The 288,358-nt window shown below is 35.1% G+C and overlaps 2 protein-coding genes across 14 annotated transcripts in view; both read left to right on the forward strand.

The window, feature by feature from the left end:
- Positions 1-39,526: 39,526 nt before the first annotated feature.
- On the forward strand, positions 39,527-176,852 carry ClC-c (chloride channel protein 3). Of its 12 annotated transcripts, none has more exons than XM_069844933.1 (17): positions 39,527-39,664; positions 79,662-79,785; positions 89,767-89,864; positions 101,859-101,979; positions 116,851-116,883; positions 129,275-129,301; positions 142,999-143,348; positions 145,162-145,323; positions 150,215-150,362; positions 150,949-151,088; positions 153,267-153,449; positions 153,595-153,809; positions 156,660-157,009; positions 159,126-159,336; positions 159,416-159,579; positions 164,056-164,269; positions 166,488-176,852. In XM_069844933.1, exons 3-17 carry the CDS (start codon positions 89,787-89,789, stop codon positions 166,576-166,578), a joined length of 2,487 nt encoding a protein of 828 aa, XP_069701034.1. In that variant the 5' UTR covers positions 39,527-39,664; positions 79,662-79,785; positions 89,767-89,786; the 3' UTR covers positions 166,579-176,852. The 12 variants fall into 12 exon arrangements, with proteins under 12 accessions (XP_069701034.1, XP_069701036.1, XP_069701035.1 ...); XM_069844935.1 differs by lacking the exon at positions 39,527-39,664 and adding an exon at positions 45,450-45,465; XM_069844934.1 differs by lacking the exon at positions 39,527-39,664 and adding an exon at positions 51,133-51,275.
- Positions 176,853-196,268: 19,416 nt separating this feature from the next.
- cu (NADP/NADPH phosphatase nocturnin) overlaps positions 196,269-288,358 on the forward strand; it is a 271,415-nt gene continuing 179,325 nt past the window's right edge. For both annotated transcript variants that reach the window (XM_069844946.1, XM_069844952.1), the window contains exon 1: positions 196,269-196,727. The gene's annotated coding sequence lies outside the window, so the exon portion shown is untranslated. The remainder of the gene's footprint in view (positions 196,728-288,358) is intronic.

Genomic DNA, 288,358 nt, shown 5'->3' on the forward strand with positions numbered 1-288,358 from the left:
CATATGTATATGTTAAACCAAAACCATATGTAGCATGGAAATTGTGATTAAATATTTCATTTAAACTGACTATTACACTTTTACTATGTCATACTACTTTTGATCAATAAAACTATCACCTTTACTTTTTAACTTTGCTCTAGAGTATGCCATTAGGAAAGTCCAGGATAACAGAGAGGGTTTGGAATTGAACGGGTTACATCAGCTGTTTATCTATGCGGATGACGTGAATGTGTTAAGAGAAAATCCACAAACGATTAGGGAAAATACGGGAATTTTACTTGAAGCAAGTAAAGAGATAGGTTTGGAAGTAAATCCCGAAAAGACGAAGTATATGATTATGTCTCGTGACGAAAATATTGTACGAAATGGAAATATAAAAATTGGAAATTTATCCTCTGAAGAGGTGGAAAAATTTAAATACCTGGGAGCAACAGTAACAAATATAAATGATACTCGGGAGGAAATTAAACACAGAATAAATATGGGAAATGCGTGTTATTATTCGGTTGAGAAGCTTTTATCATTCAGTCTGCTGTCAAAAAATCTGAAAGTTAGAATTTATAAAACAGTTATATTACCGGTTGTTCTTTATGGTTGTGAAACTTGGACTCTCACTTTGAGAGAGGAACATAGGTTAAGGGTGTTCGAGAATAAGATGCTTAGGAAAATATTTGGGTCTAAGAGGGATGAAGTTACAGGAGAATGGAGAAAGTTACACAACACAGAACTGTACGCATTGTATTCTTCACCTGACATAATTAGGAACATTAAATCCAGACGTTTGATATCGGCAGGGCATGTAGCACGTATGGACGAATTCAGAAATGCATATAGAGTATTAGTTGGGAGGCCGAAGGGAAAAATACCTTTGGGGAGGCCGAGACTTAGATGGGAAGATAATATTAAAATAGATTTGAGGGAGGTGGGATATGATGATAGAGACTGGATTGATCTTGCTCAGGATAGGGACCAATGGCGGGCTTATGTGAGGGCGGCAATGAACCTCCGGGTTCCTTAAAAGCCAGTAAGTAAGTAAGTAAAACTGTACGAAAGGACGTCTTTCTAACAATCATGGCTGTTAGTCGCACAATTGTATCCCTTCACTAGCATTTGTTTAATTTTGTCGCTTCCCTAGCATTTGTTTGTTTTTATGACTATCCTAGCATTTGCTTCTCTGTTTGCCAACATTTCAAACTGCAAATTCTTTACAGTACTATAAAACATGCTTTGCGAGCGTCACTTGTTTCGCGTATAGAGAGTCGACTGAAAATGGCGGCTCCGTTCAAACGTTTTGGTGAAGCAAAATAGAATTTCAGCAAGTCAATTAATATTTTATTGTATTAGAGTACTTTATTTCTTCTAATCATTATTTACTTTCTTCTGATTGTGTAATAGTCATAGTCAATTATATCGCACTCGAGTTTTGATTTTCTCTAGATAAATCAAAATCTCTAGTGAGATTAATGTTGATTATTCATTACGCTCTCCCTTAGTGAGTAATATAAAAGTTACTATTGTTGGTGCAATGGATATCTGTAATATAAATCAGGCTGTGCAACATTAAATGTAGTTCCGATTTTTGCTACCGTTCGTTGCAACATTCGCTTATAAATTTCAATAGTCTCTCGAAAGTATAGGCCTTCATTGAGTTGGGGGTCTTTTTATGCATATTACCTGCAAATGTCATGACTTGCTTCATATGTGTGTGACACCTTTGTTTCGTACCTTTCGCTTTGAGAGAGAATTGTGCAAAAAGGCTATATATTTTGTTATGACCTGATTTCGTGGTCGACATAGGGAAGCTATATATATATATATATATATATATATATATATACATATATATATATATATATATATATACTTACTTACTTACAAATGGCTTTTAAGGAACCCGAAGGTTCATTGCCGCCCTCACATAAGCCCGCCAGCGGTCCCTATCCTGTGCAAGATTAATCCAGTCTCTATCATCATACCCCACCTCCCTCAAATCCATTTTAATATTATCCTCCCATCTACGTCTCGGCCTCCCTAAAGGTCTTTTTCCCTCCGGTCTCCCAACTAACACTCTATATGCATTTCTGGATTCGCCCATACGTGCTACATGCCCTCCCCATCTCAAACGTCTGGATTTAATGTTCCTAATTATGTCAGGTGAAGAATACAATGCGTGCAGTTCTGTGTTGTGTAACTTTCTCCATTCTCCTGTAACTTCATCCCGCTTAGCCCCAAATATTTTCCTTAGCACCTTATTCTCAAACACCCTGAACCTATGTTCCTCTCTCAGAGTGAGAGTCCAAGTTTCACAACCATACAGAAGAACCGGTAATATAACTGTTTTATAAATTCTAACTTTCAGATTTTTCGACAGCAGACTGGATGATAAGAGCTTCTCAACCGAATAATAACACGCATTTCCCACATTTATTCTGCGTTTAATTTCCTCCCGAGTGTCATTTATATTTGTTACTGTTGCTCCAAGATATTTGAATTTTTCCACTTCTTCGAAGGATAAATCTCCAATTTTTATATTTCCATTTCGTACAATATTCTGGTCACGAGACATAACCATATACTTTGTCTTTTCGGGATTTACTTCCAAACCGATCGCTCTACTTGCTTCAAGTAAAATTTCCGTGTTTTCCCTAATCGTTTGTGTATTTACTCCTAACATATTCACGTCATCCGCATAGACAAGAAGCTGATGTAACCCGTTCAATTCCAAACCCTGCCTGTTATCCTGAACTTTCCTAACGGCATATTCTAGCGCGAAGTTAAAAAGTAAAGGTGATAGTGCATCTCCCTGCTTTAGCCCGCAGTGAATTGGAAAAGCATCAGATAGAAACTGACCTATACGGACTCTGCTGTATGTTTCACTGAGACACATTTTAATTAATCGAACTAGTTTCTTGGGATTACCAAATTCAATAAGAATATCATATAATACTTCCCTCTTAACCGAGTCATACGCTTTTTTGAAATCTATGAATAACTGATGTACTGTACCCTTATACTCTCATTTTTTCTCCAACATTTGTCGAATATAAAAAATCTGATCAATAGTCGATCTATTACGCCGAAAACCGCACTGATGATCCCCAATAATTTCATCTACGTACGGAGTTAATCTTCTCAAAAGAATATTGGACAAAATTTTGTACGACGTCAACAAAAGTGATATTCCTCGAAAGTTACCACAGTTGGTTTTGTCCCCCTTTTTAAAAATAGGTACAATTATGGACTCCTTCCATTGTTCTGGTACAATTTCCTTTTCCCAAATAGCAAGTACAAGTTTATAAATTTCGCTATATAATGCACTCCCACCCTCTTGTATTAATTCTGCTGGAATTTGATCGATACCTGGAGACTTGTACTTTTTCAGATTTTCTATCGCAATTTCGACTTCTGAAAGCGTGGGTTCGGGTATAAATGGCTCAGCAGTTTGTATTTCAATTTCGTCCCGATCATTTCTATTTGGCCTATGTACATTTAGTAGTTGCGCAAAATAGTTTTTCCATCTGTTTAGGATTGATGGAGAGTCTGCTAGCAAGTCACCATTCTCATCCTTGATCACGTTTACCCTTGGCTGATATCCGTTCTTAAATTCCTTTATACCCTTATATAAATCTCGAATGTTTTTATTCTTACTATTTGTTTCTACCTCATTCAGTTTTTCCTTCAAGTAACCTCTCTTTTTATTCCTAAGTGTACGACTTGCTTCCCGTCTTTCATTGAAATAATTATCTCTCTTCTCCTCAACTGGATCCTGTAAGAATTTCAATTTTGCCTGTTTCCTTCTTTCTACTACCATGCAACAATCTTCATCAAACCACGGTTTCTTTTTCTTAGTTTCATAATAACCTATGCTCTGCTCAGCTGCAATTTTTATACTATCTCTGATATTTTCCCACACGCTATTAACATCTAATTCTTTCTCATATATATATATATATATATATATATATATATATATATATATATATATTTTATCCAATGCCACTAGGTTGTCTTTTCGACATTTCTGGTCTTCTCTCCTGGCCATGGCTTAGTTGTAACCCACTTCTGAGATTGGGGCGCCTGGAAGGCGGAGTTACATTACCCCGATGATGTGATAGGATGATTATGATAATGTGGTGCCAGGAGAGGTCTTAAATCTAAACTTAACCTAAATTATAGACCATGGACGAACACAGGAATAATCCCCTTTAAGGAAAAATTCCTGTGCTCTAATCGGGACCTCATGAACTACAGCCAGAAGCTCTGACCACTAGACCCTGAGGCTGGTCATTCATTAAAATATTGGCGAGTGGGAAGGGCCCTGACAAATGTCCACAATTCCCATGGGTGGCTCTTGATGTAACAGTCTTATATTCGAGTAAATATGACACTTAACTAGTAACAGGTAGCTGTAACAAGAAACAAGACAACAATCCTGAATGTTTGGCTTCCAATTCCATCAAATATAAAGGGCACATGGGAAAAGGAGTTCACTGCATTTTTTTCGAGATATTGCGATATTGGTACCATATGGACATTATCATGAGATCTTTCATTTGAGCAAGACAAACTAGAAAGAAGGAGCTCCTTGTGAGAAATAAATCACATCTGAAATTTTCCCATATAGGCAAAGAATAGGTTTTAACACTGATTAAAAAGCTTTTTCCTAAAATTGAGAAAATGTTGATATGAGCCTCTTTTTCCCGTGAACCCTTCATATATTTTTTCAATGCCATCAGATTGTCTTTCGGTATTTCTGGTCTTCTCTCCTAATAGTGATTTATGTGTAACTAACTCCTGAGGTTAGGGCACCTGGAAAGCAGAGTTATATTATCTTGATATGACAGAATGACCATGTTACTATTATGCACCAAAATATACAGTACTGGAACAATATGTTACTGTTATTTGCTATATATAATTCAAGGGACTTTCCCAGAAGTACGAGGAAAAATAAAGTGTTCTTCCCTAGCCGGTAAATGAAACCAGTGCCACCGGTTTTTATCACATGTGAGCCACTGTGCACAGCGATGAACCTCAAATGATCATTAATTTTCGTTATTCGTGGTCAACACGAAGAAGCTTAAGGCTAGTGCTTGTGTACTTGATTATGTATGTAAAATCTGCTTAATGGGTGTTTTGCTGACATCAGCAAGAGGGATTCTGATGTTCGCCATAACGAACAGGTTTTTCTCTTGTCCTACAATTCATCAACTTTGACCTATTGCTAATGTCTCCTTGTATGAGAATCTGCTGCCCATCATAATCTCAGATATAACAAGTACAGTGTGTTCCGAAAGCATATCCTATTTAGACGAACTATAAAAATATGGTAGCTTTCCAAGTTTTAAAATGTGAATAGAACCTAAGTTCAATAAGCATACATACAGACACACACACTCACACATACATCGCAATATATTAGCTATAAAAGAATAAGGAAACAGGCTACCACAAGCTATTTGTCAAAAAATTAATGGAAATTGTATACAAAGTAAACTATAAGTATGAAATATTGCTAATAACTTCTTAAATTTTAATTTTACAAAAAAAAAAAAGTTCTGTGCAAAAGCTGTTGAAGAATAACCATACAATATCATACCACTGGTCCAAAAAAGTGAGTTATTCAGGTATACAGGGTGTGACAGTAAACTTTATTTTTTTAAGTGGCACCCTATAAGTTATTTTATTTTAATAGAATACTTTATTTCTTTTAATATTTATTACTTTCTTCTAATCGTGTAATAGTCAATTAAATCCCACTCGAGTTTTGATTTTCTCTAGATAAATCGAAACCTCTAGTGAGATTACTGTAGATAAAAAAGAGAGATTCAAGTCAAGAACAGAATACAAGATTGACAATAATGGAGATAATTACTACAGTTGTCTGAACACTATTTATTGATAAAATAAATAAAATAATAAAAGTGGTTAGAAACCATACATGTTTCGGGGGGAGCATAGCCCCCGAAACATGTATGGTTTCTAACCACTTTTATTATTTTATTTATTTTATCAATAAATAGTGTTCAGACAACTGTAGTAATTATCTCCATTATTGTCAATCTTCACTTATGAACACTGTTGTATTTTGACCTTTTAAGTATTTAAACAGAATACAAATTTGAATGAATGAATTTGCCGGTATTTATAAGAAGAAAAACTGGGACATAAATACTAAACAATTTGCTCCATTTTATTCTTAAATTTATAAAAATTAAAATTAGGTACCTATGGATTTAATATCTATATGCAGTTCTGTAACTTCAAGAGCTCAAGAGAAACTCTTCTGTTGATCTTACAGACCTTCACGAGAATCGAGCTTGTGTTTCTTTACGGAGATACAGCTGAGTATATGTCTTCAAATACTTGGATAAAACATTCCGTGTAACCTCCCTGTCCATAATAAATCTGAAACATCTGTCGGAGCTTGAACTTCTGTCCATTTTGGCGAAAACCTTCAACTAACTAGCTGACCTATGACTCTTCTGGTCTTTTCGTAAATTGTAAGATAACATCATAACGACACTAACATACATCACAGTGGTACCGGAAGTGAGGTAACTGAAGATCAACGATCAGAGTATTGATGTCAAGGAGGTCTAGTATATGAAACAAAAATCGCCTTCTTTTGTCTCACTTCCTGTTATCTTGTTGTTCAGGACAGGTGATAAGTGACGTTTGCACAATCATGTTTACTTGGGAGATTTATTCTGTTTGAGTTACTTTATCACGCAAAATCGCTCTGTTTTATATTACAAGCCCATGAGCAAGCAATGTCACGAGAGATAAAGATTTTAATCAAGTACACTTTATCGATTGGCAATCCTAAAACCATGATTTGCACAGACTTTTTATGTATCGAAGATATGAAAAAACTTGTGTCAGCAATATATCCCAGTCTGTCAAGAAAATAGTCCATTGTCTTTCTCACAGTTATAAGACTGATTTTTTCCATCACTCACTTATCTACAATGGACTGTTTTCGTGATAGACTGAGATATTGTCTAGCTGTGAATGGTTCTCATTCTGTGATAGGAAACAGAAAGTTGAAATCAATACAACTATGAAATCTACATCGACATGGGGAACTATTAATAATGGAATTCCTCAAGGATCAATATTAGGTCCTCTACTTTTCCTAGTGTTTATAAATGATCTTGCCCCCCTTATAAAAGATGTAGGTCATCCCATATTATTTGCAGATGACACAAGTATAGTAATTGCAGTCAATAACTCCAACACATTCCAATCTTCAACAGAGGAAATTCTCTTCAAAATATGTGGCTGGTTCTCAGTCAATAAATTGGTATTAAATTGTAACAAAACTAACATAATTCAATTTAAATCCTGTCCAAATTCAACGTCGCAAATTTCTAGTGCAATAATTAACAATAGATCCCTATTAGAAACAACAACAACCAAATTTCTTGGCTTAAAAATCGATAATTTGTTAAATTGGAAAAATCATATTAAAGAAATTACCCCCAAACTAAATTCAGCTTGTTTTGCTATCAGATCTATGTAAAAGATAGTAAATATCAATACCTTAAAAACAATATACTTTGCATACTTCCACTCGGTAATGAGTTTTGGAATAATATTCTGGGGAAATTCCACAGATAGTAACAATATATTTCTATTACAAAAAAGAGTATAATTAGAATAATAGTAGGTGCCAAATCTAGGGAATCGTGTAGGACTATTTTCAAAAAACTACAAATAATGCCTATGGCTTGTCAGTATATCTTTTCATTAATAGACTTCCTCGTATGTAATCGTGAAAACTTTGTAACTAATTCAACAGTTCATAGCATAAATACACGTAAAAAAAATGACTTTCATACTCTATCGGCAAGTCTATCGTGCTATCAAAAAGGAGTGCGTTATATGGCAGTAAAAATTTTTAACAGCCTCCCTATCGATATAAAAAATGAAACTCAAAACATAAAATTATTTAGGACCAAATTAAAGAAGTACCTAATTTCTCACGCCTTCTATTCTGTAGGTGAATTCATGACACTCAATAACGCTTCATGAAACTGATACTAAAACTTTGTATTGCACTAGTAGATTATATTGTAAATCTCGTCTGTATATATTTCATCTAGACTGTGACTATAAATTAAGATTTTATAATAGTATTAAGTTTTTTGACTTGTTCCATATTCTAGCTGTAAGCATGTATGAATACCATGGAATGTTAATAAATACAATACAATACAATACAAATAAAGTTTTGTTAGTAATAGTGTTTTGTTTAGTTTTATGGCCTACTCAACATGAGTTTATATACTTATTTGTCTCAAGTTTGAAGTTCACGAAAAAAGTTTAATAAATAGTTAAGTGACATGAAACTGATCAATGCATAAAATTTCTACATATACATACGTAAAATTTAATGAAGATTCGCAACATGTAAATTTTAATAATCTTATTAACTGACTTACTAAAATTCTGTTTCACTAAGTTAGCTTCACCAAAACGTTTGGAGCCACCGGCGTGGCTCAGTCGGTTAATGCGCTTGCCTACCGGTCTGAAGTTACGGTGGGGCGCGGGTTCGATCCCCGCTTGGGCTGATTACCTGGTTGGGTCTTTCCGAGTTTTTCCCCAACCGTAAGGTGAATGCCAGGTAATCTATGGCGAATCCTCGGCCTCATCTCGCCAAATACCATCTCGATATCACCAATCTCATCGACGCTAAATGACCTCGTAGTTGATACAGCGTCGTTAAGTAACCAACTAAAAAAAAGTTTGAACGGACCCACAATTTTCAGTCCACTATCTATGCGGGAAACAAATGACGATCGCAAAGCATGTTTTAAAGTACAGTAAAGAATTTGCAGTTTGAAATGTTGGCAAACAAAGAAATAAATGCTAGGGTAGTGATAAAAACAAACAAATGCTAGGTAAGCGATAAAAATATACAACTGCTAGAGAAGTGATACAATTGTGCGATAAGCAGCCATGATTGGTCGAAAGACGTCCTTTCATACCGTTTAATTAGTCAAAAGTAGTATGACGTAGTAAAAGTGTAGTAGCCAACAGTAATCTCACTAGAGATTTTGATTTATCTAGAGAAAATCAAAACTTGAGTGGGATTTAATTGACTATTACACGATTAGAAGAAAGTATGTAAATGTTAGAAGAAATAAAGTACTCTAATGCAATAAAATATTAATTGACTTACTAAAATTCCATTTCACTAATGTTCCCTTCACCAAAACGTTTGAACGGAGCCTCCATTTTCAGTCGACTATCTATGCGGGAAGCAAATGACGATCGCAAAGCATGTTTTACAGTACCGTAAAGAATTTTCAGTTTGAAAAGTTGGCAAACAAAGAAACTAATGCTAGGGAAGTGATAAAAACAAACAAATGCTAGGGAAGCGATAAAAATATACAAATGCTAGGGAATTGATACAATTGTGCAATAAGCAGCCATGATTGGTCAAAAGACGTCCTTTCATACCGTTTTATTAGTCAAAAGTAGTATGACCTAGTAAAAGTGTAATAGCCAACAGTAGTCTCACTAGAGATTTTGATTTATCTGGAGAAAATCAAAACTCGAGTGGGATTTAATCGACTATTACACGATTAGAAGAAAGTATGTAAATATTAGAATAAATAAAGTACTATAATACAATAAAATATTAATTGACTTACTAAAATTCTATTTCACTAATGTTAGCTTCACACAACAGATTTTAGGCTATGCGGATGATGTCATCATCACCGGAAGAAGGATACAAGATGTTGAAGAAGCCTTGATAGCATTGGATAAGGAAACTCAGAAGCTGGGATTTAAAATAAATACAAAGAAATCTAAATTTATGTCAGTCACCAAAAGACAAAATGATCAAGTGAAGGAAGTTAAAATGGGAACATATAAGTTTGAAAAAGTAAATGAATTTACATATCTCGGATCAATATTGACAGCAAATAATGACCTAAGGAATGAGGTACAAAGAAGAATGAATCTGGCTAACAGGGCATATTATAAGACCCATTATAACATATGGTACAGAAACATGGGTTCTGAATAAAAATACATGCAAACAACTAGCAGTATTTGAGAGGAAAATCTTAAGAAGGATATTCGGAGCAATTGAAACAGTGGATGGATGGAGAGCCAGATATAATAATGAGATATACGAACTGTACAAGGAATCGGATTTGGAGGCGCACATAAGATGTCAAAGACTGAGATGGTTGGGACACGTCACAAGGATGGAAACAACAAGGAAAGTGAAGATTGTCTTCAATAACAATCCAGATGGAACCAGATTAAGAGGAAGACCGAGAACAAGATGGTGGAACTGTGTACAAGTGGATGTGAATAGATTAGGAATAAGGAATTGGAGGGAGTTGGCGATGGATAGAGAAGGATGGAAGAGAGCCATAGAGGAGGTTAAGGCCCACCTGGGCTGTAATACCAAATAAGAAGAAGAAGAAGAATGTTAGCTTCACTAAAAAGTTTGAACGCAGCGCCATTTTCAGTTAACTATATATGCGGGAAACAAATTACGATCGCAAAGCATGTTTTACAGTACCGTAAAGAATTTGCAGTTTCAAATGTTGGTAAACAAAGAAACAAATGCTAGGGAAGTGATAAAAACAAAAAATGCTAGGAAAGTGATAAATACAAACAAATGCTAGGGAAGTGATAAAATTGTAGCGATAAACAGTCGTGATTGGTTGAAAAACGTCCTTTCGTACCTTTTTATTGGTTAAAAGTAGTATGACGTAGTAAAAGTGTAATAGTCTTAATAATTCCTGTCTTGTAATAATAGTATTAAATTTTGTATTTTGTTGAACTTTTGCTACATTGTAGGCTATATTAGTACATTATTGTCAGTGTCTATGTCAGGCCTGCACAAACAGCGCTCAACGAGCGCGCGAGCTCTTTCGGAGCGGGAGAGCGGTCTTTACCGCTCGCCGAAACGGGGAGGAAAATACGTCAGAATGACATAGACTTGCTATAGGTAGAGGAAAGGGAAACGACCACTCAGCTACCTAGTGTGGTGCAGTGTGTAGACCTATTCTCAGTAACTGTTTCACGTTGCTTACCTACTGCTACAGTATAGTATGGAGGAATCTAAAAGACGGAACATACATTTAACATTTAACGATTTACAGCTCGAACTTATTGATCTTCAATGTGACCTAAGGGCTAAAGATCGTTTGAATAATACTACTAGCCTGGTTGAGTTTTACAAGACTAAACATTACCAATAATATCCACGACTACACAGGCTGGCCGTGAAAATGATTGCTATGTTTGGCTCAACATTTAAATTTGTAATCATTGCAATAAGTGAATGTCTCAGGAATCTTCTATGCCACATCAGTAAATTTAAAAATGCAGTTATATTGTCAGACTCCAAAGCAGCTATTCTATCAATAGTCTCTAAACACACACCTTCATTCAAACAGCAGAAATAACTAAAATGCTCTCTCAATTAATATCACTCAATAAAAGAATTGTATTCCAATGGATACCATCCCATTGTGGAATCCTGGGAAACGAGAATGCGGATGCTTTAGCAAAGAAGGGCAGCACTGCTACTTACAGACCTGTTACTAAATCTACGTATTACTCTGTGAAAAGATTTATTAAATCTACATACTTAGACTTCAACAAACAAAATTTGATAACACAATCCCAAGGGAAAAAATGGAACTCTCTGCATCAAAATCCACAGTTAATTCCCGATTTACCACGAAAATCGTCTGTGGCTGCATTTAGGTTGACAACAGGCCATGATTGTTTGGCCAAACACCTGCATAGAATTGGAATATATCAGTCCCCTAACTGTCCATTGTGCAACTCAAACCAAGAAATGGATTCGGAACACCTCAAAATCTGTGCTTCAGTGGCTGGTCACGATAATATCTTTGAAAAATATTGGAGTGCAAGAGGTCAAATGACTTTATTGTCAAACGCCTGGCATTAGAAAACAACAACAACAACATTTAAATTTGTGAGCAACTGTTTTCTATAATCAGCTTTAATAAAGGCAGACATCGAACATCCGTAACTGATGTTTCATTACGATCAGTAGGCTACTGTTCCTTTCAGCTGCCAACAGCATAAAACCTCGTTTTGATGTACTGGTAAATAAAAATATAACAAAACGATATTGTACATTTAAGTAGCTATAGAATTTCTATTACTTCTGTAAAATAAATATTTCTTTATTAATTAATAATAGTCCAAGATAGTTTTGCAAACACTGAACGGGAATTCATTTCATAAGCACGCTTACTAGTACTTCCTTTTGTGTGTATTTTATACGAGATCACCCCTTCTTCCAGTCCACCCTATACAGAGCGCAGCTAATATCTGCATTGCGCTCGTGAGCTGTGAGCCGGCTCGGAGAGCACAAAACTTGTGCAGGCCTGGTCTATGTCAAACTGAATACAGAAAAACCTGTGATAAACTTTTGCATTATATACGATACATTTTAGGTGAGAGCTGCTTTTTCCTTTAAATATCGTCATTTATCTTAACAGTAACATCCTTATAGAACTCCTTCGTGCTCTACCTTGACATATGCCACTGGATATACATCCGCAAGAAAATCTTCTGAAGCGTAAAAAGCGTGCACGAGGAGTCTCTCCTGAGATAAGTATCAATAATAATTACTTTCAATATAAGGTGAATCGTAAGTAATGTCATTAATTCCAGGGGATTATTCTTTGCGATAATTCAAACAAAAACGTTTCCTTTCTTTTCGATATAAAAGTTGCTTTATACGAAATATTTCATAGCGTATTTTTGGAAAGCCATTGATTTAATTCCCAATATGCTCGTCAACTTAAGAGAGCAGTGTATTATGACAATAAATTATTGAAATAATTTTAGTTTTGTCTTTTAAGTGTGCAGAAATTTCATCGGAACAAATGTAATTTTTTGTTCTGAAATGGAATTTTACATTTATTCGGATTTCTGCACAATTAAAGGATAAAACTATTTTTTTTTTCAATTATTTATTTTCATAATACACTGCTCCCTTAAATTGACTGGATATGCTAGGAATTAAATGAATGACTTTTCCAAAACACGCTATGAAATGTTTCATATAAATCAATTTTTATTTCGGAATATAAAGTTGTGTAATCAAGATGTACAATTTTTATCTCCAAAAGAAAGCAAAACCGAGAAAAATTGTATTAAACTTTTTTTGTTCGAAATGTCTCAAAGAACAACCCTCTGAAATTAATGACACTACTTAGGTTCACTCTGTATATAACAATTTAGCGACTTTTCATACAATGTGACATTAAATTTATAGGTTTAAATAGGCTGTGGTGGAAGAAGAACACCTCTGATCCCATTATGTTATTAGGCCTACTACCGTACCAGTAATTATTGAATATTGTAATCTTAAACAAAAAATAAATAAAATTAAATATGAAATAATCCTATATTATAACGGAACTGTTAATGAACTCATGTCGAAATCTCACCTCAAACTGCAAATATACCAGACAAAATATATACACTCCTTTAAACGTGCAACTGTAATGGTGTGAAAACTTACATGGAATGTCGTATCAAGTAAATGGGCGTCTACTGGAGATAGTAGTTGAGTTATCCTTGGTGAATGCCTGCACTGTCACGTGACATGCGAGATCTTGTGCATACTCAACGCCAGCTGAGTTAGTACTGTCTATACATGGTCAGGTCTACTCAATTTTTCGATATTTTATTCAAGCTTTATTTTCTTAATCTTATAGTTACTATGGAGAGCTATTTTTTGTATTTCTATCTGTCATGATATCTAAATATGTCCACAGTTTGACAGTAGCTTTGACATGAGTTATTTAACAGTTTCGTTAGAAATTTAATAGAAAAGGATGGCAAAGTTAAGAAAAAAATTCAACTTTGAGACATGAAATACAAAGCAGTTTCTTTACTGTTATTATACCCCTAATGTTTTCAGGCAATGAACCATGGAGCGTTACTGGTGCCACTGTTCCAGAAACTTTGAATAAAAACAATAACAAAAAAATTAAAAACGCAATCATACTCTATACGTGTGCACATAGCCTCAAAATATCTCATATTTATTGCATTAAAAAACCAATTGCCATGTCACTGTTGTCTACTAAATATTTGTCCTTAAATTTACGCCACTGAAAGAAATCCGCAAACCTTGCATCACTTTTTAATTTAAACTCGAAATATATAAATGTAATTTATATGAAGTTCTTAATAACGGATCCGACAGATAGGTTCCCCTTTCGTTGCCTGCAATGATGTTGGGGTGGATTCATAGCTCTGGGATGTAAACGACATTGCATCTATGGCATGGTACAGAAATTTAAAAATCTTGCGTTACATTTAACACATTTATGGCCAGTTTGTCTAAGTAATGTTTAATTTTGCTTAACGAATGTTAAATTAACAGTCTGTTTATTTTTAACGCTTTGTTAATGTATTTTCCATTTGTTCTACATAATTTTGTTTAAGATAACCAACACTTAACTATAACGTCTGTTAGCACTATTTTAACTACTCAACAGCATTTGGTAATGATTCTACACATGTAAGACAATTTTTGATTGGCTAAAATTAATCTTTAAATTCTATATTATAGAGTGAGTCATGAAACTTGCATAAAATGACAACCTGTTGTAGTAGGCAACGCTCCATAAACAAACAGTTGACAAATGAAAGTTGTAGGTGACGTGCTGAATAATTACAAAGTAAGGTTATATTTCCTCATTGCTATTATGGATACGAAATACGAAAGAAATAAAATAACACTGATGTATTTAAACAGTCCAAAGTATTTTTTAAATGTTATATTACCAGTCATATGCTAAGCATTCCCTACAGAGAGACACAAAATATTAATTTCGCAACTTCTGTTCGAACAGCTGTGGAGACATCGGCCATATTTAATTAACTGTTAAACGAGTTAACTGCCCGAAATCCTACATTTAAAATTAACGAACTGTTAACAATCTGTTAAACCAAACTGGTGTTGAAAACATACAATTTTATTAATTAACAAACTGTTTAGAGTTTAACAGTCGTTAAATTTTCTAACAATACTTGGAAAAACCGGCCATTAAAGTTTAAAAACATATTTAAATGGCTATTTACTCAAAATATAGTATAAATAAAAGTGAAATATTAATAATTTAAGAGCTAAATGAATCACTAATGGCGTATTATTCTTAGTACACTTGTGTCCTAAATACCCACTTCACAGTTTATAAGTAATCCTCTCTTCCGACACAGTTTTATGAACTTATTAAAATATAGTCACTGGCTTAAATATTTAAGAAAGAGTGCGTAATTTGTATCACATAGTGTTTTAATCTTTGGACATTCCTGTCCCCACTGTTCAAAACTTGAATTTCTTCGAACTCTTGACCAATGGTTTCTCCACTGATTTCGGAGTCGTCACATTGGTATAGCACCCTTCCACGAACGTAGCGACCCTTTCTGCGCTGGAACAATGAGATGCGTACACTTCGTAATTTTTCGTTGTGAAAAGAAATTTTTACAACGTTATATTTATTTCCACGTCATTGTTCTCTACTAAAGGTTTGTCCTTAATTTTACGCCACTGAAAGAAATCCGCAAACATTGCATCACTTTTTAATTTAAACTCGAAATATAAATATGTAATTTATATGAAGTTCTTAATAACGGATCAGACAGATAGGTTCCCCTTTCGTTGCCTACAATGATGTTGGGGCAGATTCATTGCACTGGGATGTGGGCGGCATTGCATGTATGGCATGGTACAGAAACCTAAAAATCTTGCGTTACATTTAACACATTTAAAGTTTAAAAACATATTTAAATGGGTTTTATTCGAAATATAGTATAAATAAAAGTAAAATATTAATCATTTAAGAATTAAATGAGTCACTAATGGCGAATTGTTCTAAGTACACTTATGTCGTAAATACCCACTTCACAGTTTATAAGGAATCCTCTCTTCCGACACAGTTTTATGAACTTATTAAAACATAGTCACTGGCTTAAATATTTAAGAAAGAGTGCGTTATTTTTTATCACATAGTGTCTTAATCTTTCGATATTGCTGTCCCCACTGTTCAAAACTTTAATTTCTTCGGACTCTTGACCAACTCATTACTGACCAACGGCTCCTCCACTGATTTCGGAGTCGTCACGTTGGTATAGCACCCTTCCACGAACGTAGCGACCCTTTCTGCGCTGGAACAATGAGAAGCGTATACTGCCCAGGCTGAGAACCCATTGCCCGAAAGTTTCTGGTGTTGACGATAGATTCTTTTGGCACAGACAACGTCATCTGTGATGTCATCATCCTCCAGTTCTGCACATGTGATACCGCAGGCCCAACCCTTACCAGGAGGCGAACACCAAAAGAGGTCGCTTATCTGGAAGAGGCCGTGGTCTCCACTCCCGTCGCCGTTGACGTGCCCGACGGCAGATGTGTTGAATTCGGATTCATAACGAGCAATGCACACCCAAGTTGCGATCTGATCTTCAGGCAGCCTGTGGACATCCTTCAGCTCTCTTGCAAGCTCACATTTCTCATAAACTTTGCTGTAACCTCCTCGAGGCCACAAGGAGATTATGAAAATCGCAGGAAAAAAAAGCAGGCAAAATGTCTCCCTCGTCAGCATGATGAGAAGTTTGTTGATGTTCACTTGTTTGTTCGCGTGCAGAAACTGCGAGACCAGTCTGCAGCTCATCTTTATATATCCCGGAGGCCCTCCTTTCGAACAAAAGAAGGCCTAAAGACCCTGGATTTAAAAACCGGGTGTGTTTCAGGTTAACTGACCTGCCACCTCGTTGCCTGGATACCTGACAGTAATTTTCGCAGTTCGCAAAAAAAAAAAAAAAAAAAGACAAGAAGAAAACAAAAGAACAACTGTTGCAAATTATTTATACCGGTTTAAGTGTGACATCTTGTTTATCTGGTAGCTTCATTCATAAACATTTGCCGAACGTGTGTTCTTTGCATAATTTATTGCAATGCCGATCCTTTCTCACGATGATTTCGAAACTTTTTTATTAGCAGACTGGACGACCTCCATGTCTAGTGTGTACTTCACGTTCCTAGATGCATGTGAAGTGATGAGTTCTTGAATTTAATCTGTGCCTGGAGGATTTCCAACAGACTGAGCCAAAATGCAGTTGCTTTGCGTCACGTGCAATGCATAAAGCACAGGTTGACGGATATTTGGTATATTTCACTTCCGAAGGAAGAAGTAAACTCTGTCCTACGAAAGATTAATTTGCTCTTATTTTGTTTTACACTATAAGATCTCAACTACAGTTTAATTAGAACATCGAACCGGAAACTCAGCATTATGAATCATGTCGTTGATTCTCGTACGTTATGACGCCTAGTTACAGGAATGTTGGCGCTGTAAGTAGTTCAGTTGGTGTTTTGTTTTTTTTTTTTTATTTATTGGGTTACTTTACGACGCTGTATCAACATCTCACGTTATTTAGCGTCTGAATGATATGAAGGTGATAATGCCGGTGAAATGAGTCCGGGGTCCAGCACCTAAAGTTACCCAGCATTTGCTCGTATTGGGTTGAGGAAAAACCCTGGAAAAAACCTCAACCAGGTAACTTGCCCCGACCAGGAATCGAACCCGGGCTACCTGGTTTCGCAGCCAGACGCGCTGACCGCAGTTGGTGTTTCTTATAACATTTATTTCAAATTTTGAGTTAATTTTTGCAAGTAACTTATCAGCCAGCACCTTGTTAAGGATACATTTAAGAGTAGAGGATGGTATTTTTTGGTGAAAAATGAGTAAATTTAAAAACAAATTCTTTAAAATACTCTGTGATATGTGTGGAATGCATAGCATAACATTTTGTGGGTATTTGTGCCCTTATCGGATGTTGAATCGCCATTTTAAAACTTCCTGCGCTATGGATTTTTAAATCACACGCCCGCTTTTATTGTTGTTTCCGGTAAATTAAATTTTCAAAAAATAATTTTTTTCTTTAAAATACCCTTTGATATGTGTGGAATACATAGCATAACATTTTGTGGGTATTTGTGCCCTTATCGGATGTTGAATCGCCATTTTTAAACTTCCTGGATTTTTAGATCACTCGCTCATTTTTTTGTTGTTTCCGGTAAATTAAATTAAATTTTTTTTTCTTTAAAATACCCTTTGGCATGTGTGGAATGCATTGCATAAAATTTTGTGGGTATTTGTGCCCTTATCGGATGTTGAGACGTCATTTTTAAACTTCCTGCGCTATGGATTTTTAAATCACTCGCCCACTTTTATTGTTGTTTCCGGTAAATTAAATTTTCAAAAAATAATCTTTCTCTTTAAAATAACCTTTGATATGTATGGAATGCATTGCACAACATTTTGTGGGTATTTGTGCCCTTATTGGATGTTCAGTCGCCATTTTTAAACTTCCTGCGTTATGGATTTTTAAATCACTCGCCCACTTTTATTGTTGTTTCCGGTAAATTAAATTTTCAAAAAATAATTTTTTTCCTTAAAATACCCTTTGATATGTGTGGAATGCATTGCATAACATTTTGTGGGTATTTGTGCCCTTATCGGATGTTGAGACGTCATTTTTGAACTTCCTGCGTTATGGATTTTTAAATCACTTGCCCACTTTTATTGTTGTTTCCGGTAAATTAAATTTTCAAAAAATAATTTTTTTCTTTAAAATACCCTTTGATATGTGTGGAATGCATTGCATAACATTTTGTGGGTATTTGTGCCCCTATCGGATGTTGAGACGTCATTTTTAAACTCCCTGCGCTTTGGACTTTTAAATCACACGCCCGCTTTTATCGGTTTCCAGTAACTTCATTTTTTTTGCTACATTGCCAGACAAAAATGGATATAATTTCTGAACTATTGAAGATACATGCATGAAATTTAGAACACACATTCTTTAGACTATTAGGAAACTTTTCTCTGTAACAGAATTCTGTTAATTGATTTCATTTTAAAAATACGTTCGTTTGTTTGCAAGAAAGGAAATCAGAAAATTGTTATTAAATTTTAATTGTTTATTTTACAAACGTAGGGACTAATATCAAAATTCTGTTACAGACAGTTTGTATAACATGCTTCTGCAAAACACTGTTTGAATCTATCTTTAACAACGGTTTAGATATATCGGTTTTAGTACAATCCTGCATTGGGTATTAAATTTGGGCCCCCAAATAATTTTTTTTTTCAAAATATTTATATTTGGTTGAGTTGCCATAGCTATGAGCTCTCTACATACAAAAAAAATAATATTTTACACCAAATAGGAAAAAAGTTTTAAAAAATACCATCCTCTCCCCTTAAGTGAAATTTTGTCAATTTTACTAAAAAATTTACTTTTAGTTCTTAAGGGGAGTGGATAGTGATGCTCGTGAGGTTAAAGAATTTGCGTACAAAAGTTTAGTTCAATATTTTTAGGTTGTTAGTGTTCAGAGTGGAATAAAACTTGCCATGGTTATACAATGAATCATTCTGAATTCAGTGGCATAATAGACAACTAATTACTTTTTTTTTTATCCAAGTACAAAAAAGGTCCTAACAGATAACCTGTTTTTCCACTTTGCTAAATGTACCTCAATCTTCAGGTGCATATTCCTTTCTGCAATCTTCACTCATATACCTTGTATTTTTTTAAATTTATGAAGTAGTGTTTATTGTAAAATCTAAAGTAAAATTTAGTTAAATATTTCACCCTTAGTGAAACAGAAAAAAAAGTTGAACCCTGATTAACGATATTTGCTATTTTTTCAATGCATATATTTTTTTCCTCATGTTATGTATGTTATATTCATAAACTAGTAGGTCTACTTTGTAGAACACTGGGTGCAGAAAACACTGTAAAAATTCTACGTTAACATATTCAGTAGTTTCAGAGAAAAATGCATTTAAGTTTGAAAAATAATAAACTTAGGGAAAACTGCATGAAAAAAGGATATATAAATTGCATGCGCGGTCAAATTTAATTAAAGAAGTCATTTGAAGGGTTTATCTGCAGAAAAACCCCCAAGTTTTGTGCTTTTTTTAAACACAAAATATCAGGATTTTCATTAACCCTAAATTTTTTGGGAACAAATTTTGTTCCGCTAGACAACAGAATTTTACCTGTTTTCTTTATTTGATTATATAATAGTTATTTATGGCACTTGTGAGGTAAGTGCATCTTTATTACACGAGTGCAATAAAGATCACGCTCACAAGTATCATACGTAATTTTATCCATGACCATAACGAAAAATTACGTTTTATAAAAGAAAATATGTTGAAAATAAGTCCTCATGTAATCACATACCATGGCATGGATTTTAGAATCAATACGTGTACTAGGTAGGTCATGATGTAGGAGGCCATGATTAGTAAAGAATGGTATCTAAGGCGTTGGATAAATAACAAATTATAATTAATTATATAATTTTAATATATATTTTTTTCATTTTAAACGTGTATTTTCGTCTTTTTGAAGTTTCAGGGATTATTTAGAAGTGTTCACGGGACTCTTGTGATTAAAATAATTTCACATTTTACTTCTGTAAACTTAAGAGGAATATTAAAACTTAATTAATCATCGTGTCTGTTTAGCTCAGTTGGCTAACGCGTGTTGTTTTAAAATCCTATAAACCCAACTTCGCAGGTTCAAGTCTCCTCGCATCCCAAAAGCTAAATTATTACAAAATTTTACAAAGATGCATATTAGATATGGATGTAATGTACAAATTACGACGTAGCAGATAGAGAAAAGAGAAGGAGATTGAGTGCATGTATATTTAAGAAATGGTAATAAAGAAGTAGAGGTAGTGACATCTAGTAACTAATATATTAACTTCTTGAGTAATAGTTGAATGTAAAAGTATACGTGTGTGCCCGGGTACTAGGGAAATACTAATGAACTGTGAGATAAAGTTCAAACTGTGAGGTAAAGTCTTTATCTCGCTAGTGAAATAAAGTAATGTTGAATAAAACCCTACTTTACAAACGCAAAAGTATTTAGTAAAGGCATGTTTTTCGTTATGGTCATGGATAAAATGATTTTTTTTTTTTTAGCTCTTGAAGAATAATCCCAAGAAGATATGCAAAAAAGGAAATTAGCCCTTAAATTGGCAAAACTTCATTTCTCACACTAATTTATTAAACCGTGTCGGACTGTAAATAAAACAGCTATCGCAATGTCCATATTTTACATGTCGTACAATATTATATTATTGTGAAATTTTAATTTTCCTACCAATTCTATTGTTATATTAAAATTATACCATTAAAGCCTATTAACCTGTTATATGCTATAGGATACTTTGCGAATTTAAGGGTTAGGCTATGTTTCAGGGAGTTTGAACATAGTGGACAAGAATTGTTAAATTTGACTATTACACTCTTACAACGTCATACTACTTTTGACCAATAAAACGGTACGAAAGGGCGTCTTTCATCCAATCATGGCTGCTTATCGCACAATTTTATCGCTTCCCTGGCATTTGTTTAATTTTATTGCTTCTCTAGCATTTGTTTGTTTTTATCACTACCCTAGCATTTGCTTCTTTGTTTGCCAACATTTCAAACTGCAAATTCTTTACAGGACTATAAAACACAATTTACGATCGTAATTTGTTTCTCGCATAGATATTCGACTGAAAATGGCGACTCCGTCCAAACATTTTGGTGAAGATAACATTAGTGAAATAGAATTTCAGTAAGCAAAAATTAAATGAATGCTTTTCTTGTTTATATACGCGCATCAAGAGCTTTACAGAATAGCAAATAAAGTTGCAAGTCGGACGACAAATATTTGTTTCCATATATGCAGAACATCACAAAAAAATACCATAATGTGTAAGATTTATGGCAAGTAAAGCACTTAGCCATATAGTCAGTTGACGTAATCCTGTGTTTTATATTACATAGCTTTTAACACCTGCCTCCTCTAGAAAAGGAATAACGAAAAGACCAAAGTCTGCTAGAATATTTGCACTTCAGAAGATCTCTACATTTTATAGCTTTCTCGCCTCCATAATCACTTATAAAATAATAATAAACTTGAGCATATCTAAGTTTAGTTAATGTACAGGGTTGAAGTGAAATAACCCTGCAGAATTTCAGAGCGAAAAGCAGCTCATGTGGTATGTAACAAAAAGTATAATACCCATTGGTGGAAATTCCACAGTATTCTCAGAAAAAAAAAATTTTCAAAATGTTTAACACCTTTTTATTCGGTAATTGTTGTGAGTAGGATCGTGAATTTTAATTTTGATAGAAAATCTAAGAAAGAATAATTTATCCCTCTGGCGTATTTCAATAGAATGGAGAGTTTTCATGTAAATTTTATAATTTAAATACCACTAATTTGAAGCCACAGTACCGGATCGAATCCCTCTCCTCTAGTGATTTTCCCTAACTCCAAGTTCGACATATGCAGGGTGTCCCATTTAGCTTGTGCACCTACATTATTATAACTTTTTTGTTTGGATAGGTATTGGAACTTTTGTTTTTGAGCGTTATCTTAGAACGAGGGGCTAACATGAATGTGGAGATTTGGTGCATGTATCTACATTATGGTACAAGATACACGTGACGTCATCAATTTTTCAAATAGCACTACATAATTTAATCATGTTACATTGATTACACAAATTAAGACGAGTTCAAAAATGTATCACAATGTCACCTTCCTAATCAAAAAAAAAAAAAAAATAAGAATTGCAGAAAAAAACAGTAAAAAGTATCATCCTGAATTTTATGCTGAAAGTAGCCCAATATGCAAGGTTAATATTGCACAAATTGAAGATACCCAAGCATTCAGTTTAGGTGAAAAATTATTTTATGTCTCTCTATAAAATTTACTTTTCTGGGCTGATGTTGTTTAAGGGGAGAGGATGGTATTTTTTGGTGAAAAATGAGTAAATTTTCAAAAAAAATTCTTTAAAATACCCTGTGATATGTGTGGAATGCATAGCATAACATTTTTTTTGGGGTATTTGTGCCCTTATCGGATGTTGAGCTGCCATATTTAAACTTCCTGCGTTATGGATTTTTAAATCACTCGCCCACTTTTATTGTTGTTTCCGGTAAATTAAATTTTCAATTTTTTTTTCTTTAAAATCCCCTTTGATATGTATGGAATGCATAGCATAACATTTTGTGGGTATTTGTGCCCTTATCGGATGTTGAGACGTCATTTTTAAACTTCCTGCGCTATGGATTTTTAAATCACACGCCCGCTTTTATCGGTTTCCAGTAACTTCATTTTTTTTTGCTACATTGCCAGAAAAAAATGGATATAATTTCTCAACTATTAAAGATACATGCATGATATTTAGAACACACATTCTTTAGACTATTAGGAAACGTTTCTCTGTAATAGAATTTTGTTAATTTATTTCATTCTAAAAATACGTTCGTTTGTTTGCAAGAAAGGAAATCAGAGAATTGTTATAAAATTTTAATTGTTTATTTTACAAACGTAGAGACTAATATCAAAATTCTGTTACAGACAGTTTGTAGAACATGCTTTTGCAAATATATTGCAAAAATCTGTTTGAATCTATCTTTAAAAACGGTTTAGATATATCGGTTTTAGTACAATCCTGCATTGGGTATATTTTTTTCAAATTTGGGCCCCCAAATAATTTTTTTTCAAAATAGTTTTATTTGGTTGAGTTGCCACAGCTATGAGCTCTCTACATACAAAGAATTAATATTTTACACCAAATAGGAAAAACGTTTTAAAAAATACCATCCTCTCCCCTTAAGCAACTACCGATTCATTTGCAAATTAGACCTGTTATTTCCAACGAATATGAAATGCGTCTAAATTTTCGTTATTGCCTTGTTTTGGTTGTTATGGAAGTAATAACATGGCGTCGCAAGGCCACAGGTTTGCTGTTACTCTCCAAGAGTGCAGGGGCGGTAATTGGTTGCCGAGGCTGTAACCCGTGATTTGCAGCGAGGCTTTCTCTGTTAAGTGGCTTCTTATTTTACTGAAGACAACTTGGAATTGATTATTTTCGCGCCTTGCCTCTCCTCTCATTTTAATTTTCTTTAAGTACACCATAACACAGGGTCTCCGAGAATAAATAGTGTGGTTTCCGTCTATTTGTATGGATAACACAAACACAATGTTTGTCGAAATTTTTTTAATCAGTAACTCAATTTTCATTATCCATTTATTAAATAGTAAAATGTTAAAGACAGAAAACTTAACGATATTGAATTTATTATGTGAAGAAAATTAAAGGAAGAATATGAAATATGGGGATTGGAGATGACATGGAAAAATCAAAATATATGGTGGAAATGAAATAATAGGAACGATAGTTTACTTAAATGGACAGAAAACCTATTATTCGCTCGTTTTCATACTCTCTCTCGCTATCATAATATTAATACTCGATCACAACGCGATAACACGCTAGAAATTCCACTTCACACATCATCTCTGTATTCCTCATCTTTCACTGTTGCTACCTCCCGTCACTGGAACTCTCTGCCGCCTGAAGTCAGGGGCTGCCGAACATTGAAATCTTTCAAATCCAAGTTAGAAAATTATCTTATGACGAGTTGCCAAACTAACTTACTATTATGACAAGTGTTGTATTGCATGTTTCCACGTATTCACATTTTTTTATGTTCTAGTGATATTTAACTTATTTTATAGTTTTGTTTTCATATTTTCCGATAATGGTATATCTATAATGTGATAACTTGAGCTATATATAATCATAATTTTCCTTACTGTGTGTACTTAAAAATATTGTATTCATTGTATGCTTTGTACTGCACTATTTTATTATTAGTACTAGCCGTACCCGTGCGCTCCGCTGCACCTGTTAGAAATAAATATAAAGTAATTACATAATTAAAATAGGACGTTTGATCCAGGGAACAACTTTTACAACAGTGCAAGATAATCTGCTTCGCTCATTACCCAATTTTTTTTGCATTGCATTTATTGCATATATATTTTATGTATTTTAACACGATTCAATTGAGCATAGTTAAAATTTGAATTATAAAATAATGGATTGCTAAGCTAACGTACTATTACTGCATACTAAATCAATACACTCTCGTTGTTCGTTAATTCTCTGAGATTAAAATGAGTGTACATAAATATTATTTTAAGAAATGCAGAAAACGAATTACAAAATAGCCTATCAAATTTTCTGTGCATAAGAAGCTATTTTAATCTTACCTGTCCTCGATTTACTCAGACGTTACTGTAATAACATTATAGCATTATGTCCATCTAGAGAAACTACACTTTCCAATGGTGAAATAATAATAATTAATTATACAAATCGGTTAATTTAGCTTCTGATATTACTTCATACAAACACAGAAATATTCTCTGTAGGCTATGTTTAATAGCTTTCGATTGTTAATGTCCAAGGCTCGTGGTTCGAAGTCATTTGTTCTTAATTCATTGCACAGTCTTAGATGGCGTTATTTTAATTTTAAAACTCATTTATATCATTACATATCAGTCCTATCAAAATTTTGCAAAGAATAAAACTTATCGGAAATCATTTTTAAAGAAACCTTTGTTATGTAACATTTTTCACAAAAATCAATAATAAGCGAGATATTTCGATTTATTTAATTCTGCCCCCCTTATAACTCCCCTTTTCAATAAAGTATTTTGAATGCCATATAGCCTAAAATCTAAGTTACAACGAACTTAATTTATATTCCAATTTTCATATAAATCGCTTCAGCCATTATCGCGTGAAAAGGTAACAAACATACAGACAGACATACAAACAAAAATTTCAAAAAAAGCGATTTTCGGTTTCAGGGTGGTTGATTATATATGTTAGGACCAATTACTTTTGGAAAATCGGAAATTAGCAGAAAAATTTCGGCTACAGATTTATTATTAGTATAGATTATTATTATTATTATTATTATTATTATTATTATTATTATTATTATTATTATTATTATTATTACGTTTTGTGATTAAATGCACGGTTAATTATAAAATTAATTTGGAAGTTTCAGCAGTCTGGCAACATCGCCCCTAACACACTACCCTTTATTCTAGTAATACAGATGTAAAAGGTCAACGAACTCAGGTATGCCTGCCTGAGTGAACTACCTCCCATCTCCCTTTCTAGCTACAATGTTGCAAGCTGGTCGCATGCTCAGTGGCTTCAAATTAGTGGTTTTTAAATTAAATTTACACGAAAACCGTCCACGCTATTGAAATACGCCAGATAATTGATTCTTTATTAGATTTTCTATCCATATGGACAAAAATCACGATTCAACTAGCAATAGTTACCGAATAAGAGGGTGTTAACTTAAAAAAAAAAAACTACTGGCTTTCCACCAATATGATATTACACTTTTTCGATACATAGAACATGAAATATTCACTCTGAAAATCTGGAGGGTTATTTCACTTCCAGACTGTATATGGCAAAAGATTTAGTTTTGGAACATGGACGTACTTACTTACTTACTTACTGGCTTTTAAGGAACTCGGAGGTTCATTGCCGCCCTCACATAAGCCCGCCATTGGTCCCTATCCTGAGCAAGATTAATCCAGTCTCTATCACCATATCCCACCTCCCTCAAGTCCATTTTAATATTATCCTCCCATCTACGTCTCGGCCTCCCTAAAGGTCTTTTTCCCTCCGGCCTCCCAACTAACACTCTAAATGCATTTCTGGATTCGCCCATACGTGCTACATGCCCTGTCCATCTCAAACGTCTGGATTTAATGTTCCTAATTATGTCAGGTGAAGAATACAATGCGTGCAGTTCTGTGTTGTGTAACTTTCTCCATTCTTCAAACTTCATCCCTCTTAGCCCCAAATATTTTCCTAAGCACCTTATTCTCAAACACCCTTAACCTATGATCCTCCCTCAAAGTGAGAGTCCAAGTTTCACAACCATAAAGAACAACCGGTAATATAACTGTTTTATAAATTCTAACTTTCATATTTTTCGACAGCAGACTGGATGATAAAAGTTTCTCAACCGAATAATAACAGGCATTTCCCATATTTATTCTGCGTTTAATTTCCTCCCGAGTATCATTTATATTTGTTACTGTTGCTCCAAGTTATTTGCACTTCTCCACCTCTTCAAAAGATAAATTTACAATTTTTATATTTCCATTTCGTACAATATTCTCATCACGAGACATAATGATATACTTTGTCTTTTCGGGATTTAGTTCCAAACCTATCTCTTTACTTGCTTCCAGTAAAATTCCCGTGTTTTCCCTAATCGTTTGTGGATTTTCTCCTAACATATTCACGTCATCCGCATAGAGAAGCAGCTGATGTAACCCGTTCAGTTCCAAACCCTCTCTGTTATCCTGGACTTTCCTAATGAAATGGAAAAATAAAATAATACAATGTGAGCATATATCTGGAAATAAAAATTAGTAAAGATGCAAGTCATGATATGAAAGTAGCCTAAGCGAGGAGTGAATAAAGGGAGAGTTGTAATATTAAAATTAAAATGAGTTTTTTTGGGGGGGGGGGGATAGAAATATAAATTCTAAAACAAAAACTAAAACTATATATAAAACTCCTAGCGGCGGAATTGGGAATTGAAGCACATAGCTACCAAAACTGTAAGAGTGCTCCATCTCACGTACAAAGAAAAATCAGAAATCAGTGGAAAGCAATAACAGTCTGAAATCAGGGTAATAATTTCGGGACACTCTGTATGTTATTTAGTATATTAATTTATGCTGTTGCAGATAAAATACGGTTGGGCCAGCGTATGAGGTCAAATAATATAGTTAACCGCATTCAGATCTTCAGCCTGTCACCCAGACGTCCTGGTTCGAGTCCCGGTTAGACCTGGGTTGTTCATTGAAAAATCTAGTGACGTGGCGGATAAGGCCACAGTTGGGGGTTTTCTCGGGGTTGTCCCGTTTCCCCATATTAGACATGGACATCATATCCACATCTGTGGAGTAATGGTCAGCGCGTCTGGCCGCGAAACCAGGTGGCCCGGGTTCGAATCCCGGTTGGGGCAAGTTACCTGGTTGAGGTTTTACCGGGGTTTTCCCTCAACCCAACACGAGCAAATGCTGGGTAACTTTCGGTGCTGGACCCCGGACCTTATCACCTTCATTTCATTCAGACGCTTAATAACCTGAGATGTTGATACAGCGTCGTAAAATAACCCAATAAAATAAAATCGACATCATTTCGTTAACATTTCTCCATTTCGTCATCATTTCATAGCATTCCACGATCGCCGGCTGGCGATGCACGGAGGGGGCTGGCCTAGGGATGAGTGGGATTGCCTGGGTACGCAGGGAACCTGAGTTCAGTTAGCCGGCGTGGTTTTGGGAATGCCTCTAGCTTGAGGCATTCCATTCCATACTGCACACCTCAGATCTGTGAAAGTTTCTCCTGCCTGGCGTACAGTACTAGACTTTGCGATGCAAACACGACAGACCTTGAAAAAATAGCTGCAAGAAATGTTTGAGTACAGTCCTTGAAGTGGAAGCAGGAAACAGTTTATACTCGTACACATTCACTAACGAAGTTACCAACGAACGCCTTAACAAGAATATGCAAGTCCATAACAATAGACTTGTGCTAAACTGGATGCTTGAAAAAACGAAACTGTGTAATCTATACTAAAAATAAATCTATAGCCGAAATTTGTCTATAATTTTCGATTTTCCAAAAATAATTGGTCCTAACATATATAATTAACCGCCCTGAAACCGAAAATCACTTTTTTTGAAATTTTTGTTTTGTATATCTGTATGTTTGTTACCTTTTCACGCGATAATCGCTGAACCGATTTATATGAAAATTGGAATATAAATCAAGTTCATTGTAACTTAGAATTTAGGCTATATGGCATTCAAAATATTTTATTTAAAAGGAGGGTTATAAGGGGGCTTGAATTAAATAAATCGAAATATCTCCCTTATCATTAATTCTCATGAAAAATATTAAATAACAAAAGTTTCTTTAAAAATAATTTCCGATAAGTTTTATCCCATGCAAAATTTTGATAGGACTAATGAGATAAATGAGTTTCAAAATTATAATAACAACGCCATCTAAGGCGGTGTAATGAAATAAAAAAACAAATGACTTCCTCTATAAGGGGCCTTGGACACAACAATCGAAAGCTATTAAACATACGGTAGCCTACAGAGAATGTTTCTGTGTTTGTATGAAGTAATATCGGAAGCTAAATTAACCGATTTGTATAATTAATTATTAATTCACCATTGGAAAGTGTAGTTTCTCTAGATGGACATAATGCTATAATGTTATTACAGTAACTTCTGAGTGAATTGAGGACAGGTAAGATTAAAATAGCTTCTTATACACAGAAAACTTGACAGGCATTCGTTTCCTGTATTTCCTAAAATAATTTTTATGACCAAATGAGTGGTCTTTGGACCAAAATGATCGCATTTTAATTTTTTAAATACAATTTAAATTAAGTAACATAATAAACGATTTCTCCTTCTATGAAACAGGAATGTTCCCTGGATCAAATGTCCTATTTTAATTATGTAATTACTTTATATTTATTTCTAACGGGTGCAGCGGAGCGCACGGGTGCGGCTAGTCTGTAATATGAAAAGTAGTCCTACATCTGCGTGGCTGGATGAACCTCCTTTGCACAAGAGTATTACCAGAAACATTTGCAACGTTGCAATCTTCTAGCCGCCACTGAAAACAAAAAAACACAAAATAATCCAAGTTTGTGGCTACAATCGTGGGTTCGAATCCCATCTAGAATACGAATATTTATCAATTGTTAATGTGATGTATTTGTTTTGCCAATGTGTGGGGAGGTCGTGTGAAGAGCTGAGAGAGTTCGCGAGGTGTTAGATAGGTTATGGTTGATTTATATACAGGGTGATTCACGAGGATTTACTGCCACTTACGGAGCTTATTTCTGAAGACATTTTGAGCACTAATTAAAACTGTTCGTAAAATACATTTTTTTCTGTACCGGTAGTTTTAAAGTAAAAGAATAATACAAATAGAGAATGGACCATTCAGAAGTATCATTTCTTTAATTGGTAAGTATTATGAAGCTTAGTTGCTTCGTACAGACATCTTTTTCTTATTCTTACGCACTTATCACAACAATTATTACAAATCACACCACTTCCACCGACTTAATTATTTGCAGTTCAATTTCGCATCCTAATTTACAGTCTTGGAGAGTTTACAACACATTAAAAAAAATGTCGCCGTCCGCTTGAGTACACTTGGCCGCACGCTTGTAAATCCTCGAGAATCACCCTGTATACTATTTCATATTTGTCTTGGTACCCCAGAATAATTACAGGGATGGATAGTTGAGTAGGCTTATATGTTTAGATATTCGAAGGAAATGTGTAACCTATAAAGCTGTATGCAAAGGGGAACATTCATCTCAGTGTATCTCAAGTTGCAAATTTTGGATTTACTTCCTTTTGGTTTCTGAGGTAAGGAATTATGTCATCTTGCTGATACTGTTATATTATTCTTCAACTTTTTGCCTTAATGCTGTGTTATATACCCCAGATCACATATAACAGATTATCTGATTATCAGATTGAAGGCAACAACTTTTATCAATGATTGGTTGATTGGCAAACTTACACGTGTTAAATTACATAAGCAACTGTGGCTTACAGCTATTTCGGTGCTTCTTCACACCATCCTCAGAGCCTACTAGATCTCGGCGCCATCTCGAACTTCGCTGCCTGTTGTGGGGGTGCGTTTGCGTGTTGAAAAGTGGAGTCAAATAGTGTGTGTGTGTTCTGAAATTGATCTGTGTGTTGAGAATTTGATCGGGGTGTGTTTTAGTGTGTGTGTATATTTCTAGTGTGTTGGGTTTTTGGTTTTTGGGTTGTATGTGTAGGATTTCCATGTCTGTATTTATGTTATTGTATGTGTGGTTAGCATTAGTTATGTGTTCGGCATATGTAGATGTATTGTGTCCTCTGGTTATTGCTTTCATGTGTTCTTTGTATCGAGTTTGGAATGATCTGCCTATCTGTCCAATGTAGAAACTGTCGCAACTATGACATGTGAGTATGTATACGCCTGTGTGGTTGTATTTATTTATTTGTGTTGTTTGAATGTTGAGGTGTCTTTGTAGTGTGTTTTCTGTTCTGTATGCTATGATGTATTTCTGCTTTCTGAATGAAGATGCGATCTTATGTGTGCTTTTATTTTCATATGTTAGTGTGATGTATTTCTTGTGTTCTTGTGATTGTGTTGTGTTTTGCGTGTTTTTGTGTTTGAAACGTTGTAAGCCACAGTTGCTTATGTAATTTAACACGTGTAAGTTTGCCAATCAACCAATCATTTATATTTAAGTGTTAAACGTAGTGTACGCAAAATTCAAGATGGGAAATTTTATCAATTTCACTATGCTGCCACCTAGCGACTGCTCAAGAAATCAGGTTATAACTCTCATTTGAATTGTATGTACTTCCATCTAGCGGTCGTTACAGTCGACAGTGGCGATCCTGGTGGTTGTTCATGTTACCGTTTTTAAAATGGCGGTGGCCAATCTGTTATATAATATGTTATATAACGTGTGATTTGGTGAGAACTGATTATTTACAAGAAAATGTTAATGCTCTCGTGACAAAAATGTAGTGAATTAGTGTTCCTGTTATCATCTTCGATACATTATTTAGGACAAACCAGAGAGTAGGGTTATTATTTGGGTTATCTTGCCAAGTTATCATTTCCTGAAACTTCCTGCTTTATCGACAAGTATGTGACGTCACAGGATTTCCCAGTCTAACCGGACTAAGATTACAGGGAAAACAGCTGCACAACAGGAAGTTTGCAGTCTGCGGTTGTCCTATCGAGGTGCTGACCACTACACGACGTTCGATAGAAGTCATTAATTGTCGAGGCTCAGCCGTAGTTCAGTAGACAGTTGACGGCATCTCGCTAAGGCCCAGCACTCGCTTAAAAAATATTCGTTGTGTTTATAATAATAATAATAATAATAATAATAATAATAATAATAATAATAATAATAATGGTTTATTTTAACTGGTAGAGTTAAGGCCATTCGGCCTTCTCTTCCACTCAACCAGTATGATAGAAAATTACTACAATGCTATGAATATAACATAATTAATACAATACAATACGATACAATTCAAAGCAATACAATACTACAATACAAGACAATATAATACGTAATTAATATAATACAATGACAATTCTTTTCATCTTCACAACACCAATAAAATAATTATGTAATAATAATAATAATAGTAGTGGTAGTAATGTTAGTCATACCTGAATTAAATTAAGTTATTAAACTCGATCACAATTATAACTTCAATTTGACTGCGCTCGTAAGAAATCGTTTAGCCTTTTCTTGAAAGTGATTATTGTCTGGCAGCCCCTTATCTTCTGAGGTAGAGAATTATTCACGGGGGACAGACAGTAAAAGAGGATGAATAGTGGGATGTTCTGTGGGCAGGAATTGCTAGGATTTGGCTCTCCTGTGACCTGGTGTTTAGATTGTGATTGGAGGATAAGTAGTTAAACCGGGAACGAAGATAATTTGGAGTAGAAGTGTGGAGAACTCGAAACAGAAGAGACAGCGAATGAAGTGATCTACGGTTACTAAGTTGCAGCCAGGATAAAGATTTGAACGAGGGTGTGATGTGGTCAAATTTATGAGCACATTTAGACCAGCACAAGGAACGAAAACATGTGAACAGCTTTAGACATCTATAAACAAGCTAAATATTTCAATAAAAATCATTGTAATTTTAAATTAATTTTCAATAAATGAATTTTCATTTTACATATTCACTTGCAAGAACAAATCTGATACGATGTACAGAGTGTATGACGCAAGCCGTTCATAAATTGTTTTAGGCATCACGCACAACGCGACTATGTGGGGATACTTTTTGTCGTTGAAATTCTCTAATTCGCAGCGCTTGCATTTTACTTTTAATAATGATTGAAAACAGCTAAAATAATCAATAGATATAAACGAGTTGACTGATTAATATATTAATTCATACGATGCGTTTGAGGGAAGAAACATTCATTTTCTAATACGAGGTTCTCTGAAGGTAGTTAATGGCTCTCAGCTAGAGTAATGGGTTCTATGAATATTTCGACTTCCTGTGCGGGATCGACCCCCCGTTTCTTTTTTTCATACTCTTTAATGCCGATCTTCGATTCCAGGTTATTCTAGAACGTTCTAGTTAAAACTACTTTAAAACGGTAAGTATCTATAAAAGCTCGAATTCTGCCTTCGACAATAATTCACGTTTCGAATCTCTGAAAGTGAAAGGTAACGAGGGGAGAATTGAATATAACATGTTCCAGCAATAGAATACGTCAATATGGGGGTTTAGTTGGACGAAGGGCGTAACTCAGAAAACATAGTCCTTATTGTTGGCAGTTGTTTTCGAAATTTTGTTTTAGTCTCTGAAAATGCAGTAGGCCTACACATTAAATCAACGTCTCTTCCTTGTGAAGCAGTATTGGATTACGAATTTGATGTTCGTAATCCCCCACAAAGAAACATAATACTGGAATTGGTGAACAAATTGGAAACAACTGAATCTCTAAAAGGATAATAATTTTGATGACAATAAACATACAGAATAAAGAATAAACATCTGCGCATCTCGAGACAGGGAATCAAAACTCCTGCTTAATTTGACGTTAAAAACTGGTCATTAAGTGAATTTCCAGCCGAATAAATAAAGAATTTTCAACATTTGCTATAGAGGTTAGTAATCTCCCAAAGATACTCTACATTTGAGGTATAACAAATTGTGGCTAGCATCATTCGTTAATAAATAAATAAAGAAAGAAATTTGTTGGTTCTATATAAATCACTGTATATTTCCATACATCAATGCCAATATACTTACTTACTTACTGACTTTTAAGGAACCCGGAGGTTCATTGCCGCCCTCACATAAGCCCGCCATTGGTCCCTATCCTGAGCAAAATTAATCCATTCTCTATCATCCCTCAAATCCATTTTAATATTATCCTCCCATCTACGTCTCGGCCTCCCTAAAGGTCTTTTTCCCTCCGGCCTCCCAACTAACACTCTATATGAATTTCTGGATTCGCCCATACGTGCTACATGCCTTGCCCATCTCAAACGTCTGGATTTAATGTTCCTAATTATGTCAGGTGAAGAATACAATGCGTGCAGTTCTGTGTTGTATAACTTTCTCCATTCTCCTGTAACTTCATCCCTTATAGCCCCAATATTTTCCTAAGCACCTTATTCTCAAACACCCTTAACCTATGTTCCTCTCTCAAAGTGAGAGTTCAAGTTTCACAACCACAAAGAACAACCGGTAATATAACTGTTTTATAAATTCTAACTTTGAGATTTTTTGACAGCAGACTAGATGATAAAAGCTTCTCAACCGAATAATAACACGCATTTCCCATATTTATTCTGTGTTTAATTTCCTCCCGAGTATCATTTATATTTGTTACTGTTGCTCCAAGATATTTGAACTTCTCCACCTCTTCAAAAGAAAAATTTCCAATTTTTATATTTCCATTTCGTACACTATTCTGGTCACGAGACATAATCATATACTTTGTCTTTTCGGGATTTACTTCCAAACCTATCTCTTTACTTGCTTCCAGTAAAATTCCCGTGTTTTCCCTAATAGTTTCTGGATTTTCTCCTAACATATTCACGTCATCCGCATAGACAAGCAGCTGATGTAACCCTTTCAATTCCAAACCCTGTCTGTTATCCTGGACTTTCCTAATGGCATACTCTAGAGCAAAGTTAAAAAGTAAAGGTGATAGTGCATCTTCTTGCTTCAGCCCACAGTGAATTGGAAACACATCTGAAAGAAACTAACCAATACGAACTCTGCTGTACGTTTCACTGAGACACATTTTAATTAATCGAACTAGTTTCTTGGGAATACCAAATTTAAAAAGAATATCATATAAAACATCTCTCTTAACCTAGTCATATGCCTTTTTGAAATCTATGAATAACTGATGCACTGTACCCTTAAGCTCCCATTTTTTCTCCATTATCTGTCGAATACAAAATATCTGATCAATAGTTGATCTATTACGCCTAAAACCGCACTGATGATCCCCAATAATTTGATCTACATATGGAGTTAATCTTCTCAAAAGAATATTGCTAATAATGCTAATATAAGCAGTGCATAAACACAGGAAAGACAAAACACTACACAGAAACTGCAATCAGCGTTACCTTGGCAACGATAGAACGACATACAACGTCTTTAACAAATTAATGAATCGAGACGGAATTACGGAGAACTGCCTGAAGGTGGCTCCACTCACAGCGCGTGACCTAGTTGCATGTTGTCGGGGTCAGTTCGCCGGGTGCGTTGCTCGTCTGTCACAGCAGGTGGCGCCGCGCTGTGAGCCTGCAAGTAGCACGGCGCGCCTCTTATTCAGGACAGACTCCATCGCGCTCCACTTTGCATAATTGTGTCGCTCGTACCTTCCTTGACCACGATTCAACTTGTCATATCGTGCTTCTATCAGCGATGCTTTCAGCGATATTTTCACACCGTTTCCTCCGAGGAGAAGGGAAATGAATGGAATTTTTATTTTTTATTTTATTGGGTTATTTTACGACGATGTATCAACATCTAGGTTATTTAGCGTCTGAATGATATGAAGGTGATAATGCCGGTGAAATGAGTCCGGGGTCCAGCACCGAAAGTTACCCAGCATTCGCTCGTATTGGGTTGAGGGAAAACCCCGGAAAAACCTCAACCAGGTAACTTGTCCCGACCGGGATTCGAACCCGGGCCACCTGGTTTCACAGCCAGACGCGCTGACCGTTACTCCACAGGTGTGGACTGAATGGAATTAATACACTGCAGCATATTTTTAAATATAGTAATTATATTAATAGATTTCAAAAAGGCATATGACTCGGTTAAGAGAGAAGTTTTATATGATATTCTTATTGAATTTGGTATTCGCAAGAAACTAATTCGATTAATTAAAATGCGTCTCAGTGAAACGTACAGCAGAGTTCGTATAGGTCAGTTTCTGTCAGATGCGTTCCCAATTCACTGCGGGCTAAAGCAAGGAGATGCACTATCACCTTTACTTTTTAACTTCGCTCTAGAATATGCCATTAGGAAAGTCCAGGATAACAGACAGGGTTTGGAATTGAAAGGGTTACATCAGCTGCTTGTCTATGCGGATGACGTGAATATATTAGGAGAAAATCCAGAAACTATTAGGGAAAACACGGGAATTTTACTGGAAGCAAGTAAAGAGATAGGTTTGGAAGTAAATCCCGAAAAGACAAAGTATATGATTATGTCTCGTGACCAGAATATTGTACGAAATGGAAATATGAAAATTGGAAATTTATCTTTTGAAGAGGTGGAGAAGTTCAAATATCTTGGAGCAACAGTAAAAAATATAAATGATACTCGGGAGGAAATTAAACACAGAATAAATATGGGAAATGCCTGTTATTATTCGGTTGAGAAGCTTTTGTCATCTAGTCTGCTGTCAAAAAATGTGAAAGTTAGAATTTATAAAACAGTTATATTACCGGTTGTTCTTTATGGTTGTGAAACTTGGACTCTCAATTTGAGAGAGAAACAGTGGTTAAGGGTGTTTGAGAATAAGGTTCTTAGGAAAATATTTGGGGCTAAGAGTGATGAAGTTACAGGAGAATGGAGAAAGTTACACAACACAGAACTGCACGCATTGTATTCTTCACCTCACATAATTAGGAACATTAAATCCAGATGTTTGAGATGGGCAGGGCATGTAGCACGTATGGGCGAATCCAGAAAAGCCATAAGGCCTTCTCTTCCACTCAACCAGCCTTAATCAATACAATACATAAATTTAAATTACAAATATTTACACTACACTTAAAAGGTTCTCCGGCAATATTCTTCACTACACATTTATTTAAATTTGATAAATCTATAAGGTAAAGTAGTAACTTAATTTATGAGCTAATTTAATTCAATGAATTATAATTAATTTAATATTTGAGATAGCTAGTAAAATGATGAAAATTAATTTAATATAAGCTTACTAGGACTGTGTTACAGGGAGAATATATATATTTCTATTTCTATAATGAGAATATTAATGTAATTGCCATTAGAGGTTCATACATACATACATACATACATACATACATACATACATACATACATACTCGTACGTACATACACACACACACATACATACATACATACATACATACATACATACATACATACATACATACACACATACATACATACATACATAATACATGCTCGTACGTACATACACACATACATACATACACACACATACATACATACATACATACATACATACATACATACATACATACATACATACATACATACATACATACATACATACATACATAGCATACAAAAGTCAATTGTCGAAAAGACTACTTTTCGTCTCTAGGGGCCGTATTCATAGACATTCTTAGCGCGGGCTTCCGGTGGACGATCAGCGAACTAACGTTTTTCGTATTCATAAACCAGTGTTAGCGATATGATAAGATATGAATCCTGTACAAGTAACCAGTCGATAGCCGGGGCTAGTTTAGCACGCTCGTAGCGCGGGCTAGCGAAATGTCTATGCATAGCACCCTAGAATATCTTTCTTCAAATATAATTTCTGTAGAATAATATTTTTATTTTTAGTATATCAATTTTCCTACATTATGAAATATCATTTCTTTGTTACAAAATTAATAAAATAATCCAAAGCCTCCTCAAATTGATGTAGAGAAGCATTAAAATTTCCCTTTGTTCAGTGCACATACATTGTCATCAAAAGAGGTAATTTTTACAAGGTAACAGTTTATAATTGGCAAAACAAAATTTGATTTTGTACGCACTGAGACCTGAAGAACCCAAAAATGGGGAAAGAAGTACATGGTGCCATTTAAAGAAAACAGACTCATTGCACAGCCTTTATAAATAAAAAGCATAGTATTTGAAAAAAAAAAAATGTTCAAAATGTTCCTTCTTTGATACCCTTCAACTTCTGTATAAATAATTTCTTTATAAAATTATAAATAAGAAAGTTACAAGCATTGTTCCATATTTTTTACTCAGCCCGTATTTCTGTAGTAAAAAAAAAAGCGAGAGAAATACAATCGGATAATCCGCCAATCGGTTAATAGGGTGATGGATGATCGGGGTTCTACTGTATATGGAAATTTGACCCTGGGGGAACAAAGCTGCTGTCACATCAAGGAAGATGTGACTGGAAGATCTTTGAAGACGAAACAGACAGACAGCTTCCTATATGACAGAGCGTAGAAAATAGTAATATGCGTTACAAGAGCGGTATGTTGAAGTTTTCATGTTCGAGGAAAAGTTTGAAAAAGCGAAACGTAGTTGAGCTTTTTTAATTTCCGAGAATTGAAAGAAAACATACCGCTCGTGTATCGTACATTATTTTGTGCGAAGATCGTTTATTACATACCTGAAAGACGAATTCCTAATTAGTTGCAATGAAATCTCCATCTTGGTTTCTGTTCAATGACGGTAAATTTGCAAACCAAAAATATCTATCGTCAACATTGTTGCTTTAAAATGTTTTCTGTGTTTACTATACTCCAGCAGGCCGTGATATACGTCTCTTTTTTCCCCCCAGTCTATAAATGCGTTATGTAATGATTTATTTTTCATTTTAATATTTTAACAATATTATTTATATAACATATTGCAGCAATAACATCGGCAAGTTTAATTTTTCCGATCAAGGAGATGTTTAGAAATGGAAAATATACAGTAACTTTAGTGGAATTGTAGAGTTTACTTAATTTTTGCAAATATTTAAAAACAATAATTAACAGTGCAATTTAGGTGAAATTGCAGTGGTAAGTTTCCAATTTATAATTATTACTATATTGAACGTCTCTAAAAATAATATGTTAAAAGCCTAAAGCAGTAAAATCAATATGTCACTTAAGCTGTAAGAAGAGGGAAATTGTTATGTGTGTTAGGTTGGGCATACTGAATGTGGAATTTCACACTTTCCGCGGATTGGTTTTGTGCGGAAACCAAGCAAATACGCACGATCTCGCACAAACAGTACTTAACCACTATTAATCCGAACTCGTATCCTAGCAACCACATGCAGTTAAGAAAGATCGTAGCAGCACAGTCTAATATATACAGTCACGAAGCTTGAGTTTTGAGGGGTACTAGGAACAATAGACTGTGCCGGTACTATTTCACATTGTCTGTAATGAGGCGATAGTAGCGATCCTAGTGGTTAGCAACTGTCTATGGATGCATATTTACTACGTATTGAGCTTCGTGACTGTAGGCCTATATACTAGACTGTGGTAGCAGCGCGACATAAGAAATCTGACTGTAAGGTTCAGTTAGTGCATTTTTGTGACGTCGAAGTATTTCTGCCTTGCACGTGGACTCGCACCTGTCTATTAGCGGCTGATAGATTCGATTTCCACTCCCTTCCCTCAGCGTTCCAGAGAGTGGATACGAGTAGTATTGCTTTCACTTTGCTGCCAGTCCGTTCTCTGTAACAACTTCCTTTTTTCATGCCGTGCCACGGTTGTTACGGGACGGAAGTGCATCTGTCCTTTAAACAGTGAATTCGAAGTTTATTTGGAAATCAAGAGGACCCTGGGTGTATAATACAGTATTCCAGATATCTCCAGTTTCCGAACATGTGAGTATAAAGTGAAAACACCTGTTTCAAGGTTTATTATTATTATTATTATTATTATTATTATTATTATTATTATTATTATTATTATTATTATTCTACAATTCAGTAATTATCCTTCACCCGAAGATATTTTCCCCCTCCATAAAATTCTATTCTCAGCATCTTCTTAAGTAAGATCTCTTCTAGTCATACTTCTGACGTCATCCATCCATTGTTCTCTTTGCCTTTTTCTTCTCCTCTTTTCCTCCGCAGACTACTCCAGTATCATCTTCAGTATTCTTCCATTTTTAACCTCTACACGTGTCCTTTTCATTGACAGTTTCTCCTTTCTCTCTGTAATTAATTAATTCGTTGTTTTAAAGCTTTCGACAGACACAAATTCAATCTCGCAAATTTCTAGCGCAATAATTAAAAATAGGTCCCTAATAGAAACAGCAACAACCAATTTTCTTGGCTTAAAAATCGATAATGTGTTAAATTGGAAAAATCATATTAAAGAAATTACCCCCAAACTGAATTCAGCTTGTTTTGCTATTAGATCTATGCAAAAGATAGTAAATATCAATACCTTAAAAACAATATACTTCGCATACTTCCACTCGGTAATGAGTTTTGGAATAATATTCTGGGGAAATTCCACAGACAGTAACAGTATATTTCTATTACAAAAAAGAGTAATTAGAATAATAGTAGGTGCCAAATCTAGGGAATCGTGTAGGACTATTTAAAAAAAAAACTACAAATAATGCCCATGGCTTGTCAGTATATCTTTTCATTAATAATCTTCCTCGTATGTAATCGTGAAAACTTTGTAACTAATTCAACAGTTCATAGCATAAATACACGTCAAAAAAATGACTTTCATACTCCATCGACAAGTCTATCGTGCTATCAAAAAGGAGTGCGTTATATGACAGTAAATATTTTAATAGCCTCCCTATGAATATCAAAAATCAAACTCAAAACAATAAATTATTTAGGGCCAAATTAAAGCAGTACCTAATTTCTCACGCCTTCTATTCTGTAGATGAATTCATGACATTCAATAACACTTCATGAAATTGATACTAAAACTTTGTGTTGTACTAGTAGACACTATATTGTAAATCTCATCTGTATATATTTCATCTAGACTGTGACTATAAATTAAGACTTTATAGTACTGGGTGTTCAGTTCAAAATGTGTCATGGCTCGCTGTATGCCGTCATGTGGCTAGCCGATGAGCCTAGAGAATTCAATCTTCCTACATTTCCGCAGAGGTGTATAACCTAAGAGGCAGAGAAGTTGCCTAGCAAGTACGGCGTTCATTCTGAAGAGTACGTACCGATACGTACGGTAACGCCGGTAGTGGCAGGAATGTGAACTGTTTGGAAATACGTACTGTCGGGATATGGGGAGAGGGTTAAGACGATTAGTTACGTATTTGTTGACATTAACTTCGACGGTCAACATGGACACGGAGCATTTGATTTGTGTTGTGGAATGTTACCGTACGCAACCGATGATAACAAATACCCTGCGTACGACTTGCCGGCGCAAAACACAGTTCGAAAGAGGTTATGGTAGCACACAGACCGTACAGACCGCCATCTGTTGCTACGACGTTCAAGTTATACCGTACCGTACACGTCCTCAAGTTCAGATTGAAGAACGCCTTAAATAATAGGCAACTTCTCTAACATATAAGCTGAAACTCGCTTCAAATCGGTGACCCAACAACCGTGACGTCATGACACACTTTGAAATGAACAGCCAGTAGTACCACAGTCCAGTATATACAGTCACGAAACTTGAGTTGTGAGGGTAATATGAACAAAAGACTGTGCCGCATTGTCTATGTTGAGGCGATAGCAGCGATCCTAGTAGTCAGCAACTATCTATGGATGCATATTTACTACGTATTGACCTTCATGAGTGTATACAGGGTGTTCATTTCAAAGTGTGTCATGACGTCACTGTTGGTGAGTCAGCGATTTTAAGCGAGTTTCAGCTTTTGTGTCAGAGAAGTTGCCTATTAATCAAGGCGTTCAATCTGAACTTGAGGACCTGTACGGTATAACTTGAACGTCGTAGCAACAGATGGCGGTCTCTACGGTCTGTGTGCTACCATAACCTCTTTCGAACTGTGTTTTGCGCCGGCAAGTCATACGCAGGGTATTTGTTATCATCGGTTGCGTACGGAAACATTCCACAACTCAAATCAAATGCTCCGTGTCTATGTTGACCGTCGAAATTAATGTCAACAAATACGTAAATAGTCGTCTTAACTCTCTCCACATATCCCGACAGTAAGAAAAAAACTCACCTCAGTACATGTTTCGAAACAGTTCACATTTCTGCCACTACCGGCGTTACCGTACGTATCAGTAAGTACTCTTCTGAATGAACGCCGTACTTCCTAGGAAACTTCTCTGGCACATAAGTAATACACGTCTGCGGAAGTGTAGGAAGATTGAATTTTCTAGGCTCATCGATTAGCCACATGACGGCATACAGCGAGCCATGACACACTTTGAACTGAACTCCCAGTATACTAGACTGTGGTAGTATTAAGTTTTTTGACTTGTTCCATATTCTAGCTGTGAAGTAATGTGCGAATACCATGGAATGTTAATAAATACAATACAATACAATATAATACAATACAATATAATACAATACAATATAACACACACATTAGCCTACCTAAGAAGTTTCAATTTAAAATATATGAGAAGTTACAATCATTAATAAATCAGAAATGTTAACACGCTTTTTAAAGTGTTCATATGCATTAACATTTTCAACTCGTGCAAGGACAGTTATGATCATTTTGAAATCCTAAATTTATGTAATTGTAAATTACTTATTTTATCGTTTGCATAATTCCCAAGAAAGACTGGAAATTTGTCTCAGTCTCACATAGCCAGGACATGCACCTCTTGTTACTTGTTATCACCAGGCTGATACACGCCTAGCCCTACCGCTAATTTTAACTGTTTAGCGTTGTTCTGTGCTTGTCACCTAACGGAATAGTAACGGACCAAATTGCCTCACCATCTACACTCCGACCAAGGACGACGCATGTGCTGACAATTATCTAAAAATGCTATCATTGTAAATGAAATCTATGTGTAACTAATATCTTTGTGGAACAGAATTCTACTAATAACTATAAAGACGTCTTCACAATTACCCGGAAACGGCAACTAGAACGAGAACGAGAAAAATCTTCCTTAAATACGAAGTGAAATATTAATATGCGTTACAAGAGCGGTATGTTGAAGTTTTCATGTTCGAGGAAAAGTTTAAAAAAGCGAAACGTAGTTGAGCTTTTTTAATTTCCGAGAATTGAAAGAAAACATACCGCTCGTGTATCGTACATTATTTTGTGCGAAGATCGTTTATTACATACCTGAAAGAGGAATTTCTAATTAGTTGCAATGAAATCTCCATCTTGGTTTCTGTTCAATGACGGCAAATTTGCAAAACAAAAATATCTATCTTCAACATTGTTATATATACGTCTGTCTTTTTTTTTCCCCAGTCTATGATGAGTCTGGAATCTTGTTGATTTTTTCACGGCTTCCTTAATGTTACTTGCATCACGAATGTAGTAACTTTAGTGGAGTTGTTGAGTTTACTTAATTTTTGCAAATATTTAAAAACAATAATTAACAGTGCAATTTAGGTGAAATTGCAGTGGTAAGTTTCCAATTTATAATTATTACTATATTGAACGTCTCTAAAAATAATATGTTAAGAGTCTAAAGCAGTAAAATCAATATGTCACTTAAGCGGTAAGAAGAGGGAAATTGTTATGTGTGTTAGGTTGGGAATACTGAATGTGGAATTTTAGACTTTCCGCGGATTGGTTTTGTGCGGAAACCAAGCAAATACGTACGATCTCGCACAAAGAAACATATTTATAACTAATTTATTATAAAAGAAATAATATTAATAAACAAACTTTGAAAACCAACGAAATGAGTGTATGCATTTACAAATTATAGATAGTTCTGACGTATAGTACGCATTCCGAATCTTCAACAAAATTTCAACATTTATGGGATCACAAAACAGCTGTTTACAATGGACTTGAAAATCAACTGCGTAACTTTATTGATACAGCAGGCAAGACCCAACAATTTGGCCAGAATTCTGATACACACAAACCACAAGTAAGACTATAAAAATGTAGTTTATACAATATTTAATATTTAGAAGAATTGTCAATCACTTTGTCATTATTAATAACCGTAAAAGCTAAAGACTGCAGCCATATTTTCATTTATTGTCTTGTTTTTATCGCCAACACGCACTTAGTTTATAATACATCAACAATTAACGTTTGATATGACCGAGAATGTAATTCCATCGACACACACTAAAATATTAATTTACATTGACTATTACACTTTTACTACGTCACACTACTTTCGACCAATAAAACGGTACGAATGGACGTCTTTCAACCAATCATGGCTGCTTATCGCACAATTTTATTGCGTCCCTAGCATTTGTTTAATTTTATCGCGTCCCTAGCATTTGTTTAATTTTATCGCGTCCCTAGCATTTGTTTCTTTGTTTGCCAACATTAAAACTGCGCTGGTCTGGACGTAAAAAAAAATTGAAAATTACAAACCACTCCAGTCGATGCACAGCAGTTTCAAATATGACTCGCATTGGCATTCAAGAACAAGAATTAATAAAAATCACTGATCATACCTATGCATCTTCTGAAATCCGATTTACAAATAAATGAAGAGCATCATTCGGAAATCCTGAATAAGTTGGATACACCATGTAGGCCTACATCAAAGAGTTCCACTTCTATTACGCACACGTCCAATATAACATCAATTGAACCACCAACCACATTTGAAAACTGTACATTCAATAATTATCCCTTTTAAAATTATTAATGTGTACTTTTTTATGTCATCGTCGTTAATTAAAACTTTTCTAACACTTGTGTATATTAGTTACGTTATGGTATAGCTCCTGCTATATGATGTTATGGATAGTCACGTATCATAGATTGTTTAATATTAAGATTTATCGAAAATAATCTGTCAAGTGACGTTGATTACTGGGATTCGGATAATTGAAGTGGAATGCAACTGTTTTAATAAAAATGAAACTGAATCAACAAAGCCTTCTTGACTAGTAACACTGCCATCGTGATATAGATCGAGAACTTCTCGACGAGAAGGCATTGCTAGTAATCATAACTCACTACTGCCATCTAGCATACATCTAGCGTAATATTTGTAATGTTGAGATGGTACAATAATACATTTGAAGACAGTTGTATTTTTGTAAGTCAATTAATATTTTATTGTATTGGAGTACTTCGTTACTTCTAATCTTTATATACTTTCTTCTAATCGTGTAATAGTCAATTAAATCCCACTCGAGTTTTGATTTTCTCTAGATAAATCAAAACCTCTAGTGAGATTACTGTTGAAAATCGGCATTAGCCCAACACATGTTATGGATCGTAGGCCTCCGTTTGACAGTTGATTACAGTGTTGCCGACGAATGGCTCCGGCTTGTAACTGAAGAAGGCTCTGGTAAATAATCATACCAATCTTTTGAAGACAAGTTGAATTCTTCTGTTCATGGCAGCGAATTTATCAGTAAATCGCGTTTGGTTCTCAGATAGATGCAAACAAGCATAAAAAACTCCTCTAATGAAAAATATTACTCCTACATAGATTGTTTTCTATGTCTTTACAGCTTACTAGAGTAACATGGTTCAGCTTCCATCTCGGCAGTCACGGTGACGATCGCCACTCCAGTATGCGGCTATGCATTGGTAAGAGAAGTGAAAATCGCTTTGTTAAAAGTGCAGTGAACTTTCTCGTCACGTTAACCCAGTTTCAGTGTATCGATGCTGGATAACTATACCGTTCAAAACTATATAGATAAAACTGATTATTAGTGACCATATTCTCTCCCAGGGCGTACGGAGATAAGATTAGGTGTTCATAGACTACGTTGGCGTGTAGTCGTATTTGGCGCGTGGCACAGGTACTATCAGGGAACATTTCACTTGCATTTTTTTGTGCTGCAGTTGACGTTGTATTCATGATTCAAAACTAGACTTCGAAGATTGTTGAAAATACATTCTAGTGACTATTACGCTTTTACTACGTCACACTACTTTTGACCAATAAAACGGTACGAAAGGACGTCTTTCAACCAATCATGGCTGCTTATCGCACAATTTTATCGCGTCCCTAGCATTTGTTTAATTTTATCGCGTTCCTAGCATTTGTTTATTTTTGTCACTACCCTAGCATTTGTTTCTTTGTTTGCCAACATTTCAGACTGCACTGGTCTGGATGTCAAAAAACAGAAAATTACAAACCACTCCAGTCGATGCACAGCACTTTCAAATAGGACTCGCATTTTGGCATTCAAGAACAAGAATTAATAAAGATCACTGGCCATATATGAAGAGCACCATTCGGAAATCCTGAATAAGTTGAGGGGTACACCATGTATATCAATGAGTTCACTTCTTTTACGCACACGTCCAATATAATATCAACTGAACCACCAACCACTAAAACATTCAAATTTGAAAATTGTACTTTCAATAATTGTTTCTTTTAAAATTATTCATGTTTATTTTTTATTTCATTATCGTTAATTAAAGCGTTTCTTGTTTATTTCATCATCCCTAATTAAAACTTTTCTAACACTTGTTTATATTATTTAGGTTATGTTTGTTATAGCTTCTGCTATATGATATTATGGATAGTCACGTATCAGAGATTGTTTAATACTAAGATTTATTGAAAATCGTCTGTCAAGTGACGTTGATTACTGGGATCCGGATGATTGAAGTGGAATGCAAATGTTTTAATAAAAATGAAACTGAATCAACAAAGCCTTCTTGACTAGTAACCGTCCACAGAGTTCAATGAAGATTCCATAGTTGGCACAACTGATAACAAGAAAACATAATCATAAAACACTACTGCCATCTAGCGTAATGTTGAGATGGTACAATAATACATTTGAAGACAGTTGTATTTTCGTAAGTTAATTAATATTTGATTGTATTGCAGTACTCTATTTCTTCTAATCTTTATATACTTTCTTCTAATCGTGTAATAGTCAATTAAATCCAACTCGAGTTTTGATTTTCTCTAGATAAATCGAAACCTCTAGTGAGATTACTATTGATAAAGACCGATACTACGATAACTTTGCCTACAATTTAAACTATTTGTTCATTTCTTTACGTTATTTCATTTATTTTTATTGGTACTATAGAGTTATGGCCGTAAGTCAAGGCCTTCTCTTCCACTCAACCTATATTCTAAACTGTTTCCTGGGAATACTCAAAAGCAATCATTATGTCGCCATGGATACCTATTCGTTCCTTGTTCATTTGTCTTCCTTGCGCCTACTTCTGTCGTTTTCTATTATTTACAAGCGGGTTTTGATTAATAATGTTTGGATTCCAGTTGTGAGACACCTCGTGAAATATTTCTTCTTCATCAGACTTGCTGCACTAATGGTAGGTATATATAGCCTCTATGAAAAATATTTTCACACCCGCACCTGTTAGTTTTGTCTGTAGGTTATCAATAGTGTTGCAAATTATACACACAAAAAAACTTTAAAATATGCACTGCAATGCCAAAAAATATGCATGCGTACATGCACTAAAATAACGAAAGATCTGCCACACTAGTTATGATATAGACTCTAGCTAACATCAAAATATTGGCCACATGATGGGAAATGTTCCAATTATAAGGTTTTAAAAAGAAAAAAATTAGTGTAATTTCTTAGTACCAGTTTAAGGAGTCAGGTACAGCTTACAGCAGTAAAAGTTTTGGAAATGTAAAACATTTTTTTCGTCCATTACTGTATCTTTTACAATAATGAAAATTGTTATGTGTAAAACACTGTCCTTCTGCTATATGAAAAAAATATTTTTACGATTAAAAAATTATTTATATATATTTTTTTTTCAAAATTCAAAATGGTGGCAGTTTACTATGCAGTGATGAAGCGTTTCCCTCATGACTCATAAACTTGTTAATTTTTTCATGTTCTCTCTCTTTCATTTCATTGCTGAAACGCATGTTTACAATATCATGCTCTTTAAACTACATTCCTTAATAAATAATATTTTTTTTATTTCGTGTTAGGAAAAGATGATTTTTAAAATGAATTCATTTTTTATCAAACAATCTGTCAAAGATAGAGAAGTGATCTTGCATCATATTGTAGATATGACATGCATAAATACACACAAAAAATTTCATCACAGAATGTTGGATAATTTTTGAGTTATGTGGGAAAGGCTTCATCACTGCACAGTGAACTGAATTTTGGGGGGGGGGGGAAATATTTTTTTTTAAATTGTAAAAATATTTTTTTTAATATAGCAGAAGGACAATGTTTTACACATACTAATTTTCATTATTGTACATTATACAGTAATGGAGGAAAAAAATATTGAATGTTTCCAAAATTTTACTGCTGTAAGCTGTACCTAATCCCTTAATTAAAATCAGACGATGTTCCTACAGAGTCTAGACCTAAAATATGATCCTCTGTATACATCGTCGCCTTATGGTACAGTTTTCCTTTCAAAGAATTCCACTTACAACAAGGTATTTACGCAAAAATGAACGGAAATCATATTTCAGTTAGTTCCACAGTTATTTTAAAACAAATAAAATATAGTTGTGTATGTTAAACACAACGAATTAGATTTTTATAAGTTCCAACAAGTGAAATAAGTAATTTTTGGTCCTAATATTTGAATTAGTTCTTATTATGTAGGCTACTATAAAATTTAAGTGTGTTATTCGTTGGTACAATTACGACGAAAGTCATGGTTGTCGGAAAAAATAAAGAAGGTAAACGTGAGAATACTAAATGAGGCAGTAGAGCAAGTGGACAGCTTCAAATACTTGGGATATGCTATAAGCAATAACATAAGCTGGTCCACACCTGTCGAGTAACGGTCAGCGCGTCTGGCCGCGAAAGCAGGTGGCTCGGGTTCGAATCTCGTCGGGGCAAGTTACCTGGTTGAGGTTTTTTCCGGGGTTTTCCCTCAACCCAATACGCGCAATAGCTGGGTAACTTTCGATCTGCACCTCGGACTCATTTCACCGGAATTATCACCTTTATTTCATTCAGACGCTAAATAACCTGAGATGTTGATACAGCGTCGTAAAATAACCCAATAAAATAAAAAAAACATGAGCTGTAGCCAGGAAGTCAAAAGGGGGATAGCAATGACAAAGGAAGGTTTTTAATAGTCTTCTGCGGACTTCTGAAAAAATAACTAAGGAAGAGATTAGAGAAGTGCTTTGTGTGGAATGTGGCATTGCATGGAGAAGAAATATGGACATTATGACGAAGAGAAATGACTAGAAGTATATCAAATGTGTATATGGAGAAGTATGGAGCGTGTGAAATGGACAGAGTAAGAAATGAAACTGTGTTGAAAACAGTGGGCGAAGAAAGAATGATGCTGAAACTGATCAGGAAGAGAAAAAGGAATTGATTGGGTCACTGGCTGAGAAGAAACTGCCTAATGAAATATGCACTTTAAGAATAGTGAACGGGAGAAAAGTTCGGGACAAAGAAGATATCAAATAATAGACAACATTAAGGTATATAGATCATATGCGGAGACTAAGAGGAAGGCAGAAAATAGGAAAGGTTGGAGAAAGCTGGGTTTGCAGTGAAAGACATGCCATTTGGCAGAACACTATGTACAGTAGCCTATGTATGCATAAAACGAAAAAGAAAAAGTGATATTTCGAGAGTAATGACAATGAGATAGCAAGAGAATAGGTTCGAACCTAGGAATCCGGACCTTGGTCATTAGTATCATGTAACTCGCTTCAGCACTGTGCTCCAACCACGAGAAAGTCTGTGCCGGATGAGACGAAGGAGGGTAATGGTGTGAATGAATGTTGATGTCATAAGGTCACACACGTGGGTACTCTTATCTCTATTGGCTAGCTCTCAGAGCACAAACCATAACATTGATACAGACATATTGATACTACCATAGTTACAAAATTAGTTCACAGTTAATCTCCTGGAGTGCTATTCATAGACATTTCGCTAGCCCGCGCTACGAGCGTGCTAAACTAGCCCCGGCTATCGGCTGGTTACTTGTACAGGATTCATATCATATCATATCGCTAATACTGGTTTATGAATACGAAACACGTTAGTTCGCTGATCATCCACCGTAAGCCCGCGCTAAGAATGTCTATGAATACGGCCCTTGGTCTTTTAATCTCTTCATACAGGAAATAACATATGCAGGAGAGTGCATGGTTTTTAAACTGGCATTATAACGGTAATATTATTTTGTGCGAGATCGTGCGTATTTGCTTGTTTTCCGCACAGAACCAATACGCGGTAAGTGTGAAATACCACATTCAGTATTCCCAACGTAACACACATAACAATTTCCCTCTTCTTACCGCTTAAGCGCGACATTCATTTTACTGCTTTTGGCTTTTAACATATTATTTTTAGAGACGTTTAACATAGTAATAATTATAAATTGGAAACTTACCACTGCAATTTCACCTAAATTGCAATGTTAAATATTGTTTTTAAATATTTGCAAAAATTAAGTAAAGTCTACTACTCCACGAAACTTATTGCATTCCTGATACAAGTAACATTAAGGAAGCCGTGAAAAAATCAACGAGATTCCAGATGCCGATGTTATTACTGCAATATGTTATATAAATAATATTGTTAAAATATTAAAATGAAAAATAAATCATTACATAACCTTACCGTTTGTTTTAAGTTCGCATTTATAGACTGGGGGAAAAAAAAGACAGACGTATATGACGGCCTGCTGGAGTATAGTAAACACAGAAAACATTTTCCAGCAACAATGTTGAAGAAAGATATTTTGGTGTTCCGAAGTTGGCGTCATTAAACAGAAACCAACATGGAGATTTCATTGCAACTAATTAGAAATTCGTCTTTCAGGTATGTAATAAACTATCTTCGCACAAAATAACGTACGATACACGAGCGGTATGTTTGTTTTCATGTTCTCGGAAATTAAAAAAGCTCAACTACGTTTCGCTTTTTCAATCTTTTCCTCGAACATGAAGACGTCAACATATCGCTCTTGTAACGTATATTACTATATCTACTTCTTTCCAATAGATGAGGCAATAGTAAGCACATTCCTTTCACGGTTGATCTCCTGGTTGGAGAACAGTAGCTCCATTCGGATTTTAAATCTACCCCCATGAGGAGTGCAGCAATCCGTTAGCATTTCTCATATGTGGGCCCAGTCGTCACGCGAAGCAAATGGAGTGAGCAATGCACTCTGCAGTTAGTTACACTTTCTGTTTGGTTGCTGCAATCGCCACTTCCTGTTCATGACAGACAAATGAAAACATTTGATGCGCAACTGTCAACTACATAAGACATCCTACACGTGCTGTGCGTGCAAGTGTGAGTGGCACGGATGTAGCCTCTTGTTTATTTAACTTCATTACTTGTTTAACAGTGTTGTATCAGCTGGCGGTATCGTTCCGAATTTGTTCAACTCGTCGAGGCAGAGTGGCAATTTTTATGATCCGATCTTCAATTCCTGAGGTAATGAAATTATGTTATTTTATATATTTAAGTCACTGATTAGCTTATTTAACGACATTTACTCAGTTACAGCTATTGTTTAGAACCGTTGAAATTACGTACTTTATGCTGCGATTAAATTTGGAGAGAAGTTTATTTTGATCATTAGCTTTACCAACTTTGCATATCACTGAACAACTAATTTTTACTTTTTGTCTTGCTCCGAAATAAAAATGAGTGAATATTACTAATATGTGTGCCCTAAATCTGAATTTAAAACCCAAATTGTCTCATCACGCACTATTTTCTGGGGAAAGTGAATTAAAATTATTTATGAAAAAAAAACTTTTTTTATTGTTTTTCATTGCTACTAATAAAATTACAACAAACTATGGATTAAAAATGCCTCATAATAGGCTACTTGAAAAATGGGTACTGGATACAAAAATGATGTTACAATACATTTAAAATACAAAAAAAAAAAAAAAAAAAAAAAAAAAAAAACACAACAACAATAAAAATATTTCATGCGTGTAATGAGGAAAATCTCAGAATGTAAATTTACCATTTAAAAGGATTTTCTGGATGACTTTCGTCTATAACTAGACACAGGACTGTCTTTTACAAGGAACTAACAATAGTCTGCAAGCATGCTGGATGACGATCTTCCTTTATATGATCTTTCCATTTCAGATATTTCTTGATGAAATCTTTCCCCAGGATCCAAGGTTAGGAGGAAAGAAATCCAAGTGAGAATATAAAAAGTGTATTTTGAGAGATAAGTTACACTCCATATGCACTTAACATGGTTTCCATAAGTTCGATGTAGTTTTCTGCCCTAGAATTTCCAAGAAAATTTAAGCAAACTTCTTTGAAAGCGCGCCATGCCATTTTTTTGTAACGGAAAATTTTTCATAAAATAAAGGGTCAGCCATAACTTTGTGAATTTGTGGACCGATGAAAATGCCCTCTTTTAATTTTCCTTCACTCAAACTGGTAACCTTTCTTTTAAATACTGAAAAACACACCCTTGATTGTTCATTGCATAGACCTGACTTTGAACTGTAATGAAATTTACTGAATAGAAGGGACCAATAACTGTTTATTTATTAGAAGTACAAAAGAAGATGCCAACAACCATAAGAAACCTGAAATAGATCATAAACTCATAAAATGCATTAGCTTTTGTTTTGGTTTACAACCCTCAACCCTCGCCAGAGCGCTTATCGAAAAGCGAAATCATAGTATATCTTGAAAACCTTAAGTGATACGAAGAAAAGAGATGCATTTACGGATTCAGCGCACACAAAATCATAAGGACACATTGTTCTAAGTCGGAGCAAAATTCTTGTTGTTCAGTGAATTAATTTCATTGGTTTATTGCTTACTACTCAAACTTCAATTTGAAGTCCTGATTTTGAATCATGAGTACAGAAATACACTGTTATTGGCTAAACTAGCGCTGGGGAAGTCCAGGTGATTTTGGAAGTGACAATCGTCGAATTTGCACGGGGCTTTTGTGAGGAGATTTAGATTAAAATTTAAAGCGCTATATTTCAGTCAGCCACGGCAGTATTTTCCTAAGAGACGAATATTTTTCCTGGACTAAATATACAATAAAATCACCAGAACTTCCCGTACGCTAGTTTCTCATCGTTTATTAGTTGGTTATTTAACAAAGCTGTATCAACTACCAGGTTATTTAGCGTCAACGGGATAGTTGTAAGCAAGATGAGGCCGAATATTCGACATAGATTACCTGACATTCGCCTTAGGTTGGGGAAAACCTCGGAAAAACCCAACTACGTGATCAGCCCAAGCGGGAATTGAACCCGCGCCCGAGCGCAATTTCGAATCGGGAGACAAGCGCCTTAACCGACTGAGCTATGCCGCTGGCTAGTTTCTCATCTTCACTAGACTATTGGTCATCATTCACCTGGGTGTTGTATGCGACGTATTTGGTGAGAGAATAGGGAATAGTCTGCATAAGATTACAAAAAATTACATAAAACCAGGACTACTGTTGGCTTATATCAAGTTCAGGATTGGCTACTTGTCTGGCACAGTGCTATCCTCTGATTGGTCATCATTCACCTGGGTGTCGTCTGCGATGTATTTGGTGAGAGAAAAGGGAATGGTCTACATAAGATTATAAAAAATTGTATAAAACCAGGACTACTGTTGGCTTATACCACGTTCAGGATTGGCTACTTGTCTAGCACAGTGCTATCCTCTGATTGGTCATCATTCACCTGGGTGTTGTGTGCGATGTATTTGGTGAGAGAAAAGGGAATGGTCTACATAAGATTATAAAAAATTGTATAAAACCAGGACTACTGTTGGCTTATACCACGTTCAGGATTGGCTACTTGTCTAGCACAGTGCTATCCTCTGATTGGTCATCATTCACCTGGGTGTTGTGTGCGATGTATTTGGTGAGAGAAAAGGGAATGGTCTACATAAGATTATAAAAAATTGTATAAAACCAGGACTACTGTTGGCTTATACCACGTTCAGGATTGGCTACTTGTCTGGCACAGTGCTATCCTCTGATTGGTCATCATTCACCTGGGTGTTGTATGCGATGTATTTGGTGAGAGAATAGGGAATAGTCTGCATAAGATTACAAAATATTACATAAAACCAGGACTACTGTTGGCTTATATCAAGTTCAGGATTGGCTACTTGTCTGGCACAGTGCTATCCTCTGATTGGTCATCATTCACCTGGGTGTCGTCTGCGATGTATTTAGTGAGAGAAAAGGGAATGGTCTACATAAGATTATAAAAAATTGTATAAAACCAGGACTACTGTTGGCTTATACCACGTTCAGGATTGGCTACTTGTCTAGCACAGTGCTATCTCTGATTGGTCATCATTCACCTGGGTGTTGTGTGCGATGTATTTGGTGAGAGAAAAGGGAATGGTCTACATAAGATTATAAAAAATTGTATAAAACCAGGACTACTGTTGGCTTATACCACGTTCAGGATTGGCTACTTGTCTAGCACAGTCCTATCCTCTGATTGGTCATCATTCACCTGGGTGTTGTGTGCGATGTATTTGGTGAGAGAAAAGGGAATGGTCTACATAAGATTATAAAAAATTGTATAAAACCAGGACTACTGTTGGCTTATACCACGTTCAGGATTGGCTACTTGTCTGGCACAGTGCTATCCTCTGATTGGTCATCATTCACCTGGGTGTTGTATGCGATGTATTTGGTGAGAGAATAGGGAATAGTCTGCATAAGATTACAAAAAATTACATAAAACCAGGACTACTGTTGGCTTATATCAAGTTCAGGATTGGCTACTTGTCTGGCACAGTGCTATCCTCTGATTGGTCATCATTCACCTGGGTGTCGTCTGCGATGCATTTGGTGAGAGAAAAGGGAATGGTCTACATAAGATTATAAAAAATTGTATAAAACCAGGACTACTGTTGGCTTATACCACGTTCAGGATTGGCTACTTGTCTAGCACAGTGCTATCCTCTGATTGGTCATCATTCACCTGGGTGTTGTGTGCGATGTATTTGGTGAGAGAAAAGGGAATGGTCTACATAAGATTATAAAAAATTGTATAAAACCAGGACTACTGTTGGCTTATACCACGTTCAGGATTGGCTACTTGTCTAGCACAGTGCTATCCTCTGATTGGTCATCATTCACCTGGGTGTCGTCTGCGATGTATTTGGTGAGAGAAAAGGGAATGGTCTACATAAGATTATAAAAAATTGCATAAAACCAGGACTACTGTTGGCTTATACCACGTTCAGGATTGGCTACTTGTCTAGCACAGTGCTATCCTCTGATTGGTCATCATTCACCTGGGTGTTGTGTGCGATGTATTTGGTGAGAGAAAAGGGAATGGTCTACATAAGATTATAAAAAATTGTATAAAACCAGGACTACTGTTGGCTTATACCACGTTCAGGATTGGCTACTTGTCTAGCACAGTGCTATCCTCTGATTGGTCATCATTCACCTGGGTGTTGTGTGCGATGTATTTGGTGAGAGAAAAGGGAATGGTCTACATAAGATTATAAAAAATTGTATAAAACCAGGACTACTGTTGGCTTATACCACGTTCAGGATTGGCTACTTGTCTGGCACAGTGCTATCCTCTGATTGGTCATCATTCACCTGGGTGTTGTATGCGATGTATTTGGTGAGAGAATAGGGAATAGTCTGCATAAGATTACAAAAAATTACATAAAACCAGGACTACTGTTGGCTTATATCAAGTTCAGGATTGGCTACTTGTCTGGCACAGTGCTATCCTCTGATTGGTCATCATTCACCTGGGTGTCGTCTGCGATGCATTTGGTGAGAGAAAAGGGAATGGTCTACATAAGATTATAAAAAATTGTATAAAACCAGGACTACTGTTGGCTTATACCACGTTCAGGATTGGCTACTTGTCTGGCACAGTGCTATCCTCTGATTGGTCATCATTCACCTGGGTGTTGTATGCGATGTATTTGGTGAGAGAATAGGGAATAGTCTGCATAAGATTACAAAAAATTACATAAAACCAGGACTACTGTTGGCTTATATCAAGTTCAGGATTGGCTACTTGTCTGGCACAGTGCTATCCTCTGATTGGTCATCATTCACCTGGGTGTCGTCTGCGATGCATTTGGTGAGAGAAAAGGGAATGGTCTACATAAGATTATAAAAAATTGTATAAAACCAGGACTACTGTTGGCTTATACCACGTTCAGGATTGGCTACTTGTCTAGCACAGTGCTATCCTCTGATTGGTCATCATTCACCTGGGTGTCGTCTGCGATGTATTTGGTGAGAGAAAAGGGAATGGTCTACATAAGATTATAAAAAATTGCATAAAACCAGGACTACTGTTGGCTTATATCACGTTCAGGATTGGCTACTTGTCTAGCACAGTGCTATCCTCTGATTGGTCATCATTCACCTGGGTGTCGTCTGCGATGTATTTGGTGAGAGAAAAGGGAATGGTCTGCATAAGAGTATAAAAAAAGTCATATAAACCAGCACCAAATTCATGATTGGCTACTTTTCTGACACAGGGTGCGAATGAAGATTTCTGATGAGGGGGGATAGAATCCTAGATAGAGAATAGCATACATAAAATTATTATCATCCTCATTCGATAGGGCTCAACAGTTGGTCACACTGAGTTGCTTGTCTTGCATCTTGATCATAATAATAATTATATCCATGAGCTGGCTTAAGATAAGATGTGTGATTCCTAAGTTATTGATTGTTGTCAGCTTGCCGGTGATGATAATACATCAGTATTATTTTCTTTGCTTACTTTGTACTTTATAAAGTACATACACTCATATTAAAACAATTATATTTTGTGAGGGGGGATAGAAGCTATCCCTGGCAGGGATGTTAATATGAATTTATGAGAGGGGATAACTTTCCAACAGAGGGAAACCCCTCATCCCCCCGTTAATTCGCACCCTGATATATTGTATATAGAGTATGTACATTTAAAGTGTATCATGTTTAGTATTATGTTCTATTATATATATATATATATATATATATATATATATATATATATTCTATATACTAGTTCAGTATTATTATCTAATAAAATTATATTGTCTGTAATATGTAGCACTAATATTTTGTAGAGCGCTAGTTTCGAAGTTTTATCACAGTCTACTAGAGAGAGATATATATATATATATATATATATATATATATATATTACTTACAACTTACTTACAAATGGCTTTTAAGGAACCCGAAGGTTCATTGCCGCCCTCACATAAGCCCGCCAGCGGTCCCTATCCTGTGCAAGATTAATCCAGTCTCTATCATCATACCCCACCTCCCTCAAATCCATTTTAATATTATCCTCCCATCTACGTCTCGGCCTCCCTAAAGGTCTTTTTCCCTCCGGTCTCCCAACTAACACTCTATATGCATTTCTGGATTCGCCCATACGTGCTACATGCCCTGCCCATCTCAAACGTCTGGATTTAATGTTCCTAATTATGTCACGTGAAGAATACAATGCGTGCAGTTCTGTGTTGTGTAACTTTCTCCATTCTCCTGTAACTTCATCCCGCTTAGCCCCAAATATTTTCCTTAGCACCTTATTCTCAAACACCCTGAACCTATGTTCCTCTCTCAGAGTGAGAGTCCAAGTTTCACAACCATACAGAAGAACCGGTAATATAACTGTTTTATAAATTCTAACTTTCAGATTTTTCGACAGCAGACTGGATGATAAGAGCTTCTCAACCGAATAATAACACGCATTTCCCATATTTATTCTGCGTTTAATTTCCTCCCGAGTGTCATTTATATTTGTTACTGTTGCTCCAAGATATTTGAATTTTTCCACCTCTTCGAAGGATAAATCTCCAGTTTTTATATTTCCATTTCGTACAATATTCTGGTCACGAGACATAATCATATACTTTGTCTTTTCGGGATTTACTTCCAAACCGATCGCTCTACTTGCTTCAAGTAAAATTTCCGTGTTTTCCCTAATCGTTTGTGTATTTTCTCCTAACATATTCACGTCATCCGCATAGACAAGAAGCTGATGTAACCCGTTCAATTCCAAACCCTGCCTGTTATCCTGAACTTTCCTAATGGCATATTCTAGAGCGAAGTTAAAAAGTAAAGGTGATAGTGCATCTCCCTGCTTTAGCCCGCAGTGAATTGGAAAAGCATCAGATAGAAACTGACCTATACGGACTCTGCTGTATGTTTCACTGAGACACATTTTAATTAATCGAACTAGTTTCTTGGGATTACCAAATTCAATAAGAATATCATATAATACTTCCCTCTTAACCGAGTCATACGCTTTTTTGAAATCTATGAATAACTGATGTACTGTACCCTTATACTCCCATTTTTTCTCCAACATCTGTCGAATATAAAAAATCTGATCAATAGTCGATCTATTACGCCGAAAACCGCACTGATGATCCCCAATAATTTCATCTACGTACGGAGTTAATCTTCTCAAAAGAATATTGGACAAAATTTTGTACGACGTCAACAAAAGTGATATTCCTCGAGAGTTACCACAGTTGGTTTTGTCCCCCTTTTTAAAAATAGGTACAATTATGGACTCCTTCCATTGTTCTGGTACAATTTCCTTTTCCCAAATAGCAAGTACAAGTTTATAAATTTCGCTATATAATGCACTCCCACCCTCTTGTATTAATTCTGCTGGAATTTGATCGATACCTGGAGACTTGTACTTTTTCAGATTTTCTATCGCAATTTCGACTTCTGAAAGCGTGGGTTCGGGTATAAATGGCTCAGCAGTTTGTATTTCAGTTTCGTCCCGATCATTTCTATTTGGCCTATGTACATTTGGTAGTTGCGCAAAATAGTTTTTCCATCTGTTTAGGATTGATGGAGCATCTGCAAGCAAGTCACCATTCTCATCCTTGATCACGTTTACCCTTGGCTGATATCCGTTCTTAAATTCCTTTATACCCTTATATAAATCTCGAATGTTTTTATTCTTACTATTTGTTTCTACCTCATTCAGTTTTTCCTTCAAGTAACCTCTCTTTTTATTCCTAAGTGTACGACTTGCTTCCCGTCTTTCATTGAAATAATTATCTCTCTTCTCCTCAACTGGATCCTGTAAGAATTTCAATTTTGCCTCTTTCCTTCTTTCTACTACCATGCAACAATCTTCATCAAACCACGGTTTCTTTTTCTTAGTTTCATAATAACCTATGCTCTGCTCAGCTGCAATTTTGATACTATCTCTGATATTTTCCCACACGCTATTAACATCTAATTCTTTCTCAACTTCGTCGGAACTTTCTAAAGTGGCAAACCTATTCGAAATTTCGACCTGATAAATATATATATATATATATATATATATATATATATATATATATAGTCACGAAGCTTGAGTTTTGAGGGTGCTAGAAACAGTACACTGTGACGGTACTATTTTGCATTGCCTGTAATGAGGCGATATTAGCGATCCTAGTGGTGAGCAACTATCTAATGTTTGCATATTTACTACATATTGAGCTTCGCGACTGTATATAGTAGACTGTGGTTTTAGTGCGTTTATGTGGTTAAAAAGTAGCTGAACAGGCGATTTCAATTTAGTAGCAATCTCACTTACAGTTGTTATGCTCTATTATTATTATTATTATTATTATTATTATTATTATTATTATTATTATTATCATTATTAATATTATTATTGTTATTATTATTGTTATTATTATTATTATTATTATTATTATTATTATTATTATTATTATTATTATTATTATTATTATTATTATTATTTACTGAACTATACCTTTCGTAGCGTCCTGACGTAAGCATTTAGCGTCAGAATTTGAAATCTGAACGGCCACGATGTACTAACCGATAACTTCCCTAACTTGTCTGGGAGCCACCGGCGTGACTCAGTCGGTTAAGGAGCTTGCTTGCCGATCTCAAGTTGCGTTCGGGCGCGGGTTCGATCCCTGCTTGGGCTGATTATCTAGTTGGGTTTTTCCGAGGTTTTCCCCAACCGTAAGGTGAATGCCAGTTAATCCATGGCGAATCCTCGGCCTCATCTCGCCAAATACCATCTCGCTATCACCAATCTCAGCGACTCTGAATAACCTAGTAGTTGATACAGCGTCGTTAAATAACCAAGTAAAAAAAAAAACTTGTTTGGGAACGAAAATGCGCTGTCTGATTATTATACAGGGACATCACTTTATTTTTACCAACATTTTTAACATTAACCTGGCTATACTCGGAAACACTGTTGCCCCCTTCCATTACAGGAGTTTGATGTTACTAGTGCAATATGTAAACAAATCATTTTACTAGGTATAGGAGGAGAGAAAAGTAGTGTATCCATTTATGTTGTAGGGAAATACGATATCACGATTTTCAGTTTGATCATCACTCTTACGGAATTTATCAAAATACAGTAGAGTAGTAACATTTTTTTTTCAAAAACTCAACTTTTCAGGCGGCTATGTTCGTTATGTAATGTCTACTTTATTTAGCATATTAATTATTGATGTTATCATACAATATAGAGAGTGCATTTAAATTGAGGGGGTCATAAGTAAAGGGCTGTGAGTGCACTTAAGTTACTTTTGAGAAAATGGGGTTTAAATAGTTAAGCTTTCGTAAAATCGGTGAAATTTGTTATTTAAATTTTAATGTGTGATGCGATTAAAATATCCCTTTGCCACTAAAATTTTAAATACTTTTGCTTACACTGGATGCACTTAACTCATGTTAATACAAATGTCACTAGCATTCCTTTGCTTCTAGTCACCTCAATTCAAAATAAGCTAATCTGAATTTTTAAACAAGTTGCTGAAAATGGTTGCCGTTCATTACAATGCAGGCTTCAATTCAGTACGCACATTATTAAAATCATTTTGAAGCATATTCTCTGAAATTTAATTTATCGTTTCTTGAATATAATTTTTAGTACGATATTATTAATATAGGTTCTTTCTTCTATGGAAAACGCAATCATATTTATGAAACACACTATACACTGCAGTGTTTACTTCACTGCTTGAAGACTTCGAATGCAACAGTAAGTTTGTGTGTCTGACGGGAGCAAGGACATTAGTGAAGGGGTGAGAGTGAAGTACATTCAGAAATGCAGGTACAATAAAAATGCAAGTAAAAATAAAATGATGTCCCTGTACAAATGAAAAGTTTTTCGAAGAAATGGCAAATAAATCTTTTTGGCTCGTTCTTCGCGTTGATAACTTAATACTCATACGTCTCACTACCCAATAGTTCTGCCATAAATGAGATTAAAATTTCAGACACTTTTTTTTTTTTTTTTTTGGCTCAACAGTTAATAAAACACCAAAATCACATTTGACTCTTCGGTTACTTACAACCTAAACTTTCTGTTCTTAAAATTAATACAGTTATACTCCTTTTACGCACTGGTTTGAGTCCTCATGCGAGAAGAAATTTTCTCATGAAATTTCGGCCAGTGAATGGGACCGGTGCCCACCCATCATCGTGATGCATTTGAGGAGCTGCGATAGGTAGCGAAATCCGGTTGCGTAAGCTAGCTATAATGGCTGGGAGGATCATCGTGCTAACCACACGATACCTCCATTCTGGTTGGATGATCGTCCACCTCTTCTTCGGAATGTGGGAGTGAGGCCAGCAGCCGGCTGGTCGGTCTAGGCCCTTCACGGGCTGTAGCGTCACGGATTATTATTATTATTATTATTATTATTATTATTATTATTATTATTATTATTATTATTATTATTATACTCCTTTTACTCTATATAGGACGTAGAATATGTGCGTCAGATACGTATGCAACATACGACGATATGACCACATATCACCGTCCTTCGCAACTCTCTCGTGGTTCCGACTTAAAGAACGTAGAACTTTACACTCTTTGTCTTTACTCTTTCGAATTCTGCACACTTCAACACCAAATTACCTTTCTTCTCGTTTCTCTTATCTATACTCTAACCACGATGTAAATACCAGATCACTTATCTGTGGCACGCTAAATATACCTCTTCATAGAACATCTTGTTATTCCTCATCTTTTACAATATCCACCTCGCGTCAATGGAATTCCTTGTCACAAAGTATTAGGGGCTGCAAGACAACAAACACCTTTAAGAACAGCTTAAAAGATAACCTTATTAGCATTTCACTCCAATCATACTGATTTAAAATATTACTGACTACATTGTTACTTTTTTCTTTAGACATCATCCTGATTGTGCTGCGTTTTCAAAATTGTCTCATAATAATCTCTTTCTATTATCTAATATTATTTGAAATATATTAACATTCTATGTATTTTAGTTTAATTCTGCTACACAGTTTATTTCAGTGTTTAATTAATAGCTCATAGTATTTTGTTGTTTAATTCGTAAATAACTCTTGTATACATGTAACTCTCATCTAAATCAAATTGTTGAATTCTTTGTAAGTTCATGCATATGTATATACACTTTTTGCTGGTTTAGTGGAAGAGAAGGCCTTACGGCCTTAACTCTGCCAGCTAAAATAAATTATTATTATTATTATTATTATTATTATTATTATTATTATTATTATTATTATTATTATTACAAAGGGCCAAATCGACCCAGATCGGGCCAGATCCATATCTCGTAAAGCCAGCCAAGCCATTCAGACCTACTGTGGCAGTGCCTACCTTTTTGCAGTCAATAAAAATCTTCGTAACAGTAGTTTCAAATAAAACTGTTGGATAAATACACTGAAGTTAATATAATACGATCATAGGCCTATGCAAATTTTTGGACGCATGTATTATCTGAATTTAAATATGGCAACCTTATCTCCGAATGACCTCTATAGTTTGAATGGGAAGTTGAATAATTACATTCCAAAAAATTCCGGGAACATGTTAACAAAACGTGATAGCACTGTGTGGCGTTACACAACTAATGATATAGAGTGTGACTCAAACATACGTGAATAGCTGACGATCCGCCTGTGTGAAGGAAATATGAGCTGGTGAATTTGTAAAACACGTGCTGAAGTTCGTGTGTTTTCGTCATCTCTTCCTTGATTTTGCATCGATAAGTTTATATGTACCACAAATCACCTGAATTTCAGCAAATAGACAGTTTTATATCTCTGTTTTGTTTATTTTCTCAGTTTATGTTATCTTCACTGATTCAATTATGTTCTGTCAGCTGATGGTAATTTACCAAAGATATCACTTTTGAGCCTTAAAAATATCCAGTGACATATATAATACAAGGGCTTTGCGAGGCGGGCTTCTCGAAAAAAAAATATATATACAGAGTATTTCAGAAATGCTTTGACAAACCTTGGGGGCATGTTCCTCACACCAAAACAAGAAAAAAAGTTCATATAAACATATGTCCGAAAATCATTAGTTTTTTAGTTATTAATGAAAGAACATAATGAAACATCTGTTAGATATTGTCAGCTTGGTAACAAATGTTGCAACTTTAATCAATTCAGAGCAGTGCTTCGAAATGGAAGGGGGGGGGGGCAGATTGAACTGTGCTGAATATTGTACATAGACTTTTGACAAATAACATATGTAACAATCATTAATGTCGGACCATGCTTTCAACAAAATGAATTGAGATTTTTGGACCACCTGGTATTATATTATATTATATTCATTCATAGTTTCTGCACAAGGGCAGGTCTTTTACTGCAAACCCAGCATTCTCCAGTCTTTCCTATTTTCTGCCTTCCTCTTAGTCTCCGCTATATTATATTATATTATATTATATTATATTATATGCTCGACCATGCCGAAATGTAGTAATTATTATACACCTGGTAGCAGCCCTTTAATGGACCTCATAAAGTACACCTATTCATTAAAGTTCAGGTGTTCCACCAATCAGAAAACACCATTGTAGCAATATGAAAGCGCAAGTATAGATTTTTCTCGGATATGCAATCGAAACTAGCGAAACGTCACGGAGGCTGGAAATCCAATATTGTCGCAGAAGGTTATGTTCTGTTACTATAATAATTAGCGTTAATTGTAAATAATATTCAAATAAATTCAATTTGTCATCTCGTTTTTCAATGTCTAAATCAATTTCAAGGTTGTATCAAGATTAATCTTTATTTTATTCTCTATATTATATCAAGGTCAATGACATTTGTTTCTATGAAAAAATCAATACTTTCGCGTCTGCGCACATCTCACAATTGACAAGATGTTGCACAAGGTCAGTTCCGCTCCCCAGTCAGATATGAATAACATGAATACTTATGAATAATTTCAAGTTAGAAATATGGTCGAGCATAAAAAGTCGTATGAAACTTGCCTATAATGGTAATTAAGACGCTCGTATGAAAATTATGAAACTCTCTTGCGCTCGTTTCATAAACATACTCGCGTCTTAATTACTACCATTATAGGTTCGTTGCATAATGTACTAATATTATATTATATTATATTATATTATATTATATTATATTATATTATATTTCCACACCTGCGTCTGACCGCGAAACCAGGTGGCCGGGTTCGATTCCCGGTTGGGGAAAGTTACCTGGTTGAGGTTTTTTCCGGGGTTTTCCCTCAATCCAATATAAGCAAATGCTGGGTAACTTTCGCTGTTGGATCCCGGACTCATTTCACCTGCACTATCACCTTCATCTCGTTCAGACGCTAAATAACCTAGATGTTGATAAAGCGTCGTAAAATAACCTACTATATTATAATTATTATACTAGTGACTTGTGCAGCAAATGCTGCAAACTAAGTTCATTAGACGTTCAAATAAACATTTTTCAGATTTATTTTCAATGAAGAACACCAGACATTCGGAAAGTTATTTGCTTCCATAATAATGAAAGATACTCTCTCTCGAGCCAATACTGAAGAGAACCACGCATATAAATATCTACACCACACCGCCATTAAATATATGAAAACGACCCAACCCCACTTGATTAATAACTATAAAAATATTTGATTTTTAATAATATTATTATCTTACGTAAGTTTTATAGCTTTCAGTAACATATACTATATATACTATATAGCCGCCACTCAGTAAAATATAGAAATCAAAATCTAATTTAAGTTATTCTCTACATCTACTTATATAACCCCAAAACGTTTCACTTTCATATCATCAATATAGCATTAATATGTATAATTAATGAAAAATAGTCACATCATGGCATTAACTATAATAATATTTCATTTATAATGGTAATAATGTCATCAAACCACCTCAAGTTTTGTAGTTGTTAATATCCAATACACAGCTGTACCCAGAAAATTACACACCACAGAATCGAACCTGTAAATTATTTTTAGTAAGTTAAGTGTTTAATAACCAATTTAATTTGAGCTCTAAATATGTCAGCATTCTTGCAGATCATGGCCTTCGTGTAATATTGTTTACTGTAGTGTGTGTTTTGTTTTATTCTGAAATGCAATTACAGTAGAACCCGGAATATCCGTCACCCTATTAACCGATTGGTGAATTATCCGACTGCCATTATCTCTCTCTCTCTCTCTTTTTTTTTTTTGCTGAAAAAATACTAGAGTGTTTTCCTTTTACAAACCTTCACCCTCACACAGTATGGTCTACTATTCGAGTGGACATACTGTATAACTTCTATGCAAAATGTCTTCCACAGGTGTCGAAAGAAAACTTGTTATTCTACGGGAAAAATTGCAAGTAATTGGGCGATTGAGGGAAAGGGAAACTGTGGTTCATATCGTATTAGAATACTAGATTGGAATTACAACTCCGCGCGATTTAATGAAAAACAAATATAAAGTGTATGAAGTATGTAAATCTACAACCTGGGACCTCTACTATTCCTGTCTTTCCACAGGCAGCCGTCATAAGGAGTCTTCTTGGCCATTAAAAACTCGTCGTTCAAAACCAGACTTAAATTAGCGAACTTTTGATCCACTATCTAGAGTGTTAAAACAAAAGACCACGGAGAAAATTAGGAAACTGCATTTAGCATTTAATTTATGAAAACCTTTTATGGTACGGATTATCCGATTTCTTCGATTAACCGTTCACTTCACCCCCTACATTACCACGGTTAATAGAGGTTCTACTGTAGCTAGTTCTCAAAACTGACGACAGATGGATTTTGGAAAATAGGAAAATTATGTTGAAAAATTGACATTTTACTGAAAACTACTATTTTTCTGAAAAACTTTGAGTTCCAAGCTTTAAAATGAGGGGTTATTTATTAAAATCCGTTCAGCCGTTTTCCCGTAATTTACATTACCAGTTCCAATTATATATATATAGATTATATTATATTATATTATATTATATTATATTATATTATATTATATTATATTATATTATATTATATTATATTATATTGTAGATACTTCATATACAATACCGTACTACACCACACCATACTTGCCTGTATTATATGAAGAAATGCGGAATATATATTATGCAATGAAAGTTAATGTAGGTGCAAACTGGATTGATCTAGCTGAAATCTTACTTGGCTGAAGGGAGATTAAGCATAGCTGGGGGCTGTGTCCACGCAAGGACAGGGTCTGCACCTCGTGACACGTTCTTGTTCAGTATTCGCTACTTCGGAATGGGCATGCGTGTGGCGATATTATCATCGCTACAAATATTTGTAGTAACAGAAGGCCTTGGCTGTACCAGGGAAAACAAATGCCCAACAGCCATGCAACGATGTAACAGTCAAGCTACGAGTATATAAGGAAAAAACACGACTTCAAAGCCGTGCTTACAAAATTAGTTAAAACCACGATTAAAGTTTTAAAACGACAAACTTGGCCCTATTTGACATATTGAATACTTGTTAATTTAATTATATATTAAGTTATTTAAAGGTGTTTTTTTTTTTAATTTTTTACTTGGTTTTTAACGGCGCCTGTAACAACTACGAGGTTATTTAACGTCGATGGGATTGGTGATAGTGAGATGATATTCGGCGAGATAAAACCGAGAATTCGCCAGGAATTACCTGACATTTGCCTTACGGTTGGGGAAAACCTTTGAAAACACTCAATCAGTAATCAATCAAAGCGGGAATCGAACCCGCGCCCTAGAACAACTCGGGATCGGCAGGCAAGCGCTCTAGCCGACTGAGCTACGCCGGTGGCTGTGTTTTATTAACTACTGAGTTAACTACTTTTTTAAATGTGACAATATCGAAGTTAATTTTTGTTTCATTAAACATAATTGGTAATATTGAAAAAAGTAAGTTCAAATTTCAATCTCAAAATTAAGATACACCACTCTTATTATTCATGTCCTACAAATTTTAATTATCCATGTTTGGAAGAAACTTCACAAGTTAAATATTTAGGTATTATAATTTATTAATATACAGGAAAGAAATAGACATTTTCAGTGTTACATAAAATAAATATGTCGCACTCCCAGTAAAATACTGCCGTATGTCAAAAATCATATTATATTACTTTCAACGCTATTTTACTAGTTAGAGATACGAAATTATAGTAATAAAATGGTAAATTGTCAAAGATTTTCATACCTATTTATTAAAATATTTTACATCAGTATTTTACTACAAAATAGCATATCTTTACAAATAATTTTTGAGTTACAACACTATTTTACTGACAGTACGAGGTGTGATATCGATATTCATTTTGCTCTGTTAGATTGAGGAACTGTAGAAGTTTTGGTAAGACCACAGTTGGTATTACTGCGCTGATTGTTGCTCTGGCGCAAGCATACTAGCTGAGATGGCTATCTGTGATATCGACATGCATTTTGCGCTGTTGGATTGAACAACTGTCTCAATTCACGGCCGCATGGCCCACCACATTCTCTGTGAATGCGAAGGTTTAGCAAATCTGAGAGGTTGCTATTTTGGAAATCACTTTCGAAAATTAAATGATATTTCACAAGTCTCCTTCAAGGGCCAGTATTGTTGGGAAATTAATGCAGCACAAAGGATCCGAGCAAACTCGGAATTTCAACGAAAAAGTATTTTTCAGAAATATTTGTTTATTATTATTGTAAGACATAGATAGGGCTATAAAATTAAATAATCGAATGTTTTATTTTCAAAGGAAAATATTTTACAAGTTTTATGGGCATTGAATCTAAGTGGCCTTGGATGGGTAATAGGTACTGTTTTGTTTCCCTAAAGTTTGCAGCACTTACTGATAAGGAGATCAGCTGCTAATGTATGTTTTTCACGGAGCTATTGTTGAAGAAATATTTTAAGAGTCTGCACTGTTAATTCCAGAGCTCCGGGATCGAGGAACGTTTTACTTTGTGCTATATTCTTTCTGCCATTTATTTTCAGTAGTTCGGGTTAATAACAATCTTACAGTTCAAGTGAATATTTTGACTTAGAAATGTCACAGTTATTTTGAAACTGGAAAAATGAACATGAACTCATATGTAACATCCGTGACACGGAAGAAACAGCTATAAAATATTTACTGATTATGTGCTTGTGAACTGATTGAATGACATGAGATTTGCATAGCTTTCACATGGACATAGTGAGGAATGAATCTCTTTTTTGCTTGAGGCAGAAATCTGAATTTTACACTTTTTGTTAATAAGGTGTGAAGTGAGTTCACAAATCTTGTGACATCCGTGACGGAACCTTTTATTTATTTTATGCTCGACCATGCCGAAATGTAGTAATTATACACCTGGTAGCAGTCCTTTAATGCATGTCATTAAAGTACACCTATTCATTAAAGTTCAGGTTTTCGATTATTCTCGGATATGCAATCGAAAGACAACGAGGGAAACGTCACGGAGGCTGGAAATCCAATACTGTCGCAGAAGGTTATGTTCTGTTACTATAATAATTAGCGTTAATTGTAAATAATATTCAAATAAATTCAATTTCTCATCTCGTTTTTCAATTCTAAATAAATTTCCAGGTTACATCAAAATTAGTTCATGTTATTCTCTAAATTATATCAAGGTCAATGACATTATTGTTCCTCGGAAAAAATCAATACTTTCGCGTCTGCGCATATCTCACAATTTACGAGCTTGCACAAGGTGACTTATGCTCTTCAGTGAGATGCGAATAAAATGAATACTTCTGAATAATTTCAAGTTAGAAATATGGTCGAGCATAAAAAGTCTTATGAAACTTGCCTATAATGGTAATTAAGACGCTCGTATGAAAATTATGAAACGAGTGCAAGCGAGTTTCATAAACAAACATACTCGCGTCTTAATTACTGTCATTATAGGCTCGTTGCATAATATACTATTCTGAAATAATAATAATACATTTTATTCTACTGTTTTATGTAAAATGATACTGAGTTTCTAAATTGATTATAATGATAAAAGTTGGTGAAAGTCACTGCATTTTCAATATATAGACTTTGAAAATCGTAAAAATGTAACATCCCTGACAACTGGAATGGCTGGAAATACAACACAGTATAATAATACAATAGCCATGTACTTGTTCATTGTCTCAGAATTGAATTTTTCATGATTTTGATTTAGATTTCAAATTGGAAACTGTTTGAAACTCAAATTTTAGGAATTTTGGACCCAGAACTTATATAAAATAATCTCAGAATTAAAAAGAATTACCTGCTAATTTTGTAGCTACCATCTGTACAAGCTGTTCGTGTTTTCTTTACAAAACAAACGCGAAAACATGTAGCCTATTGTAAGGACATGGTAATCGTGAGTTAGTGAAGAGGAAATGATAGGCTATCTTATCTTGACGCCACGACGTAGTTGGAAATCGTCTGAATTCACCTTCCAGAGCCTTGCTGACAGCGATAGAGCTCTATCGTGTGTTCGACGCCAGACGCAAAAATGTATCCATGTGAGTATGACATAATACAAGAACAACAGTCTTCTTTGTATTGCAACAATGGTCTTTTTTTCAAGTGAAAACAAATTCAATTCTGAAATCGAGAATGAAGAAAACCTGCTAGATAGTTTGAAGTGAACTGAGGTGACGAAAGTAATATAATATATGACCAGGCGTAGCGTCAACCAATGTTATAGTTTAGCACGGCCAACAGGAAAGCTGTAAAAATAGCCATTGTTGTTACTCGCTTTAAGAGCAACTAATCAGGATTGCCAACTTAGCTTGTATTTCAAGCTAGATTCAGCCTATTTGGATAGCTGGTATAGATGCCGACTTCGGGGGGAGGGAAAGACACTTTCTGCCCCCTCAATTTATAAAACCAGGGGCACAGACTCCAATAAAATAAAATTAATAGAGGGGTCAATTTTAATTATCTATGATGTAGTTAAAATCATTCTGAAATATTCCCCCAAGCTTGCACGAAACTACCAGAAACCAAAACAAAAATGTTGTATTTAGTAGCTTATTTTTACAACGCTATATCAACATCTTAGGTTATTTAGCGTCTGAATGAGATGAAGATGATAATGCCGATGAAATGAATCCGAGGTCCAGCACCGATAGTTACCAAGTATTTGCTCATATTGGGTTGAGGGAAAACCCCCCAAAAAAACCTCAACCAAGTAACTTGCTCCGACCGGGATTCGAACCTGGGCCACCTGGTTTCGCGGTCAGACGCGCTAACCGGTACTCCACAAGTGTGGACAAAATGTTGTATCAACTTTGCGAAATATAAAACATTAAAAAGAGGTATATTTCATTGGCGTGTACTTTCGTACAATATCTAGTAGTTTTTAAACAATTTTAGTGTTCAAGCACGTTCATTAAATAATCTAGTACATTCTTAACCAGTATTAATTTCAAATTTATGTTGAAACATAATGCAACTTATAACCTTTAGTCCACACCTGTGGAGTAACGGTTAGCACGTCTGGCCGCGAAACCAGGTGGCCCGGGTTCGATTCCTGGTCGGGGCAAGTTACCTGGTTGAGGTTTTTTCCGGGGTTTTCCCTCAACCCAATATGAGCAAATGCTGGGTAACTTTCGGTGCTGGACCCCGGACTCATTTCACCGGCATTATCACCTTCCCTTCATTCAGACGCTAATAACCTAAGCTGTTGATAAAGCGTCGTAAAATAACCTACTATAACCTTTATCTCTCACTCCTCCATTTCCCCCTCCCTAACCTCTTTCCACTCTCATCCTAACCCTTTCTGACTCCCTTACCCTTCTATCTTCTCTTTTCTCCTTCTACTCTCAACATATGGCATGATTGAAAGCAAGTTAGATCAAAAATAATTTTGTTTTAATTAATACACGCCCTCTACACAATTTGAGTTACAATAGTGACTTCTGTTTTGTGATTGTGTTATAAAACAAAAGAAAAAAGAAACTGTTGAATTCATTTTATCACGTGCTAGATGGACTCCTACTTTTGGTTTATTATATTTTCATAATGAAATTTACATGTAAGTGTTAACTGTATTCATTTGGAATCTTTATCTCATTTTAAAGAAGTAATTACTGCGTAATGTGTCAGGTTAGGTACTGATGTCATGAATTTGGAATGAAAACGGGAAGAAAAAATAATTAGTACGTTTTGTCCTGTTCTAGTACTTATACGTTCATGAAGATAATACCAAATAATTCTGTTTGTTGGTTCTCCTGATTAGCAGCTCATCACACATCCAGTCCGTTAGTATTCGTGTATTATATTATGACAATTACTGCGTTTACACAGTGTTGCCAAGTCAGCGGTTTCCTAGCTAAATCTGGTGTTTTCAGGACTGTGGTCAGCTACAGAATTTTACCGTCAGCGGCTAGCTATTTATTTGGCGTTTTTTATGATTCCGGGAGAGGGAGACGATATTTTCTGTAAATATGCTATAATTGTTTTCATATGTACTTGCGGACAATAATATTAGTTAATCATAAACCATAGATTAATATGGTATTATCACAATTTTTCATTGTGCGAGTATAAAATGTCAATGTTTTATGTTAACTCGTTTTGGTACAACCACATCCATTTCCTGCCTCATCCATTGTTGTTGTACAAATAAGGTATACCACATTCTTTAAACTCTTATTCTAATCATTAGGGCTAGGATTTTGATGACCTATAAATCATGAAAAAATGTCCTAAAAACAATGCATTTATGACCTAAAAATATTTCAAAAATGCCCTTCGCTCTAAAAATTCTTACATAATTGGCTTAGTAGGAAAAGAGGTTTTGTACTACTTAATATTTAGACTAGTAATTAAATTAAATTCTGCGAGTAGTACCAACATTTAAGTTTATTTAATTTTACATATTTTTTTCTAAGTGGTACACTTTCATTAATTATTTTACCTGATGTAATTTCCATGCAGCTCACCACAAGGCCACTCTTACCCGGAATTAGCAGGTATAGAGGAGTCTATATTGAAGGGGTGGTTGGAGTGTACTACGTTAAAATGGCGATATTTGTGTAGAAAAACATTAAAATATTATACAAAATAATGGGTATTAGCCATCGCCGTAGCTTTATCGGTTAAGGCGCTTGCCTGCCGATCCGGAGTTTCACTCGGTCGCGGGTTCGACTCTCGCTTGGGCTGATTATCTGGTTGGATTTTTTTCCGAGGTTTTTCCCAACTATAAGACAAATGTCAGGTAATCTAGGCGAATCCTCGGCCTCATCTCACCAAATATCATATCGCTATCACCAACTCCATCGACACTAAATAACCTCGTAGTTGATACAGCGTCGTTAAATAACCAAGTAAAAAAATAATGGGTATTAATGGACAAAATATGTAGACAAATATCAAAGGAAATAAACGTTATTTTATATTAATAATGGGGATTTGTGGCCAAAATTAAATGAAAATGCCTAAAAAATGTCCGAATAAAACAAAAGATGCTCTTATGAGTTGAAACAGGCAAAAAATGCAAAAAAAAATGCCGTAACAAATATGTCTTAAAGCACTCAGTTTATCACATAACATATAAATACTAAAGCGGCTATGTTTCTGGCTTACTAGAAAAAAGATGCAATTTAATCAAAATCCTAGCCCTACTAATCATGTATGCATTATTTTGGTAAATGAATTGATATGTTTAATCATGAAGAGTAGATAATGAACTGAATTATTATTTTCATTTATGATAACTTATGATTCATTCGTTCATTCATAGTGTTCTGCTCAATAGCAGGTCTTTCACTGCAAATTCAGCATTCTCCAGTCGTACCTAAGTTCTGCCTTCCTCTTTGTTCCCTCATATGATCCGGTATATCTTAATGTCGTTTTATATTATATATTATTTAATTTATCATTCCACATTATAGTTTATGTAACACAGACATACTTAATACTTAAAACCAGACTCATTGTTAGCAGGCACGTCTCCAGCTCAGTGTGAAATCAGATTTCGAACCGACTGGTGTGATTGTAAATATGATTGTTTCCGAAGTGTCCAGTATATTATTCTTGATCTACTTCATTCAATTTTGAAGAAATATGCCGCGTAAAACTCCATATGTACAAACGTTTAGAGATGTTTGAAAAAAAAATATGTGTTGAAAGATTGGGTGGGAGAAGTTGCCAGTGATAGTTGGAAAGCTTGATGTAAATGGTATAAGGTGATATTGAATGCAAAATATTCAGGTTTAATTGTCTGTACGATTTTGCATAGAACATAGAGCCAAGAAGTGATACACACTTTCCATAATTTAGTCTATATTTTTATAAAATTCTCCAGTTCCTAAAACTGTATAGTTTGTATTTCAAATTTGGAAGTGATGTGCTAAGAAAAATCTGGAGTTTTTCAACTACAGTTCAGCGGTTTTTTTAAGCTTGTGCAGCGGTAAATGGAATTCTGAGTTGGCAACACTGCGTTTACAATTAAAATTACTACAATATTATCTTACTAGCTAGATATCTCGTGTAGGTTAATTCCACTTGTCAAATAAAAATCCGCTAAAATAGGGAATTTAGGTCACAAACGACTAATTGGAACCAACTGAAACAGTTGACAAAAATGTGAATAAAGAAGTGGAGAAGTGGGGGAGCTTCTCCATACAAACACTCCCAACAACTTTAGTATTGGCAAGGCATTTTGACCAAAGCTTACTTACGCAAAATGCAACACCAACACATTATTAATGTTTACAAAATACAGAGAATCATCCGTTAATGTAATGTTTGTTCTCGTGTTTGCACAGCTTGTCAATACGTGACATTACGCATGACAAACTCACACGTAAATCACCTTCAGGATGTAACAGCCTCTCCTTCTGTTTACATTGCAATATTGTTTTCATACAGAAAAGTGCTGAGTCACACAACTATGGCGTTCAAAGAGGAACAGAACTTTTACAGCTCTAGTTGCAAATAGAGAAACTCAAATTGCACGTGAATACAAAAGGAAGTTATGGAGATGTCAGCTGTTTCTTTTCATTTCCCTGATAGTTAAAATTGTGTCGTAGTTTAACATGGATACGTTATCAGTTGTCCAAAATCTAATTGTGTGGGCCAGGGGTTCCCAACCGGTGTGTTGCAGAGCCCCAGGAGTGCGTCACGAAATTTTGGAATTGAAAAATAAATTGTATGCCATACATAAAGTCTCTTTACAACCATTTTTTATTTACAACGAAGTCTTTGATAAGGTGCATTTTATTTTATTATAATTCGAATGAAAGTGAACAATGCAACAATGTTCAGTTTAATTTTTCTGCGTGGCGATAATTCGAATGAAAGTGAACACCGCAACAATGCTTAGTAATTAGTTTACTCTTTTCTCTTAGTAATAAACAGAGTTTAGAATCGTTAGAACCAGTGGCGGTTCCTCGGGGGAGGGAAGGGAGGAACGTCCTCCTCACATTTTTCTTCTTTTGAAAGTAAATACCAAATAAAATATGTGCCTTGATATTCAAGGAAGTTTTGATAATTTTTAAGTTCACAGCTATAAGAAAACCTCGGTTGATCGAGTTTTAAACGATGCGCGCTCATGTGCTGCTAGAAAACTGTGAGAAAGATGCGAGATTGTCTGTGTGGAGGAAAGGCACTCCATTCCTCCTCTACTGCAGTTAACACACATAGACAACAGCGCACTAGCGGCCAGAGAAAGAAGCAGAGTTTTAAAGCAAGTAAATGAATGGATAGGGAGGAGATCCTCCTCTGAATCAGCGCATGGGCGGGAAATAGAAACCAACTGGTCGTGCAACGATTTTGCATTCAACCAGACTATAACACATCTAGGAGGAGGCACAATAAAAACAGTTTTAACGCAACGCTATGAAAGACACCATATAAACTTTTGTTTAAATTATAAATAAAAAAAATATTATTCATTGCACTTTATATAGGCTACTATTCATGGTTTGAAACTTTCAAGTATATTTGAAAGTTAAAGTCGGGTTTATATAAAACAAAGAGGAAATAGTTCTACGTTAGTATCGCAGATCTTTTTGGCTCCTGAAATTCACTAGACAGGGCAACAGCCAAGTTGTCAGTTTTGTACAAATATATTTGAAATTGAAAGTAGGTGCTCCAAACTACATTATTTTTAACATAAAAAATTAATTGGCCACCGGCAACTTTGAACAATAATGGTAGTATGACTTTACAAGAACTGATATTCTTCAAAATCATGTGATACTGAACTTGTAAAATGTACATGTGGCAACACAGACCACGTGGAAGGGTGCAGTGTTCTCGCTTTCCTCAGATTATTTCCCATTCCCATTTCCACGGTTCCGATTACGTGTTAGTAGCTATAGTCTCTTCCAACACGTGTTATGCTGTAGTGTGCTCGAAAAATGCTGCGAGGTGAATTTCCTTGTAATTGTTAATTTGTGCAATTATTCAACAATGAATGGAAGTGAAAAGATTATATATTTTGGACAATTTAGGAAACTCGGTTTACAAAAACAGATTATTGCTATACAGAAGGGAAGACCAACTCCAACACAACCTGGTCTTACATGTATGCATGTAGGCTAATTTGTAGCATGTTTCATTCAAAAAGGTGTCGTTCGTCCTGTTACCTTCTTTCCTCCTCTTAAGAAATACTCAGGAGCCGCCACTGGTTAGAACATATTGATGAGTTTCGGTATATACGTGTGAGCGGGTGATAGTGCGACCATTTTATCAAAAGTGCTTTATTTAGATTTTATCATGGACAAATTTTTAATTCGCGAAAAAGACAATCCGAATCAAGTTCTGGGTTAGATGACAGCAGTGCTAATTCAAATAATGTGAGCGAAAATTCCCTTCAAGGTTCACAAAAATGTACTGCGTTTCGTAAATATAGTGATGAATACTTGCAATATAGTTTGGTGAAGTTTCAGTCATGTATTGCCAGTATTGGGAATTGAAAAAAAAACACTGAAAACATCTTAGTTTTGTAGTGTGGAGTAGTAGAAACTCGATGTGATCACTGGGAGAGCTGTGGTCCCACCCAACCCGCCCTAAATAGGTTCCTTACTTATATAGGAAAATCGTCGTACTCGAAGGAAGAAGGCGGCCATATTCCGTCGTTGTGACGTTATTTGAGGTGAAATGGGAGAATAATTGCAGTGTCGCCAACAGTGGTAACCATTCATATTATCTTGCACACCTAACAAAACCTAACCTAACCTAACCTAACGTGCTACACACCTATTGTAACATTCCTAACTTTTAGCACATCTGTCGTAACATTCCTCACAGTTTCATTTCGTTTGCCGATATTGGCATCCCTGCTACGCCAATAGGCTGGAACTCAAGAGTCATCTAGTGGAAGTGAAGTGAAACTGCGACTGTTAATTACGTTTCTGTGTTATCTGCAAGAATTATTGTGTCATTGTAGTGATAATTGCATTTATATTGTACAATAAAAATTGAAATGTGTTCTAAATTGATTTCCAGCGCCACAATCCCAGTGATAAACGTGTGAATATTCGTTAGGAGTCCGTTGGAAGTGGCCGTAGGGGATCAAAACATGACCTATAGTTTTACGTGGCGTGGAGAAGAATATAAACAAAATCCCGAGTGTCTTATAGGCGGAAATGTTTTGTCAAATCAGTCGATGATGCCGAATAAACTAAAAAGGCATATAGAACTGCCGTTCTCAACGTCATACTTATGTGAATCAGCATTTTATACCAGTTATATAGGAAAATCGTCGTACTTGAAGGAAGAAGGCGGCCATATTCCGTCGTTGTGGCGTTATTTGAGGTGGAGTGGGAGAATGATTGCAGTGTCGCCAACTGTGGTAACCATTCATATTATCTTTCACACCTAACAAAACCTAACCTAACCTAACCTAACCTAACCTAACGTGCTACACACCTATTGTAACATTCCTAACGTTTAGCACACCTGTTGTAACATTCCTCACGGTTTAATTTCGTTTGCCGATATTGGCATCCCTGCTACACCTATAGGCTTGAACTCAAGAGTCATCTAGTGGAAGTGAAGTGAAACTGCGACTGTTAATTACGTTTCTGTGTTATCTACAAGAATTATTGTGTCATTGTAGTGATAATTGCATTTATATTGTACAATAAAAATTGAAATGTGTTCTAAATTGATTTCCAGCGCCACAATCCCAGTGATAAACGTGTGAATATTCGTTAGGAGTCCGTTGGAAGTGGCCGTAGGGGATCAAAACATGACCTATAGTTTTACGTGGCGTGGAGAAGAATATAAACAAAATCCCGAGTGTCTTATAGGCGGAAATGTTTTGTCAAATCAGTCGATGATGCCGAATAAACTAAAAAGGCATACTTATGTGAATCAGCATTTTATACCGTGAAAATAGTGAAATCTAAACTAAAGAACAGACCGCTGCATCTTGAACATGACTTACGTGTTGGCCACGTATATAGAAGCTCCGTCCAACCCACCAAGCGCAGACTTTACATTAATTTAAATAGGTGAGTTGTCAAAAAAGATAATAAAAATCTTTTATCGGACATCCAGCATAGATAGGTTGGGATTTTTGACACATACCTTTGTTTTTTCCTGATGCCACTCAAGTTGCTGCTTGTTTTTGTTTGTGTGTGTGTATGTGTGTGTTTTTTTTTTTGAGTGTTAACATCGACCTATCTACAACACTGGATATCCGACACTTCATACTGTAGAAGTTGTTGCCAGTGCACACATTCGTATACAGTGATGTACGACCTCGCAAAAACATTTCCAACGGTAACTTCGAAACGACGCGTCAAAAGACAAGTTGTTTAACAAAAAGGGTTCCTTATTGTTGGATCTATCATCCCTCAGAGTTTGTCGCACAGATTTTAAATCACCCTGTATATGAAGTGAAATTATAATCTTAGGCACATTCACTGTTTATTATTTTGTTCAGCTTGGAACATATGAGCTATCCCATCTCAAATCGACCGAAATATAGAGAAAATTGACCTTACAATTTCTAAATACAATGACATTTTTTTGTACGTAGAGAACTGTGATACAATGCTTTGTGCAAAGTTTGAGGCATCAGAACTTCATAGTGTTTAAATTAAACATATTTAAATTTATCGTATTTTCATAAAATTAGCAACTTTAAACTGTTGTAGCTCCGAAACCCTTTCATCCAATGATCAAAATCATGGTTTATTTTGATGCTGAGAAATTAAAGTTTATATTGACATATAAACAGATTTTCTTACTTTCTATGGAAATGGAGAAATTTAGATTTTTCCTCATTAAGACGCCTTTGTCAAGGAAAAAAATATTTTAAAAATATATAATTGGATTCCGCATTGAAAGTACAAATAAACATATATTTTTTACTGATGGCACGTTGATGAGAAAATATTGAAAATATCAAATAAAGAAAATAAATGGTACGCGCGTGAACTAACCAGCTGACTGTGAGGAGGGAGCTAGCCGAGACAAGCAAGGCCAGGAGACATAAATACGTAATGTGTCGTCTAGCAATCTATGGCTATGCTAGCTTTATCACAGGTTTTCATAAACACAGGAGTAAAATGATGCCCAGCGCTCGCTTATCTTCATCTCTCGGCCAGTGCGTGCTGTTTTGCGCCTTTCAAGTCTAGGCGTGTGAAAATAATCTATTTAATACCCTCGAAACTTATTGCCGTGACACTAAGCAAACAATGCCGAATCCCTCTTAATAATGCAAGGTTTTTTCTCAATATTTTTTTTTTACATTTTTACAAATGAGCAAAAAGCCTAAAATCAGATTATCTGTCTCTCTGTGTATAGTAAAAATAAGGATTACTTCTTAACATAACCTACCAAATGTCAGCTTTAAAATGAGCTCTTGTTCAATGTTCTCCAGTAAATGGTTCCAGAGTTCTGAGCGCTGAAAGAGGCTTGTTTTTATAAAATACGCTAAATTTGTCGCTCAACAATACGAAAACCGTTTGACTTTCGATAGTATATTTTTTTAATGCACTCTCCTCGGCACCTTGTATAAGTAGGGAAAAAATTAGAGAATTAAAAAAAATGCGAGCTTTTTTACTAATCGATTTCATATGGAATAGCCCATAAGTTGTTTAACAAAAAGGGTTCCTTATTGTTAGATCCATCACCCCTCAGAGTTTGTCGCACAGGTTTTGAACCACCCCGTATATAAAGTGAAATTATAATCTTAGGCACATTCACTGTTTACTATTTCGTTCAGCTTGGAACATACATTCAATCGTACTAAATACCTTTTATTTATTTATTTATTTTTTGTGGCATTCGAACCGATTAAAAGTTATCGTGTGGTGAAAGAAACACGACTGCCTTGTGAAGTCTGTGTAGTATGAAATCTGGATCGGTAAAAAAGCCTAAATTTTGGTTAGGGTGAGACGTAGGTCTGTGGCACATTTCTTCTACAGCTCAAAGACCAACATCAACTGCTGATTCGGGCATTGCTTAGCTATAGTGATTGATGCTTTCCATAATGCTGACACAAAACTCCTCTATCTCGGAAGGCCTGAGTTCCCGCATTATCTTGACGTAATGTAATGATAAAGGTTTCACAGAGATGTGACGTCTTAATACGTCACAGCGCCTCCGACATCGCATGACAACGGTTAAAGCCGCTTACAGAATGTTACGTTTGCAGGTTGCAGACGTCCCAGTTAAATCACCAGCTTATGCAGATGGCGAGGCATGTGATCCCCGCACGAGCTGATCGTTGAGTGCTGCAGAGCTCCAGGATATTGCACCGTGACTCCCAGCAGACACAGGTAGGTCCACACTATCACGTAACAAACGTGTGCAACCTGTTCACAAGGTCTTGCCTTCAACTAGTGGTAATTTGTTTGTATTTGACATTAAATAGGCTATTTGCACAGTGTGTGAAGTTTGCGCTTACAAAACCTGTGGTCAGAAACGTGACAATCAGGTGATTTTTTTTTAATTATGGTTTATTTAACGACGCTCGGAACTGTAGAGGTTATATCTGCGTCGCCGGTGTGCCGGAATTTTGTCCCGCAGGAGTTCTTTTACAAATGCCAGTAAATCTACTGACATGAGCCTGTCGCATCTAAACACACTTGGATCGGTGTCGGGTAGAGTTCCTGGGTAGCTCAGTTGGGAGAGCGTTGGTACGTTTAACCAAAGGTCCCGGGTTCGATACCCGGCCCCGGAACAATTTTTCCCTCGAAATTATTCAAATTAACTTTACAGGGAGTTAGACCTGAAAGCTTGATTTGCATAATACACGTCACTGTACGTAACAGAAAACCACAATTTAAGTCATACAGAGTTAGTGTGCACTCAATGTTGGTTGCTTGACGGTTGTCAGCCCACTTTGAGGTCTGTGGATATAGAGGGAAAAATTGGATCGGTGTCTGGTAGAGTTCCCGGGTAGCTAAGTTGGGAGAGCGTTGCTACGTTTAACCAAAGGTCCCGGGTTCGATACCCGGCCCCGGAACATTTTTCCCTCGAAATTATTCACTTAAATGCCATCGACCTGGGCCGGGATCGAACCCGCAACCTCGAGCACAGAAGGCCAGCGCTATACCGACTACGCTACCGAGGTCAACACAATCAGGTGAATGTTACTAAAATATGTTCGGGACTCGCAATGAGTGCAACTGAAATTTGTAGCGCATAAGAACGATCTTCGAAAAGGTTTTCTAACAAGAGAATTGGTAATGAATTCACAGACAAATATAAAAAGAAATAGCTCCATGCTTGCTACAGTTCCGCGCTGTGGCCTCGTGAGCGAAGGCGACATACCTTGCAGTAGCAACACGAGTCCTTTTTTTTTTTACTTGGTTATTTAACGGCGCTGTATCAACTACGAGGTTATTTAGCGTCGATGGAATTGGTGATAGCGAGATGACATTTGGCGAGATGAGGCCGAGGATTTGCCATAGAGTACCTGATATTTGTCTTATGGTTGGGAAAAAACCTCGGAAAAAACCCAACCAGGTAATCAGCCAAAGCGGGAATCGAACCCGCGCCCGACCGCAACTCCCGATCGGCAGGCAAGCGCCTTAGCCGACAGAGCTACGCCGGTGGCTAACACGAGTCCTCATGAGAAAGAAATTTTCTCTTCAAATTTCGGCCAGTGTCTGGGACCGGTGTCCATTCATCATCGACTCATCGTGATGAATTTGGGGAGCTAAAGTGAGTAGCGTACGCCAAATAGAACGGTTGCGAGATCATGTTTACCACTTATTACCGTTATATTAGTTGGATGATAGTTATTTACCGTCGATGGGATTTGTGACGGCGAGATGAGGCCGGGAATTTGTCATAGATTACCTGACATTCGCTTTACAGTTGGGGAAAACCTCGGAAAAAACAGGACCAGGTAATCAGCCCAAACGGGAATCGAATCCACGTCCGAGTGCAAATTTGGGTCAGCACGCACACGCTCTACCACCTGAGATAACGCTGGTTGCTCTGTGAGGTTTAAAACAACGACTAAATTCCTACATCAACAATACAAATTTGATAAACTTGACCTCTAAACTAACACGAAGGATCCTAGAACTAACGGAAAAACTTCTGCATTTGCGACACTGAAGAAATGTGTAGTCCGGGTTACCTTACTACCGTAAAGGCTGATTCACACGGAGATAGTTTACGGGAGTCAAGTGCTTTGAGCAAGTCGACTTTCCTTCAACTTTCCCCGTGTGATATGGTCGAGACAGTCAAGTTGTGACTTGGCGGTCAAGCAGAATTTGAGTTGACGACCCGTCAACTTTTGTGTCCACTTTCCCGTCACGTGACCAACTTGACTCCACCACTTCCCGCGTGTGAATGCGAACTTGTAGCAACTTGACAAGTAGAAAGTTTGTAGTTTTAAGGTATGGTCACACGTCGCTACTTTTGCAGCGCTGCAGTACAAAAAACTGCGCAACTCTCGTACTGTGACGTGTGAACAACGGTGCAACCCGAAAAGTAGCGGCTGCCGAACCTGCTGCCCGCTACTTTTCCATGCTGCGCGCAACTTAAAAGTAGCGACGTGTGAACAGGGTTCTCAGGGTTGCAGCCGCAGCATTTTTGATATCGGTTTTGTTGAAACTTTTGCTGCGGTTGCAACCAGTGTTACCACCCAAATGTGCCAATGATACTTTTATTGTTTGGATATATTTTAATGTTAAATGTGATGGAAATAAATTATTTGTAACAGTTATTAAATGCACAACACAGTCTGAGCGTAATTGCTGACGATATAATTCATTTTTTAAATTTTCCGTAGCGTAGTTCCAAACAGGAGGGTTGCCAACATTGATTATGTGAATATACTGTTGGTTATCATTTAAGTATGTAGGCGTTTTTAAAAGCTTTATAGTAAAAATAATGTAAATTTCTGAATACTAGATACGAAAGAAAAGCAAATAATAGATAAGTAAGCTTTCGCATGAGTTTATTAATAATGCGAACATAACCACAATAGTAATATACGTTACAAGAGCGGTATGTTGACGTTTTCATGTTCGAGGAAAAGATTGAAAAAGCGAAACGTAGTTGAGCTTTTTTTAATTTCCGAGAACATGAAAACAAACATACCGCTCGTGTATCGTACATTATTTTGTGCGAAGATCGTTTATTACATACCTGAAAGACGAATTTCTAATTAGTTGCAATGAAATCTCCATGTTGGTTTCTGTTTAATGACGCCAACTTCGGAGCACCAACATTCTTCAACATTGTTGCTGTAAAATGTTTTCTGTGTTTACTATACCCCAGCAGGCCGTGATTTACGTCTGTCTTTTTTTTCCCCCAGTCTATAAATGCGAAGATAATTGTGAACCATATACAGTAGCTAATCAACTAAAAATTTTAATTCCGGTTTAATAATGAGTATTTTATCTATAGGGTTTTCTGTTTTAGCTTTTTTTCATTTATTAACACATGCATTATTTAAGGCATTATTATTTATGTGTGCTGGTATAAATAAACAAAAAAATAAATCTAATAAAACAAATTGATATATATATATATATATATATATATATATATATATATATATATATATATACATCATAACCTAAGATAGATAAATTATATCACTGCTTAAAACAAACGGTAAGGTTATGTAATGATTTATTTTTCATTTTAATATTTTAACAATATTATTTCTATAACATATTGCAGTAATAACATCGGCATCTGGAATCTCGTTGATTTTTTCACGGCTTCCTTAATGTTACTTGTATCAGGAATGCAATAAGTTTCGTGGAGTAGTAGACTTTACTTAATTTTTGCAAATATTTAAAAACAATAATTAACATTGCAATTTAGGTGAAATTGCAGTGGTAAGTTTCCAATTTATAATTATTACTATGTTAAACGTCTCTAAAAATAATATGTTAAAAGCCTAAAGCAGTAAAATGAATGTCGCGCTTAAGCGGTAAGAAGAGGGAAATTGTTATGTGTGTTACATTGGGAATACTGAATGTGGTATTTCACACAGCGCGCTACTTTTGGCTTACGTGTGAACTAACTAAAACTATGTGTTGTACTAGTAGACTATATTGTAAATCTCGTCTGTATATATTTCATCTAGACTGTGACTATAAATTAAGATTTTATAATAGTATTAAGTTTTTTGACTTCTTCCATATTCTAGCTGTAAGCATGTATGAATACCATGGAATGTTAATAAATACAATACAATACAATACAACACGACACGCAACTTTTGCAGCTGCAGTACAAAAGTTGCGCTGCAAAAGTAGCGACGTGTGACCGTACCTTTAGGCCTATTGTCGAAGTAAATTAATAATAATTAATAATGAGTGCCCCTAAGTGGAATTCCAACGATATCATAAAGTTTTTGGAAGTGTATGAGAAGTATGAACTTGTAAGGAATATACGTGACAAAGAATACCTCAATAAAAACAAGCGGGAATTATTTTTCCAGAAACTAGTCAATGAACTCATGGAACAAGGTTTCGAAAACATAGACGTAGAAGTGGTTCGAAAAAGTTAAAAAAAAAACCCTTAAAACAGGACTCATTCTGAGATGCTTCCTGTATTCTGCAGGATCTTCTTCAGCTAATTCTTTCAACAAGGTATTAGATGCGCCGTGCATAATTCTTCTACGAATCCATTTCTTAACCCATGTTCTCTTTTCCTTTTTTTCAAGAATATTTTGTAATTCATACAATAACAAGGCGCCAATTAGCTGCACACATGATTGAATATGTGCTGGTGGCATCTTCAGTTTCACCAAACTAAAAATGCCAGTTCACTACTGATTTTTATTAACTGTAACAGAATACAAGAATTCAAACACCACTATGAATACAACACTTTCAGCGCGCGCTTTTTTTCAAGCATGGTTTCAAGTTTATTGTCTCCGTGTGATCACACATATAGCATCAAGTTTAGAGGCTGCAAGTACTTGACTCCTGTAAACTATCCCCGTGTGACTCGGGTTTAAGGGTGAAACCTAACAATTTTTCCACGGCTACTAAATATGCTATCGGATTATAGTGATTTTCTAATTCTCAGGTTGAATTTTCTTTTAACAACTTCGTTTCGAATTTCGGGTACTGACAAATATTACAACTGGCAGTTATTTTCTAACTGTTATGTTGGCAGCAGTGATTTCGGTTTACAGTAAAGCAAACTGATGAAAATGCAAGTAAGTAAATAGATTTTTAGGTTAGATCTCGTGAATCGTAAACTCTTTACTCAAAGCAATAAATTTCATGTTGCCTGATAATAGTACGTTATGCAACGAACCTATAATGGTAGTAATTAAGACGCAAGTATGATTGTTTATGAAACGAGCGCAAGCGAGTTTCATAATTTTCATACGAGCGTCTTAATTACCATTATAGGCAAGTTTCATACGACTTTTTATGGTCGACCATATTTCTAACTTGAAAGTATTCAAAATTATGGTTATGTGCGAACTGACCTGAATTGTCAGATGTGCGCAGACGCGAAAGTATTGATTTTTTCCCAGGCCGAATGTCATTGACCTTGGCAGAGAATAAGATGAAGATTACTCTGATATAACCTGGAAATTGATTTAGAATTGAAAAACGAGATGACAAATTGAATTTATTTGAATTTACAATTAACGCTAATTATTATAGTAACAGAACATAACCTTCTGCGACAGTATTGGATTTCCAGCCTCCGTCACTTTTCGTTAATTGTCTTTCGATTGCATATCCGAGAATAATCGATATAACGGTAGAAAGCTGACTTGTCATTGGCTGAACACCTGAACTTTAATGAGTAGGTGTACTTTAATGACATGCATTAAAGGACTGCTACCAGGTGTATAATTACTACATTTTGGCATGGTCGAGCATAAAATAAATTATAATATTAGATCATACTAATCCTAATTACTAACATAATATGCGAGAAGTCCAGGAGAAAAATATATTATTTCATAAATAAATTATTAAACCAATTAGGAAACATGTCGCAACATAAAGATGAGATGTGGTAAATAAGGAAGACTATTTTCTTATTGTTAACACTTTATTATTATTATTATTATTATTATTATTATTATTATTATTATTATTATTTCAGTACGTAGCATTGTGATTTTACCCTCTTTGGTGATATCTGGCAACACTGAAGAGACGGCCAAATTAGACTTTTAGGAACTACTCTTACGTGATCCTCACTATACAGAGACACCAGCGAATAGGGATTATAAAAAATGGACACTTCGCGTCGGTACCTTTGATGTAGCCGGACTGATTTCAATGACCTTCAAGCCAGCTAAAGCGTGAGATTCTGCTTTCTCCCTAGAGTTGGCGCTGACATCACACCAGCTAGCAGTCGACACAGCGGAAATATAACACATATAATTAATACATATAGGTACATTATGTACTCAAATAAAATAAATTGAATCCATAAAATAATAAATCCGTCATTAACTGTAATGTCTAGACTCTAGAGTTCCTTTATAATGAGAGTTGAGACGTTGACTCCAACAACAATTAAAATATGTAATGATTTGATAGCGCTGAAAATGGAAAAACAAAACTCTTACGAGAAGTAAAACCATATTATATACAAATATTAAACGAATTCGATACTTAATTTTATAACGTATTATATTATTTTATAATATAATTTGATATCTAAAATATAAAATATTATTATTACAACAAGTTTGTCACTGAGAAATAAGGAAAAGCTGTTAACTTGAATTTATTTGAAGCAAAGCGTTACTGGATTATGCAATAAGGTAGGCGATGTTTGGATCCTGTGTCTCAATTCTATTCTCAATTATTATCTTAGCGTATGCTCGATTACACTAACCTCTAGCGCTTGAAAGTGGAACTATACGCTGGCGCACAGAGAAACAAAACACAGGAAAATTCGCTCAGTGTCCATTCTGTATAATACCTATTCGCTGGAGACACCGTCCAATGTAGCCTAGCAACACAATGCAGTAACAAAAGACTGTTTCTTTTTGCGAGACAGGTCAGATAACTTTCTCAATTAATCACTTTGTTATTTCTACAAATTTTTAAGTGAGCTGCATACGGCAATGAAATTCTTTCTTGGAATCTCTAATGCCCCTGTCCTGGCCTGCTACGCGGAAGGCGCTCGTATACCAGACTGGTGTGAAGGCACTGTTTTCTTCGAATTTACTGGCCTCGGGTAGTGGCACGTCACTCGCTCAGCATTTTCCTCTTATTCAACCCGGTTGGGCATCACACAACGTCTCTCCTCATTTTGAAATAAGGATAATATTGAAACGATTACGAGAATCTAGAGGTTCCTTCGACTTGCATTATACATTCAGAGAATCCCAACACTTAGATTTCAAGAGGAAGAAACTTGGAGAAACTTTCGGTCTCACAGACGATTTTTTTACCAATGCCACCAGGTTGTCATTTGACATTTCTGGTCTTCTCTCCTGGCCCACTTCTGAGGAAAGAAGAGTTACTCTGTCCCGATGATGATGATGATGATGATGATGATGATGATGATGATGATGATTATGGAGTGCCAGGAGAGGTCATGATGATGATGATGATGATGATGATGATGATGATGATGATTATGATGATGATGTGCCAGGAGAGGTCTTAAATCTAAGCCTAATCTAATTTCCATGAACGAAGACAGGAACATTCCCCTTTAAGGAAAAATTCCTGTGTTCTAACCGGGAATCGAACTCGGGACCTCGTGAACTGTAGTCAGAACCTCCATGTTCAGCTCTTAACGTTTACATCGTGTCAGTATAGCAGTAGTTCAAATAATTTTTCCTGAGTGTTGATTCATCTGGAATAGCCTACTGAAGTTGCAGTATTTGCGTAGGAATGGTTGAAATTTCGGCACTACAAGTTTATAACATGGTATGTTTACTGCAACTTTGTCATGCACAAATCATTATTAAATTCACTGGTAGGAGACGAAGAAGGTTCCAGCACCACTTGTATAAGAATTTTCTTTTACGACGGAGCACGTTTTCTTATTTCTCAAATGAAGTTCAGTTTTTAAATGCTGTTCTAATTGTGATTTCATGGAGCACCCAATGCTTTTGTCACACATTTTGCACAGCACGATTTTACCATCACTAGTAAAGGCAACGTCAATTGAAATCCAATCTTTTAACTTGGGTGGGTGAGATGGCGCCGTAGCAGTAGACTAGCTAGCTGTATCACCTGATGTCAGAATAAGCTCCTAAAGAAAACTGAAAGAACTACCGTTTTATTTCAGAGCAACTGATTGGGGGTGTTTGTCCCAAACGGTCATACCCTCTGTCCTTCACCGCAGTAGCAGTACAATGACCCACCCTTCACATTAGCACTTCTTCCTACTTTAGCGTTACTTCTTAAGGGATACACAAACTGTTAGTATGACCCTAGATCATATATGTTACATATATGATCTAGGGTATGACAAAGAGATGTCCATTTTTTTACAATAAGTTATTTTCATTTATTAAATTATTTTTATGCATTAAAGACGAAGGGACAAACTTTATAAACAATATTCAAACGTAAGAGTATAACTTATGAATTAAATGGAGGCAAAATTGGTAAAAAAAAGTGTCAAAATATGTAATACCCTTCAAAATATGTAAAATATGTAATATATGCAAAAATATTTATTATGCAACATAATGTGTAAACATATGTAACTTAAAATTTCGGAATAATGATCCCTTTGAAGTAATTCGCCGACGTTTTAGCTTTTCTTATAGATACATATATAGAAACAGAATATGTAATTACATAAAATCCTGACTCGGAATCAAAGAAGCCTCATTCTTGATTCCACTGTCCGTTTTGAGGATGATCAACAAGCCAATAACAATAGCTCAACGGGCAGAGAGGAGATAAAAATTGATGCCATGCCTTGACTTTAATGTCCTTTATATTGAATTGAATCAAAGAAGTTCTTCATAGAGACCTACTTTTGGAAAGCGCATTACGGAGTCATTTCAGTCATTATTACGCACTATTTTAAACTATTACTGTTTCGTGAAATTGATCAACAATACACAATAATTTTGATGATGATGATGATGATTATTATTATTATTATTATTATTATTATTATTATTATTATTATTATTATTATTATAAAATTGAATAATAATAAATACGCATTAAAATCTAGAGATTTTTGTTAGAAAATCGAGGATTTTCGAAAGTCATCTAGCGAGATTATAATATGAACAGCTGTTGGCAACACTGGTGACAATGAAAAACGAACTGCAGTGACTTGATTTCTTTGAAACAGAAACACGAACACATTGTTGCTCGTTCTTCCGTTTGTAAATTTAAACAGTTATCAAGATGACCAACTGTAGAATTTTAAAGAAAAAGAAAATAGATATTACTAACATTATTATAAATATTATTTGACGTAAAACCTTAAGAAGACTCAGTTTGTAACCTAAAAACAGAAAAGTAAGGACATTTGGGCGTCCCGTCATATAGGGACAGGTACAAAAGTGTAGGGCCGATCACGACAAAATTGGGGCAGTTGGCAACCCTATGTTGGAGGGGCTGAAGGGTGGGTAAATAACTCGTTGGGTGGGTTCCAGCCAGTGAGCTCTGTATTTTGAGATCACTAGCTCCAGCCGACCAAAACTCCGCGCTGGTGTCGTCACTGGAAATACCAATATTCATACCACAACGAAATTGCGTCATATTACCGCCATACTAAGCCGTATAGTGCGAAGTCTGGCGGCAGAAATGTCTATTAACTTTGGAATGTTCCTAAACCATAGATGACAGCTACGGAAACACCTTGCTTGCACTCTCTGCGTGTCTCCGGCTACGTCATTCTATTGACTGTGTTAATATTTACTAATTTTTTGTGGTCTAACGTTAAAATGACCATATATGTGTTACATATTATTTGTGTTTAACTAATTATATGTTTATGAGTGCCTAATGAACATTTTGTGGTGTGTGTTGTTTTCATAATACCTGCTTTGACTCTAATAAGGAACATATGATCAGTTTCATTCGGGTATCGTATCGGGTAGGGAAATAAAAATAATTAAGTCAAAAGTGATATTTCATTATCGTATTAGTCACTGCATTGATTTGCAGACGCCATAAAGTTTCGTTTTTCTTCTTTATAGAACAATAATTCGTCAAAAATGGTGAGTTTGTTTGAATATTAATTACTGGTGTAACTAAAGAGGACTTGACATGTCGTCTGCAACAAAATGAGACGCCATATCTGTCCGCGATGTCACTTTGCTTTCTTTTTTGTTATTACATATTGTGAATGAATTTTTTACTTTTTAGATTTTCCTGTGCTTAAAATCATGGAAAAGGATCCTCTGAGAGGCCATGCATCGATTCCAATGAGTTATCCTGCATCCTATCAAGCAGTTGGTGATCAGGTAATAGCCCTTTATAATGCCTAGTGTAGCACAATTCCGAAGTACAATGGGCGTTTATTGAATCATGTGACAATCTTGTCTGTCACAATTTAATGTTTGTTATGCCTAATGTAGATCAAAACTGCATTCATTTTTATTATTTGTAATAATTCGTAGGCCTAACTCTTACAATCCGTAATTTTCTGTAGACCAATGAAACATTTTTACAGAACAGATTATTTTGTTACAGTTAAACTTATTTAAAGAATATACACATTAACTACAGCACAAGTATTTAATTTATAAATTATTGTAAATATTTATTACATATAGGCATAGGCCAATATCCTGGTTTGATTGAAATATCGGTACGTACTAAAAACAAGACATAAGCGTATTATCATTTTCCTATAGAAGTTAAAATAGGCCTTGTAATATGACTGGAGTAGTTTTGCCAATTCTTCTTCAATTAAAAGAATTGCACTACATCAACACTATTTTTTTAAAGCTAGTTAAAATCCCATACACAGTTGTCTCGGAAGTAATGTTTGCCATACCATGTCATTAATATGTTAAATCTTGAAACTGGTAGGCCTAAATTATGTTCATGTGTATAGGAAAACTAATGCTTGATGTTTTTCTAAATATGCCACTGGTCTTGCAAAAAAAAAAAAAATTCAAAGAGGCCTATTTTACTGAAAAATTGAGCGACACATTTCATTTTGAAATATGCAAATTTTGCAAAATAATTTTGCTAACTCAGAAACTAATCGACTTACAGAAATGAAAGTTCACCACATTATTATCTATCACACCATGATTATGTATACAAAAAATCAAGGTTGTAGCTTGAAGAAATGTAGAAAATAGAAATTTCACCCATCACCCTCCCTAACAGAGGGCTCGGGACAAACACAAAGGGCTCGCGAGTCTCCTCTAGCACACACCTGTATAGATCTAGCCTTTGTTCTTTGTATGAGAGTTATGATATAACTGAGGTGGTCGCATTATTAAAAAAATTCAAGGAATTAGTACTTCTGTTTTATTTGAATAAGTAATATTTCCATTAAGTAGTGTCGGATTGCCTTCTCGAAATTCGTAACATCACTGAAATGATAAAGGCAGTAAAACCTCATTAATATGCTCCAGGGGCCTGTTTCTCAAAACTTACGGACTAGTAATACCAGTGTGTACAGTAGTAATATTAGTTTATTTTACAAGTCTGTGTTTCTAGAAACTACAAGGGTAAAGTAGTAGTTACCAGTTCACAGACTAGTAATATTGGTCGATTTCACCAGTTCATAAGAGATTCTGTTTCTCAAAATGCTAATCTAGTTGATTATACTAGTATTCAACAGGAATATTCCTACAAGACTCTAAAGACTGGTGATTTCTATATTATCAGTTACCAGTGGCAATCTTTCTCAGAGAATCAAAACAAAATATTGTAGTTATTTTTTTTAAATATATGTGGTTTAGTGATTCCGATTGAAGTAGTGAAGAAGTTGTTGTGAGAAGAGCTAAAACTATATCGAGAAGGAACAATTATTATTCCTTTACGGGAGCATTGTTTAAATATAATGAATGGTTTAAATAAAGTGCTGAAAAGCTTGGAGAGTTGTTAAATATAGTGGGACCTGCCATGACAAGACAAACAAATAGGTCATGCATTATCAGCAAAGCTTCAAATACAAATTGCTCTACAAATCGGGATGTTGATTATTTTCCAATGTCATCTGGTTTTTCTGCCCTAGACCAGCAACACATACAGAATTTTTTTCCTAATAATCTGATACCAATTCATCAACTGCAGTAATTTTTGCTGGCTTTCCTCCTCCACTGCCAGTTCTTCTGACATTGTCAACTTTAGCCTACAAATTAAATACAAAACGACACTAATTTATGAATAGATCAAACGTAAAACTGAAAAAAAAAAATTGGCGAATTTTTCAAGTCATAAGTGGCATTCATGTCGCCAGTAGACCCACTAGCTACATAATGTGTTTATATTATGATACTGTGAACTTGAATTGGTACTCGTCAAAGTTGCTTTCTTAATGTTGGGCCAATAAGTGTCCCTAACGTATGCATAATCTTTGTTCTTAAGTATCAGTTCCATAGCCTCACATATTACAAATTTTTTTGTCCATACGTTTACTTTATCATTTTTGTTATTATGCTTGAAAACGCACCGAATGATATATCCTTTGAGTCATTAATCATACTGAGTATAGTTAATTTGCTTTCAATTGGTGGAATTTCAAGAGAAGAGAGAAGTAAGAACCAAAACACAAACAACTTAGCCTCCTAACCTCAAATAACAATACCTACCAATGACTATAAACAAATGAACTCAATCAGTTGCCTAATGAAAGAGATCATGTGACTAGTGAAAAATTGTCACAAGTTACTAGACGGGTGAAATAGTTTGAGAAACAGAATCTACTAGAGCTGGTGAAATATACTCTGGTAACTAGTAACTGGTGAACTACTGAACTAGTATTTTTGAGAAACAGGCCCCTGCTTATAACACTGTATCTTTCATTATGCTCGTTTTATATGGTCCTAGAACATTTCATACATAATCCTGCATAATTTTACCCTTTTGTAACACTTCCAACTCCCGCTTGTAGTGCCTTTTTGGGGGTTGGAAATGAGTAAAAAATTCCGTATAAATTGAGAAACTTGTAATGTTTTAAAGCATGGTAAAAAATGTTACTGTAATGAAGATCATTGTACCACGAGTGCAAGAAGAAACCTTCCGATGGGCGCTGTCGGAAATTGTACTTACCAGTACTTTCCTTTGTATCAAAGTCTCTCTATCAATACATTCCTGTTCTTTCTGTAAAATTTAGTTATCCTTTGAATTCTGTGGAATGTGCAGTAAGTTTGTAGTGCAAAATGACAGAGCGGAAATCTCTGTTTAAAGTGAAAAAGTACATTAGTGTTGCTCCTAGCTTGGTGAATGTAGAGTATCTAATGCCCACTGAACGAATATTTCACTTTTATCACTGCCAATGTTGCGCTATAATCGTATATGCAAGGTAGGCTATAACAAAAACCTAAACTAACCAAACCTAACCTGTCAAAGAAGCAACAAGTTATACTAAATATACAGTAGAACTTGGTTATAATGACATCCAAGGGACCTTAAAAATTACGTTGTTATAAACGAGTGTCGTAGTAACAGAGATTCATATTATCAGTGTAGTGAGGTGGAAAATAAAAAATAACAAACTTAATTAGGCTTATTTTAGATTTTTGTGTTCACTTTTAATCCTATACTTGTGTGTTATACACGTATAACTATAAATACAGTATTCTGCATTAAAACAGTCTGTCCATTACTCACCAAACTTCTTTACTTACGAAGTAATCAATCAGTCATTTTACTCTATTGTCTCCTACTTGTCCAATACACACTTTCTAAATTACGTTTTATGTTCATTATTTCAGTTGCAATTTAACTGCTCCCTCCCCTAGCTTCATAGAACATGTTCGAAATTCTAATGGCCTTTAAAGCGCCACTCACTTCTTTTAGTGACCATACTGCGTTAAAATGCGTGCAGTTAGTGAAAACTTCCTGTTGAAACTGACTGCATGCAGGTACCATTAATATTGCATGAATTTGGGCGGGTTCTAATGGGATGGGGAATCTGCCTGCATTCCAGAGGTCTGTGACAGCATTTGCCAGGTTGCAGATTTCAACAAAATATTTCTTAAAATACTTTGGTTCTTAGAATATCGTATTCCAAACTGAGGTTGAAAATGACGTTATAAGCGAGGTAGACGCATATACGTTTGTTGTATTAAGCAAGGTAGAAAAGCATACGTCTTATGGGGAATTAGTTGGGACCACAGAGTATTTTACGTTATAGGCGAGATGTTGCACAAAACGAGGTTGCTATAACCAAGTTCTACTGTATGTGTAAAATTGGCCTATGTCTCTATAGTGGGCGGGACATAAGTAACATTGACCCCTAGCTGTGTATCAAGTTAAGTTTTCTGTACTTTCTTGAACCCCATAGAAAATATCATTCATAATAGCAGCACAAGCACATGGCAAACAATTTTTTTTTTTTCGTATGAAATTTTGCACTGCAAGTAATGCACAGTATAATATGTTTCTTATGAAATGGTGTCTAAATTGTTTTCCACATAAATCACTTCTCGTTTATAGTGTTGTCCCACTTATTACGCTTTAAGGTCACATACCCGTAATGAGCGTATTAATAGGGTTGTACAGTATTCATTCATTCATTCATAATGTTCTGCCCAAGGGCAGGTCTTTCACTGCAAACCCAGCATTCTCCAGTCTTACTTCTGCTCTTCACTTTTCTTAACAGACCTTCCAGATGGGGAGTGTAAATGACAAAACAAATTGTGGGCGCAGCGTGCATTCTTGCAGTCTTTGTGTTAAAAATATTTTCTACTATAGTACATCCCTTCCGAACCATAATGGAGACACAACGTCCTATTGTCCAGGAAATTATGAAAATTTGCCCCCTTCCAAACATAAATTCTATAGACACCCTTGTACCAAAAAAGAACAATAACTTAGCGGTCAAAGCCCCCACTTAAACTAAGCTGTTGTCAAGCATTTTATATTACTTCTGTTGTGTGAAGTGAAGCCTTCAGTGGAATGAGGGATGGACTTTAGAGTTTGTTCCGAACTGTAAAACTCAAACTTCACTGTTACCGTTCATTTATTCATTAGGTAATTACTGGTAGTGCCTACTACTGATCTGTTTGCTTAGAAAAGATTTAACAGGCCTATATGTAAAGAAGGAAGTAAAATGTATTCAAAATGATCTAAAAGTTATTCAAAACATTAAAAATGACCAAAAATTCCGAAAAAATGTAAAAATGACCTTTTAGTTCAGGAACGTAAAAAAATGGAATATAAGAAATTAATTTTTTCTATTGATATTAACATAGAAAGGATTTATATATTAATAGGCATCATCTTAATGTGAAAAATAAGATGACTTTTCATCAATATCCGCCCCCTACTGATAATAGTTGTACATATCAGCCAGCAATATTGTTGTTATTATTATTGTTATTATTATTATTATTATTATTATTATTAGTAATTGTATTTTTTATTAATTGTGTTTTGGCCGCGAAACCAGGTGGCCCGGGTTCGATTCCAGGTCGGGGCAAGTTACCTGGTTGAGGTTTTTTCCGGGGTTTTCCCTCAACCCAATATGAGCAAATGCTGGGTAACTTTCGGTGCTGGACCCCGGACTCATTTCACCGGCATTATCACCTCCATCTCATTCAGATGCTAAATAACCGAAGATGTTGATAAAGCATCGTAAAATACCCTACTAAAAAAAATAGTTGTGTTTATTATTAATTGTCATTATTGATTGTAATTAGTTACCACTGCCACCAGGTATATAACTTACTCATTTGCAGTGTGGATAAATGCAAACATTATTATTATTATTATTATTATTATTATTATTATTATTATTATTATTAGTATAATGAGAATGAGATGAATAATGCAAAGGTGGAAACCGAAGAAAACTAAATCTAGTTGGTCTAAAATCGAGAAAGCAGTCATTAATAGGGACCGGATTTTTATGTAATATCAAGGTGTGAAATATGTACATATTTATGTAAGAAAAATAAGCTGAATATGTACCAAAATATGTAAAATCATTAAAATATTTTATATATCAATATCTGGCAGGAATAGGATAGGTAAAACTCTCCAGTTGTGATTCCATAGAGCACACGACTTTTTTACTGCACACTTGACACATTACTATTTTTCCATCTGTAGTGAAAGCTTCGTCCATCGCAGTCCATGATTTTGTTTTTGTCGTTAGGGTTGAAGATACAGGGGCCATTTTAGTTAGTTAAAAGCAGTAGATAAACTCACTTGCACTTTATACTGTAAGTACTAAAACTAGAGAACTGAGTGAAATGAATGACATAACAGTACTGCAAGTACTGTTTCGCTTTACTGGATTAGGAGAAAATAAGAGGAGATGCAGACATATGCATTTTAGCTGCTCCCTGTAAGAAACAAAGTACCTACTAAAACCTCAAACAATAGGCATTTACATAATGTGTTTGAAAAGTGACATTCTTGTCTCATTCAGAAGGTTAGGATTATTCCAGCCGAGAACCATACTTTCTAATTGCTTGGAAAATCCCATTTCCGTATAGGTCTACTAAATTGAAAGTAAAGAGGTCAGGCAATAACCTGAAAAGCTATTTATTTTAATCTTTCAATATCTTTCCAATTTGTTCCTTTACTCAGCTTCTTTTCAAAAGTCGGCTACTTTATTGCGGCTCATGTCAGACTTGACACGGGTTTTCCCTGGCAGGATTAGGAAGAGGATGGGTAAGGTTGCAAATTGCATGGGAACGGCTTGATAAGACGTGTGCAGAACAATTATAGTTCGAGACAAATCACATCGTCCTCGTCCCACTCCATCGCATGAAAGCAACGCTACTTTCTGAGTGATTTTACAATACAAGGTAGTTATATGAGAAAGGTTGCCTTTTGTTCACTCATATTTACAGTGACGGTATGGGGTGAGTGCCTCTATTACTTCCTGGAACTAAGGACGTTATGTTTCATCCCGAAATATATCCTTTCTTGGGGAGGTAAACAAGGCTTTTTAAATCTGTGTATTTCAAATTGTAAACTTTCCCAGCAGATTTTTTTTTTTTTTTTTTTTTTTCCTTTTAGAGAAGTAAAAATGAATAAAACCCCTAAATATGTAGATTTATGTAATACCAAGTCATAATATGTAATGTGGGCTAAATATGTAAGAATATGTAGTATGAAATTTTAATATATTAATTGTAATTACAAGATTCACAAAGATTCATTATTTATATACGGTTAGGTTGAAAGGAATATAATATGTAATTACAAAAAAATCTGGTCCCTAGTCATTAACATCTGTTAGTATAGGGGCAAACCTAGCTTTAGATAGACTTGCAACTCTAGATAAAAGACGACCTTCTAGTAAATATTGAAACATTATTTCAAATAAGCCTCCAGATAAGATTGTAGTCTTGACTACACGGAGGCTTACTGATAAATTGAAAAGATATAAATACAGGATTATCATTCTTATGGTTGTCCTTTGAAGGAAAAATGGGGAAAGCCAGTACTAGTGATATCACCGGTGAGGGCGCAGTGAACTGCAGTGTTACGTGTCTGTGCTCATGAATTTGTGTTATATTTCCGCTTATTGTTGTCTCCTGATAAATTATCGTACGTAGATTTTGTGGTTAATCCATTTGTGGGTACAAGTGATATGCGCCTTCATGAATTATAAATATACCAAGTTGCCAGCTCTTGAAATTGAACTAGAAAGGGTAAAGTATCTTTTTATATCCTTAAGTGGGCATCAAGCCAACAGAACGTATTAGCAAAACAAGTTTACATTAGAGCCATATAAATATGGAATGATTTTTCCTATCCTCGTCTACTCTTAACAAAGTACTTTCGTTTGATTCTTTCTCATGTCCATTGTAATCTTCAAATGTTTTCAAATGTAAATTGATTCGATTGAAATATTGTAATAACGCAAAATTTATTGATACATCCTTCTGATATACCATTCCTTTTCAAAGTTAATATGTTACAGTCTGTTAGCCATTCACTGTTGATCTGTAATAACTTTAGAATTAAATTACAAAAGAATTGATAAGAAATAGTCAGCAATCAATGTAGTTGACAATGACACAATATAGGGTGTCTATAAAATATGATTTTAAAGAAATACATAGCCTACTTTAATAAATAACTCTTTTTTTAAATCACGGACATGTATGCAAAAGATAGTAAATATCAATATCTTAAAAACAATATACTTAGCATACTTCCACTCGGTAATGAGTTTTGGAATAATATTCTGGGGAAATTCCACAGATAGTAACAGTATATTTCTATTACAAAAAAGAGTAATTAGAATAATAGTAGGTGCCATATCTAGAGAATTGTGTAGAACCATTTAAAAAAAACACAAATAATGCCCATGGCTTGTCAGTATATTTTTTCATTAATAAACTTCCACTATGTGATCATGAAAGCTCATTAAATAGTTCGTAGTATAAATACTCGTCAGAACAATTATTTTCATACTCCATCGGAAAGTCTGTCATGCTATCAAAAAGTAGTGCGTTAGGCCTATATGGCAATAAACATTTCTTATAGCCTCCCTATGAATGTAAAAAATCAAAGTAGATTATTTAATGCCAAATTAAAGAAGTACCTAATTTCTCACGCCTTCTATTCTTTAAGTGAATTTATGACATTCAATAATGCTGCATGAATATTTCTGTCTTGTATTAAGTATCAATACTAACCCGTGCCACTCAATTTAGCCACTCCAATCTGCCACCGAATTCAGCCGTTTCAGCCTGCCACTGAATCCAAACCATTCCAGTCTGCCACTGAATTCAACCATTCCAGCCTGCCACTGAATCCAAACCGTTCCAGTCTGCCACCGAATTCAACCGTTCCAGCCTGCCACTCAATTCAACCATTCCAGTCTGCCACTGAATTCAACCATCCTGCCTGCGACTCAATGCAACCATTGCAGTCCGCCATTCAATTCAACTATTCCAGTCTGCCACTGAATTCAACCATTCTAGTCTGCCATGAATTCAACCATTCCAGCCTGCCACTGAATCCAAACCGTTCCAGTCTGCCACTGAATCCAATTGTTCCAGTCTGCCATTCAATTCAACCATTCCAGTCTGCCACTCAATTCAATCATTCCAGTCTGCCACTGAATTCAACCATCCTGCCTGCGACTCAATTCAACCATTGCAGTCCGCCACTCAATTCAACCATTCTAGTCTGGCACTGAATTCAGCCATTCCTGCCTGCCACTCAATTCAGGAATTCCAGTCTGCCATTCAATTCATCCATTCCAGTCTGCCACTCATTTCAACTATTCCTGCCTGCCACTCAGTTCAACTATTCCTGCCTGCCACTCAATCCATCTATTACAGTCTGCCACTGAATTCAACCATTCCTGCCTGCCACTGAATCCAACCATTCCAGTCTGCCACTCAATTCAACAATTCCTGCCTGCCACTCAATTCAACCATTCCTGCCTACCACTGAATTCAACCATTTCTGGCTGCCACTAAATTCAACCATTCTAGTCTGCCACTGAATTCAACCATTCCATTCTGCCACTGAATTCAACCATTCCAATCTGCCACTCAATTCAACAATTCCTGCCTGCCACTCAATTCAACCATTCCAGTCTGCCACTCAATTCAAACATTCCAATCTGCCACTTAATTCAACCATTCCAGTCTGCCACTGAATTCAACCATTCCAGTCTGCCACTGAATTCAACCATTCCAGTCTGCCACTGAATTCAACCATTCCAGTCTTCCCCTCAATTCAAGCATTCCTGCCTGCCACTGAATTCAACCATTCCAGTCTGCCACTGAATTCAACCATTCCAGTCTGCCACTGAATTCAACCATTCCAGTCTGCCACTGAATTCAACCATTCCAGTCTGCCACTGAATTCAACCATTTATATCTGCCACTCAATACAACCATTCCAGTCTGCCATTCAATTCTGCGATTCCAGCCTGCCACTCCATTCATTCCAGTCTGCCACTGAATTCAACTTTCGCTGCCTGCCCTGAATTCAACCATTTCAGTCTGCCAATTATTTCATCCATTCTAGCCTGCCACTGAATTCAAACATTCCAGTCTTCCCCTCAATTCAAGCATTCCTGCCTGCCACTCAATTCAGCCATTCCAGTCTGCCACTGAATTCAACCATTCCAGTCTGCCACTGAATTCAACCATTTATACCTGCCACTCAATACAACCATTCCAGTCTGCCATTCAATTCTGCGATTCCAGCCTGCCACTCCATTCATTCCAGTCTGCCACTGAATTCAACTGTCGCTGCCTGCCCTGAATTCAACCATTTCAGTCTGCCAATTATTTCATCCATTCCTGCCTGCCACTCAATTCAGCTATTCCAGTGTGTCGCCTATTAAATTATATCTATTACTGAATCTGTTATGCCATTAATTATAAATTAATTCATTCGTATAACCATAACAGTCCATCACTCATGCAGACGTTCCATTGGTCACTCAGCTTACGCCAGTGTCCTTCACAGAATTGTTCTAGTTGGCCAGTCATTAAATCATATCAGTCGCTCATTCAGGCAATGATTTCAAAATTATGTTTCATTGACGGTGTGTAGATAAATAAAATGTAATGTAAAATTAGCAAAAACCATACAAGTTTCGTGAGAAATATTATTTTGTTTGGAAAAGTTTTGTGTATTCCTGACATTCAAATACTGTATTTGTTTTTTACGTGATTCTAACCTTTTATGTTCGTGCACGAATACTTTATGGTCTGAAACAAAGCAGTGATTCATAGATTTGTAACATAACAATGGAATCTTGATAAAGTTCAGTTTATTACTCTTTATTGTAATGCATTGAAATTTACGAAATATTTCTTCAGATAATGCTTCAAGAGTGAATGCTGTACTATTTCTTATGGTAGGAAAGTTACTTTGTGAAAATTGCTGCATTACAACAACAAAACTTGATGTGGAGCAAGGAGTAACACCAAGGAAACTGCATAGAAAGCCCTTGGCGTGATTTGAACCTGCGAACCTCTGATTAATGGCAATAATGACAACCACTAGACCACTATTCTTTAAGTAATTGATTAACTAGTGGACTTACTCGTGTTAATTATGTAAGTCTGTGTGGCTTACAGCTGTTTCGGTGCATCGTCAACCATCTTCAGAGCCTACTAGATCTCGGCGTCACCTCGAACTTCTCTGCCTGTTATGTGGGTGCACACAAACTACGCCAATACATAAACAAATTACATCCAAAACTCCAATACACATTGGAACTTGAAAACAACTACTCCATAAATTTCCTAGACATCACCATAACAAAAATTGACAACAAACACACCTTCAAAATATACAGAAAACCAACAACCACCACCACCACACACATACACAACACATCTAACCACCGCATACAACACAAACATGCTGCATTCAGGACAATGGTACACAGATTACTGAACATACCCATGAGCCAACAACACTACAATGAAGAAGTGAACACAATCAAATACATAGCACAAGAAAACGGATACAATCCAAACATAATAGACAACATCATAAGAAAGACAAAACAAAAACTTAAGAAACACAAAAACACGCAAAATACAACACAAACACAAGAACACAAGAAATACATCACACTAACATATGAAAACAAAAGCACACATAAGATCGCATCTTCATTCAGAAAGCAGAAATACATTCAACACACAAAAAACACAAACAAATAAATACGACCACACAGGTGTATACAAACTCACATGTAATAGTTGCGACAAGTTGTACATTGGACAGACAGGCAGATCATTCCAAACACGCTACAAAGAACACATTAAAGCAATAACCAGAGGACACAATACATCTACATACGCCGATCACATAACCAATGCTAACCATACATACAATAACATAAATGCTGACATGGAAATCCTACACATACAATCCAAGAACCAAAAACTCAACACACTAGAACAATATGAAATATACAAACACACTAAAACACACCCTGATCAAATTCTCAACATACAGATCAATTTCAGAACACACACACTATTTGACACCATCTTTCAACAATCAAACGCACCCACATACAGTAACAGGCAGAGAAGTTCGAGATGACGCCGAGATCTAGTAGGCTCTGAAGTTGGTGTGATGATGCACCGAAACAGCTGTAAGCCGCACAGACTTACATAATTAACACGAGTAAGTCCGCTAGTTAATCAATTACTTATATTCAAGTGTTAAAAGTAGTGTACGCAAGATTTAAAATGGACTATTCTTTAATTAAAAAACTGATTCTTAGAAATCTAGTAAAGGAATATAATGTTAATAAATAATAAAATGAGGTATCCATGTTTAATGCATTCTTGTAATAGACAATTTTTTGTTCTCAGCTCGAAAATGGGCAGCAGATTCGCACTGTGTCATTGAGTTCAGACGACGACATGATCGACATAACCACCACAGGAACAACCACAGAACGCTCCATCCATGGGGAGGAGCAGGGATCACATTGTAAGTTCAGTTTCTGTTCTCTGTGATTGCAAAAACCATAGCTTTAAGTGTTTGCAAGGCCAAGATTTCCCAGATTGTCTTCATAAGAGAGAAATTTCAGCAATTAGGTACCGTTACTGAATTGTTCATTCAGAATTTTGCGACTTCTTGTTTCTTCTTAAAACTTGTTAACTTCATGTCGCATTTCTGAAATATTCCTTTCTTTTATTCAGTAGAGTGAAATGTTTGAATCAGTGCTAAAATCAAACTGTATAATTAGTAAATCGCATTTTATAACCCCACAATCAATTCCACGTTTCTATATATTCGTATAATGAATGACTGTTAATTCTATTTTTATGCATTTGCATGATCATATAAAGAATACGATGAAAGAGTAATGGAATGGAAAAAACTCTCTCCGGCACCGGGATTTGAACCCGGGTTTTCAGCTCTACGTGCTGATGCTTTATCCACTAAGCCACACCGGATACCCACCCCAGCGTCGGACAGAATTGTCTGAGATTAAGTTCCAACTCTTGGGTTCCCTCTAGTGGCCGCCCTCTACACTACATCATAGATGTCTATGAACGTAGGACTAAAGTCCACACATGTGCTGAGGTGCACTCGTTATGAGTGACTAGTGTAGAGGGCGGCCACTAGAGGGAACCCAAGAGTTGGAACTTAATCTGAGACAATTCTGTCCGACGCCGGGGTGGGTATCCGGTGTGGCTTAGTGGATAAAGCATCAGCACGTAGAGCTGAAAACCCAGCTTCAAATCCCGGTGCTGGAGAGAATTTTTCTCCGTTCCATTACTCTTTCATCGTATGATGACGCAGAATATTTGCATAGAAATATCATATGTACTTCGGTACATTAAAATAATATATATGAGATATGCGTAAATCACTTTGTGATTTAAGATGGCGCTTATTCCGTCGGATCCCGGCCAACTAGTCACTCATAACGAGAGCGTTAACTTAAAAATGTAAACATTACAGTAAAATCAAGAAGTCATACCATCATTCACGATGGGAACATAAACACAACCGCAAAGATACTTGGTAACCATGGAAACATAACAATGACGCCATTTCCTCATATTCTGTTGTATACTTCAGCGCTCCACGATTGTGTTCTGTTTGCAAATCACGTAAGCATAAGCATGAAAGTTTGGAGCTTGCAAACTTCATGTTAACGTCTAACGGCAATGTTAATGTCAGTGTTTATGTGAATCATTGTGAATGATCCCATTTGGTAAGCTGGCCGCAAACTTCTGTGTTTATGTTACGGTTATGTTTAATTTTTATTGTGAATGGGAATTAACATTCAAGACTGAAAATTCAGATGGTTTAAATTTCAACCAATCAAAATCGGCCAACAGACCACTGCCCCAAAAAAAAAATACAAAACAATACACTTATAAATAAAATACTAGCATACTCGGCTAAAAAAATTGAAGCAAAACCATCTCGTATTCAACATTAAAACCAAAAACCAACTCGGATTCACCCTAAACAAAATGAAAAGGAGTAGCTTGAAGGAAACGACTACTGATACCTGAAAACCTCCATAACAGAATTTATTTTAGTTACTGCAAAGTCATATCAAATTGAAATATAATATTATATAAATTATACCTTTGGTAAAAAAAAAAAGTCTAATTTTTGGGGGGGGGGGAGAATCTTGAAATCTTTAATAAAGTAAAATCAGTCCTGTGAGGGATAAAATTCCAAGATTAGCAGTGGCGGCTCATGGGCATTGAATTAAGGGGGGCTGCGTACAAAAATAAACCAAGCAACTTACTTTATTTAAAGATTATTTCCATGCGCCTTATCTTGTAAGTTGTGTTTGAATGAGACAGGATCATGTTAGAAGATTTAATGGCATTTAAAAGAATCCTGCGGACAAAATTCCAGCACACCGGCGACGCTGATATAATCCCTGCAGTTGTGAGTGTCGTTAAATAAATCATAATTTAATTTTTATTTGCAGATTTGAACCTTAGAAATATCTAACTGGCGATGTTGTATTTGGTTGTATGATACATCAATAAATGAAAAAATAACTGAGCCAGAAATTGAATTCAGGATATTCAAGAGTACGCACTAGGGCGCTTGCCTCATTTATTGTGATGTTAGATGTTTCAGATTCCATTATGGTTTGAAAACATACTAGCAATGGCTCCTTCTCATGAACAACATTTACTGTTCTTATTTTAAATCCATCTTGTTGCCCCAGCTGATGGAATTGTCTTTGAAATACATTAATCTAATACAGACTGTGTGAAGATCGAGAGAAGAAAGCAGGGATACTGGATAAATTATCAAAAAATATGCGAGCCTTTGTATTTTGTTTGGCGGCTCTTTCCATTATGAGATTCAACTGATGGGCACTTAATTTCACATTTCTCCTGAATTGTTAAGGTACTGAACTGAATAAACTGTAAATATTGTACAGAATTAAACATTTTTGCACTTGTTATATTCACAACATTAAAGAAAATGTATTTAAAACTGCGCGCTACTGACAAACTGCTGCAAATTCTGCAGCGCCTGGAAACTCTGGATTCATGGCAAGGGGCAGCAGGGAGGAGGAGTAAAACTAACGCGCAAAGCATCCGAGACGAGACTGGCAGCTCCAGAGGAGGAAGTGGCTTCACCCTATAGTCCTTGTCTCTGGTTTCGGTGTGGCAGCACCAGGGGAGGAAGTGACTTCACTAACGATTGCGTGCATGTTATTGAGAGCGAAATTTAAAAAAAAAATTTGAGCCGCTAAATAGAGACTGTAAATTAAATGTTTTTCACAACATAAAACGAGACAAGAGCCACAAATGTCTGGGGGTGCTGCAGCTCCGCAGCCCCTCTTCGAAAGCCGCCCCTGAAGATTAGATAAGGCTAGGTTCTAGAATCTGGAAGTGACTAGTTCAGCAAGCAATTGTTCATAACTCATTTTAAGTGAAACATGGGTTAATGCAGGAAGAATGCACGTCAACACATGATTACAATGACATAGATGTTTACAAGACGTTGCATTGCAGGCGTGACTCATCCATTGTGATGACGATATGTGTACAGTTGTGATGGCTATTGAACTGTTTTATCACCAGAGTAGCATGGCAACTGTAGGACGACTGATGACATACTTCAAGCTTGGTGAGATAAATTTCTTATCTGTCAGTTCTTGGCGTGGAGCTGCTGTCTTTCCAAGGGCTCGAAGAATCTAACTGAGAAGTGTGACTTTGTGTAATGATAATTGGTGCACGACTTTGATTACCTTTTTTGCCAGAAATGTACCAAAATTATGTCTCAAGAAAGGTTCATCTTCTTTTTATGTATCTTTCAGAATTTTTGCAGTAATTTCTAATTTATGAATCGAAGTAGGCCTATAGGTCTATTGCGATATTGTACAAATTTTGCTTACAGATTTTGGGGACAATTAACTAGGGCTAGGATTTTGATGAAATTGCATTTTTTTTTCTAGTAAGCCAGAAACATAGCCGCTTTAGTATTTATATGTTATGTGATAAACTGAGTGTTTTAAGACGTATTTGTTACGGCATTTTTTGCCTGTTTCGGCTCATAAGAGCATTTTTTGTTTTATTCGGTCATTTTTGAGGCATTTTCATTTAATTTTGGCCATAAATGCCCATTATTAATGTAAAATAATATTTATATCCTTTGATATTTTCTCTACATATTTTGTCCATTAATAGCCATTATTTTGTATAATATTTTAATCGTTTTTCTACACAAATATTGCCATTTTAACGTAGTACACCCCATGTAATGGGTCAGTCCAACCACCCCTTCAATACAGACTCCTCTATACCTGCTAATTCCGTATAAGAGTGGCCTTGTGGTGGACTACATGGAATTATACCAGGTAAAATAATTAATTAAAGTGTACTACTTATAAAAAATTATTTAAAATTAAATAAACTTAAATGTTGGTACTATAATTTAATTTAATTACTAGTCTAAATATTAAGTAGTACAAAACCTCTTTTCCTACTAAGCCAATTAAGTAAGATCAATTTTTAGGGAATTTTTGAAAGAGTTTTAGGTCATAAATGCGTTGTTTTTAGGACATTTTTTTCATGATTTATAGGTCATCAAAATCCTAGCCCTAATTATTACAGTTTTTTTCAATATTTCTGATTTCGAAAATGTGGTTTTAGTTTCTCGATTTGTGCATCTGTCTGTTTGTTGGTGTACTGATATTTGTTATTTCACTTACTGATCTGCCCGTCTGTGTTTAGGTTTTGTCCTAATTCGTGCTATTTTTGCAGTAATGATAAAATATTTTGGAGATTAATTTGATGTATGTATTCCCTTGATATTTTAGATTTTTTGATAAACATATTGTAATTGCTAAAGTTAAGTTTGCTGCTGTGTTGAGAAGTCTACGAAAACGCACAAAATATTTTTGTTACAGTCTGTGTCTTTGTGTATGTAGCCTCATTTCAGTTGGAGTTTATGAATTTAATTTTTTTATTTTGAAAATTACTCGTTATTCACCGTTGTTCGAAACTTATGTCATATTGTGCGACTTTCGTTCTGTAAAATTTCAATGAACAATCAGGATTAGTAGCCTATGTTACCACAACATTTTATTTTAAGAATTTACATTAGCGACTTCATTTTAGGTGGATTTTATGAATTTAGTTTTTTTTTTTATTTGAGAAATATATTCACTATTGTCTTAAACTTCTGCGTCATATCATAATGGCTTTCAGTGTGTTAAATTTCATTGAACAATCAGGGTTAGCATGTTTCACAACATTTTATTTTAAGAGTTTACATTAACATCCTTATTTAAATTGGATTTTAGGAATGTAGTTTTTTGATTAGGGAAATATATTACGCATTATTCACTGTTGTCCGATACTTATTAAATTCGGGAATGTGAATACATATTCATTTGTGGAAATATTCTCTACAATGAGTGCATAAACATTCGAGTTTATATTGGTATTACTAATTAGGCGTAATTGTAAGATGATATTATAAAACATTAAAAAAGAGTACCCAATCACTCAGTCAGAAGATATTATGGAGCATATTGACTCCATGTCAATTTAAAAAAACACATACATAAAGAGCAATGTTCATATAATAATTCATGCTTTAAATCAATATGGAAGTATTTTTTTTAAAAACATGTCGTAAAAAAGGGGAAGCTTCAGCCCAGTGAGGCCCTCCTTGCCTACGCCACTGTTACTAAAGAATTTTATATTATATGAAGGGATTATTTTAATAGTGGTACAATTCATAAATTCACAAATGTCCATTCTTTTTATTATGAAAGTGGTACAACTCCAACTTCCTTCTACTGCCAACAGAGTGTACCATAAAGCAGGCATCTCAGATAACCCTACAAGAAAATTATTTTAATAATGCTATAACTCAACTGTATTTCATACTAAGCCAAAATGAGGGATTCTAAAAAGATTTAGAGTGACTCCGATGATATTGGTGATCAAGATCTTGGTCCAAATTATAAAATATCCATTTTTATACTGAAATCCAACTTCTTTTCAATAAAAAGCATTATTCTGGTACACCTCCAAAGAGTTGTCTTGCATTTATCAATCATAGACTGAAATCTTTTATTTGAATAGTGGTATACCTCCATTGTTAAATAGTAAAAAGACAGATAAAGTTATAATAAATAATAATAATAGTAATAATAATAATAATAATAATAACATTGATACTTTCAAGAATTTAAATATTTGGGTAGTATAATTGACAAGGATGGTGGAGCCTTTGAGGATGTAAAGAACCGAATAAAAAATGCAAATAGTGCATTTGTCCAGTTGTACCCAATATGGAAATCTTATATTATATCTAGATCTACAAAAATTAAAATCTTTAACAGTAATGTGAAATCAGTCTTATTATATGGCTGTGAGACATGGAAAATAAGTAAAATTATACAAAATAAACTGCAAACATTTGTTAATAGATGTTTACAAAGAATTTTAAAAATTAGATGGCCAGATATAATCACAAACTCAGAACTATGGAAGATAACAAATCAGAAAGAAATCACAATAGAAATCAAAAGACGAAAGTGGAATAATTGGATAGGGCACACAATCAGGAAAGAAGATGGAGCAGTAGAAAGAATGGCTTTGGATTGGAACCCCTAGGGTAGTAGAACAAGAGGAAGGCCAAAAAATACATGGAAGAGAACAGTTTTGGAGGAAATTGCTAGGGAGGGGAAAACATGGAGCGAAGTGAAGAAGTTGGCTACAAATAGGGTCCGATGGAGGCACTTTGTGAATGCCCTATGCTCCTCATGAGGAGATACAGGAGTTTGATTGATTGATTGGTTGATTGATTGATACCTCCATTGTCCCCCCTTTATTAGACATGTCCCACACAGTATTCATAAACCCCAAGCATAGGAAGAAAGCATGAACTATAACTAAAATATTTCAAATCCTGAATTTTCTGTACACATTTAACTTTAAGACTCTATATCTCAAAATCAATGTAAATGGAGGTATACCTTTATTAAAATAACGCCTTCATGTATGAATATAAGTATATGTGTCAATAATAATGGAAATTTTGTACAGATATATTCAATAATGAATCTTGAAATTATTAAAAATATCACTCTCAAATCATGTTTTCTTTAGTACTTATTATAATATAGGTTAACTTAATGCAATAAAGTTCTGTTTGAAGATGTATCGGCAAAACATACTGTAGCATTCTTACACAGGTTAGAAAGGACATTGTGTTTGGCTTCGTTTGTGTGTTACAAATCAACTGGGAAATCTTGTTCAAGCTTTCAGAAATATAATTTAGTAGAGCAATTGTGCTTCGTAGTAAATGGATAAATGCATGATTACAATTTTGGTATCGACATCTTGTTTGGAAACAGCTGACAGGAAATGTGGAGGCACATCATGAATTTATCTCCAGGAGGAATGCACACATGACAGATAAGTTGTTCATTCTTGTAAGCGCTGTGAATGTTTGCAGCTGAAATACCAGTTAGTCACTATATTGAATCATCTTTTAGTTATGAGACTGATTCAGGAAGTCCTTTGCTTCCTGATGACTGGATATGCAGACCATATTTCCTCTTGAATCCTTTGAGTAAAATGATTTTACTGCCAAGAAATACAGAGGCAGACATAATGTAGTGGGTTTCTTGTGAATGATAAAACTGTTGTGGTTTCCTGACTTTCAGTGAGAAATAGTAAGTTATGAATTGTCAACGTGAAAGGATGTGGTTCTGGTCTATTGGTGGTTTCCGTGAAAGGAAAAGTGGCAGTCAATGATGAACAGAACCTTGCAGGCAGATTAAAAAATGATAATCTTTATAATGTGAGATACAACTCTCTTATGGAAGTGGTTTTGCTCGTACACAAAGTAGTTGAAATTAAATTTATATGTATGGCGTACATTTTCAGTGACAGATTATTCGTAATTTCTTCAGACTTGGCGCATAAATTTCATAATAATTTCTTAAAACTTTAACATGACCGATGTCTACTGAATTCTGCCCTGTCTGTTCAGATTATACAGGGACATCATTTTATTTTTACTTCAGCTTTTCTTGTACCTGAGTTTTTGATTGTACTTCACTCCCACCCCTTCTACTAACGAAGTTCCAACTGTCCCCCACACAGAACCGAGGCCGCAGTACTGAGTTAGTGATTATAGTAGCCTATGTTTCAGAAATATGTATGCGTTTTCCAGTGACGAAAATTTCCAATATTGAATCATATTTTCGCACAGGTACTGTCGTCCGTTTGCCTACGTCTCATCCCAATTTCCCCCACCTGCTTCTGCTCGCTCCACTGTAAAGACTAGTGGCTGGGCTTTCTTACCTTTTTTCTGAAAACATTAATTTCTGTTAGGAATTAATTGGACGTCTGTGTAATATGCAACTGTTTAAAATAACTTTAAAAGGGCCTCGTTAAGTAATTAACGATCACGTGATTCCCCCCCCCCCTTTCTGCGATCCTGCGACATAACCACTTGGCCGGACAGTAGATAGCATGTCTGAGTAATTTTATCTGTGTGGGTCGGGCAGAAGTGAAGACTGAATTTACTCTTTTATAGAGTAGGTACAGAATTATTTCAACATGAGTTACTAAGATGAAGGACGAAACTGGTAATTGGAATTAGATGCAATAGTCTATAGTGCGATAATAGGCACAAAAGAACTGAAGCCTGTATCGAAATGAACGGCCACCATTTTCAAAAATGTGTTTAAATATCCATATTATAATTATTTTTCATTTTAACTTCATTCTTTATATCGTACGCTAATATGCTGTAAACAGTATAATATACACTGCATAATGAATACGTCCGAATGGATAACTCAGTTCGTGAGTAAAAACACTTATTGTTAATAATGGACTGTATTTTGATTAAACAAAACCTAATGAAAGTTATCAAACTCAAAATGGCGATATTTCGTACTTTACGTAAATGGATAAACTACTTTTCTTCCCTCCTATACCTAGTAAAGTGATTTGTTTGTATATTACGCCAGTATCATCGAACTCCAGTCGTGGAAGGGTGTAGCAATCGGTGTTTCCGGGTCTCAATCATTAAACCAAAGGTATAGCCAGGTTAATATTAAAAATGTTAGTAAAAATAAAATGATGTCCCTGTAGTATTCAAGCATTGTTATATACAGCATTACATGAAAGTAATATAATGAAACCCAGGGGGTATAGTTTTACAGAACTAACTTTTAGGTTCGTAAGTTATCTATTTTCATGCTGCCCATGCCTGACCTGTGAAATTGATAATGTGTCAGTAAACTTTCAATAAACATATGTTATGAACATATGCAGCCAAGATCAGCAGGTTATCTCTGAAGTCATGTGTCGGTCGACCTATAACACAGTGGCTTAGTCACTTGCAGACATATCACGTGTTTGCACTTTTACCTCTACAAAGATGATTTACGATAACAACTACGAAAATACACACACCACCTCTCTTTCTTTCTTTCACGTTATATTAATTCGTCTCTGTCTGTTTCTTAGTTTTCTTCCATTTCCTCCAATTTTCTTTATCTCTCTATTTATTTTTCGTTTCCTCCTATATTTTGTTTTTGTAGTCTTCAACAAGAAAAAGTAACAAATGAAAGTACTACCTTGTTAAGCGGAGAGGACGGTATTTTTTAAAACTTTTTTCCTATTTAATGTAAAATATTAATTTTTTGTATGTAGAGAGCTCATACCTGTAGTAACTCAACCAAAAATAAATATTTTGAAAAAAAAATTATTTGGGGGCCCAGATTTGAAAAAAAATATACCCAATGTAGGATTTTACTAAACTCGATATATCTAAACCATTTCTAAAGGTAGATTCATCCCGTTTTTTGCAAAGTTCTTGCAAAAGCATGCTCTAGAAACTGGCTGTAACAGAATTTTGATATTAGTCCCTAGTTTGTAAAATAAACAATTAAAATTTAATAACACTTTTCTGAATTCCTTCCTTAAAATGAAATCAATTAACAAAATCCTGTTACAGAGAAAAGTTTCCTAATAGTCTAAAGAATGTGTGTTCTAAATTTCATGCATGTATCTTTAATAGTTCAGAAATTATACCCATATTTGTCTGACAATGTAGCAAAAAATGAAGTTACCATAAACCGATAAGATAGCGCTGGATGTTTAAAAATGGCGTCTCAACATCCGATAAGGGAACAAATACCCACGAAATGTTATGCAATGCATTTCACAGTATTTTAAAGAAAAAAAAAAAAAACATTTTTTTTTTTTTAAATTCAATTTACCAGAAACAACAATAAAGGGGTCGAGTGATTTAAAAATTCATAGCGCAGGAAGTTCAAAAATGGCGTCTCAACATCTGACAAGAGCACAAATACCCACAAAATATTATGCTATGCATTCCACACATATCACAGAGCATTTTAAAGATTTTTTTTTTAATGTACTCATTTTTCACCAAAAAATATCATCCTCTCCCCTTAAGCTCATTCTGTTGCGAGAGAATAGAGTTAATTTCTTGAGCAGAATTGTCATACAAGAATCTCCACTCCTACTCTGAATTAGGGCATTCTAATACACATTTGCATTTTTCTACACTGTTTTTATCAATGTCGATTGATCAATATATTCTCTTTTATCTAAGGTGATGAATTATAAACGACTTTCTAATTTAAACGTTTCTCCTGGTATCCATATGAAAGTAAATCTATGTTACGTCAACAATGATGAGTATGCTGACTGTAATTAATCCTCTGTAGACCGAATTTTATGCGACATCTGCTATTTTTTATGTCTTTAGCTCTGTGTTGTAAGTATACCTATCAAAAAGGAAAAACAGCTTTGGGTTTTGATAGCAATACAGTCTAATGCATGCCAGTCAGGGGCGATTTCTCCGGGCATGCTATGCTTGCTGCGCAAGCCCAATATTTTCGTAGAATGTGTATTTCTCAAAATGGGATTACGTACATTAAAATTTATTTTGATTTTTGTAATAATGTCTAGGCATAATACCATCCGCAGGTTGCGCACCGCAAGATCGCAACGCTTGCTCGTTTCTCAGAGCTACAGGAAAGACGTAGAAACGGCGAGAATATGATGCGCGCGCAAGTGCCTTCCTCCTAGAACGTCCCAGTCTCACATGCTTCTGTTATATGCTGTATGAAGCTCTGGTCCGAGAGCTACACCAGCGACTATATTTAACTTTACACAGATAGCAGCAGTGTTGCCACCAATTCAGCGGTCTTCCCGCTAGATCCAGCGTTTTTCGGCGTTAGTTTAACGGGTAAAATTTATGAAACTTGTATTGCTGATCTAGGGATTTAGCGGGTATTTTTAGCACTCACAGCGGCAAAATAATATAATTTGACATTGACAATATAGCAATTTAGCGGTTTTTGCAAGGCTTCACAGTGGATGTTTAAGAATCGAGTTGGCAACACTGATTGGCAACAGTTTTTACCAGTGAATGTGCTGTGATTTGCGAGTGTTATGTAATTTTATGAGCGGAATGCATATGTTAGCTGCTGCATGTATTATTCATTCTTAAACGTTAATTTGAAGTGTTGCAATGAGTTCGGAAATGCGTGTTATTGAAACTTTATTATCAAATCCATTTTCCCGGAGGACTATTCAAGAGAAGACCGACATTATAAAGAACGGCAGACCATGTCCAGGGCTCCCAGGTTTAAAAAGACAGCATAAGGAGAAAAATAGAGAATATGTGCGCTCGTTCAGTACATCTCAATACAACAATACACATTGGTTGGCAGGATCGAAAAAACTGAATATACTGTTTTGTTGGCCGTGTTTGTTATTTTCTACAGATAACGGTGTATGGTGTAAAAGTGGCTTTGACAGTTTAAATACTTTAACATTGTCTATTACAAGACACGAAAAGTCTGCAAGCCAGATGAATTATATCCTTCCATCTTCCCCCATCAATAAAAGAGCAAGCCTAACTTTCGTGACCAGCATTCGCCCCTGATGCCAGTTATAAATGACCAAGCATAACTAGCCTAAGGTCGCATGTTCAAAACCCTGCTATTCTGCTTCACCTTTCTATAGGAGAGGGCCCATGTAAAATAAATTATTTATGACACTTGTGGGAGCTGACTCCATTCATTTGACTGCAGTAGAAGCATTTAGCTCCTTTCTTATAAAAAATATATACTACAGAGTGATCTGTTTAGGTATGGATAAAATAAAAACCCCGTAAAACATTTACTACTGAACTTTACTTGTTGAAACTTTGTGCATGCAACACTGAAAGATGGGAGATTCCTCAGAGCTCAACATGACCCCCATTGCGCACCCTGCACAACTCATAACGATGATGCAATTCAGCCCATGTCCGTTGTAACTTAAGAGGGGTGATTTGTTGAAAAGCTTGAGTAATTTTTACTCTCAGATCATCAATGTTCCTGGGTTTCTGTGAATAGACAATGTCTTTAACAAAACATCACACGGAGAAGTCAGGAGGGGTTAGATCTGGGGAGTTTGGGGACCAAGCCAAGAGATAGCTGCTTCTCATATTGGGTTTCGCCTGTGACCTCCTGGTTTTATTAACACAGAACCTGTTTCTACAAATGTTCGATATCACAACATTATGGAATTGTATTTAGATACATTACGCACACCGTACTCATGTCGAAATTCCCTTTGAACTCTTTTAACACTCTCAAATTTAGCATACCAAAGAACACATTGTGCCCGCTGTTGATTTGTAGTAGCCATTTTAATCATTACGATTTTCATTTATCCTTTCAGATTATACGTTGTTGATTGTCATATGGAAACTCCCATCTTTTAATCATATAACCAACAAGAAATGTTTCCTACTATCATAATAGCTTTATAATAATTAATATTATCCATACCCAAACGAATCAGACTGTATATTAAAAAAGTTTAATGATTTCAATATCATATAAATTATCATGTAAAATTAAATGCATCAAATAAGTGATATGATCATACAGAAGAAATTAAGAGAAATTGAAGTGTTTGCTTTGAGGCAGCACTGGTCAATAAAGGATTAATAGAGAAACTGCACATTATTGACTAATCTAATAGCAATTCAGATATAATTAATTACAGAAAAATTAATGAAATTAACAATCCATAAACTTTAACGATTATTACATTTGTTACATCACATCGAATTTCATTTACTAATCTGCTAAAATCTACCCAAACTCAGTTTTTGTGCATTACAAATTACATTTGGACGCATCAGAATTGCAACCTGGGTCTTTTCAGCATGGAAAGCCCCTTCTAACTATTCTGTTAATATTGCGATCTAATGCTCTTTTGATATAATCAAACCGCAAGTCTCAAGTTTTTATTTGCCCAATGGATAGCAAAAATTGAGATTTTTCTTGGAACAACAACTTAACGTATGTTAAGATCATTTTTCCATTTTCAGCATATTGAATCCTTAATATATAACACATCTCCCTCCTGACAAAATCTTATTTACTTCAAACATAGCACCCTTTAGAAGCATTTGAATGTTGTTCTGTCCTAAGCGATTATACTAGATCTAAAATGTTCGATGTTCTGTATATAATAGTACATTATGCAACGAGCCTATAATGGTAGTAATTAAGACGCGAGGATGTTTATGAAACGAGCGCAAGCGAGTTTCTTAATTTTCATACGAGCGTCTTAATTACCATTATAGGCAAGTTTCATACGACTTTTTATGCTCGACCGTATTTATAACTTGGAATTATTCATAAATATTCATGTTATTGTTATGTGAGTGAGTGCAATAGCCTACCTCATGAATTGTGAGATGTGCGCAGACGCGAAAGTATTGATTTTTTCCGGGAAACGAATGTCGACGACCTTGATATAATCTAGAGAGTAAGATAAACATGTCTTGATATAACCTTGAAATTGAATTCGACATTGAAAAACGAGATGACAAATTGAATTTATTTGAATATTATTTACAATTAACGCTAATTATTATGGTAACAGAACATAACCTTCTGCGACAGTATTGGATTTCCAGCCTCCGTGACATTTACCTCTTTGTCTTTCGATTGCATATCCGAGAATAATCGAAAACCTGAACTTTAATGAATAGGTGTACTTTAATGACATGCATTAAAGGACTGCTACCAGGTGTATAATTACTACATTTCGGCATGGTCGAGCATAAAATTCGATATTTTGTAGTTAAGTTCTTGTTCCAGAGAATGCCGCAGTTATTAAAAAGAGCTACTTGTATGTATATACAGAGTGTTTCAGAAATACCTTGACAAACCTAGGGGGCATGTTCCTCACATCAAAACAAGAAAAAAAAGTTCATATAAACATATGTTCGAAAATCCTTAGATTTTTAGTTATTAACGAAAGAACATAATGAAAAATCTGTTAGACATTGTCAGCTTGGTGGCAAGTGTGCAACTTTAATCAATTCAGAAACTCATAACAATGATAGCTTATGTTCAACGCGTTTCGAGGTACAAACCAACAACTTAACTTAAGTTTGTAACAGATAATAATGCATTTTGTTAGATAATCGAATGATGTTATGGATACAAGTCTGCTGATACACCCATTGTATCCTAGATGGCTATGTGTTGCCAAGGAGACTTTTTTACTAGTCATTTGTCATTTAAACATTTGTTGTGGGTTTCTGAATTGATTAACACTTGCTACCAAGCTGACAATATCTAACATGTTTCATTATGTTCTTTCATTAATAACTAAAAAACTAAGAATTTTCGGACATACGTTTATATGAACTTTTTTTCTTGTTTTGGTGTGAGGAACATGCCCCCAAGGTTTGTCCAAGTATTTCTGAAACACCCTGTATATTTCACTTTCAGAGTTGGCAGTCACTTCTCTCGTAGCTTAATTCTATAACTTTCTTGATCTGTCCCTGTTAAACTTACCCATTAGTACCCAAATATAAATTCGTTTCGAACATTTTCCGTCCTTATAACAAACTTAAACTATGTCCAACCTTCTGAATTCGTTTATTCACAGAAGAAGTTCCTTTCCACGTAAAAGTAAGTGACAGTTCACTGATGTTAGGTAACCACAACAGCTAGTGAAGAGTCGGACATCTCAGAAGTTGACATGACTGTGTTCTCATAATTCTTCTGGCTGTTTCAGTAATTCAGTTAGTTCTAGATCTTTCTGATTGCACATTGCTATGGTTGAGCGCAGCCCATGGATCTATTCTGTGTTGGCATGCAGCACTTGGTGCTTGTCTGTGGGCACAGACTGTGTTTTGATACTGTATCACACTGTTTATTTTGCATGTGACTTTTGTTGGGATTTTTTTAGCATGTAATAATTTGTGCACGATTTATTCTTTTGGCTTATTTCATTATTTTAATATTTTCGTTTATGTGGTCTTTTTCCTTTCAAGTAACATCTATTAAGTACTCGGGACATCTTGGGGGTAAGTGTGAGTCATACCTTTTAATTAATTTATTAGGTTGTAAGTCATTTTTTAAAATAGTGCTTGAAGTAGGGCAGGATAGGGAGCGAGGTTTTTGTCTCTTGAATTATACATAACCTCCAAAGTAAATGCATTTGATTTTGAATCTCAGAGTTCTTTCATATTGAGATTATATCTTTCTTAGCAGTGAACATAGTTGTTCTATCATTGTGATGTACCGAAGTACGTATGATATTTCTATGTAGGAATTCTGCATAACTATATGATGAAGGATGGGTGGAGAGAGAAAAATTCTCTCTGGCATCAGGTCTCGAACCCGGGTTTTCAGCTCTACGCGCTGACGCTTTATCCACTAAGCCACACCGGATTCCAGTTCTGATGCCAGATTGAATCATTATTATTATTATTATTATTATTATTATTATTATTATTATTATTATTATTATTATTATTATTATTAAATTGAACTTTTGTAGTTTCCATTATAAAACAGTCCGCTGTTATAAATTTACAGACACTATATTGGAATTCACAATTGTAACATATCTGTTTTCAAGTTATTATCTTAATTTAGTTATATAACAAATCCATTGAATAATATCAAACTAAATAAATAAAATAATATGAATCGTCTTATTTATAATGATTCTCAAGTCTTCAGGCTTCTGGAATTCATGACTAGTTTTGTCAGTGTGCTATCAGTTATATGTTGAATATGGCTGTACAAAGTTACAGGTTTCCTTTCAACTTAATGTGCGTTTAAGCAGTTCAGGCCCATATTTCAGACCCAGAGTGCCAAAATTTTGGGGAAAAGAAAATATGTAACTGAAAATAAATTTTCGATATTTTCCTGCTTCAGATAGTACTATAGTAGCATAGGCTATGTGAAATTGTTGTTATATGCTACTTTTTTTACAGTTTAACTGTTAAATGTCTAACAAGCAAATATTGTTATTGGGGCTGATAACAATTTTTTTTTCTTCTGCCATATTAATAATCTCAAAACAAGTGTTTATACTAATTTTGACCATTCAAGCCCAATTACAAAGACCGTAAAAAAATAAGTTTCCCTGAAAAAAAAGATAACACAATTTCATGGAAAGATTTATTGCAACAGATACAGCAATTGGTGATCTATTTTTCAACATATTCCCCATTGGAATTGAGACATTTGTCATACCGTGGGATCAACTATTGTATCCCTGTGTCGAAGTCTACTGCATGGGATCTGAACCAATGTGTGACAGCTGTCTGCACCTCTCTGTCGATTCCATGCTATGACATGTCTCAATTCCAGTGGAGAATATGTTGAAAAACAGCTCAGTAGTTGTTGTATCTGTTGCAATAAATTTTTCCAACTAAATTGTGTTTTCTTTCTGTAAACGGCCCCAGGGAAACTTATTTTTTACGGCTCTCGTAATTGCGTTCGAGTGGTCAAAATTTATACAAGCACTTGTTTTGACATTATTAATTGGTGGAAGGAAAAAAAAAAAACTTTTTACCTGCCCCCATGAGAATGTTTGCTTTTAAGATTTGCTTAAGTTAGTTGTGGGGAGCGCAAAATTTTGTTCAGGCCCATGGGCGTAGCAATACCTAAATATGGAACTGCATATAGTACTTCTTTCAAGTTAATTTTAAACTTGAGAAATATATTAGTTTATATAGGCCTAGTGCTACGTATTATAGATTTTAATTTTGTCATCTTGAGCATTACTTATTATGAAAGGGTTCCTTGCAAATTCAGTAAAGACGTTGTGCACTTCATAAATGATTGATATATTAGCCATGTGCCTGTATGAACCATCCAATAAAATTCTAGATAATCTGTTGTACTGATATGTAAAGAACAGTAGTGAATTGGCAGGTACCAAAAGATAGTATTTATTTACTTATAAATCCAACCTTTATCCGTTAATTTTACTACAGAAAAAAGTATTAAAAATTTGTTTAAAAAAAAAAACAGAAAGATTACCCAACTGAATTGTTGTTTAAATATTTCAAAGTTTTCAATATTAAGCAAATGTATTATTTTATTTTATTAAAATATTTTCATAGAAATTTTAATAACTTTGAAAGGTATATACATAAATATAGAACTAAAAATATGAATTCTCTGCGTTTGTCTGAACCAAAATGTAAAACCAATGCAGCTTTTTATCATAGCATGAGTCAAGGTCCCAGATTATTAAACAAATTTTATTCCAATAATATTTCAACCATGAATCCTCTCCAAATTAATAAAAAAATAAAAAAAATTGTTTTGAATTTATAGTTTGGACTTAAACATATTAAACACTATTTAATCTGTATTCACTCTCAATTTTAATTTTATTTTTGTCTGTATTGGAATCCCCTCCTGAGCACGAGTCTTACTCATTCAGGAGTGGGCTAGTTTATCTTTCATTGTATTTGTATTCATTTCAAACTTATTAGTAATAAAAATAAATAAATAAATAGGCCCTAAATAAATAATTGTGGTTACTGGGGTTTTTGTTAAAATACCACATCAAGTCTGTAAAAACAGCAGTTTCTGTTTTGTGTGTAATGCTTCAGGGAGGTGACTGATAATCCTATCAATTTCTTTGTGCCCTTGTCCTGCTTCAAGCACTTTCGTAACTGTTTCATTATCTGCTGGAATATATTATATATGTAGTGTACATTGGAAGTCCATTGATGAGGAAACGTGCATGAGGCTTAACTCTCTTTTATTTTCTTGTATAGAGCCTAGTTCTCAACTGCAATTGGCAGACAATTGTTTTCCTCATTAAAGGTCTTCCCTATGTAAGGATTTGTGTAATAATGGCAAACTTGAACTGTATCAAAATATGTTTGAAGAATGATTTTTTTTTTAATGTAAGAGGTCTTTCCGTGAAGTTTTAGAAATTATAAAACTTAAGTGATCTTACAACTTATTCATACTTGTACCCTTTAAATTACTCTCCTAAAATTCTCATACTCCTCATATAGGCCTACTGAACCATAATTTCTTCTAGTTTTTAAAACATTGCTGGAACTCTCTTTATGGGATCCTGTACAACCAGTGGCGCAACAAAGTAATTTGTTTGTAGGGAGATAAGAATTTTGTCGTGCGCAATTTTTATGACAAGTCCTATTGTTTATGATAGGTGATTAGAGCAAATTTAAATTAAGGAAAATAAAAAAAAGTTAAATGCATATTATAAAGTTTAATTGAAATAAACATGTTTGTTAAATGTTAATTTTTATAAAGTTGTTTGTTTACAATACAGTAATTAGAAAAAATATTTGAAACATTATGTTAAGCTCTTATTTCTACCACTTTCGCACTTCTGATAATAGCTTTAGTAATTATAACTATAAATGTATAATCAGTAATCGATTACAAAATGCCCATCTCTGATGAGAAAGAAGTGAAGGATGTGTATACATATTTACATTGTTGTGGTTATTTTCAGTTTGTCTTTTTCTTTTGAAAATATATGTAATCTTGGAATTAGTGACGGACCTCTTTAGGGCTATACACAAGAGTTCGGGGGGGTTCAAACCCAAGCATGTAAAAAAAAAATACTATCTGCAAAAGAGTTAGCAGGATGTTAGTCCATTACGTTTTCGTCCATTCGTAATTTTGTCCTAATTTTACGTTTGCCCAGTTATATATTTGTCCTGCGTCAAATTTTGTCCACAAATCTTTCGTCCATGTCATTTTAATATTATGTGAAATTTCGTCCTATAGCCTATATATCTTTTGTCCTTACCTGATTTAATCCAAATTTATTTACTTGAAATTTTCGTAGCTGTGTTTATTACAAAAAAAAAAAGAATCACTGATATAATTTCCATCTTCGGGGTTCGGTGTGGTGCTGTGTAATTTCAATACAGGTTGACCGATTCTCACATCACCAATATATCCTGGTTCGATCCTTATTATAACAGTGGTGTTGATAACAGTAGCCGTCTTTTATGAGCAGTGGTTTGTTTCTTTTTGAAGTAATTACTTTTGCGTCCATACCTGATAATTTTAAGTAAAACTAATGCATGCATTTCCCTAGCAACAGCTGTCCATTTTTGAGTTCTCCATCATTTGGTATTCTATTGTTGGCATCTGTTTAAAATGTGCTTCTAGTATCTGAATAGCCAAAATCTAAATTTTTCTGACCTAAAAAATTTCTGGATGAAATTTACTCTTGGACGAAAATGGTGTGGACTGGACTTAAATGTGTTGGTCATAGAAATTTGAACGAAATGTTATATTGGACAAAAATGTTTGGATAAACATTCTTGAAAGCTGCAAAAGAAGTAGTTGTAAATGGTGTTTCATAAGTTGTGTATGCCACATTTTTTCTACTGAAATATTGCACAAATCTAAAACTTCGATCCTCAATGATCATTGTTTCTCATTAATTACGTACAAATCAACGTGAAGTTTTTCAGAAGATGCTGATTATAACATAGTTTATATCATAAAATTCGATGAAATAAGGAAGATATTGCGTTAAATGTGTAGTGAGAATGTACCATGTTATAATTAATTTGTTTTCTATTTATTTAGAAATGGAAGACCATAATATGATCTTAATAATAATAATAATAATAATAATAATAATAATAATTGCCATCTTCATAGCTGAAGGCAGCTAAGATGGTGGCTGAATTTTTCTTGTTGCTGAAACTTCCAGAAAGATTGCAGAGTTCATTCAGCCTCCTATCAAATTCAGTACAGGGTCTTTCTCAGGGGTAAAAGGTGGTTGAAGCATGGTGCCTATCACACCATTTCATTATAGAGCTGAGGCCATAAAAGCATGCAGCTCTCCTCCATGACGTGTAAAGCAGAATATTTACTCCCATCATAGCTAGAATTGAAGATGCTGTTGTCTTCACTACCTGGTTGTTGTGGACATTTTAACAATCCTTTCTGTTATTTATTTATTTTTTGAGGTGCTGGCTGATATGTTCATCCATTATCAGGCAGTGCATCTCACTTGACGATATGTGTCAGAGGAAGAACAATTGAAGTGGTGGATTCCAAACTGGCCTAAGTCCAAGTGACAAGTTATAAGAAAAGTGACAAAAACTGATAAAATAAATTTGAATCCCTTAGATCTGTGGACAACTTAACAATCCTTGCTGTCATTTATTTATTTTTTGAGGTGCTGCCTGATATGTTCATCCAGTATCAGGCAGTGCATTTCACTTGACGATATGTGTCAGAGGAAGAACAATTGAAGAGATGGATTCCAAACTCGCCTAAGTCCAAGTTATAAGAAAAGTGACAAAAACTGATGAAATAAATTTGAATCCCTTAGATCCGTTTGAAAAAAAAAACATATGCAGACACGAAATCAAGACTTAGGAGAGTCTTAAATAAACTTACACAGTCTTATATATAGGCTTGAAAAGGATAAATTAAAACCCAAATAAAGCAAGTTAAAATCTTAAAGGACTTAGAACATTTTGGAATCCACCTCTTCAATTGTTTGTATACATCTGAAGTCTGATTAGTGTAATATGTATCTAGTCAGCAATGTATGCAATGGAGGGGGAAAGGAACTCACCACCCTACCCCATTACCTCTCGGCCTAGTTGCCTCATGAGTGATGCCTTGTTGGTGTCACTTGTGGGGTCCAGACCTGTCTTTGGACAGTTGACTAATCAGCACCACCACTTTCAGAAATAACACTATGGTGGTTTAGAAATAGGTTTTGAGTTTTCTGTTTGAAACTTTGTGTCATTGAGGTTATTTATTTTGATATCTTGACCAATTCACATTTCACATCTTCTGTAAAGATAATCCAAATAATTTCATAACACTTGATTAATATATTACACAAACATTATCACTGAAAAGTTTTCCATTGAGTTGATAATTGTGAAAGCTCCAGGTCTTGTTTGATAATTTGGATTTCTTCTGTAAGATTGACTTTTCTCAATGTTCTTCGACTGTTGGAATACAGGTTGTTATGTTGTTATGTCACTGTATACACAATATAAAAGACAAATTTAACTTTTTCAAAAAAGGAGAAGTGGATACTAAGCAGGGGTAGACAAGCTTTTGTGCTAGATCATACACTTCTAATGTGATGCAGCTGAATTTTGAAAGTATGTATTTCATAAAACTGTGTCTCGTCTAATTTTATTGAAAATTACATAATAACTCTTAAACAACCTTGTGTGTGAGAATTGCCGTTTTTATTGAGAGTTCCTCTTCTGCATGAATATTATAGGGATCAGGATCCATGAAATTCAACAGTAATGAGATGTGCGATAACAGATTCAAGTTTTGCCATATTATGCGAGCAGTTTTGTGTATTAAAGAATATCACTTTTCCTAATATTCTAATTTAACTCGGATTTAAACATATCTCTGCTTCTGATTGTGTCTTTATTAATATTGCTTAATTTTCTAAAGTTTAAATTATATTAATTCGTAGTTTGTATCATAGTTTCCTGGGCTAGCCTTACAGAATAACTTGCTTACTATAATAATATGCTCTAGCTTTCGTTAGGAAATTGAGATTGGGAACCTTGTACATTTAGGAAATCAATTTTATCTTGCAGAACCTACACGTTATTTCACTGTTATTCAATTTAAATTAAATCAATAAATAAATTTAAAAGAAGGTATTAATTCTTTCAAGTTGAGTATTCCTCAAATTTCGCACTAAAATTCTCATAGTTAATTCACAATTTATCTTGTAGGGGCCTATAGTTCTTTAAATTTTATTTTAAGAAATAAAAATTTTAAGAAATAAAATAAATTAGTGTGTAACCTCTGCACACAGCAGAAGTGACACTTCTTAAGGCTATGAATCTGTGAAATTTCTAACTTCTACATTTTTACACCAATTAATCTGGTCCACACCTGTGGAGTAACGGTCAGCACATCTGGCCGCGAAACCAGGTGGCCCGGGTTCGAATCCTGATCGGGGCAAGTTACCTGGTTGAGGTTTTTTCCGGGGTTTTCCCTCAACCCAATACGAGCAAATGCTGGGTAACTTTCGGTGCTGGACCCCGGACTCATTTCACCGGCATTATCACCTTCATATCATTCAGATGCTAAATAACAGCGTCGTAAAATAACCCAATAAAAAAAACCCAATTAATCTGAAATTTTTACAACATATTTCTTATGTTGTGGACATGCAGTATACAAATTTTCACTTTGATATTCCAATTAGTTTACTTACAATTATTAATTTTTTATTTATTTTATTGGGTTATTTTACGACGCTGTATCAACATCTAGGTTATTTAGCGTCTGAATGATATGAAGGTGATAATGCCGGTGAAATGAGTCCGGGGTCCAGCACCGAAAGTTACCCAGCATTTGCTCGTATTGGGTTGAGGGAAAACCCCGGAAAAAAACCTCAACCAGGTAACTTGCCCCGACCGGGATTCGAACCCGGGCCACCTGGTTTCGAGGCCAGACGCGCTGACCGTTACTCCACAGGTGTGGACTACAATTATTAATTTTTGTTGTTTTTTTAAATACATAATTATAATCGTCTCAATTTTTAAAGTCTACATAATTTTTCTTTAAATTATTATTTAATTTATTCCTAATAGATGTATGTAAAATATGACACATGATTTTCATATTTATACATTTACTTGTTGAGAAAAAAAATATTTATCCATTTATTTGTAATTTTTTAAAATACCAGTATTTTAAAACTTGTAATGTTCTCATCACTTGGTGATTGGAATACTTTCAATAGCAGAAGAAATGTCAGTTTACTTCCCATGCTTTTGTGGACTTCTGTGCAAAATTTCATTGAGATTGGAGGAAAACTGCATTCCTTAGAGGATTTTGAATGTTACAAAATGTTGAAAATTGGAAAATCGAGAAAACTAGTATCGAAGTACAGCACGTATATGATATAGTGTATACTATTGATATCATTCCTTCCTATACAGGTCTGCCACACACATTTTTCTCCTACATAACAGCGCGAAATGAGAAGTGAATGAAAAGTAAAATTAGTTAGAATGAAGAACGAAGTCTGTCAGAATGACAACTGACTGTCAGTTTAAAGGGCTGCAGCTCCACGCACGTGCTGTCCCTTTAAATTCGTCCTGAGGGACTTCAAATTGTCATAGAGCCAAAATAAGAACAGTTTTAGAAAACTGAAACATTATATTTTTTAGAGTTAAAAACAAAATTTCCATTTTTTAATGTTTTCTTCATTATTTTCACCGATCCATAGCCTGAAGCTATAAATGTGTAGTAATGTTCTTATATGTTAATACAATGAGAGACGATGAATTAGGGTTAATTGTAACACTTCTACATATACAATACTCTTGAGAATTTCAAAATTAAATAATTGATTGTTTATAAATTTATTTTAAAAAATTTGATGAGTACTTCTATTTGATTTAAAAAGTCTATATGGTGAACTACGACTGAATTCTAAATCACTGACACTAGCTGGATTAGGCATTGCAGTCCTTGATTGTTGGCAGTATAGCAACATCACTAAATCGTTGCCACTTTGTAACTGAACTGTAGGAGAGATGTAACGAAATATCTTTTCCTTGCTGTGCATTCTCCTATTCATTTCAGTTTACTGTTTCGTTTTTGACTCAGTTTTCGCAAACAACATTAACTTTATTTACCTGATAACTTAGCAACGTACACCAGTCCCTTAGCAACAACGTGGAAGGTCTTATGGTGCCCTTGATAAAATTTTGTTTCACATCATTCAACTCATACCCTGTGTAAAGAAGTTTCACTTCAATAAAATATATCGTCATTTTACAAGCAAAACCCATTAAATAAAAAATATTACTTCAGAGAAAAAGACGTTTAAAAGATCTTGACAAAACTGAATCTTCAAAATATTATTTTTAGTAAGTTGTTTCTTTTTATGTGTATTTCATTTTCCAGTTTTAACTTTATACATATAAAGTTAAAACTGGAACATGCATATACACATATATTTGGGGCTAAGAGGGATGAAGTTACAGGAGAATGGAGAAAGTTACACAACACAGAACTGCATGCATTGTATTCTTCACCTGATATAATTAGGAACATTAAATCCAGACGTTTGAGATGGGCAGGGCATGTAGCACGTATGGGCGAATGCAGAAATGCATATAGAGTGTTAGTTGGGAGGCCGGAGGGAAAAAGACCTTTGGGGAGGCCAAGACGTAGATGGGAGGATAATATTAAAATGGATTTGAGGGAGGTGGGATATGATGATAGAGACTGGATTAATCTTGCTCAGGATAGGGACCAATGGCGGGCTTATGTGAGGGCGGCAATGAACCTCCGGGTTCCTTAAAAGTAAGTAAGTAAGTAACTTTATACACATACATTATGTACATTATATACGCCTTTTTCTCAGAATCAAATATTTTTTACTTAATGTGTTTTGCTTGTAAACCGACAATATTTTATGAATGGTGTCAAAATATTTTTGACATCACTGAAACTTTATTGTAATGTTATACCATTCACATAAGGAAGGAGTTTATTTATGTAATAATTCATTAATAGAAACCTAGAACCTCCAATTTCTATTTCAGTCATTCATAGCATTCAGAATGAAGAAATCATTGGGCCCACACTTCACACTAATCAGAGTTGTAAATCATCTCAGGATGTTGTCAAATTCTCTGTTACATAATTATATAAAAAAACACTGAATAAGGTAATGTAGTTTCTGCAGAGACAAAATCATTATATAGTTAAATAATTTTGCAAAAAAAAAATCCATCCAAGAGTAAAATGAATTGACTTGTTGTTTTTGTAGATAAATGTTGTCTAAACAACTGGAATGAAATAATAATAATAATAATAATAATAATAATAATAATAATAATAATAATAATAATAATAAAGTATCGTGATGTTAAATCACATTTTTGTGAATGAAATGGTATTTTTTTATGTAGGATTATTTGTAACAAAGTTTCATCAATTTAAAATATATTCTCACTTTTGAACAACGCCATGTATTGTGTGTTACTCATCAGACATGAAGGAGCATTTAATTTTTTTTACATCTGTTCAGTTATCAGACCAATGTCTTTAGCATTAATTTTTCGCATTGGAGACAAGTTAGCCACCGGTGTGGCTCAGTTAAGGCGCTTGCCTGTCGGTCTGAAGTTGCACTCGGGCGCGGGTTCGATCCCCGCTTGGGCTGATTACCTGGTTGGGTTTTTTCCGAGGTTTTTCCCAACTGTAAGGTGAATGCCAGGTAATCTATGGCGAATGCTCAGCCTCATCTCGCCAAAATACCATCTCACTATCACCAATCTCATGGACGCTAAATAACGTCGTAGTTGATACAGCGTCGTTAAATAACGAACTAAAAAAAATAGATCTAAATTCAAATTCTGTGAATACATGTATACTTTGTGACTGACAAAGACAGTATTAGATATTCCAGAGTACTCCCGTTTTTCTTGCTATTATTCCGCCATTACTGTATTTGTTACAATGAGTGTGAAATGACATGTACTCTGATATGTCTACCAATTGGTGGCGGACATAATAGTTAACTGTGGTTTGGTCCAGTGGACCAAAACAGAAACACATAATTGACTTTCATATTATTAAAGTGAGACAATTGCACAGATAGGAAAATAAAGGAAGAATTCAAACTTTAACCAAAAAGATTTTTTCTTATATTCATTGTATAACCGCGGATGCTGGCACAAATTTTACCAATTATAAATCAAAATTACCAAATCAAATTTCCATAAATTTACAAAACTTATTACTGCGAATGAACAAAAAATTAAATAATCATTAAGACAAAAATAATTAAATCACACAAAAACTTGCATATAAAATAATTTAAAAGCAAACAAACTAGCAAGAATAAAACCTATTAAACAAATTATAAAACAAAAATCGGACCTAAATAAAAAACTAAAGACAATATATAATACTTACTTACTGGCTTTTAAGGAACCCGGAGGTTCATTGCCATCCTCACATAAGCCCGCCATTGGTCCCTATCCTGAGCAAGATTAATCCAGTCCCTATCATCATATCCCACCTCCCTCAAATCCATTTTAATATTATCTTCCTATCTACGTCTCGGCCTCCCTAAAGGACTTTTTCCCTCTGGCCTCCCAACTAACTCTCTATATGCATTTCTGGATTCGCCCATACGTGCTACATGCCCTGCCCATCTCAAACGTCTGGATTTAATGTTCCTAATTATGTCAGGTGAAGAATACAATGCGTGCAGTTCTGTGTTGTGTAACTTTCTCCATTCTCCTGTAACTTCATTCCACTTAGCCCCAAATATTTTCCTAAGCACCTTATTCTCAAACACTCTTAATCTCTGTTCCTCTCTCAAAGTGACAGTCTAAAGTTTCACAACCATACAGAACAACCGGTAATATAACTGTTTTATAAATTCTAACTTTCAGATTTTTCGACAGCAGACTAGATGATAAATAATGAAAATATATAATAATAAAAAAATAATATAATAATAAAAAAAGAAGTAAAAGTCGAATTTCTCCATACATTTCAACCAACTCACAACGTATTTTCGTCACAACTCTATTCATCAACTCAACTCTTAAAATAAACATTTAAAATCACGGAGCAAAAAAAAAAAAAAAAAAAAAAAAAAAAAAAAAGCAACTGAAGCAACTGATGAGTCAGCTACCAGTGTGTAATAAAATTATAACAGTATAACTACAGATCTCATTTTTTGTAATTATTAAAATGAGATCTAGTTATACTGTTACTATTATTTATATGTAAAGGTTTAATATTACTATCAATAATAATTGCGTACCATTAATTATTTTTTTTATATTAGTATAGGTCCTATATTGAATAATCAATTATTGATAAATAGATTTAACATAAATATATTTTTATATAAGTGATATATATTTAAATAACTTATTAATTTTCTTCATGTACCATATCTGAGGTTCCCAATCTTTTATATAGCTTTACTAATACATGTAGAAGAACTGTAAAACCTCCTTTGAAAGCAAGTTACCAGTACTTACCTTTTACCTCTATTTAATCATATGTTACAGAAAGCTTTTTGCATTAAGTTAGCTGTATTAATATTCTTTTGGTTACATGTTTATACCATTTGACATCTCAACTATACCGGTAGTTAATTTAAAGAGCCAGGTTGGTTTCTATCTATACTTAATTTTATATCTTAGTACGAGAGGACTAGATAATAAACATTATTTTTATTTTGTGACTATTATTAATGATTTACTATTTTGGCAGATAAATGCAATAGATTTAGAATATTTCTTTTCGTTATAGTTCATATTAGAGCTTTATTTCAAACATCTTATCAGAATGTCAACAAACCAAGAGAGTATTAATAGACTAATTTATAGTAATAGATGTAATATGGAAATGCTGCACATGAACTGTTTTAGCTGTTAGTTTTTCTGTTATTTTTTTAAGGTGGTGTTAAATTCATTGGTCTACAAGGTAAGTGAGCTGTATATGATTTATTAATGTTTGGTGTTTTGCATGGTCAGGTGTGCATTCAGCCTTGGCTGCACGAAGTGTGTCTTGTGTGTGGATTCTTTGTTTGTGATTTTGAGCTTTACTGTTGTATGTGTTGATGTATGAACAAAGAATGTGGTGTATGTCTATTGCTATTTGATATTTACTCATGTTAAATGTCTTAAGTAAACACGGTAAGAAATAACATGAACAGAATGGGAGTAATAATTGTGAAGAATGTCAAGTTGTTTGTTCTTAGGCTTTTACTATGGTTACATAACATGTTATGTGGCAGGCAGTGGTGATGGTAGTAGTGAAAGAAGATTCCATTGTGGGTGTAACACGTGTACTCTCTTATAAAATAAAGCATGTATAAATAATGCATGCCACGAATGTGAAGTTTCTGATAATTTATTCTTAATAATAATTTATTTATTGATATTTATGTGCTGGACAACAGCCATTAGCCAATAGAAGTCCAGCACAGTGATACAATTAATACATTAAAATGAACAACTATGGTACAAATTAAATACTTGAGTTATCGTAAACTGGGGTTACTTAGAAAACAGAGGGAACTTTGAACATTTTTTCAGAAAATCATATTTAGGTTTCTACATGCTGCACTTGTTATAGATGGAGGTAAATTATAATAAAGATCATTCTCATACCAAATTTACCTCCATCTAACAAGTGTAGCATCTACAAACCTAAATATGATTTTCTGAAAAAATGTTCAAAGTAACCCCAGTTTACGGTAACAACAAAATGAAGAACATAGATTACAATAATTAATTTACAAGAATTAATACTGTAAAGTATTAGGGAAAGGAGTTGATTCTTACTACCAATTTGTGTATAAGGATTATGCAAATAATATTAGCAAAGAGTCGACCTGGTTGGCGAGTTCGTATAGCGCTGGCCTTCTATGCTGAAGGTTGCGGGTTCGATCCCCGGCCAGGTCGATGGCATTTAAGTGTGCTTAAATGCGACAGGCTCATGTCAGTAGATTTACTGGCGTATAAAGGAACTCCTGCAGGACAAAATTCCAGTGACGCTGATATAACCTCTGCAGTTGCGAGCGTCATTAAATAAAAAACAAACAAAAAAAAATTAGCAAAGACATTGCCATATTCTATTCATTGAATGGATCGAAATCGCCTATATGTAAGTTAGCATGTTTAATACATCTGGAGACCGGCGAGGAAGATTTAGAATTTCTAATATAGAAGAGTTTGTGATGTCTCATGTCCTTCATAGGAATACGAAGGCTGACACTGTTTAAGAAAGATTGACAATTAATGTCACCTTTAAGGACCTTACATAAGAATAAGTAATCGAGATCATGACGTCTGGCATACAGGCTTCGACAAAGTACTCGCATTTTTTATCATAGTTATACCCAGAGTTATTAGGCAGGAATCTGTACGAACATAATGAAATAAATTTCCTTTGATTATTTTCCAGTTTTGCCGAATCAGAACTAGTAATAGAGTTCCAAACTACAGATGCATATTCGAGTTTAATAATAATAATAATAATAATAATAATAATAATATAATAATTATTTCATTATGTTCAGGTGTATATTTTTATGGAATTTTCAGGTATGTTGTTTATGTGAAAAGGAAATTACTTAAAATGTAGTATTAATTCAGAAAAGTATCAGAAAAGTTGTTAAAAATGTGAAATTCAGTCATTTAAACGGAATGGGGCTTCAACTGCCAATGTCTTAGTAATCGTCGAAATTCTATTATTAATCTTTTCTGTCGGATAATTTACTAGTACATTTATCTTGAATGAGTAATAAGCACTATCTCTAACATTGTCATGCATACGAATATGAGTCATGCTACCAGGCCTGTATTTCGGGGATTCACCAGTTTTTATAATTTATTCTTAGAGAGTTCTATTACAGCTATCTTCACTTTACAGATAGAGTGGCTATTTTCTTTTAAGCACAATAGTTCTAAAAATTAGTACATTCACTCACTCATTCATAGTTTTTTAAAGGCAGGTCTTTCACTGCAACCTAACATTCTCCAATCTTGTTCAGGCACTTGTTCATTGTTAAACAAGGTCCAGTTATTTATTTTATTTATTTATTTGTTATTGAACATAACAGGCAAAGCCCAATTACAATGTTCAAGACTGACAAACTAATTTATGAAACATAAACAAGGAAAAGGAAACATTCACTTATTAAAAACTAAAACAAAATAGAAAAAAAGAGAAAGAAAAAAAAAAGAAGAGAGAAATTGAAATAAGGTGTGAAAGTAGCTTCAAATTAACTAACAACAATATTCTGTAAAATATGATAACAAATAATTCTGTATCTAGAGAAATTCATATTGAAAATATCAACAATCAGATGAGGATGTAATTTATTCTATAACTGTAACATTTGGAAAATTGGGGAATTTTTGTGGGATTGAGTATTTGCCCTTGGTATGTCAAATAAATTTCGAAATTTCGTTTTAAGCTTAGGTGCATATAATGTTATAAGTATAATAAAATAAACCAAGACAGTCCAACTTATTGTTAATAATTTTATAAAGAAAGTTTAAAGATTGACAGTTTCGTCTAATCTGCAAACTAGTAAAATGGAAATGTTGAAGCATTGTAGCATAACTCTCATAAGTACTTACTTACTGGCTTTTAAGGAACCCGGAGGTTCATTGCCACCCTCACATAAGCCCGCCATTGGTCCCTATCCTGAGCAAGATTAATCCATTCTCTATCATCATATCCCACCTCCCTCAAATCCATTTTAATATTATCTTCCCATCTACGTCTCGGCCTCCCCAAAGGTCTTTTTCCCTCTGGTCTCCCAACTAACACTCTATATGCATTTCTGGATTCGCCCATATGTGCTACATGCCCTGCCCATCTCAAACGTCTGGATTTAATGTTCCTAATTATGTCAGGTGAAGAATACAATGCGTGCAGGTCTGCGTTGTGTAACTTTCTTCATTCTCCTGTAACTTCATCCCGCTTAGCCCCAAATATTTTCCTAAGAACCTTATTCTCAAACACCCTTAACCTATGTTCCTCTCTCAGAGTGAGAGTCCAAGTTTCACAACCATACAGAACAACCAGCAATATAACTGTTTTATAAATTCTAACTTTCAGATTTTTTGACAGCAGACTAGATGACAAAAGCTTCTCAACCGAATAATAACACGCATTTCCCATATTTATTCTGCGTTTAATTTCCTCCCGAGTGTCATTTATATTTGTTACTGTTGCTTCAAGATATTTGAATTTTTCCACCCCTTCGAAGGATAAATCTCCAATTTTTATATTTCCATTTCGTACAATGTTATAATAATGTTATATAATAAAATAAAATAAAAATAAAATAATAATGAAAATAAAAAATAAAATAAAATAAACCAACACAGTTCAACTTATTGTTAATAATTTTATAAAGAAAGTTTAAAGATTGACAATTTCGTCTAATCTGCAAACTAGTAAAATGAAAATGTAGCATAACTCTCATAGGTAGGGTAATTATTATAAAGTCTGTAACCATTTTAGAAATCTATTTTGAATTTTTTCTAGTAACAGAATATATTTGTTAGTAACTGGGTTCCAGATAATCACAGCATACTCTAATTTAGATCGAACAATGGAATTATACAAAATTATTATAGTTTTATCCACCATAAGTAAATTCCTGCTATCTGCATTTGGTCAATAGCAATTAATGTACCATTCCCGCAACTGTTGTAATCCCATTTTACTAGATTTTGATGCATTAGTAGATGAACAAATGCGAACAACAGCAGCTCCACTGGGAAGTCAGTGGAAGTCCGATAAATTCCAAAAGAACTATCGGTATGATTCAACCATTGGACGTATTCCTTTTCAGACAGTACAAAGTATATTTGACTATCGGATTATGCAATCAAGGACGACAATTTTCGTCTAAAACTTCATGACAGAGATACCATTGTCACTCTGCATTCATTTCTCTACAATCAATTACAGTCACCACGATTCAAAGACATGATTCAATATACATTTTATAAATCAGGATACATTAATGATTCCATTGAATGGTTTGAAGTGCTGAAGCAGTACGCTTTTCACATACCAGGAGTTAACTTTTGCGACATTTGTGGAGGTTCTTTCTATATCAGGTGCTCATGTAGCACTGCAAAGTTCTATTTTGATCACTTTATGAATGCTTTGCCCACTGCTGCAGTTTTGTCCATTAAGACTGATAATTAGCAAATATATTAATATATATTGATGTATATTGATGTCTTTGAAGTTCAAACTTCGAATTTGTACCTAAATTTCCCATGACCTTTAGCAGCTAAAAGGTACAGTATATCAATAAACTCTACCAATGGATACTATGTGTTTCATTCTGAAAACGCACAGGCAAACTGGAGAGGTCTACTTATAAGTATATTTTCTAGAAATGCCCCATAATAATACCTACCCATTACAATATTTAAGTAAAATCTGTTAGACATGCAGTGCTTGGTTCAGAATAAGAGTGTTCTGTATCTCTCTAAGCGTCAAGTTGCAAAAGGAAACAAAAAGTTCCTTTTCACGCTATGGCACAAAAGACAATATACCTGTATCTTGATAAGTGATGTTACCATTACATAAGAGAGAACAGATGTGGGAACAAACTTAGTAGCTTGACTAATTTCTTTACAACCAGTGAAAAGAAAGAATGGTTACAATGATTAAGCACTTTGCTCTATCACGTCAGAGATATTTGAAGTGCTGATGTACAAGTGTAATGTAGTATTTGCTCCACATTCTTCGCAGTTTCATAAACCAAACAAACAACTACTTGCATCCTGGTTACTAACATATTACTGTATATTCACAAGTTAGTGATTACATCACAAAGACACATTTGTAAAAGTTAGGTTAGATGAATATATTGAGAAATGTTTCAATTTCTGTCTGTTCCTAATGAGGTTTGTTAGACTTATTTTGTACTCGAAATTGAAAACTGTACTTGCTTATCAGTTTCTCTGATTGAAATAATAATTGATATGATTACAAATTTTGACACATTTTATTTTGTTTCACTAATAAAATTAATTATGTCGGTTGTTATTCAAGTAGTATTATATGTGCAGTTAGATGAAAGAAACTTTAAGGTATTCAAAAATAATAGAAACCAAGTCCCATTTTTCATGTTTATTAACCATTTGAGGGCCTTTGAAACATTTTTTAAGTATTGATAAATAAAATTCCTGGTATGGAAGTTAGATGTTTGGGAACATTGAGCATATTCCGAATCTCACCGGTGAGCAATCCAATGGCATCACGGTGTTCCGAATTCCACCGATGACGTCATTGATGCTCCACCGGTGCCATCAACTTGCAGAGGTGGTGGCAGTCTCCATCAGCCGCCATCAGTGAATCTGATTGGTTCTTGTATAGGGCGGGAATTAGCAGACGAATGACATCGTGCACTGTTGTGTCATGGCGATGTGTTCTGCTGTATTGTTTGTAATGAGCACAACGTAAAAACAATATGTTAATGTTATGCAAATCTAGTCTTTCAGGTGAAGCTCCCTGTAAAGCAGATTTGAATATTGAAATTGTGGTTTTCTGTTAACGAACACAGTAATGTATATATTATGCAAATCTAGTCTTTCAGGTGAAGCTCCCTGTAAAGCAGATTTGAATATTGAAATTGTGGTTTTCTGTTAACGAACACAGTAACGTATATATTATGCAAATCTAGTCTTTCAGGTGAAGCTCCCTGTAAAGCAGATTTGAATATTGAAATTGTGGTTTTCTGTTAACGAACACAGTAACGTATATATTATGCAAATCTAGTCTTTCAGGTGAAGCTCCCTGTAAGCTTTACAGGGAGCTTCACCTAAAAGACTAGATTTGCATAATATATACGTTACTGTGTTCGTTAACAGAAAACCACAATTTCAAGTCACACAGCGATTGTGTGCACTCGTTGTGGGTCTCTGGCGTTTCGTCAGCCCACGCGAGTTGTGTGGATATAAAGGGAAAAGTTGAGACGGTGTCGGGTGGAGTTCCCGGGTAGCAGAGCGCTGGTACGTTCAACCAAAGGTCCCGGGATCGATACCCGGCGCCGGAACAATTTTTCCCTTAAAATTATTCAATATGTTAATGGCTTATGAGCGAACATGTCAACGGACCAGTTATTACTACCGGTTCAAGAAATAAATTGTTTATGCTCTCTTTTCTTTGAATGAGATGGGTGTACGAAAATTTCGCAAAATTTTGCAAGTGTAGCACAGACAACAACTTGTACAGTCGCCATGACAGCCATCGATCCTTCCAGCAGTTTTGTTCCTTATTTCGCTGCAACGTGACGTCATTGATGCCACTGGACTGGTGAGATTCGGAATACGCTGATTGATTGAACTAACGGGAGTTTCACATACTCAAACAAATTGAAATATATGTAGTGATATGTTCTGTTTGGAAAAGTCGTTCTCTGCAGTCAAATGGTTACCATTCATGTTGTTGGAACAGGAGTTCGTGGATTCAAATCTAGCTGAAGTTGGTGGATACTTGATAGCAAAGTTCTTAGTGTGGCTTTTTCATAAGAGAAGTGAAGATGGGAGACCTTTATTAAAATTTAAGATACATAAAAAATCCAGTCCGAGCATAACAAGGCTCCAAGTAAAATTTACAGACATTCTCACCCACTTCAAAATTCGACCATCCAGGTAAATTAGTCAAATGAACCCATATGGATTTGCATTTGTCCTATCTTTCTCCTGGAGACCAACCATTCATCTAATAGACGGTGATAAATTTTATATGTTATATAACTGTTCATTTTATATTAATACTTTTGTAATAATTTTATTGTTCTGCTAGTATTCTCTTCAAAATTCAGAACTATCATTTAAGAAATAACATGGTTACGTATAGTGTCACAAACTCTGGACGTCCCTATTCAGTGCTTTATAAATGAGTCTTTGTGAAGTATTATTATTTTGTGGTATTCTTTACACGATAGTTCTAAATGGTATATCTAACTTTTAACTTACCTTTTTAATAAAAAAAATTTCTTATGATAAAATTATTGGTGCTAGGACACAGAAATGGCTTTGCATTGTGATTTATAAATGAAACCTGAGTTTTTGAGCACATTTCGAGAAATGAGCACTTCATTACATTCGTAACTTGAAAAGTGTACTGGAAATGTTTAAGATGTACATTGTAGAATATTGTGCAAAGAATACCTGATATGTTAAAAGCTTATAACATCTGTCTTTGTTAACCTAAGCAGCCTACACTTTTCACTTAAATTCACCTCTGCTGGCTTGTTAGTAGGACAGAATACAAATGTAGACAGAGGAGTATGATTTGGAGTTGAGTATCTTCGTAAAATTTTTGGCCCATGATTGGAATTTAAACACTATTTATAATATAAAAGTTTTTTATATATAAATAATAGATTTGTTATATAACATGACAGTCTCCTTAATGCAAGGTCTTTTAGTGCAACAGTAATAAAGATTTTCTCCAAAGTAAATTTCTGCTGTAAATATGTTAGTATATATATCTTAACTTGTTTTGTGTTAAGTCCTGTATTCTGGAATAAAACAGTTGTACTATCATTTTCATGTCAGTGTGGCGGAGAAAATAATTATCTTCTGATGATAAAAATACTGCTCATTGATTTAAAAATACTGCTCATTGATTTTAAGTCAAAGACTCCAATGGGTATTAGAAGTTTTTTTTTTTTGTAAGGAAAGTACTGTTTTTAAGATTTTATACAAAGAAAATTTTTTTTTGTCATACTTACTTACTTACTTACTTACAAATGGCTTTTAAGGAACCCGAAGGTTCATTGCCGCCCTCACATAAGCCCGCCATTGGTCCCTATCCTGTGCAAGATTAATCCAGTCTCTATCATCACACCCCACCTCCCTCAAATCCATTTTAATATTATCCTCCCATCTACGTCTCGGCCTCCCTAAAGGTCTTTTTCCCTCCGGTCTCCCAACTAACACTCTATATGCATTTCTGGATTCGCCCATACGTGCTACATGCCCTGCCCATCTCAAACGTCTGGATTTTAAGTTCCTAATTATGTTAGGTGAAGAATACAATGCGTGCAGTTCTGTGTTGTGCAACTTTCTCCATTCTCCTGTAACTTCATCCCGCTTACTCCCAAATATTTTCCTAAGCACCTTATTCTCAAACACCCTTAACCTATGTTCCTCTCTCAGAGTGAGAGTCCAAGTTTCACAACCGGTAATATAACTGTTTTATAAATTCTAACTTTCAGATTTTTTGACAGCAAACTGGATGATAAGAGCTTCTCAACCGAATAATAGCACGCATTTCCCATAATTATTCTGCGTTTAATTTCCTCCCGAGTGTCATTTATATTTGTTACTGTTGCTCCAAGATATTTGAATTTTTCCATCTCTTCGAAGGATACAGAATTCTTATTTTGTATCATTTTAATTCTAAAATACATAAGAGTAAATTCAACAGAATGTTACTTAACACTGCATTTTATGACATAATTTAGCTTGAATTATGTGATTTTGATCGCATGTAAGGAAGCTAAGAGTTTTCTTCGTCATATTATTATTCAAAACTATTTTTGAGTTATGTGCTCAACTATTAAAATATACGAATTTATATTTAATAGTTATAGATTTCTTATAACAGACCTTGTATCAGGGAGAAGGTTGTATTTTTAATCAGTTCTTCATTCCTTGTATTGAGATTAGATATGAGGAGCTCTGAAATGAAACCTGTTAAGTCTACCTCCAATCGTAAATGAGTTTGAAACATTATTATTAGTATCAGGAGATTCTTACATTGGGATACAAACTCTTTTCTTGTAACTTAAGTTATTTCCCTTTGAATGGAGTTTGTAGAAATGTAGGGTCCTTCCAGGAGTATGAATGAATCCATTTCAAACTAATAGTCCCGACGCTGTTATTTCCGGCGTGACTCCGCCTCTTTGCTTACGTCTTAGAAAGTGAAGGCTCTATAAAGTCTAGGTAGGTAGTATCATTCGCCATTTTTGTTCTTACGTTGCCGAGCTACCATACGAGGAATCTATTTGCAACACCGTTAAACATTATCATGTCGTAACTCCTATGATAATAAATCAAACTCACTGTAATTCAGCAAATAATTGAGCGTCAAATAACGTCTTCGTGTGCTTTCTGCAAACGCCAACTAAAGAGCTAAAATGGCGGGCGATTATATTAAGTATTTATCGAGCCTTAAGAAATGAATCAGTGAATCACAATACGCACACGTTTAAATGTAGCCGACCTGCAACGCGATTGGCTGCTGGAAATTAGAGTGATAGGACTATAGTTACGACTAGAGGTGGACTTATCATGTTTTGTTTCACAGTTCCTCATATGTAATATTAGAAACTGCTTTCATTTCTGAGTTTCCAAATCTAAGCAACATAAATAATGTTTGTTGCATTGTTAATCTTACAGTTAATTAAGTACAATTTCATAAACATGTTCTGTATTTCGTAACTAAGTTAGAAACTTTATTCAAATTGCTCATGTTTATTATCATGATGAACAGAATTTCATATACATTTTAATAATGTGAAATGATCAGCTTAAATTTAGCAAAATTCTGATATGACAGATTTGTTATCACATGATCTCCTAAGTGGATTGAATTACTTTTGGGATTTGCAAATTGAAAGCCCTTGGAAGAATATTGATTTTTAAGTGCAATATAAATTCCAAGTATGGCTTCCCTTCAGGAGGCGGATAATATTGATTACCCAATGTTATAGTTTTGTCACAAAATAATTTTTTTTCCTAATTGCGACTACTTCAACCAAATTTGAATACCATTTATTAATTCAATTCTCTTGAACATTATAATATTATTAGGGTAATGAATTTCGACTAATAGGTTCTTTCATGTTATAAATACAGTTTAATGTCCTCAGAGAATATCCATGAAAATCTTGACCATATCTAAAGCATTGAAAACCAATTAGCAGTTTTCCACATAACCATCTGATAGTTTTGATTTTATGGATTTACTATAAAAGTAACAATTTTTCACTGATTCCTGCACCATTAATAGAACTAATTACGAGTAGTGGACATAATGCTGCTGGTCTATGACGCCATGCCTTGGACAAATGTTGCAGAATAAGTGCTGGTTTGGATCTTCATAGAGAAGAAATTTCCTCACGAAATTTCGGCCAGTGTATGGACCAGAATCCACACAGCATTCTGATGAATTTTGAGGAGCTACGTATAGCTCAGTTGGTAGAGCAACTGACTACGGGCTGGAAGATCCTGGGTTCAATTTGCCAAAACTTCCAGAACAGCTCCGAGGTTTACTCAACCTCCTATCAAATTGAGTACTGGGTCTTTCCCAGGGATAAAAAGATGGTCAGAGCTACCATATCACCTCATTCTACTCTCTTTCCAGCTAAAGATTGAAGTAAATGTAAATAAATGCACGTGACTTAATGGTTCCTGATTGGCTATTGGACACACAACGCCTCCAAACTCATTTTTGTCATCTTCTTCCTCATATTAAAATAGTTCCTTCTAAAATAATAAAATGTATAATATACATGGAATACGAGTGAATTAAACATGCTTATAAGAACACTTTCTTACGATTTAAACAACATGTTTATATTAGTAGTTTCAGACATTGCGTGTTAAATCATTGTAACGTGTATTATGGCAACGCGCATGCGCAATAGGCATTAAATCCCTCCCAAGGTGACTTCCAGCTTCACAGAGCACATCAGCACAGCTGGTATAACACAGTGCGAGATCCAGTGTTGTCAACCTCAAATAAATTTCTGTAGAATTAAAGAAATTCTCCACTCTTCAAAGAATAACATTTAATCACGAATCTACAGAAAATTAAAATCCACTATTCCTAGTAGATAAATAATAAATATTAACCCTCTGTGAGCATTTTACGGGTTAGTTCAACGAATGGTGTTGAAATATCTGCAATATATCAGACGGTGGCTGCCCTGCGTGGCCACTTGCCGAAAATAATGTGCCCTGGTGGCTGCTTTGGTAGCTAGCTTGCGATTGCGGAGTAATACATTTCGGTTTTGTTTACGTCTACTTCAATCTTTAGTTGGAAATAGTTTAGTGCCTAGGTCAAAGCATGCAGTTTACCTCAGTGCCCCCCCCCCCAAGTACCTTCATGGCATATATAGGAAATACCGTTATCTTTACCTTACAATAGCAAAATCTGGGTTTTCAAGTTGGTAATTGCTGTGGGAGATCTCTTAACTAACCACACAATACCACGTATTGGTTGGATGATTGTTTACCTCTGCTGAGGTATGTGGACATGTGGAAATGAGGCCCGCAGTTGGCTGGTAGCCTTGGCCGTCCATGGGCTGTCCAGCAGCTTTTTTTGTACGAGGGGGATCCAGGAAATAACGACCGTTTGCGCATACCCGCCGCGCAGCTGACTCCCCTTCCTTGTTTGAAGGTCAACTGGCTTTCTCAACATGTGTTCTCATAATGTTGTGAGTACTGGTTGCAACAAGTCGCCATTGTGCATTTTGTGTTACTTCAAAATGAACGACGTGATTGATAATCCCGCCGACTGTGAGGTGAGGAGTGTGATTCGATTTTTGAATGCCCGACATTTGAAACCTGCAGAAATTTACCGGCAATTGAAAGAAGTGTATGGTGATACTGTAATGAATGAAAGAAATGTGAGAAAATGATGCGAAGTGTTCAACAATGGGCGAACAAATGTCCACGATGAAACTCGACCCGGACACCCATCACTTATCACAGAAGACCTGAAGACTAAAGTGAACGACAGAATCTTGCAAGACAGGCGCACATCACTCGACGAATTGCATATTGCCTTCCCTGACATTTCTCGTTCTTTGCTTGGTGAAATTGTGTCACAACATCTTGGCTACCACAAAATCTGTGCACGATGGGTTCCACGGCAACTGAGTGACCAACACAAAACTCAGAGAATGGCCTCAGCATTGACATTCTTGATGCGATATCACACAGATGGAGACGCCTTTCTTGATCAAATTGTGACTGGTGATGAGACCTGGGTGTCTCACAACACCCCAGAGACCAAGCGCCAATCACGTCAGTGGCATCATCCCTCGTCACCCAAGAAACCGAGAAAATTCAAACAGACTCTCTCAACACAAAAAGTCATGGCTACTGTCTTTTGGGATCGCAAAGGTGTTCTTTTGCTGGATTTCATGCCAAAAGGCACTACGATCAATGCAAATCGTTATTGTGAGACTTTACGAAAACTACGGCGAGCCATCAAAAACAAGAGGCGAGGAATGCTTTCGAGAGGAGTTGTGCTTCTTCACGACAACGCCCGCCCGCACACTGCTGCTTCAACTCGAGAATTGCTGGATCAATTCGGTTGGGAAATCTTTGATCATCCGCCCTATAGTCCAGACCTTGCTCCTAGCGATTTTCACCTTTTCACTAAGCTGAAAGACTTTCTGGGTGGTACGCGTTTTGGAAGTGATGAAGAGTTGAAGAAGACAGTGAACACCTGGCTTAATGAACTGGCGGCAGAGGAGTATAACACGGGAATTCTAAAGCTAGTGAACAGATACGACAAATGTTTAAATGTAGGTGGTGATTATGTAGAGAAGTAAAGGAAGCTTCAGTTATGTAACAGACTTTGTTTTTTCAAATAAATATATTTTTTTAATTATTACAACAAAACGGTCGTTATTTCCTGGATCCCCCTCGTACATATGCTATAATGAAGACAGAGAATATTTAAGATAACTTGATTATACATCCTTTTTAAAGCACAAATTTCTTCTTAAAATCACAAAGGTTTTTGACGTTGATGCTTCTTGTATATACTAATAATGAGTAGGGCTCGGATTTTTAGGTGGTAGAAATTGGGGAAATATTTATTTTTTGTGTGCTAAACATCGGGAAAATGTGACAAAAATGGGAAAATATTTAATTATATTCCAATTTATGTGAATATTATAAATTATGCTGTCTCGGCAACTGCTGAATTACAGTACACAATGAGATTCGTTCTCAAGTTGTCCCTCACAAATGACTGACAATTATCGTGGAACACTGCCTTGTACTGGGAAAGGAGTGCAACATGTTGAGAAACAACATGCACTCCCTAGAGACATGTTTAAGATTGGAAACGAAAACAGGGGCAGCTAATGTTTATGAAATTATAATTGCTTTCTGAATCTCTCCTAAATGACACATCAGTATTTATGTGTGTAGCTCTTATCTTGTGTGAGAACAGACTGAAGTTCCACAGGTCCACAGATAGGCAATTTCGAGAATCAGTGACCTGCTGTCAAGTCAAAGCAATTGCACTGAACATTCGGGTGATGAGTAATCTAAAAAGGGGTTTTTGTCGAAAGTTATTTGATGAAAACTTAATTTTTATGTGAATATTTGAAAATATGTATTTACATAAAAAAATTCAAAATATGTGTTTTTATGTGAAATAAAATAAAAAAAATATATATGCTTAGGTGGCCTAGTCAATTACGAGCTTCTATTACAGTACAAATAAAATATTTATTTACCTAAGAATCATAGCCCTAATAATGGGTGTAGGAGCTAGATCTATAATTTTAATCTACTTTTGGAAGCTCGGAAGACATGAAAGCATTGTTTTTTCATGCTTTTTGGAAGTTGTGGTTTAACAGAATTCGATCTCCTCAGTTTCAGGGGACTCGGACGACATCCCTGGAATTGGTCAGTATGATGACTTCCACACGATTGACTGGCAACGTGACATCGCTCGTGACCGCATGCGTCACCGCTATATCATCAAAAAGAAGCAAGACTCGATCTGCGACCTGATCAAGGGTGCCCACGATGCGTGGTCAGGCTGGGTGTGTGTGCTGTTTGTGGGACTCGTCACGGGTGTGGTGGCCGGTGTTATTGACATCGGTGCCAGTTGGATGTCAGATCTTAAGTACGGAATCTGTCCCCAAGCTTTCTGGCTCAACAGGGAACAGTGTTGCTGGTCATCCAATGAAACTACATTCGATAATGGCAATTGTTCACAGGCAAGCTATTTATTTATTTATTTATTTATTTATTTATTTATGTATTTATTTGTGTATTTATTTATTTATTTACTTATTTATTTATTTATTACTTACGTACTTATTTATTATTTATTTACTTATTTATTTAGTTATTTACTTATTTATTTAGTTATTTACTTATTTATTTATTTATTTGTTTATTTATTTATTCTGGTAGAGTTAAGGCCATGAGGCCTTCTCTTCCACACTACCAGAAGTGAAATACACAATGAAACAATGACAAAAATAGTAAAGTGTAGTTTTAAATTTAAGTAATTTATTTGTTTATTTATGTATTTATTTATTTATTTACTTATTTATTTATTTATTTATTTATTATTTAGCCTATTTACTTATTTATTTAGTTATTTACTTATTTATTTATTTATTCTGGTAGAGTTAAGGCCATGAGGCCTTCTCTTCCACACTACCAGAAGTGAAATACACAATGAAACAATGACAAAAATAGTAAAGTGTAGTTTTAAATTTAAGTAATTTATTTGTTTATTTGCGTATTTATTTATGTATTTATTTATTTACTTATTTATTTATTTATTACTTACGTACTTATTTATTACTTATTTATTTAGTTATTTACTTATTTATTTATTTAATTATTTATTTATTTATTCTGGTAGAGTTAAGGCCATGAGGCCTTCTCTTCCACACTACCAGATGTGAAATACACAATGAAACAATGACAAAAATAGTAAAGTGTAATTTTAAATTTAAGTAATTTATTTGTTTATTTGTGTATTTATTTATGTATGTATTTATTTATTTATTTATTTATTTACTTATTTATTTATTACTTACATACTTATTTATTATTTATTTACTTATTTATTTAGTTATTTACTTATTTATTTACTTATTTATTTAGTTATTTACTTATTTATTTATTTATTCTGGTAGAGTTAAGGCCAAGAGGCCTTCTCTTCCACACTACCAGAAGTGAAATACACAATGAAACAATGACAAAAATAGTAAAGTGTAGTTTTAAATTTAAGTAATTTATTTGTTTATTTGTGTATTTATTTATTTACTTATTTATTTATTACGTACTTATTTATTATTTATTTACTTATTTATTATTTATTAGTTATTTACTTATTTATTAGTTATTTACTTATTTATTTACTTATTTATTTAGTTATTTACTTATTTACTTACTTATTTACTTATTTATTTACTTATTTATTTACTTATTTATGTATTTATTTAATTATTTATTTATTCTTGTAGAGTTAAGGCCACGAGGCCTTCTCTTCCACACTACCAGAAGTGAAATACACAATGAAACAATGACAAAAATAGTAAAGTGTAGTTTTAAATTTTTTAAGTAATTTATTTGTTTATTTATTTATTTATTTATTTATTACTTACATACTTATTTATAATTGATTTACTTATTTATTATCTATTAGTTATTTACTTATTTATTTACTTACTTAATTACTTATTTACTTACTTATTTATTTACTTATTTATTTAATTATTTATTTATTTATTCTCTTCCACACTGCCAGAAGTGAAATACAGATTGAAACAATGGCAAAAATAGTAAAGTGTAGTTTTAAATTTTTTAAGTAATTTATTTATTTGTTTAAAGATTTTTAGGTCTATAAAACAATACGAGTTGTCTTTGTATTTTTAGTATTTATAAGAAATTCTTCGTTGTCTGAAAGCTATACAGATTGTTTCTGGATCTTGGTATCACTGACTCAAACTCAGCTAGATTTGTGACATGCAAGAAATTATTTGATGTTACATGATATTGTTTAATTTTCAGTGGTGGACGTGGCCTGAAGTATTCAGTCAATCACGAGAAGGGGTGGGGCCATACATAATCTCATATCTGTTCTACATCGTGTGGGCATTGATATTTGCAGCGTTGGCAGCTGCTCTGGTGCGGATGTTTGCACCATATGCTTGTGGCTCAGGTATTCCTGAGGTAAGTGCAACAAAATGAACAGCAGGAGTGTCTGTTTCTTGCTAAATTGATTAGTAATTGTATTTTCTGCTGTATTTTAAATTTTTTAATGTAAGTTCATACATGAAATGTGATGTTAAGTTTTATTGTCGTTTGGATTTTTCAGAATTGCATGAATTATCCGTTTTATGGATTAACCGTGCATGATGTTTGGCTCAATAATGAATTAAAAAATATATAATAGAACTTAATAGTCGTACTTATGCTCTGCTGATCTGCTCCTGGACATGTCTTCAGAAGAGAGAATGACAATTGAAGGGTTCAGAGCCATTGCAGGCCAAGTGCCATTTATTAAAAACGGAGAAAACAAGTGTTAAAGTTAAGTAAATACCATAATTTAATGAAGATTGACATATCATTTAATTTCAGTATGCATACTTTATCTTACTTGCTATATGTTTCGTTAAATTATGGTAATCGCTTAATTTTAACTCTTGTTTTCTCCGTTTTTAATAAATGGCACTTGGCCCACTATGGCTCTGAATCCTTCAATTATTGTGAGTTGTGGAAATGCTTTAGTGACCACAAACTGAAGCTGCTTATAATTAGCCAAGAAGCCTCGTTCATTCCAACGACACGAAAAATAAAAACTTATCTGTATGTTACTACAACCAGAAAGGAGGGAGATAATTTTTTCTGCTGGTCCCAGGAGCATTTTGTTCCATATGTAGTAAAGTTTCTGTGAGAAAAGGGATTGCCGTTGAATTCACTCTTGCATCCAAACTGTTGACTTGCCTATATTCTGGAAACAGTTTTCATTGTATGATGTGTCAGGAGTGTGGTCAAAAGTTAAAGCATCGTTGATCATAAATAAGATTAATAATAACAGGAACTTACACATAGAACATTGTAATAACCGAGACTACACACAATACTTGTACGTTCTAAACACAAATACATATTTGCTACATTTCTTGCAACTGAACCTCGTAGATCTGTTCTTTTCTCTGTCACAGTACACACAATGACCTCTCTCCCTGTTGGCGTTTTCAGTAGGTCGTTCCCTTGCTTCAGATCTGAATATTTCATAGATCCTTTACAGAATATTGTTCGGTAAGCTACTTATGGTGGCTCAACAGCAACATTGAACTTTTCCTAATGCCAGTGTTCACACATGTCTGCAGTTGCTAGTTGCTGCAATACCACTGCACTGATCACAGTGAAATGAAAGAATGACTCATAACAGTTAATTAATATTTAATATTTGAGGAGAAAAATTCGCTCCGGCACCAGGGATCGAACCCGGGTCCTTGGTTCTACGTACCAAGCGCTCTGACCACTGAGCTACGCCGAATTCAATCCACAGCACTGGACCGAACCCTCCTCCTTCAATGTTTCTCTTTGTAGCCTGACTCCAAGTTAGGCACTTGGTACATAGAACCAAGGACCCGGGTTCGATCCCCGGTGCCGGAGCGAATTTTTCTCCTCAAATATTAATTGTCAATATTACAGATATTATTCTGTAGGACAAATTAATAAATCTATAATATTCTCATAACAGTTACTTACAAAAAGGTACTGAAATCACGTGATTCCTAAGGTTAAGAATATTACAGGGAATGATAAAAAAAATTTGTGGAGAGAGTGAACCTGTGCATGACTGCTGCAGGGTTAAAGACTGTGTGTGCGGGTTAAGCCCAAAACTTAAATGCAGTAACTAAGCATGGGAATTAGTTCGTAATTTAATCTATAGCATATATCATTCATATTTAAATGGAAAACATTCAGTTTGCGTTAAAATATATTTGAACTTTAAATCTAAATAAATATAATGATGACCCTTCCTGATATCTATTAGATAATATTTTGGATTAACTCTTTTTAACTACGATTTACGAGGCTAGAAAATAAGTTTCTCTGGGGCCGTTTACAGAAAGTAAACACAATTTCATGGAAAGATTTATTTGAACAGATACAGCAGTTGTTGAGCTATTTTTCAACATATTCTCCACCGGAATTGAGATATTTCTCATGCCGTGGGATCAACAGAGAGGTGCAGAAGTCTGTCATACACTGGTTCCAAACTCAGGTGGCAGACTTCTACAACACAGGGATACAAAAGTTGATCCAACGGTATGACAAATGTATCAATTCTGGTGGGGAATATATTGAACAACAGCTCAGTAATACTGTATCTGTTCCAATAAACCTTTCCATGAAATTGTGTTTTCTTTCTGTAAACAACTCCAGGGAAACTTACTTTCTGGGCGGCCCTCGTATATTTATAACTAGCATTTCAGTTCAGTTCTCTTTTAACTATTAGATATGTCAGTTTCTAAACTGTGCATGAACTGTGGGATTTATATCTGTTGTTGTTCTCATATTGGTAGCCCTGGTTTGCCTAGTATTGTTGCTCATACAGCACCACCCAGAGAAGACATGTAGCTTGTGGACTGCTTCGGATGCGAGCAACCTGTGTGATTTAGATCTGTCAATTTATTTATATTCGTAGGTAAAATTCTGGTAGGTTTTTTTTTACATTGATTTGGCTTTCTGGATTTTATTCGTGGTCATTGGATGTATTACTACACATACAGTTCAGGTTCAGCTCTTTGTAGTCCTTGAGATTTACCAATATGTATTTATAAAAGAAATTCTATCTAAGCTCTTTGTTTATTTAAAATCATTAACATTAGTTTAAATATACATCTTGATTACACAACTTTTAACACTATATCACTTCGGAATATGTATTATATGTCTTTCTCGTGTTAAATTTTACTGTACCTGGTTAACATGTTTTGGTCTGTTATTGACCATCTTCAGAACTGGTTGATGCTGGTCTTGGCGCATTTTGTTTTTTTTTCCTGTGGGGATGTGTTTGTGTAGTGTAATGTGGAGTCAAAGAGAGTGTGTGTTCTGAAATTGAGTTGTGTGTTGAGAATTTCATTTGGATGTGTTTTTGTGTGTCTTTCGTATTGCTCTAGTGTGTTGAGTTTCTGGCTTTTGGTTGGATGTGTAGAATTTCCATGTATGTGTTGATGTCTCTGTATATGTGGTTAGCATTTGTGATGTGTTCTGCATATGTGGAAGTGTTTTGTAATTTTGTTATGGCTGTGATGTGTTCTTTGTAACGTGTTTGGAATGATCTGCCTGTCTGCTCTATGTAGAAGTTGTTACAGGTGTTACATTTGAGTTTGTATACACCTTTGTGGTTGTATTTGTTTGTTTGTGTGTTGAGATGTTTTTGTAGAGTGTTATTTGTTCTATATGCGTTGTTGTAATTTAACTTCTTGAATAAGGTTGTAATCTTGTGTGTGTTTTTGTTTTCGTATGTTAGTGTGATGTATTTTTTTGTTCTTGTGTTTGTGTTATATTTGTATGTTTTTGTGATTATGTTTTGTCTTTCGTATTATGTTGTCTATTATGTTGGGGTTGTATCCGTTTTCTTGTGCTATGTATTTGATTGTGTCTAGTTCTTCGTTGTAATCCTGTTGGTTCATTGGTATGTTGAGTAGTCTGTGTACCATTGTTCGGAATGCAGCTTGTTTGTGTTGTGTGAGGTGGTTGGTTGTGTTATGTATGTGTGTTGTTGTTATTATTGTGGGTTTTCTGTAGACTTTGAATGTGTGTTTGTTGTCGACTTTTGTTATTGTGATGTCTAGAAAATTTATGGATTTGTTGTTTTCAGTTTCTAATGTGTAGTGTAGCATTAACATTAGTTTAAACATACACAGTAAAACTCCGATAAGACGCTGTTCAAGGGACCGGGTGTAAAACGCGTATTAACCGGGACCGCGTATTAGGCGGGTATACTAATTTTGACTTATATACAGTATCTATTAGCATTTTTCTTTGTTGAAATACTTGATTCATGAAAGGTAATACAGTATTACTCCAATATGTACAGTAATTACTGTATTGTACGTCAAAGACATTTACAATATGTACTGTACTTAATTCTTTCGAAAAAAAAAAGTCATTTATAGTTGTTTGCCGTGTACATGTTCCCCAAGTCCTCATGTTTACCACACTTCAGTTTCTGTGATTACATCCTCCCAACGACATCGCAACTGTAGTGATTGAGTCGCGATTTTTTATTATCGTTCTTAATATCGATGATGGGATTCCTAATGAATCAGTTGTTTCTGAGTAAGAGTACTGTTCTCATTGTACTTTCGTCAGATTTCCAATTTTTCCGACACAGAAAGGGCTTTTCGTTTAACACTCATTGAAATCACATTCACCGACACTTCAATACACTGAAGGACAACAAACTGCCCAGCGAAAATTACCAGAATTTCATTACGGCCGAGTGAGGAATGCTGTTTGAGAGAGAGGGTTAGCAAGAGGGTGAGGTATTGTAACTGTAGGTAGGCTTTAAGCGCGCAGGTAAAGAGTTGAATAAGAGAGCGTAACAAGAGGGTGGGGTATACTAAGGTATGAAGTATGAAGGTTTAAATGCGCAGGTAAAGGATCGAATACCAATACTTTTCAGGTTAATGGCACCAGTGAGTTCAATGACCAAGATGTTTCATTGCTGTTACAGTACATTGCTGAAAATTACATCGAAAATATTCCACAAAAACAGCGTATTATGCAGGACTTGAGCATAACAAACGGGGTATTTTATAAAGACGTTACATATGAAATGTGCAGGGACCAGACAAAAAAAAAGCGTATTACACGGGATAGCGTAATAAGTGAGTGCGTCTTATCGAGGTTTTACTGTATTGCCCTTCAGATTTTTTAAACTCGGGTAAAATTTTAGTTAGGTCTTCAGGTTGATTTGAATATATAAATGTATGTTTATGTGTAAACTTATGTGTGCATACATGTGTAATTCAGTTTTTCTTTCATTTGAATAAAATTGCAGGTTAACTTGTAACAATAATTTGATCTTGTGTTGCAGATCAAGACTATTCTCAGTGGTTTCATAATCAGAGGTTACCTCGGCAAGTGGACTCTGATCATCAAGTCAGTTGGTATCATGCTGGCTGTATCTGCGGGCCTCAGCCTTGGTAAAGAGGGACCCATGGTTCATATAGCGTGCTGTATAGGTATGTTCAAGAGTCTGTTACAGCTGGCGCCAGCATTTTTGGCGTGTCTCCTATATATATAGTGCCCTGTATGTGAGCATCTTGCTAGTTCAGTTGAGAATGGTACCACTTCCTATACACGTCACACCAGCCATATGCCAAATGCGTTGTCAGACTGACTATGGTAAATGTAAAACACTCGCACTTAACGTTCCCATTACTTATTTCACACGCCAAAAATGGTGACGCTGACTGTAATAATGCTGCCAAACATTAAAATGTTCTTGACGTGAAAAGCTACAGTTATTGGCCAATATTTTAAAATCTACGGAGCCAGTTGTTGTATATTAAGAATTGTTGTAAAAAATCTAACATAAATAAAAAGGACCATAAAAATTAATCACTGTAATAGTTAAATAATTTCATTCTGTCATTTGAACATAAAAATTTGCTGAATTGTAAGTTCTTATAGAAACATTTGCACACTCCAAAGTCTTATCAGCAGACGCAATTTAAAAATATACATAGATTTCGACCTAATTAGTAATAGTATTTTCTTGTGGTAATTTAATCTTTGATTTACTGATATTTTTATTTAATGTTTTAGGTAACATACTATCATATTTATTCCCCAAATATGGTCGAAATGAGGCCAAGAAGAGAGAAATTCTTTCAGCAGCTGCAGCAGCTGGGGTGTCAGTAGCTTTCGGTGCTCCTATTGGTGGAGTGCTCTTCAGTTTGGAAGAGGTACGTAACAAATGCTAATATATGATTCCAATTAAATGTTCAGTAAACTTATTCACTATTAACCCGTAAGTAGTCGCACGGGATGTTGTCAACACCCCAGTCACATATTCCAAGCTGTTAACTACATATTGAGTAAGCCTGTACTTCTGAAACTTTCAGTATACTTTTCCTTCTATACTCTTGTACAAATAGCAGTTTCATGTTAATTTGTGATCTCTGCATATGTTTAGAAGTGCGTAAGCATATGTTTTTCTGTTCTGCGTAGTAATGGAAAAAGAATGCGAAATATAATGTAAGAATGTGATTATTTAACCCCTCAACCCAGTATTTAGGGGCCGTATTCATAGACATTCTTAGCGCGGGCTTCCGGTGGATGATCGGCGAAGTAACATTTTTCGTATTCATAAACCAGTGTTAGCGATATGATATGATATGATATGAATCCTGTACAAGTAATCACTCGATAGCCGGGGCTAGTTTAGCACGCTCGTAGTGCGGGCTAGCGAAATGTATATGAATAGCACCCTAAAAGTCCCAGTGCTAAACACTGAAGCGGTGTTCAAATCCCCTAGTAAGAATAAATTTACAAGATGTTCCTCTATTATTTCTGTTTTTCCAAATGGTTAAACATAATAAAACCATATGGCAGTAAAACCACATGGCTACCAGCATAGCTGTCGGCTGAGGTGCTTGCCTGGTGATCTGAAATTTCTCTCTGATGTGGGTTCGATTTCATCTTGGGTTGATAACCTGGTTGAGTTTTTTCCGAGGTTTTCCTCAACTGTAAAGCAAATATCAGGTAATCTATGGCGAATCCTCGGCCTGATCTTGCCAAATATTATTTCGCTATCACCAATCTGATCGACACTAAATAACCTAGTTGTTGATACAGCATCTTTAAATAACCAAGTAAAAAAAACCAAACTCTCTGCAATACACTCGAAAAAACCGCATGAAAATATCTCCAATATATTACGAGCTGTGGCCATTTTTGTGCAATCATGCATGATGCATACATGTGTACATAAAACCATACAGAACTACCCTACAGAGCTGCATACACGTGTACAGAAAACTGGTCTAAGGGGTTAACATAAACAGGAATGCAACTGATAACAAGAGAAATTAAAAATGGTTTTATTATTTATTTTTATTTATTTATTTATTTATTTATTTATTTATTTATTTATTTATTTAACCTGGTAGAGATAAGGCCATCAGGCCTTCTCTTCCCCTCTACCAGGGGATTACAACTACAATATTAAGAATACAATTACAATTATAATTACAATTAATATTAAATTTACAAATACAATAAAAATCAAAGTACTAAAAGATTAACTGATTAATAAAAGCTAGAAAGTTTCTTGTAAAAGTTAAGAAGAGAGAAGCATTTCTTTTATTGATTAAGTAAAAATTAAACCTACTCTACTCAGTAAGAAAATGCTTAATAAGCTTGCTTTTGAACGCTACTAAATTCCGATAGTCTCTGATGTCACTGGGTAGCGTATTCCACAAGCGTGAGAGCGAGATTGTGTATGATGATGAATACGATGATGTCTTATGTGTTGGTATGGCTATTATGCGGCTATTTTGCGTGCGTGTGAAGAGATTATGATATGATGACAGATAACTGAAACGGGAGGCAAGGTAGGTAGGTGTAGAAGTGTCAAGGACTTGGAAAAGGAGAATAAGAGAATGAAAATTTCTACGTTCGTTAAGCCATAGCGAGTTTAGAGTTTGGAAGGATGGGGTAATGTGGTCAGCGTGACAGACATCGCAGACAAAGCGAACACAAGAATTATGAACACGTTGTAATTTTTGCGACTGGTTGACATTGAGGTCAGTCAGTAGAAAATCACAATAATCGAAGTGGGGCATTACTAGTGTTTCCACTAGTATTTTCTTGAGTGATAGCAGAAGGAATTTTCGAATGCTGTTTAAGGAATGTAGTATGGAAAGCACTTTTTTGCTAGTATGGATTACTTGGTTCTTCCAGTTTAAATGCATATCAAAGTAAACTCCAAGGTTTTTAACACTGGAAGCAAAAGGGATTATTGTGTCAACTTGACTGGAAGAGCAGGAGTTTTAGAATTGCGACATTAATCTTTTCCTTTGCTACGAAAAGCATGAGCATTTTATTCACTCTGATAATGTTTTTATTACTTATTTTTTCAGGTCAGTTATTACTTCCCACTGAAGACTTTATGGCGCTCGTTCTTCTGTGCACTGGTAGCAGCTTTCATTCTACGTTCCATAAATCCATTTGGGAACGAGCATTCTGTACTCTTCTATGTAGAGTACAATAAGCCATGGATATTCTTCGAATTAGTGCCATTTGTTGGATTGGGAATCATAGGAGTGAGTGTTGCATCATGTCTATAGTGTTGGCTTCTTACTAGATACTTTACTGAAATTGATAGATACGTTTTATTAAATTTTATTGCTACATGTGCTTACTTTTCCTTCCAAGGAATGCTGTTAATGCTGCTCCTTCTTCCAACAGGGTGTAGTAGCCACACTGTTCATCAAAGCCAACCTGTACTGGTGCCGGTACCGCAAGGTTTCCAAGTTGGGACAGTACCCAGTAACTGAAGTACTGGTGGTTGCAGTCATCACAGCGGTCATAGCCTACCCGAATCCTTACACTCGCATGAATACAAGTCAACTCATTTTCCTGCTATTCAGCCAGTGTGGCGTCTCCAACTCAGATAATCTCTGGTACGTTCTTATTTGTTACTAGCCGTACCCGTGCGCTCCGCTACACCCGTTAGAAATAAATATAAAGTAATTACATAATTAAAATAGGACATTTGATCCAGGGAACATTCGTGTTTGATAGAAGGATAAATCATTTATTATGTTACTTAATTTAAATTGTATTAAAAGAAATTAAAATGCGATCATTTTGATCCAGAGACCACTCATTTGGTCATAAAAATTATTTTGGGAAATACAGGAAACGAATGTACAGAATAGCCTATCAAATTTTCTGTGCATAAGAAGCTATTTTAATCTTACCTGTCCTCGATTTACTCAGACGTTACTGTAATAACATTATAGCATTATGTCCATCTAGAGAAACTACACTTTCCAATGGTGAATTAATAATTAATTATACAAATTGGTTAATTTAGCTTCCGATATTACTTCATACAAACACAGAAACATTCTCTGTAGGCTATGTTTCATAGCTTTCGATTGTTGTTGTTCAAGGCCCCTTACAGACGAAATCATTTTTTATTTCATTACACCGCCTTAGATGGCGTTGTTATTGTAATTTTGAAACTCATTTATCTCATTAAATATCAGTCCTATCAAAATTTTGCATGGAATAAAACTTTTCGGAAATTATTTTTAAAGAAACTTTCGTTACGTAATATTTTTCATGAAAATTAATAATGAGGGAGATATTTCGATTTCTTTAATTCAAGCCCCCTTATAACCCCCCTTTTAAATAAAATATTTTGAATGCCATATACCCTGAATTCTAAGTTACAACGAACTTAATTTATATACGAATTTTCATTTAAATCGGTTCAGCCATTATCGCGTGAAAAGGTAACAAACATACAGACATACGAACAAAAATTTCAAAAAAGCGACTTTCGGTTTCAGGGCGGTTAATTATATATGTTAGGACCAATTATTTTTGGAAAATCGAAAATTACCAGAAAAATTTCGGCTACAGATTTATTATTAATATAGATCATTATTATTTCGAGAATTTCGTTACAAATGAAAATCAGAATATTTTAGAGTAATGTGAAAGCAGTTCATCTATATGGTTGTAAAACATGGAAGGTAACTGTAGAGATCTCTAGAAGTCTCCAAGTTTTTATAAATCGCTGCCTTAGAAGGATCCTAAATGTTTGGAGGCCAAACACAATTCTAAACAAAGAGTTATGAGAAAGAACACAAGAAGAGCAAATCAATATACAGATAAAACGAAGGAAATGGGGATGGATTGCCATATTCTTCGGGAAGAAAATTCTCTTGAGAAAGAAGCTTTAAGATGTAATCCCCAAGGCAGTAAAAAGAGAGGAAGACCAAAGGTTACCTGGAGAAAAACAGTGGAAAAGGAAAATGGAAGGCAGGGACGGTCCGAAATTGCCAATATCCCTCAGAATAGAAGATGGTGGTGAAAGTTTGTTGAGGCCCTTTGCTCCAGTGGGAGATACAGGAAATGATGATGATTATTATTTCGAAAATTAGCAGCTAACAGGACTTCATATAAATTTGATAGGCAGCAAAATGATCTGAGAGATTTTGCATATTTGATAGCTGGGTCACTTTCTCTCCTGAATATGCAAATATTGAATTATGAATTATTATATTTCCCCTCCTCCCTTTTTGTATGTACCCATATTTAGAGGTGTGACGTTATACCATTCATTTTTTTGTACTTATAGCATAAATGTTTTTGAAAATAGAATTTTATAGCCTTAATTATTTGAAGAAATAGAGGTTATTAGCTAAAATATGTTTTGCTGCTTTATGTGAGAGAGGGGAAAATTAACCCTTACGCCTAACTTTGTAACATTAAGAGTCGTGCGGATGTTGCTGACATCCTAAATATAGTGGGCTATTTTTTAGTGAACAATTAAAATATCGCATTTTTTTCATTTATACAACTATGTGAAATACTTTGGGTGGCCGAGTAGCTCAGTTGGTAGAGCAGCTGGCTACGGACTGAAAGGTCCGGGGTTCGATCCCAGGTGGTGACAGGACTTTTTCTCATTGCCGAACTTTCAGAATGGCCCCGAGGTTCATTCAGCCTCCTATAAAATTGAGTACCGGGTCTTTCCCGGGGGTAAAAGGCGGTCAGAGCGTGGTGCCAACCACACCACCTCATTCTAGTGCAGAGGTCATGGAAAGCATGGGGCTCTACCTCCATGCCCCCCAAGTGCCTTCATGGCATGTTACAGGGATACCTTTACCTTTTTTTTTATATGAAATACTTTAATACCTATCATAATGTCATAACCACGCGGCTACTTAAGGTTTAAAATAAGATACATAATTGGTAATGGACATACATGAGCATTGTTACATTATTCAATGTTTAATTAATTAACTGTAATTTAAATTACCTATGTTGCCAGAAAAAATGAAAATCATATTTCTAATGTGGGATGCAGTTCGAATATGTTTTTCTAAGGTATCTTCCCCCGTCCCCACTAAAGTCGCGTATTACACATGTCACACATTAAAATGATATGGTCACATAAAATTTATGTTCCTTTATTTATTTGAATATGAGCAACCAGGAATGGTATATGAAGTTCATTGTAGAGTTTGACATAGTCTTTTCCCATCACAAATTCCACTGGAAAGGTGACATCCAAACCTTGGCCGTACATGAATTATTTATTTATTTCATTTATTTATTTACTTACTTATTTATTTATTTACTTATTTATTTAACAAGGCAAAGCCCCAATTACAATAGACAGTACAAATATTTTCTTAAAACATAAAATTGGAGATGACATGAAAAAAAAAATGGATAAAAACAGATACAAATGCAAGATACAAGTGTAAATTCGGTCTATTGTGTAATGTTTGCAGTGACTATAACCGCAACTTCACAGACGTGAACTCCGCTATAGAGATTGCAGCCGCAGGGCCCGGGGTGTACAAAGCCGTGTGGCTGCTAGTGCTGGCCCTCATATTCAAGCTCGTGGCAACTATCTTCACATTCGGCTTCAAGGCACCTTGTGGACTGTTCATCCCCAGTTTGTGTCTGGGCGCCATTATGGGACGCATTGTGGGCATCGGCATGGAGCAGCTGGCATACAACTACCCACGCATCTGGCTCTTCAGCGGGGAGTGCTCCACGGGCGACGACTGCATCACCCCAGGCTTGTATGCAATGGTGGGCGCGGCAGCTGTGCTGGGTGGCGTCACCAGGATGACAGGTGTGCTCATACTTAGGTTTACTTACTTACTGGCTTTTAAGGAACCCGGAGGTTCATTGCCACCCTCACATAAGCCCGCCATCGGTCCCCATCCTGAACAAGATTAATCCAGTCTCTATCATCATATCCCACCTCCCTCAAATCCATTTTAATATTATCTTCCCATCTACGTCTCGGCCTCCCTAAAGGTCTTTTTTCCCTCCGGCCTCCCAACTAACACTCTATATGCATTTCTGGATTCGCCCATACGTACTACATGCCCTGCCCATCTCAAACATCTGGATTTAATGTTCCTAATTATGTCAGGTGAAGAATACAAGGCTTGCAGTTCTGCGTTGTGTAACTTTCTCCATTCTCCTGTAACTTCATCCCTCTTAGCACCAAATATTTTCCTAACCACCTTATTCTCAAGCACCCTTAACCTATGTTCCTCTCTCAAAGTGAGAGTCCAAGTTTCACAACCATAAAGAACAACCGGTAATATAACTGTTTTATAAATTCTAACTTTCAGATTTTTTGACAGCAGACTGGATGATGAAAGCTTCTCAACCGAATAATAATAGGCATTTCCCATACTTATTCTGTGTTTAATTTCCTCCCGAGTATCATTTATATTTGTTGCTGTTGCTCCAAGATATTTGAACTTCTCCACCTCTTCAAAAGATAAATTTCCAATTTTTATATTCCCATTTCGTACAACATTCCCGTCACGAGACATAATCATATACTTTGTCTTTTCGGGATTTACTTCCAAACCTATCTCTTTACTTGCTTCCAGTAAAATTCCCGTGTTTTACCTAATCGTTTGTGGATTTCCTCCTAACATATTCATGTCATCCGCATAGACAAGCAGCTGATGTAACCCGTTCAATTCCAAACCCTCTCTGTTATCCTGGACTTTCCTAATGGCATACTCTAGAGCAAAGTTAAAAAGTAAAGGTGATAGTGCATCTCCTTGCTTTAGCCCACAGTGAATTGGAAACGCATCTGACAGAAACTGACCTATATGAACTCTGCTATACGTTTCACTGAGACACATTTTAATTAATCGAACTAGTTTCTTGAGAATACTAAATTCAATAAGAATATCATATAAAACTTCTCTCTTAACCGAGTCATATGCCTTTTTGAAATCTATGAATAACTGATACACTGTACCCTTATACTCCCATTTTTTCTCCATTATCTGTCGAATATAAAATATCTGGTCAATAGTTGATCTATTACGCCTAAAACCACACTGATGATCCCCAATAATTTCATCTACATATGGAATTAATCTTCTCAAAAGAATATTGGACAAAATTTTGTATGACGTCAACAAAAGTGATATTCCTCGAAAGTTACTACAGTTAATCTTGTCCCCCTTCTTAAAGATAGGTACGATTATGGACTCCTTCCATTGTTCTGGTACAATTTCCTTTTCCCAAATAGCAAGTACAAGCTTATATATTTCGTAAGATAATGCGCTTCCACCCTCCTGTAGTATCATTAAGTAAGGTGGAAAGCTCGCAGGCCTGGATTCAAATCTTGTGTCTGCCAATTTTATTGTGGTTTTCAACAGTTGTTTCATTCATAAATACTTAATAATAAGAAGAGAAAGGTGCGCTCAAAGGAGCATTAAAGTTTGGCACACTGCACTGTTTATATTTTGTCTTTGATGAGGTCAGTTAGCGATCCTATTCTATTTCTGCACTCTGAGAAGTGATAGAGTTCACACTTTTTTTACATAGAATTTACACACGCATTTCTCATCAGGTTGGTGGAATCTTGAGTTTTGACACATTTTGTGGTGGTATCCGTGTATTGCGAGTTCAACGATGGCATATCTTTGTGGTTGGTTCGGTTTGGTCCAATCCCTGTATATCATGGCATCTGTGCAGTTTGGTTCATAAATACTTAGGCGTCTAGTGATTCATGAGACTTGAATGTATAGTTGTACATGATGGTTAATAGATGAAATTAAAATGGAAAACCTGTTGCATCAACAATGTAGCACCCAACAGATAGTCGCGATGTGGCAGCACAGTTAAAAAACTGTAGATAGAACATAAAATTAATTTTGCACGATGTATATCCTACAGAATATGAAGTAAACTAATTTATTTGTTGACAGTTTCCCTGGTGGTGATAATGTTTGAGCTGACTGGTGGCGTTCGCTACATCGTGCCACTCATGGCAGCTGCAATGGCCAGCAAGTGGGTGGGAGATGCCCTCGGCCGGCAAGGCATATACGATGCCCACATCGAGCTAAACGGCTACCCCTTCCTCGACAGCAAAGAAGAGTTTGCTCACACTTCGCTTGCAGCAGATGTTATGCAGCCCAAGTGAGTAGATATCCACTGTGATATAGCTGCAGTTTGGTTCGTGAACAGTGTCCACTAATCAGTGTTGTCATTGCTGCAGGCATAACGAGCCCCTGAGTGTTCTGACTCAGGATTCGATGACAGTCGACGATGTGGAGACATTACTGAAAGACACGGAACACAATGGCTTCCCTGTGGTCGTATCCAGAGAGTCTCAGTACCTGGTGGGCTTTGTACTTCGCCGTGATCTCAACCTTGCAATAGGTGAGTGAATGTAACGAAGAATTCTACAAACATTCTAAAATTACTAGAAAAATGTATTAAAGTTCGATTAATGAATTATCTTGATAAACATAATATATTAAGTGATAATCAATTTGGTTTTCGAAAAAATTCAGTACAGATAATGCAATATATCAAGTTACTAAAACAATTGTTAGAGAATTTGATCAAGGTAACAAAATGTATTGGCATTTCCTGGACATAAGAAAAGCATTTGATACAGTGGAACATGATATCTTAATCGAGAAATTAGACTTATTAGGAATCAAAGGTAATGCTTTAAACTTAATGAAATTGTATCTTAACGACAGAATTCAAATAATGAAAATTGACAATTATTCAAGTGAACCTTCAATTTTATTAATATAGGTGTTCTCCAAGGCACAGTTCTAGGCCCTATTCTATTTTTAATATATATGAATGACTTATTAAAAATTGATTTACAACAATACAATGGTGTTCACTATTCTTATGCAGATGACACAGTTTTACTTTTTGGTGGAAAAAGTTGGTATGATGTATATAATAATTCAAATAATGGACTTAAATTAATAAAAAAATGGTTTGACATAAATTACCTTTCTATCAACGAAAATAAAACCATAATTATTCCTTTCTCATTATCTGAAAAATGTAACAAACCTCCTACATCTATATTAAGTATTAAATTACATGATTCTGATTGTTGTCTTATACAGTGTAAATGTCCGATTATTAAAGAGTCCTCTGAAGTTAAGTATTTAGGCATAATTTTCGATAATCATTTAAAATGGAACCAACACATTAATTACCTTTGTAATAAATTACGTAAAATAGTATATTATTTTGTTTTATTGAGGAATTACTTGTCAATAAGTTTATTACGCACAATATATTTAACTTTATTTCAATCGGTAATTATGTATTTAATTATAGGATGGAGTAGCTCGTTTAAATCCAATTTTAATCCACTTTATTTATTACAGAAGAAAATAATTAAAATATATCTTCATAAACCTATTGATTTTCCATCTCAAAATTTGTTTCTAGACTTTAATGTACTTACAGTCTTACTAATAAACCGTGTATAGTTTTTATACGAGACTTATGCAGAGTTGAGACAGAAAACCTTACTAATAAACCATGCATAAGCGATGGACGTATAAACAGTCTGTAACTATACAATGGGAATTGCTTTGCAGTAGTTATATACACGAAACCCCTTGTTTAAGCGTTGTATATAGCGAAAAAATGGCCGCCCCTCTAACAGCTGTTCGTATCGACTGTCATTTTATGATGATGGTTACCTTGTAACCACAGAAGAACAAACCAAAGATCACAGAATTATTAGAATAATATTGCTGGAGCTTGTACTCTTTGACCAAAATGTAGTGTGGTAATCGATTAGAGCCAGTTGTACTGTCGATATTTAACACGCTACACTAGAGCGCTCTACCGGATGCAATAGAGAACCTCAGATATTCTATTACCTTTCGTAACGAAGTAATGACGAAACTATGACGTAGCTATGTAACAGTTTTACTGTTATACACGACGTATGTAGTGATTATTAGTAAGGAATTTACACACGACTTATAAACGAGCTACTCATTGTATAAGTATAAGACAGTTAAACGTCTGTATATAGAGTTTTTATTAGTAAGACTGTTAATGTAAGACAAATTTATTATATTGTATTGATAAAATTCATACATAAAAATCGAAATAATTTTGAATTGTATTCTCATAGTTATGAAACAAAAGGCATGAATTCTTTAAGATTGTTTGAACCAAAATGCAACACTGTTACTGTATTTAATCACAGTAGTAATTTAGGCCAAGAATATATAACAAATTTATATTTAAATATCCTAATCTTGTCAATTCTAATACTTCTAGTATTAAATTTAAAAAGTTATGTATGGATTTTATAAAAATTGAAAAATTGTAAATTTAAATTTATATACTATAATTGCATAGTAGACATAAGACAAATTGTATTGTATACTTGTTAATATCAATTCAGGAATCCGCCCCTGAGCACGAGTTCTCCTCTTTCAGGGGCGAGCTAAAGTTTTTTTTCTGTATATATTATGTTGTTGTTGTTTTCTAATGCCAGGCGTTTGACAATAAAGTCATTTGACCTCTTGCACTCCAATATTTTTCAAAGATATTATCATGGCCAGCCACTGAAGCACAGATTTTGAGGTTCTGTATATATTATATGTTACGTTATAATTATTAGCAAAATAACAAATAAATAAATAAATTCTGAGGGAATGAATAACTGCAGTAAGCAAGAGTTGAGAATTCGGCTTCACAGAGGAAATTCAGTGTTAGCACATATCCATTATGTCTTCCGAGTTAGCTCTGTGGTAGTGTGTCTGCCTTCAGACTAGCCAACCAGGTAAGGTCAGAAATTTTCATGTAAAATTTCTGTCTTGGGAGTAGGAAAGATGGCGGTGTACAACACACTGTAGTATTTAATTATTGTAACATGTAATATCTTTTTCCAATAGTTGGTCTAAAAATATCCTCCCGTCCTACTTTAGCGTTGAAATCCCCCAATAAAATTTTCATGTGATATCTAGGGAACTGATCAAAAGTATGTTCCAATTCCTCATAGAAGCTATCCTTTATATGGTCGTCTTTCTCTTCTGTAGGGGCGTGAGCATTTATAACTATGATGTCGCACCATCTACCCTTAAGTACTAAATTTGATAACCTGTCACTTGGACTCTCACTCTGAGAGAGGAACATAGGTTAAGGGTGTTTGAGAATAAGGTGCTTAGGAAAATATTTGGGGCTAAGCGGGATGAAGTTACAGGAGAATGGAGAAAGTTACACAACGCAGAACTGCATGCATTGTATTCTTCACCTGACATAATTAGGAACTTAAAATCCAGACGTTTGAGATGGGCAGGGCATGTAGCACGTACGGGCGAATCCAGAAATGCATATAGAGTGTTAGTTGGGAGACCGGAGGGAAAAAGACCTTTAGGGAGGCCGAGACGTAGATGGGAGGATAATATTAAAATGGATTTGAGGGAGGTGGGGTGTGATGATAGAGACTGGATTAATCTTGCACAGGATAGGGACCGATGGCGGGCTTATGTGAGGGCGGCAATGAACCTTCGGGTTCCTTAAAAGCCATTTGTAAGTAAGTAAGTAACATGTAATATAGTTCTGTGTGTTATAAAAGGTCCAAGCAGTGGCTACAAATCATTTTATGTATTGAACACTGTATCCTTAATGTTCTTGGTATGCATAAACCATTTCCCACGATTTACACTTTCCCTCAATTTACATCATTTTTCAGAGTCCTTTGAAAAGTAAAAGTGAGTTTCTACTGTATGTATGAATTTAAAAAATCATCGTCATCAATAACAGTCTTGGATTAGGCCTCCTGACCTGTTCCGCTTCCAGATGAAAGTTGGTCTTTCCATCTCTTCCTTGGTCTTCCGATGCCTCGTTTTCCATGAGGTGTACAGTCCAATAGTCTCTTGGGTAACCTATTGTTGGGCATTCTTAATACATGTTCATACCAGTTGTTGCGGTAAGATTCTATAGTATCCGTAATGGTGGTGATATTCAATTCTGCTCGGATGTCAGCGTTCCTTTTATGGTCGTAAAGAGTATATCCTGCAAGAGGTCTTAGCAATCGCATTTCAGCAGCTTCTATTCTTCAAAGTTGCCCTTTCGTTAATGACCATGTCTCTGATCCATGTGGGGACTGCCATAACTTTATAGAATTTGAAAATTGTTTCTGGTCGAACTTTCTTTAGTAGAGTTGAATTTATTGTTCTTAACAGTTGCTGAAATTTGGCTAGTTTAATATGTACGTCCCTGGAGTTTATATAAGAAAGATTACAGCCAAGATAGTTGAATGCGTTGACTTGTTCTATACAATTATTATTGATCGCAATTTTGGATCTTATATGGTTCTTTCCTTGGAAGGCCATGATTCTGGTTTTATTTATAGAGATTTCCATATTATAATGTTTTGCTATCTTGTATAGTGTGTGTATTGCTCTTTGTCAATTGTCTTCAGAATTTGCTAAGATTATCTGATCATCTGCGTAAAGTAATGTGTTAAGTGGGAAGTTGTCAATCATAAAATTTGTGAGCAATTCGTCTTCCCAGTTTTTGGTAATGTTATTTATATAAATATTAAATAAAGTGGGTGACATTGGGCAGCCTTGCTTTACTCTTCGATTTATTGTTCTAGCTTCCTTGCTTAAAGTGTTATTTACTTTTATTTTGATTTTTGTGTTTTTGTACATATTCTTGATTGTGTAAATTACATGTTGGGGTATTCCCATTTCAACTAAAACATCCCAAAGTTTTGTTCTGTCAACTGTATCGAAAACCTTATGGTAATCAATGAATGCCAAGTGCTTTGTTATATTAAATTCTCTATGTTCCTCAAATTATTGAGAATTTGAAAAATATTTACTCAATGTGTATGTGTGATTGCAGCGAATGCAAAGCGAACACTTGAAGGCATTTGTGGGCAGTCACTTGTGCTGTTTGTGAACAATGCCCCACCCCAGGCTTCAGGCCCGCCACCACTGAAGCTGAAGTTGATCCTGGACATGGCACCCATCACCATGACTGACCAGACGCCCATGGAGACGGTGGTGGACATGTTCCGCAAGCTGGGGCTGCGGCAGACACTTGTCACACACAATGGGTAAGTGCTGGTTACGTATGTGATTGTTGCCAGTAGCCAGATTTGTTATTTTTACACTTCTGCAGCTTCTGCTGACTCTTTATTCTTCTTCCTCTTCATTCTCTGTACATTTTTAATTTTCACTGGACAGTAAGTGTAGGTTTCTCTTGCTTCTGACATAGTGTGCATTTCAATGATGGGATGAATTTAAATCTATGAACGAAGCTTCGAGTCCACACCTGTGGAGTAACAGTCAGCACGTCTGGCTGCGAAACCAGGTGGCCCGGGTTCGAATCCCATTCGGGGCAAGTTACCTGGTTGAGGTATTTTCCGGGGTTTTCCCCTCAACCCAGTACGAGCAAATGCTGGGTAACTTTCGGTGCTGGACCCCGGACTCATTTCACCGGTATTATCACCTTCATTTCATTCAGACGCTAAATAACCTAGATGTTGATACAGCATCGTAAAATAACCCAATAAAAAAATTAACGAAAATGAGCTTAAATATGCACATTTTTCATTAAATTCAAGCACCATGACCTGAGACGGTTCCCTTGAAAGAGAAATGTTATTTATTCCAATACATTATAGCTAGGAAACCATGTAGTGAGTCCAGACATGAATTTATAGTTCATAATAGATGAATTACGTAATTCCTATTAGTGAATACGGAAATAAGGGGGACGTGAATTATCGTAGGTTCCGAAATTCAAGGCCTACTTCACGTCTGAGTGAACATCATTTATGTCATTCGGCTATGTACAACACGGGATTGTAATCGGGAAGGTCATGACCAATTATTAAGTAGGAAGGACGATTCAAGAAGGTTAAGTAATTGAAAGAGTGAGAATGATACAGCCCTAAACCACACAGACAAAATTTTACAGGAGAGCGTATTAAAGGTGGTGGTGGTGTTGTTGTTGTTTTCTAATGCCAGGAGTTTGACAATAAAGTCATTTGACCTGTTGCACTCCAATATTTTTCAAAGATATTGTCGTGTCCAATATTTTTCAAAGATATCATCATGGTCAGCCGCTGAAGCACAGATTTTGAGGTGCTGCGAATCCATTTCTTGATTTGAGTTGCACAATGGGCAGTTAGGGGACTGATATATTCCAATTCTATGCAGGTGTTTGGCCAAACAGTCATGGCCTGTTGCCAATCTAAATGCAACTACAGACGATTTGCGTGGTAAATCGGGAATTAACTGTGGATTATGATGCAGTGTTTTCCATTTTTTCCCTTGAGATTGTGTTATCAAATTTTGTTTGTTGAAGTCTAAGTATGTAGATTTAATAAATCTTTTCACAGAGTAATACGTAGATTTAGTAACAGGTCTGTAAGTAGCAGTGTTGTCCTTCTTTGCTAAAGCATCCGCATTCTCGTTTCCCAGGATTCCACAATGGGATGGTATCCATTGGAATACAATTCTTTTATTGAGTGATATTAATTGAGAGAGCATTTTAGTTATTTCTGCTGTTTGAGATGAAGGTGTGTGTTTAGAGATTGTTGATAGAATAGCTGCTTTGGAGTCTGACAATATAACTGCATTCTTAAATTTATTGATGTGGCATAGAAGATTCCCGAGACTTATGTGATGATTTCTCCATCAAAACTTGTTGTTCCATATCCAAGAGATCTATAAAGTGACGAGAGACAGCACGTAACACCTGCACCAGCACCTTGTTCTCTGGAGATCAAGGATCCGTCGGTGTATAAATGAAGCCAGTTTTGTGGAGGGTACCTAATATTAATTGTCTCTAAAGACAATTGTTTCATTATTTCAGTGTTTACTTCTGATTTCAGAATTTAGATTATATTCTATATTTAATAGAGTTAAAGGATTCGGTTTAATTTGTAAGTTTTCTTTTAAATTCGGGATGTTGATTTTCTGTTTTAATTCTCGTGTTAAAGGTGTAGAGCCCAATGCTATTAGGTGTGGTATCATAATTTCTTTGGAATGGCAACAGCAGTGCTTAAAGTGGTTTTAAAGTTGATGGTATGCTGCAACCAATGGCGTTAATTTCAAGATAATAATCATGTAGGAAAATTAGGATATAACATAGGGCCATCAGAACTATAGTGATATAAGTAGCATGGGAGATGTTCTGTAGTAATTGCACGAGTGCTGTCTCATCCTATTATTCAGTAAAGTGTCTGCAGAAGTATCAGTGAATTAGTAAGCCTCGCAGAAGTGTGCTATTTTAAGATATATTTTTTGACTTTCGTGTTAATTTAGCCGTCTCCTTGGAGTAATCACGAAGAAGGATGTGCTGCGCCACGTGAAACAGATGGACAACGAGGACCCGAACTCTGTCCTGTTCAACTGAGAGCTACCGCAGATCGAGAGGTACAGGAGCCTCTTCATCGACCTGAACAGTCAGGTGTTTGGAACGCATGCAGCGCGTCTCTAGGTGAGTCACAAGTCGGAACGTGTCACGGTGTCAATGTGGACGGCAACAATCGGTATGCTGTGTTCTGTACCAGATGGTTCGATTTGTGGAATTATCTTGTGCAGGTATTGTCAAGAAACATCACGTAACATTCGAAGCTGATCCTATAGATGGAGTTACAATTTTGAGGAAAGTATATGATAGAACTTTTGATTCAAATTTTTGAATTTGTTTAGTCAGTAAGCAGTTTTATTTGAGAATAATAAATAAAGAGGAATAACAGCTGTAGTTGTATGGATAGGCGAACACTTGTATTTATATTTTAATTGTTTTAGCGAAACCATAATTTATGAAGAGGTCCTCTTTGTTTTTTCTTCTTTTTTTTGTAGCGATGAATTTTTACACAGATTTGCCTCAGATTGAAAATATTGTGGTGAATCAACCTGTGGATGTGTACCCTTGTTCATTGATATTATTACTGTGCAGTAGACCCGAGGTGAACGGAGAGACGTAGTGTACATATTGCATTAGTATTTCTTGTTCTTGAAATTGTTTGTTGCTTAGAATTTGGATGGAGACTCAATGCATGTTCGTGCTGGCAGCTAGTCGCTCGTTATCGCTGTTTGTAATGACGTGTAGGGTGAAGATAATCGTTCATATTACTATCACTGTGGATCTTCATAATTAAATGTATCGAGTCTTGGCATTTAAGACTTTTTGTGTCCACTTTTATGTATATGCCATCTCATTTATTTCAATTTGTATATAATATTCAATGGCCATCTTTCTTAAATATATACAAGAATGTACTGTATTTGCAAAGTGAACATGTACCACTATTAGGACATCACATCTACATTACAAAACTGGGCCGGTCACAGGTTTTTTGTGTGGTGTAAGATATTTTTTTTTCTGTCTGTGAAGTGGGCAGCTCGTTTTTATAAATCATGTTAATGATATCTTCCCATTTCAGAGAATCTGAATTTAAACAGGGTAATTATAAAGAAACTCTTTGTTCCTCGTTGTATTTGTGAATATTGCTGTATTTATCTGAATATGAGATCAGATATTTGTTATTACCATATTTGAAAATTCTCAAGAAAAGAGAAGTCTTGACAGTTTTAGACTGTTGGTATTTCCTCTGTGTTTGCGAAGAATCTATTTGAAAGATTGAAAATATTTATTATTCTTTGTTAAGGGCAGGTTCTGCTTGATTAGAGAAAATTAGATTCTTCAAGAAGATCTGTAACTAATGTAATGGAGACAAAATTAAAAATAAAAATGTATTATTTTTTAGGTTAATTCCTCGTCTTGTTTATGGTGTTCGACTGATTTCATAATAATAAAGTGAACCAATTTATACAGATAAATGCGCACAGAGAGCATAGAAAATTGAGAGCTCTATGCCTCATGTATTATTACAGTTCTACAATATAGGGATAATAAATAAATGTAGAACAGGCCTGCACAAGGTTTGCGCTCTCCGAGTCGGCTCACAGCTCATGAGCGGAATGCAGATATTAGCTGCGCTCTGTATAATGGTGGACTGGAAGAAGGGGTGATCTCATACAAAATATACACAAAAGGAAGTACTAGTACAAGTGCTTATGAAATGAATTCCCGTTCAGTGTTTGCAAAACTATCTTGGACTATTATTAATTAATAAAGAAGTATTTATTTTACAGAAGTAATAGAAATTCTATAGCTACTTAAATGTACAATATCATTTTGTTATATTTTTATTTATCAGTACATCAAAACGAGGTTTTATGCTGTTGGCAGCTGAAAGGAACAGTAGCCTACTGATCGTAATGAAACATCAGTTACAGATGTCGATGTTTGTCTTTATTAAAGTTGATAATAGAAAACAGTTGCTCACAACCAAACATAGCAATCATTTTCACAGCCAGCCTGTGTAGTCGTGGATATTATTGCTAATGTTTAGTCTTGTAAAACTCAACCAGGCTAGTAGTATTATTCAAACGATCTTTAGCCCTTAGGTCACATTGAAGATCAATAAGTTCGAGCTGTAAATCGTTAAATGTTATATTCAGTCTTTTAGATTCCTCCATACTGTACTGTAGCAGTAGGTAAGCAACGTGAAACAGTTACTGAGAATAGGCCTACACACTGCACTCCACTAGATAACTCAGTGGTCATTTCCCTCTCTTCTACCTATAACAAGTCCTTCTGACGTATCTTCCTCTCCATTTCGGCGAGCGGTAAACACCGCTCTCCCGCTCTGAAGGAGCGCGCGCGCTTGTTGAGCTCTGTGCAGGCCTGATATAGAATATAATATAACAGGGAGATGCTAATGAAGTAATTTCAGAAGTTTTTCAGTTTTATAAAATATCGTAAAAATTAAATTGTGATATAATATCGAACAATGAAATTCTGATATTTAAAGAGTCCAAGGGAAAAACATGTTTAGTTCAAATTTAGTAATTTTTACATTTTAATTGAATCTGGCAGTTAAAGTTGAGATCTTTAAGATCCCCTGATCATACAGGGGATGTACTTGCTTGGTTCCACATTACAAGCTTACACGGGAAGAAACACAGTTTTGTAAGTCTGTGAACACTCTCCTGAAAAATTTGCAAAATATGACTAAACGTGTTTTTCTCCTGGACCCTTCATGTATTCTACAGCTTTTGAAACAGTTTTCATAAAAATTTGCAAGATCTTCGAGTTGTATCTACTTTGCTAATTTTCATATTTTTTCTTAAACTATTTCATATATAAAAATATGAGTTGAACTTTCCGAAATTTTCCTTCAGCTTTGAATATTTCTGAATATGTAACTGTCTTATATTTGTATAAATACAGTTGTTTAAATATCAGTAGTCTGTTAGTGTAATGTTTCTGTTGTTGACAAGATGTAGGTCTTAGTTGTCCATGTTTTGCACGAGCATTATGCTCATTTCGGGTATCTATTCATATGTATTTAATTCAAATGTAAATTGTAAATAAATTTGAATTTGAATGTTTTGAATATGAGAATCCCTGATAGGATGTTCGAAATGATGAAGAAAAGTTGTAGCTTTGTGATAAAAGAAAACGTGGACAGCAAAGATCTCATAGTAACATTAAGTGTATGTTTGTTGAATGTCTTTTGTTTGCTTCCGAATGAATCATTTTACCCGTTCCATTAATTAATAATAAAAAATAACTTTTAGGTATATATTTTTTTGTGTGAGCTTCATAATTTCGACTGGTTTCCTGATATTAAATATTTTGCCGGAAATACAGTCTTGACAACTTGAATCAGATGCTGTGGTTAAATGTGTGGTATGAACAGTTGTTGCTGTTGGTCACTAAGAACAAAGGAGCTGTGTATCGTGTAATCTGCCAGTCATTTGTCTGAGTTCTCGTTTTGTACAGTTAAAGGTTTCTCATCTAACAATGTCTAGTATTTATTGTTCAGGCTTTAGTTATTGAAACCCAGTTACATTGTTAAATTATCCATTTTGGCATTTCCCTTAGTTCAGAGCTAGCATATGAAGATTTTTTTCATAAGGACATTAAATGGAGGTTCTAAAATTTTGGAATATTAACATCTCTTATTGTAGATTTTGTATGTTCTTCAGTAGAGCAAACATTTGCTAAAGGAGTTCCATATATATGGTAGAGTATTTTGTTAATGAATTATTTGTTTTGTATTTTGCATCATTCTTTACATTTATTTGCTATTGTAGAAAATTTACGTTTAAAGAACATGAGATTAAACGAAAGAATCGCATATTAGCATTGAGTTGTCTTTCAAAACATAATGAAATTGAATATATTACGTAATATATTTTAAAGAAAATTATATACTTGATTTAACCCTTACAAAAGTGATTTGATGTCGAGAAGTAGTATTTCACATCTACTAAATCAGACAATAGCTTCAAATACAGAAAAAGAGAGACTTCCAACATTTGTTGCAAGGAAAGAAATGCATTTTAAAATATATTAAGAAATTGTCCTTTATTATTGAAAAGATATTTTATCAGATTTGTAAGAAAGGAAGACTACAAACAATGCAGATTATAAAACCTAAAAAAATAAAACGTCAACCTACATAATTTATATTCATTATTAGCACAGAAATTTATTACCATAAATTGTAAATATATATAACATAATTTTTATTTGAAAATACATCACATTATTCTGGTAAGAGTTTAGCTCTGTCTCCATTTTGTTACAAGTTCGATACCTGGCAAGTGTCACAGTCTTATCGAAAAGGACTGAGGGAACATCAGCTACCTTGATTTGTCCTTGGTATATCTTTACATTCTCAGAGTTTTCAGCTGATTAGTAGTTTCATATCTTCTGCTTCGTTTATTACAGCATATTATAAACTCATTATACTGCGAGAATTTGTTTCTTTTTCCCTTCTTTCCCCCACCTTATAAGACTCCGTAGGTTAATACTTGTATGCTAAACTGTGATAGACATGCTGATCGATAAATTAAATGAATTTTCGTTGTGTAATCGTTGCAATGTGTGAAGAAAATTTTATGAAAACGTAATTTCCTGGAAGGCTTCGAAGTAGATACTAAACATTTCATTTAAAACTATGGAGTTCTTTTCTGAGTGAAATATTTGGACAGCTACACATATTTGTTTAAAAGAATACAAGATGGGAAAGCTTTTCAACTTTATATGGAATGCATGAAGTGGAATAATACACAATTACATGCCTGATGCCATTGGTAAAGTAGAAGAGGGAAATATAATATATAATATAATATAATATAATAATAATAATAATAATAATAATAATAATGACAATAATGACGATAATGATGTAAAATTCTCTTTTATTGATTGACAACGGAACCTTACGGAGTTGTCAGTCTTCTTTTTAAAAACAAAAAAAATTATTAGATACTGTATCTATTTGTAATCAAATCCTGTATACCAATACCAATATTGTGTTGGCATCTGAAGTGACAACATTATAGAATACAAAATTATAAATTTTTCTGAGTCTTCTAGTAAGTATAATTTTTCATAACTGTTTCAATTCGAAGACACGGCATTTGAATATGTTTATCTCCTCAATCATGCATCATAAACAGAGTCAAAGGGCAGCATATTTTATGAAACAAGTATGAATTTCATCTAATACCCATCATGAAATTAATGTAAGGTCTAGTTATGCAGCAGAGAGTTTTTCTTGTGTGTCATGTTTATTTATTGTCAGCTAGAACTTTCTTTCACGTTGTTTTTCTCTCTTGGATATAATAATATTATTTCTTCTTCTTGCGTGATTCCGAGTAGGGAACTGAGTATTAATTAAATAGTGAAAAATAAATTGTATACATTACTCATTTGGTCTCGGTAAGTTCTTTTAATTCATCATTTGAAGGTTTCTTTTTCTTGTACATTTAGATCCATTTTTATGCATGAACTAAAGTACATATTTATATCTGTTTATTACATTTCTTATCATTTCACTACTTTCTTTGGACACACTTCGTACATGAATAATTGAATCTATTCTAATACTCAATAATTTCAAGTATATAACAGAGCTCCTACAAAAGACCTTCCTGGTTTCGAACACATATAATTTATGTTCTATGAATCTGAGATGAATGAAAATAGTATCAATAGAAAGAGAAACTCAAAAAGTTTAGTTCCTTATCTTAAAGATGTTCAATGTGCCCCCTGGTAACACGGCACACATCAAGCCTATACTAAAGTTCCATGTAGGTATGCGGATTTTCCGACCCCCAGATTCTGAGGTTATGTCTGTTCACCTTACCAGAAAGATGAAAAGTGACTTCGCCAGAAAATACCATGAAACAAATAAATTCATCATCGTTTTCAATTAAAGTCTGCATACTTATGCAGAAATTTCTTCATAGCACTTTGTCCTCTGGTTTTAGGTTTGCAGCAACTGTAGTCGGTACAGATGAAATTGCAACCATTTGCGATGAATCTTGCCTTAAAATCAGTGTACCATTTACGGATTGTAGACCACTGGGTGGATCTGCACCAAACTTTGTTCGGTAATGCCATTGCACATTAATAACCGACTGGTTCAATGAAAATCAAGCTTTTCTGTCCTCTATAGCAGCTATTTCGCCTCAACAATGAACAAATTTGTTTATATATGCTATTATGAGGCAGTGTTACCAACTAGGCAAACAATATTGCCACAACTAAACTTTTTGAGTTACTGGTTCTATTGGTACTGTTTTCATGCACCTCAGATTCATAGAACATAAATTACATGCATTCGAAACCGGAAAGTTCTTTTGTAGGAGCCCTGTATTGATCATAATTTTGGTTACATTCAGTGACAATTTTCATTAATATGTATGACCTTTCTATAACTTGTGCTTTGTGGAACTAATAGCTGTTACTATGGTAACACAGAATATTAATAGTGCTGACATACAACGATGTCAGATAACTGAATGTTTCCGTAACAGTTTTGTTCCCATCAGCTTTGATTCCACTGAATTTCATTCTCATCTGATAAGTTTTTAGACATATAAAATCATTCCTTACTTAGTGTGAAATATCTGTATTTATGTAAAATTTGAATTAAATTTATTTCATACCAAAAAGTACGTATAAAAATTCCGAACTTCATAGTGAAAATCGAAACGTTTAGTATTCTTGAGATGTTATTCAATATACACTTGATAGACTTCGCAATGCTTTCTAATTTTATTTCATCATAGACGTGTAATTTGAGTATTTACTTTTTCTTGTCTCTTCTCGAGAGATCTTGTGTTAAACTTCTATAGAGATGGCCATTATGTATGTAAGAAAATAAGTACAAATATGTAGTGTCCAGTAAATGTTGAGCGCATGAATTATCAAATATAAGTTGTAATTTAGAAGCGTGTAGTAGTTTTTCTCTCTTGATTAGATGTGTATTAAAGTAAGTTTCTTTATAATTGCTCTGTACATTTATGTGAACACATTGAGCCGGAGAACTCGAAAGCTTTTCAGGAGCTCATATCTGTTGTAATATTACAGTGGGAACATTTTCTAGTGTATTCAGACAAGAAACTTGGCTCAAGGAGTTGAGAGTAAAGGTCTATACAGTGGAACCACAAGACAAGGCTATAGTTAGTTCTTGTTAGGATTTTGAATTCAGTGATTTCAAGCAATGCACTTAATGTTGTATGTATTAAATATTGCCCATATTTACATAAGTTGTGTTAGCCTATCTTAGTTGGCAAAAAACGAAAAATATTTCTTTTGATTTGAAGAGAGAGTAGTTCACTTACATCCTTAATTGATGGTTTTTGTTTATCTTTTTTGCCATTTTAACACACATCTTCATATTTAAAGAAATTTCGAAATTGCCACATATACTTCCTTGGTAACAAGATATTCTTCTTGTTGTTCCACGAAAAGATGTAAATCATGCTATGTTTGGGGATAACTGCAATTATGAAACAATATACAGTATAATCCTTTTTCAATATACAGGGTGGAAGTATATACCTCTGCAGATTTTAACAGCTTATTCCTTGGATAGAGCACAACAAAAAGTTCTAATACCATTTTGGTCCCAAATGCATACTTTTCTCAGGAAAAAATTATTTTTCCCTGAATGTTAACACTGTTTTATTCAATATGTATCATCTATATGAGTCTGATTTTTACTCTTATCATTAGAAAAAATGATAAGGAATAATTTATCCCTTTACAGTTTTAAAATACTGGCAACCCTACTGTAGTGGCTAAGGGACGGAATGCTGTTATTCAGTCCAAGTGCATATGTGTATTTTTAGGTAGGCCAGCAATGCACTGTTGTCAAACTACAGACGTGGACAAATTATCAGACTAAAACGTTTTCTTGGAAACACAATATAATTCGTCATATCAACTGTCAGTACAATTCACAGAATCTCTATTGTTGTAAATATGATTGTTTACATCTGGTATATTTTTCCAATGGTTAAGTATATTTTTTCTGGCTATGTTGGTACTACACTGCAGAAGATATTCTCCCATGGCCTGCAAGAAGACCGGACATGAACGAAATTGAAAATCTGTGTTCTATACTGAACAAAAAGAGGCTTATAACAAAACATGGACTCATTTAAGCACAGTCTGATATCTGGCTAAATGATGCTGATATTCAAAGAAAGTGTCAAACTTCGGTTTCCAGCATCCCTGACAAAATCGACGTGTTAATAAAGAATAAGGGAATGTTCACAAAATATTAGTAACCTCAAGACTCAATTTTCTGTTCATTTACACATGTGCAAAATACAAATTTGTTCATTATTTCTACCGATAAATACAGCTTCGTTGCACATATAACTAAGTTAGTCTAATAATTTGTCCATGTCTGTACAAGGTTCGATCAAAAAGTTTCAGGACAGTTTTAATATAAAATCAATGGAGATACTTACAGGATAACTAGTGCGTATCTCCTTCAAAGTACTCTCTCCATGATGTAATACAGGCCCACCACATTTCAAAGCACCTTTGGAAATCACTTTCCTGGAGACTGTTTAGTTCCCTTGTCGCATTCTCTTTAATCATAGGAATGTCATCGAACCTATCGTTTTAGTTGGGGGAAAAAAAAAGGATGGGAACCAAATCTGACTAATAGGGAGAATGGGGTAATGCAGGAATTTTTTTTAGGCTAGATATTCTTGGCTGGAGAAGGCATAATGGGCCGGTGCATTATCATGGTGGAGGATTCAACTAATTTTGAAACAATTGGGACGCTTTATCGCGCAAACATATTGAAACTTCTTTGTAAAAGTATTGGTTAATTGTTTGGCCCCTGGTAACAAATTCATAGTGTATCACACCTCTAATATCAAAGAAAACAACATTGTTTTGACATTTTTGACTTCACTTGTCTCGCTTTTTTGGACCGAGGAGAATTTGGTGACTTCCATTGTGAGGATTGAGTCTTTGTTTCTGGATCCTATCCATATATCCATATCTCATCACTGGTTATGATGCGAGCTCATACGTGTCAAGAAGTTTCGGTGAGATTCTTCAGTTCTTCGCACATGTGACAATGGTCTTGCGACTCATTGATGCCAACAAAAGGTTTGTAGCTGATCTGTTTGTCCTAGTGGGTTACGATTGGGAATGCAGCTTTAGGAAACCCCCTCCCTCAACCGCTAGCAGTAGCAGGTAGCTAACGTATCCGGTGTTTTCAGGGGTGACCATGTCTTGAAACTTTTTGATCGGACCTCGTTTGCGGACTTTCAGCTTAATTTTCTAATTAACCATGCACTTAATTACAAAACGCATAATATGTTTTTTATTTATTTTAATGTATTCTATTTTCCCCCCTTCAACCCTTTAGTCTGCACAGTTATCACTTCTACCCTGTGGTAAATATACAGAATTAATTTAAATGTTTAATACATTAAAACTTCATGTTCAGAAAGTTGAATGTCGACAGGTTGATTTGATGGTTAGGTATTGCAATTACTGTATAATTGGAGGAATGATTGTTGGACTAACTTTTACTATTTCTTAGATTTCTCTTCGGTTTCTTCTGCCTGATTTCAGGCTTCATCTTAATGTAATAACTGTTACCTTCCATTTTTTGTCCAGAATGTTGGCAGTGAAAATCATCAGCATGCCTTTTTTCAGAAGAGAAATAAAACTGAAGATTGCATGGCACAAAGAAATCTCTCTGTTCTTGAGTGAAAGGGTTCAGGCAAAATTTGTCAATTATTTCTTCCTGTACCAGCACTGAATTTTGAAATAGAGTAATACATTACTTTGAATCTTGCCATTTTAAGCAAAGACATGATTACATCAGTAAATAAATTCATTATAGTACTAGAATTTGCAGAGAAAGTTGTTGGGAGCAATGAATACACTAAATTATTTTGTATCTGAAGATGAAATTGTTTGTAAGAAATTGTCAGGTTCCACTGTACTTTGAGAGGTTATGATGCTAGCATGTTTACTATTGGTGAGCAGTACAGAAGAGTCTTTATATGCAGTCTCATACTTGCACAACGGGAATGTTTTGTTGATTCGTGCTTCACGTGTTAACAGAAGTGAGCATATTTTTTCAGTAGTATTTAAAATGCAGAACTTGAAAGAGATAACAAAATGTTTGGGTTGTGCAATGTATTGAACTATTCAGTATACCTAATAACATCTAATTCCCGTCATTAGGCAATGTTGCCAACAGTTGTAATGAAACTTATTACTGTTAACTGTCTGCCCTGAAATGATTAAAATAATTTTGTAAAAAAAGGAAATGATTTTTGTTTTATTTTCATATTGAAAAGATCTTTCCCTCGAAAGAGAGAAAAATCATAGAATGACCTCAACCATTTGTTAACATCTGATCCTTGACAAACTCAATCCAGAGGTAATGGAACCACTAATACTGGTGTTAGTGGACATTGAAAAGGAACTGAATTGGATCTGTCAGTGATAGAGAAACTGTGAACAGGAAGATTCTGGATTAAAAGTTTGGTAGAAACGGGATTCTTCAGCTCTCCATAACTTCGAGGAAAGTCTTGAGATCCATTCAACTGCCTAAAACTGGATACCACTGCTTTTCCAGGGTTAAAAGGTGCTGACCACAGTTCTGTCTTCTAGTTCCGAGGTTAAGGAATGAAGAAGCTCAATCCTACTGGCCCGTCTGTTTCATTGAATCCTGCATGGATGCTATTTTTATGGACATTCAAACTGTGATGATATGTATAGGTAATACAGAGGCCATGGCATGTTTTCTGACTTGGCCACATGCATCAACATCGCTTAAAATGTAGTAACCATGGATTACGAAACCATGGTTAAAATGTAATTTCTGTGCACCATTCTTAATCATCGGTTACTTACACATGGTTAGCTGACACCTTATTTAACCAGGGTAGAGTCTTTGATTGTACATTGTTTGTACAAAATGACGAATGAAAGCATCCATACCTCTGCAGAGATAATGGTCAATGTCTAGCCCGGTTCAGACGGTGCGTGTTTCTGCGATGGATTCCAAGGTGGCTGCGTGGATGGGTAGCCTGCATGCTCACTGGCTGCCTCCCGTGTTGCCTACGGTGATGGTAGTTGTTCACACGGAGCTGGCTCTTTTCACAGTTCAAATTGGAAAATCATCTGCTGTTTCATCTGTTGCCAACACTCATGGTCAAGAAGAAACTAAACCGTGAGTGGAAAACAACTGAAGTCCTACATTAACAGTAGTAAATGTCGTAATAAAGTAATTAAGCCATAAGTGCAAAGCAGCGAAAGTCCGATACTTAATTGTTGTTTCTTAGAAACTAAAGAATATAGGAAAAAACAGGTTTAGTTGGAAAACAACGAACATGGCAACATGGTTTCAGTGGTGATATTATATGATCATCTTTGGTTTCCAGCCTGCAAACCATCACGAAAAATAGCAAGGAACCTACCCTCGAAATCCAGAGCGCATTACTTCTGGCGAGTGACCACGCAGGCTACCCATCTGCGCAGCCACCTTGGAATCCATCATAGAAACACGCACCGTCCGAACCGGGCTTAAGAATGACTGCACTTATTCTGTCTTACATCAAAATGAATGTATCATATATTTTCGCATTTCATTTGTTTGCCTTTGAGTGCTGTTATGTTTACGGGTTGCATTTCTTTGTTTTTCAGTGCTGTTAGGTTAGAATCATACAAAATGGAAAATTAAAAGTGAAAATGAATATATCACAATGTGAGTCTGAAGTATTGTTATTTATTACTAGATTTAAATATGGGGAATCCTAAATATGTTATATTAAAAAAAAAGATTGAATATCCATACAGGAAACATATGAAGAAGATTAGTAGGAATGTGTGTACAATACAGGGCCCTAATTATAGCAGGGAAGTATGCAATATCGTAAGATTCATCCATAACTTCTCTTTGTTCAGCTTGTAATGTAGAAAAAGAGGTACTCGAGTTTTCCCCATTAAAATACTGAAATTATCAGTTGCATAGAATCGTAATTTAAACAGCTGATTCATGGGAGAAATAGGACTGTTTGTAGGTTATTCCAAGTGATTCATTTGTTGCAGCAGAAATGACAGGTAGATTTTGATAAAATTATTCCTTCTGAAATTTTCTATCACTTAATTCCTCGTAAGAATTCTCTTTCCACTAATAAAACTTCACGCTATCATCCGTATCCAAGTACAATACTAATCATCTTCTAAATAATCAGCTGTAGATCTGGCCATCATTCTGTTTTACTAGGCCTGTTAATCACTGGTTATTTACTTTAACCGCTCAAATATGGCCAGTTAGAGATTACCGTGGTTAACCTCCTGTTTAAGCCCTAACCGAGGTCGATGCACTGTAAAAATGCTTAATCAAGGGTTAGGTAGCAATTTTAATTGCTGGTCACATTAACAGACATTGATGCATGTGGCCATTAGAATTAATGTTTATGACTATTTGCACCATGTCGTAGTATAGAATAAAAACTTATTACTTTACAGCCATCTTGCCTTCAGATGCGAAAAATTGCTTCATAGTATGAAATCTTTAGATTTATTATGATATGTTGCAAATAGCTTGGAAATGATTCAGTGTTACGTCTCTGAAAGTTCCAGGTAATTAAATAAATTTTATTATGTTAAAGGTGAGTATTAATGACTTTCTTCCAGTTTTTGTTACTTTCTCATCTGTCATAATATCCAGCTAAGGAACATGCAATGAAAAGGTAAGTCTTACAGCAACACATCTTGGATGTCGAGGTGCACTATTTATAAAACTTACAATAACAGAACAGCAAAGATACAGTGCTCAAAAAATTGTTGCACATTTGTTAATTGCAAACTAATCACCACAGTGGACACGGGTTCGATCCCCAACGTACCCCCAATTGATAACTTGAGTTGGACAAGCCCATGGACCTGGTAACACTACCTACTGGGGTACCTTATGCGCAGGGTTGCCAGATGTCCCGATATAAAAATCCCGAGTCCCACTTCAATTTGAGGCGGGACGTGAAAAGTCCCTCCTTCAGAAAATTAACATCACTTGTATGATTTTATTGTTACCTAGTAACTATTTTCTTCTTGGCATAAATAATTACATTGCACTTAAAATTAATTTTTTAACAATATAGGTTTTCACATTGGGAAAAAACGAATATTTTGGCAAGTGTAAGGTTTGTAACAGAGAATTCAGAGGTGAATGATTTAAAAAGAGACGTTCATCAGCAGGGAAAGGATTTATATGTAAATACATATTTACTTATAAAGCTAATATAATTTATATTTTGCATTATCTTTATGTTTCACAATGTGTAGGGTTGAAAAATCCTACTTTTATTTTCCATATTTTTCCATATTTTAGAGTTTAGTACATATTTTCGTTAATTTCCATATATTTTCCATATTTCATATAAAACAGTCCATATTATATTAGGTTTAACAATAAAACAAAACAAAATTCCATTAACTTTTAAAAATACATTTCAACAATAGAGATTTAAACACATGTTCAGTAATCCCTTTAACATCAGAGTTATTTGAAAATTAGCAGTCCTATCAACAATGGGAAAGTAAGTTACAAAACTGTATTAATTTAATTTAAAATTTTTAACAGACTTCAGTTGTGCAGCTCAACGGTTAAATGCCAGTCAGAGTACACATAGGTTCAGTTTTGTAAATCATACTATAAAGACGGTAAATATGCCAAAAGTACGTCATTCAGTCAATTTAAAATCAAAACTAACAAGTTACATTTCAGAATTTAAAGAAGATGGTTTATCAACTGACAATAAAATATTATTTTGTAATTTGTGTCAGTGTGCAGTATCATCTACACAAAAGTTCCTGGTGCAACAACACATTACAACTAGTAAACATCAGGCCAACAAACAACTAAATTCCAAGCAGAGACAATTGTTTTTAACACAACCAACAACATCGAATGTAAGATCTGAGTTTAACATCGACCTGTGCCGTTCTCTCATCTCTGCTGATATTCCTCTCTACAAACTAAAGAATAAGGTCTTCAGGGAATTCCTTGAAAAATATACTCAACATACAATCCCGGATGAGTCAACACTTAGGAAGACGTATGCTCCATCCATCTACGATGAGACAATACAGAAGATAAGAGATGAAATTAAAGATAGTTCAATTTGGGTTTCCATTGATGAGACTCCCGACAAAGAAGGTAGACTTGTTGGTAATGTAGTTATCGGTTTGTTAAGTGAACAATATTCTGAACGAATTCTTTTACATTGTGATGTTCTAGAAAAGTGCAATAACAAAACTATAGTTAAACTGTTCAACGAAGCTATGGGTATCCTGTGGCCAAAGGGTATTATGTACGATAATGTGTTATTCTTTATTAGCGATGCTGCCCCTTATATGGTCAAAGCTGGACAAGCATTATCTGTTGTATATCCTAAATTGACTCATTTTACTTGTGTGGCGCATGCATTTCATCGTGTGGCAGAAGTGGTCAGAGACAATTTCCCTAAAGTAGATTTGTTGATTTCATCAGTGAAAAAAGTATTTCTCAAAGCTCCCAGTAGAGTTAACGTGTTGAAAGAAATGTACCCTGAAATTCCATTGCCACCAAAGCCAATTTTAACTAGATGGGGTACATGGCTAGAAGCAGTTGAATATTATGCCGAACATATAGACTCTATTAACAATGTTCTCCTTGCATTGGACTCTGAAGATGCAGTCTCAATTGATACTGCGAAAACAGTTACCTGTGACATAAGTGTGAAGAATGACTTAGCTCACATTCAGCATACATTTTCATGCATCATAAAAACGCTCAAAAGTCTCCAAAATAGGCACCTTTGACTATCTGAAAGTTTTGAAATTATAAATAGTACTGTGGAACAACTGAATCGTGGTAGAGGTAAAGTTGCAGATGCAGTAAGAGCTAAGGTGGACACTGTACTTTCAAAAAACCCTGGATATGAAGAACTACAAAAGGTTGTTGCTGTGATGAGTGGTGAATCAACAGTGAAAATTAACTTGGACTTATCCCCAGCAGACATTGTGAAATTGAATTATGTACCAGTTACTTCTTGTGACGTCGAACGCTCTTTTAGTCAGTATAAGTCTATCCTCAGAGACAATAGAAGAAGATTCACTTTTCAGCACTTGAAAGAAATGTTTGTAACCTATTGTTATGGTAACAGACAATAAAAATTGTGTTTTGTTGAAACTACATTGGAAGATAAGGTACGTCCATTATATTTTTTGTTTAGTTTGATTAAAATGTACCAATATTTAACGTACATAGTCATTTTTTTATAATTTTAAGTCCATATTTAATTCCATATTTTGGTAAAAATCCATATTTAATTCCATATTTTGGTAAAAATAACTACATATATATTTACATATTTCATATATTTTTAGTCCATATAAATCCGTTCCCTGTTCATCAGAAATGCATGGTACAGAAAATGGGAAACAGCTTGTTAAAAATGCTAAAGTCCAGTGATAAATATGTATATAAACTCTTAAAATGTATACTGTATGTTAAATGATTGGTTTTGAGCACTAATAGGCTGTCACAAAATAAATATGAATTTAGATATCAATAAATTTTATGTCATTTTAATCAATTAATGAACATTAAAAATTAAATATTTTGTCACACGTGATGCATCTTTTGGAATTTGTGCTTTACTATTGGGGAAAACTATGAGACAACTGCTATTATGCCAGTAAGTTAATTTTTGCAAAAACATATTATTCCCACAAGCCCTTGAGAAAGACGCCAGAGAAACGTGATGTAACTTACAGCCAGATAAATACTGTTTTGTACTTAAAAACCTGCATCTACAATTTGATTTTTATTAAAAATTAAAATTTTGAGTTCATATTAGCTACTAACTGCATATACGTGGAAGGATAGTTTGTATTCCTATTTTTAAGACAAAAGTAAGTCCTGTATTATATGGTGGAAAAAAAAAAAATATGTCCCTCTTTGGTATATCTAAAATCTGGCAACCTGCTTATGCGGAACTTAGACAATGCAAATATTTTATGAGTAACTTTGCACGATAATGTAAGTTCGCCTACTACATGACTGAGATTTATAATGCCTAATCATGTGATATTTTGTTTGTAAGATGGCAAATATTCCATTTTAAAATGTGTATGAATATTTTACAATCACTTGCTTGAGATTATTATGATTATTTTTATTATTATTTTACTAGTGACAGGTATTTCATTATTCCTCAATTTTTACCCATATGAAGCCAGTTGTGTAGACCAATTTACCGAGAGTCGTTGGCCAGGGTGCGCCGTAGGAGGCTGGTCTACGCTATACCCAAGATGAGATGAAGATCTGAGATGCCACAAAGGAACTGGAGCTCCCAGAGAAAACCCCTGTGTTACCTGGACCACGGGCTTGCTCAACATAAGTTATAAATTGGGCCCACAAGATTACAAGTCTAGCGCTGAAGTCACTAGACCACCGTAGCTTAGATATTAATATTTTGGTACCAATATTTCCTACAGTCGAGCTCACATCTTCCCCACCCCTCACCACCTCCCATTAAAAAGGCAAATCCTTAACGTTTATTATTATAGTAATATCAGAGCCACTGGCGTAGCTCAGTCGACTGAGGTGTTTGCCTGCTGATCTGGAGTAGCGCTCGTGCGTGGGTTCGATCCCCACTTGGGCTGATTACCTGGTTGGATTTTTCCGATGTTTTCCCTACCGTAAGTCAAATGTCAGGTAATCTATGGCGAATCTTTGGACTCATCTCTTCATCACCAATCCAAACGACGCAAAATAACCTAGTCGTTGATGCAGCATCGTTAAATAACTAAAAAAGTAGGCCTAATTATTATTATATAATTATGCTTAATCTAAACCTAGCGGGCGTACTTTATTGCAATTTGATATCATTCTGGATAATAATCACAGTCTAGTATAGCCTATACAGTCACGCAGCTTGAGTTGTGAGAGTACTAGGAACAATAGACTGTGCTGGTACTATTTCTCATTGTGATGAGGCGATAGTAGCGATCCTAGTGGTTAGCAACTATCTATGGATGCATATTCCCTACGTACCGAACGTCGTGGCTATATATACTAGACTATGATAATATTCCGATCCAGCATAAATTTCTAAGCTTCCTTAATCATCAAAATGCGTAGGCTTGATAGCTTGATTCATATGGAAAAAAATGAAGAACAAAGCAGCGTACTTTAGCCCTATGCGAATTTCCGTAATGAGTCGTGTTTGAAAGGTGGTAGTGTTATTGTAGAGGTTAGAGATTTCGTGTGTAAGAATGTGATTTTTGAAAACGAATATTTTGTGTTGGAAAAATTACTAGTGCAGAAACGCCATTTCGTAGCACTTTTGATACCACTTAAAAGTCAAGAACAATATTGAGGTACGGCTATTTATAGTTTTAGTCTATATACTGTAACATATAACAATTAGATTTGCAAGGCGGGAACTGATTACTTGGAATTAACATTGTCTGTAATATAAAGTATATATGTAGAATGTCTGCTATAGCTATATTACACTGAATTTTGAATGAATATCATTAGGTAATTTACTGTGCTTGTAACTACGGTAACATCTTTATTCACATGTGCCTGAGTTCTCGAGGTTGGGTTACACACTAAGCGCATAATAATTATTATGGCATGTTTTCTGCTGATTTTTATTCGTATCAATTGTTTTGAGTTTAATTAAAAACATTAATAATTATTATATTTAATTTTCAAACACATTTACTTCTAAATGGCTTTCAAACATGGTTAATTAGCCACAGCGTAAGCTAACCTAGAATATCAATTCATATTATTATATCAGGATACAGCAGCGTACTGTTCACAATATTACAGAATACGAACTTCGCTATTAGAGGAAAAAGGGTATAAGTGTACGATTTAGTCGTGTACTCGGAATTAACCTTGGCTTTTATATAAGGCCACCGGCGTGCTCTAGAAGTGCCAAACGCGACTCTTTGAGATTGCACTCCGTCGTGGATTCGAATCCACTTCGGACAAATTACCTGGTTTCTTTTCTCCCCCTCTCGTGTTAGTATTTCTTATCTTTAATCTGTAATGCGAATGCCAAGCGATTCCATGGTAGATATTAGCAATATTAATCCTATGCACTAAATGAAGCAACTTTTCCAGCTGCAAATTCGTAGACTGGGGGGGGGGGGGTGTCTTCTGTAGAAACCTTGACTAAACTAGCTCTGAGGTAGTTCCCTTCGTACTCCGCTTATAGTCTTGCATATACGAATTTGTGACAGATTAGGTTTGATAAGTTTAGGAATCTTAAAAAAAAATAAATAAATAAAAAACTTATATAAAAATTCAACGATTTTCACTTCCGAAATCATCGGAGCTACCTCATGTTGAATTACCCTGAATTTACATATGCTGTGTTGAGATGTGTCTAGGTTCATTGTGCATGTTTTGACGCAGAAAGGTTTTTCTCAAAGTTTAATTTAATAAAATTGTTAATGACTGTAGGCGCAGAATGGAAGAAAATAATATTGTGACTTCTGCTATGCTTTCGTTCTACAAATAGAAATAACGTTTTTTTTTTTTTCAGCGTTGTAAAGTTGTGTTTAATTTCAATATGTAGAAGAAATTGATTTATGAAACCTTTTTATAATTTATTTTGACGTATCTTACGTAATATAGGGTTATTTTCTCACGTAAAAATTACTTTCCAGTTATACGAAATTATTGCGATTGTCTTACAACTAATTAGCAGTAAAACGCAAAATATAATCTTTTTATCACGATTTTTTTTTCTCTCGAAATTCATGCGAAATACTGTTGTCTCTAGCCCATGATGCAAGTTACTCGTCGACTGCAACATAAACCAGGTAAACTGTAAACAACTGCGGTGAGTGATGCCGTCTTAGGAACAACTAAGACACAGTAATCAAACGGGGCACGACCCACGCCGCCTTTTATTGTACACAGTAGAGGGACTCTAGAGCACAGTTAACCTGAAACCACCATCCTCTCTCCTATCGGGCACTAAATTTCGCTGCCTGATAATAAAAAAAAAACAACTTAGGCCTACTGTGCAGAGAGAGAGAGAGAAAGGGGAGGGAGTTACTTCTAAGATGTTGCGCCCTATAGGTCAGCTATGCTTTGAGGCTCACCTTTCCTCCTCAACCAGTTATTAAATTAATAATGAATATTTGCTTGCTTGAAAGAAGAGTAAAAGTAAGTTCAGGTTCTGGTATTATATTATTTATTTCAGTGGCGAGTACGGATGAGGAAGACTTAGGGAAATTCTGTGGGACGAAGTAATGAAGGTAGGCCTAAAGAATTTTATTTTACATAATTATGTTAATATGTTTCGCATTTTGTTTTATACTTTGTCGATTGTTGACTGGAGAGCGTCTTCAATAGTAGGCTGCTACTAATTCAAGTCTTGTTTTGATTCACACACTTCGCAACACGTTTTTCCCTCTCTAGGTTCAGCATTTTGACTTCTAAGCTTTTAACTTATACAGTACTGCAAGAAATCGAGAGGTTAACAATTTTTTAATTTTGGAACAACTGGATAATACGCACGGCAGACCAATATCGATAGTCGACTCTACTCGCTGGCCACTAGTCACCGGGCCGTACCGAGCCGTATCAAACAAAATATAATCGAAATGGTGGTAGTCAAATTCGCGACTATATTCTTAAATAATTCACTCCATTAGTCAAGTTCAAGGTTTTATGTAGTACAACGGCGGTTTTTTGAATGCATTAAAAGAAAATGAAGATGTAATAAGATAATAAACTAGGTTATCACAAGGAAATTAACAGGAAAAAAAGTGTGTTTCACGGAATACAATTAAAATGACGGAAAGTAAATTTCCGGTTAATGTTCGCCAAAGCGTAAAGTACGTAATTATGACGGCGTTGCTGTTTTATTTCTGGCCTATAGAAAAATACCTAGCCTTTTACGAAAAAAAATTTAAGGACCATGAAATTATTCACCGCTTTCATTATAGGCCTATTATTTTTTAACAATATTACGAATCAAAAACTGTCATATTATATAATTTTAACTACTACATGGACGAATCAAATCAAGCTAACCTAACCAAAGCTAACCTAACCTAACCAAAGCTAACCTAACCTAACCAAAGCTAAGCTAAGCTAACCTAACCAAAACTAATCTAACCTAACCAAAGCTAATCTAACCTAACCAAAGCTAATCTAACCTAACCTAAGCTAATCTAAGCTAACCTAACATAACATAACTTCGTAAATGGAAGGCCTGTAACCGGAGCAAGAAGGGATCTCAATCATTTAATCTGCAAGTACACGCAAAAATAAATTCAAGTAAGGATCACGCTCCCACTGCATGAGAGGTCCGCGCATGCGCTACAGCAAAACTGTTTCTGTCCCGAGCCTCTCATCTAAGGCACTCGTCTTAATTTACTCGCAATATTTACGCAAATACACATTGTCGCTAACAGTGGTGCTATCTCTCAATAATGTTCAGAACGAAGGCGGTAGACAGAGAGAGAAAAAATTTCTCCCGCCAACTACGCCACACACCAACGTCATGTTCTTATGTTGGTGACATTGTGTATTTACTTAAATTTGGTGGTAAACGTAACGGCACGGTTCAAAGTGACCGTGCTAATTCTCCAGTATAGCGTTAATTTTTTTATCAGCGTAAACATTTTTATCTCGAAAAGGAAACATAAATGAGCAAAATTGTATGGTATTAAACATTTTTGTTTGAAATATTTCAAAGAATAACCCTCTGAAATTAATGACATTACTTACAATTCATCCTACGTATATAAGCACACTGAAACACGAATACAACTTATCTTAAGGCCCATTCACAATGAAAATTAAACATAACCGTAACATAAACACAAGTTTGCGCCCAGGCTACCAAATGGGATCATTCACAATGATTCACATAAGCATTGACTTAAACATTACCGTAAGACTTTAACATGGAAGTTTGCAAACTTTAAACTTTCATGCTTATGCTTACGTGATTTGCAAACAGAACAGAAGTATACGGCAGAATATGAGGAAATGGCGTCGTTGTTATGTTTCCATGGTTACTAAGTATGTTTGCTGTTATGTTTATGTTCCCATCGTGAATGATGGTATGACTTCTTGATTTTACTGTAACATTTACATTCTTAAGTTAACGCTTACGTTATGTTTAATTTTCATTGTGAATGAGCCTTTAAACACTCAACTGAATCTGAGAACGCACACCCAGCACGACATAATATTTATTATTAGTCACAAACACACTCCCACTAATATTCACACATCCCCAACCCAAACCGAAACGAAGCAGCAAGACTCCGGAACCACGCGTAAAACCACACTAGGCTGTTTGAGAATGGCGAACATCACATCGAAACTGGTCCCAAAGGTGTAGTACCTTCTTAAGTTTCAATAACTAACACAGTGCCTAACACAGTTTGACAAGTTCTAACGTTTCATCGTCTTTGATTAATATTAAAAGTGTTTGTGCATCAAGAAGAACAAAAACTAATATTGTTGCAATTTGAAGTCTTTGCAACTCAAAACTGTTAATCGAAGAGATACACTGATGCGTTTATCTATGACCTCCCGGGCACAAAATGAACTTCACTTATGCTTATCATAGTCTGACTGGAGACCTCAAGGCAGAATCGTTGGGTAGGAAAGAGGGTTAAGTCTTTGTGTGCTGTAGTTTTCTTGGCAACATGCCAGTTAGCAGCGCAGAATCTGCGAATTTGGATCAGGGCAGTGAACGCTACATACACAAATTGTGTTATCGTATTTTATTTGCCTATGAATAACAGTGTATTATTTGCGGACTCGTAGATAAAGTTCGTGAACTTATTTATGTCTAGACAAAGAGAAATAAAATTAGTTATACTTACTTACTTACTGGCTTTTAAGGAACCCGGAGGCTCATTGCCGCCCTCACATAAGCCCGCCATAGGTCCCTATCCTGAGCGAGATTAATCCAGTCTCTATCATCATATCCCACCTCCCTCAAATCCATTTTAATATTATCTTCCCATCTACGTCTCGGCCTCCCCAAAGGTCTTTTTCTCTCCGGCCTCCCCAAAGATCTTTTTCTCTCCGGCCTCCCAACTAACACTCTATATGCATTTCTGGATTCGCCCATACGTGCTATATGCGCTGCCCATCTCAAACGTCTGGATTTAATGTTCCTAATTATGTCAGGTGAAGAATACAATGCGTGCAGTTCTGTGTTGCGTAAGTTTCTCCATTCTCCTGTAACTTCATCCCGCTTAGCCTCAAATATTTTCCTAAGCACCTTATTCTCAAACACCCTTAACCTATGTTCCTCTCTCAAAGTGAGAGTCCATACAGAAGAACCGGTAATATAACTGTTTTATAAATTCTAACTTTCAGATTTTTTGACAGCAGACTAGATGACAAAAGCTTCTCAATCGAATAATAACACGCATTTCCCATATTTATTCTGCGTTTAATTTCCTCCCGAGTGTCATTTATATTTGTTACTGTTGCTCCCAGGTATTTGAATTTTTCCACCCCTTCAAAGGATAAATCTCCAATTTTTATATTTCCATTTCGTACAATGTTCTGGTCACGAGACATAATCATATACTTTGTCTTTTCGGGATATACTTCCAAACCTATCTCTTTACTTGCTTCAAGTAAAATTTCCGTGTTTTCCCTAATCGTTTGTGGATTTTTTCCTAACATATTCACGTCATCCGCATAGACAAGCAGCTGATGTAACCCGTTCAATTCCAAAGTAAAGGTGTCCCCTCACATGCCATGAAGACACTTGGAGGGCATGGAGGTAGAGCCCCATGCTTTCCATGACCTCGGCACTAGAATGAGGTTAGTTATATTGTACTCACATATACGCGCACACTTCCACAGTGCTTTGAGTGGAGTATGTGGTGAACTTACAGTGGACCGCAATACAGTTTCTCGTTGGACCACTCGTTTTCGTGATGGTTCTGTCAGAAAGTTTGCAGTGTCCAGGCGTTTTTGCTTCTGTTCAGCAGTCAAGCAGTGGGGAGGCCCATCGCGCAGAAATGTTTCTCTTCTTCAAATTTTTTGTCAAAATACGGAATACCGAATTTGGTGAAATTCCTGTAGCTTCTGAAAGTCCCTCACACGTCGCTTTATGATTTTTTTTTTTGAAGAAGATCCACCACAAGTTTCACGCTTTGTTCATGTGTTGATGTTTTCGGCCTTCCTGGTCTTGTATCATCGTCTAAGCTGACACGAAAACGAGTAGCCAAACGAGAAACTACTACGATCCATTGCAAGCTCACCACAAACTCCCCTCGGCTATAGATTTCTGTGAAATTTTGCCACATAAAGATTCGATTTTTGATCTCCAATCGTTACAGTACCCGAGACACGTGTAGGCTCCTTTCTAGCTCTCGTTACCTGAACACAAGGTACGCTATGGACGAAACGTACACACGTGCTGCTTCCGCAATCTTTCAATTGCAACTGACATAATTTTCATTGGTGTTGCGTCATCCACTTCACAGTTCTACCAACCGGTGTATTATTTATGAAATAATCGTCGTGCGTTATTTATATGTGGTCTGGTTACCATGGCAATGCTATGTAGAGGAGTTCCGAAATAGTCTGTATTACAATCTAGCCAACAATGGAGCATATTTTGAACATTTAGTTTAGTAACTAAATTCAGAAAAATACTCAAAATAAACTGTATTTTAATCCTACAACTAACTGAAATAACAGCAATCCAGGTTGCCAGGCGACGATAGAAAACAAAAAAACGAATGAGATGTATATGAACAATTGAATATTCTATCAAATTTTTAAGAATCATTATCATAATATAGGCGTATACACGACTTAAGGGATCGTATGCAAAGATTTTTAAACTTATTTGGCTCTCTTTATATCTGCGAACCCTTAACATAGTCTTTGAACTTAATATATGGCACGTTGAAATTTATTTTCACCTGGATTTTTTATTTCAAATGATTATCACTCCATGTATTGTGGGTCCCTATCACCACGGCATGGCGCTTACTCAGGTTGCGGATCGAGGAGATGGCCTCCAGATATGGAGGGTAGCTGCGAATATATTGAATAAGCAGTCGCGGACAGCCGATGAGGGGTGGTCCTCCAGCTTGGGGGTTGGGCGAAGGGCTAACAACCCATCACCGTAAAAAACAGCTTGTTACGAATCCTTCAAATAATCCTCGGAATGGGACTGATTCTGGGGCACGACCACAGCAAAGGAATAAGGTTTTGAGATTTGGTACTTGGAACATTAAATCCAGACGTTTGAGATGGGCAGGGCATGTAGCACGTATGGGCGAATCCAGAAATGCATATAGAGTGTTAGTTGGGAGGCCGGAGGGAAAAAGACCTTTGGGGAGGCCGAGACGTAGATGGGAAGATAATATTAAAATGGATTAGAGGGGGGGGTGGGATATGATGACAGAGAATGGATTAATCTTGCTCAGGATAGGGACCAATGGCGAGCTTATGTGAGGGCGGCAATGAACCTCCGGGTTCCTTAAAAGCCAGTAAGTAAGTAATGATTATCACTTTACTGTTTATGGTGTCTGTGAAATGAAAATAAGGACCATTTCAAATTAGGCCTTAGCATTGAAAAGAGTCACTGATAAAACACAAAAGAGACAAGTATTAAAAGTTCCTTATATATATTTTTTTATTTTATTGGGTTATTTTAAGACGCTGTATCAACATCTAGGTTATTTAGCGTCTGAATGAAATGAAGGTGATAATGCCGGTGAAATGAGTCCGGGGTCCAGCACCGAAAGTTAGCCAGCATTTGCTCGTATTGGGTTGAGAGAAAACCCCGGAAAAAACATCAACCAGGGAACTTGCCCCGACCGGGATTCGAATCCGGGCCACCTGGTTTCGCGGCCAGACGCGCTGACCGTTACTCCACAGGTGTGGAATCATATTCTGGAGCATTTTTATTAAATACATCATTCTTTTTGTCTACTGCACTTGCATTGAGGGTATCTAGTGAAAATTTTAGAATACAAGTATCTCTATATAACTGAAGACCATTAACCAAGATTTATAGTTCGCTCGGAAGCGGGTTTGATCCCCGTTTGGGCTGATTACCTGGTTGGGTTTTATCCGAGGTTTTCCCCAACCATAAGGTGAATGCCAGGTAATCTATGGCGAATCCTCGGCCTCATCTCGCCAAATACCATCTCACTATCACCAGTCTCATCGACGCTAAATAACCTAGTAGTTGATACAGCGTCGTTAAATAACCAACTAAAAAAATATTTATGGTTCACTCAGTCCGGGTGGAGTTTTGAACGACAAAACAGGCATTTAGGAAAAGGAAATTGACAATTTCAAAATTATACAAATTTGAAAGACACACCCATCGTAAAGCTTTACTAAAAAAAGTTGCACATCACCCATGCTCAAAAAGTATTGCAATAGGAAGTTATTCTAATTCTGGGATTTTTGGCGTCCCGATGAAGTAAACAAAATTCCTCCCAGACATAGGACGCGATTCCTGGTCACTCCAGTCGAATCCTGGATAGTTGGGAACCCGACTCATAGTCCATCTTTGACAATAAAAAAAAAACACACAATTGTGTCGGAATTTATACATTTTTATCGTAAAATATCTAACTTTATTTAGTGGTTAAAATAGTAGACCTATACTTTCATGAAAGAAAACGTAGATCCACAAAAACATTTTAACACAAATTGTATCAAATTCTTAATACTGATTAATTGGTTTCATGATTTAAAGTTATAAAAAATAATTCATATATGATTTCAAGTTCATGACCTTCAGATTGTGACTACGAGATACGACTTTGCTAACGCAGTATACTGGTAGCATCTCTCTCTGATTCTGGACTTGAATTTGCAATTAATGATACTCATGGAAATGACCCTGTAATGTTATCGGTTTTTGGTTCGATAGCTAAAAAACAGCTTCTAGCTTTGAACCAAAAATATAACAAAAGTGTATTTTAAAACTTTCTAAAAGAAATCTCTACGCTGGTTATATTATGTCCGTCTCAAAAGTAAATATCGGTTTTTTAAGGCAGGTGTTTTATATTATTTTAATTATTTTATTTAATTGGGTGTTGTAATTGAAAGTGTAATCCCAAAACTCGCTCAGTTCATTTGGCCACTTTTATTTTATTTATGCTCGACCATGCCGAAATGTAGTAATTATACACCTGGTAGTAGCCCTTTAATGGACCTCATTAAAGTACACCTATTCATTAAAGTTCAGTTGTTCAGCCAATGAGAAATCACCATTGTAGCATTATAAAACCGCAAGTATCGATTATTCTCGGATATGCAATCGAAAGATAACTAGCGAAAACGCACGGAAGCTGGCAATCCAATACTGTCGCAGAAGGTTATGTTCTGTTACTATAATAATTAGCGTTAATTGTAAATATTATTCAAATAAATTCAATTTGTCACCTCGTTTTTCAATTCTAAATTAATTTCCAGGTTATATCAAGACTAATCTTCATGTTATTCTCTAGATTACATCAAGGTCAATGACATTCGTTCCTCGGAAAAAATCAATACTTTCGCGTCTGCGCACATCTCACAATTTAGCAGGTCAGTTCCGCTCTTCACTTAGATAACCATAACATGAATACTTATGAATAATTTCAAGTTAGAAATATGGTCGAGTATAAAAAGTCGTATGAAACTTGCCTATAATGGTAATTAAGACGCTCGTATGAAAATTATGAAACTCGCTTGCGCTCGTTTCATAAACAAACATACTCGCGTCTTAATTACTACCATTATAGGCTCGTTGCATAATGTACTATTATTTTAGTAGGTTATTTTACGACGCTTTATCAACATTTTAAGTTACTTAGCGTCTGAATGATATGAAGGTGATAATGCCGGTGAAATGAGTCCGGGGTCCAGCACCGAAAGTTACCCAGCACTTGCTCATATTGTGTTGAGGAAAACCCCGGAAAACTAGGCAACTTGCCCCTACCGGGAATCGAACCCGGGCCACCTGGTTTCGCAGCCAGACGCGCTAACTGTTACTCCATACGTGTGGACTGGCCACTTTTATGATTTATAGATATATGTTTGAGGGAATCCGGTCTTTTCGTGACACTTCTTTAAATTTCTCTTTCCCTCTTCCGTGGATTTATATTTTTCCTCCGGAGAAAATGTCTGAACTCGTCACTGTTTGTGGTAGTCGTTAGTGTTACGAAAATAGTGGAACTCGTGCAGCAAATAGTGGCAGCATCAGCTCTGCCGTGACCTTTGGATATTAAACTGTGTGTTTACACTGTAGTAACTGTAACTATGCAACTCATCAACACTTACAAAGATACATTAATTGAAGCGCTCGACGGGCTCGCATCCGCATACACGAGTATTCTGATTAAATATTAACAGCCTCCATGTTTTCTAAATGAGGCTAGATTATGTATATAGGGCGTACGGAAGGGGTTCTGTGTCCAGAGAGAATATTGCGAGTAACTTATTGTCAAATATATTCTTCCTCTTGGCCCCAAATCCCTTTACAAGGACGCGCGATCGTCTAGCTTTTAGTTATTTATCGTCCCATTTTATTTTCTTTCATACGGTTCGTCTCGCTCTGTTGTGCAATTATTTACTTTTTTTTATTTTACTGGGTTATTTTACGACGCTGTATCAACATCTAGGTTATTTAGCGTCTGAATGAAATGAAGGTGATAATGCCGGTGAAATGAGTCCGGAGTCCAGCACCGAAAGTTACCCAACATTTGCTCGTATTGGGTTGAGGGAAAACCCCGGAAAAAAGCTCAACCTGGTAACTTGCCCCGACCGGGATTCGAACCCGGGCCACCTGGTTTCGCGGCCAGACGCGCTAACCGTTACTAGGTGTGGACTATCAGATAGTACATCTCACTTGAAGATGTGTGTCAAAGGAAGAACAGTTGTTTGTATGCATCTGAAGTCTCACTACTGTAATATGTAGCTAGACGGCGATGTATGGATTGGAGGGGGAAAGGAACTGGTCATCCTACCCCATTATCTCCTGGCTTAGTTGCCTCATGAGTGATACCTTATTAACGTCACTTATGACTATGAGGCTCTAACAATCTTCGGAGTGTTGATTAAACATATCATGCCTTTTATTTTTTTTTATTCAGTTTGTTTTTGTGAATATTCCAGTCAGCGTCGGAAATCGAACCTAACTTCTCGGAATGTTAACATCGCTTCTCTGTATTGAACTGCCGGAAATGACAGTCTTTCAGTTCTGCAGTATTAAATAATTATTTTATTGTGTTACGCCGTTTTAAATTGCGATCTCAATTGAACCGTGATTGAAGATTTTGCTGCTTTTTAATTGGTTATTTTACGACGCTTTATCAGCTGTTAAGGTTATCTAGCATCTGAATGATATGTAGGTGGTATTGTATTGTATTGTATTGTATTGTATTGTATTTATTAACATTCCATGGTATTCATACATTGCTTTCAGCTAGAATATGGAACAAGTCAAATAACTTAATACTATTATAAAGTCTTAATTTATAGTCACAGTCTAGATGAAATATATACTTACTTACTTACAAATGGCTTTTAAGGAACCCGAAGGTTCATTGCCGCCCTCACATAAGCCCGCCATCGGTCCCTATCCTGTGCAAGATTAATCCAGTCTCTATCATCATATCCCACCTCCCTCAAATCCATTTTAATATTATCCTCCCATCTACGTCTGGGCTTCCCCAAAGGTCTTTTTCCCTCCGGTCTCCCAACTAACACTCTATATGCATTTCTGGATTCGCGCATACGTGCTACATGCCCTGCCCATCTCAAACGTCTGGATTTAATGTTCCTAATTATGTCAGGTGAAGAATACAATGCGTGCAGTTCTGCGTTGTGTAACTTTCTCCATACAGAAGAGATTTACAATATAGTCTACTAGTACAACACAAAGTTTTAGTATCAATTTCATGAAGTGTTGTTGAATGTCATGAATTCACCTACAGAATAGAAGGCGTGAGAAATTAGGTACTTCTTTAATTTGGCCCTAAATAATTTTATGTTTTGAGTTTCATTTTTTATATCGATAGGGAGGCTATTAAAAATTTTTACTGCCATATAACGCACTCCTTTTTGATAGCACGATAGACTTGCCGATGGTAATGCCAGCGAAATGATTCCAGGGTCCAGCGCCGAAAGTTATCCGGCATTTGCTCTTGGAGATGTTGAGGAAAAACCCTGGAAAAAAACCTCGACCAGGTAACTTGTCCCAATCGGGATTCGAACCCGGGCCCGCTTGTTTCACGGTCAGACATGCTATTACTCCATAGCGGTGGACGATTTTGTTATTAAGACCACAATTAGATTCACAATGTCTGATTTATTTCTATTTTATTCTTTTATCAGGCATATATGTATTAAAAAATTGATTTTAAACATTAATTATCAGTCATATACGTAAATATCTTCAATATTTTTTTAACGTTTGTCATAAATTCACGCAAACAACCGGGCTTAAAATAAATCTAATTAACTATTTGAACATGTAAAATATCCCTCAGCATAACATATATAATATTAAGACGTCTGCCCCGGCAGAGACTGCTGATGACCTATTGTGACCTCGATATTATTATGATGTGGGGTTCATGCCAAACAGAACGTCACAGCTGCGGGTTAACACGAAAAGTAGACTCTGGCCCTCTGCTGAGCGGAACGGAGATTCATTCTCCGATCATCGGGCGGCTAAGAGTGAAAAGGGAAAGTCCTTTGCGTGCTGCTGGTGGCTGCAGATATCTTCGTCCAAATATCTCGACTGCAGTGCGACATCAAGGAGTGTACACCGCGTGTCGATCACGGGATCTCTAAAATGAGGACGAATGCGTGTTTCAGAACGTTCTGTGCATTGACTCGTAAGTTAATTTTACAACAATGATCGGACCGCATTCTCAAACTCCGCTCAGATAAAAATAAGTCATTTGTCACGTCGCTATGGTGATGTTAATGTGAGTGCGACAGTGTTTTGTTTTCGTGCGTCAAGGTGCCATTTGTCTTGCAGCATCTACAAAGAAATCTACTGATAATTCGAACTGTTTGGAGAAGTCCCTGGGAAGATAGAGGTTATTTGATATCGGGAGCAAGGTTGACAACATTGTAGCCTAACCAATCCCACTGAGCTGCTATGGTGAGTCATTTATCCCTTCCATTATTTATGTGTATAAGGTGCAAGGATATATATATTTTTTTTATTTATTTTGCGTAGTAACTACGTAGTACAGAAGAATGGAGTGTACGACTTTTAAAAACTGGCTGACATAATATTTTGAACTGTGACTTAGTCTTACGTTAAGGCCAAGGAAAAGCTTTTAGACTGTCAAGGAAACTGACGCTAGAAAGCCTTCTTCATTTGTAATAAAAGGATGAAGGAAAACCAGAGTTTAACTTGTGGAGAGAAGCCATTGTTCTGAATTTTAAATCAGTTTTATGTAAATTCTGAGAAATGTCAGGTTACAGGCTCTTCTACTCGCTAAGGAGTTAAGAAGTCGGGACAGGATGTGGGTTAAAAGAGTTTTCACTGTGATTCTAAGAAAGGAATGACAGAAACCAGAGAATAAAAGAAAAGTCTGTATAGAGTGTATTTGGTTAGTGGTACTGAAATTAATATACCTAGGGTAGTAAGAATAAAGCTTAAGTACTTTCTCAAGGTTTATACTTTTGAGTATGAGCACTTCCTGTGATTATATACTCGTAACCACTAGAACATACTCATATTCGAAGAATAAAGACATTCTACGTAACGCGAATATATACTCATCTCTACAGCCTTCTTGATCGTTCAAAAGTTAGTATGTACTCGTGTTACCTATCCTCTTTGATCACATTGCACCGTGATGCTCAGTTTTTTTTATAGACTTTCACATGCTATCCGTATGCTGTAGTGGTTTGTGTTTTGCTTTTTATAAATAAATAAATAAATAAAGAAGTAAATAAACAAATAAATTAATTAATTAAATAATAAAATAAATAAATTAAATAAACAAATAAATAAGTAAATAAATTAATGAATAAATAAATAAACATGAAAGAGAGAGTGAATCAGATAAGCGACGTTAATAAACAGGAAACAAGAAAATAGTACTGGGAAATCATCATTACGGGATGTTGGATATTTCTAGAATTCCAGTTATGCTAATTCTATTTTTTATTATAAAGAGTTATATATATATAATTTAAAGTTACAAGTAATTGCATTTTGCAACTCAAATTTTACAAAATAAACTGTAATTGTTAATTATATTTAACAATACAATCTAACCTTATAATTTGATAGCCATTCATATTTTTATAGGTTATGTTTTTTTTTATGAATAACAAATGCGTGTTTAACCCTTTTTCACATTCACTTTTGTGAAGCGTTAAAGGCTTCTGAAGTTCACGTCTTTTTCTATATTTTTCCATGAGGTACTACATCGTTCATAAATTATGCCATTTCTTTTTAATTTAACTTTAAACTGAACACAAATCAACAAATATTCAGAATTGAGCCTGCTACAAACCATACTCAGAATAACATGAGAACGAACTTATAAATATGAGAATATACTAGCTTTTATTCTTATCAAACATGAGTATATATTCTGTACAAGATGTACACTTGAGTATATTCTACTATGCTTGCATGTTATGAGTATGTAATCAAAAATGAGTAGGTACTCAAATGTTTTTATTCTTACTAACAAGAGTATATACTAAAAAAAAGTCTAGTATATACTATATACTATATACTCATGTTTATTCTTACCACGGATAGTGCTCTAGTCTCTAGATAATCCTGTGGATCCGGGCTCGATCCCCAGTGTACCCCGATTTATAACTTGTGTTGGACAAGTCTGTGGTCCAGGTAACACCGGTTTTCTCCGGGAGCTCCGGTTTCCCTGTGCAGTCCCAACAAATTCCCATCATCACCTCATCTCATCACGGATATAGCGTAGACCAGCCTCCTATGACGCACCCTGGGCAACGACTCTGTCGGTAAATTGGTCTACATGACCGGCTTCATATGGGTGAATGGCGAATAGTCAAGTACCCGCCATTAGACATATACAGGGTGTTTCCGAAGTGGTGTTACAAACTTTCAGGGATGACGGCGAAGGGCACATATATCAATTTGAGATGAAGAACCATGGTCCGGAAATGACTGAGTCAAAAGTTATAAGCAAAAATAGTTGTGTGGAAATGGAATTGTAATTTGGCACCACGTGCCCTCCTTCCCTTAACTTTTGGAACAGTCGTGGAAAAATGATATGGGCCGGATGTCTCCTACGTGGGTACTTGTGCGCGATACAATCTGTGAGCTTGTCTACTGTTCCCATTGGCTCATCCGTATTCGAAAATCAGGTCTGCTTATTCCGCTCTCGTGTACTCCTCCATTTCACTAGGACTGATCACTTTCATCTCATCCAGACGTAGTCGACCTGGTTGGCGAGTTGGTATAGCGCTGGCCTTCTATGCCCAAGGTTGCGGGATCGATCCCGGGCCAGGTCGATGGCATTTAAGTATGTCAGTATATTTACTGGCATGTAAAAGAACTCCTGCGGGACAAATTTCCTGCACATTCGGCGACGCTGATATAACCTCTGCAGTTGCGAGTGTCGTTAAATAAAACAACATTAACATCATCCAGACGTTAAATAGCCTGAGATGTTGATAAAAGCGTTGTAAAATAACCTACTAAAATAAAAAAAAAAAAACGTAATAGGTACCTAGAAAGATTATCCCAAGCATTTTGGGAAATATTTATTTTATTTTGATTTCTCCTTGTAACCACTATTGACAGGTTGCAAAATTGCGAAAAAAAACGCAGGTCCCTAAGAATGACCTATTTTTTAACTTTATTTTACGACGCTGTATCATCCGGCGTGACTCCGCCTCTTTGCTTACGTCTTAGAAAGTGAAGGCTCTATAAAGTCTAGGTAGGTAGTATCGTTCGCCATTTTTGTTCTTACGTTGCCGAGCTATCATACGAGGAATCTATTTGCCACACCGTTAAACATTATCATGTCGTAGCTCCTATGATAATAAATCAAACGCACTGTAATTCAGCAAATAATTGAGCGGCAAATAACGTCTTCGTGTGCTTTCTGCGAACGCCAACGAAAGAGCTAAAATGGCGGGCGATTATATTAAGTATTTATCGAGCCTTAAGAAATGAATCAGCAAATCACAAGACGCACACGTTTAACTGTAGCCGACCTGCAACGCGATTGGCTGCCGGAAATTAGAGCGACGGGACTATAGGTTATTTAACGTCGGTGCAATTGGTGATATCGAGATGGTATTTGGCGAGATGAGGCCGAGGATTCGCCATAGATTATCTGACATTTGCCTTACTGTTGGGGAAAACCTCTGAAAAATCCAAGCAGGTAATCAATCCAAGCGGGAATCGAACCCACGCCCGAGCGAAACCCAGGATCAGCAGGCAAACGCGCTACCGCCTGAGCTACACCGGTGGCTGGAGTATATATTTTAGGTTGTTTCTCTTTAAAGTAGATACAAACAGTTCTCCTACAGCCTATATGTTCCTAGCGACACCGGGTGAGATGTGATAAGCCGGGAAGTGGGGGAGTCTTCTCCCTCAGGGATAAGGGTGTCGTGACACTGAAGGATGCGGAGAACTTTGTTTCCGTCCCTGTAAGTCTCCTGAGATCCCTGTAAGCCTTGTTCACAGACTGCACAACTCCCACCGCCAGCCCCAAGCTGCGTGTTTTCACATCGGGGTGTTACAAATAAACTCACTTCTTATAACTTCAGTGTGCGAGCAAGAGTGAAGTATTGTGTCATCTTGACACTGTGAAATGTGCAGAAAATTACTACTTTATTGTTATTTCGTAATTATTTCTTGCTACTATTTCTTATTTCTGCGTTTTGTGTGCAAACAATAATTGTACGAGTAATTATGTTAGCCAACTCAACCTTGGGACATCGTCGCAAATCAGTCAACAGGCTGGCTGCAGGGTTGAACGCTTGTGAGATCAGATATGATACAGTATGTGCTGGGAAAATCGGTTGCGGGACGTTTTCTTTCTCTAGTACTTCTGTTTCCCTGCCATCATTCTACCATTGCTTCATTATTGCATATTTTAAATAATTACGTAAGATTTTCTCAATTTGTCATTTACTACTACTACTACTACTACTACTACTACTACTACTACTACTACTACTACTAATACCACCACCACTACCACCACCACTTATCTTGTCTCTTTCAACTGTAGAGGTTTTCCAGCGTCGAATTAAAACATGGACGAGATATACCCAACAAATTTTGTCTGAAGCCCTTTGAAAGGGACAGGGTTCTTTCATTTGCCGTAAATCTACGACACGGGAGCCAGAGTTACTTCGTCAGTAAGGAATCGATGTTAAAGATTTTGTCACTCTTTAAAATACGTCGCCCTTGGACGGATTTGAACCCACAAACCTCGGAAGCAACGGCTGGTTTGGTAACCAGGGTAACCATACCACCGAGGACGGCGTCATAGATAAATCGATTAAGATATTTTAGTCGCATAATAAAATCACAGTCTAGTATATACAGTCACGAAGCTTGAGTTTATGAGGGTACTAGGAACAATAGACTGTGCAGGTACTATTTCGCATTGTCTGTAATAGTAGCGAACCTAGTGGTTAGCAACTATCTATGGATGCATATTTATTACGTATTGAGCTTCGTGACTGTATATACTAGACTGTGATAAAATTACAAGATCGCTAAGAAAGCAAATTTGTAAAGAGACGCTTCTAAAAACATGCAGGGTGTTAAAAAAAGTTTCCAATGTTTTAAGAATGGACGTCACATTGAGCACCTCCTGTGAATAAGTGTTCAGATCTCAGAAAGTATATGTTGTGAGACCCATGTTTATTAGACATTATTTTCTTGTTTTGACGCATACTAGCACTTCCTAAAATATTGGATACTTTTTTTTTAATACCTGTATACAGTAAAGTCATGGCTATTCCTTCAGGTTACAGATAGTGAAACATGACTTTAAAGCGGGACCGTCCACACCTGTAGAGTAACGGTCAGCACGTCTGGCCGCGAAACCAGGTGGCCCGGGTTCGATTCCCGGTCGGGCAAATTACCTGGTTGAGGTTTTTTCCGGGATTTTCCCTCAACCCAATATGAGCAAATGCTGGGTAACTTTCGGTGCTGGACCCCGGACTGATTTCACCGGCATTATCACCTTCATCTCATTCAGACGCTAAATAACCTGAGATGTTGATACAGCGTCGTAAAATAACCTACTAAAAAAGTGGGACCAAATGAGAAAGTTAGAAATGATAGAAATGAAATTTCTGTAAAGATCTGGGGGATATAAGCTTTTGGATTGAAAGAGGGCAAAGATATGTGGAATGAACTTCTGTCTGCGGTATCAGTGAACTTATTCAAGCTGGAGAGATAATGCATTGAGGATACAGGGTGACATATATATCAAGGTTATATAAGATTACCGCTCACGAGGCCATAGAGGCCAAGGAAAAGATTAAGGGAACAGTTAGTTCTCTGGACACGAGCAGGTCTGGCAATGGGTAGTCTTTGAAACTGATATCATATTTATCAGTAAATTGAAGATGATGTCATTAATAAAAGAACTCATGTTACATATCAACCAAGGTATGGACAGTAAGACATAAAATTCTGAACGAAATCTGAGAAGTAATTTTTAGAGTGTACCGATGTAAATCAAAACATACTTAATTCTGAAAATGTTTCATCATAATATATATAAAATTTCTATCATGTATAAACCAACAGTACTACACGTTTAATTGTTAATTCTGGTAACATGTTTTATCTGAGGCTTATTAATGAATGGTACGGGCTATTCCATATGAAATCGATCAGTGAAAAACCTCGCATTTTTAATACTCTATTTTTTTCCCTATTTATACAAGGTGCTGAGAAGAGTGCATTTGCAAAAATATACTATCGAAAGTCAAACGGTTTTCGTATTGTTGAGCGACAAATTTAGCGTATTTTATAAAAACAAGCCTCTTTCAGCGCTCAGAACTCTGGAACCATTTACTGCAGAACATTGAACGGGAGCTCATTTTGAAGCTGACATTTGGTAGGTTATGTTAAGAAGTAATCCTTATTTTTATTGTGTACAGAGAGACAGATAATCTGATTTTACTTAGTTTTAGGCTTTTTGCTCATTTGTAAAAATGTAAAAAAAATATTGAGAAAAAACCTTGCATTATTAAGAGGAATTCGGCATTGTTTGCTTAGTGGTACGGCAATAAGTTTCGAGAATATTAAATAAATTATTTTCACACGCCTAGACTTGAACGGCGCAGTACCGCATGCACTGGCCGAGAGCTGAAGATAAGCGAGCATTGGGCGTCATTTTACTCCTGTGTTTATGAAACCTTGTGATAAAACTAGCCCAGCTATGCGCTACTTGACGAAACATCACGTGTTTGTCTCCTGGCCGTGCTTGTCTTGGCTAGCTCCCGTCTCACAGTAGCTGGTTGGTTCACGCGCGTACTATTTATTTTCTTTATTTGATATTTTCATTACTTTCTTATCAACATACCATCAGTAAAAAATATGTGTTTATTTGTACTTTCAATGCGGAATCTAACTACATATTTTTAAAATATTTTTTCCTAGCCAAAGGCGTCTTAATGAGGAAAAATCTAAATGTCTCCATTTCCATAAAAAGTAAGAAAATGTGTTTATATGTCAATATAAACTTTAATTCCTCAGCATCAAAATAAACCATGATTTTGATCATTGGGTGAAAGGGTTTCGGAGCTACAACAGTTTAAAGTTGCTAATTTTATGAAAATACGATAAATTTAAATATTTTTAATTTAAACAGTATGAAGTTCTGATGCCTCAAACTTTGCACAAAGCATTGTATCACAGTTGTCAACGGACAAAAAAAGTTTCATTGTATTTAGAAATTGTAAGGTCAATTTTCCCTATATTTCGGTCGATTTGAGATGGAATAGCTCATATGAACCAAGGTATGGACAGTAAGACATAAAATTCTGAACGAGATCTGAGAAGTAATTTTTAGTGTGTACCGATGTAAATCAAAACATACCTAATTCTGAAATTTTTTTATCGTATATAAAATTTCTATCATGCATAAACCAACAGTACTACAGGTTTAATAGTTAATTCTGGTAACATGTTTTATCTGAGGCCTATTAATGAATGGTACAAAGTTTCACTGGCCGATATTGCATTTTTAATGTGACACAGTTTTTACTAGAAAATACAACTGAATTACTATCCAGTATGAAGATAAATGCAAATAAGACGAAGAGCATGATCATAGGAAGAAAAATACAGAAGATAAACTTGCGAATTCTAAATGAGGCAGTAGAGCAAGTGGACAGCTTCAGATACTTGGGGTGTACTATAAACAGTAACATAAGCTGCTGCCAGGAAGTCAAAAGGAGGATAACAATGGCCAAAGGAAGCTTTTAATAGAAAAAGGAGTGTTTTCTGCGGACCTCTAGAAAAATAACTAAGGAAGAGACTAGTAAAGTGCTTTATATGGAATGCGGCATTGTATGGGGCATAAACATGGACATTACGATGGAATGAAGAGAAGCGAACAGAAGCATTTGAAATGTGGATATGGAGAAGAATGGAGCGTGTGAAGTGGACAGACAGAATAAGAAATGAAGCTGTGTTGGAAAGAGTGGGTGAAGAAAGAATGATGCTGAAACTGAACAGGAAGAGGAAAAGGAATTGGTTGGGTCACTGGCTGAGAAGAAACTGCCTACTGAAGGATGCACTGGAAGGAATGGTGAACGGGAGAAGAGTTCGGGGTAAAAAAAAGATATCAGGTGATAGACGACATTAAGATATATGGATCATATGAGGAGACAAAGGGGAAGCAAAAAATGGGAAAGACTGGAGAACGCTGGGTTTGCAGTGAAAGACTTGCCCTTGGGCAGAACACTAAATGAATGAATGAATGACCCTTACATTTTAGAGGTTGCCAAAAGTTAATTTTGAGTTAGAAAAATAAACATGCGCATTTATCTTAAAAGAAGGCTCGATGTGCAAAATCCAGTTTGAACAATGACATTCTCTCCCGATTTCAAAGGGCATTCTGGATGATACATTACTTACTTACTGGCTTTTAAGGAACCCGGAGGTTCATTGCCGCCCTCACATAAGCCCGCCATCGGTTCCTATCCTGTGCAAGATTAATCCAGTCTCTATCATCATACCCCACCTCCCTCAAATCCATTTTAATATTATCCTCCCATCTAAGTCTCGGCCTCCCTAAAGGTCTTTTTCCCTCCGGTCTCCCAACTAACACTCTATATGCATTTCTGGATTCGCCCATACGTGCTACATGCCCTGCCCATCTCAAACGTCTGGATTTTAAGTTCCTAATTATGCCAGGTGAAGAATACAATGCGTGCAGTTCTGTGTTGTGTAACTTTCTCCATTCTCCTGTAACTTCATCCCGCTTAGCCCCAAATATTTTCCTAAGCATCTTATTCTCAAACACCCTTAACCTATGTTCCTCTCTCAGAGTGAGAGTCCAAGTTTCACAACCATACAGAAGAACCGGTAATATAACTGTTTTATAAATTCTAACTTTCAGATTTTTGGACAGCAGACTTCTCAACCGAATAATAACACGCATTTCCCATATTTATTCTGCGTTTAATTTCCTCCCGAGTGTCATTTATATTTGTTACTGTTGCTCCAAGATATTTTAATTTTTCCACCTCTTCGAAGGATAAATCTCCAATTTTTATATTTCCATTTCGTACAATATTGTGGTCACGAGACATAATCATATACTTTGTCTTTTCGGGATTTACTTCCAAACCTATCGCTTTACTTGCTTCAAGTAAAATTTCGGTGTTTTCCCTAACCGTTTGTGTATTTTCTCCTAACATATTCACGTCATCTGCATAGACAAGAAGCTGATGTAACCCGTTCAATTCCAAACCCTGCCTATTATCCTGAACTTTCCTAATGGCATATTCTAAAGCGAAGTTAAAAAGTAAAGCTGATAGTGCATCTCCCTGCTTTAGCCCGCAATGAATTGGAAAAACATCAGATAGAAACTGACCTATACGGACTCTGCTGTATGTTTCACTGAGAGACATTTTAATTAATCGAACTAGTTTCTTGGGAATACCAAATTCAATAAGAATTTCATATAATACTTCCCTCTTAACCGAGTCATACGCCTTTTTGAAATCTATGAATAACTGATACACTGTGATACATTAAGTTAGCCAAAAGTTTTTCAACTTTTCTGTGTTTTTCAATATTATAAATAACTTAATATAAATGGAACAAATAACTTTAAGTGGATTGATTTCTGAATTTATGGCATTCTTTTAGAAGACTGTTTTTTCAGTCAAGAGTAGCTGAAAAATAAGATTATCTATTATTATCGGACTTCTGACTGTTTATGTTATACAAATTTGCAATTTATCTTAATACGTAACCGGGTATGTATTTCTGGTCCCCGTACAAAGTCCAGAAACTGATATTCTTCCTTTATCATTTTCTACAACTCAAGACAAGATGACGTTCGTGTAATATGGAATCTCCAGGTTTGTTCTGACAGAATCTGGTGATAGCCTGTTTCTTCTGTCCTCTGGACATTCGTAAGAGAAAACACCCTTTCCAGATTACAATTTTGCATGATGTAAAGTGGAAGTAATATCAAGAAAATACAACTAGAAGTAACAATCGATACAGTGAAATATAAACAGGCGATATTATAATTCTGGACAACAAATACCCGTCTTCTTTTGACACTTACTTACTTACGGCTTTTAAGGAACTCGGAGGTTCATTGCCGCCCTCACATAAGCCCGTCATCGGTCCCTATCCTGTGCAAGATTAATCCAGTCTCTGTCATATCCCACCTCCCTCAAATCTATTGATATATTATCCTCCCATCTACGTCTCGGCCTCCGCAAAGGTCTTATTCCCTCCGGCCTCCTAACTAATACTCTATATGCATATAGTAATTCGTCCTTGTTTTGAGTATTTTAAGTCGTCTTATGTGTATTTCGAACTGTTCATAACCAGTACCGGTAACGCTTTCAAAGGAAAGTACATGATTTTTTTTCGCCATTTTGCTAATCCATCAGAACATAACCTCAAAATATCATCTTGTTAGGACTTTATTGGAAGATATGCTAAGTTCCAGTTAGGCGATACTTTACCGAGACAAGGTAAAAACCGGACATTGTAAAATCGAACAATTGGTAAAGTACCATTAAAAGTAACCCTAAATTTTATAACTGGCGATCGTTAAAACGGGCCTAATATATGAACGACTTGGAGTAAATGAGCGCGAAATCTGAGTGAACACTAACCCACTATTCAATTGAATGATTTCGTTACTGTAGATACATTAACAGAAAGTCACAATTTAAGTCACACAGAATAATTGTGTGCACTCAAAGTTGAGTTTCTGGCGTCTTGTCAGCCCATTTGAGTTGTGTGGATATAAAGGGAAGAATTGTGACGGTGTCATGTACGGTTCCTGGAGTAGCTCAGTCGGTAGAGCATTCGTGCGCTAAGCGAATGGTCCCGGGATCGATACCCGGCGCCGAAACAATTTTTACCTTGAAATTATTCAAGCCTGCTTCAAAGGGAGCTTCTACCTGAAAGCCAGATTTGCATACCACTATTCAATTGTTATTAATTTATTGTTATTGGACGGCTGATATGGTACAGTACATATTCAGTAAAATGGAGGAAAATCATAATTAATAATGTAACACATAAATCACATTAAATTAATTTCACTTTTTGTCATATTCACAATCCTTATTAATACATAGTGAGATATTTCTGCTGTCTGATGGAAAGCAGTGGTTTTCTTGAAATGAATAATTTTATACGTGATTAATATCATCTGGAATTTTGTAAGCATTACCGCCATCCGGAAGAAGTAATTTTTAAGCTCTTACAATCGGGAAATATCTTTTTTTCCGGGATATAACGAACTCATAACGTATTTATAGTTTTGATCCTTGGTAATTACAAAACTTGTTCTCAGTCAAATACTAAACGACCCTGTATTGATAGTGCAGTTATGTTCGAGCGGTATTTAAACTCAGGAGCAATGAAATAAATCTTCACTAATCACTTGATGGTTATCATTTCAGTTCAATTTAGTTCCTGTTTCTTCGAGTTTCTTGTTTATTTTTCCACTTCTTTTTCGTCCATCAGTCGATTCTTTAGTGATGTTTGAAATATCATTTACTAATTCCTCAAATTCTCTGAGTTCCTCACCATTGCTTTTTATAATTAATCTAATAACTGACAATGTACAATTCCGAGAACGTGTTCGTTTTAATGCCGCAAGTATAAACAATTAAGCAGTAGTTCAATAACAGTTTACAGTCCTTCATGTCTCTCCTCATCACTTGTTACTATCGATTTCAGGTAGCAATAAATCTTCATTTAATGACGAGTCTCGTTATCCGTGTCGTCGGACATAACGGATTGCGTATATATGGGAAACTGAATTGTTTTATCCTTCTGGAGTAATCTGTGATCAAGCTCTGATATCATACTACAGTCTAATCCCTTTAAAGTGGAGCACTCTCCTTAATGTAAATCAGAGGGGAATCTAAAAGGGGAAAGAATATTGAAATATCACGTTTTACTAAAACAGGAGTTTTGTTGAAATACCAACGAATGTAATAATCTGTGAACAGAGATGGAATTAGTATACAGGATGATTCAGTGACTATGTTACAAACGCTTAGGGATGATAGAGGATACAATTCTGAACAACTTTCGTATAGGAACCTATGTCCGGAAACATTCCGTTTGGTAGTTACAAGGCTAGATATGTTAGTGAAACAGCTGGAATCGAACTCAAGGCCATCCTTTTGAAGTTTCGTTGCAAACAACAGTTCCTGCAAACGTTGGTGATTTCTCATAAACATGGTATGAGCTAGTTCGCATTGTAAATTATATTTTGACTGATTAAATCTTGTAACTTTTCCCGCAACTTGCTGATATATCCATTTCGTTTATGGACGAGCGAAAGGCAGACATGGATTCCTATATAAAAGTTCATAATTGTCTCTCCTCTATCATCCCTAAGAGTTTGTAACATAGTCATGAATCATCCTGTAGTTTTCTTAGGATACATTAGTTTTTCCTGCCTCCTACATTGTAAATACCAACTTATTATAAGCACCATCACCACCGTCTACCGACAACACTGAAAAATCCAAAGGATTGAAGTCGAGGCACCTGGGAGGCCATGTTTTAAATGAAAATGAGTCGGTGCTCCGTCATGCATGTATCACAGCAGCTGCCTTTCCTAAAGAGCTAAATCATCCGAAAAATCGTGTAACTCATATTGGAGAAAAATGGAGGTACGCACAATCTTAAAGTCTGGCAGGTCAGAAACGAGGTTGCAAATGTACGAGATGTATTCCGTTGGTAGCGACAGTGATGACATATCTCGGAAACGGATGGTTTCCGGACTTAAGTTCATTAGGATTGTTTGCCTTTTGCCAGTGTCCTCTAGTCACCCCTGCAGTTTGTACCTGTATTTGTGAAACATTCTGTATAGGACGCACAGTGGGCAAAAGCGCGACTAAGTATACAAGGGTTCGTGCTGGGTCCGATCCTTGAAAAGTCAAACTAAACATTCACTACTTATGGCTTTTAAGGATCCCGGAGGTTCATTGCCGCCCTCACATAAGCCCGCCATCAGACACTATCCTGAGCAAGATTAACCCAGTCCCTACCATCATATTCCACCTCCTTCAAATCCATTTTAATATTATCCTCCCATCTACGTCTCGGCCTCCTCCCCAAAGGTCTTATTCCCTCCGACCTCCCAACTAACACACTATATACATTTCTGGATTCGCCCATACGTGCTACATGCCTTGCCCATCTCAAACGTGTGGATTTAATGTTCCTAATTATGTCAGGTGAAGGATACAATGCGTGCAGTTTTGCGTTGTGTAACTTTCTCCATTCTCCTGTAACTTCATCCCTCTTAACCCCAAATATTTTCCTAAGAACCTTATTCTCAAACACCCTTAATCACTGTTTTCTCTCAAAGTGAGAGTCCAAGTTTCACAACCATACAGAGCAACCCGTAATATAACTGTTTTATAAATTCTAACTTTCAGATTTTTTGACAGCTGACTAGATGACAAGATCTTCTCAACCGGTTAAACAATCACTACAACCATCAATTCCACAACCACCTTTTCCTCTATTGTCACTATTGAGGGGTTCGGGAGTAAAACATGATAAGTGACGTTTTAGTGTTTTGAAGTTGTTATTGGTAGGTAAACATTTATATATGTAACAGTTTGTGTACTGTAGTTACCAGGAAAGTACTCGTAAAATCTGTATACTTCTGCCATCTGTTGAGATGTTTCGAAAACTAACTAATACATTAGATGTAGAATGTGAGATACCATATTATACGCTACATATCTCATGTTTGTTCTCACTGTTACTGCACTATTACTGAAACATAGGACTCCTTTGCCCAGTTTGTTTTCGCAAATACTGCAGAGTTGTTGCCTGATACTAACGCAGGTGTTTTCTTGTAGAAAAGCATCCTACGCAACACAAGACAAGCGATACACTTAATGTATGGGTATGTGTGGGATGAATGAGATCTCACCTAGTCTTGAACCCGAAACTATAGATATTTAGTCATTAGCACAACTAAATAAAAAGTTTCGTGACCGAGAACTCCTCATGATGTTAAATTTGTTTTGAGTTTGGATTGTACAGTATATCTGAAAGAACACGTGGTAGACTCCAACACAAGTAAAACTCTGGTTATTAAGTGAATAGCTATAAAGAATATATAATTTTAGAATAATGTGTAATAGGCCTTTGTTGTGAGACACTGAAAGCCTTCAATTTTATGCATCAGGTTATTTGTGAAGTACTCAAATCTTTTGACTGGTATCTATGTTACATAGAAAATAATTTATAGGTACATTATTTTGTACTTGATGCAATTAATTTTCTTTGTCTCGCTTAAGGCCCTTCTATATTTATGAAGCTCGTTATGCCACAAGGTACCAAATATCGTATTGACCTACATATGAAAGAACTGTGGGCAGGTGGAAGTCCTGCTGCTTGTGTTATTGACGCCATGTCCTGAATCTCTTATGAGACTTCCAGTCACATGTGGCTGCGGGGTTAGAGGCCAAGGCCACCTTGAATTTATTGACAAGAGGTCGGCAAGGCCATCTCGATCTTATTTTAGGAGTGGAAGAACAAGGAAGGATGTATTTCATATTGTTTAATAAACACTCGAAACTTTACTGTTTATTGTGACTTCGGAAAGAGTTGTGCATTTTTTTAGATATATTTTGTAACTAGTTAATATTTATTAATTAAAATATCTTGTTAAGGTCTCTTTTGCATGAACATCGTTGTAAGTTAATACCAGGTTAAAGATAGAGGTTTTCAAGGAAATAGGTAAATTTATTTTCTCATATTTTTTACACAATCTTAAAAATTATTACTCGTTGCCATTACTTCACCGTAGATGTTGTATGTGTCCACCATTTTGTTCTTGTATATGTAACAGACTCTCTTCAATGCTGTATACAGCAGCTTTGAGTTCGTGTTCTGAAATATCTGCAACAATGTGTGTGATAGAGTCCTTCAACTCATCAATTGCCATAAGTTTGCTGAAGAACATTCTTTCTTTCAGATAGCATCACAGCTAATATCTGATGGGTAACTATCTGGCGATCTTGCAGGCCAAGGTACAGGAAAATGCCTACTAATAACATGACCACCAGAACGATAAGAAACAAAGAAACTCGTTGTCATGGTGATGCAAAAAAAAATCAATTTCGTATGTTATAAGCCAGTGACAGAATTTTTAAGATTGTATAGAAAATAAAGAAAATATGAGCAAATAAAGTTATCACTTATTTTTAAAAAATCTTATAAATTACAGTATGTTAATTTATGCTGCTACATTCCTTATTTATAATCTTATGCTGATTTATTATTTTCTTTATTAAAGATACTTTCAGAGATATTCGCTACAAACGGAGATAAAAGAATGTTATAGTAGCTGATGATTCGTTGACAAAAGTGCAAAATCTCGAAAGTCTCAGGACTTAAGAAGTTTTGCACTTTTGCCAGTGAATTATAAAATCCGTCTGGTGCGTGTGACAGATACATTTTAATGTAAACTATATCGGAATCTGAATTTACTTTTTTGAGGTTACCGTCGGAAGATATTTGAAAATACGTATAATGAAGAGACAACATAAATTAATTTTTTTTTCTGAAATAAAATATTTTGGTGTTTTCTTGCAGATAACTATAAAATTGAACGTACTTTTTATGTATTTGTTTATTTGTTGAAATTGATACATTACTAGTCCCGACGCTGTTATTTCAGGCGTGACTCCTCCTCTTTGCTTACGTCTTAGAAAGTGAAGGCTCTATAAAGTCTAGGTAGGTAGTATCGTTCGCCATTTTTGTTCTTACGTTGCCGAGCTACCATACGAGGAATCTGTTTGCCACACTGTTAAACATTATCATGTCGTAGCTCCTATGATAATAAATCAAACGCAATGTAATTCAGCAAATAATTGAGCGGCAAATAACGTCTTCGTGTGCTTACTGCGAACGCCAACTAAAGAGCTAAAATGGCGGGCGATTATATTAAGTATTTATCGAGCCTTAAGAAATGAATCAGCGAATCACAAGACGCACACGTTTAAATGTAGCCGACCTGCAACGCGATTGGCTGCCGGAAATTAGAGCGACGGGACTATAACATATTGTACAATAACTTCATAAAACAGTATTTAGATACTAGGCCTAACCAATAAAATTCTTCTTAAAAATTTCATAAAACGTATTGAGTAAATTTATTTATGTACATGTACATGTATGCATGTAACCATTCTAATACCAGCTAAACTGTTAATTTATTTTACTATAATTTGTTTACAAATAGACTGATGTGTTTATTTTGGAAAGATGAACGTACTGTCACGTTATAACTCTTATGGAATTCCCATGGAGCAACTGTACTTCCATCTAGCAGGCGTTACCATGGAAATGGTCAGTTTGATATATATGTGATCAGAGGTTACAAGACAACTATCATAATAAAATGACGATCGACACGAACAGCTGTTCCACAGGCGCCATTTTTTAATCTGTATACAACGCTTAAAGAGGGAGTTTCGTGTATAAGCACTTCTCATGTGTAGTTACAGGCTGTTTATACATCCATCGCTTATGCACGTTTATTAGTAACGTTTCCTGTTCCGTCTTTGCATAAGTATCGTATAAAATTATACACTATAATAGTTCATTAAAACTTCTAATATCAATTGTTATGACAACGATTCAATTTTATGCAAACATTCTTAAAATGCAAGAAGCAGAAATCAGCCGTTTCATGACGTGTAAAACAAACGCGTATATCCGTTTTCAGGGCTTTTAATACTGTTTTGCTGGTTTGTCAGTAAAGTACACGTCTGTTACGCAAGTACACGTCGTAATTATCCAATAAGCTTTAATATGTAACGTGTAATAATACACAGAAGGACGTTGGCAGCCTGAGCAATTTGGCAGCGGTGCCAACTTGATGGATTTTTCCTTTCAAAATACTCTGCGGCATTGTCGTGAACACAGACCATATTTACAGCTCAGGTGACTGCTCTGAGCTCAAGAGGGCAAGGTTCGATTCTCGTCATGGTCGATTACTGGAATTTAAGTGAAAGGCTGTCTTTACTCCTGAAAGATCATACATAATAATAATAATAATAATAATAATAATAATAATAATAATAATGATAATAATAATAATAGTAATAATAAATAATTATATTGAAAATGATGATAATAATAACAATAATAATGTTAATGTTAATGCTGATGATGATAATGGTAGTAGTAATAATAATAATAATAATGAAAATAATAATGATAATAGTAATAATTATGAAAATGATAATAATAACAATAATAGTGATTATGATAATTGTAATAATGATAATGATCATGGTAATGATAATAATAATAATAATAATAATAATAATGATAATGAAAGTGATAATAATAATGATAATAACGATAATAGTAACAATCATGAAAATAATAATAATGATAATAATGATAATAATAATAATAATAATAGTAATAATTATGAAAATGATAATAATAACAATAATAATGATAATGATAATTGTAATAATGATAATGATCATGGTAATGATGATAATAATAATAATAATAATAATAATAATGATAATTAAAGTGATAATAATAATGATAATAACGATAATAGTAATAATCATGAAAATAATAATAATAATAATAATAATAATAATAATAATACTTACTTACTTACATACTTACTGGCTTTTAAGGAACCCGGAGGTTCATTGCCGCCCTCACATAAGCCCGCCATTGGTCCCTATCCTGAGCAAGATTAATCCAGTCTCTATCATCATATCCCACCTCCGTCAAATCCATTTTAATATTATCTTCCCATCTACGTCTCGGCCTCCCAAAGGTCTCTTTCCCTCCGGCCTCCCAACTAACATTCTATATACATTTCTGGATTCAACCCATACGTGCTACATGCCCTGCCCATCTCAAACGTCTGGATTTAATGTTCCTAATTATGTCAGGTGAAGAATACAATGCGTGCAGCTCTGCGTGTTAGGTTTCGTAACAAGCTGTTTTTTTACGGTGATGGGTTGTTAGCCCTTCGCCCAACCCCCAAGCTGGAGGACCACCCCTCATCGGCTGTCCACGACTGCTTATTCAATATATTCACAGCTACCCTCCATATTTGGAGGCCATCTCCTCTATCCGCAACCTGAGGACGCGCCATGCCTTGGTGATGGGGACCCACAATACTATGGCTATGATAGTCTTATTTATTGCAGTGTACTTTGTTCTATGAAGTTGGAGATGTATGTAAATTCCTGCATTTGGACAATTTAAATCAATAAACTCGCTTAAATAATCCACATATTTTGTCGCGATATGAATCACCACAAAACCGCCAACTGAATTTCAAATTTTGTTAATGGTAATGACTGAGCAGCTGGCAATTCATCTTTAGTAATAGTAATAGTAATTTATTCACCATAAAGACCTTTACAAATCATGGCTTCGTCAATCTTATTTCTAAGTCTTAATCTAGTTTCTGATTATACTATAGGCATATTTATGAATTTGTAGCTTTGTTATTGCAGGACATCTGCTGACATGATTTAAGAAGAACCGTATCTAAGATAGAATAAAAATAATAATAATAATAATAATAATAATAATGACAATGGAAATAATAAAGATAATGAAAATGATGATGATAATAATAATAATAGTAATAATCATGAAAATGATGATAATGATAACAATAACAATAATAATGTTAATGTTAATACTGATGATGACAATGGTAATAATAGATCTAATAATGAAAATGATAATAATGGTCATAGTAATAAGCATGAAAATGATAATTGTAACAATGATAATGATAATGATATTAATGATAATGGTAATGATAATAATAATGATAATAACGATAATAGTAATAATCATGAAAATAATAATAATAATGATAATGATAACAATAATGATAATGAAAATGATAATAATAATAATAATAATAATAATAATAATAATAATAATAATAATGTGTACTGGAGTACAGATTTTATCATCTTCTTGCTAACATTATTATTATTATTATCATTATTATTATTATTATTATTATTATTATTATTACTATAATTTAAAGAAATAATTTGCTCTACATAAATGGTACAATTAGATAAAGACTTCTTGCAAAAGTTTAAGTACATCAGTCAGTTGTTTCAGTGGTGTAGATTTATAGTTATGGTAGTTTTAATACAAATTTGTTTACAGCACTCTAAATTATATTTTATGTAAGAATCAGGCTTTTGCGTGAAGCATAACTAGAATCGAAGTGAAAAGTAAAACGTTCACGTTACAGTCCGGCCTTGCCACGTGGTGCTTTACAGCTTATGCTGCAGGCCCGCCATATCTTCATTTATTCTGTGTCGTGTGGCTTTGTCATGTCTAATTTGTTGCTAGATGGGTGGGAGTCTTTCGGAGAGGAAGGAAATTCAGTTGTCACAAACAGAACGCTGTTAGAGCAACGACGTCTTCCAAGGGTTTGGCAACGTGTCCTTAATATAGTAGCGGAATGTATTCAAATTCTCTAATATTAAAGTCGTCGTTTTTATTTTTAATGGAGGAAGGACTGAAAGGTTTGCACTGCAGACTGAGGCTTATTGTGGTTATCACTCCTGTTCTGTAAATGATTTTTTTGTCGCCGAACGGTTGCGCTCTTGTACGAATACAGCAGGTTGCAGCGTGAACTTAAGTCGGGCTATGTTAATGATGATGACGATGACATTTAAATTAATGATGGCGAAATGAGTCCGAGGTCCAACGCTGAAAGTTGCCCAGAAATTCTTCTTCAATCGGTTGAGGAAAAAACTCGGAAAAAAACACGTAACTTGTCCGAAACAGATTTGAACCCGGGTCCGCTCGTTTCGTGGTCTGACGTGCTAACCGTTACTCCATAGCGATGGATTAAGTCGTTGTAAATAAATTTACTTTGTAAAATTGCTCTGTTGCCAATAATTCTCGAACGCTGTATTAATGTCGATTTCCTACACCTTGATCTTTTAAGGGAGGCGATGGGTGGAATTTCTATTTAGACAGGGTGGAAGTGAAATAACCCTGCAGATTGAAAGGGACGATAGGGTACACGTAAATGAATAGAAAACCTGTATTACATTTTTAAATTGAATGCACGGTTAATTAGAAAATTAAATTTTAAGTTTCAGCAGTCCGGCAACATCGCCGCTAACACATTATACTCGTGATACAGATGTAAGAGGTCAACGTACTCGGTGTGTCTAGGTAGGTGAGCTACTTTCTGCCAAAACGTTGCCACATATTCGCATGTGCAGTGACTTGAATTTAGAGATTTTTAAAATTAAATTTACACGAAAACCGTTTACGCTTTTAAAATACTCCAGAGGGATAAATTATTCTTTATTAGTTTTCCTATCAATATGGATAAAAATCACGATCCTACTCGCTATAGTTACGAATAAGAGATTGTTAAACATTTGAGAAACACATTTTTTTTTCTGAGAAAACTATGAACTTTTCATCAAGCCAATATGATGTTATAGTTTTTGATGTTATAGTTTTTTGTTACATATAACATGAGCTATTCGTTCTGGAAATCTGCAACGCTATTTCACTTCTATTCTGCATATAATATTATATTTTTTGAGATAGAGACTTGATTTTTTGTACACATACTCCTATTGATATCAGTAATGCTGTACTTTTAAGCTTCATGTTTATAGGTTCAGTAGTTTGTTAGCTATTTGAATTAAATAAAAATAATTAGGATATTTTCAACATTTTTTCATCTCCCCAAATTGTAGGTATCATGTCTGAATTTTTTTACAGTAATTACCTTTGATCTCCTTAAGAAAATGTGTCTCCTCACATTTTTAAATTTTACCTTGTAAAACAGGGGAAAAATTGAGACCTATTCATATTCAAATTTCTAAAATTTACAAAATGTATGCACACATTTTATTTTTCTTTTACTAAACATTATTTTAATTTTTGAAAAATGCAACATAACTTTGTGGGGTTATATGCAGTGAAAAGTGTATCTTCCTAGTATAACATTTGTGGAATCCTTAGCATTGTGAATGCAAAGAAGTGGTCAAACAGAAGTACGGGAAAATGAATTTAGAAGTTTACATTCATTTTAAACTTAATGATCGTAGCCTTTTTAAAGATGGCGTAATTAATGATAGGCCTACAACCGTCGGAGGGTTCTAAAACTTCGTAAAAGTGTAAAGCAGGCCTTGCTTTCTACAAAGACAAATAATGTTATGTTGACCAAGAATGATCAAATTTTCACCTTAAATTTGCCGAAATAATGATGAAGAGTAAAACTCGCTTCAGAACACTAACTTTTGAAGAATAACAGGCGGCCTCGTAGATGATCTAGTAGAGCGATTGGCTATGAACTGAAAGGTCCCGGATGGTGACAAGATTCTTCTCGTTGCCAAATTTTCAGAATGGGTCTTTCTCAAGGCGATTGAAGCGTATTACCGATTACACCGCGTCGTTCTAACGTCGAAGTCGTGAAAACATACAGCTCTGCCTCTATGCCCTCCATGGGCAAAATTTTCGGTTACGTGAGGCACTCGATTTGAAATAGTTTGTTTACTAGGAGAGGAGACTGCAGAGTAGGATGGGAAATATAAACTGCTGTGACCTGCGTCACCTTATCGTAATCGCTAAGGCGGTCAGTGGCGAATTATTAGGAAAGCGCTTGGTTAACGTGAGAGACTCGAAAACTTTTATTCAATTTGGCAAATTAATTCGGCAGCTTTAATCATAAACCTCTTTACTGTTTCTCCATCATTGAATGGATTTAAATCACAGGCGAGAAATTGCGTAACTAGCCAATAATATTCCATCACGTTGTCTACGTTTATTTTCTTGAATATTCTGGCGTTTATCAAGATTACTTAATAGATTTGCACGTTCTCGACCTAAAATAATTTCAGAAAATCATATTTCGTTTTGTACGCACATTTGATATTTTTTTTTAAATAAATTTCTTTTGGAAATAATACGTACAAACAACATTTAATTCCTCGTACCTTTTAATGCAGCGTGTTTAAGGTATAATGTCGTATTTAGTATACTATGCAAATGTTAAGATCATAAATTTTCTTCGGAATAGTACGAAAAATAACATTTAATTTGTCTTACCTTCTAATTCAGCATGTTCTTTATGACATAAGGAGTAATGTCGTTGTATATTAAATTTATTAATGTCTAATAGGATTTTCGAGCATAACATACATCGTATGTTCTCCCCTTCTAAACAGCAAAAAAAACTCTTCCTCCAATTTCTCATGAAATAATCGTTTTCTCGCGTACACACTGCTTTGATAATGCCATTATGCCACCACTGATATTGCTTATGAAACTGATATACAGGGACATCATTTTATTTTTACTTCAATTTTTATTGTACCTGAGTTTTTTAATGTACTTCACTCACACCCTTTCTACTAATGAAGTTCAACCGTCCTCCACACACATCCAAGATCGCATATACAGTCATAGTAACCTTACGGTCATAGTAAACAGTACGTTCCAAAAATATGTTCGCGTTTTCCAGTGACGAAAGAGCTTTCAATGTTGAATCATTTTCGCACAGGTACTGTCGTCCATTTGCCTACGTCGTATCCCGGTTTCCCCCACCTGCTTTTATTCGCCAGCTAGTGGCTGGGCTGTCTTAGCTCTTTTGTCAGAACATTAATTTCTGTTAGGAACTGGACGTCTACGTAATATTATACAACTGTTTAAAACAACTTAAATAAAAGGGCTTCGTTAAGTAATTAATTGTGACCTTATTTCCTCCCTTTCTACGACCCTACGACATAACCACTTGGACGGACAGTAGATAGTATGTCTGAGTAATTTTATCTTTTTGAATCGGGCAGAAGTGAAGATTGAATTTACAGTACGTAAGGTACTCTTTTATAGAGTAGGTACAGAATTATTTCAACATGAGTTACTAGTACGAAGGACGAAACTGGTAATTGGAATTAGATGCAATAGTCTATAATGCGATAATATGCACAAAAGAACAGAAACCTGTATCGAAATCGAAATGAACGGCCACCATTTTCAAAAATGTGTTTAAATATCCATATTATGATTATTTTTCAATTTAACTTCATTCTCTATATTGTATGCTAATGTGCTATAGACAGTATAATATACCCTGCATAATGAATACGTTCGAATGGATAACTCAGTTCGTGAGTAAAAACACTTATTCTTAATACAGTATTAAGATTAAACAAAAACCTAATGAAAATTATCGAACACAAAATCCCGATATTTCCTAGTTTACGTAAATGGATGAACTACTTTTCTTCCCTCCTATACCTAGTAGAGTGATTTGTTTGTGTTTTACGCCAGTATCATCGAACTACAGTCGTGTTTCCGGTTCTCTAAAGGTATAGCCAGGTTAATATTAAAAATGTTAGTAAAAATAAAATGATGTCCCTGTAGAACCTGCCCACGCCTAGGAGCTACGTGAGGGAGGAACGAGGACTGTGAAGATGATGTCACTCAGAGCGATAAGCTCTGTGAAGGTCAGTGAGGCACGATGCCCATGTATGCTCTATGCCCTCCATGCGTCTTAATGGCGTCTAAAGTTTGACACCTTTACCAATATTATATATGATGTATCAAACAGAGAGAAGCAGAAGGTATACGATGCACAGCCCTGGACTAGGGCCCTGGATTAAACCCACGGGTTTAGGTGTGATACCAAGACACTGGCGTCCACTTCGTGATTAGGAGCAGCCTTAGCGAGGCGGGTGGAGTCCTATTCTGTCCTTTGGTTCAAAGTTGAGGCTACTCGCATGAAAGAAGCCGTCCTTGATCTGACGGCATTGCGGTACCTCTGATAGTTCCGCTATCGGAACTTTCGAGTTAATTTTAGAGAACTTGATAATTATAGTCTGCCAAACTTGTTTATTCTGTAATTAAATGTTCCAATTTATAAAAATATCCGCAGATGCCAAAACTTTAGACTTTATAACGTCTATTTATAGAAAGGCCAAACAAATAATGAGGACAGATTGTGGAATTAAAAATAGCTAATGCTCTACTGTGTATTAGTATATTTATATCTGAAAGAAACAATCCTGTAAGACACCAGATGTAAATCCGCGAGCTGCTGAATGAAGTAGATTTCACGTCATTTCCACAGAATACTATGCTACCTGAAACCTTAACTTAGCAACGGGAAGTAAGCCCGACAGACGTCATTGTAAAAGCGGGCAAGTGAAACGTACAGCGGAGTCCGTATAGGCCAGTTTCTTCAGATGCTTTTCCAATTCACTGTTGGCTAAAGCAAGGAGATGCACTATCACCTTTACTTTTTAACTTCGCTCTAGAGTATGCCATTAGGAAAGTCCAGGATAACAGAGAGGGTTTGGAATTGAACGGGTTAGATCAGCTGCTTATTTATGCGGATGACGTGAATGTGTTAGGAGAAAATTTACGAACTATTAGGGAAAAAGCGGGAATTTTACTTGAAGCAAGTAAAGAGATAGTTTTGGAAGTAAATCCCGAAAAGCCAAAGTACAGTCTGATCCGTTTCGATATGGATAATATTAATGCATTATTATAAAGCTATTATGATAGTAGGAAAAATTGTTTGCTGTTTATATTATGATTAAAAGATGGGAGTTTCCATATATGACAATCAACAAATCGTAGATGATTAAAATGGCTACTACAAATCAACAGCGGGTACAATGTGTTTTTTGGTATCTGAATTTGAGAGTGTTAAAAGAGTTCAAAGGGAATTTCGACATGAGTATGGTGTGCGTAATGTACCTAAATACGATTCCATAATGTTGTGGCACGGAACATTTGTAGAAACCGGTTCTGTATTATAAAAATATGCAGGATGTCGCAGGCAAAACACAGGACGAGAAGCAGCTATCTCTTGGCTTGGTCCCCAAACTCCCCAGATCTAACCCCTCCTGTCTTCTTCGTGTGGGGTTTTGTTAAAGACATTGTCTAGTCACAAAAACTCAGAAACGTTGATGATCTGAGAGTAAAAATTACTCAAGCTTTTCAACAAATCACCCCTCTTATGTTAAAACGGACATGGGCTGAATTGCATCACCGTTATGAGTTGTGCAGGGTGCGCAATGGGGGTCATGTTGAACTCTGAGGAATCTCCCATCTTTCAGTGCTGTATGCACAAAGTTTCAATAAATAAAATTCATTAGTAATGTTTTACGGTGTTTTTATTTTACACGTACCCAAATCGATCACCCTGTGTATGATGATGTCTCGTAGTACGAGAACATAGTACGAAATAGAAATATAAAAACTGGAAATTTATCTCTTGAAAAGATGCAAAAATTCAAATATCTCGGAGTAATAGTAAGAAATATAAAAGACAATCGGGAGGAAATTAAATGCAGAATAAATATGGGAAATGCCTGCTATTGTTCAGTTGAGAAACTTTTGTCATCTAGTCTGATTTCAAAAATACGGAAAGTTATAATTTATAAAACAGTTATATTACCGGTTGTTCTGTATGGTTGTGAAACTTGAACTCACATTTTGAGAGAGGAACAGAGATTAAGGGTGTTTGAGAATAAAGTGCTTTGAAAAATATTTGGGCTAAGAGGGATGAAGTTACAGGAGAATGGAGAAAGTTACACAACACAGAACTGCACGCATTGTATTCTTCACCTGACATAATTACGAATATTAAATCCATACGCTTGAGAAAGGCAGGGCATGTAGCACGTATGGGCGAATCCAGAAATGCGCGTAGAGTGTTAGTTGGGAGGCCGGAGGAAAAAATACCTTTGGTTAGACCGAGACGTAGATGGGAGGATAATATTAAAATGGATTTGAGGGAGGTGGGATATAATTAGAATATTCTTGCTCAGCATAGGGACGGAGGGCGGACTTATGTGAGGGCGGCAATGAACCTGCGGTTTTTCTAAAAGCCCTTTGTAAGTAAATAATATGCATTTATTAACCTCTCAACGGGAACTCATCTGAGACTAAAATAAGTTTTGTAGATTTGTTTTCAAACAAGAAATAAATTAAGTTCAAACATGACAAAGAAATCTGTTGCATTTTCGGGACAAAAAGCATTCAAGTCCACCATTTATAAAAAAATTCTATGGACGAAAGAGAACTAACAAGAATAATGGTAACCACATAAATAAAGCCACCAATTTCCTAAATTATCGTGTAAAAAATCAGTTGCAAATTAATGAAGATTCAATGTTTGTGGAAAGTATTTCTTATCTCCTGTAAAATTTTCATTTCTGGACTTGACCGGTTTTTGCACCAAGGTCTTCAGTTGAACGTTATTAATCAGTTTCTTCGCTGCTGTCCAAAAATGTTGTATGTATACATATTTCTAGTGGTGTGGGAGAAAAGGTTTTATGGCCTTAACACCACCAGAATAAATAAATAATAATTATTATTACCATGAATTAAATATTTTAATTTGATTTAATTCATAACTTTTAGGGCATTAAGTAAATAACTATATTACAATAATTATTAAGGTAGCTACGTATGTAGATCATTATTTAACCTTTGTTATCTTGAACTATAGATATCACTGAGTCGGTAAAATGATAAGATGCCATAGAGCAGTCGTGGCGAGGACGTGACTCGCGAGACATTGTGGCTCGCAGTGATAGCTGTGCATTTCGCTTGCTTCTAACCTCCGCCAACCCCCCACCCTCTCACTCACTGGAGTCAAACTCCGTTCCATTTATATTTGTCTCTGACCTGCGAGTGGCATATGTCTCTCTCGAAACCATGTACGAAAGTTCCAAGTAGGATGGGAGGACGCATTTTTTTGCTGTCAATATGATGAGAATATTGAATGTATGATTTGTTCACAAGTACAGTATTACGAGGAAAACGGCTGCATAACATAAAACGGCATTGTACTACATGTTACTAATGAAACATTAAATGTTAAGTGTTATTGTTGTTATCGTCGTCGTCGTCGTCGTCGTCCTCATCATCATCATCATCATCATCATCATCATCATCATCATCATCATCATCATCATCATCATCATCATCATCATCACCTCTGTATGTCGACCCTTTTTCAGCAGATGTACGAATAATGCCGTTAGCTCTCTATGTGATGTTAAATGAAAGCTAGATGTAAGGACTTGACAAATCTTGAACTTTCAAATCTTTGCCAAAAAATAAATATCCGAAGCTTTGTTCTTTCGCTTGCTCTGTTGAAGCCATGTTCGCTACAACTTACGTTTGTGAAAAATTATTTTCAACAACTAAAATAGTAAAAACCAAATTTAGATCACGACTGACAGACAGATACCTTCGTGATCAACTACGACTGGCAGTAAGTGACATAATTCCTGATTTTGAAACTTTGTCGCAGAGATATTCTGAAGACAGTTTTTTTAGGTTGTGATATTGTTCATTTATCGTTCATTTCTTTCTTCGTTACACGTACTAAACATTAGTTTGTAGCCTTGTACTGTATAAAATTATATTTAAGTGCTTGACGTAAGGAAAATGGAAATCCGTTAATAAGTCAGACAGTTGCTTCACTTCCCCTTCGGGTGTACGCCTACCTCCATAGGTGCTATGCACGTTGCAGGTTACACAGTGGCTCGGCGCACGATCACATTTTCGCCACCGCTGCCATAGAGCAATGGTAAAATGGAGGCAGGGGAAGCTTAAATACTAAAGACAATTTGCTCCAAAATCTGACAGAAGATGCTGGAGTTTTGCTCTAGACCCCTTTGGTTGTAGAGAAACCGTGAGCTAACTTATCTGTAGCTGGAGCGGCCTTGTGGAAGAGTCCTGACCTCGGAAAACGAGTGCAACAGGTAACATTATCAGCTATTGCTGCCCACATCAAAACTATAACGATCAAAGGCGTTCAGCTTGGCACTGAATACTCAAGGCATCACCAACTGCACATTCATCGTCTCCGTCATCATAGTCCGGTTTTCGATAACCTAAAACTTGTATAAATTTGCATGCACACATAATCTAAATAGTTAAAAAAAATATAATAAGAAAAATTGAAAACATAACATTTTTGTGCGGCCGGATAGCTCAGCTGGTAGAGCAACTAGTTACGGACAGGAAGGTTCTGAGTTCAATACCAGATTATCTAAACTTCCATAACAGGCCCGAGGTTCACTCCAACATTCAGTACCGGGTACTTCTAGGGAGGAAAAGGCGGTCGTAGATTGGTACCCACCAAATCACCTCTTTCTAGTACCGAGTTTGTATTACTGCAAATTGTATCAGCTTCTTTTGTTTCTGGCCTGATGGTCTCAACTTCGCCAAAATAAATAAATAAATAAATAAATAAATAAATAAATAAATAAATAAATAAATTAGAATGAGTGAGTGACTGACTGACTGACTGACTGACTGACTGACTGACTGGACTGGACTGGACTGGACTGGACTGGACTGACTGACTGAATGAATGAATGAATGAATAAGTAAATTAATAAATAAGTAAATAAATAAATAAATAAATAAATAAATTTATTACTATTATGCACTATCACCTTTACTTTTTAACTTCGCTTTAGAATATGCCATTAGGAAAGTTCAGGATAACAGGCAGGGTTTGGAATTGAACGGGTTACATCAGCTTCTTGTCTATGCGGATGACGTGAATATATTAGGAGAAAATCCACAAACGATTAGGTAAAACACGGAAATTTTACTTGAAGCAAGTAAAGCGATCGGTTTGGAAGTAAATCCCGAAAAGACAGAGTATATGATTATGTTTCGTGACCAGAATATTGTACGAAATGGAAATATAAAAATTGGAGATTTATCCTTCGAAGGGGTGGAAAAATTCAAATATCTTCGAGCAACAGTAACAAATATAAATGATACTCGGGAGGAAATTAAACGCAGAATAAATATGGGAAATGCGTGTTATTATTCGGTTGAGAAACTTTTATCATCTAGTCTGCTGTCAAAAAATCTGAAAGTTAGAATTTATAAAACAGTTATATTACCGGTTGTTCTGTATGGTTGTGAAACTTTGACTCTCATTCTGAGAGAGGAACATAGGTTAAGGGTGTTTGAGAATAAGGTGCTTAGGAAAATATTTTGGGCTAAGAGGGATGAAGTTACAGGAGAATGGAGAAAGTTACACAACGCAGAACTGCACGCATTGTATTCTGCACCTGACATAATTAGGAACATTAAATCCAGACGTTTGAGATGGGCAGGACATGTAGCACATATGGGCGAATCCAGAAATGCATACAGAGTGTTAGTTGGGAGACCGGATGGAAAAAGACCTTTAGGGAGGCCGAGACGTAGATGGGAGGATAATATTAAAATGGATTTGAGGAAGGTGGGATATGATGATAGAGACTGGATTAATCTTGCACAGGATAGGGACCGATGGTGGGCTTATGTGAGGGCGGCAATGAACCTTTGGGTTCCTTAAAAGCCATTTGTAAGTTATTATTATTATTATTATTATTATTATTATTATTATTATTATCATTATTATTATTATTATTATTATTATTATTATTATTATTATTATTATTATTTCAAGAAAGCATGGAGCTCTACCTTCATGCCCCCATGCGCCTTCATGATGTGTAAAGGGACACCTTCACTTTAAACTCAGTAATAATCAGGTGTTTAATTTCATGTTATAATTTTTGTCGTATTTAAACATTTCTTCTCAGAAGATTCTTTGAATAAAAAAAACATTTGGGGGCAGTTATTGTTTATATTTCACTTTTAATTTCCATTGTAGTATTACACAGCAATGATTATTATGATAATGATAACAATATAAAATACTTTATTAGCATTTACCATTTTTATTAATGTACTGTACGTGTAGCCAATTACACTCAAGCGAGTCAGTAAGTTACAGATCTAAATAACAACCTACATTTTTTTATTGAGACGTATGAAGCTATCACTACTAGACGGAAGTATTAGAAGTATTATATAGGTGTCAAGGTGATCGATGTGTGGACAAGCGAAACAAAGATGCAGTAGTTGTAAGATGGAGTGTACCTTTGTTTAACAGCTCTCCGTTTTGTGATTTTTCTGGGGAAAAGTTGTGTCCGCAAAGGATATTCATAAAAAGATGCTATCCGTTTATGATGAGCATTGTCTGTCATGTCAAGCCGTATACAATTTGGTGTAGAAGTTTTGTGCAGGGTAGACAAGTATTGAATAACGAGTGAGTCGGCCAATGGGGATTGTCACGGAGGCACATTGTATATACGACAGATACGTTATTTCTTATTTGATAAAATGTTGCCAGCAGAATAAAATTAGTCTTATGCACATGTAGGAAGTTTGAATACTTCTGGATATTATAAAATGAGATTTAGAAAATTATGCAGGAAAGGCTATAACGTCCTACAATGACAGACCTAAGCAAGCATTGCTATGGACTAATTCACAGTTTATAATTTTTAAAAACATCGAAAAGAAAAATATTACTCTGATATTGTCATTTGAATTATAGGCCCTAATATTTATAATTTCTAACAAATCATAAATTTATAGCACAGCTTCATTTCTTATTCTGTCTGTCCATTTCACACGATCCATTCTTCTCCATATCCACATTTCAAATCGTCGTTGTTCCTGCAATAACTCCTATGTGCAAATTATAAAATCTTTCAGTAGGAAGGAAAAACACATTTATTCTTCCTATGGCAACCGTACATAGGAGACTGTGAATTCTTACATTTTCGAAACCAAGAAATGTAATTACATATAGGAGATTTTATTATTTGCTGTATCACTATTTTAGTTATTTAATAGATCAAAAATCTGAAAATCGATAAATATGTCACATAGGAGTTATTGCAGGAACAACGACGAAATGCTTCTAGTCTTTCCTCTCCGCTTCGTCGTAATGTCCATGTTTCTACCCCATACATGCCACACTCCATATCAAGCACTTCACTAGTCTCTTCCTTAGTTGTTTTTCCAGAGATCCGCAGAAGATGCTCCTTTTTCTATTAAAAACTTCCTTTGATGATGATGACGATGATGATAGTAATAATAATAATAATAATAATAATAATAATAATAATAATAATAATAATAATAATAATAATAATACTGTAATAGCAAAACAAAGAACATGAACTATACTTCGGCTTGAAAGAAGTTCCCCGGTGGAAACAATTTGAGAAACTGTACTCTGTAAGGTATAAAAATTTCGTTCAGTAAATATTTGTGTGCATTCAGCAACACTGAATAAAGCCAGCAAGTTAAAAGAAAAGTTCCAAGTTTGAAGTCGGGTAGTAAACTGGGGTTCTTTGAGGCGCCTAAGTCATTCACACAAGTCTCGTGAACAGAGGAAATGCGTGAAGGCCTGCTGCATGGCGTTGGCACCGATCTGACCCGTTTCGACACTCTTGGACAGCTGACAGTTGGATATTCTCGTTGTGTACGCAAACGTGTGAATACACTTTGGAATTTGCTACTACGACGTGCATCACAGTGTTCCTTGGACGTTGTTGTTACACAACATTTAAAACTCTTTGTGCTGATACATACTGTCGTTGTCAGATATATTATTTGATTGTTTCCGTGGATTTTTCTGTTATACAGGGTGCGTCAGAAAGAACGGATGGATTTCACATGGCAAGAAAATTGTAAAGATTCATCAAATCAAAAATTTATTGTTATCAACATATTCACCAATACATGCAGTTTATTTATGGAAAACAACATTATCCATATGATGTCCTTGGCTTTCAATACAGGCATCGAGGCGTTTTCTGATGTTCGCCATCACTTTCACAGTCATAGCTAGTGCAATTGCCACGATTTCTTCACGAATCGCTGTCTTCAGTTCGTCCAGTGTATGTGATCGATGTTTACAAACTTACGCCTTCAAATGGTCCCAAAGAAAGAAGTCGCAGGGCGCGAGATCTTACCGTAGCCTCGGACAATCTCAGTGCAATAGAATTTCGTCCAGGTGATTTCTTCTTTAATGTTGAACCTGTGATACGAAATGAAGCTACCCACCGCAAAATTGTATTCCGAGTTGGAATCCTAGCGTGACATCCGATGTCGAAATGAGTCCTGAGTGGCGATCACAGACTCTTCATTTTTCAAAAATGTCTCTACGATGAAAGCACGTTGTACACCAGACCAACACCATATTCTCAACTGAAACTGCATTCTATGGCTGACCCAACAGTCGTGGTCCCCCTCACTATATCTCTCTCCTCGTTGCGTATCGATAGTTTGAAATCCATCCGTTCTTTCTGACGCATCCTTTATAAAGTGAATTTTCTTACCTATCATATACAAAATAACTGTTGACTAAATATGATTATACAATAGGCTATATAATTATTATTTAAATGTAATAATGACACAAGCATTTTTTGATATAAAAAATTAAACACAAATTAAAATTTGTTAAAAATTTTGTGACTGTGAAAGAATTACGTTTCAAAGATTTTATAATGATATTCATGAATATGAGCCACCAGCGTGGTTCAGTTGGTTAAGGCGCTTGCCTGCAGGTCTGAAGTTGCGCTCGGGCTCGGGTTTGATCTCCGCTTGGGCTGATTACCTGGTTATGAATGCAAGGTAATCTATGGCGAATCCTCGGCCTCCTCTCGCCAAATATCATCTTACTATCACCAATCTCATCGACGCTAAATAACCTAGTAGTTGATACAGCGTCGTTAAATAACCAACTAAAATAAAAAAATCATGAATATGTTTTCTTAGAACCTGGTAGCCTATAATATTTATAAATATACCGTAACATAATAATAATAGGCTACCTAATAATAATAATAATAATAATAATAATAATAATAATAATAATAATAATAATAATACACAGAATTTAAAATACCGATAATGTAAATTGTAAACAATTTTAATAATAAACCCCCTTGACAAAATTCTACGTACGCCACTGATTGGTATGCCACGCGATATGACCACAAATGTTGAAGCGTGTATAAATAAGCGTAACAAAAAACGTTCACTTATATGGTAACTTCTGATAGTGCTTTTTTTAGAAATGACTGATTAAATTAAGACACCAGTTCCCAAATCCTTCTTATCCAGTTTTGGGCGAAATTTTGTTAGCATTAGTTTCTGAATCTATTTCCTTTTCTCTGTAATTCTGTTGGCACATGATTTTCCAAACTACTTTTCATCCTCTTTATTTAACGTTAAAAATCTACGACTGTTCCAAAAGGCTTCTAATTAGGCTTGTCAACTTTCGAAAGTAAAAATTAGGGATGCAAACATTACTGACAATTTTATTGCACTTATTATCTCCACCTGTCCACATATTCAACAGTAGTACTTCTATAACCATATACCGACAATTACAAGTTAAATTACATCGAAGGGACATCAGACCCACGTAATGTGTTTTTTTGTATATGAAATAATTTTCGAGATGTTAGAGTCAACTTTCTTTTTTTAAATGGGAACCAGCTATGTTTTGTATTGCAAATGTATTTAAAACTCATTTCACATGTAAACAAAATTACAAAAACTTACCACAAAACAAGTTGAAAAATAGTATAAATTTGTGATAAAAGAATATGTTAACTCGTTGGAAACTAGAAACCATTATTTTGATGTAATTAATAACCTAATATAAACTAACCTAACTTGACGTAACCAGAACTAACCTAACCTACTACACAAAAGATTCCAGCCACTCTTCTCGGAAAAAACAGAGACGTTAACGTGATTTATCACCAGAGCCATCAGCTCTTATCACACTTGAGGGGCTGCTGATATTTTACAAGTCTTTGTTGTTATCCTTGTTGATATCTATATCTATCGTAGAAGTGGTCGTATTTTTTATTTTTTTATTTTTCCGCCGAAACCAATGAATGGCGTATCAAGTGGAACAAAATGGACATAATACTGAATGGCGCAAACTAAGGTCAGAGTGCATGAAATGAGCTCAGAGGATAGATATTTACTAAGTACCTATACGCTGTGATCAGATCTGCCATAACTTGTGTGTTATGATCATTGCACCCGTCATTGTTTTAATAATAATTAAATGTTATGGTTTATTTAACGACGCTCGCAACTGCAGAGGTTATATCAGCGTCGCCGGATGTGCCGGAATTTTGTCCCGCAGGAGTTCTTTTACATGCCAGTAAATCTACTGACATGAACCTGTCGCATTTAAGCACACTTAAATGCCATCGACCTGGCCCGGGATCGAACCCGCAACCTTGGGCATAGAAGACCAGAACTATACCAACTTGCCAACCAGGTCGACTTTTAATAATAATAATAATAATAATAATAATAATAATAATAATAATAATAATAATAATAATAATATATGTATATATACTTGCAGAGTTAAGGCCATAGGGCCTTCTCTTACAACCTACCAAGTCACAAAGTATACAAGCAGCGAAAATTTAATAAAAAGTTGACACATCAACGAGAATTCAATTTCTGACTTGAACATCCGTACCAGAGTCATTTCTCCATTTCGTCACAAATTGGAACCATGCCTGTATGAGATTGTGCGATCCAGAATAAATCCAACGTTATGATAGGAACGAAAATCAGCTGTAAGTGTCTAATATGCCTTCAAATCGGGACATTTTGATGCGTGTGCAAATTATTTCGGGACGCGGGACGCAATTATCGAAATCTGGACGGTTGGCAAGCCTACTTCTAATCCACTAATGTGTCGGTTCCAAAACCCAGCTTGTTTCCATCAACCGCCTCGTCCACATGCAACCCATATTGGGTTCAGATGACAATAGTGTGTGAAACAGATGCGCTGGCCAATCGGCTAACCTTGATAGTAAAGAATAATAAATAACCCTGAGAACATTTTGAGTGGAACAGAAAATGAAGTAATTTTAAATCTTATTTATGAAAAGGGTCTCACGTTTCGAAGCCCTTTCCATCAGACGTTGGGTACAGTTATTAAATCTTGAATTTCTTTGTTTTGCATTTAGAAACGCTGAAGTAGTTGTAGAAACCGTTGAACCATATCGCCTTGACCCGCCATTTTTCACTCGTTTCATGTTCTTGGACGGACAGTTTTACGACCAATGTCACGGGTGTCCCCTTGCAACAACGCGCCCTCTTCCATCTAGCTTTATGTCTGTCCAAGCCAGTGACTTATTTTTAATCTCAGCGTGGTCAGGTGACGCTTCTATTGTCGTTCTTTTTTCTTCGGTTTTCAGTAATGGCGTCTCCAACATTGAGTTCTTATAGTTTTTCTCTTATGGATAGTTGATTGTGCATGCGGAAGTTAGAAAACAAAACAGTCTGCGTTTGTTTCACAATATTTTGTTTACAGCGTCAGAAGGTCTGTTGATGAGATGAATCCGTTTATGTAATCTTGTAATTATCATCATCATGTTATGTGTTTCATGTCTAAGAGATATCTATCAGTCTTACTAATAAACCGTGTATAGTTTTTATACTAGACTTATGCAGAGTTGAGACAGAAAACTTTACTAATAAACCATGCAGAAGCGATGGATGTATAAACAGCCTGTAACTATACAATGGGAATTGCTTTGCAGTAGTTATATACACGAAACCCCTTGTTTAAGCGTTGTATATAGAGAAAAAATGGCCGCCCCTCTAACAGCTGTTCGTATCGACTGTCATTTTATGATGATGGTTGCCTAGTAACCAAAGAAGAACAAACCAAAGGGCACAGAATAATTAGAATAATATTGCTGTAGCTTGTGTTCTTTGACCAAAATATAGTATGGTAATCGATTAGAGCCAGTTGCACTATCGATACTTAACACGCCACACTAGAGCGCTCTACCGGATTCAATAGAGAACTTCAGATATTCTATTATCTTTCGTAACGAAGTAATGACGAAACTATGACGTAGCTGTGTAACAGTTGTACTTTATACACGACGTATGTAGTGATTATTAGTAAGGAATTTACACACGACGTATAAATGAGCTACTCATTGTGTAAGTATAAGACAGTTAAACGTCTGTATATAGAGTTTTTATTAGTAAGACCGTATATATATATATATATATATATATATATATATATATATATATATATATATATATAATTTGAACTGGTAATGGAAATTACGGGAAAACGGCTGAACGGATTTTAATAAATGACCCCTCATTTTGAAGCTTGGAACCCAAAGTTTTTCAGCAAAGTAGTAGTTTTCAGTGAAATGTCAATTTTTCAACATAATTTTCCTATTTTCCAAAATCTACCTGTCGTCAGTTTTGAGAACTAGCTAATTGCATTTCAGAATAAAACAAAACACACACTACAATAAACAATATTACACGAAGGCCATGATCTGCAAGAATGCTGATATATTTAGAGCTCAAATGAAATTGGTTATTAAAAGCTTAACTTAGTAAAAATAATTTACAGGTTCGATTCTGTGGTGTGTAATTTTCTGGGTACAGCTGTTTATTGGATATTAAAAACTACAAAACTTGAGGTGGTTTGATGACGTTATTACGATTAGAAATGAAATATTATTGTAGTTAATGCCGTGATGTGACTATTTTTCATTAATTATATATATTAATGCTATATTGATGATATGAAAGTGAAATATTTTTGGGTTATTTAAGTAGACGTAGAGAATAACTTAAATTAGATTTTGATTTCTGTATTTTACTGAGTGGCGGCTATATAGTATATATAGTATATGTTACTGAAAGCTATAAAACTTAGTAAGATAATATTATTAAAAATCAAATATTTTTATAGTTATTAACCAAGTGGGATTGAGTCTTTCTTCATATATTTAATGGCGGTGTGGTGTAGATATTTATATGCATGGTTCTTTCTCTTCAGCATTGGCTCGAGAGAGAGTATGTTCCATTGTTATGGAAGCAAATAACTTTGAGAATGTCTGGTATTCTTCATTGAAAATAAATCTGAAAAATGTTTATTTGAACGTCTAATGAACTTAGTTTGCAGCATTTGCTGCACAAGCCACTAGTACGTATAGAATTTGACCCTAATGAATTTCAAACTCAACATTACAATTGAATATCCCCCCCCGAAATAAGGGTATATGTTACATTATTTCTCTTTGTACTTAGACTCTTATTAACCGAGCAAAGTGGCACATGGTTTCCGCGTGGGACTCGCATTCGGTAGGTCCGTAGTTCGATTCCCGGACCGACCAACCTGACTGTGGTTTTTCCGTGGTTTTCCACAGTTACTTACGCAAATTTCGGGTTGAAATTTTCATTGCCACGGTCCATTTCCCTTCCCCTCTCGTGTAGAAAAAGAATTTAGATTTCATATCATTCAACTTCAGCTAATTCCATAGATATATTTAAGTCAAGACGCATGTCTTCGTCCGCTTACGGGGGGAGGAGAGTTCTCTCCCCAACCGTTCCTGGGTTCCTAGCCTTCCGCAATATATCTGCCAGGATTCATTTCTTAAGAGCACTTCCAAGGGCGCTTCGGCACCTTGGAAGGGCTGTTGGAATGGATCGTGTGCTACGTGGTCACCACTGCGGTATGGACTTGGGGCGTGGGGTGGGTGGCCCCCATTAGGCGAGCGGGTGAGGGTTCACATGCTGCCGATGGGCTGGTATACCTCATCCTCATTTACCCATAAATTCGAGGTGCACAATATTCCTCAATATGGCCGGCGTGCAAAGGGTCGTCTCTAACCCGCCCTTAGCCACTGTTGCCTATCCTAACCTAACCTAACCTAACCTAACTTAACCTAATCTAACCTAACCTACCTAGATCCCGATTCCGGGGGTATTCAATTATTAATTTTGCTTGCAAATCACTGCAGTTTTAATTCAAAATTCGAAATTATTCACACAAACTTCTGTTTTTATTTTACTTTACAATCAGAAAAAAGTTGTTTTTACTAAAGATGTTATTAATTGGCCCAACAGAATAATATCTGTTATAGTGACAATTAATATTTGAGGAGAAAAATTCGCTCCGGTGCCGGGTTCGAACCCGGGTCCTTGGTTCTACGTACCAAGCGCTCTGACCACTGAGCTACGCTGGAATCCCGGCCAATAGTCACTCAGTTGAGTGCGCTCCTTGTATAATGGCAGTTGACTTGAAATATAAACTTCAACGTATATGCCCAACTTGTTGTCAGGCCACAAAAGGGAAATAACACTGTAGGAGGAAAGTTCGATCCGGTGCTGTGGATTGAGTTCGTCGTAGCTCAGTGGTCAGAGCGCTTGGTACGTAGAACCAAGGACCCGGGTTCGATCCCCGGCGCCGGAGCGAATTTTTCTCCTCAATATTAAGAAAAAAGTTGGAATATGCTATATTAATTTGAAATCCTCGTTGCAAGAACAGCGTTCATTCAATTGAGTAGATACGGAATAAATTTTTCAGGTTTCTACTCGTATGTTATGAAACATTCAAACTACCTTGTCGATTCAAGTTCCCAACTAGATTATTGAGATCTGTTTTTGGTTTGCGTACACTCAATGACAGAACAATCACATACTCGATATTTCTAAGAAAACTAAATTAACAGGTAATATTGATTCAGCTGAAATACGTAAACTGGTTACATTTTATATCCCTCCAGTTAGATCTAGAAAAAATATATTTAATACCCCAAGATTGAGAAATGTATTTTGTGCGAGATCGTGCGTATTTGCTTGTTTTCCGCACAGAACCAATACGCGGTAAGTGTGAAATACCACTTTCAGTATTCCCAACGTAACACACATAACAATTTCCCTCTTCTTACCGCTTAAGCGCGACATTCATTTTACTGCTTTAGGCTTTTAACATATTATTTTTAGAGACGTTTAACATAGTAATAATTATAAATTGGAAACTTACCACTGCAATTTCACCTGAATTGCAATGTTAATTATTGTTTTTAAATATTTGCAAAAATTAAGTAAATTCTACTACTCCACGAAACTTATTGCATTCCTGATACAAGTAACATTAAGGAAGCCGTGAAAAAATCAACAAGATTCCAGATGCGGATGTTATTACTGCAATATGTTATATAAATAATATTGTTAAAATATTAAAATAAAAAATAAATCATTACATAACCTTACCGTTTGTTTTAAGTTCGCATTTATAGACTGGGGGAAAAAAAGACAGACTTATATCACGGCCTGCTGGAGTATAGTAAACACAGAACACATTTTATAGCAACAATGTTGAAGAAAGATATTTTGGTTTTCCGAAGTTGCCGTCATTGAACAGAAACCAACATGGAGATTTCATTGCGACTAATTAGAAATTCGTCTTTCAGGTATGTAATAAACGATCTTCGCACAAAATAATGTACGATACACGAGCGGTATGTTTGTTTTCATGTTCTCGGAAATTAAAAAAGCTCAACTACGTTTCGCTTTTTCAAACTTTTCCTCGAACATGAAAACATCAACATACCGCTCTTGTAACGCATATTACTATTACAGAGGTGTGAAAATTATTAGAATAATCTTATTTTAAAGGTTTTTTAATAGTTCCTTCACAAATATTAATTGAATTGATGAATATTGGTATATATTACTATAGTGATGTAGGATATATTTACTACTAACAATGCCGGAAAGCATTGTTGTACATTGGTATTTTTCTTATTTTACAATTGTTATGGGAATTCAGAAATTATTATATTATGTTGGCGGAATTGGAAACATAAAAAATTATATGCACAAAACAGATGTATACGTACATTTGAACCTTCACAACAATGTAAACGCAAAGAACAATTTGTTTAAAGCATTTCGTAATTAATTTTTGATGTTTCCAATTCCGCCAACATAATATAATAATTTCTGAATTCCCATAACAATTGTAAAATAAGAAAAATACCAAAGTACAACAATGCTTTCCGGCATTGTTAGTAGTAAATATATCCTACATCAGTATAGTAATATTATATACCAATATTCATCAATTCAATGAATATTTGTGAAGGAACTATTAAAAAACCTTTAAAATAAGATTATTCTAATAATTTTCACACCTCTGTATATGAACTCACCTTTAATCCAAATGTTAAGAAACTTCAATTCATTAACATTGTAGAACATTTGCAGAATGAAACATTATGTTTGTTCAGATCAAATTTCTGCATATTTAAAGGCCAAAACTAAATTTTTTTCAGTCATTTATTATAATAATACACTGCTCTCTTAAATTAACTGAGCATGCTGGGAATTAAACCAATGGCTTTCCTAAAGCAGGCTATGAAATATTTCATTTAAAAATAATTTTTATCACGAAAAGGAAACAAAAACGAGCAACATTTTATTAAACGTTTTTGTTTGAAATATCTCAAAGAATAACCCCCAGAAATTAATGACATTACTTAGGTTCATCATGTCTGACAAAAAACCTATATATACACACACAACTTTCTTTGTAAGAAAGTCCAACAGGAAGAAGAATATAATTCCCAACTTGAATAAGTAGTGTGTTAGGAGAAGTGGGATGTTTTTACAGTGAAGGAGAAAAGTCATCTCATACTTTTCTACAAAACACATCCTTCATCTTATACTGTTTATGTGCGCCTTCGATCTTCTTTACTTCAGGGTGGAGCCGTGTGACGGAATGAGGTCGGGCAGAAAATTAGTGTACATAGAGGGGAGGGTGGCTTACAATAGATCAAAAGTATACACAATTTTTTAAGTACAAAATATTCATATTCTTACATAAATGACATCGGGTTTTTGTTCATGTAATCTAGATCAACAGCAATACTTCCTTGGTTTATAGGCAGGTGGATGTGATAGCTCTATTTATTTACTAATATTATAAACTACAGGTCGAACATTGGGAAGAAAAGTTCGCAGAGAGGATCCTATTAAAATTTTAAATAGTGATGGTGTTACCACAGTGTAGTATATACAGTCACGAAGCTCACTACGTAGTAAATATGCAGCCATAGATAGTTACTAACCACTAGGATCGCTAATATCGCCTCATTACAGACAATGCGAAATAGTACCGGCACAGTTTATTGTTCCTAGCACCCTCACAACTCAAGCTTCGTGACTGTATATACTAGACTGTGGTGTTGCCTTAGAAGATATATTGTTCTTACAATGCCAGTTTAGTACCAAATTTAATTTTAGGACGCATGTTTATCACACTTTTTTTTATGAATACTATCGCCTCTCAGGATATTCAATTAACCCTGGACTCATTTCGCTCACAATATAACCGTCATCTCATTCAGACGCTAGATAATCTTAGCAGTTGATAAAGCATTGTAAAATAACCAATTAAATAATAGGACCCGTGTTTCATATATATATCTTTTTTTTTGTTCTGATGACTACTACTGTACCATTTCTCAGAATACTGAATGTTCTTTTTTAAATAGAAGTTGATTGATTGATTGATTGTTTATTCTATACATAACCATATACATGAATGTACACGTCAGGTACAATTGCATTATAAATAAGAAATAGGATTAAAAACACTACGAATTAAAATATTTTTAAAATAAATAATACAATATAATCAAGTAGTATTAAATATGTCATAATTTGTAGTTTAGGAATTCTTTTACTGAATAAAAACATTGACCAGTTAAAATCTGTTTAACTTTCACTTTACATTTTGCATAAGGTAAAGTTTGTTTCTGCAATGGTAATTTATTAAAGCACACAATGCCAATATAGGCAGGCGATTTTTCATATTTCATAAGTCTGTGATTTTTATTGTAACCGGATGTGCATTTCGCGTGTTATAATAATGATAATCTAAATTCTTATTGTATTCATTCTAATTCTGTTAAAAAGAAAACAAGGCATTATTTGTAAATATAAATCGATGAAAATATTAAAATTTTATATTGGTTAGAATAAGGTTTGTAGGAGTCAAAACTCTTTAATTTAAGGGAACTGGGTAGTGATACTGTGCGATTAAAAAATTTCAATACAAAAGTTTAGTTGAATATTTCTAGGCTTCTAGTGCTCAGAAAGGAATAAAAATTTCCAGGCTTATGCAATCAATCATTCTGAATTCAGTGGTATAAAAGACAACTAATTAGTTTCGTATGCAAGTGCAAAAGAAAGGCCCTAACTGATAACCTGTTTTCCAACTTTGCTAGGTGTACCTCATTCTTCAGGTGCACATTACTTGCTACTATCTTCACTCATACACCTCGTATTTTTTTAAGTTATCCAGTATTGTGTATCGTAAATTCCAAAGAAAAATTTAGTTAAATGTTTCACCCCTAGTGAAACAGAAAAAAAATATTGAATTTTGTTTAAAATCTTTTACAATTTTTTTCAATGCATATACATTTTTTTCTCGTGTTATGTGTGTGACATTCTTAAAACCGTAGGTCTACAACGTAGAACACAGGCTGCAGAAAACACTGTAAAAATTTTATGTAAATTGATTCAGTAATTTCAGAGAAAAATGCACTTAAGTTTGAAAATGTGAACTTAGGAAAACTGTATAAAAAAAAAAGAATGTATGAATTACATGCACCGCCAAATTTAAAGAGGTCATTTAAAAGGCTTATCTGCAGAAATACCCTCCACAATATTTATATTGTTTTAAAGACCAGTTTTGTAATTTATTTTAAAACACAAAATAAAAAATCGGATTTTTGACCCCTAATCACTACCTGGTTCCCTTAAAAATGGATTGTATAATTATTTTTGTGCAATAAATATTTTATTAGCATTGGTAGAGTTACCCCATAAGAAAACGGCATAACTAAGATACGCATAGGTAAGTGAGTAGTAAATTTATTTATTTATTTTTTATTTTTATTTACTTTATTTGATTTATTTGAAATCAGTATTTTGGTATTTAGCAGTAAAATCAGAATGCTCATTCGAAGTCAATAGAATGTCCATAATTATGCCAAGAAATTTAGTACTGTGTTGACTTTGAGTCAATACATCCCCAAATTGACATGGAAAAATTTATATTCATAGGTCTATTAACAAATTTTAAACATACAGTCTTATTAATAGTAACAATTCATTTGTTATAATCACACCACGTTTTGAACTGAGATGTAGCTATGTCAACTTTACTTATCAAATCATTACAAGACTCTGAACAAACAGTAATAGAGGTATCGTCAGCATATAATAAAACTTTACCTTTTTTATATAATTAGTCAAATCATTTATGTATAATAAAAATATAAGAGGTCCAAGTACAGAACCCTGAGGGACTCCCATATTTATATAAAAACTCATTAGAAAGAATACAGTTGATATTTACACATATTTTACGATTAGACAAGTATGATTTTAAAAATTCTGAAAATTTGCCTCTAAAACCTAAGGCTTCTAATTTTATACATATATAATTAATATCCAAACTATCAAATGCCTTGGATAAATAAAATAAAATAATACAGCTACATGTTTAGCTTTATTAAGGTTCCTTTTCATAAATATACTGTAGATATTAAAATAGTTACATTGAGCATCTCCTGTGATGCGGATTAACATGAATTCGTATGCTGGGTAACTTTCGGTACTGGACCCCAGACTCATTTCACCGGCATTATCACCATCATTTCATTCAGACGCTAAATAACTTATATGTTGATACAGCGTTATAAAATAACCCAATAAAATAAAATAAAACATGAATTCGTATCTAGGAAGATATTAATTTTAGGACCCATATTTATTAGACTTTTCTCTCTTGTTTTGGTGGATACTACAACTCTCAAAATATTGAATGTCTATTTTTAACATCCTGTATATGGAAAGTCCATTTCTGCGGGAACAGATGATAAAGTAGGTATTCTTCTGTTACTCGTACATCTCCGTCATGGTAGTTTGTCACTGCCAGCTGGAGGTTAGATAGGTCTAGATCAGGGGATAGTGACCAGGTCGCTATCCTTTCATCTAACCTTACCTAACCTGAGCTCACCATTCCTTATCTAACCTTACCTGACCTTCGGCTGGCAGTGACAAACTAACATGGAGGGAATATAACAGGGGAGTACCATAAATCAATTAAATGAGACGAAGTGACATAAAATGAAGAAGAAATTTCAAGAATATTCACTGAAAAAAATATTGTAATTTCGGCGACAGTATGATATGAATATTGATGTTTTTCATTATTTCCAATTTACAGCGCTCTTAAGTTTTGTGTTATAAAACGAGAAAATACTTCGAGATCGTGTAACGGATTACAACACGAGAAAATTCTTTGTTTTGTCGTTCCATCAAGCGGAAACTTATAAATTTGTTACAATAATTTTGAAATTTAAAATTCTGACAGATCTCAATTTTTTGTACAGATATCACGCTGCATACAAATCTTCCGTACAACATTTCATCCCACTTGGTAAAAAATTATATTAATTATTAAAATTCTTGTAAATTCAGATTACATTTAAAGAAAATCACTACTACTACAAATTTCAAAATTATTGTTTGAAATTTGCTCCACGTAACTTTCAAACTCCCTAAAACATAACTTGATATTTAGTTTCTCAGATTATTTCTCAAGATCTAAGAAAACAATATTTTATATCAGGGTTGGTAAAGTCAGTCCATGCTATGAAAATGCGGTAAACTGAGTCCCTGTCAAAAATGATGAGTATGTAAACTGAGTCCCTGGCAAAAGAATGTATAGGTAAACTCAATATCGACTAAATTCCGTCACGAAAAAATCTTACGTCCCTCTTTTTCCATTTTCTAGACTTAGAACTTACTACCAATTAGTACAATTAGTAGATGATTGGCGTGGTTAAAAAAATGTGTCACATTTTATGGTTAAAACACTTTTAAATAACATTGTACAACATATGTTCTTCTATAGCCCCTACTGTTCTCCAACCAGGAGCAGTGTTGCCAACACATAAATTGTATCCCCGTTAGTATAACACCTGGAAATCCGTCAGAATCCGTCAAAATTAAAAAAAATAATAAGACCCAATATACGAGTATATAAGCAAATTTTAACACAACTTACTTACCAATTCTGATTACAATAATCATTCCTCAACATGACTTGATTACGAGGAAGTCTGAAACAGGGGATTCTTAAACAAAGCACGGAACAGGCAGGGCTGTTCAAATAAAAAGTGAAATCTCCCAAAAATTAAACAATTAAAATGACAGCAGCTAAAAATGTCAAAAGATGATGTAAATCGTAATTTCCGCCAGAAAATCCGTCACCCGTCAAAGCCATTTTTTTCCCGTCCGCTACGTTGAAATTCCGTCAATTTTGACGGAATTTCCGTCCAGTTGGCAACACTGACCAGGAGATCAACCGTGAAAGGAATGTGCTTACTATTGCCTCATCTATTGGAGCGAAGTAGATAGATAATATTATCGCTATAACGCCAGTTTAAAAACCATGCGCTCTCCTGCATATGTTATTTCCTGTATGAAGAGATTAAAAGACCAGGAGGTTAACTGTGATCTAATTTTGTAACTAGGGTAGTATCAATATGTCTGTATCAATGTTATGGTTTGTGCTGTGAGAGCTAGCCAATAGAGATGAGAGTACCCACGTGTGTGACCTTATGACATCTTATGACATCAACATTCATTCACAGCAGTGGCGGCTCCTGCGTATTTCTTAAGAGGAGGAAAGAAGTTAACAGCACGAAATGATACCTTCTTGAATAAAACATGCTACAAATTAGCCAACATGCATACATTTAAGACCAGGTAGTGTTGGGGTTGGCCTTCCCTTCTGTATAGCAATAATCTGTTCTTGTAAACTGAGTTTCCTAAATTTTACAAAATATATTATGTTTTCACTTCCATTCATTATTGAATAATTGCACAAATTAACAATTACAAGAAAATTCACAACCTCCCAGCATTTCTCGCGCACACTACAGCATCACACGTGTTGGAAGAAACTATAGCTACTAACACGTAATCAAAACCGTTTTACGGAAATGGGAAATAATCTGAGGAAAGCGAGAACACTGCACCCAACTACGTGGTCTGTGTTGCCACATGTACATTTTATCAGATCAGTATCACATGCTTTTGAAGAATGTCAGGTCTTGTAGCTGTTGCCCTGTCTAGTAGACAATGAATGGAAGTGAATTTCAGGGGCCAAAAGACCTGCGATACTAACGTAGAACAAACTACTTCCTCTTTGTTTTATATAAACCCAACTTTAACTTCCAAATATCCTTTAAAGATTCAAACCATGAATAGTAGCCTATATAAAGTGCAATGAATAATATTTATTTATAATTTAAAAAAAAGTTTCTATGGTATCTTTCATAGCTTTGCGTTAAAACTGTTTTTATTGTCTCCTCCTAGATGTGTTATAGTCTGATTGAATGCAAAATCGTTAGATGGCAGCGGTAGCGAGCTTGCTGCACGACCAGTCGGTTTCTATTTCCCGCCCATGCGCTGATTCAGAGGAGGATCTCCTCCCTATCCGTTCATTTACTTGCTTTAAAACTCTGCTTCTTTCTCTGGCCGCTAGTGCGCTGTTGTCTATGTGTGTTAACTGCAGTAGAGGAGGAATGGATTGACTTTCCTCCACACAAACAATCTCGCATCTTTCTCACAGATTTCTAGCAGCAAATGAGCGAGCGTCGTTTAAAACTCGATCAACCGAGGTTTTCTTATAGCTGAGAACCCAAAAATGATCGAATCTTCCTCGAATTTCAAGGCACATATTTTATTTGGTATTTAATTTCAAAAGAAAAAAAAATGTGAGGACGTTCCTCCCTTCCCTCCCCCGAGGAACCGCCACTGATTCACAGCATTACCCCCCCTTCGTCTCATCCTGCGGAGACTTTCTCGTGGTTGGAGCACAGTTCATATTATGAGTTGGGGCATACTCAATAAAAAAAAAAATAAAAAAACTAATTTCGCATTACCGCAATACTTTCTTTGTAACGAGGAGCTGCTAACTTTGCTTGCAAAACAGTGATTTGTTTCGCTCCAAGCTCCAGAGATTCCCGACACCGCCAGCAGATAAGAGCACGGCTGGATGCCGGAACACAAAGAAGAGCATCACACTCTTATCTGGCCTGTGGGGTCTCGCGTGATCGGTCGTTCTCCAGCCACGTGCCCAGCAAGTGGACCTCATAGTTCGAGCCGGGTGGGGGCTTGTCAGAACCGCACATGTTCGCAATTTGAAAACTATAGCCTTGATTGGCTTCCAGATACACCATGTCCAGCCCGCTCATCCGAAGCTGGATGGTCACTACTATTTCTGTGTTAACAGCAAAGGTCGGATTTGATTAATTTTAATCAGTGTTTATTCATGAACAGTTTATAGTACTCCGAACATATTAGTCGCTTATCGATGCCGTATCAGTTAAGACAGATAATGTTGATTTACTTACAGATTTACACTTACTTACTTACTGGCTTTTAAGGAACCCGGAGGTTCATTGCCGCCCTCACATAAGCCCGCCATTGGTCCTTATCCTGAGCAAGATTAATCCATTCTCTATCATCATATCCCACCTCCCTCAAATCCATTTTAATATTATCTTCCCATCCACGCCTCGGCCTCCCTAAAGGTCTTTTTCCCTCCGGCCTCCCAACTAACACTCTATATGCATTTCTGGATTCGCCCATACGTGCTACATGACCTGCCCATCTCAAACGCCTCGATTTAATGTTCCTAATTATGTCAGGTGAAGAATACAATGCGTGCAGTTCTGTGTTGTGTAACTTTCTCCATTCTCCTGTAACTTCATCCCTCTTAGCCCCAAATATTTTCCTAAACACCTTATTCTCAAACACCCTTAATCTCTGTTCCTCTCTCAAAGTGAGAGTCTAAGTTTCACAACCATACAGAACAGCCGGTAATATAACTGTTTTATATATTCTAACTTTCAGATTTTTCGACAGCAGACTGGATGATAAAAGTTTCTCAACCGAATAATAATAGGCATTTCCCATATTTATTCTGTGTTTAATTTCCTCCCGAATATTATTTATATTTGTGACTGTTGCTCCCAGGTATTTGAACTTCTCCACCCAGATTTACACTGGATACCCAAAATTTATTTGACAGAAAGAAATTTTCATTTATTACAAGTATTATTTTAAATATAACTTAAAATCACCTTAGAATAAAGCAGAACATGTGATAATTTATTTTATTAGATAAATATTTCTTCTTCCTCAGATTCTCTTGTGATTGCGCGGCATGCCGAAAATCGACGTTTACTACAAACATTATTTCCAAATATAACTTAACTTACAATCACCTTAGAATAAAGCAGAACATGTGATAATTTATTTTATTAGATAAATATTTCTTCTTCCTCATATTCTCTTGTGATTGCGCGGCATGCCGAAAATCGACGTTTACTACAAACATTATTTCCAAATATAACTTAACTTACAATCACCTTAGAATAAAACAGAACTTGTGATACATTATTTTATTAGATAAATATTAATTAGTTTAGGAAATTGTATATTTATTATGTATAACTACTTTTGTATATAGATCATTTTCTTTAAATTATTAAGTTTGTACTTTTGTGAACTAATATCAATAAATCTATCACTATCACTATCACTATCACTCTGTATTAGATAAATATTTCTTCTTCCTCAGATTCTGTTTTAGCATGTATTATTTATTTAGTCTGTCAGGATTAAGGCCATAGGGCATTCTCTTACATTCTATCACATAGCACATAGATATACAAAAAAATACTACCAGTGACTAAAATTATGTAATAGTACATTATGCAACGAGCCTATAATGGTAGTAATTAATACGCGAGTATGTTTATGAAACGAGCGCAAGCGAGTTTCATAATTTTCATACGAGCGTCTTAATTACCATTATAGTCAAGTTTCATACGACTTTTATGCTCGACCATATTTCTAACTTGAAATTAATCGTAAGTATTCATGTTATTCTTATCTGACTGAGGAGCGGAACTGACCTTGTGCAATACCTCGTAAATTGTGAGATGTGCGCAGACGCGAAAGTATTGATTTTTTCTGAGAAATGTTATTGACCTTGATATAATCTAGAGAGTAAAATAAACATTAATCTTGATATAACCTTGAAATTGAATTAGACATTGAAAAACGAGATGACAAATTGAATTTATTTGAATATTATTTACAATTAACGCTAATTATTATAGTAACAGAACTAGTTGTCTTTCAATTGCATATCCTAGAATAATCGATACTTGCGCTTTCATATTGCTACAATGATATTTTCTGATTGGTGGAACACCTGAACTTTAATGAATAAGTGTACTTTAATGAGGTCCATTAAAGAGCTGTTACCAGGTGTATAATTACTACATTTCGGCAAGGTCGAGCATAAATTAAATTAAAGCCCTGTAGAGGTTCAACAGAGTCAAAGAGCACTACAGAGCACTTATGAAGCAAATGTTGTGTTTGGGACAGTTTTAGTTACCATGGTAATAGTTTACACCACATAGGTACAATCAGGACATAGTTAAAAATGCACGGAAAAAGTTTTTGATATCGCTTTATTATATAATAGGAAGTGTCCCAAACACAAGATTTGCACTTTCGGGTGAACTGTTCCTATTACATAATAAAGTGACATAAAAAACTTTTATGCTCGACCATGCCGAAATGTAGTAATTATACACATGGTAGCAGCCCTTTAATGGACCTCATTAAAGTACGCCTATTCATTAAAGTTCAGGTGTTCCACCAATCAGAAAACATCATTGTAGCAATATGAAAGCGCAAGTATCGATTATTGTCGGATATGCAATCGAAAGACAACTAGCGAAATGTCACGGAGGCTGGAAATCCAATACTGTGGCAGAAGGTTATGTTCTGTTACTATAATAATTAGCGTTAATTGTAAATAATATTCAAATAAATTCAATTTGTCATCTCGTTTTTCAATGTCTAAATCAATTTCAAGGTGATATCAAGATTAATGTTTATTTTACTCTCTAGATTATATCAAGGTCAATGACATTTGTTTCTCGGAAAAAATCAATACTTTCGCGTTTGCGCACATCTCACAATTTACGAGATATTGCTCTTTTCATAAACATACTCGCGTCTTAATTACTACCATTATAGGCTCGTTGCATAATGTACTATTTCCGTGCATTTTTAACTATGTCCTGGTTGTACCTATGAAGTGTAAACTATTACCATGGCAACTAAAACTTACCATTAAGTAAAGCCTTCATGGTATAGTAAAAAAAAAACAAGGTACAATAAAATGTAAGGAAAACGTTTTTGATGTCACTGTACAATACAATACAATACAATACAATATAATCTGGGTTACCATAGCAACTAGTTTCCTCGAAATATGAGTCATTGTTTTGTTTTTAGATTATCACAACAGTAGTTTATACTAGCGGAATATATTTCTTTTCTTTTCCTTTAAGTGTGGATGTATGGTCGCTCCAATTTCAAATGACAGGAATTTCGAAATGCTGGCAGGCTGCAGTCGTTTTTATAGGTCGTAACGAGGGGCTATATAAAGCTTTTTACTGCGCCTTCGACTCTTTGACGAGACCAGCTGAGAATATTGCCAACCTGCTGTTGATGCCAAATCTTTTGTCATAGACTCCTTATAAACTGAATTAAGGACGATCTTCATTCGTTCTCGCCTTTTGGAAATTTAAAACATTGAATGTTATAAAATAGCCTATATTTGCGAAACCTGAATATCGATCAAAATATATTTATGGGAGCTAACATTGAAAATCTTGTGAAATGAATAAATACTGAAATGTTTTCATGCAGTTGAAGAATACAGCATTTAAAAATATTAATAAATTAATGGAAGGATTTCAGGATTGTAATAATATTTCAGCCAAAATTAAAGCAGGATGTCATATCAGGAATCTTCCGAAGTGGTCAGATCTAAACCCTCTTCGAAAAGTCAACTGTCATTTTCGAAAAATTAAACGCACAACATAATATGTTTGTGCGAGATTGTGCGTATTTGCTTGCTTTCCGCACAAAACCAATACGCGGTAAGTGTGAAATACCACATTCAGTATTCCCAACGTAACACACATAACAATTTCCCTCTTCTTACCGCTTAAGCGCCATATTCATTTTACTGCTTTAGGCTTTTAACATATTATTTCCAGAGACGTTTAACATAGTAATAATTATAAATTGGAAACTTACCACTGCAATTTCACCTAAATTGCACTGTTAATTATTGTTTTTAAATATTTGCAAAAATTAAGTAAACTCTACAACACCACAAAAGTTACTGCATTTGTAATTCAAGTAACATTAAGGAAGCCGTGAAAAAATCAACAAGATTCCAGATGCCGATGTTATTACTGCAATATGTTATATAAATAATATTGTTAAAATATTAAAATGAAAAATAAATCATTACATAACCTTACCGTTTGTTTTAAGTTCGCATTTATAGACTGGGGGAAAAAAAAGACAGACGTATATCACGGCCTGCAGGAATATAGTAAACACAGAAAACATTTTATAGCAACAATGTTGAAGATAGATATTTTAGTTTTTAAAAGTTGCCGTCATTGAACAGAAACCAAGATGGAGATTTCACTGCAACTAATTAGAAATTCCTCTTTAAGGTATGTAATAAACGATCTTCTCACAAAATAATGTACGATACACGAGCGGTATGTTTGTTTTCATGTTCTCGGAAATTAAAAAAGCTCAACTACGTTTCGCTTTTTCAATCTTTTCCTCGAACATGAAAACATCAACATACCGCTCTTGTAACGCTTATTACTATTAGGAATGAAATAATAATACCGTGCGATACAACACGCATTCACATACAATGGAACGAACTGAAGTCGTAATGTAACTATCACAACGCAAGACTGATTCTATCGATGTCATTTCTCTTCCGACTATACTCTTGAATATCATTCAAGTTATCTCGTGACCTTTCCTCTCGCCCGCTCTTCCTTATCGCAGTGTTTGGTTCGCATTCCTTCCTTCGGTAATCCGTGGTTGCGAGACCACCTAAAAGCCACAAGATGGCGTTTAGTGACTAACCTTTAGTCTAGGACGGGGTGAAATTCGAAAATGGGGACGAAGGAACTTCTCGGGTGAACAGTTGATTAAACCTAAATTCCGTATATAACTCGTGGCAGCTTAAAAAATGTCAATAACTGAAGAACATGTTGATATATTAAGACCGTAGATTTGCTTCGTTTTTGTCAAACATATGGGAGACTGACATTTGGAATCTCGCGGAGAGGGGTGGCCTAGGGGCGAGCGGGGTTGTATGCTTGCTTTCTGGATACTCAGCGTACCTTGGAGTAATCAGCTGATACGCGTTTGAAATGCTCTATTTTAGAATGCACAATGATCAATAGAACCTAAGTACATGTGACCTAGGAACAAGGACAGACGTCTTGATTGTGATAGCAGAGCTCAGATACTGGGTTGCAAGGTGAAGGACGAAGTCAAAATCAGTTTGATAAAGAAGGTTGAAGAGAGAATGTTCATGTTTCGTTCAGCTTATGACGAATGATCACGAACAGTCATGTCAGGCATGTGCTAGAACAGTCTGATAAAAAGATAATTCAAGTACAGATTTTTTGGAATCTGTTTTTTGTCTCTTGCAGTTGGTATTAGTAGCTTAGTTTTAGTATTGAAACCCTTCTTTATAGTTCCCGTGAACGACTTTCCAGAAGACGTAAGGAGAACACAGTTAGGGTCATTTTATATTCAGTGTTAATATTGCAGCTGAACCTTGGAAGTCTTGTCTTCTTAGACGGCGTTAGCACAATCTGTGTCAATTATATGTGCTTTCTAAGTTACTACATCATCCTAGCACTAAAAATCTTTGTCAAGTATAATGAAGTTCACGTAAGGTTATTTGTTAAGGAGTTAATATGGCCGTCTTTTCAATGTTACAAACTATTACCACATGTCACAGAAGCATGTAAAATCACAATAATATGGACTGAAGCAATAATACTAAATATTATTTATTTACTTGTATATTTATATGTTTATGTATTTATTTACTTATTTAAGTACTTATTCATTTACTTACTTATTTATCTATTTGTTTATTTACTTATGTAGTTATTTACTTATTCATTTATGTAGTTATTTATTATTTATTTATTTTTCTATCTATTTGTCTATTTATTCATTTATTTACCTATTTATTTGTCTCCTTATTTGTCTATTTATCTATTTGTTTATCTGTTCATTTATTATTATATTCATGTAGGCCAATTCATCTACTAATCTATTCATTTATTCATGTATTTATTTATTTAGTTTATTTAATTAATTAATCAATTTATTTATTTAATTTATTTATTTAATTAATTTATTCAATTTATTTAATTAATTAATTTTATTTATTTATTAATTTTATTTGTTTATTTTATTTTATTTATTTATTTATTATTTAATTAATTAATTAATTTATTTATTTACTTATTTACTTATTTATTTAGTTACTTATTTATTTACTTACTTATTTATTTACTTATTTATTTAATTAATTATTTATTTATTTTATTTATTTATTTTATTTGTTTATTTTATTTTATTTATTTACTTTTTATTTTATTTATTTAATTAATTAATTAATTAATTAATTTTTTATTTATTTATTTAGTTGTTTAGTTATTTATTTATTTATTTACTTAGTTATTTACTTATTTAATTATCTATTTATTTATTTACTTACTTAGTTATTTACTTATTTAATTATTTATTTATTTATTTACTTACTTAGTTATTTACTTATTTAATTATTTATTTATTTACTTAGTTATTTACTTATTTAATTATTTATTTATTTACTTACTTAGTTATTTACTTATTTAATTATTTATTTATTTATTTACTTAGTTATTTACTTATTTAATTATTTATTTATTTATTTACTTACTTAGTTATTTACTTATTTAATTATTTATTTATTTACTTAGTTATTTACTTATTTAATTATTTATTTATTTACTTAGTTATTTACTTCTTTAATTATTTATTTATTTACTTAGTTATTTACTTATTTAATTATTTATTTATTTGTTTACTTACTTAGTTATTTACTTATTTATTTATTTATTTACTTACTTAGTTATTTACTTATTTAATTATTTATTTATTTACTTACTTAGTTATTTACTTATTTAATTATTTATTTATTTACTTAATTAGTTATTTACTTATTTAATTATTTATTTATTTATTTATTTACTTAATTAGTTATTTACTTATTTAATTATTTATTTATTTACATACTTAGTTATTTCCTTACTTATATATTTACTTATTTATTTAATTATTTATTTATTTATTTTATTTATTTTATTTGTTTATTTTATTTTATTTATTTAATTTTTTTAATTAATTAATTAATTAATTTATTTACTTATTTATTTATTTAGTTATTTACTTACTTATTTATTTATTTATTTATTCATTCATTCATTCATTCATTCATTCATTCATTCATTCATTTATACTAAAATGTATTTTGTCTGGCAACATGAAGTTAGGTTTCACTCTTAGGCCACAAAATAAGACCCGGATTATATCTGTTGTTGCTTGGCAACGAAATCTTGTAAATACTATGAGGAAGTCACTGTTAAATTAATTTTGCCTACATTATCAATTGCATTAAAATCTTAGGAAGCCTTACATCGCATTAGCACAATCTATATATCTGTTCATGGTTGCTAGCATACGAAATGATCATTATAGGCTATAAAAACTTGTAGGACTATAAGGAAATCGCCGTTAACAAAATGTTATGTGCATTTAAATGACTGTAATAGAATGGCGACGTTGTCCTTTTAATAAGGATGCAATCTAAGCAAATGTGTTGGTGTTTCGACTGCTCGAACCTCGACCCTTCAGGACCTTCGGGAGACGAGTAACGATCGACTCAGGAGGTCGAACAACTTTTTAACTTTCGAACAACTTTTTAACTTGGAAAGATGAGCATAGAGTTTCTCTTTCTGGCCATTAGCGATTGCTCGGACATCAGGGATCTAGTGCCGAGGTCGACTCTTCTTTGCTATTACCACTTCAATGTCCCTCCGAACGAAGAGAGGTGATGTAGTCGTTCGTTTTTTCTACAGGAAGAATCAGTTCAGATTTTGAAACTGTTGGTAATCAGACAAGAGAAATGAATATAAAGAACTTCATCATTCAACTTAGCCATCTAAAGCTGGTCTTTGTTAAAGCAAGTGAAATGAATAAAATACTGTCATTTAGTAAATATAATTCAGCTCATTCCAGTCATTCAACTGAGTCACAGTCGAGTCAGTCTACGTAGTAAGGTGTCAATTTGATCAGACAGTTCACATATTCCAGTTAGCTAGTCAAGTTAGATCAGTATATTTTTGCAAAATACATTTTCAATGTTAAATTTGTTGTGATCGAATTTCTGCACATTTAATGAGACACCCCACTAAAAATGACAGCTTTTCTCCTAATCACTTCTTCAACCAAATTTTGAGAGCATATTTACTATGTAAAGAACTAACAAAATCCAAATTTTGAACTCCCAGATGTTTTTTTTTTTTTTTTTTTTTTTTTTTTTGCTTTTTATTTTTTAATTTTCTATTTCTTTTTACAAATATTTTCAAAGCAAAGTTTTTAGTAGATCTAAATTTTCAAGATTCCTTTTTTCTGTTACATTCACAAGACATAGAGAAACATCTCAGTGCATTCATTTTATGAAATATCTCGTTTATTCACTTTGATTTTTTTTTTCAATTTTGAAAATGTTATTTTCCTATAAATATGGGGAATGCGTGTTATTATTCGTTTGAGAAACTTTTGTCATCTAGTCTACTGTCAAAAAATCTGAAAGTTAGAATTTATAAAACAGTTATATTACCGGTTCTTCTGTATGGACTCTCACTTTAAGAGAGGAACAGAGATTGAGGGTTTTTGAGAATAAGGTTCTTTGGAAAATATTTGGGGCTAAGAGGGATGAAGTTACAGGAGAATGGGGAAAGGTACACAACGCAGAACTGCACGCTTTGTATTCTTCACCTGACGTAATTAGGAACATTAAATCCAGACGTTTGAGAAGGGCAGGGCATGTAGCACGTATGGACGAATCCAGAAATGTATATATACTGTTTTCGCTGTAAGAAAAATCCTAATGTAAACACAAACACGTGGCTGTCATACCCGTGATTGGCTCCCAGTCGAAACACACACATGACGCAGGAAAATATAGTTCGTACTTGGAAACCACAATCTTGTATTATTTGAAAATAAAACATTGAATTCTAGTTGTTAAATACGATGAAACATTTAACTTTACACATATATAAAACGCTATATAAAAGAAAAGCTACTTTTATATTTTGTTATGTACTATGAACGCGGATGAATACCAGCAGTAATTCCGAGGTAGTCTGTTCTTGTAACAAGCTGGCGTCACTTGAGCTCGTAGTTGTTCACGTAAGCACGTGGTACTGAAGTATGGCTTCTGTATCCTCAACTGTCCATTCTTGCGGGACAAAATTCCTGCACATCCGGCGACGCTGATATAACCTCTGCAGTTGCGAGCGTCGTTAAATAAAAAAACAGACATCAACTGTCCATTGTGAAGACATGACTTAAAAATAATTTAATTACAGTAATTATAAAATAAATGTTTCCTGAGCAAACGAATGCATAGTAGTGAGGTTAGGCTTACTTGACGAGTAACTGGAAATGTTTAACATGAAACAGAATGTACAACAGTAGGCGGGAACACGTACTGAGAATTTATGGCGCCAAACAGCGGCCAATGAAGCCTCACTTCAGTCACGTGCTATTGTTTACATTAGGATTTTTGTTACAGCGAAAAGATTATAGTGTGTTAGTTGGAAGGCCGGAGGGAAAAAGATCTTTGGGGAGACCGAAACATAGATGGGAGGATAATATTAAAATGGATTTGAGGGAGGTGGGATATGGTGATGGAGACTGGATGAATCTTGTACAGGATAGAGACCGATGGCGGGCTTATGTGAGGGCGGCAGTGAACCTGCGGGTTCCTTAAAAGCCATTTGTAAGTAAGTTATTTTCATATAATTTATGAAAAAATATTAATAAAATAATCTAGCAGCATTTCTTACAATATAAATGCATAGAAACATACAGTTATCTCATAAATACTTGCAGTAAAATTTCACCCATTTAGATTAGTATTTGGCATTAAATAGTTGGTGTTGAATCAAGAAAAATAAATTTACGGGAAAATGGATTTGAAAAGAAAAATTAATATTTATGTAACACATACCTATTAAAATTCTCCTTTGTTACATTCATCTAGTAACTTAAGGGAGCCAACTTTAGAACAAAAAGTTGTTGTTTTCTAATGCCAGGCGTTTGACAATAGTCATTTGACCTCTTGCACTCCAATACTTTTCAAAGATATTATCATGGCCAGCCACTGAAGCACAGATTTTGAAGTGTTCCGAATCCATTTCTTGGTCTGAGTCGCACAATGGGCAGTTAGGGGACTGATATATTCCAATTCCATGCAGGTAAGAAGAAGAAGTTACTAGATTTATAATCAGAAATTTGTAAAAGAGAATTTTTTGATGATAATAATAATAATTTTTACAGCCCTTTAAATGCCACGCCCCCTTACAACCTTAATTTTTATTTATTTTAGTAGATTATTTTACGACGCTTTATCAACATCTTAGGTTATTTAGCTTCTGAATGGTGATAATGCCGGTGAAATGAGTCCGGGGTCCAGCACCGATAGTTACCCAGCATTTGCTCATATTGGATTGAGGGAAAACCCCGGAAAAAAACCTCGACCAGGTAACTTGCCCCAACCGGGAATCGAACCTCGTTTCGCGGCCAGACGCACTAACCGTTACTCCACAGGTGTGGACTACAGCCTTAATTAAAAACAATTAAACATATTTGTAATCAGTCTTGAACTGAACTCATTTGGGTATGAAAATCTATATATATAATTTGAACTGGTAATGGAAATTACGGGAAAACGGCTGAACGGATTTTAATAAATGACCCCTCATTTTGAAGCTTGGAACCCAAAGTTTTTCGGAAAAGTGGTAGTTTTCAGTGAAATGTCAATTTTCCTACATCATTTTCCTTTTTTCCAAAATCCATCTTTCGTCAGTTTTGAGAACTAATTAATTGCATTCACGGCCGAGTTGATTGAATTTCAGAACAAAACACACACTACAATAAACAATAGGATATTACACGAAGGCCATGACGTGCAGGATTGCCGACATATTTAGAGCTCAATTCAATTTGTTATTAAAAACTGATTCTGCAGTGTATAATTTTCTGAGTACAGCTGTGTATTGGATATTCAAATCTACGAAACTTGAGGTGGTTTGGTGACATTATTACCATTAGAAATTAAATATTATTGTAGTTAATATCATGATGCATCTATTTTTCATTAATTGTACATAATATTGATGCTATATTGATGACATGAATGTGAAACGTTTTGAGGTTATGTAAGTAAATGTAGAGAATATCTTAATTTAGATCTTCATTTCTATAATTTACTGGGTGACTGCTATATATAACTACAAAACTTAAGTAAGATAATAATATTGTTATTAAAAATCAAATATTTTTATACTTATTAACCCAGTGGGGTTGGGTCTTTTTCATATACTTAATGACTGTGTAGTGTAGATATTGATATGTGTCATTGTCTTCAGTATTGGCTCGAGAGAGCGCAAAAATTACAGTTCCTAAGGAAAGATCAAAAGGTATTACTTATTGATAAAATAAGAGGCCTAGAAATTTTTGTAGTCTCCAGATCATTTCAGCAAGATCTCTTAGTAGGATAAAATGATTTTACGCTCTACATTTCAAGTTCTACATGCAGCAGCTATATGAAAATGCTATTGTTCGAAAGCTTAGCAAACCTGACATTTTTTAAACTTTCGCCTACAATCCACAATGACCTGAAATAGCTATGCTGTCGTCCTGACATTGATACTTGCGTTTAGCGTTGAAACTCAAAAACTGAAGTTGGATAGGTTCAAGAAAAAGTATTTGGCCTAAAAAAATCCATTCAGAGGGGGTATGTTTCATTATTATGGAAGCAAATATCTATCAAAAAGACAAGTATTCTTCATTGAAAATAAATCTGAAAAATGTTTAATTGAACGTCTAACGAACTTAGTCTGCAGCATTTGCTGCACAAGCCACTAGTATACATTATGAAGAACTGAAATAGCCAATAAATTGTTTTTGAAAAATTTTCTTGATTTCCAGTGGAGTCTCCCCTTACAGGACAAAACTAAAATTAATTCTATCATTTATTATCATAATACACTGCTGTCTTAAATTGAATGAACATATTGGGAAGTCAGTAAATGGCTTTCTCAAAACAGGCTATGAAATATTTCATATAAAACATTTTTTTTTCTCGAAAAGGAAGCAAAAACGAGCAAAATTGTATTAAACTGTTTTGTTTGAAATTTCTCACAGAATATCCCCCTGATATTAATGACATTACTTAAGGTTCACTCTTTATATTTTCACCAAAACAAGTGATATAACTTTAAAGATTAAAATTAGGGGTAATACTTGTGTTATTTGGTGGAATATACAATATCCAACATGTATTTGCCCTTGTATCACAAGGGACTCCATCAGTCCGAAGCCATTATTAATTTCATGGAAACTCGGACATGAAAATAGGAATTATAGTGACTATTTCGTTTATATGTCGACCAATGAAGTGTAATGAAATTTTGAATTTCAACCAATCACAGTCACACTTTGCGATAACTTTTGCAACTAGATTTATCGCTATCAATTTATCGCATGGTCGTTCTTTTGTTTAGTCGTTGTCGCCAACTGTTTCCCCATAAATTGATGATCATGAATACATTAAAATGCAACTACATGGTTAAAATTTTCTTTCAACTTTAAAGCAATGAATTCAAGATTAATATTTAATATTAATTAATATATTTACGCAGTGAAGACGACGTTCAAAATGGCGCACCATATACACAAAATCTCCATGCATCTTAATTGAACGTACCTTTTAAACTTGATTCTTTCAATATTCTTCCCAGATTGCACGCATACGCGATTGGAATATAGAACTGTGTAGATGAAGCGAAAATGCGTTTGTCGAGCTTTAAAAATTGCTTTCGTGTAGCACTGATTGTCAGTAACGGTCGAAATAAGGCACAGCTGAAATTGGTCCTGCTCTCACAGGTAACTCAACCTATAATTGAAGCTTATAAAATTTGTATTTTGTGAATGAAATTAAACAATTAATAGAAAGTCAGATGTTCAAATTTATGTAACACCATCGCATATCAAACCCATAGTAATAATGTGTTGATCAAACTGCCTTCCATATGGCGTAATAAAATTCGTGTTTTAATTAGGCCTATCTATACAGAGATGGCTTCACTGTGTAGCAGCATGTCTCGCTGTGAATACATAAGCACTGGTATATAGCTGTCCCCACTGTTACTGTTAAATTAAATTATGATTTCAGCAGATAATGAAAATGTATTTATGTTATAATAATAAGAGAAAAGTACAGTGCATGTAATTAACATTGTATTCCGCTTTTCGCAATTGGCATTACTGAATAATAACATCGAATTTCTTTATTGCAGTAATCGATATTCATCTACGAATATTTCAACTTCACAATGTCTGAATAGGTTAAGTAATCGTTAATATATAATTATTACCATTTTGTGATCGAATTTTAGGGGTATATTATTTACATTTTTATTTTATTCACGAAATAGTCCTAATAAATGTCACTCAAGGTCTCGTGACATTACTTCTGAAGGTTCAGTAATTACAGCCAGTTCACACACTCAAGCCGTCAGTATAATCAGTCCAGTCAGTGAGTCGAATGAGTTCAGTTGGTTCAAACGGTCAAACCAGGGAGATCTGGCAGCCTATTTATCAGTCCATTTCGTCATTATGGTCGCTCAGTCCTGTTAGTCTAATCAGTGAAGACCAATGATTCCAGTTCAGTCAGTGCAGGCGTTGACCTCGTGCTTACGTCACCCCTCTACTTCTCTAAGTGCCGGAAAATAACACCCAAGTCCCCAGGGGGTCGTCCTTGGCCCGAAACCCTTGTTGTGGTCCAACAGGGAAGTGGATTCGAACCCGGCGCAAGACGCTGGAGGCTGAGGCAAATGTCGCCGCCGCCCGTCCCATTGATTAAATGCGCTGGGCCTTGAGCACACATTCGTAACAGTTCTCTCACTTCGTGTGCCAAACACTTGCCGCGTAATTTAGTGAGAATAGCAACTATGAATACGCTGGGATTCTAAATGCATTAACTTATCTTTAAAATTCTAAATCGATTATCCTTGAATTGTAATTCATAACTACATTTAAATTAAACATTTATTATTATTGTTCAGTTAACACTCAGAACTGCACTGAAATTCTTAGTCTGTATGGCCGTATTCATACACATTCTTAGCGCGGGCTTCCGGTGGATGATCAGTGAACTAACGTTTTTCGTATTCGTAGTCCAGTGTTAGCGGTATGATATGATATATGATATGATATGATATGATATGATATGATATGATATGATATGATATGATATGATATGATATATGATATGATTGATATATGATATGATATGATTGATATATGATATATATGATATGATATGATTGATATATGATATGATATGATATGATATGATATGATATGATATGATATGATATGATTGATATATGGTATGATATGATATATGATATGATTGATATATGATATGATATGATATGATATGATATGATATGATATGATATGATATGATATATGATATGATATGATATGCAGTGGCGTAGCGTCAATGTAAGCTAAAAAGCTTACCTTCCCCAGTTAACAATAATTTCATAATAAACCTGCAGTTTATGAACAAAATTATTTATTAATTTTAATACAATTTATATTTACGCATTAAATATTGTGATGCGGCAGCCCAGGATGATTTGTGATGCAGCAGTAAACAAGAAGCCTGCACACACCAGCTTCCAAGCAGACCGGTTTCTTCTGTGTAATCCACCCCGCAGATTTTCCATCCCTTTTAAACTACCCTAGTCGCAAGGCTCGAAAAGAAGCTAGCTTTAACATTTAAAATAAGTAGTTTCCGAGTTATCCCTTTTCGTCAGTTGTGTTCAGTTGAAGTGTTAGTGTGCATTGTGGCTGATATAATAAATAATGAGCGAAATAACAGTTCCTGACACTAATTTACTTGAATTTTTTTAGGACAATTGTATTATCAAGACTGACTTACGAACAAAAGTGTGATTTAAAAAACAAATGACCGACTCCCTTGCTGTCAATGAAGGACACAACCAAAAGACAGACGCATACTTACGTAATGATACTAATATTGTGATTTCTCTAAGTATGACAGGGAGTGAGCTAATGTTATACGTATACGTGTCTATTTGTTAGAGATATGTGTAAACCGTGAAATCATATTTTACTACGTATCATTTGAGGTCATGCCTTATTGGTGTTACTTTCGATGTTCCAACCAATCTTCGACTGCTGACTTGAAATGGACTACTATTTATTTTAAGACTGTATTTTTGTAATACGTTTTCTCATATTGCATGAAAGACAACTTGAGTTAGCTTCCCCTATTCAAAATTTCATGCTACGCCACTGATGATATGATATGATATGATATGATATGATATGATATGATATGATATGATATGACTCCCGTAAAAGTAATCAGTCTATAGCCGAGGCTAGTTTAGCACGCTCGTAGCGCGGGCTAGCGAAATGTCTATGAATAGCACCCGATAAAACAGTAATGGCTGCACAGAAGTTACAGAGTTATGGCCGTTGAACTAACACTTCTGACTGCAATCAGGTTCTAAATTTGTGACCGTTGAATTAACACCCAAGATCGCATTGAGATTCTAAATTTATTATCTTTCAATTAACAAATTTCAAATGTGATATAATAATTATAAGTAGAACCCGGATGTTTGGCAAAACGCCTTTTACTGGGTGGAAGTAAATCATTATTTGCATAGATATAAATGTGATTTGGGATAAATCAAAGTGATAAGGCCAATTTTTATTTTGCCTTTTTTAGGTTTCTTATTAATAAATGCCTTTTTTGTCATTTTAAAGCAATATTTCTTGTTTATTTGCAATTTTATAATTAATTGTAATGTAATGTGTATGAAATTTAAATATTTGAAACAATGACTAACTTTACTAACAATAGTAAATAAAAGTAATTTACTTCGGTGCTTAATCTGCTAATAATCGTGCCTTAATACTATTGGTGTAATATGAATAATGATCGACAATCCTTACATGACAAAACTGTTCCATCGGTTGAAAACACATGGGCACCAAATTCATTAACGGTTTTTTTATAACACTTATGCCACAATCTGTCTACAATAGACAATAAGTAAATATTATAAAGGAATTTGACATGAGTGGAGATGTTATCCCATGACAACACTCCAAAAGAAAAATAACAATGTTTTAAATAGTTGTAGTAAAAATGAATGGAAGGTCAAGAGCGTTCGTCCTTTTAAGTCTTCTTATTGTTTGACTATTATCCAGTTAATTTAAAGCATGATGATTCGGATGTTGATTTAATCGGTGCAGGTATTTTTTGCTGAACTTAGAGATCTTTTCTTTTACAGTTGAAATGTTAAGATCATGATGAATGACATCATTACGTACATACCATGGTGCAGTGACAATGGAACGTAAAGTTTTAGACTGATACCTCTGCAGTATTTCAATGTTTGAGTTGCTAGCAGTTCCCCGCAGTTGGATGCCGTATGTCCAGATTGGTTTTAGTATGACTTTATAAACAAGAAGTTTATTTTCTAATGTCAGTTTTGTTTAAGTCCCAATAACCAATAGATTTTTGGTGTTTTAAAATTTAATTCTTTACGTTTAGTTTCAATATGTTTACGCCATGTTAATCGGCGATCTAAATGCATACCTAAATATTTGACATCGTCTGCTTCAGGAAGTTCTTTGTTGTACAGTGTTACAGGAGGACAGTTTTCAGTTCTGGTTCCGAAAGTAACATGCACTGATTTGTTTTCACTCGCTTGTATTCTCCATAATTCACTAACGTAAGCATGAAGTTTACTTTTCATTGGTTTACAATCCACAGTTACAAATATAATATTGCCATGTCTTCACGATACCAACAATCAGCTTTATAATTTTAAATATTAAGCTCGTTCTCAGTTTACTAAAGATTATTATTTTATTGGTCCTTCAGAATATATCTGTTATGGTAACAATTAATATTAGAGGAGAAAAATTCGCTCCGTCGCCGGGGATCGAACTCGGGTCCTTGGTTTCTACGTACCAAGCGCTCTCACCATTGAGCTAGCAACCAAGGTCCCGGGTTCGATCACCGGCGACGGAGCGAATTTTTCTCCTCTAATATTGTTACCATAACAAATATATTCTGTAGGACCAATAAAATAATAATCTTTAGTAAATTCTTCTAGCAACAGTGCATATTTCTGTACAGATTACTGTGCACATTACTGTGGAATCCCGGCCACCAAGTCACTCAACTGAGTGCGCTCCTTGTATAATGACTAGGGAGCGGATTTTTATGTGCTAAAAAATTTAAATATATTTATTTTTTATGTGCTAAAAAGTACAAAAATATGTGCTAAAAATGAAAGAAATATTTTTTTTAAATATGACAAAAATATCTTACTTAGCTTCAAAAAAATGTTACTAGGTACTCACCAATCACACCTGAGTATCAGTTGCTAGTAGTTGTCCGAGAATTGTGGTGAACAACAAAGGTCATTTCCAAATTCTCCATCACAAATGCATGCCCATTATCTCTGAACGACGACTTAGACGCGATCTTAAACACGATTTGATTTTAGGCATCTTAAGAGGCTAATATACACACACGTCTTAACGTAAATAATGTTTCTAGCTACTGACTGACAATGTCGGAGAAAAGCTTCCTATAGCGACGCCTCCACGTCTACACTACGCAACTTATGCTTACAGTCCGATAACGGGGAATCACAACAAGATGTATTTCCTCACTTCATAGGCATGAACGAGAGGCGAGAGATTTGTTTAAATTAAATAATGTTCATACCGGAGCTCTTATCTGTTGTGTTTCACAAACAAAGCACGGAATGAAATCATCTTCAGCAACAATAAACATTCCTAAGTATGTGTTGCAAAATCTCTCCTTCTTGTCCATGTTAATTTATTCTCTAATAATAACACTGATATGCTGCCTAGCAGTTCTCAGAACTTGAGCCGATACTATTACAAAAGTGGATCACGGATACACCACACAGCGCTTAGAAACACGAAGCAACCAAGAATTCTTAAAAAGATAACGCATTTCTGAGTGATATAGTTGATTTAGTTTTAAAATATTTAAAAGTTCTTGTAAAAAAATTATTTAAGTAAAAAAAACTCCAAGATTTATGTGTTTATAATAGATTTCCTGAAAATATATATTTACATAATCTTTTTGTGAAAATATGTGTTTTTATGTGAAATAAAATTCGGGTTTTAAACTTGAAACTTGACATTCGGAATTTTTAACTTTGTTAATTGTGTTTTATCACACGCAAGAAAAATATTTAATTACATAGGAATCCGCTCCTTCATAATGACAGTTGATTTAATAAAATGTCAACATACGTACATGCGCAACTTGGTGTCAGGCCACAAAGGGAAAAACGCTGGAGGAGGGGAGTTCGATCCGGTGCTGTGGATTGGACTTCGGCGTAGCTCAATGGTGAGAGCGCTTGGTACGTAGAGACCAACGACCCGGGTTCGATCCCTGGCGACGGAGCGAATTTTTCTCCTCTAATATTAATCGTGCTCAATTGTTTGCTTTCATATTTTCAAATCTTACTGTTACAAATTTTGTGCTACACGTGTTTATTATTGCAGGAGAAAGAAATTTGAGTGAGGAACAGTCAGTTATTGTCGGGTGACAGAAGGGATAAGATCGGTTAGCTAGAATGCCTAAATTCATTAACATCCATAGCCGTATTGAAATTCTTATTTTGTGATTTTGGAATCAACACCCATGACGGCACCAGAATTATAAATTTATGAAGGCTCAATAAACACCCATGACTGTTAATTTTGCAGTGTTGGAGTGCCACATTCAACCCTTGATCTGTGTATCAGTTTATGAATAAGGTTTTTAGGCATATGTTTTGTACGTTGAAGTGTGTATTCTTTCATACAATCACAAAAAGGAATATTATTCCCAAGACGATGAAAGAATCAAATTCTTGAGAGCAAGTTACAATGAGAAATTATGTTTTTCTTGAAAATTTTTTTATATTTTGTAGGACGATATATGAAAGTGAATGATGGGTACTTGCTTCTGCGAAACAATTAACTCCTTATTAACGTAATTTATTTACCATCTCGTTGTTTTGAAATTTAAGTTTCGTGGAGACTGCATCGTAATTGAAAACATTCCTAATGGAGCGTAAATATAAACAAATGTCTCATTTCATTATGTCTGTTTTCACCTAAGCAATGATCGATGAACACAGAAATTAGGGCGTTAGTAACAAATATTTGCTTCCTCATAACTATGTAATGAAATGACTAAAGCCTGTGTACTGGCATCGCTCATCACCTGCCTTCGGTTTCTTCTGGCTGCTCCTCTGGGTCAGGTGCCAAATGAGCGGGTTGATAATGCGTGTAACAAGGCCATTCGTTACGATTCCACCCAATTCCCGACTTACTGCAAATTTTCGAGCTGTATAAGCACGTTCAGAATAGTTATCCTTGCTTCTTTTTATTATTCTTCCTTTTCGCAGTTTTGGGTGACTTGCCCGTTCTGCAACTACTCAAATTAGTCCTTCCATCTACGGTAGGGATTTCCCAAACCTCTCTTTTTGTTTCTGTTACTATTCTTTTGCTTGTTTTCGCCTTTACTTTCTTTACCTACCGCTTTCCTTGTTCGCTCCCTTCCCTTTGATACTTTATTCCATCATTATCACCTTGTTTCTCTCCTATATTCCCCGTACTTCTTACATCAGTCCTTTAAGATATTTATTACTGCTTATTCTCATATTCTGCTACGTTTCTTTGTCATCGTATTCCTTTCTGTCCCTTTTTTTCTTTTTAATAATTTATTTCTGTGTCTTGCTTTCTTTTTCATCATTCTGATCCTGATGATCATCTTCATTCAGCAATTAGTCTTTAAGGACCCTATTCATAGACATTCTTAGCGCGGGCTTCCGGTGGATGATCAGCGTTTTTCGTATTCATAAACCAGTGTTAGCGATATATGATATGATTTGACTTCTGTACAAGTAACCAGTGGATAGCCGGGGCTAGCTTAGTACGCTTGTAGCGCGTGCTGCGAAATGTCTATGAATAGCACCTTAAATAACGTGTTACGACTTTTTTTATAGTTATTATTATTATTATTATTATTATTATTATTATTCTTATTGAATTTGGTATTCCCAAGAAGCTAGTTCGATTAATTAAAATGTGTCTCAGTGAAACGTATAGCAGAGTTCGTATAGGCCAGTTTCTGTCAGATGCGTTTCCAATTCACTGTGGGCTAAAGCAAGGAGATGCACTATCACCTTTACTTTTTAACTTTGCTCTAGAGTATGCCATTAGGAAAGTCCAGGATAACAGAGAGGGTTTGGAATTGAAGGGTTACATCAGCTGCTTGTCTATGCGGATGACGTGAATATGTTAGGAGAAAATCCACAAACGATTAGAGAAAACACGGGAATTTTACTGGAAGCAAGTAAAGAGATAGGTTTGGAAGTAAATCCCGAAAATACAAAGTATATGATTATGTCTCGTGACGAGAATATTGTACGAAATTAAAATATAAAAATTGGAAATTTATCCTTTGAAGAGGTGGAGAAGTTCAAATATCTTGGAGCAACAGTAACAAATATAAATGATACTCGGGAGGAAATTAAACACAGAATAAATATGGGAAATGCCTGTTATTATTCGGTTGAGAAGCTTTTATCATCCAGTCTGCTGTCAAAAAATCTGCAAGTTAGAATTTATAAAACAGTTATATTATCGGTTGTTCTTTATGGTTGTGAAACTTGGACTCTCACTTTGAGAGAGGAACATAGGTTAAGGGTGTTTGAGAATAAGGTGCTTAGGAAAATATTTGGGGCTAAAAGGGATGAAGTTACAGGAGAATGGAGAAAGTTACACAACGCAGAACTGCACGCATTGCATTCTTCACCTGGCATAATTAGGAACATTAAATCCAGACGTTTGAGATGGACAGGGCATGTAGCACGTATGGGCGAATCCAGAAATGCATATAGAGTGTTAGTTGGGAGACCGGAGGGAAAAAGACCTTTAGGGAGGCCGAGACATAGGTGGGAAGATAATATTAAAATGGATTTGAGGGAGGTGGGATATGATGATAGAGAATGGATTAATCTTGCTCAGGATAGGGACCGATGGCGGGCTTATGTGAGGGCGGCAATGAACCTCCGGGTTCCTTAAAAGCCAGTAAGTAAGTAAGTAAGTAAGTAAGTAAAATGGATTGTGATAATAATGAAGAATACGAAAAAGATTTTATTTAAGCGATGAAGATGAAGATGGGTATAAAAAAGACGGTGACAATGAAACGAAATATTGTGACGAAGATGAAGAAACAAAAAACTAATGATGAAATTTAAGAATAGTTTGATGATGGTAATGAAATTAATGTGATGAAAAAAGAAGGTGATCTTGAAGACGAAGAAGAGGAAGGGGGTGATTGTATGAAATTATAAACTGTTAGAGAAAGGCTAATTAACGCAGATGTATTGAATGCGGTGTAAAAAATGAGACGCAGATTCCATAGTAGATAATGCAGTGTACTTGAGAGAGTGGCGGTGTGGGCTGGAATTGGACTGATTGTGTTTTGTGTGGAAAAAAAGTGACGGGATTTTGTGAGCACCGTAACGAACCTTGAGCTACCATTTTAGCAGGACGTTCTTGAAACATTCGACAACATCAAACAACCGAAACTAGACGAATAGTAGTATAAACAAGAGCTGATAAACAAGTTGTGAAACACCAGGAAATGATATCTGATCCACACGGTGAAGGATTGTTGCTTGTCCATCCATCCATCAACTGCTCATATTGTTACAGGGAGCACATCCTCATCCGGGTCACGATTTCGGTTTCCAAGGCAACAAAAGGAGCGCTTCCTCACTCAAATTAAACACTCAGAAGTATAATATACGTGATTGATGAGGATACACTGTTGATTATATTGACGTCAGATTATGTTCAAAACAAAAACATTAAAAAAGTCGCTGTCCTGGAGATGAAACATTTTGTCTTCATATTTTTCATGTATTTTGTAACAATTCAATTCTTTTGCCATGTTGTGAATAATATTGCAGATTATATTGCAATACTTTACTATGATTTCAAGTAAGAAACTATTTTCTTTTTCAAATTACAAAAAAAAAAAAAAAAAATGACTTCTGGTAATGTATATATTTACACTGCAAATGGGCAAACACCCAGTGGCAGTGGTAACTTAATTACAATAATTGCAATTAATAATAGTTACAATAAATTAATCTAATTTTCGATTACAACCTACATATACCCAGGTATGGGGTAATGTTGCCTATTTTCGTGATACCCCTAATTCCGTGATACTTTTTAAAAATTGAACGTGAGTCAAAACTTTGCCGTTCGACCATAGCGCCAGACATCTTTCTTGGAAGATTATATCTTTCGCCTACTTTTGAGACATCGGTGAACTTCATAGCAAAATACCCAATCCCGTGACATTCAGTGAAAAAAACCGTATCACGGAATTAGGCAACTTTACCCTACATATAATTTTGCAGATTATATTGCAGTACTTTACTATGATTTCAAGTAAGAAACTATTTTCTTTTTCAAATTACAAAAAAAAAAAAAAGAAAAAAGACTTCTGGTAATGTATATATTTACACTGCAAATGGGCAAACACCCAGTGGCAGTGGTAACTTAATTACAATTAAGAATAGTTACAATAAATTAAACTAATTTTCGATTACAACCTACATATACCCAGGTATAGGATAAAGTTGCCTATTTCCGTGATACTCCTAATACCGTGATACTTTTTAAAAATTGAATGTCAGTCAAAGCTTTGCCGTTCGATCATAGCGCCAGACATCTTTCTTGGAAGATTATATATTTCGCCTACTTTTGAGACATCGGTGAACTTCATAGCAAAATACCCAATCCCGTGACATTCAGTGAAAAAACCGTATCACGGAATTAGGCAACTTTGCCCTACAAGGGGGAAGTGAAATAGCCCTGAAGATCGAAAGGGGCTATAGGATACATGTAAATGAATAGAAACCTATAATGCGTTTTGTGATTAAATGCTCAAGTTAATTAACCATAGAAAATTAAGTTTGAAGTTTCAGCAGTCCGGCAACATCGCCGCTAACACACTGAACAATTGCAATTTATATCGGAACGATCACAATTATGCATTTTAATTTGTAGTATAGATGAAATTGGTTTATTACCTTTATTATTTAAATAAAATGGGATAGCTATTGTTTTATCTTTATTAATTACCAGTGAATTTAAATCGAACCCTTATTTTATTAATTTTAAGCCGCAGTTTGCATTATAATAAGCACCAGTCCAACTTTTTCCACAGAAAGTTTTGCAAATCCTATTAATTTTTTTTATTCATAAAGTCTGGTTCTTATTCTTTACCTCATAGCATGTGATATTAAAAACAGGAGTCGTTAAAATGACACCGTTTATTTTAGCTATTTAATCCGTTGATAATGCGTAGCACGAAGCAACATCTCATCAATCTGCGAGAGGAAATAATGGAACGGTGCGACCTCTCGCATCTGCAGATGATTGATATGCCCCGGGCGTGATGTGGGGACTACTGGATCGTGCGCATCAGCAGGAAGTGTCCATCTTTTTGTCCGCCCTGAAGACCATGCAAGGGCGAGGTCGTTCTGCAGGAAGTAGCACAAGGACACTGCGGTGGTTCCTAAAAGCAAATTACGTAGAAAGTGAAATCATTCGCTCAAGGATAAATGCTCGGGGTATGAACTGCTCCGGGGAAGGTCAATCCTAGCTCTGTTTGTGTGCTATGAGAATAGATCCAAGTCCTCATTTACTATTTATTCCTTATAAATGGCTTTTAAACTTTAGAAGCCGGAAGACATATACCACTATTGCACGCAAATTTCTAACTGTTAAGCAGGAGTTAGGTATACCTGTATAATCGGGTAAATTCGTGTTGGGTTCGTTAACCGAACTGTTTAACCCATAAATTGGCAAAGGCTTCATTTCTCATACTAGTTTATTAAACCTTGTCGGACCGTAAAGAAAACTATCGCAATGTCCATATTTTATATGTTGTACAATATTATAGTATTGTTGTTTTTTTTTAATTTTTGTAAATTGGTACTATCAATTGTGCTTAAATAATTAACATTACAACAATATGAGACTTGTGGAGAGGGTGACGTCCATTAACGTTCCTCAAAGCATCAACAAATCAGTGTGTCTTTTCCTCTTGAGGCGACGACCAGGCTGTGCAGGGGGCAGGTTCCGAGGAATCTGGTTGATTAAGCTGTTAGAATGTGTTGACAATGTTGCATATAATCGTGTATAGGAAGAATGAATTACAGTCTCTATTTTGGCTAGATCTAGATCTGAATGAAATGTTTCATTTCTGATGTACCATGGTGCTCCAGTGATTATCCTTAGTGCACGATTTTGGAATGTTTTAATACGCTTGATTTGGCTTATGGAAGCCGATCCCCATAATGAACATCCATAGAGCCAAATAGGTTTGAGAAGCATTACATGCCTTTTGTTGGAAAGGGAAAAACAAGAGCTGGAAAGTATTGTTTTCAGTCGATGAAGTCTGTATCTTAATCTCTGGAGAGTATAAGTGAGATGTTTATGCCAGGTCAAGCGACTGTCTAGGATGAGTCCAAGATATTGTACTTCATGTTGTGGTACTGGTGAACAGTTGAGGTATATTGGAAGTGCTTTTTCTTTTTTTGAGGTATGTGAATGTTACTGTCGATGACTTATTTGTGTTCATGACTGTTCTCCATTTTTTGTTCCATATTTCAATTTCTTGAAGAAGTTTTGTAGATTGGTTGTCACTTGTTCACCAGTATCTCCTTTGCTAAGGACAGCAATGTCATCAGCGAACTGAGCTACAGTTAGAGAATCTGATTTAGGTATTGGTATTGATGTAAATTAAATAGAGAAAAGGGGCTAGAATGCTCCCTTGAGGTACACCTGCAGAAATATATCTAATCCGAGACTGTACATCTTCATAAATTACTGAATAAGTTCGTCTTCTAAGAAATGATTGAATTAAACGGTAATATGTGTCAGGAAGATGGTTTTTTAGTTTGAATAAGAGGCCATTATGCCACACTTTATCGAACGCCTTTTCTATATCAAGGAAAAGGCCTAAACAGATTTGTTTCTTTTCATAGGTGTCAAGAATTATGTCAATAATCCTGTGTAATTGTTGCGGACAGGAATGCATTTTTCTGAATCCAAATTGAGTATTTGGTAACAATGATTCGAGATGCGTTAATAGTCTAGATAATAAAAGACGCTCAAATATTTTTGAAAAGAGAGGCAGAAGACTTATAGGTCTGTAGTTAAATGGATCAGTACGAATTTTATTCGGTTTAGGAATCATCACAATATTAGCGCGCTTCCATGTTGAAGGAAAATATGATAAGCGTATCATTGCATTGTGTATCTGTGTTAACAGAACTATAGTTCTTTTAGGCAGTTGCAAGAGGAGAGGTTGTGTTATATAGTCATGCCCAGGGGCTTTTTTCGCGGGTAATCTATTAATCGTGTTTCTGACTTCAGCTGGAGTGAATAGTTTACAAATTGGAGACAGTTGTGAAATTTTAATTTTCCTACCAATTTTTTTTCTATTCTATTAAAATTATAGCATAATATAGCCTATTAACCTGTTGTATCCTATAGGATACTTCGTCAATTTAAGGGTTAAGACGCATAAGATATGTCCGGCCAACATATCGTGCCTAACATCGTAGGTTCGCGTCCCGGCCACTGCACTCAACTGAAAATATTAAATGTTGTGTTTTATTTAACGACGCTTGCAACTGCTGAGGTTATATCAGCGTCGCCGGTGTGCCGGAACTTTGTCCCGCAGGAGTTCTTTTACATGCCAGTAAATCTACTGATATAAGCCTGTCGCATTTAAGCACACTAAAATGCCATCGACCTGGCCCGGGATCGAACTCGCAACCTCGGGCATAGAAGGCCAGCGCTATAGCAACTGTGTCAATTGAGCCTGCGATAAAGGATGGGGAGGGCCCATGTAAAACAATCGGTGTAATGATACGCATGGAAGCTGACAGAGTTTCAGTTCACAGCAGTTGAAATGATTTTGCTCTTTTTTCTTTTAGAAAAAAAGATTACAATTTTTTTTAATTATTGTAATCAAGTACAATGTCTTAATGTTACGAGTATAAAATCAAACAATATCAACGTATTTTGTGCGAGATCGTGCGTATTTGCTTGTTTTCCGCACAGAACCAATACGCGATAAGTGTGAAATACCACATTCAGTATTCCCAACGTAACACACATAACAATTTCCCTCTTCTTACCGCTTAAGCGCGACATTCATTGTACTGCTTTAGGCTTTTAACATATTATTTTAGAGACGTTTAACATAGTAATAATTATAAATTGGAAACTTACCACTGCAATTTCACCTAAATTGCAATGTTAATTATTGTTTTTAAATATTTGCAAAAATTAAGTAAAGTCTACTACTCCACGAAACTTATTGCATTCCTGACACAAGTAACATTAAGGAAGCCGTGAAAAAATCAACAAGATTCCAGATGTGGATGTTATTACTGCAATATGTTATATAAATAATATTGTTAAAATATTAAAATGAAAAATAAATCATTACATAACCTTACCGTTTGTTTTAAGTTCGCATTTATAGACTGGAGGAAAAAAAAGACAGACGTATATCACGGCCTGTTTGAGTATAGTAAACACAGAAAACATTTTACAGCAACAATGTTGAAGAAAGATATTTTGGTTTTCCGAAGTTGTCGTCATTAAACAGAAACCAAGATGGAGATTTCATTGCAACTAAATTAGAAATTCGTCTTTCAGGTATGTAATAAACGATCTTCGCACAAAATAATGAACGATACACGAGCGGTATGTTTGTTTTCATGTTCTCGGAAATTAAAAAAGCGCAACTACGTTTCGCTTTTTGAATCTTTTCCTCGACCATGAAAACGTCAACATACCGCTCTTGTAACGTATATTACTATTATATAATTATAACATAAATTTATAACATATTATATCACGTCATCTCGGATTGAGGTTCTGGTTGATATGTATATCTGTTAACAGGCAATACATCTCACTTGGCGATATGTCAGAGGAAAAACAATAATTGTTTGTATGCATCTGAAATCTGATTAATGGAATATGTAGCTAATCGGTGATGTATGCATTGGAGGGGGAAAGGAACTGGCCACCCTACCCCATTATTTCCTGGCCTAGTTGCCTCATGAGTGATACCTTATTGGTATTACTTATGAGGTTCAAACCTGTCTTCGGACAGTTGACTAAACAACAACAACAACAACATATCACGTCATGACCATAATACTAGCTATACCACTATAATAGTAGCTCGGCTCTTAAAGGTTAAAGAACCCGGAGGTTCATTGCCGCCCTCACATAAGTCCGCCATCGGTTCCTGTCCTGAGCAAGATTAATCCAGTCTATAGCATCATATTCCATTTCCCTCAAATCCATTTTAATATTATCCTCCATGTACATCATGGTCTCTGCAAAAGTCTTGCTATTTATTATTATTATTATTATTATTATTATTATTAACTCCACTTTAGTTCAGTTGATAGTGTTTTCGGCTATAAATGTTACAGATCCAGGCTCGATTCTATACCGATTCTCCCAGCTGACACAATACGCATTTCTGGATTCGCCCATACGTGCTACATGCCCTGCCCATCTCAAACGTCTGGATTTAATGTTCCTAATTATGTCAGGTGAAGCACACAACATAATAATAATAATAATAATAATAATAATAATAATAATAATAATAGTAATAATAATTCAACTGGAGTTTACAAACTAAAATGCAATAGTTGCCCGCATTTTTACATAGGAAAGACAGGAAGATCCTTTCATACAATATATAATGAAACCAAAACCTACATCACATCAAATTATGCAGACCACATTATCAACAATAATCATGACTACAATAATATAGAAACAGATATGGAAATTTTACACATCACACCAAAAAGTTCACAGTTAAACATCCTAGAACAATACGAAATATATAAACATACAATAACACACCCACAACCTATACTTAATACACAATTACAGTTCAATACCCACACATTATTCGATGTCATGATACGTCATAACACACAAACAACCAGCCCCCACCATAAGAGCAACATACCCCCACCCCTACAACCGACAAATGCACATCGCAGAATTCAAGATCACCAGTAGTTCAGGAGACACTGATGAAGACGTGACATCACGTCGAAACGGGCCGTTTGTCGAAGGTATATACCCTTTTCTTTTAATTTTAACACTTTTTAACGTATGACTAAGTAATTTTATGTTTTTAATAATAATAATAATAATAATAATAATAATAATAATAATAATAGTAATAATTATGCCTAGTAATAAATCACGACTGGAGTATAAGATAAAATATGGTTGCTCAAAGATCCCGTCTGTCGAGTTGAATTGTGTTACAGCTTTGTATGGTCTTGATGTATCTCCTGCAACACGTATGTATGCGAGATTACAAAGGCGCTAGATCTAATGGAAGGATTAAGACTTCGTGATTTGCATTTCCGCTATGGCAGCGCGTAATGATATCTTGTACTGGTTTCCCATGCGTGTGGAAAGGATCTCTTTCTCTCTCTCACCTTGGCTCCTCCGAGAGATGTCCGCACGGGGAAAGGGAGAGTTACGTAACGTGAACTTCACGACGCTCATTAATCAACGAGGTGTGTCAGCTGGCATTTCCACGCGGCAAGAAATGTACTTTTCTGTTCCGCCCTTTTCATTTCCTACTCGTCGTTTCTTCTTTTTATTCTCGTCCTTTTGTTCTTTCACTTCCTTTCTTAGATACGCTCTCCTTGCTTCATTCCTTACACTTTTACTTTGGTTTTATTTCCAGTTGTCTACTTTCCTTTCATTCGTTGATTCTCTGGCTTCATATTTTAATTATTTGGTACTTTCCTTTTGTGTCACTTCTTTTATTTCTTGAAATCAACCCCTCTTATTTTTTCACCTTTTTTTCTCTCCTTTCGTTCATTATCCATTATATTGCTTACTTTCAATTTCTTTTTCTATTATGGTTGTTTTCTTTCGATTCAGTTTCTTACACTTTTCTTTAAATTTTTCGAGAACGAAAACTTTAGTTACATTTTAGTTGAGTAAAACACAGACAAAATACGAGTAAAATATATACATGGAACATGTCTTTTGCTTTCCTTCTGGTTTCTTTTGGTTTCCTTCTGGTTCTTTTTGCTTTCCATTTTATTACTTTTGCTTTTATTTTGACTAATTTTGGTTTCCTTTTGATTGTTGTTAGTTCTCTTTTGATTTTTTTGTTTGGTTTCGTTTTGATTCTCTTTTCTGTACTTTCGAGTCTCTTTTCTTCACTTTTGATTCTTTTTCCTTTTCTTTTGATTCTTTTTCCTTTTCTTTTGATTCTTTTTGCTTTTCTTTTGATTCTTTTTGCTTTCCATTTGATCATTTTGCTTTGCATTTGATTACGTTTGCTTTCCTTTTGATTCATTTTGGTTTCCTTTTGATTATTTTTAGTTTCCATTTGTTTCTTTTTTATTTCGTTTTGATTCTATTTGCTTTTCATTTGACTCTTTTTCCTTGCCTCCTGATTATTTTTTCTTTTTTTTTCTACACTTTTAATTCCTTTTGCGTTCCTTTTAATTCTTCTTTGCTTTCCTTTTGATTCTTTTTGCTTTTCTTTTGGTTCTTTTTGTTTTCCTTTTGGTTCTTCTTGCTTTCCTTTTGGTTCTTTTTGCTTCACTATTGGTTCTTCTTGCTTTCCTTTTGGTTCTTTTGTTTTACTTTTGGTTCTTTTTGCTTTCTTTTGATTATTTTTGCTTTCTTTTTGGATCCTTTTGCTTTCATTTTGATTCTTTATGCTTCCTTTTGATTAATTTTGCTTTCGGTTTGGTTCTTTTTGCTTTTCTTTTGACTTTTTTTGCTTTCCTTTTGGTTCTTTTGTTTTAATTTTGGTTCTTCTTGCTTTCTTTTGATTATTTTTGCTTTCTTTTTGGATCCTTTTGCTTTCATTTTGATTCTTTTTGCTTCCTTTTGATTAGTTTTGCGTTCCTTTTGGTTCCTTTTGCTTTTCTTTTGACTCTTTTTGCTTTCCTTTTGGTTCTTTTGTTTTCCTTTTGGTTATTTTTACTTTCTTTTGATTGTTTTTGCTTTCTTTTTGGTTGCTCTTGCTTTCCTTTTGATTCTTTTTGCTTTCCTTATGATTCTTTTTCCTATCCATTTGATTCTTTTTACTTTCCTTTTCACTCTTTTTGCTGTCCTTTTGATTCTTTTGTTTTCCTTTTTGTTCCTTTTGCTTTCCTTTCGATTCTCTTTGCTTTCCTTTCGATTCTTTTTGCTTTCCTTTCGATTCTTTTTGCTTTCCTTTTGATTCTTTTTGTTATCCTTGTGATTTTTTTTGCTTTCATTTTCATTCTTTTGTCTTTTCTTATGTTTCCTCCCACCTTCCTCTTCTTTCATTTATTTTTCTAGTCTTTCCTTTCTGTCTTTTTTTTTTTTTTTTTTTAATTTTCTTGCGTTTCACTACCGTACTACACTCATTATCAGTGCTCTTGGTCCTGATGCACTGTTGAAAATTATAGAGATGTTTATGATACCGTGTATTTCAAGTAATTTTCTTAGTTGAGTATTTATATTTTATGCTTTTTCCCCTTTAATTCAAATTTCGTTCCCACCTTCGCTTTCTTGCCGCGAAGTGCTATTAACCGAAGTGGGTTAAGGTGGGCAGGGCTTGCAGAGCGCAAGGTGAAAGGAAATGCATTCGACTGAATAGTTGGGAGGGAAGATCTGCCAGCAGATAGAGATGAGTTGCAACATCGCAATTAACCCTGCGAGGAGTGGGCTGCGGGCAAGTGTTTGTGGATAGGATACGGCAGTGCCCGTGCCACTGTCACAAATCGCAGTGCCTTGACCCCGATCAGATATTTAACGTGTGTGTGAATAGAATGTTCGAGAATTAACCGGAAACTTTAAAGTTAACTCCACAAACAAAGATTTGAGGTTCGAACAGAGGTACACACATTCACTTCTCAACGATAAGGACTAAGGATCTATTGCTCAGGGGCCCTCGATACAAATGGGCGCAAAGCAAAACATATAAACAAGAAATGTTTATAACAAAGACAGGGAGTAACAGTTCTCATTCTGTAAAACGTTACCACTAAGAAAGTCACGACACGAGATTGTCATAGTGCATACGAAAGATTGTTGTTCTATTAGCGTACGGAGGTTATGCTGATTGCGTCACTAAATTTTTAATTTTGGTTGCTAATAAGAAAAGTATTATATTGCGCAAAATGAGACACCTGAGTAGCTCAGTTAGAGAGACTTAGTAAAGACAAAGGAAAAGATTCGTATGTTTTGCCATATTAGTCAGTCTAGACACGAAGTTTATTTGCATTAAACGAAGTTATTAAGTTGTCCATAGTATTAGTGGCATTATCTGCATACAAGATAGTCCGTTCAATTGAACAAAATGTCCACACCTGTGGAGTAACGGTTAGAGCGTCTAGCCGTGAAACCATGTGGCCCGGGTTCGATTCCCGGTCGGGGAAAATTGCCTGGTTGAGGTTTTTTCCGGGGTTTTCCCTCAACTCAATATGAGCAAATGCTGGGTAACTTTCGGTGTTGGACCCCGGACTCATTTCACCGGCATTATCACCTTCATCTCATTCAGACGCTAAATAACCTAAGCTGTTGATAAAGCGTCGTAAAATAACCTAATAAAATAAATAAATTGAGAAAAATTTCAAATCATTCATAGAAATTATAAATATAAACGACCCGAGGATAGAACCTTGTGGAACCCCAGTCGAGACAACCATAGATGAGGAATGATAGCCATTAACTTGAACAAGTTGTTTTCTATTGCCTAAACTTTTTATGTCATACCAGTCCGTGCGATGGCTGCTTGGTCTTGAGTCTAGACCAGGCCTGCACAAACAGCGCTCAACGAGCGCGCGCGCTCCTTCGGAGCGGGAGAGCCGAGTTTACCGCTCGTCGAAACGGAGAGGAAGATACGTCACAATGACATAGACTTGATTTAGGTAGAGGAGAGGGAAACGATCACTCAGCTATCTAGTGGAGTGCAGTGTGTAGGCCTATTCTCAGTAACTGTTTCACGTTGCTTACCTACTGCTACAGTACAGTATGGAGGAATCTAAAAGACGGAATATAACATTTAACGATTTACAGCTCCAACTTATTGATCTTCAACGTGACCTAAGGGCTAAAGATCGTTTGAATAATACTACTAGCCTGGTTGAGTTTTATAAGACTAAACATTAGCAATAATATCCACGACTACACAGGCTGGCTGTGAAAATGATTGCTATGTTTGGCTCAACATTTATATTTGTGAGCAACTGTTTTCTATAATCAACTTTAATAAAGGCAGACATCGAACATCTGTAACTGATGTTTCATTACGATCAGTAGGCTACTGTTCCTTTCAGCTGCCAACAGCATAAAACCTCGTTTTGATGTACTGATAAATAAAAATATAACAAAATGATATTGTACATTTAAGTAGCTATAAAATTTCTATTATTTCTGTAAAATAAATATTTCTTTATTAATTAATTATAGTCCAAGATAGTTTTGCAAACACTGAACGGGAATTCATTTCATAAACGCTCGTAATAGTACTTCCTTTTGTGTATATTTTGTACGAGATCACCCCTTCTTCCAGTCCACCCTATACAGAGAGCAGCTAATATCTGCATTCCGCTCATGAGCTGTGAGCCGGCTTGGAGAGCGCAAACCTTGTGCAGGCCTGGTCTAGACTATCAATGTCACATAGATGTTCTGAGTTCGAAACCTAATAAAACCTGGAATGTTTCATTAAAGAATCCATAGTGACACTTGTGGAGGTCAAGGTCGCAGTTTGGGTTTTTGTCGGGGTTCTCCTGTTTCTCTACGCTTGGTAGACCACTGTGATGTGGAGGAAGAAGGGTATTTTCTCAGAATGAACACTAGACATCCCTGACTGTGGGACTGACACAATGCAGGACCACCGCACAGACATCATAGGACAATCACTAGACAACGGACAACCAGTCGCGTACACGAAAGATATATTTCTTCCATTGCCTACGCCGGGAATCGAACCACGGACCCTTTGGTCGGACAGCGCAAGCCACCGCGGCCGATTTCCTGAATATTCATACATAAATATGAGCTGGAAATTAATCTCAAACGTAATTTTTACACAATCGTGATCGGAATTAACGTAAAAGAGCGAAGATTCAAACTGAAATATTGCGATTTGAAGAAGCGGGAAAGTTTCACAAACCCTTGGTGAGAACTTGACCTGCCTACCGCTCCTGAACTTGATGTGACACTGCAGAGTTCTCGAGCACTTGACCGGCATTGGGTTCGAGCTCTGCTTACGCAACTAATGCTCGTTACATAATCGCAGAGGAACAAAACGCTTTTGTATCCGCGTTCAAGTGGTCACCTTGCGGTTCCGTGTGCGCGGAGGTTAGAAGCCGGTACTCCAGATAGCGAGTGATTTTCACTTTTGACCCTGGCCTAGATTGCTTAGACCTGCCCGATCCTCGGTGTGGAATCAGCGGTTGCAGGGGTGACCAAGATCGTCTCGTCGAAGGCAAGATGAATTACTTGTTTAAAGACTGTAATCAACTACATATATCTGTTTCCCCGATTCTGTTATAATGCATTACCACACTTGTATCACAGGGTAACAGCCTACTATTACTACACAGGATCCTTTTAATTACCTTTGTATTAAATTACGTAAAATAGTATATTATTTTGTTTTATTGAGGAATTACTTGTCAATAAATTTATTACGCATAATATATTTAACTGTATTTCAATCGGTAATTATGTATGGAATTATATGATGGGGATAGCTCATTTAAATTCAATTTTAATCCACTTTATTTATTACAGAAGAAAATAATTAAAATATGTCTTCATAAACCTATTGATTTTCCATCTCAAAATTTGTTTTTAGACTTTAATGTACTTAACGTAAGACAAATTTATTATATTAATAAAATTCATACATAAAAACCGAAATAATTTTGAATTGTATTCTCATAGTTATGAAACAAAAGGTATGATTTCTTTAAGATTGTTTGAACCAAATTGCAACACTGTTACAGTATTTAATTATAGTAGTAATTTAGGCCCAAGAATATATAACACATTTCTATTTAAATATCCTAATCTTGTCAATACTAATAGTTCTAGTATTAAATTTAAAAAGTTATGTATGGATTTTATAAAAATTGAAAAATAGTAAATTTAAATTTATATATTCTTATTGTGTAGTATACATGAGACAAATTCTTAATTTCAATTCAGGAATCCGCCCCTGAGCACGAGTTCTAGCCTTTCAGGGGCGATCTAAAGTTTTTCTGTATATATTATATTTTATGTTACAATTATTAGCAAAATAATAAATAAATAAATTATGGCAGTTAATTTTTTGGAATCTTGCAAGATTATTGTCTCCATGAACCGATTATATGTAAGACACTTATCAACTCAGCAGAATTCTTTAACTTATTATATTTTATTATTATTATTATTATTATTATTATTATTATTAATAAAAATCTTGGTCATTTTTTAAATTTTAGTGTCATATTTTCAGAAATTTAAGATCATTTTATAGGTAATTTTTGTTTGATTTTTAGGTCATCAACTTCCGAGTCCTAATTATTATCATTATTATTATTATTATTATTATTATTATTATTATTATTATTATTATTATTATTAAAAATCTTGGTCATTTTTTAAATTTTAGTGTCATGTTTTCAGAAATTTAAGATCATTTTATAGGTAATTTTTGTTTGATTTTTAGATCATCAACTTACGAGTCCTGATTATTATTACTATTATTATTATTATTATTATTATTATTATTATTATTAAAAATCTTGGTCATTTTTTAAATTTTAGTGTCATATTTTCAGAAATTTAAGATCATTTTATAGGTAATTTTTGTATAATATTTAGGTCGTCAACTTCCGAGTCGTAATTATTATTATTATTATTATTATTATTATTATTATTATTATTATTATTATTGAAAATCTTGGTCATTTTTTTAATTTTAGTGTCATATTTTCAGAAATTTAAGATCATTTTATAGGTAATTTTTGTATGATTTTTAGGTCATCAACTTGTGAGTCCTAATTATTATTATTATTATTATTATTATTATTATTATTATTATTATTATTATTATTAAAAATCTTCGTCGTTTTTTAAATTTTAGTGTCATATTTTCAGAAATTTAAGATCATTTTATAGGTAATTTTTGTATGATTTTTAGGTCATCAACTTCCGAGTCGTAATTATTACTATTATTATTATTATTATTATTATTATTATTATTATTATTATTATTGAAAATCTTGGTCATTTTTTAAATTTTAGTGTCATATTTTCAGAAATTTAAGATCATTTTATAGGTAATTTTTGTATGATTTTTAGGTCATCAACTTCTGAGTCCTAATTATTATTATTATTATTATTATTATTATTATTATTATTATTATTATTATTAAAATCTTGGTAATTTTTTAATTTTAGTGTCATATTTTCAGAAATTTAAGATCATTTTACAGGTAATTTTTGTATGATTTTTAGATCATCAACTTCCGAGTCCTGATTATTATTAATATTATTATTATTATTATTATTATTATTATTATTATTATTATTATTATTATTATTATTAAAAATCTTGGTCATTTTTTAATTTCAGTGTCATATTTTCAGAAATTTAAGATCATTTTATGGGTAATTTTTATATAATTTTTAGGTCATCAACTTCCGAGTCGTAATTATTATTATTATTATTATTATTATTATTATTATTATTATTATTATTATAAATCTTCGTCGTTTTTTAAATTTTAGTGTCATATTTTCAGAAATTTAAGATCATTTTATAGGTAATTTTTGTATGATTTTTAGGTCATCAACTTCTGAGTCCTAATTATTATTATTATTATTATTATTATTATTATTATTATTATTATTATTATTATTATTATTAAGAATTTAATGTTATTATGTTTTTGGCTGAATACTCCTGTCCAGTTTCTTAACCAACACTATACATTTGTTTAGTAGCTGGATTCCCTTGACATGTGTTCTCTGCTTAAGATAACATATGACAGATTCAAGACAAGTGATTTCTAGTTACTTTGAAAGAGAGGAAAATATCAAATATCTACTGTCTTGTAATGAATCGAATCTGCCTCCTCTAGATTCCTAGCTGTAAACGCTGTACTGAACCACAGAGCATTCATCCGTAACATTACTATAAACAACACGAGAAGGCATACGAATTACCGCAGGGCATGTCTTTCCTGGAAGCTGTGGCCAATGGTTACATTTCTACACCCCTGTCAATGTCAGGTAAAGCTCTCTTCAAGCAACGTTGTGTCACGCAGTTGAGTAACTCGTTCAAAGCGGCACAACTTCAAGGAGTTGCTCAGGTTCCCATGGAAACAGGAGCGTGGTGGTGACGTAGACATCCGTCATCGGCAAGACGCACTGGATTCGTGTTGTCACTACAAGGACCCTCCAAGCAGATTGATTAATAGGTTTGCTACATCCTCAGAATCAGGGCAGCTACAAGCAAATTGCTTTTGTGCGAGATCGTGCGTATTTGCTTGGTTTCCGCACAAAACCAATCCGCGATAAGTCTAAAATTCCACATTCAGTATTCCCAACCTAACACACATAACAATTTCCCTCTTCTTACCGCTTAAGTGACGTATTGATTTTACTGCTTTAGGCTTTTAACATATTATTTTTAGAGACGTTCAATATAGTAATAATTATAAATTGGAAACTTACCACTGCAATTTCACCTAAAATGCACTGTTAATTATTGTTTTTAAATATTTGCAAAAATTAAGTAAACTCTACAACTCCATTAAAGTTACTGCATTCGTGATGCAAGTAACATTAAGGAAGCCGTGAAAAAATCAACAAGATTCCAGACTCATCATAGACTGGGGGGAAAAAAGACAGACGTATATCACGGCCTGCTGGAGTATAGTAAACACAAAAAACATTTTAAAGCAACAATGTTGAAGATAGATATTTTTGTTTTGCAAATTTGCCGTCATTGAACAGAAACCAAGATGGAGATTTCATTGCAACTAATTAGAAATTCCTCTTTCAGTATGTAATAAACGATCTTCGCACAAAATAATGTACGATACACGAGCGGTATATTTTCTTTCAATTCTCGGAAATTAAAAAAGCTCAACTACGTTTCGCTTTTTCAAACTTTTCCTCAAACATGAAAACTTCAACATACCGCTCTTGTAACGCATATCACTATTAGTTACTGCGTCGTCAACGGTATAAATTCGTTAGATGCCCGTTGATATAGCTTAGCTGGGCTTAGCAGAGCGTAATGCCACAAATCCATCTATCCTATCTTTCGAGTCCCTCCTTCGTACAAGAGAGGAAAAAAAATCAGGGATTGGTCACTAAAGGGAAAAGATACGGATTTTCAGTACATTCCATCAGACGTCTGGTGCACAGACGCGATCCTTTCATAGTCTTCCGCTATGTTCCAGAGCAGTCGTTGCCAAACATCACGAAATTGTGACGTAATAGAAATGCAACCCGCACACCACTATCGCAGGGAGAGGGGTGGAGTGGGTATCTCCTCAGGTAATGCAGCGAATAACAGTGCAGAGACGGACTGTGACCAAGAAACAAAAACAACATAATATTCTTCTACTTATTAACTACAACACTTTTTTCCGTGTTAACTTTTTTCCTCACATTTATTATTTTTGTATTATTAATAAAATAAAATATATTTTCTTATTTACCATACAAAAAATGTACTTTACATCAGCAGATATTTGAAATTAGAAAAACGTACCAGACTGGTCACGAAGTTGTAAATTACACCACATATTTAAAAAAAAAGTCGAAGTATTTTACTCCGTTTAAGACATAGAAGCCGATACTTTTTATTGTTCGTTTAGTAATGAAATATTCAAATTACAGGTAAGGGCGTGGTAGTGTTTATATCAAGAAGAATAATGACAACTTGCATTGTTATTTTATACTTCATTTAAAATTTTACAACAAATTAAGCATCTCATATTTTTGCCATCTGCACAAAAGAAATACTTTTGCTCCCATGCTCCTTATAATTAAATTTTTACATATTATCTGTTTTGGAAAAGACATCGAAACATATGAGCCTTTCAGAGCAGAAGTGGTGTAAGACAAAAATGGGTAATGAGTGTTAAAGTAAACATTCTGTAAAATACAGAGCAATGTAGCAATTGACACTTACAGTACTTACTTACTGGCTTCTAAGGAACCCGGAGGTTCATTGCCGCCCTCACATAAGCCCGCCATCGGTCCCTATCCTGAGCAAGATTAATCCATTCTCTATCATCATATCCCACCTCCCTCAAATCCATTTTAATATTATCTTCCCATCTACGTCTCGGCCTCCCTGGAGGTCTTTTTCCCTCCGGCCTCCCAACTAACACTCTATATGCACTTCTGGATTCGCCCATACGTGCTACATACCCTGCCCATCTCAAACGTCTGGATTTAATGTTCCTAATTATGTCAGGTGAAGAATACAATGCGTGCAGTTCTGTGTTGTGTAACTTTCTCCATTCTCCTGTAACTACATCCCTCTTAGCCCCATATATTTTCCTGACAACCTTATTCTCAAACACCCTTAACCTATGTTCCTCTCTCAACGTGAGAGTCCAAGTTTCACAACCATAAAGAACAACCGGTAATATAATTGCTTTATAAATTCTAACTTTAAGATTTTTTGACAGCAGACTGGATGGTAAAAGCTTCTCAACCGAATAATAACAGGCATTTCCCATATTTATTCTGTGTTTAATTTCCTCCCGAGTATCATTTATATTTGTTACTGTTGCTCCAAGATATTTGAACCTCTTCGGAAGATAAATTTCCAATTTTTATATTGCCATTTCGCGCAATATTTCCGTCACGAGACATAATCATATACTTTGTCTTTTCAGGATTTACTTCCAAATCTATTTCTTTACTTGCTCCCAGTAAAATCCTCTGGTGTCCCAAATCATTTGTGGATTTTCTCCTAATATATTCACGTCATCCGCATAGACAAGCAGCTGATGTAACAATGTAGCAATTGATAGTCAATTTATTTAAACTATTAGTAGTCAGTGGATAGCAAGAAAGACATATTAATAGCTACTTTGCGCTGTATTTTACAGAATTTTTACTTTAAACCTCATTACCCAATTTTGACTTACACCACTTCTGCTCTGAACGGTTCATATAATTCTACACACTTGTAACATCACATGTGTACGTCCGCTGCAGATAAATGTCTCGAAGTGAAGTCTGTAAACAGAGGTGGGGGTATGATGCCATGGTTACGCTTGAGTGGAGACAGGGGCATGTGTCTCGACACAGCTTTTGGCGATCACTGTCCAGAGTATCGACATATTGACGGCCCACTTCAAAAGGGAAACAACTCAAGTTTTGAGAAACCTGAATTTTAAGGCGTCATGTTGCTTTGAAAAATCCAATTAACACACTCTAATTTGAAACATTACTTACTTTTAAGGAACCCGGAGTCATTACCCCCCTCACATAAGCCACTATCGGTCCCTATCTTGAACAAGATTAATCCAGTCCCTACCATCATATCCCACCTCCCTCAAATCCATTTTAATATTATCCTCCCATCTACTTCTCGGCCTCCCCAAAGGTCTTCTTCCCTCCGGTCTCCCAACTAACACTCTATATGCATTTCTCGATTCCCCAATACGTGCTACATGCCCTGCCAATCTGAAACGTCTGGATTTAATGCAATGCGTGCAGTTCTGCGTTGTGTAACTTTCTCCATTTTCCTGTAACATCATTTCTCTTAGCCTCAAATATATTTTTTCCTAAGCACCTTATTCTCAAACACTCTTAGCCTCTGTTCCTCTCTCAAAGTGAGAGTCCAAATTTCACAACCATACAGAACAACCGGTAATAAAACTGTTTTATAAATTCTAAAGGCCATTCACAATGAAAATTAAACATAACCGTAACTTAAACACAGAAGTTTGCGGCCAGGTTATCAAATGGGATCATTCACAATGATTCACATAAACACTGATATTAACATTGCCGTTAGACGTTAACATGAAAGTTTGCGAACTCCAAACTTTCATGCTTATGCTTACGTGATTTGAAAACAGAACACAATCGTGGAGCGCTGAAGTATACGACAGAATATGAGGAAATGGCGTCGTTGTTATGTTTCCATGGTTACCAAGTATCTTTGCGATTATGCTAATGTTCCCATCGTGAATGATGGTAAGACTTCTTGATTTTACCGTAACGTTTACATTTTTAAGCTAACGCTTACGTTATGTTTAATTTTCATTGTGAATGAGCCTTTAGACGTTAACATGAAAGTTTGCGAACTCCAATCTTTCATGCTTATACTTAACGTGATTTGCAAACAGAACAGAATCTTGGAGCGCTGAAGTATACGCACAGTCTAGTATATACAGTCGCGAAGCTCAATACGTAGTAAATATGCAAACATTAGATAGTTGCTCACCACTAGGATCGCTAATATCGCCTCATTACAGACAATGCAAAATAGTACCGTCACAGTCTATTGTTTCTAGCACCCTCAAAACTCAAGCTTCGTCACTGTATATAGTAGACTGTGGTATACGACAGAATATGAGGAAATGGCGTCGTTGTTATGTTTCCATGGTTACCAAGTATCTTTGCGGTAATGTTTATGTTCACATCATGAATGATGGTATGACTTCTTGATTTTATCGTAACGTTTACATTTTTAAGTTAACGCTCACGTTATGTTTAATCTGCATTGTGAATGGGCCTTAAGATGTAAACAAAGAGGAGGAGCCATGCCGGAAATAACAGCGTCGCAGCTATTTATGTCTTAGTGTTGTAAAACTGCGGTACACTACCATAGAATACGAAATAGCAGTGTAGAATACGGCAGTTTTCCTACTAGCATTCGTAGAATACAATGCAACTTAACATACATCAAGGTTGTCCCAGTTGCATATACAACAGGCGATGTTATCAATGCTGTGATACGGTGTAGCGGAACTATGAGGATCCGATTGCGCGCAAGAAGGGGCATAAGTCGCATCTATTTTCGTCATTATATTTCGTAAACGAGGAAAAAGTGAAACAAACGACTATCACCATGCGTCTTAACGAACGAAAAGTCCACACCTGTGGAGTAACGGTCAGCGCGTCTGGCTGCGAAACCAGGTGGCCCGGGTTCGAATCCCGGTCGGGGCAAGTTACCTGGTTGAGGTTTTTTCCGGGGTTTTCCCTCAACCCAATACGAGCAAATGCTGGGTAACTTTCGGTGCTGGACCCCGGACTCATTTCACCGGCATTATCACCTTCATATCATTCAGACGCTAAATAACCTAGATGTTGATACAGCGTCGTAAAATAACCCAATGAAAAAATTAACGAAAATGAGCTTAAATATGCACATTTTTCATTAAATTCAAGCACCATGGCCTGAGACGGTTCCCTTGAAAGAGAAATGTTATTTATTCCAATACATTATAGTTAGGAAACCATGTAGTGAGTCCAGACATGAATTTATAGTTCATAATAGATGAATTACGTAATTCCTATTAGTGAATACGGAAATAAGGGGGACGTGAATTATCGTAGGTTCCGAAATCCAAGGCCTACTTCACGTCTGAGTGAACATCATTTATGTCATTCGGCTATGTACAACACGGGATTGTAATCGGGAAGGTCATGACCAATTATTAAGTAGGAAGGACGATTCAAGTTACACAAATCATCCGAAACCTTCTAGCGAGAGGAAAAACATGTAAATATATCAGAGAAGCTGAGGTAACTCCTATGATAACACCTTGGCCCCATCCAGTCTGGATGTTAAGCGAGTGCAAGTGTGTAGGCCTACTTCTGCCAATACCTCCTACTAACTTGAACAGATTTGAATAATTTCAAGGGAAAAATTGTTCCGGGGCCGGGTATCGATCCCGGGATCTCTGGTTGAACGTACCAGCGCTCTTCCAACTGAGCTACCCGGGAACTCCACCCGACACAGTCTCAACTTTTCCCTTTATATCCACACAACTCGCGTGGGCTGACGAAACGCCAGAGACCCACATCGAGTGCACACAATCTCTGTGTGACTTTAGATTGTGGTTTTCTGTTAACGTACACAGTAACGTATATATAATGCAAATCTAGTCTTTCAGGTGAAGCTCCCTGTAAAGCAGATTTGAATAATTTCAAGGGAAAACCACAATTTAAAGTCACACAGAGATTGTGTGCAGTCGATGTGGGTCTCTGGCGTTTCGTCAGCCCACGCGAGTTGTGTGGATAGAAAGGGAAAAGTTGAGACGGTGTCGGGTGGAGTTCCCGGGTAGCTCAGTTGGCAGAGCGCTGGTACGTTCAACCAGAGATCCCGGGATCGATACCCGGCCCCGGAATAATTTTTCCCTTGAAATTATTCAAATCTGCTTTACAGGGAGCTTCACCTGAAAGACTAGATTTGCATTGAACAGATTTTTTTTACCACACGTGCTAAAAATCGGGAAAATGTGTGACAAAAATGGAAAAAAAAAATTAATCATATTTCAATTATTTTAAGTGAATATAAACAATATGCAGTAAGCTACTCACCAGTATAAATTATGCTGTCTTTCCAACTGCTGAAGAATTACAGTGCACAGTGAGATTCATCCTCAACTTGTCCATCAGAAATGACTGACGATTATCGCGGAACACTGCCTTGTACTGGGAAAAAGGGCGCCCTGGCCATTGAGAAACAACATGCACTGCCTAGAGCAGACGCCTCAATAGGGCCTCCTCGGAGCACTTCCTCCTCTCTCTATTTTTTTTTATGTAAAAGTGGAACAAGATGCCTGAGCAGTTCGTGTATCTCCGGATGACGTCATTAACCGCGACGTTTCAATAAACATCTGCAATCCGCTACGATGTTGTGTCCATCTCCGAGGAAAGGATGTCCTTATTACCGCAAATGCATGAAGAAATAAAAGGTTTCATAGGGAAAGTGAAATTGTGGGAGACGCAAGTTTCAGTGGGTAACTGTTACCACTTTATTAATCTAAAATTGTTACCTAATCAGAATCAAGACCAGTGTAACAAATATAATGAAGTACTGAAGGACTTGAGAAAAGAATTTGAGACCAGATTTAAGATTATTTGTGAATTTCTAAGATGTTTTGGTTATTTTTAATTATTGAAAACATCACGAATTACATTATTTAACTATTATTGTAATTAATATATTAATATTGACGTATCATAAAAATACGTACTTTAACAACCAACAAGTTTAATTGTAATTTTGTTATTATTTTATTTTATTTTATTTTATTTTATTTTATTTTATTTTATTTCATTAAATATAGCCTAGTGTAAACTTAAAAAAAGACAGATATCAAAAACCATTTACTAGAAATGAAGTATTGTTGTTGTGTAGTCAACTGTCCGAAGACAGGTCTGAACCTCACAAGTGATACCAACAAGGCACCACTTAAAGATAACTAGGCCAGGAGATAATGGGGTAAGATGGCCAGTTCGTTGTGCTTAAATACTTACGTACCTAACATGTATGGTTCTTCATGCTTGCGATGTCTTATTTTTACTCATTGATATATCATTAGAAAATAAATTTATTATTATTATTATTATTATTATTATTATTATTATTATTATTATTATTGCAAACTACTTAAGAAATTTTATTCCTTCCGAAAATAACCGTCTATTTCAGTGAAAATTGTTTAGATCCCAAAAGTTGTAAATGTCCACCGTTGAAAGAAGCCACGTATGTCAAATGTCTGGGTATCATTATTGATCAGAACTTAAAATGGCCTCATCACATTACTTATCTTTGTAAGAGGCTTCGTAAAACAATTTATAAATTCGTTAATCTTCGATGCTACCTATTAGAGTTCTACGAAATGTTTATTTGGCCATTATTCAGTCTATCATTCAATATGGTATAATTGTTTGGGGTGGAAGTACAAAAATTAATCTTAGTCCGTTAAATTTACTACAAAAACGAATAATTAAAATTTGTTTGAAGAAACGTTTCGATTATCCAACTAAATTAATTTATTCTGAATTTAATGTATTTAATATTGAACAAATTTATAAGTATACGCTGTTAAAATTTTATCATAAAAATCGTAATAAGTTTGTATTACAGACACACAATTATGACACAAGACGAAATATTAATTCAACATTAGTAGAACCTAAATGTCTCACATCTGCTGGTCTAAGACATAGCATTAATTTTGGCCCTCGGTTGTACAATGCTTTAACTAAATTACACCCAGAACTTCTAACGTGTAACCCACTAACATATAACAAGAAAATTAGAAACGTGTTAATATCTTCAATTTGATTAAATAAATTTATAGCCTATGTGTATGAATTAATCAACCTATATTATATTTGTATTCTATAATTTTGAAATATATATTAGTCCTACTTTTCACGTGCGATATTATTCTTCTCTAGTGTTAATATTATATTATATAATTCCATTGCCGCTGTAATTATATTTTAGTTCCTATTTTATTTTACTTATTTATTTATATTATTATTTTTTATTTTAATATTATATCTGAACTGCGACCGAGCACGAGCGCTGCTCATTCGGTCTCAAATTTTGTTAATACTACTGTATCTTCTTTCTATATTGCTTGTATTATCTTAGTTGTATTTCTCTTTGTTTTGTATATTTTGTAATTATATTTCTTTATTCTGTATATTTGAATTTAAATAAATAAATAAATAAAATAAAATAAATT

The sequence above is a fragment of the Periplaneta americana genome, chromosome 14 (genome assembly GCF_040183065.1).
Source record: "Periplaneta americana isolate PAMFEO1 chromosome 14, P.americana_PAMFEO1_priV1, whole genome shotgun sequence".
Lineage (NCBI taxonomy): Eukaryota > Metazoa > Arthropoda > Insecta > Blattodea > Blattidae > Periplaneta > Periplaneta americana.

What these genes read in the sequence shown, in the direction of transcription:
- ClC-c (XM_069844933.1), top strand. Translation starts at nt 89,787, where the DNA reads ATGGAAAAGGATCCTCTGAGAGGCCATGCATCGATTCCAATGAGTTAT. An exon ending in ATCAAGCAGTTGGTGATCAG is followed by an intron (nt 89,865 to 101,858) that starts GTAATAGCCCTT and finishes TTTTGTTCTCAG; the next exon opens with CTCGAAAATGGGCAGCAGAT. An exon ending in TGATCTCAACCTTGCAATAG is followed by an intron (nt 159,580 to 164,055) that starts GTGAGTGAATGT and finishes GTGTGATTGCAG; the next exon opens with CGAATGCAAAGCGAACACTT.